The sequence below is a fragment of the Plutella xylostella genome, chromosome 11, assembly GCF_932276165.1.
Source record: "Plutella xylostella chromosome 11, ilPluXylo3.1, whole genome shotgun sequence".
NCBI lineage: Eukaryota > Metazoa > Arthropoda > Insecta > Lepidoptera > Plutellidae > Plutella > Plutella xylostella.
In genome coordinates, this window is record NC_063991.1 from 851,576 (window position 1) to 1,087,587 (window position 236,012).

Below are 236,012 nucleotides of genomic sequence, written 5' to 3' on the forward strand. Positions count from 1 at the left end.
CATGATCTTAAAACTTTATTCACATGCGTAAATTATTATTTACTTGCAAAATATCTTGATGATGGTTTGAAATAAAACCAGACTCATACTTTTAGTAGTTTGTGGCCCAAAAATAGCAGTAAGTATACTGTGTATCACTATGTTGAAAGCATGTAACTTTTGTATTAGACACATATTACAACTAATCTATTAAATGTTAAATATCCGTGATTGATTGAAAACTAAGTAACCAATATGAGTAAGTACCTACGTAGTACGTACACAGCAGTTTTTTACACAACAGGAAACCAAATCCGCAAGAATGTATTCCATTTTAACATGCAGAATGTTCATATCCCAGCATCTCCACCATGTCGTGAACCGCCATAATTATGGCGATCACGAATTGTCATGATACTATTCAATCATAGGTAATATTTAAGAGATGTAATATGAGGTTGTGATTCTTGTAGAATAGGCACAGGAAATCGTACCCTGCCGGACCGTCTCATATGGTAACGTTGTGCTCATACTATAAGAAATGAAATTAAAATAAATACGAATATGCCAACTCTCACCGGGTGAATCAAATCGGTGCACTGTGGTAACACAGCCTATATTAAAACATTACACGCCAATCACATACATCCACTCTCATTGCCATTGCATTACACTAAAGCTTCAGACTGCATAATATATGTCAATAGCATTCTCACTTGCCCCGCCTCTTGGCTGAAGGCCGTAATACACGTACCTGCACTACGATGCACACGCGTATACGTTTACTATCATCAACTCATGCCCCGCGTCTTCGCTAAGGGACGTAATACGAGTACCTGCACCTCAATGCACACCCGCACACGTTTACTATCATCAACTCATGCCCCGCGTCTTCGCTAAGGGACGTAATACGAGTACCTGCACCTCAATGCACACCCGCACACGTTTACTATCATCAACTCATGCCCCGCGTCTTCGCTAAGGGCCGTAATACGAGTACCTGCACCTCAATGCACACCCGCATACGATTACTGTCATTAGCTCATGCCTCGCGTCTTCGCTAAAGGCCGTAGTACGCGTACCTGCATCGCAATGCACACGTGCATACGTTTATCATTCTTTCATCATCTATCACTCTCTCATATCATGTTTCGTCACTATTAATGATTTATAAACATTAAATGTCGGTTCTGTAGATACCGACGAAGGGCCTCCAACCACCCCTTATAGCCCTCCCTGACCACACAGTATATTCTCTTCTCCCTCTAGTTAAACATTTACCCAAGTCACAGTAGTCCACCCTTATTTGGGTTACGACTTCAAATTACCGTATGCTTAACGACATACCAACATTAGCATAATCAATGTCAATAGCAATCACAATTCAAACACCAAGAAAATAAAGTATAAAATGGTTTCCACTTACATTAGGTTACGATGAATCCAGCGCGACGTCCGTCCGCTCCGGCTGCTCACAGAAAAAGTGGCGCTCCACCACACTCGTCGAGTCGCCCCGTATTCACTTCTACCCACTAGTTACCGATATAAATTTTAGGCTCGTCTACACTATTGAAAATTCTACTCGATTTAAGTGAAGTCGAAATATGATTCGCGATCTTTCGCGACAGGTATTATGCTAGTTAAAACAATTTTATGTTAAAGCTCGAAGCTGGTAAGGTGATTGAATGTAATTATGCTCTTTAATTTAATAAATAAGTTACGAATTAATAAATTAACCACTTAATACTTATTATCATTTTTATTCTGAGCTGTAATGTACTTACTAGGTGAATAATAATCTACATAGCTGCCTGGATAATCCTTAAACCATAGTGAGAAAAACCTATTTACTTACAGTGTTTGTTGCCCATACGCTAAGCAGAACATGAATAATACTACGACTACCCTCATTGGTAGGTACATTTCGGATTTTGGCACCTGAAAAGAATGCCTAAAATCGTTTGTGAAATGCATTAAAATTTGATAAACGATCTTACGCATTCTGAATGGGTAGTCTACCGAGAAGCGTTCTTTGTGAGAAGCATAATGTTCCGCAGAAACGATCGTTTACTGATGATGATGATGATGATGATCGAACTCAGCCAACCAGCAGGGTCTTCCGATGCTCTATGGCTGCGGTAGTGAATGTCCAGTCATTGTTCTGAGAGTATATTTTGTTAGCTTTTTGTCCTATGGCAACTATTTTAAAATCTCAGAATAAATATCTAAAAGTCATATCTTTACTGAATAGTTATTCTGAGAAACAAACAGACCGTTCAAATACCAAGTTTAATTTTTTTAAAAAATTTCACAAAGATTTTGGTTGTTCACGTAAATTTTAACTTTATAAGGTATGCAACAAACTAAATTAAGCAAATTACTCTATTTTCATTTACATTTCATGCAAAACTACATTTTTAATACTTTTTTGTGGTTGTTGCTGTACTTTAGCTAAGTTTCCGAGCGTACCGTGACACTGAAATGACATTTATGAGTAGCGCCCTCTACAGGAAAATGTCGGATGTGTAAAATTAGAAGTCAGCCTTCCGCAAGTTCCGTGTGCGATGCGAAAAAATCCCTTTTTGGGCGTCCGACCACATGTGTGAATGATGAACAAAATATGGTTCTAAAGTGATTTTCTGCCAAAAGAAACCGATTTTGAAGTGAATAATCATCAGTATCGATCAGTACAGTGTTGCTAAAGCGTCCAGTGTGCCAGAAAAGTTGGAACCCTTTGACGGAAGTGCATTTTTTGGATGTAAATACAGGCGATCCAGGGTCAGTTCGGTGTGCCCTGATAAATCAGCTCAAATATTTCGGTAGTGCCCTATACCGTCGAGGAGATTCGTTCTCCGGGTCCACTCCTGTAACTCCGACCTTCGTCTAAACGCACGGTGCGGTCGCGTCGGTTCGGAAAGTTCGTTTACAATTTGCGGGTTAGGACGGCAGCATGCCGAGTTGCTGAGGCATGGAGGCGCGCTCGTGATCGTCAGCTGGCGCGGAGAGCGCGCCCGGACTTACATAACGAGGAGCGCGGCGCGGCGGCATGGCCGCTCGCGTGTCCGCGGAGGCCGCGGGGCCGTCGTATGCGTCAGTGCTGAACTTTAGAGGTGGTGACAGTAATAAGGAGAACATTGAGGTGTTGGAGCAGGCGCCGGAGGAGCTGGCGGCTTCTCCCCCGCGCGCGGAGGAGGAGGAGGAGGGGTTCGTGCCGGTGATCGCGCACGGGAGGAGGCCCCACAAGCGGAGTCGGGACAAGGAGCGCCGGGCGCCCCCTAAGCCCCACAAGACGCCGCAGCAGCAGGCGGAGGCGGCGGCCGCGGGCGAGGCAGCCCAGGCCTCCGGGGACGACCAGCCAAAGAAGTTTGTGGAAGCCCCCATACCCAAGGTCAACCCGTGGCAGGTGAGGTTCATTTTTCTCTAGAATCTAGAAGGATGTAAACAAACAACTGTCAGTGTGTGTGCGGGCTATGAGAATGTGTGGGATTGCTGAAGATTGGAACGAATGCTTATTTGATGCTTTTAAAAGTCTTTTCTATGTGCCGTTACTGTGTTTTAGTATATTTTTCTACATATTACACTCTTAGGATTTGTTGTTACATCATTTGGTTCTAATTATGTTCTCATTGATACTAATTAGACCTAGTAAAGTTTACCTATTTGGTTTCCGACCAACTGGTACTTACATTCAGGATGTCTTTCTTAAAACTTCACACAATTGGTATTGATAGAAAGAGGAGACTATTAATTTATGATAGACAGTGAACATGCTATATTATTGTGTCCACTGCTACACACATGCATAGGTATGGTGTACCAATGCTCCACAAACAAGCATCCTCAAACATGTGCTACTCACCCCCTGTCGGTGAAGTTTACACTTTAGATTTATCTTCTTTCACTCATCATATTCTGATATGGAGCTTATAGCTACAGATGTTCTGGTCTGACTTCACTAAGCTGTGCCTGTATGGAGTATAAGACTTACCTTTTCTTTAAGGATGATTGTACTCAGGCTCAAAAGGTTTGGAAACATTAAATTAACCAGATGATAATTGGCACATTATGAAACCTGCTTCATATTGCTGTTTCATAATCATCATCACGACTCATCACATCCCCACTGCTGGGGCACGGGTCTCCTTTCAATGAAGGAAGGGTTTTAGGCCTAGTCCACCACGCTGGGCTAGTGGCATATTGCTGTATGGCTCATATCTAATCTATATTATCCTAAATCAGACACATTTCTTGGATTATGATTGAACCTTGACACTTTTCCTTATTTATATTCTCAACTCTAATTAAATCCTCAAATGAAATTTCTACTTTGCTAGCGATTGTTTATTTCTGTTGCCCATAAACCTAATTACTATGAAAATAAATACTTGCTATTAGATTGCACCTCTGCCTACCCAGACAGGGGTTATAAATCTTGTATTATAATGTGAGTTTTGCTGTAATATAGTCTGAGTGAGTGAGTGAGTGATATGATTTGTTGACATAATGATGTCAACAAATCATATCACTACCCAACCCCAGTAAAACAGTTTTAAACTAATAGTCATCACCTAATACAGAACACTTAGGGTGGGTTGCACCATTTAACGTTAACTATTACAGACGTCAAATCTCTTGAAGATTGATCTGTCTCTCCAAGAGATTTGACGTTTGTAATAGTTAAAGTTAAATGGTGCAACCCACCCTTAATCAATAGACACACAAAAGCTCTATTGACTAATATTTTTCAGCTCATCTATATTTCACCTGCAATACCTACATACTTAAGATCACACAGTTGTACTAGGGGTAATCTGTATGTATGATTTGTTGACTGTAGTAGGTCCTACTCATAATTCTTAGAATTTATAATTATTTACTATGTTGGTTGCAGTGTTTACAATAATTATTTACCAATCTTCATGATCTTGAAACAAATAGGAAGTGTAGGAATTCTCTGTTTTATCATAGACCTCACTAGTATCTGACCTTTGCCCCCTAGGTTACCCCAGTTTGAACCTACATTCAATTTGCAAATAATATTATTTACCATTGAAACATGCATTGAACCAAAAAAACTTCTTCAAAATAACTTTTTAAGGAACATAGTCTTTATTAGTTTTATATTGAATTTATCTTATCAGAGGTTGGGTTTCTTACCACACTGTGATATCATGTGATGATAACATACCCACATTATAACCTCAAATTAATTCAGTTAATGTATTTTGTTATGTCATCTTACATGTTATGTATGTGTGTGTGTGTGTGTACTGTACATGCAGGACATGCTAAATTCTACTAAACATACTAGAATCAAAATACTATAAAAATAATTGTATTCATAAAAGTTTTCTGTAGTGTGACCTATTTCTTGGGTACAAATAAAGAATAGGTACTTTTATGTATCTACAATTCTACATAAATCCAGCCACCAACACTATAGACCCACCAGCGTTATGGACTGGTCCTTAAAGCTTTCCTAAGGAGACCTGTGCCCCGAGCGGTGGTAGCTCAGTCGGGTAAGCGCCCGCGTCTCACGCAAGAGATGCGGGTTCGAATCCCGGCGCTGACATGTACCAATGAGTTCTTTTAACTTAAGTACAATGTATACCATCGCTCTTACGGTGAAGGAAAACATCGTGAGGAAACCTGCATATCTAGATTTAGCACATCTAGATATGTGAACCCACCAACCCGCAGTGGACCAGCGTGGTGGGAAATGGTCCAAGCTTAGGAAGGCAGTTTAGACCTTGGGGATATGCACAAAGGTTCCACTCGAGAGAGCCAGGTGCAGGTACTTACACCCCCACAGAGAATAGAATAGAATAGAATAGAATAGACCTGTGCCCCAGCAGTGGGATCATGATGGGTTGTGATGATAACATGAAATGTACATACTCACAACACAAGTATACAAATGCTATATTCTATCAATAAATATTTTTACAGTTGGTCTGATTAAAATGTTTGGGTCGTTCAACAATTTTGCAACCTAAATTTACATAAACTAAAAGTTAAATAAAAAATAGTTTATAGATAAAGCAACATTGGGAACTTCCAATTCTAAAATATTTTTATTTTATTAATGACTAGCTGTTCCCGCGCGCTTCGCTTCGCCTTAAAAAGTTTTCCCGTGGGAATTCCGGGATAAAAAGTAGCCTATGTTCGTTCCCAGGGTCTAGACCGTATGTATACCAAATTTCTTTCAAATCCGTTCAGTAGTTTTGGCGTGAAAGAGTAACAGACAGACACAGTTACTTTCGTATTTATAATATTAGTTAGGATAGTTAGATTGATTGACCCATTAATGCACCATATTTTTTAATGTAATCTCCATTTCCCAGGATGTAAAAGGTTAATCATATTGATCAGAATATAATGGATCAATTCACTATATAGGATTCAAGCATACTGTACATCCTATTGTATGTAAGTGTTTTGACAAATAAAGGTTAGTTTTTGTTCTATACCATCTAGAAATGACCTTTGCTCGTCTATTACTGAATGATTCAACTACAGAGTTTGTTTCTATAATTACATCAGTTGTCAAACACATCGGTTAGAAGATGGTGTAAATAAATAGTAATAAAAAGAGCTTTGGAAAAGATCCAATATTATATGTACCTACGATGTTGTTTTTATGTACGACAAAGAGTGTCAACGGCATAGATTTTGACGGGCAAGGATTCAAGGACATCATCGTCCACTGTTGGACACAGGCCTCTCCCTAGGAGCGTCACAACACTCTGTCCTCGATTTTTCTTATGCAGACACATATAACTTTGCACTCCTGAACAGAATATTGCATTATACTCTTTTGGTACACTTGATACACTCATGGGCAATGAAAAAGTTCCACTCAGAAAATGGCGTCAGCAAAAGACCCCAATTTTTTCAAAGATTCAATTTAAAATTTGATCAAAATATAACCGGTTTTACTTGGTAATATCCTGATGCTCTTTTCAATGTACTTCAATATAATATTAACATCAATCAGCCTTTTCCGTTTAGGAGTATTTTTGTGATTTTGTCAGTGGAACCTTTTCATTGCCCGTGAGTGTATACCACGAAGTTTCGGATTAAATTCCATGCCATTCGTATGTCTAATGCGACGGGATAGAGTCGTAGCTAGTACAGCAGTGCTCCGATGTAGCGTTTCTCGGATGCTATTTCTCATTCTTCTTAGCATGGCGGTGTGACAAACACTAGCTCGACTAGGGGTTTATCGTTCGTTCATAAATGCAACATGCGCAGATGGCTAGTTAATTCATGATATAAACACACTATAAAATAATGATTATACATGCGAAAGTTTCTGTTGTGTCAGGGTTTCTGTTTGTCGCTCTTTCAAGCGAAAACTACTCGGTTTCATACAAAACTTTTGCAGCAATACTCCTCACACATCAGAGCACCACACAGACAGTGCATTTCATCCCGGAATTCCCACGGGAAAACTTTTTAAACTTCGCTCGCGGGAAAGCTACTGTTTTGCACCTCTTACTTACTTGCTCAGCGACCCGAAGTGGATCTTGGCCTCAGACACAAGAAGTCGCCACTGGTCTCTATCCTCTACGACCGCTCGGTTTTACACCTCTAAAGTAAGATATTAATATCTGAATGAATTGTCTCTGATGATCTAATTGCGTACGAGAGACCACCCTCAAGGTGTAATATGTTGTTGCGCGCGACCTTGGGTCTTGCCTACGAGCGAATTCCCTGGCACGGCCCGGTTGGGGTCACTCTATGTCACGAAAAACCAAGTTTCGAAGCGCCGCTGCGCGAACCGCGACTCTATCTTGTGGTGTTAAACGTGCCGGTTGCAAGACAGCTCTCGTTAGTTTTTCGTCAGTATAGAGTGACCTGCGGGTGGCGTCTGACGTGAAAATGGCTAATATTGCATCGTCATCTTTGTTGCATGAGCGGATGAGCAGTCACTATACTCTGACCATTTCATTATTGGTTTTTTGACATTCGAAATCCGATACATATTCGATGACTGCAAAGGAAAACCAACTTTACTTACCAGCCAAAGCCATAAGGGAACGTCAAAAATGCAATAATATAGTGGAAGCTGTATAGACGAATGCACTAGCGTTTTGCACAATTTCGGGATCGACAAAGATAACTGGGAGTCCCTGGCACTGGACATACCTGTATGGAGACAACTGCTGCATCAGTGCAAATCTAAACACGATGGGAAATGGTTGGAAAAGTTACAATTGTTCAGTCACAAGAGAGAATGTGGCTCTCAAAACCCATAGCCGCTGTAACAATCATCTGACAAGATGCAGTGGCCAATGATGAAGTCGATAGCGTACTCCCATAGCATTTTTGCTTGATTGTGTGACATCAGCGGCAGCGCCTCTGTCGGTAACGGTAGGAACTAATACAAAATCCAGTGACCCGCCTATCGAATTACTATTGACTATCTACTAGTCGACAATTTTCGTGATACGCACAGCGTCCCACACTGTTGTTTTCCCTAGTATACTATGTCAATATGTACAATATGGTTCCTACATATAAAAAAATATTGAAAACGCGTCTCTTTAATAATATTTTGACCCCTTTCAGCTGTGATCTACAAAACAGTGATTTTTATCCGATTTTTTAAACCAAATATGTTCTGTTTGTAAACCAACAGTCAATCAATACTTGTAGTTAGTTTAAGTTCAATGTCAATAATTGTTCCGTGGCCGTTTGAACTGCAGAACTATCGACTTTACGTTCATTTAAAATTTAGCAAAATAACCGATCGATGCACGTTACATACACTGATGTAACCCATACGTCATTGCCAAGGCTGCTCAAATTTTCGTGTTTATTTTTATCTCGTCTGTGCGTTATTAGTATTGGGTAAATCTGTGGAAAACTAACTGCGGCCGCTGCACGAGTTCGTTATTGACGTCGATAAACGTCACTATATCGTGAATCTCCATAAATGCAGCGCTGTGATTGGCAGAATGCGCATTAAAGAGTTTATCGTCATCGATAACGAACTCGTGTAGCGATACCTTAAACTGTCTCACCCTGCGACTTCAAAGAGAAGTAAATATGAGAGAAAATGTAGTATCTTGATGAAAATCCGTTATATTAAATTGAATATTTCTGCCCGTTAACCCGATACTGCGCGTTTGACCTTTTCAGGGTATTATATTCAACGATGAATGAGCTTCGTACCGTGTTTCCCCTTAACAAGACCTATTTCTCAAACTTATTTAGTAGTTAGGCGTAGTTTTTATTATTTTGTTATAGAGAAAGTTATTATTTGTGTATCTTTTTCACGCCCTATTAAAATAGAAGGGAGTTATAGGGTGTCATGTTGATATATCTGTATGTGAATGCCTTTACTCTAAAAAGGGTTGCCCTAGTCGAATGTGTCTGTTTTATTCATAAAAAAACAAATAAATGGTAAGAGCATAACCAGGTATTATTGGTTGACTTTTGATACATCTGTCAAGAATCTAGTATGGAGATGACGTATAATTGATCAACCAATACCTGGTTACGATTTAACCGACTATTGTGAAATTGTTGCTAAAAGTTTTATAAATCAGTTAGGTCTAATTTAAGCTTTTTTGTATGAATTTACATATACCTAAAATGTACTAAAACACTGATTGAGCTGTGAAAAATCGACAAATAAACACACCTTCGCATTCAGAATATTATGCATTATATTACATACAGAATATTATGCATTATCCTAATCCTAACTTCCTAACTTATATTATAAATGCGAAAGTAACTGTGTCTGTCTGTCTGTCTGTTACTCTTTCACGCCAATACTACTGAACGGATTTAAATGAAATTTGGTATTCATATGGTCTAGACCCTGAGAAAGAACATAGGCTACTTTTTATCCCGGAATTCCCACGGGAAAACTTTTTAAGGCGAAGCGAAGCTCGCGGGAACAGCTACTACATCATATTAAATAATGTTTTCATATACGTTTACGTAGAGTATATAACAAAGGTGAAAGTGGCCTTGACATTTACATACAGTTGGGGCGAGATGCGTCATGCCAATTCGTCTTCCGTGCCATCAAATTATATGAAATTAATGTATAGAGACTAGAGTGCGCGACACAGCTAACTTTGCAACGGATAAAATATGGTAGAATTAAAGTCTGTTTTTTAATCTCAGATACTAAATTGACAGATTTTGAACGGTAAATAGACAGTCGATTGACCCGCGATTAAGTTGATGAACCGTTCAGAATCTGTCAATTTAGTATCTGAGATAAAAAAATAGACTTTACTTATATTTATGAAGTTTTTCTGGTGATGGCGCTCGTTTTTGTTGCAAAGTTAGGGCTGTCAGACTCTAAAGAACTCCTCCATCATATTTCAATAGATTTTCTGGGAAGCAGAGCTCCGCTTTTTCCCAAATATGCGACATCTTCAATCACATCAAAACAGGGATAATGAAATTCGTTTGCTTATTTTTTATAAAAACTTTGGGGGTATGTTGTCCAGGCTAGACCACCGAGAGCCATATGCTATAATGTTGTCGGAGGAGTGCTGACTTGCCGTCAATGCGGTCGCACTTTCGTCAATAAGTTAGGCTATAACAGCCACCAGAGAGCACACGAGAGAAGCTCGCAGTCACACTGACCGAACACGGTCTGGAGAATATATATATGTTGTCCTGTTATGCCATCCTGTCTGAGCTCGTCATTTTCGTGGTAACGGTTAGGATTTTTAACCCGCGACGAAAACGAGGGTGTTATAAGTGTCACCGATTTTCAATTTGTTTTAACGCTATCCTTACTGTCTCAGCTATAGTGTTTGTTACCGACACTATGAATACCTATGCACTAAAGAGACAACAGTGTGACCAGTTAAAATACATTTAATAATACTAATTACAAATTAAGTTGTAAACGTAACAAGATCTAGATTTGCAGCTAAACGTTTGGCCTAGGTCCAAAATTGCTGCGACTGTGTAGCGAAGCGGTCCACATATATATATATCTCTACAATGACAAACACACTAGGAAAATAAACAATTAAGACTAAACTACATACCTAGATACTCTAAGTTTTAACAGACTTGGCGCCAGAAGAATTTTCACTAAACCATTACTATTCTATTCTATTCTCTGTGTGGGTCTCAGTACCTACTGGCTCTCTCGAGTGGAACCTTTGTGCATATCCCCTAGGTCTAAACTGCCTTCCTAAGCTTGGACCCTTTCCCACCACGCTGGTCCACTGCGGGTTGGTGGGTTCACATATCTAGATGTGCTAAATCTGGACATGCAGGTTTCTTCACGATGTTTTCCTTCACCGTAAGAGCGATGGTATACATTCTACTTAAATTCAAAGAACTCATTGGTACATGTCAGCGCCGGGATTCGAACCCGCATCTCTGGCGTAAGAAGCGGTCGCTTACCCGACTGAGCTACCACCGCTCTATACCAAACCACTACTGGTACTAGTTACTATTCTGTGACCAAACTGCAGTAGCTAATGTAACAGCATAAATGTCTGATGTGGCGCTCCTTGGGAGCCTATGACCAGCAATAATGATAGGTCTATCTATGTCCAACCTATTCAATACTAACAAACAATCAAGTGCAAGAACAATCAAGTCTCCAAAAACAGCACTTCAATTTCCATAAACTTATTGTTTTCCCAACGACGATTGACAAATAAGCTTTTGATTTTATTCTTTTCTGAATAATATGTAGATGATTTCCATCACATGTTTAGTAATTATAACCGTATAGCCATTTAGTACTATTGACAACGGCCTGGTATTCTTAGACTAAACTGTTCAGTAGTATAAGCCGGATATAAGGGAAGGATGTGAAGGAGTAAGACAGAGCTACGATAACACTGTGATAGAGTGAGATGGTACGAGTTTGTCTGAGACTTCTTTATTTGTACGGGTTATAGCTATACAAGCTTTGTCGCCCGGGGTCACTCTCAAATCGACGAACGAACGAACGAAAATTGTCACGCAATCGGCATCCTTAATACGACGAGATAGAGCCGTGGTTTGCGCAGCGCTCGAAGAACAGAACTGCGGCGCTAACCACGGCTTTATCTCGTTGTAGTAACAGTGCCTATTGCGTGACAATTCTCGTTCTTTCGTTTGTCGATGTGACCCCTGGCTCGAGTCCAAGCGTCGCTTCTATCACCTAGCATGAATGCAAGAAGATTTCTGCTATTTATGGAAACGATTTTGTTAAAGTTTTTTTCTGCTATCGTTATTTCGTGTCCCCACATATTATGTCTATATTTTTAACCTCCGACCGTAGCTAAGTGGTGTTATGGCATCTGTATCTGAGTGTCTGTATGAAATTCAAAAGTTATGGACCGACCGGTTTGAATCTGTTTATTGTTGTTACAAATATTGAAGTCCTTGATTGATGACAGCCTATTTTACAAAATTCGGTACAGCTATTCAAGTACACACTGATCCCATGGGGTAAGTTACTTTGTCAAGAGTGTATATTGTACATAGCCTATAAATATATTAATTTTATGCTGCCTCGTTTGTTTTTCTGCTAAATAAGTGAATAATAATAATATGTAGGTAACATAAGTGTGAAAATTCACTATAAAATTACACGTTTCCGCTATTTACTCTGGTGTTGAATATTATATATAAGCATTCTTAATCATTGCTCGTGTATAAAATAAGTACATAAGTATATAATACAATGAATACATGTAGCAGGTGCAAGGCCGTTTTCTCTTTCGTGTAAACACCACCTAATCTGATAAAAATGTATACGAACTATATGGCACAAAATCTCATTGCTACAGCTTAGTTTCAGCCCCTATATCGCGATTCGCTATAAATATTGAATATTTAACATAATCGACGTAAGCATAACCGTGCCTCGATGCCAGGTCACCAATGTAATTATGTATATGATACGTAGGTATATCTATAGTATCTATTGTCTATGTATCTGTGTAGATATATCTCAGCTGTCCGACGCCCATATTACAGGCTCTGCCTAGTTTGGGGTCGGATAGCCATGTGTGAGATGTCCCCACGTATTATTATAATTTTATTCTCTAAAGTTGGTACGTAATTAGTAATTACCAAATCCACCCACCGCATTGCTAGTAATGATAAGAACAAGACCTTGCCGATTATTTAGTGTGATACTGATAACGTAGAAGTGAGACGGATATCGATATTTCATTTTTATTTATGTATTTTATTGAGACTCCGATGGCGGAGAGGTGAAGGTATTGACTGTTGTGCCGGAGGTCCCATGTTCGAAACCTGGTCGGGGCTTTTTTTCCTTTTTTTACACTATATACCTGAGCCCCTATCACAGGCTAACGTGGCAATACGTTATAAGTTGGATGAGGAAAGCCGAGGACAGAGTGTCGTGGCGCTCCTTGGGTGAGGCCTATGTCCAGCAGTGGTCGATTACGGACTTATGATTATGACTCCAGATATAGATTTTCCACTTGATTAAGATTCTGATTTGTAATACAATTATCTCTCTTCATTGCTTTGGTTTGGATCTTCCGAATATCACGACATTACAAGATGGCGTGACGTAATACTGTTTGCTGTCTGTATTTTTGATGCTACAAAAAACTGTACTTGTATATTATGTATGTAATATTTATAGATTTTATTTCACCTGTTTCACATTGTCTGCATTAGCTTGGATAAAATTACGATGACACTATTTGAAATTCTATGATCACGCCTGTCTCCCAGAGCGGTAGGCAGGACCTCCACGTGCCACCATCCAGACATACTTTCGCTTCCTCCACATTCATAAGTCCCCTCATGCACGCTCGTCGGTTTCGGAAACTCCTAATGTTACTTGGCTACTTTTAAGAATACTTACATATTATATGTATATTATTACAAATAGGTACACAAACATACATAATATTACTATCAATACATATTTTGTAATACGCCAGGCTTCCAAGCCGTATATTATTGCCAACACAGGGGCTTCAGGAAGGCATAATATTTGCAACCAGTTTTTTTTCGCAAATTGATACATTGGGTAGCACTCGCGAGATATGCCGTTTGGTCTGAGCCATCAGCTGGTAGCGGTCGGCGGTGATGGTACAATGGTTATTGACTGCTGTGACCAGTGTCCCGGGTTCGATTCCCGGTTGGGGCAGATACACTCGTGACCAATGAAAAAGTTCCACGTAAAATATACGTTTTTCGTAAACTATAATTTAATTAACGTAAAATATAATTTCTCCATAGTCGGTCATCTAACCGACAGGGATTGATTTATAAATTAAACGTCATCTCCATATAAAATTCATGACAGATGTGTCAAAAGTCAACCGTTACTCCCTGGTTATGCTCTAAGCGACTATGGAGAAATTGGCACTAAATGTACTTCAACAATGCATACGGCGTCATTGAGCTAGTTTTTTTTCCGTTTAGAAGTAATTTGGTGATATTGTCACTGGAACTTTTTCATTGCTCGCGAGTGTATATATTAATAATATGTGGGGACATCTCGCACACGGCCATCCGACCCCAAGCTAGGCAGAGCCTGTGTTATGGGTGTCGGACAGCTGATATATCTGCACAAATACATAGATAGATACATATTCAATATAAATATCAACACCCAAGACCCGAGTACAAATATCTGTAATTAAACAAATATCTGCCCCAGCCGGGAATCGAACCCGGGACCTTCGGCATAGCAGTCAGGGCCACTAACCACTACGCCATTCAACCGTCAAATGTTTCAAGCTCGATATTTTCTTTGAACTTACTATATGTCTCTTTTGTGTTAAGTTAGCGTGTTACCATTATCTTCATCGGATAGGGGATACAATATTTATTATGCTATGTTTTTTACCTATGCTAGTGTCTTGCACCGCACCGAAACAGGTTCATAATGCGAAATGTTTAAAACTGGTTCTCAATTTGAGAGTGGAATTGGGAGCGACGGCGGAATTTCAGAAATAATTGTACTGAAGAAAGAACTGCGGCAATCCATTTCGAATTTAATAGGGCACTGCTAAGTACACTTACGATCAATGATTAAGTTCCACCTTTTTTTAAAACATAATTAAAAAAACTTTACGTTTTTAGTTAATATTCTGTTACGCTGTTAAAACTTCAATATTGCAGACGGCTTCATCAAAATAGCCTTTTCCGTTTATACTTCTAAAGTTTCTAAACAACTCCGATTTAACTGGAACTTTTTCATTGCCCGCGAGTGTATCATTCATTAAAGTTTTAAAAACTCACTTAAGTTAAAAAAATAATGTGTGATGTTTTATGTAAATAGGGCGACCGCATGGTTAGCCGATTCCGTACTTTGTTGTTATATCTATCGCGATCCCTTTGAATCTGATGGGATGTGTAAAATTTGTTTCAGATACGGATCTTAATAAGTATCATAATCATCATCACAACCCATCACGTCCCCACTGCTAGGACAGTAGCCTGGCAGTTTAGACCTTGGGGATATGCACAAAGGTTTCACTCGAGAGCGCCAGGTGCAGATACTTTGACCCCCTTAGAGAATATAATAGAATAAAAGTATCACAACACAATCATCATCATCACATCCCCACTGCTAGACCTAAAGTATATAGCCTAAGATACTTTTAGTGTTTTATCATAGCCTATAAAAGACCCACTAACCCCTGTATTTCCCCCGCCAGGCGCGAGGCAGCAGCGTGGGGGCTCCAGTGCCGCCGCCGCAGACCGAGGCGCCGGCCCCGGAGCGCCGCGCGCCGCTGCAGCCGCAGCAGCAGCAGCAGGGCAGGCCGCAGCCGCAGCCCGTGCCAGGTATGTCTCCGCTACTATACCTTACCTTAGGAAGTATACAGAGAGACGGCTGGAAACTTGTAAGCGCTTTCCATACTCTGCCGAACCAGGGCTCATAAGTTTCTAGTCTTTCTGTATACGGCCCTAGTTTCTAGTTGACTATTTGTCTAAAGCTGCGTTGCGCTAGGCCGCGGCCGGGCATTTAGGCGGCTTGCTGATCATGGAAGGGTAGCAGAAAGAAGTCCTGACGAGTGGCTTATTAACTGAATGTATTAATGGGTGAGAGGCTTCCATCATAAACCCCATGCATCTATGATGGGTTTGCAGCCTTCAAGTAGGATTTGCCCATCTTTCTCAGCCTGTATATAAAGAAACAATATGAAAATGGTAGTATACCGCTCTATCGTTATTGTAACTCTGGCTATACTACTTGTAGTGGTTTCCATTTTTGTATTGATTCTTTACCGTTATGCATAAGTATGAAAATCTAATTTAAAAATGCATTCTGGTCTGAACCTCTTATTTATTTATTTTTAACTCTTTACTGTACAAATATTACAAATAAAAGTACAAAGGGTGGACTTAATGCTAAAAGCATCTTATCTGAGATCCCGATTGGAACTGGGATATTACTTTGACATAGTCCCACTAAATGGAACCATTTCATAGTGCAATTACTAGATTCGATTAGGGCATGTTTTGCATTAACAAGCGGCGGTAGATCCGTACGATAATTAAAATTAATTACATCTGATTATTCTGATTAATAATTGCGAAATTACAATGGCACTGGTCACACTGGTGGCGTATTCGGGGTGGCTCGCCGTTTCTTTTTCGATCTTGAGATACCTTCTATTCTATTCTCTGGGGGGGTGTAAGTACCTGCACCTAGCTCTCTCGAGTGGAACCTTTGTGCATATCCCCAAGGTCTAAACTGCCTTCCTTAGCTTGGACCATTTCCCACCACGCTGGTCCACTGCGGGTTGGTGGGTTCACATAATTATCTAGATGTGCTAAATCTAGGTATGCAGGTTTCCTCACGATGTTTTCCTTCACCGTAAAAGCGATGGTATACATTGTACTTAAGTTAAAAGAACTCATTGGTACATGTCAGCGCTGGGATTCGAACCCGCATCTCTTGCGTGAGAAGCGGGCGCTTACCCGACTGAGCTACCACCGCTCTACCCGACTGAGCTACCACCGCTCTCTTGAGATAACTTTAAATTACAAGGTATTTCGATTGTTAATCTTCTATCTGTTTAAATTTATGGAGATTTTTTTGATGTTAGACTTTAACAGAAATACTTTTTCTGAGCCACAGTAACAGCATAATCTTCACAGTTTTAATAAATAGCCGTAACTCTACGAACAACAGAGTTAAAAAGAGATAGATAGAGACATGACCTTGAACTTGACCTACTAGCGTCGCGACGATGGCAAGTAAGTATTTGGGAGGCGTGAGGGGTGCGTGTTTCAAGGTCAAATCTCATGTTAACTTTTGCGGACTACACATTTCAACAAAAAAATATGTTTCCAAATGGCAGACACTCTTCCAGGCCTCTTAAGAATTCACGATCGCTTTAGAAATACTGACTTGTCAGGAATAGCTCACTGCTGTAAGGTATAAATAATTATTATTGGTCACACCTTGCTATTAAATGAAACTATTGTGAGCATTTCATTTTGAGTTATATCAAATAAACTGTTTTATTATTTAACTTGAATATCGTACATTAGTTTGTCAACCTTTATAGCTATAGCTATTTAACTGCATAGCAAGATTAGTTTCGTATTAAGGTTTTCTCGTTAAAGTCACTAATAAAATGAGTTTCCGAATTAGAATTAGCAAGCAATCCTTAAGCAGTGTCGCTCGCCGGTCAAATCCATACAAGTTACGTCAGATTTGTTAATTGCTAATGTTCGGTGGTTGTAACGCCACTGTTCTCCGATTTACATGAATAGGTATGATAATATTATATCGAAATGTAGTCAGTTTTATTTAAAATCTTTATTTATCATCATCATCATCACGACCCATCACGTCCCCACTGCTGGGGCACGGGTCTCCTTCCAATGAAGGAAGGGTTTAGGCCTGCTCTTTATTTATCGCCATGAGTAAATTTTCAGGTAAAAAATTGTTTCTATAAACCCACCAGACATGCCAAGTTAATATGTTTCTTCCTGAAAACTAACATTTATTTCCTATTTTCAGTGGCAGAACCTACACCAGTGCCTGCGCCGGCGCCGAAACCGACGATAGTGAAGGCGCCCAAGACTGCCAAAGTCAACCAGAAGGTATGGATTCTCTTATTCTATGTATAACATGGTGGTCCAAAAGGTGAGTGTTTTTTCTCGATGAAATTACTCGTAGAATCCACCCTTAAAGTTTGTCGGGTCCTTAAAACAACACACTGTATAGGCATTGGTCAATTCACGTGATTCCCAGTGTGCACTAGCTGATGTAATACTGCGTAGTTAATAATCTATAACAACGGATGGATGTATTTTGGTGACTCCGACCGCCGCCGTCGCCCGATACAGAATGTTGTGGGATACTGAACGCTATTTTTGTCTATTCGAGGTGACGGAAGGTAGATGTTCCTGTGCATGCTGAGATATGTGGATGGTGGCGTCGGCAATGCCGATTACTTGGACGCTCTTGTGTGACATACATACATACATACATACACGCTCACGCCCGTATCCCAGAGGGGTAGGCAGAGATTACGGATTTCCACTGGGCACGATTCTGACACACCTCTTTCGCTTCTTCCACATTCATACATGCTCGTCGGTTACGGGTACTCTTAAATTGGCCCTTTTTCAGTATGTCGCCAATCTGGTCGACATACGTCCGTCTAGGGCGACCCCTCCCGACTCTTCCACTCACTTCTGCTCTATATATTTCCTTTGTCACTCTATCATCATTCATTCTTTCCACATGTCCAAACCACCGAAGCATTCCTTTCTCTACTCTTGTCACTACATCTTCTTTCAGAACACACTTTTCTCTTATAAAACTATTGTGTGAATTTCTATGAAAATAATACGTACGATGTCGAAAGGTGTGCCTGTTGTCCACAGCACGTTTTCTTAACCGTAAGGTGAGTTCGCCATAGCCGCCGGTTTAAGGGCTGATTTTTCAATGGTCAGGTAAGTGTTATCTGAAGAATAAAATCGTTACTGTCACTGTCTAATACAAACCTTCAGATGCGACAGCAACAATTTTATTCCACAGATAACACTTATCTGGCTATTGAAAAATCAGCCCTTAGGCAACAATTTCTGATAGCGAATCGAAGAATAAACCGTAGTTTATAACGGCGAAAAAACAGGTGTTAAAAAACCGGCCAAGTGCGAGTCGGGCTCGCGCACAAAGGGTTCCGTAGCAGCAAAATTACAGTTAAATCAACCTATCTCAAAAACTATAAGAGATACTTTGATCAAACCAAAAATCGTTGAAAGAGTTAATTAGCATGCATCACCTCTATTTTTTTTAGAATTTTATACCCCGTAGTTATAAAAATAGAGGGGGGGGGACATACTTTTTACGACTTTGAGAGCTGATATCTCAAAAACCGTTCACTTTAAGAAAAATGTTTTTTAGAAAACTTTATATCATTTTAAAAGACCTTTCCATTGATACCCCACACGGGTATGCACATCGAAAAAAAAAATTTCATCCCTCAGTTACATGTATGGGGGGCCCCACCCCCAATTCTTTTTTTTACTATTTAGTGTCATATTTTTGTAGCGGTTCATACAACACATATTCCCATCAAATTTCATCACTGTAGTACTTATAGTTTCCGAGTAAATCGGCTGTGACAGACGGACAGACGGACAGACGGACATGACGAAACTATAAGGGTTCCGTTTTTGCCATTTTGGCTACGGAACCCTAAAAAAAGAGGCCTATTCTTCAACGTAAAATCTATTACACGCACTGTAGGCAAAACTAAATTTGAGAGAAAAAAAGCTAGTAAATAAACAAGTATCTATAGCTTTCAGTATAGAACGATCCCATTGTGATGAGACTTTGGCGACGTATAGTGACCATGATTTGAAATAGTTTCGTCAAATATAAATAAAACACAATCGGTTTTAGCACTGTGGCAACCGTACGTCACAGATTTAGCGACAGAATGTTCTGCCGAGGGTCCTGGGTTCGATCCCCAACCGGGGAACATATTTTTTTTAGACATTAAATTAAAATATATGTTTTTTTGGTATTTAAAATGTTTGTGCCGTGTGTTATTGTGTGTATTTGGATATATCCAACCCGTCTGTCAAATAATTCCATTAATCATTATTTTTTATAGTCTTTGTGTTTTATGTAACAGCTTGGAAACGGCCGGTAATCAAAGCTGGGCCCTCGCTGCATTAGTCGTCCATTACTGGTTCATTTTGAATATATTTGTTTGTCATGTTAATTTCGACGTGATATAATTCGATCAAAATGTCGTCTCATGGTCACTCTGGTCAGACTTTGCTGCGCAAAACACGATTTAATTCGCTGTGACGACAGCGGCCATAGTTTAGACGCTAGTGATGTGCGTACTAGTAAGATCCGGACTTCTCATAAAAATGTATAACAAAAAACAAACAAACACTCACAGCTTGTACTGATGTACTCCCTGGCGGGGTAGGCAGAGGTGCATTGCCCACTTTTCGCCAGTGTTATGTTAGTCCCAATGTAATAAATAGGGGGCGGGCCTATTGCCATTTTAAGGGCACATCCAAGACCCGAGAACAAATATCTGTGTTTTAAACAAATATCTGCCCCAGCCGGGAATCGAACCCGGGACCTTCGGCAGAGCAGTCAGGGTCACTAACCACTACACCATTCAGCCGTGATGCAATTTTTCGCATTTGTTTGCAAGTTGTCATTGTAATCAATTTATTATGTTTACTAACTATTTTAGAATCGATAAGGTGTAGGTATAGTTCCTACGGCTCAGTACACAACGGGTAAAGTCAAAGTCAAATATATTTTTTTCATCGTATAAATATAAAATTTTCTGATGAACTTCAATTTTTACAAACTGTTCTCCGTTCGGATAAGGGGGCTCTTTCGGTATTTTATTACATCATGCCATAATCTTATCAAATACTCTCGATACGACATCTTATATTTGTAGCCATCCAGTGATAACCGTTTAGTTTAGTCAACAATATAATTAACTCCAACACCGCAGCTCTTGTATCGATTAGGCAATATCGTTTTTCTATTCGCAACGCTGGCAGCTGCCGCATTAAACTCTATATGCAAGCGAGGCGAAATCAACATGTTATTTACCTGGCTGTTAGGTATTTTGTTCTTTGCTTCCGTCGCTAGGCGCGGTACAACACTGGCTCAGTTACTGGCCGTGTGACTGGCCGCCCGGTCGTGTACAGCGTTTCCGAACTGTGAAATTCCGAATTCGAATTTCCCGCGGGAGCAACAGGACTTTTGTTTTGACGTTTGTTTTCTTTTTTCGAAAGTGCGTTTTCCGTGCAAGGAGGATTTGTTTTTAGTGCGTTCGAAAATCAATAAAATCAACAATCAGTGTTGTGTTTTTGTGTGCCGGTTCGGGTTTTATAGAAATGTTTGCCGCTTTTTATGTGTGTGGATTTGTTCTGGTGTTGATTCGGAATGCATTGCCTGTTTCTTGATGAAAATATGTTTTCATTCGCGTCGTTTGTGAGTTGGTTCACTTGGAGACAGTCTGTCACTATTTATATGTGATTATAGGAATAGTATGATTAGCTTTAGCCGTGTTATTATAAATTAATTTGTTTTCGCCTAATCGGAAGATTAAAGCGTATGTTTTTATCATAATTTAGTAGCGTAATAACCCGTCACACAGTTTAGCAGATTAATCAGTATTATATTTATTGCGAATACGTACTTAGTAGGTATATACGTACGCAGCTATATACATAATATACCTAGAAATTGTTTTATTCAAGCGATAAACATATTCAAGGTCGTCTGCACCGTTGTCATTTTTGTAAATGTTAAATGTAAATTGTTCACTTAAATATCGCTTCCAGATCGAACTGGTTTAAAAAGTCAAATGAAATTAAAAAAAAAAAACCTTTTAAAATACATGCTTTACTAGTATCCCGGTTGCTGCTTCGGCAGCAGTCGTTAAGCCTAGTCAGACAGAGGCCTTCGGGCGGCTTGAAAACATCTGACAGTCGGGTTGCTCACTTACCCGACAACTCTCTCAGAACTAGCTTGCTTGTGTTGGGGTCCACCAGCCCGCACTAGGCCAGCGTGTTGGACTAGGCCTATACCCTTCCTTCATCGGAAGGAGACCCGTGCCCCAGCAGTGGGGACGTGACGGGTCGTGATCGTGATGATAGTATCAGGGTGTCTTAAGGCTGGTTAGGAGCAACAAGGGGGTGCTTGGCAAAATAAACATATATTATGTAAGTTACAATCACAGGAAAGTTTATTCACTGAATTGGAATGGTTCAGGTGTACTATTAATTGAAATATCGTTTATTTGACGTAGAATTTTTAGTCATAATATTACTCTACCACCATTTCACAAATTACTTACTTACTGTGTGCAATAATTATTACTCTATCTATCTCTACTTTCATACGACTTAGGCCCTGTTTCACAAAGTCCGGTTAATGGCTACCTGTGAGATAAAATACATGCTGTCACTCTCTGTTATTATTTTGTTGACAGTGACAGCATGTAGTTTATCCATTAAGTAGGCACTAACCAGACATTGTGAAACAAGCCCTTAGTATGTCTTAATTGACAGATGTACAGTTAACAAAATTGGCAGTTAAATAATGTTAATCCTCAAAGTATTATGTTATCACAATCTGAATCGTTTCAGAAATAAATCCTATAATCCTAACTTCCTAACTAATATTATAAATGCGAAAGTAACTGTGTCTGTCTGTTACTCTTTCACGCCAAAACTACTGAACGGATTTGAATGAAAATTGGTACACACATGGTCTAGACCCTGAGAAAGAACAGAGGCTACTTTTTATCCCTGAGAAAGAAGCGAAGCTAACATAACATATTCATCATAACAACTGCAACTCGGTAGGTACATAGACATACCTACTGAACTATGCACATAAAAGTTAGTTGTGGTGGTAGTAAATAATGCATTGTACATACATGTACCTAATACATAATAATGTATTTGTTATGCACCTGTCGTGGCTCGTGACTGAAAATCACTCCATGAAAAGCGAAATTTCCTAAGCAGATTGACGTGGGTTTTCTATTTCAGTTTTAGCAAAACATACGGTTTTACAAGTAAACAGTCTATCTATACATTGTTTCACGATAAAAGACCTCTGATACAAACAAAATCCTTATTCGATTGTAATAAGGGTTCTGTCAGATGTCTTTCCCCGTGAAACAAGGTATAGATAGTATTATTATGTAGGATATTATATTACAAACAGGAAAAAAACACAAGGTTCACGAAAGGAGCCACAATAATTTTACAATAATAAAGTAATTAAAGTAATACACTCACGGGCAATGAAAAGGTTCCACTGAGAAAAGCATCAAATTACTTCTAAACGGAAAAGGCTAGGTTAATACCGTCTTCTGCAACATTGAAGTACCTTTAACAGACCATCAGGATATTACCAACTAAAATCAGTAATATTTTGTTCCAATTTTAAATTAAATCTTTGGAAAAATTTGGATCGTTTGTTGTCTGCATTTTGTGAGTGGAACTTTTTCATTGCTCGGCAGTGTAGTTTACAATAATTTTCTCAAGAACAAAAGTTGCTTAGAATGACGATTTGTATCACCTCCTAATGGGATTAAGTTAACTTATGGGATATCCTGTATATTATTATGTCTCGGATGAAACGATGACTGTTGACAAGTAGCCGGCAGTGGCTGGATGAGGAAGACCGATGACAGAGTGTTGTGGCGCTCCTTGGGAGAGGTCTATGTCTAGCAGTGGACGATTAAAGGTCATCTAATGATAATTAATAATAATAATATAATAATATGTGTGGGGACATCTCACACACGGCCATCAGACCCCAAGCTAGGCAGAGCCTGTGTTATGGGTATCAGATAGCTGATATATCTACACAAATACATGATAGATAGATATTAAATATAAATATCAACACCCAAGACCCGAGTACAAATATCTGTCTTTAAACAAATATCTGCCCCAGCTGGGAATCGAACCAGCAAAATCGGCTCAGTAGTCAGGGTCACTAACCACTACACCAGTCGGCCTTATAATAATTATGTTTTATCTGTGAATTAACTTTATTTATTGTACTTATTAAAAGAGTTTCCAATAGTACCTTTGTTCTTTACAAGTCAAAGGTTGGATGGAAGAAATGACTTTTTGGCAATACGCCTTTGTAGAATTACTTTACTAGGTACTAACTGTAACTGCCTTTAGCATACAAGTGTTAATAAATAAATAAATTAAATGATGATTGAGGATTGTACTTATCCGATGGCGATATATAGCGTGCTCTTACGGTGATGGAAAACATCGTGAGGAAACCTGCACATCTAGATGCTAGATGTGTATCCTAAGTGCATTGTACTTATTCTAAAACGGCGATATGGTTCGCAACCTATCACGTGAGTACAAATGTGCTGCGAAAAGTGGGTGGCTCACTTGTGAGCCACCTCTGACTACCCCTTCGCGGATTACAGTCGTGAGTGCATAATAATATGTATATGTATGTATGATTGAGGTTATCTAAAAGCACGTGGTTGGTAGTAAGTAGGTATAAAACTCATCGCAACAGTATAATGTTGTTTTAAATCAGCTGACCTTTACCGAGCATCTTTTGACAGAACGAAACTAAAACACGCTTTATTTGCATAGCTTGAATCGACGCCAACACTGTATACAGGGTGTTGTAAAAAGGGTATACTAAGCCGAAACCAGCATGTGCAGCATGTTATATCTAAGCCCGAAACTGAAATCAGAATTTTAAAATTCGCGAAAAAAAAACATTCTCCACACCACAGTAAACAGTCACGTGACCAACTAAGTTTCGGGCTAAGATGTACCATGCATGCTGCACATGTAGGTTTCGGCTTAGTATACCCTTTTTGCAACACTCTGTATAAAGGGCGGTATTTTATCAGTAACAGGTGAATGTACTGGTCTTATTAAACAACTTTCATTATGGGACCAACTTTTCGCCTTTTCATGGTTGTTGTGAAAGGTACTCAGTACCTACAAATATCTCATTTCAATATCTGCCCGGCTGGGATCGATCGAACACGGGTCCTTCGGCATAGCAGTCAGGGTCGCTATGTCGCTAACCACTACACCATTTGGTCGTCAATGTTATACGTCCAACGGACCCCGATGATACGTTAATAGTGTTTAAGCCTAGGTACACCTAACCAAATATATATAGCCTACTAGCTGTTCCCGCGAGCTTCGCTTCGCCTTAAAAAGATTTTCCATGGGAATTCCAGTATAAAAAGTAGCCTATGTTCTTTCTCAGGATCTAGACCATTTCATTCAAATCCGTTCAGTAGTTTTGGCGTGAAAGAGTAACAGACAGACACAGTGACTTTCGCATTTATAATATTAAGTTAGGATTAAAACATCTGAACGGAAGCGGAGTCTAACGAAAGTGCGTACGTGATACGAAACTCAATTATGCTAGCGAAACACAAACGTTGTTTACACACAATCAGTGGAATACCAAGATTGTGCACATCCGTGTTGGTCGAACGTAGAGCATAGAAAAGAAAAACAGAAACAAACACTCACACCTTGTACTAATGTACTCCCTTGCGGGGTAGGCAGAGGTGCATTGCTGCACCCACTTTTCGCCAGTGTTATGTTAGTCCCAATGTAGTAGGGGGCGGGCCTATTGCGATTTTACGGGCACATCCAAGACCCGAGAACAAATATCTGAGCTAAGAAACGCTAGTTTAACCTATAACACCCCTCTTCGTACAGTAGGGTGAGGACGATTTACAGTGGTAGAAAGCTCCAGAATGAAACCTCACCGTAAAACCCTTTTAAAAGATGTACAATACAATACAATACTCTTTATTTGCACCAAAATAGAACAACATACAAATAAAACTTCAAATTAAAAACAGTACAAAAAGGCGGCCTTATTGCTTATAGCAATCTAATTTTTTTTGTTTGCTTGTGTAAGCCTGGAGCTCAGTTCCGAAGTTTTACGCGGCGTTTGACGTTGTATCAGCATCGTATGTTAGTTTGACAAGGTACGAATGTGTGAAGCCACTTGTCCTGTACCAAGTTTTGTTTTGTCGTGGTTCACAATCACAATTCACAATACAGCGTGCCGGTTCGGAATTCCTAACCATTTTCGCGAAAGAAACCAGAGAATTTGTTTCTACGAAGTGTCGCTTTTGGGAGGATTCCCTTTTTCATTATAAAATTAACTCTTTTTCCAAAGCATATTTTTGGCTTCTTGAACCTATTGTTTCAATTTGCTGTTGTTCGAAAATAGCTAAATAAATATAAATTATCTATTCTTGGACCAACAGAGCGCCTATCTCAGCTATTGCAACACCCTGGCTTGCTACCCCAGTTTACTCGGGAGCTAGGCTGGCTGAGCTGAAATCCAGGTGATGTGTACAAAGGTTCCACTCGAGAGAGCCACGTACAGGGACTTCGCCCTCTCTCAGAATAGAATAGACATGTCTGCTATTGCTATACAGCAGAATAGCGTTTGGTTGGAAAGATATCTCACAAAAAGTTCACGGACGCAAACCAGTTATTCTCCAGTTATTTAATTTCACATTTCTAGACGATTTTGGATTTTATCTCGACGACAATATGGACTATTAAGTCATTAATGCGTTGCGTGAAAGTGAAAAAGAAGGGTTTTTAATCAAGGATATATTATGTGTTTTTTCTTGTTAACGAAAGGTGTAAATTAATGTGCAATCTCGTCTTGTGACATAACAAGATTTCAAGATACCTATATTTATTCATTGACATCTCACGCTAGGACTAATTTGCACATTCGGGTGATTTGAGGTAGTGTGATGTAAAATCGAACTAAAACCAATCAAATCAAATGTTGCTTATTCGAAGTAAAATTTGATTATCTGTCCGATAGTCATACTATTATGAGTCTTCCACCATTTCCTTAAGGAGAAGAAATGGCGAATGAAACTCCTTGAGCATAATTTGATAGCTATGCGATTAAAAATTCTGTAATATTTACAAGTAGCTATTACAACATTAAACTAATCTCTTTTTTATGACTTCATAGTGTTCTGATCGAGTTTAAATCTTATAACGTTACACAAACTTTGCAAAGCCGTGGTTGGTGCGTTTCGCAAATCATCGGACCAATAACAGCGTTTTGCCAAAGTAAACCAGTAATATTTTTTGCGCCCGCGCCGGGTATCGAACCCGGGAGAGCGGCACGCGCAACGCCAACACTAATCAAGAAGCTTTTGAGGTGGTTTAACAAAAAGGGTTTACCCGGCGAAAAAATAAATGGATCTATGGTAGCTATAGCGATTGAGAGAGGGACATTTCTGAGTGGTTAATATTGTTATTTTAAGGTTAAAAGATATGTTGATATAACTACTTCTTCAGCCTATAGAAGTCCGCTGATGAACGTATATAGGCCTCCAAAAGCACGCAACTGGATGCAATAAGTACCACCTTTCGCAAGTTGTCACCCCATCTAGCCGGAGGGCGTCCCACAATACGTTTGCCTAGTCGCGGTCCACGTTTAAACATGGGTTATCGGTTCTTCGACAGATATTATAACTTAAAACAGATCAAATCGATGAACCGATCAATATTATTTCAATTGTAATTTTTTTCACAAATTAAAAACGTTTCACATTTTGCCAGCAAGATAACTAAAGTCTTATCACATGTTCGGGCGGGCTATTAATAACTTCATAAACGTAATGTACGTCAAACCGACGGCTGAGAGCCAGGGGGGTCTCTCTATAAAAAACAAAAAAAAAAACACGCACTCACGCCTTGTACTACTGTACTACTGTACTCTTGCGAGGTAGGCAGAGGTGCATTGCTGCACCCACTTTTCGCCAGAGTGTTATGTTAGTCCGAATGTAATAGGGGGCGGGCCTATTGCCATTTTACGAGCACATCCAAGACCTGAGAACAAATATCTGTGTTTAAACAATTAAGGTCTCTCTATAATACGAAAGAAAGTTTCGGAGCGAGCCACGACTCTATCTCGATGTATTACAGTCGTCGAAATATAATAGGCCCGTTTGGACAGCTACACAAATTTGCTATTTACTCTTGATTTACTTGATGAAACAGACATAAAAAGACACATAATCTGGCTTGTTTTTTGACGGCTAACAGAAAAAAGAACTTTTGAAGCACCAAAAGTTACTTATTGTTTAGATTTTTTATGATTTAGATTTGACAGCAGCTGTCATCCCATACATTTTCGAGCTGTCCAAACGGGCCTATTATATTCGACGACTGTAAACGTTCGGATTTCGTCAGCATAGAGTGACCCTCGAGAATATTAAACGCTGGGCACACAGTTTCAAGGTCGATAATACGTTGGCAGTATAATTGGCGCTGTACGAAACTGAACTCTATGTCGTAATACGTAGGGCTGATTGATATCGGCCGATACTGAACGGTTGTTAAGATTATCAGCGTTTCTTGAATAGCTCAGGTGTAACAAAAGCGCCCTATCGTTGGTATTAATTGGAATTGTGATAAAAGTTACATGTAGAGTGAGAGAGAAACCTTCCCCCGTCCTTCTCACTTGAAACATAACAACCAATAATGTCACACACGCGTTATAAATGATGATGATAATATTTTAAACTTACTTACTAAGCAACAATAAATCAATGTATACAAAATATTCTCGAGAATTTCACCCATTGTTGTTAACATTCTTTCAATGTTGCCCAGAAGTTGTTGTTTATCTATACCGTTTCCCTCTTAGGCTTAGGGCCTGTTTCACTAATTTTTGGATAAAATATATGGTTCAAATTCGTGACTGTCTATCCTTCTGACCGAGCGAAGCGAGAATTCAATTTCTTTGATCGCTCGCTCGATCACGTGGGCTCGGCAGGTGCGAGCGAGACGCGCGTACAGGTGCGAGCGAGACGGCTATACCGGCGCAGGCGCCACGTGGTGGCTGCGATCGCCACGCGTTAGCGCATGGAAAAATGACGGCGACTTTTGAGGTTATGTCTCGTATGTTTCGTCAGTCATGTGAGTCTCGGATCGAGCGAGTTTGTCGCAGTATTTTCTGCAATTTCTAAACGATAAAAAACGTGTTAATTTCGAATTTAGAGTGTGGTTTTATGCGTGGTTTTTTAACTGTCGATTTCCGGTGTGTGACGTGCGTTACTAGAACTGTTATCAATTAAATAGTTGTGTAAATAGTTAGGTTATCTGCGTAGTGACTGTTGTATCTGCCCGCGGGCGTAATTAGAAATAGTGCCAGGTAAATGATAATGACAGTGCAGGTCTTAGGCGCGGCCTAAGTGCCTAGGGCTTACGGTTGACCTAAAGACCTAACACTGGTAGTCGGGTACGGTCCGGTCAATTAATAAGGGATTGGTGTCAATATTTAAGAGTTTGATTACATGTAAATAAAGTAAATGTTTGTTACTTTTTATTTACATAAGAGTACATTGTTCAAACGTGCCTAAGAATCAACAACACAAATATATTTTCGTATAACACATAAATTTAGAACTTAAAACGTGAATTTAAAATTAATGTTGACTTTTTTTATTAACACTTTCACGGACACATAACGAAAGTGACAGTTGCTCGATTAACCTTAAAATTGAGTTATCCAAAGGACAGTTTCCGATTGGACTGTTTATTATATTATGTATTTACGTTGCGTTGCGTTGGTTTAGCGTCACAACGCTGTCTGCGCGTTGACGGGAGGCCACCGGCGGCGGCGGCGGTCCGTGGGTGTTGAAATGATAGTTAGTCATCGTTATTACTGATATAAGGTGTTATTGTTAGGCTAACAATACATAAAAAAACACGGTGGCTATTAACATAATAACAATTATTAAATGCTATTTTGCATATTAACAAATCGTACACAGGCTAACTTAATGCTAATAGCGTTCTCTTTCAACCTTTGGTGTTGTAAAGAGAGTAAAGTAGAGAAGTATATTTTTATAAATACCTTTAAGTCTAAAATATACTTACACATTATTTGGTATCTAAATTCTTAACTTAGTGCAGTGAAAAGCATAAAGAATCAACACTATTCTTATGGCAGATTTCATCAAAATCGGTTCAGTCATCCGTTCCAAGGCTATGCTCCCAGTTATATCTACTATATCGGCTTTTAAATGTGTCAATCGAAATGATTTTTTTTACGATTATTCATAATACCTATTACACTACCACCATCTCACAAAGGCTCCGTCATTAAACGTGTTAAGCACAAGTAAAAATAAATATTATTTAGATAATTATTAAGTGACGTTTTTAGTTCTTTCATCTTTCTTATTTATTTGCACATCTTTGTACCAGTTTTCCTGTACCTCCTATAGGTTGGCTGGTAGAAAATGCTCTTAGCATTAAGCCCACCTTTTGTGCATTTATTATATATTTGTGAAATAAATAATTAAATAAATAAAAAAATATTGCCACAGGCATAGTCGTTACTGGAGTGGAGTGTACAAAAAATTGCCCAACTCAATGTATCTCAATATTGCGGTAACCTAGAAATGCTATTGGAGACCGGTTCTCGGCTGACATTTTATTTGTAAAAGGCTGTTTGTGACAACATTTTTATTATTTTTATGTTAATGTTTATACCGAGCGTTTGCGGAAAATTTATAATAATATAATATAATATGTGGGGACATCTCACACACGGCCATCCGATCCCAAGCTAGGCAGAGCCTGTGTTATGGGTATCGGACAGCTGATATATCTACACAAATACATAGATAGATAGATATTAAATATAAATATCAACACCCAAGACCCGAGTACAAATATTTGTCTTTAAACAAATATCTGCCCCAGCCGGGAATCGAACCCGGGACCTTCGGCATAGCAGTCAGGGCCACTAACCACTACGCCATTCGACCGAATTCAAGGGGTCCGTAGCTTAGATTAACAATACACGAACAAAGCAAAAAACTGAGCACACTTTGTTTACTGTCAAACCGTTTTAAGTACAACCTAAACCTAATGACAACCATTGTACCCATTGAGTATGAATGGTCACCCGAGTCCGTGTTGTTCTATGATTGTACCAATGAATAAAGTCACAAATCTTGTAACCGAACTACTTCAAAATAAGCTTAATAGCCCCTGTTTCACAATGTCTGGTTAGTCGCTATCTGTCGGATAAAATACATGCTGTCACTGTCTAAAAAATAATAACAGAGAGTGACAGCATGTATTTTATCCGTCAGGTAGCCACTAACCAGACATTGTGAAACAGACCCTTAGTGGCAGAAGTGGCGTGTTATTTGTCGAGACGTTTCTTTTGCGCTGACACTCCATCTAGTTTTTAATTATTGCTATTATCGTTATCGTTGCTAAAACTACTGTCTGTTATAGATAGACTCTAGGTTTAACTTAAAACTTAAAACGATTTGACAATAAACCAAATGCGGAACGTTTTTTTTTTGCTTTTAGGCACAGTTTTTCACATGAGTCAGTCTATGTTAGCACGAAATTAAGTCCGGTAAGGCAATTTACCCATCCATACAGCATTGCATACTCAAGTGCTGCTCAACTTAAGGTTCTCAGGTGTGAAAATGACAGCTAATATAAGTACCCAGTTAGCTGACGGTACCACCTGTTATTGGTCACCTAATTAGCAAAATAGTAAAAAAAAACTTATGAACAATGAACGGTAAGCGCTAAGAGCGATGTTTTACAGGCAACCATGCAGCAGCATATTAGCTTGATCACTAATATTGTAACATACATAATTATATGTTATCTGTATATTATGTAAGTATGTATTTATTGTTATTTTTTGCAATGAACTGCATCCAAAACGAAAAATACCTAGCCGGATAAGACAAAAGGTGTAAGGAAGTTGCAACTTTAAATATTTTTATACAAAAAAAACGTTATCCTTATTAATTACGACTGTGATCTTATTATGTGACATTTACAGAATTAAATGAAGGAAGTGGGAACCCGTTTCACCTTTGCAAAATATTTTACAATGTTGAAGCCGCGAATGTGTTAATAAAATGGACTGACTTTTGAAAGATAATGATAATTTGATAGTCATGTCGATTGTGAAGGAGCAAAATTTTTTTTTATGAAACCACAATAAGCCAGCCCCGATATTTAAAGAAAAAAAAAAACACTCACACCTTGTACTAATTTACTCCCTTGCGGGGTAGGCAGAGGTGCATTACTTGCACCCACTTTTCGCCAGTGTTATGTTAGTCCCAATTTAATAGGGGGCGGGCCTGTTGCCATTTTACGGGCACATCCAAAACCTGAGAACAAATATCTGTGTTTAAACGCCCCATCCGGGAATCGAACCCGGGACATTCGGCTCTGTAATCAGGGTCACTAACCAATACGCCATTCGGTCGTCTTAAAAACTAAATTTATAATTTGAATACAATATTTACCTTTTTAGCTATCAATACCAAAACGAGAAATGAATAAGAAAGGCAAGGGATTGTGTTGCTGGTGCTTTGCCAGCCAGTGCAGAATTTTATCAGTGATAGTAGATCAGTAGAAAGTAGGTCAATGTAAACGGCATTCTAAACAATATTTTTTCTTCCGTAGACGATAAAATATTATAATTTATAACAGAAACAAATCCACGTATAAAATGCATTTCAACATTTCGGATCTAACCTCGAGACCTAGACGCATGTTCAACAGATGTTTAAATTTATTATAGTCGTCAAATACATAGAAAACACCCGTTGAACATGCTTTTTGTGGTAACACAGATGAATTCGAACCAGATCAAAATGTCTATCGTCCAATAACTCACCAAACAATCATTAATAATTACATCCGCTATTTTGAATAAAGTATCAAAATTAAAAAACAAAATGGCGCGAAGGTGATTAAAGTGTTGCCATATAAAAGACCATAGAGCAGTGTATGCCGTGTGTTAGTATGACAGCTGGGGTTGCCACACGCAGGAAGAGCCGGTCGCGGAAAAATTGGAATAAATTGGACCAGTGTGGCCAGGTATAATTATTAATTAGTTTTTAAGGTGTATTAAATTTTTGGTTTTGTGTATTAGCTTTAAGGTGTAAAGCCCCATCCACACGCTTGTTGTTTGTCACAAACACGGCAAACAGCAAACAAAGTCCCAAACACCAACCACAATCACCGAACACAAACAGCCATCCACATGCTCGGCGAACGCTCATAACATTCCGAACCGGCAAACACGGCGGACGACGAGCTATTACTTTCGGGTTGACATATTTTTATTATATAAATTAAAGCAAGAGAAAGAAAAAGGAAAATAAGAAGAAAGCAAAGACGATGGTGGAATAATAATAATAATAATAATAAAAAAAAACTGACTTCTTCTTTTTAATTATTATTTTATTTTATAGTTTTTGGTTTATTTGCAATAATTTTTAATCAAAAGTAAGATGCAAATGATATCAAAAAGTCCTACTAATCAATACGAATCATTCAAGCCTAAACACGAGGTAGTTGCTATATACCGTTGAGGAGTTCCCTTGACTGCCTTCCGTTTCCATCATCAGATCAGCTCAAGGTCACCATCATATTTTTTTGTTACAAGAACTATATTTATGTTTTTAATTTCATTAGAATCGGTTAATATGTGTCCAAAATGGAAATTCATACCCTGTTTTTACCCCTTTACCCACCCTTAGGGGTGAGATAAAATTCTGAAAAAAAAAATGGGACCACCTGGGAGCTCAACCCAGTACAAAAAAAAAAAGAATTTTCAAAATCGGTTCATAAACGGCGGAGTAATCGGTGAACATACATTAAAAAAAATGCGCGCCAACGAAAAAGTGTAGCAAGTTGATACGTCCGCCTCCCGCAATGCTAGCGCGCATACTGATCGCTGCCAGACGTGTGGATACGTAGCGAACTGTTTGCCGAACATCCTTTGATCTGGCAAGAAAAACCGACACCGATGCCGAACACTGGCGAACACAAACACAAACAGGCAAACAACGACAAACACCCATCCACACGTCAGTGTTTGCTGTTTGCCATTGTTCGCCGAGCGTGTGGATGGGGTATAACTGGTTGCGATTCTGAAGGCACTGACTTAAATTTTAGCCCAGCCCAAACATAAATTTCAAATTTGTAAAATAAGGTTTGGGGAACCAATCATAAAGTTTAATTTCAAACATAGAATTTTATGTTTTGACTGTGCTCAATTTTACGTTTGTATCTTCAGAATAGCTGCATTCAAATTTAAACAGTGCTACATTCGTCGAAATATAAGAGGCCCGTCTGGACAGCTCCAAAATGTATGGAATGACAGCTGGTGTCAAACCTTAACTTTTGGTGCTGTAAAAGTTATTTTTCTTTCGTCCGTTATAATATAATAAGCCAGATTGTTTATCTTTTTATGTATTTCATCAAGTAAATCAAGAGTAAATAGCAAATTTATGTAGCTGTCCAAACGGGCCTATTATATTTGGACGAATGTAAATTGAAATTTTGTGTCCTTAGGTTTTTTTTTTGTTATTTAAACTTACCCCGTATTTTAGGCCTCTTTTCTCTACAAAATAGAGACATTGGGTTACGCAATACGGGCATATTAACTCACTCTTGCATGGACCGAGTTGTACTTTACGACTCGGGTAACCTTTGAGAGTGTACAGAAACATAGAGTACGGCAACTCTAACTGTGCAACAAGTAATAGATAAAAAAATATATGTTTAACTTATTTTGATCTTGGCACTGGCTTTTGTTGCAAAGTTAGCATTGTCGCACTGTAAAGACAGCAACACTGACCCACTTTTAGAAATAGGTTATCAAATTATCAGAACCTCAAACAAGGTTAGCCATAGCCGCAGTGAATACTCGTATAAAAGTACAGTACCACAAACTTATCTGTTCCGGTGACAGCTCACGTAAATGTGTAATATTTCTTAATTCTATAAGATTTTAAGATTGCTCGTATTGTTAATTCGCTCTTGCGGTGTCAATATACCCATCTTATCTTTAAAATGATACAATTCATTAGTAAGTGATGAGATATGGATCAATTTAGTTCGCTCTCACCGGAACAGATAAGTTTGTGGCACTGTATAAAAGACACGCTGTCAGTTTAAGCTTCCATTTTGTTTTTGGTATTTGATCATCTACAAAATGAGGTATTATACACGGTGTTGCAAAGTGTTATAGTATGCCGAAAGATTTAGGACATTCAGAACAACTTTCGTTCTACAAATTTTGAAAATTTGTTGTTAAAAAAAATTTAAACTGTTGGTAACGTACGTGGCATTTTACTGGTTTTTTTTTCGCGAATTTCCAATAGTCGTACAGCAAAAGTGACTCTTTGACTCTCTTTCCGCTTACTTTATCGCTTTAGTAACACCCTACGGCTGCTACATGGGTTCGTTATCGGCCAATCACAGCGCCGTATTTATGGCGAATCGCGATGTAGTGTTTATCTTCGTCAACAACGAACCGGTGTAGCGGCAGCTGTATTATTTTTCACTGTGAATCACAAGATAACCTACGTTTAAGGTTCTATAATAGCTCTCATATAAACATCTTCCCAAACTTCTATCACAAGCATCACCCAGTGTAAGTGACAACATTCTAACCCCATTGGTCGTCCCGCAGGCATCGGACTTCTCCGACATCGGTGATTGGCCGACGCTCGGCGCGGCGGTGGCGGGCGCGCGCTCCCATTCGTCGCCCCCGCCCCAGGACTCAGACTCGCATCATCATAATGGAAACGCGGTATGTAAATTGGTAAACCTATCGGACGACTTTCTGTACCCGTTGCATGGCATCTTTATCGACTTAGATAAACGTCACTAGTAGTCACTACGTATATACCTAACACGATTTCCGATTAACACGGCCATGAGATTGGTGAAACCTGGATTAAACGCGTTTATCTACGCTCGGTCTAGGTACGGTACGGTCTGGGTATCCCCATTTATACACTCACGGGCAATTACTCCTAAATGAAAAAGGCTAGCTTAATGACGCCTTCTGCAACATTGAAGTACTTTTAACAGAGCATCAGGATATTATCAACTAAAACCATAATATTTTGTTCAAATTTTTAATTAAATGTTTGAAAAAATTGGGTTTGTTTGGGTGGGAACTTTTTCATTGCTCGTGAGTGTATGTACTTAAATAGACTTTTTTAAATACAGTATTATGTTAAGTTTTCACCAACCCAAAGGTTTATATTCCGATTTCCCTATTTAAAGTGATTTTGGTCCAACCTTTGGGTAATAGCAATATTTCTGTTGTGTATCATTCGAACTAATGTTTAATGTACTTCGAATATCGAACACCGAAGACAATTTATTTACTTTACAACTCCAGTCTCCGCTGCACGGGTCCGTTATCGACGTAGATAAACGTCGAGATATGGATTAGCTATAAATACGGCGATGTCATTGGTGGAACGCGCGCAGTCGCAGAGTTTATCGATGTCGATAACGGACCCATGCCGCAAGGCCAGGCCATTTCATTTAAATCATTCCTAACCATTCAAAAATTCTCAGCTTATACACATACAGGCTGTTACAAAAGTGGTAAGTATACTAAGCCGAAAGGGAGTGACCCAGGAGGTCAATGAAAACAACTTTTGTTCTATGACTATTTAAAATTCTTCCTCCTCTTTTGGCTTGGTATACCTACATACTTATCACCTTTGCGACACCTGTAAGTATACCTTCTTTATATTTTCAATTTTTACGCCAAATATATATTTTTGTTCAACTTTGTTTTTTGTATTCCATCTTTTTTATTATTATTACCTACTTTGCGCCTAATTTTTGTACGAACTACTCATTTCTTTATATAATCTTATTTGTTTTTCACTCCAAAGGACCAGGACCGCAAACCTCTGGAGGAGCACCGGACGGACAAGGCGGAGCCGCAGCAGAACCACCACGACAGAGAGAGACAGCATGAGAAGCAGACCGACAAGAGCAAGGCCGCCGGTGAGTGCGACAGAGATAGATAGCGGCCGCAAGTCGGTCCTTCGACCCTGGTCAAAATACATAAATATCTAAGCGTCCCCGACAAGCGTTGCGTGGAACAGATAGTGCTTTTATTGACAGCCTGTACTGTAAATTCCTTGACAGGACAATTTTGCTGTGGTAGTTTTGAGTAGGATTGATGGACGGAGTTATGTAGAGCAGACAGAATGAGAAGCAGAGTGACAAGAGCAAGGTGGCTGGTGAGTGCGACAGAGATAGATAGAGTTTTGTCATGGACGCTTTTGAGTAGGATCGAAGGACGGAATTGTGTAGAGCGGAAAATATGATATAAGTAGTTTGATTGGACATCGAATATGAAAGATTCTTATACAGGCTACATAAGCAATAGTATGTAGGTCTACCAACCCGCACTTGGCCAGCGTGGTGGACTAGGCCTAAACCCTTCCTTCATTGGAAGGAGACCAGTGCCCCAGCAGTGCGGACGTAATGGGTCGTGATGATGATGTAGGTCTTATCGCTAAGAGCAATCCTTTAATGGCAACCTTTCGGTAAAAGTATTATACTTGATACGATATTGATATGCGATTATTAAAATTTAAACATACAAGCAAAACTGTATGAGTATGATTTTACTGTTGGCGCAAAAATGGCAGAACTAATTTTAATAAAATCTGATTATATGTAGGTATTATATAGCCTAAATGTTTTTTTTTTATTAAATTGGATAATTTTACGGAAACAGCCGTCGGAAATGCACAATCAAATTGTTTAGTTTTTTTTTTCGTAAATAATTTGCTGAGGAAAATTGCAGTCTGAAACCGCTGAAGCGTGAACGGTAAATCTCTAATTTCCGTAAAATACTAAGCTGTGTAAGCCTGAAAGAATGTTCCCAATTAATTTTAATTTAATTTATTTATTACACACACCTAAGATTAATTTTTATACAGTGTGTTGTTACATAAAGCCTAGAGAGAGAGGGGGACCATTCTGTGGTGCCACTCTTGAAAGGCAATGTATTGCGTTTGTCTTGCGTTCCCAACATAAAAAAATCATAACTTCTCTTCAGAGGCGTTTTAACTAAAAGTAAAAATACTAACATAATCATCTAGATAATGCCTATTTGGAGAACCTAGAAACAATAATAATATATAATGCCTACAATTTAGAAGTTAACTTGCAAAAAGGTCAAAAAAGGCTTTTCCGGCCTAAATCTAATATAAATTGTACATTCTGGGTACTTGGTTCTTAGCGCTAGGTTCTAAAAAAAAAGCCTTATTTTGATGAACATTTACGTATTTTTACTTTTTGTTAAATCGATTTTGAAGAGAAGTTATGATTTTTTTAATGTTGATAACGCAAGACAGGCGCAATACATGGCCTTTCAAAAGTAGGGGGGCTGAACAACTTTTGTTCTACGACTTTAGTCCTGTATCATTTATGTTGTGTCGTTTCTAATCCCGCGTTTTTTTACAATCCCGATTTCCCTTTACAAAGTGACTTCGGGTACGGAACGCGGGTATATCAACATTCTGTTGTGTATCATTCGAACTAATGTTTAATGTACTTCGAATATCGAACACCGAAGACAATTTTTTAATCGAAGTCTCAAAATTATAAGCCAACTAGCTGTACCCGCGAGCTTCGCTTCGCCTTAAAAAGTTTTCCCGTGGGAATTCGGGGATAAAAAGTAGCCTATGTTCTTTCTCAGGGTCTACCTAGACCATATGTATATATATAGTTGTGGTGTGAAGGAGTAACAGACAGACACAGATACTTTCGCATTTATAATATTAGTTAGGATAGAGGTAATCAAACAAATTAGAAAAAAAACTAGCAGTTTTGACTTTGCCCTTGTACAAAGTTAACGACTTGTTATTTTGAGTTGATGGTTTTTGTGGTTTAGCTTACCTAGTTATTAAATTTTGATGAATTCTAAATTAGGACCGCTATTTGTACCATAAATTGATTGTGAATATTAATTCTGTTAACTTATGGACTTTTAGTCTGAAATAAATCATTTGAATTTGAATAATAAATCTGTTATTTCAAAATTGAAAAAAAAAGTGCAATTTTTCCAACCCAAATATGTAACACATTCACAGGCGGAGGCAAGGGCGGGAACAAGTCGGGCAAACACAAGTGGGTGCCGCTGGACATCGACGTGAAGGCGCCACGGACCGCCAAACACGGCGTCCCGCACACTGCCAGGCCTGAGTCCGGTACGTCTTCATTATCATCATCATCAGCCAATAATCATCCACTGCTGCACAAAGGCTTTTCCCAAGGAGCGCCTTCCTAATCCAGCCAAAACCGGCTACCCGCCTAAGGACGTCAGTCCAGCGGGCAGTGCGTTGGCCTGTTCATGGTCTCTATTCGAGAACTCTACCCCAACGGTTATCGGTTCTACGGCAGATATGACAAGCCCACTGCCACTTCAGCTTGCCGATACATCTTAAAATAGAATAAAAGACTATTCATTGAACATAGCATACACAAGTGGGTGCCACGGACCGCGAAGCACAGCGTAATTGAATATAAAAATTCTTTCTTAAACAGTGTTTAAAGTTTTTGTGGTAATACAGAATGTATTTATGCTAACCTTCTCTCTTCTTCCACCGGCAGCTGACAACGCAGCATGGTCAGCCCGAGGCCGAGCTCGCGGCGGCGCCCGCGGGCGCGGCGGGCGGCGCGGCACCGGCCGGCCCCCCACGGCGGAGCCCCGAGACGTGCCCGTGTACCACCCGCATGAGTTCCCGCAGGTGCAGCATCCGGAGTTGGCGCAGGTATGTGACCAATGAGGAGAGCGGAGGTTTTGTTGTGGGCCAATGAGGAGAGTCAGAGTTTGAAGCGAAGAATCGCGTGCAAGGATTGTCTGGTGCTTGAGCGTGATTGGTCGGAATGGAATGTTTGTCCCACTTCTTAAGTGATTAGGCACCGGCCGGTCCCCCACAGCGGAGCCCCGAGACGTGCCCGTGTACCACCCGCATGAGTTCCCGCAGGTGCAGCATCCGGAGCTGGCGCAGGTATGTGGACTGACCAATGAGAAGAGGAAGGGTTTTGAAGCGACGAATCGGGAGCGAGGGTTTTGTGCGTGATTGGTCGGGATCTCGGGATTAGTTTGTCCCACTTCTGCTTTGAAGTAAAGAGCGATTTACACTTCAATAAATTACAGTAGCGGGTTTAGTTGTTTGACAGTTTATATGAGAACTAATCCAGTACTTGACACTTAACTGTCAAACTGCTAAATTGACTAATTTGACAGGCGTATTTAGTCAACACTTACCTATTTATTAGCCATAAGCTTATTTGCCACGTATTTCAAGCTCTTGCTAATCTAATAAAAGTAATTTTTTTATAACCATTTAGAATAATATTATAACTGTTTATTAGTTTACTTATTTAATAAATTGTTATGTCTGTGTATTTCCTAACGGGGCAAGCACAGTTTTGGCCATTTGTGCCTTGCCCTAAATATATATACTTTCCTCTGTCTAAAAATGCGGAGAGTATGTATATTTGAAAGCTCCTGTCTCCCTGAACCCTTACATCATTTGGTTCATCATTTGGTTTCATACATTTTGGGTGCCAAGTTACATATTTTATAAATTCATTGATCATGACTTTCTTTTGTTTTATTTTTGCTTGGGATTCATCATAAGTTGACAAACATGTGGAGGTCCAGGGTTTGTCACCGTAGTGAAAGGGTTAGCCAGATTACAGTCAGAAGTTGACACCTCAGGGTGCGCCTGACACTGTACATGGTGTTGCAAAAAGGGTATACTAAGCCGAAACCTACACGTGCAGCATGGTATAATTTTAAAATTCTGATTCCAGTGTCGGGCTTAGATATACCATGCTGCACATGTAGGTTTCGGCCCTTACCCTTTTTGCAACACCCTGTATAAAGTACAGTTGATACGTCACTCGGAAAACTTCATTCGTCCAATCATGTTTGCTTTGGTTGGAGATATGTATGCATTTATAATATGAATATAGTAGGTATTATAATGAAAATATTTGCTAATTCTATAACCTCTGAAGGTGATTAGCTATTGACTTTGAGCTAGATCGTGTATTTATTGGCATCATAATGATTATGTAAATTCTGTATGTCAATAGTTAAAAGTGTGTTTTATTTATTGACTCGTAAAGTTAAAAACACAATTCAATTATTTATCCAATTTAAAAGACTGATGTTTGTTTGAGTATACTCGTTTTAGATAGGTATTAAGTATAATGATGTTGAAATTATTATTGTATACCCATAATTATAATGTATTTAGATAACATACATAGTATATTTTTTTTATTTGGTGCCCAAAATGGCTGCAAAATTCTAAAGTTTACTATTTTATTTGGGTTACTATTTTAGACGGGATTTAATATTTATTTAACAACGTAAAATATACAATGCTTGCCATTACACATCCATGCCTTCGCTTCTTATCTAGTTCTCACTGCCACATTTCGTCTTATTTATGATTCGTTCATTCACACATTTGGCGTATCACTCATTAAATCACAATCAATACACAAACATCTACCTTCTATCGCTTCTGTCCGTCCTATCATCGCCATTTTTCATCACATTTCTTTCGTTCATCCATTCATTTGTCGTATCGTTCATTCAGTTACACGCAACACACTAATATCTCCCTTCCATCGCTTCCTTCCGCCTCATAACTGCCATATTTCATCATATATTTGCGTTTTTTCGGTTTTGTTCACTCACTCATTCAATGTATCATTCACTCATCCCCCCTCCCCCTGCCAGCTGCGCGCTCAAGCCGCCCTCCCGCAGGGGCTGGTGCTCCACTACGGGCTGTCGGCGCTGGGGGCGCAGGCGTACTACTACGCACCGCCATCTTGTGTCATATTTTTGTTTCATTTTAGACACCGCCATCTTGTGTCTATAGATACTTACTTGGTTGTTTCTCTTTAGACACCGCCATCTTGTGTCTTATTTATGGATCGTTCTTTCCTTTAGACACCGCCATCTTGTGTCTTATTGGAGTTTCGTTCATTCAGTCATTTGGCGTATCGTTCATTCAGTTACACAAAACACTACTAATAATCCCCGCTTTCGCTTCTTTTCGCCGCCATATTTCGTTCAGTCATCGTCATATTTGTTTCGTTCATTCATCCACTCATCCCCCCTCCCCCCTGCCAGCTGCGCGCTCAAGCCGCCCTCCCGCAGGGGCTGGTGCTCCACTACGGGCTGTCGGCGCTGGGGGCGCAGGCGTACTACTACGGCGCTACTGTCGGCACTGTTATGTCCATATGATGCCATGTTTCTTTCATTTAGTTACTTAATCTTTTGACACCGCCATCTCGTGTCTTATTTTTGTTTCATTTGTTTCTTTAGCCACCGCCATCTTGTGTCTTATTTCTGTTTCGTTCATTCCTATAGACACCGCCATCTTGTGACTTATAGGGTTCGTTCATTCCTTCAGACACCGCCATCTTGTGTCTTATTTTTGTTTCATTTGTTCCTTTAGACACCGCCATCTTGTGTCTTATTTCTGTTTCGTTCATTCCTATAGACACCGCCATCTTGTGTCTTACTTATGCATCTTTCACTTATTTAGTGTTTCGTTCATTCAGTTACACAAAACACTACTAAAACACCACGCTTTCGCTTCTTTTCCCCTTATTACCACCATTTTTCATCACATTTGGTTCGTTCTTTCCACCAAATCGCCGCCATTTTTCACCATATTTGTTTCGTTCATTCATTCACTCATCCCCCCTCCCCCCTGCCAGCTGCGCGCTCAAGCCGCCCTCCCGCAGGGGCTGGTGCTCCACTACGGGCTGTCGGCGCTGGGGGCGCAGGCGTACTACTACGGCGATACTGTCGTCTCTGTTATGTCCATTGGATGCCATGTTTCTTTCATTTAGTTACTTATCCTTTAGACACCGTCATCTTGTGTCTTATAGGGTTTGTTCATTCCTTTAGATACCGCAATTTTGTGTCTTATTTTTGTTTAATTTGTTCCTTTAGACACCGCCATGTTGTGTTTTATTTCTGTTTCGTTCATTCCTATAGACACCGCCATCTTGTGTCTTATTTATGGTTAGTTCATTCATTCAACTGGCGTATCGTTCATTCAGTTACACGCAACACACTAACATCTCCCTTCCATCGCTTCTTTCCGCCTCATAACTGCCATATTTCTTCATATTTACGTCTGTTTGGTTTCGTTCATTCGCCATATTTGTTTCGTTCATTCATTCACTCATCCCCCCTCCCCCCTGCCAGCTGCGCGCTCAAGCCGCCCTCCCGCAGGGGCTGGTGCTCCACTACGGGCTGTCGGCGCTGGGGGCGCAGGCGTATTACTACGGCGCGCCGACGCAATACGGCGTCGGGCTGGACCCGGCCACGCTGAAGGATATGATCAAGAATCAGATGTGAGTGTTGAAGGATTTTTTTCTTTTATTATTATCAGACATACATACTTATGCTCACGACTACAATTCCCGAAGGGGTAGTCAGAGGAGACTCGCAAGCGAATATTAACATTATCTTATACCTTTCCTAATTGGTAAAAAAGTACTTGATACAGGCTGTTGCTAAAATGGGGGGTGATGCAGGATGACACTCTGAACATTTTTTTCCTACGAGTTTTGGAAATTACATTCATACCAATAAACCTGTACCAAGGATCGCCACAGCACTCTGTCCTTGGATAACCTCTTCTAGTTGCTATAAAACTTTAATGCGCTATAGTGATACGAAGTTATATCTCGAACGTTGAATGCACTCAGATGATACAATAACTTGAACACGTTTTCCTGACCCTCCCAGAGTGAAAATTTTACATAAGAGGGGTCAGAAGCAGAAGGGCTAGCACGGGTCGCATTTAAGACGTGTCAAAAGTTCTCCGTCGCTTTCACTCTTGAGACTACGCGATGTGAGTGAGCGCGATGTAAAACTTCTTAACTGCGCCCTGTGCTAGCCCTTCAGGTTTCTTTGCCCCAGACTGTACAAACCACTGACCCCAACTACCTCCAACAGCGAATACTACTTCAGCCCGGACAACTTAGCCCGGGACTTCTTCCTGCGCCGCAAGATGGCCGCCGACGGCACGATCCCGGTGACGCTGATCGCGTCGTTCCACCGCGTGCGCGCGCTCACCCCGGACGTGGCGCTGGTGCTGGACGCCATCAGGGCCTCGCCCAAGCTGCAGCTGCTCAATGGCTTCAAGGTGAGTGCAGGGAGATGTTTAGCAAGAGCCAATGGAACGAACTTAGTTTTAGACACAAGTTAAACAGTGTTTAAGTTACATGCACCTTTTCTCATATGCAAGCATATGAATTTAGACACTTGTTAAACAGTGTTTAAGTTACATACACCTCTTTCTCATATGCTTCGCATATGAATTTAGACACTTGTTAAACAGTGTTTTAAGACAGTCGAGCTTGTCTAGTATGTAGAGCTATGTGGCGGTGCAAGATGGCCGCCTAGGAAGCATCCCGGTGACGCTGATCGCGTCGTTCCACCGCGTGCGCGCGCTCACCCCGGACGTGGCGCTGGTGCTGGACGCCATCAGGGCCTCGCCCAAGCTGCAGCTGCTTAACAGGTTCAAGGTAAGAGGAATCTACAGGGTTTGAGCTACGTTTCTGTGTGAATTTGGCGTAAATCGGACTAAAAATGACTGAGATATATCAATTTGAAAATGGCGGTCAGAAATGGCAATAGTTGTTTAACGGACGGACCGCCACCGGACGTGGCGCTGGTGCTGGACGCCATCAGGGCCTCGCCCAAGCCAAGCTGCTCAACGGCTTCAAGGTGAGATCCTGGGCTTTCTATTGGTGTAAATATGATTAAAATCGGACGGGGAGTTTAGGAGTTATGGCCATTTGAAAATGGCGGTCAAAAATGGCATTCTTGTATAAAAGCGGGCCGCCTCGGCACGATTCCGGTGACGCTAATCGCGTCACCGGGAAAGTTATATATAAAATTACATAGCCTATCATCATCATCATCATCACGACCCATTACACATAGCCTAAGTTACTGTAAATTAACAATCAATTTTCTTCAACAGGTGCGAACAGCCTTCGAGCCGACAAAATGGCCGATACTCGACGCGAGCGTCAACCAAGGGACCAACTCTGACGACGGGGCGAAACACTACGACAACTACGACGCCCAACACGACGAAAAACCCGTCACTGACGGCGAAAAACCCGCGCCCAACGACGAAAAACCCGCCTCTGACGGCGAAAAACCCGCCTCTGACGGCGAAAAACCCGCCCCTGACAACGAAAAGACCATTCCCAATGATGACAAAACAGCCAGTGCTGGAAAAAATTCAGAGAAGAAGGTAGAAGAAGAGAAACCGGTGTCTTGGGAAATGAATGAGGTTAAAAGCGAAGTGAGGGAGAATTTTCACAGTGCTCCAGCGGTGGTGAATAGTGTGGACAGTAGTAGTGGAGTGAGGAGTGACAGTGAACAGGGAAACGGCAAGGATAGTCAGGTTGGTAGTTGAGAATGGTTTGTCTATTGTTTGCCTTAATTGGAAGAGAATCAAAATCTCATTCAATTAGTATTATACAAAATAAATATGCTTTATTAATTGAATTCCTTTGTCACTTATTAGGTAGAACTTTAGGTTCTAGATGTGAAAATATTACAATTGATTCAATTTAAGAATACCTAATTCATTTTCTAACCTTCGGTTGAGAGGGTATGTCAAATATACGACGATGGACCATGTTTCTAATCCAACATTCCGTCACCGCTCACAGAAACAGTCAATAATAATCTAATGCTACCACCCTACTTGTCTATTCGTATTTGGCAAAACTGCCATGTGTGCTCAGTGTATACACCAGAATTATTGCCGGATTTGCTTACATTTTTGGTATTAAGCAAATACATCAAACATCCAATAACAATTAAATACGAATAGCGAAGTGTGGTATAACCCCTTAACATTGGCAAGACCATAGAATAACAAGCATAGCAAGTTTGTAAGTCTCTATGTGTATGCAATAAAGTGTTTAAATAAATAAATGGCAAGACCAACCACTAACCCGAGACCCCTGCCCAACAGCCGTCGCCACCAACGGCGGAGACCAGCGACCCGCCAGCAGAGAAGACAGATGCGAATGACGACCCGCCATTGCAGAGCGAGCCGGGCGATGAGAAGGTTGGGGAGAAGAGGTATGTGGAAGTATTATGTACAATTAAAATATAAAAGTATTTTATAGATATTTTAGTGGTATTGTAAAGGGTCGCCCCCTTTACAACTGTGCTCGTCATTCCGTACAACTTTTGTTTTAGGACTTTAGTAAATTAGTAATAAAGACCCATACTTAATACAAAGTCACGTGTTGACCCACAAAGTTTTTATGGTGAACCATTTTTTTTAAGAAATGTATATAATTATTATCAACTATTACTCGATTTACTTCTTCACATTGGTCAAGATACCTACATACGTTATACTCACGCCTATCTCCCAGAGGGGTAGGCAGAGACCATGGACCTCCACGTGCCAAGATCCTGACATAATATTTACTGGTAAATAATGTGTTACAGACGCAAGAAACAGATGGTGGGCATATTCCCTCTCGCCACGAGTGCCGGTCCTCTAGTGGCGCCAGTGTCGAGCTTACTGCGAGCCGTGCCGCCGCCGCCGCTGCCAAGGTAAAGATAATAGGGTAGTTTTCATATTATGAAAATCTATAAATTCTTTTGTGTAACTCTTTTAAATGTAGGTGCAGGAGATGGTAATTGAATATACTGAATAGATGCTCCACCCATCCTCATCTTAAATTTAAAACAAAAGATCGCCGCCGCCATTCACATCATAAATATAGCATAACACGCCAGAGACCTATGGCGCTACACGAATGGTTATTTATCCCTCTACTGCATGAATTATGAAGGGATTGAGATAAAAAATATTTTTTACTTGAATATCGTTTAATAAGGGATAATAACAAAATTTTTAAGTAAAAAAAAAATTTAGCTACTTTATTCTAGAAAAAAAAATTAGGAGCCAGAAATGGCTTCGTATGCACTGGTACTTGGTATATCTATGCCATTTATGGCTTCCCATGCACTACATAGACAGATATCAGTTTTTGTGAAAATATTTCATATAATTAATTTTCTGATTAGACATACCAAAACTATAAACTTTTCATAATTGGATTGAAAAATGGTTAATTCTGTTTGTTTCTATCAAATTCAAACACAGCTAAAGCAGCTCCTCATCTCTACAGGTACAGTTTAACGTTTTTTTTTGGGATGGTCCAGGAGATTCGTGTCTACCTGTAAGATTGTCTGTTCTGCTAGCATTTGATAACATTGAGGAGTCTCTCTTGCCATCTATTCTGGCATATGGTAGCTGGACTACTGCAGGAGGCAAATAAATACTATCACAATTCCTGAATTGCTTTATTACAGCTCTTTTTTCGGATCAGCAATTTATCAGTGACAAATTATTATTAAATCAGAACATATACGTATATTTAAATAATACAAGTAAATTTAGTTAATTAGTAAATTTTAAAATTTGTAAAATATGTCATTAGTGAAATTACGTAAGGAGTCAACATCAGGTATTGTATTTTTTCAGGTATAAACAAGCGAAGTATTTGTTCTGAAAAATTAGGTTAAAAATCTAGTTAGTATGTACGAGTGCATAGGAAGCCATTTCTGGCATAAATATTATAGCCTCAACGCATAGGAAGCCAGAAATGGCTTTCTCAGATAATTGAGAAAATAAGATATATAAAACTAATAATAATTAATTAATTGACAAGTTCCAGAAAATATAAGGTATGCACAAAAGGAAAACATTTTTTTTACTACCAACAACGTACTTTTTATATTTTTTGCAGAATTTCAAAGTTTCAGAAAAATCACATTCACAGAAAGCAATCATTGCACCTGGGATAAGTTGCGATTATATTCGCAGATGACACATACCATGGACAAAAAAAATATGTTTATACAAACAAAGAAGTGACTAAAAGTATAGCGATATCATTTTTTAAATATTTTTTTTTGTTGGGGTAGAATAAAATATTAAATTCCAAGAGCCATTTATGGCTTCGTATGAAGTAAAGGGTTATATTTGAAAAAATATTTAAATTATAATACTTACATATCTTATAAAAACATTCGGCATCTATTTCCAATTTTCATAGATATTTCTACTTACATGTCTATAATCTGTTCCAGGATGTTCCGTGCGCGCGCGTCGCCCGGCCCGCCGCACGACCATCTCAACCCGGACGTGCCCGAGTTCGTGCCGCTGTCGTACCGCTCCGGTCAGTATATAATCAGCATCATCATCAACAGCCTGACTTTACAGTCAGCGAGTGACAATCAATCGTTTCACGGCGATAAACCCTAGTAGTCTTGATCTTGTGCTTGTTTTGCATCGACAGAATTAGATCATCAGTCTATAATCACAGACTGTTAAACTAGCACCCAAGCGCCCCAACTCTACAATATCCTCGATATATCCAGTAGGTAATCATACATCATTGATTAATTAGACGACGTAGGTTTCCAAAAGGTAAAACGCCAGCACAAAAAGATTGGCCAAGGATTGCAAAAGGTGTTTGTACCTTTTTGGGACGAAATGAAATCTGAAATGCTAATTCTTTCCATAGAGTGGCAAACAATAGTTCTAGTGTTTGTCAACTAAACAGAGAAGTACATCCCCTATAAGCCTTACCCACTATGTCCCGTACAGAGTCGGGTTACGAATATTTGGGGTACAGAAACCTTCCCTTAGGAAACATCGGACGTTACCCCGACGGCCGGTGTGTCGACTCGTGGAATACAAACTACACGACTTTTTTATTTTTCTTTATATCGATTATATCTTTCTTTTAATTAACCGACTACGAAATAAGGAGGAGGTTCTTAATTAGCTCTATATTTTTTATGTTTCTTTCTAACGTCGACTTCTGGAGATAGTTATGAAAAATAAGGATCACACCATTTGGTTTACTACATACCTACAAGTTAACAAACACTCTTGCTTAAATTTCTTCTTAGCATGTCGGTGATAAACACTAGAGCTGCACTAGGTTTTGTCACCGTGTAGAAAGGATTAGCCAGCTATTTTAGCTGAATGCTCAATATACGTCTGATATTTTTGACAATATGGTGCAGTTGATACGTCAGTCGAGGAGGCCCCTTCCATGAACATCATCATCAGCTTATAGCAGTCCACTGCTGGACGTAGGCCTCTTCCAAAGCACGCCACTGGATGCTATCTCTCCTTCCATGCACCCCAATCTTTTGCTCAAACTAACCAATCTGTTCAATCTCATCCACAGATGTAGAGGAGCCCGCGGACAGCGCCGCGCCGGCGGAGCAGGCCGACCCCGCCGCTGACGTCAGTGACGTTTGGACGGAGGTATGTCACCTGTATCCTACTTCATCATCAGCCCATAATCCACTGCTGGAGGACATGATATGTAGTTGTCTGAATATAGGAATAGCCTCGCAGATGTAACCATGCAAAATACCAAATTGTGACTGAGACATCCTACATACCAAATTTAATCAAAATTTATGTGGAAGAGTAAGAAACATTGGCTTTTATAATATAAGCAGAATTTATTAACACTTCAATATTATGAACTCTAAAGTTTGTATGTTTCACGTAAAAATACTGAACGGATTTTTTACTATGTGGGAAGCTGCAAATCGTTTTTATTTGTCACATTTATATTGGCTTAAAACCCACTTGACATCGTTTAGCATGTGCATGTCTCTAAGTTATGATAGTAAAGCCATTTTTGTAAAAAAACAAAAAAGCTTTTATAACATTTCCCAACACATCCATGAAATCAAAAACCTAGCCTTGTTCATGGATGCGTTCTCTTGTTCTCACCACAACCCTTTACCCCCCCACAGGTAAAACGCCGCACAAAAGCCGGGTCCCGCGAGCGCAGCGCGCCCCCCGCGCCCCCCGCGCCGCCCGCGCCCGCCCGCGAGGAGCTGCACTTCCAGCTGGACGAGGAGCTGGAGCTGCCCCCGCCGCGCGTCAACACCTTCACTGACGCCTGGTGAGTAGAGGGGAGTCCCACGGGTAGTGAAAGAAGAATATATAGAAGGGAAATGACTATGGTGGTAAAACAACACCTTGACTGACGCCTGGTGAGCGAGGAGCTTCACTTCCAGCTGGACGAGGAGCTGGAGCTGCCCCCGCCGCGGGTCAACACCTTCACTGACGCCTGGTGAGTACAAGGGCGTCCCACCGGCAGAGCAGTACTGAGAGGGCCACTCCATGTTAGACAGTATAGAAGCAGAGAAATGACTCTGGTGGCAAAACAACACCTTGACTGACGCCTGGTGAGCGAGGAGCTCCACTTCCACTGGTCGAGGAGCTGGAGCTGCCCCCGCCGCGGGTCAACACCTTCACTGACGCCTGGTGAGTGTGAGGGCGTCCCACGGGCAGAGACGCGAGGTCCAGTGTCTGAGAGCGCTAGACAGTGTCTGAGATTGCCACTCCATGTTACATACTATATGTAGAAGCAGGGAAATTTACTATGACAACACCTTCACTGATGCCTGGTGAGTGTGCGGTCAACAATATACGGACAAGATGACTCCATCAGACCCGTATGGACACTCGTCCAGATAGATCAAAGCTAAATATAAGCGATGAGCAAAAAAATTGCCACTGTCTGAGACACAGACTTCGTATTAGAAGGTATAGGTGCGCCAGTGGTGACAAAAAATGGATATGAGAAGACTGTGTAGGAATCAAACGAAATTCAATTTGCAATATTTTCATATAATACTGTCTTTTTAGAACCACTTTTGTGTCAATTTCTAGCCCTTCCATATTATTATGTCCTAACATGTTCCCTTATCACCCAACAGGTCGGACGACGAGTCGGACCTGGAACTATCGGACGGCGACGTCGGACGGCTGCTCATAGTGACGCAGAGCGGGCGCGCGCCGCGGCACGAGCACGACCGCTCGCGCGCCGCCACCCGGATCACCACCGACTTGGAGCAGGTATTACTGGAGACCGCATCGAAATTGGTTTAGCCGAACGAACATAATTAGAATATGTACATTCAGGTACCGTTTGAAGTTAGTTAAAGATCCACAAGCGGTCCAGAGGTGCCACGCGCATCACACGCAATCCCGAGTAGGTGAGGTTACTGAAAACCTCATCAAAATTGGTCCAGCCAAAAGCGAGATAATCGCGCACAAACATGCTTTCCAATTTGCATGCACACAGGTCAGGCAGGACCTCATTTTTCCAAGTCGAAGTAGTCGGTTAAAGAGCCACGAGTGGTCCAGAGGTAGAATGATGTAGGTAGGTACTTAATAATAAAGGAAGCGTCATGACGATAATGTTATTGAGAATTTTGCAATGAATTCTTATATTCGGATTTAAAATTTAGCCAACAATTACTAAGTAATAACTGTAAGTAACAATATACTAACACCTTAATACTAACAATTCCTCGTTGTTCAGCGGGCAAGCAGTTATGAACTGTGTTCGCTAGAAACGGGGAGAGAGCAACACAACACAACCGACCCGCCGGCGTAAATACGCTACGCGGTTCATAAGTGTCGTTACAGACTTACCCCCTTATTCATGGAAATGTTATATGATGTTTTAGCTTTTGAACCGTTTAGTCCCTCTCTGTGAAAGAACAATAGAATAGAATATAATATCTTTATTGAACACCACAAATTAAAACATACAAAGAGAACTTATAAACTAGGAACAATGAACAATAGGCGGCCTTATCTCTTACAGGCAACCTTAGACATAAAAGAAAAGAAAATTTGTTCGGAGTTAGAGAGGGACAAAACAGTTCAATAGCTAAAACGTCTTATAAGTATTCTATGAATAAGGGGGTTACTAATGAAGCTTTTAACAAAATTTCGGTGGTGGGAAGCTTGTAGATAAAGAATCTATGTGAAAATGGTAGACGGATTCGTGATATCTAGCCCTATTTAGCTGTCAAAAATCATTCCACTTATGTTACAGTTGCCATTTTCATATAGTTTCTTTATCTGCTAGGGCTATAACTGGTAGTACAATACAGGGCTCTATTTATGTCGAGTACTACAGGTAATTTTCATAAACATTAGAATTTTTCCATTACCCTCAAAAGTTTTATAATAACAATAATAACAGACTTTCCGCTTTTCGCATATATTATGATCTTATGCCTGTATATTATGTCAAAAAATTCCTGTCCTTATATCATCAGCCTGAACAATAAATACATAATCACAATAAGTAACTATTGTAATTATTTCACAGATTATCACAGACGGACTGAGACGTTACGAGGAGGACTTATGGAACGATTCGGACTACACACATGGAAGCGTGAGTATTCTTGTGTATTTTTTAATTTAAGTAGGTGTAAGTTACCCAGGTTATTTAAAATATTGTCGATAATGTAGAATTCAGGCAAGCTGGAAGACTTTGGAGAGGAAGACGGAAATGACTGTATGAGAAAGGATTGGGCGAAAATTTGCTGAACATCATGAGTAAAATTATAGCATGTTTTTTATAATCAGCCCGTCCACTGCTGGACAATGGACATAGGCCTCTCCCAAGGAGCGCCACAGCAACGTCATCAGTCTTCCTCATCTAGCCACTATCGCCTACCCTACCTGTCGAAAGTTGTCAGTCCAATGATAGCTAGATTCCAATTTTATCAACTCTTCGACCGATATCATTGGATAGATAGTTATGGATATAGTGGATGAAGCAACCTTCCTACTATTAATCCAAGCCATGAGTATGATTATATTATGTTTAATTTTGCCTCATTTCCCGCAGTCATACGGCAGCACCGGCTACAAGACGGTGTCAGTGATCAGCCGCGAGCAGTTCGAGGCGGCGCAGCCCACGGAGCGGCACAGCAACCCCGCCGAGCCGCCGCCGCCGCCGCCCAGGCCTAAGGTATGGGTAGATAAAGATATATGTAGGGGTCACCACAGCGCACACAGGATGAGCCTAACACTTGTATTACCGACCAAGCGTCTAGAAGCCCTGAAATAAGCCTAGCAAAAGCCACGGCTATGACTACTACTATGAAGACACAGAGCTACCCACCGCCGCCGCCGCCTAGACCTAAGGTATGGATAGCTAAAGATATATGTAAGCCACCCCAACGCACACAGGTTGAGCCTAAGAATTTATGCGTGCGTGCGACTGAGAACCCTGGCCACTAACACCTCGCAACTACAAGAAATAGTTGTAGCAATTTATACAATCCAGGCCCAAGGTATAGCTAGAGATATATGAAGGGCACCACAGGGCAGACACTAGGACTTGTATTGTAATCGTGGGTAGCACGAGCTACAATACGGTGTCAGTGATCAGCCGCGAGCAGTTCGAGGCGGCGCAGCCCACGGAGCGGCACAGCAACCCCGCCGAGCCGCCGCCGCCGCCGCCCAGGCCTAAGGTATGGATAGCTAAACAGATATATTATGTAATAAATAAATAAATAAATAAATGTAGGCCAGTACAAAAAATAGTTTGATCCTAACACTTGTATGCAATCGAGCGGCCCAGACGAAAGTACAAAAATAAGCGAAGACATTGAAATGTCCAGCTTGACGCTGACTTAAAATAAGAAGGAGGCCAAAAGCCACGGCTAATGACTACTAAAACGTGAAAGCAACATAGGCCATGTAGACACAACAGAGCGCAACCCCGCCGAGCCGCTGCCGAGGCCTAAGATATAGTTAGATAAAGAGATATGTACCCCAGGGGAAACAGCTTGATCCTATGAACTATGTAGCCACCCCAACGCACACAGGTTGACTCTGAGAATGTATGCGTGTGTGCAACAGAGAAGCCCGGTTGCTAATACAACTCAATCACAAGAAATAGTTATAGCAATTTATACAAGGTATAGATAGCTAGAGAGATATGTAGGCCACCAGCACAGGGCAGACACTAGGACTTGTATTGTAAGCGTGGGCAGCACGGGCTACAAGACGGTGTCAGTGATCAGCCGCGAGCAGTTCGAGGCGGCGCAGCCCACGGAGCGGCACAGCAACCCCGCCGAGCCGCCGCCGCCGCCGCCCAGGCCTAAGGTATGGATAGTTAATAAAGATATATGTAGGAGTCACCACAGGGCGAACAGCTTGATCCTATGAATTCGCCGCCGCCCCGGCCCAAGGTATAGTTAGCGAGAGAGATATGTAGGCCACCCCAGGGCAAAACAACTTGATCCGTTGAATTATGTAGCCACCACAACGTACACAGGTTGAGCCTAAGAATTTGTGCGTCAGGCAGAGAAGCCCGGTTGCTATAGCAAAAGAAATATGTATGCCAACACAGGACAAACACTAAGACCGCTTACACCACGAATTCTCAACGACGGAATCTTAACGATGATAATCATCATGGCTAAAAATCCTACAGGGACTGGACCTAGCAGGACGCAACGTTGCATTTTGCCAAAAATGCCTCTTAATTAAAATGTTGCAGAGGGTTGTTAACGCCAATAAAACATAACTATATCTAGTGCTGCCAAATACCGTGTTAAACTGCGTTAATATGATTCAACTGTTTTTGTGGTAACACACAGAAAGCATTCTATCAAACCCTTTATAATAAGCCAGTCGCTGCATTGCAGGCTATGGGTTTCATGACACTAAACCCCCTATACTCTTCCCATAGTAGCAAAAGTTCTATTATATCCTCTAACGTATGTCTGTCTACTAACGTTATATGTTATTGTATTCGCTAACGTCTGTCTATCTGTCTGTCAGGTGGAGAGCTCCGGCAAGGTGAAGCGGCGCCTGCGCACGGCGCGTTTCTACGCCGCCGACAAGGATCCTCATGCTACTGATGTCATGTGAGTGACTTACATTATTATTACATTTATGTACAATGATGTCGATTCTGAAGGCAGAAATTCTAATTTTAACGCTGTCAAACAAAAAAAAAATGCTAGTATAAAATGAGATTTCAGGAAACAGCCATAGAGTCGAATTTTAAACAATTTAAGGTTTTGACAGCATTAAAATAGAATTTCCGCCTTCAGAATCGACATCAATGTACATGTTATACTCAAAAGAACTCTGTATAAGGTATGAATTTTTGTTTTTGGACTTTTTAAACATTGATAATAGTTTTTTTTTTGTATATTGGCTTTACCATATTGGGATCAGGAGTCCTGGACATTTGGAAGACGTGTATGAGGACGAAGCCAATATGTAGAGGCCCATATGGCGACATAAATCTATATATGTATAATGTTACACCAACCGACGATTTTTCCTGTGTAAAATGTGTCTGCAAGTGTTCGTTAGATTATTATCTAACTGACAAATCTATGTAACCTCTTTTTACAACTTAATACATTTAATATAACCTAACTTCATAACAATGTTTTCCCGCCAACAGAAGCGGGCGTAAACGCAAGACCCGCCACAGCCTCAACCCACCAGTGGAACACCACATCGGCTGGATCATGGACATCCGCGAGCACCGCCCGAGAACGCTAAGCACCGGGTTAGTACCCTTACTGTTACAAGTGGGAAACTCGGGGTACACTACATAAATCCGAATTACTTTTTTACGAATATGAAAATAACGATTTTTAAAATTACGAATTTCATAATTCCGAATAAATCACAATCCCGAATTTTAAGTTTCCGAATAACGAAAATCACGAATAGTCAATAAACGAAATTTCAAACAACATATTTATTAAAATGACGAAAGTAAATTTTCCGAATATTATTATTTCGATGTTTTAAAAGTACGACTTTTTATTATATCGAATTGTTAAAATTACGAATCCCGAAGTTTTAATATTCCGAAAATACAAATTCCCGAATGTATCTTAGTTGACAAGAAATAGTTATTAAGAATAATGTGTTTATTAACAGCATAATCCGTATACAATTTAACAATACATTTTAAGCTATATTATTTGAGACGCTCCGCTCCGCTCCGCTCCGCTCCGCTTTGTTTTTCGATATCAATGTGCACCTAACACGCTCCTCCTCGCTTTGCTCGTCGTCGCACCTATCTTTAGATTTAGGTCCTAAGGTTTTTAAGGTTAAACACCATAAAATTCCGAGCAATTGTTTTGCTCTATATTTGAAACGCTCCGCTCCGCTTCGCTGCGCTCCGCTTTGTTTTTCGATATCTATGTGCACCTAACACGCTCCTCCTCGATTTGCTCGTCGTCGCACCTATCTTTAGGTTTTGGGTCTAAGGTTTTTAAGACGTTTATGGTTTTTTTGTCAAAATCACGAATTATCACATTTTCGATCGGGATTTGAATTTTTCGTGATTATAATAAATCGGTATTTTATTTTTCGTATGCTTAAGTAATCGTATTTTTTAACGTTCGTGTATTTGAAAATCGTAATAACAAATCTTCGTGAATATAATATTCGAAATTATAATTTACGTGATTTTTAGAATTCGGCATTTTTAAAAATCGGTATTGCAATATTTCGTAAATTACATATTCGGTGTTTTCAAATTCGGAAAAAAGTTTTTCGGAATATTTGGGTGTTCCCGGGAAACTCGACAATTTGCTGAATCGCCCACTGGATTCTTCGCATAGAATGGAATGGAATAGGAAGTCGAATCGACCACACTGGAGGATACTCATAATAATATGCTGCTGCTTGCTTGTAAAACTGGCCAGACGGGTGAAACGAAATATTATACCCCTCACTTCTTTTACCATGCTGGCTATTTGTAATTTGGCTGGCGTGATATTTGATATGGCAATCCAACCAGAGTCACCTCTATCTAAATTCATACATTTTAATTTTATTCAACATTTTATTCGCGTCCCAACAGTATTGCATTAGCGACACATGACAATGTAATTTGCTAATATTTTTATGCCATTAAAACTAGTATAGCAATACAGCCGCTGTAGAATTACCGAGGTCTGATGGTACGTTATACACGTAATCACTTACAAATTTCTATGTAATAATTTTTCTGATAACTAACACCCCTCTCACCCCCACAGTTCATCGCTAGGCACGTCCCCCAGCGGTTCAGTCCCGCAGTCGCTGCCCACGTTCCACCACCCGAGCCACGGCCTGCTCCGGGAGAACCACTTCACGCAGCAAGCCTACACCAAGTACCACAAGCGCTGTCTCACAGGTACAAGAATATTATAGATAATATTATTATCTATCAGCCTAAAAAATCTAAACGTAAATCGGTCCAACTGTTTGGGAGTTACGCTAGCATATAGTCAGAGGTTGGCCAGAGTATGGCCACCGAGCGAGCTAACAGAAAACTTAGGTCACGTCTTGTCGTGTGAGTCTTGCGTCCCGTGCTAGGTATGTATGTAGAAGAGGATTTTATCTTGATATATACTTAATAAGAACGTTCGGGATAACATTATCCATTAGACAAAAAAAACAAAATTAAAATCAGTTCAAGCGTTTGGCACCTAAGCTAACACAGAGAGACACACAGACGTACAGAGATTTGAACTTACTGCTGCTCGAAAGAGAGCCAAGACCATATCTGTTTCCAAATTTTTGCCTCTATTTGTAATTTTATTTTAAGTAAATAACTCCAAATGTTCGTTCCACAGAGCGCAAGAAGCTGGGCATCGGCCAGTCGCAAGAGATGAACACGCTCTTCCGGTTCTGGTCGTTCTTCCTGCGCGACCACTTCAACAGGACCATGTACCAGGAGTTCAGGTCAGTACCATCAGCTGTCATATTCTGAGTTGAAGAAAGGAATCTTTGCTGCCTTGCTTTGACAGTATACAGCCATAGAGTTAATGTCGACATTAGCTTAAAGTTCCTTTGTGCAACTCAGCATTAGTCTGTGTTCCCAGTAGACAAACTGCTCGATCGTTACTAGTAGCGAAGACCGAAGAGTGAAAAGAAATTGCGTAACTAGCAAACTGTGAACACTCATTCTAAACCAATAAGCTGTAACCTACTGTAGACGTAAACTCTACAGAACAGTTGCAAAATTTAGTTAATAGTCACAACTTTGATACCACAAAGGTTAGTCAATGGTGATACAAGCGAGGCACTCACTTATTACAGTACATCATTACTTTGTACACTAATTTAAATTGTTATTTTATGGCAGCTTGCTTCGTAGTTTGCCAACGTGGTGAAAGGATATGATAGTCAGATAAGCGACAATCGCTGACTACCCAGGGTTGCGCCGGACGTATAATATATCAGGTGCAAATGATAGTATGTACTTCAGTCGCGACTCGCAAAGCCTCCTTTCTGGCTCCCTAAAATCAGTAACTTTAAGGTAACAATTGACATAACCAGACGAGTTGAGAGTCATAAAATTAACGAATACCCATTAAATTCCAGAACGCTAGCAAACGAGGACGCCGCCACCGGTTTCCGCTACGGGCTTGAGTGTCTGTTCCGCTTCTACTCGTACGGGCTGGAGCGCAAGTTCCGCCCCGAGCTGTACAAGGACTTCCAGGCGGAGACGCTGCAGGACTACGAGAAAGGTGACGCTGGTGATGATAAATAGGGATGTCCTGTTAGAATGAGGAATCGTTGCACGGGTCCTTTACCGACATAGATAAAAGTTTATCGCTTTATCGCTATAAGGAATGAGAGAGGTGGCTGTTTTAGCGGGTGTGTGGGGTGCTGTTTTATCGACGCGTTTGCGAAAGAGTAACTGATTTACCGACAGAGTGCGCTGTTTTATCGATGATTTAGAGCGTTGCTGTCTATACCTATCTATTATATCTACGCGTTTCAATATAGGAATCATTCTAAGTTGCTCTATCGACTTGCTAGAAAAGGGAGAGAGAGTTAGCTTTATAGGTTTATGTGTAAAATATATACGTCGTATCATAAAATAATGCAAAATGGGGGCGGTTTAATGTTGGATTAATAAACGAATGTGATAAGAACGGATTCTTCGTACGAGAGTACAAATTCGAGTAAACAGTCAAATTACCCCAATTTTACTGTCTTTTTTTTGCTTACTGTCATGAAATTTATTTTTTACCTTCCAATAACCTTACCATTTCCTTCGCAGGTCAACTCTACGGCTTGGAGAAGTTCTGGGCGTTCCTCAAGTACTACAAGCACGCGAGCGAGCTGCAAGTGGAGCCGCGGCTGAAGACATGCCTCGACCAGTTCCAGAGCATCGAGGACTTTCGCGTGCTCGAGGTCAGTACAGTGAGGTTCACGGGGGATGACCGGTATAGTAAGGATCACGAGAGTTGACCGGTGCTACAGTAGGGACCACTAGAGTTGACAGGGTCACAAGTAGAATGAACTGCAAGTGGAGCCGCGGCTGAAGACATGCCTCGACCAGTTCCAGAGCATCGAGGACTTCCGCGTGCTCGAGGTCAGTATAGTGCGGGTAACTGATGTTGACCGGTGCTACAGTAGGGATCACTGGAGTTGACCGGTGCTACAGTAGGGACCACGCGAGTTGACAGGTGCTACAGTAGGGACTACTAGAGTTGACCGCTGCTACAGTAGGGACCATTAGAGTTGACCGCTGCTACAATAGAGACCACTAGAGTTGACCTTTGCTACAGTGCGGAACACTAGAGTTGATCGCTACTACAGTGCGGTCTACTAGAGTTGACCGGTGCTACAGTAGAGACGACTAGAGTTGACCGCTACTACAGTGAGGTCCACTACATAGAGTTGACCGCTTTACAAGTAGAGCGAGCTGATCGAGATGACCGCGGTTTATGAAAGTTCACTGAAGTGCGTGCATGAAGAGAGATGGTTAAAATTACTTCGGACTTGTAGTGTATGACACTCGGAATAATAACATCCTGCACAGTTCCTACTTGTTTCGGGTACATATGTCAGTTGTCTGTGCCCGAAACACCGTCTTACAAATAATGACAGGGTACATGTAATCAATACCTGATTATATATACTGTAATAAGACATAATAAGGCCCCTTAAATATGCTACGGAAACACTTCTACAAGTTCGAGTGTGTGACTCGATTCTTGTCTTGTCAATGTTCTAGTCTGTGAATTATTTAATTTTAATTTCCCATCACTAAACTTAGTCTTCACCATCCACAGCCTCAACTCAACGAGCTACTAGCATCTAAAGGCCCACTAGCGCCGGGCCGCGGCCCGCACGCGCGCCCCTACGACCGACACCGCTCCGTCAGCGAGAGCGACCGACAGAGGCAGGCTAACAAGTGAGTACATAGTATATTATACATACCTATATACATAATGTATGTCGCAATGACGAAGCCACGGGTCATGACAGAGGTTATATGCAAGCGAATGACCCGGTTTTTGTGGCACAACGCACTTAAGTTAAGATACACATAATATAGACACCCGAGCCGTTATAAATTGCAAAACGCATTTAGGAATTAAGATTCATATGCAGAAACCTAAATTGTAGGGTATTTAAATGACAATAGCGTCGAAAATAGCGGTAATTATGGCAAAATTCATTGTCAGTTGAAAATACCATTCAAGCGACTAGATTAGGCATACAAAACAGCAAAAAGACACTATAGGACGGTCTATTTTCGACCAAATTGTCATAAAGACATGCTAGCGTCCAAGGGGCTTCTGGCAGGAATAAGTATGTTATTGTTATTATATTAGATTAGTTAGACTTGTCAAAGGCGGGCTGGCGCCGGGCCGCGGCCCGCACGCGCGCCCCTACGACCGACACCGCTCCGTCAGCGAGAGCGACCGGCAGAGGCAGGCCAACAAGTGAGTACATAGTATATTATACATACCTATATACATAATGTATGTCGTACTGACGAAGCCACGGGTCACGACAGAGGCGACGCTTTACGCCGCACAACGCACTTAAGCTACAAATATAGAGACACTCAGTCGCAGATTTCATCCGGTATTAAGATTCATATGCAGAAACCACAGTCGTAGAGCATTTAAACGTCGAATTGCGGATGGCAAAATTCATTGAGAGTTGATTAAACCCATTAGCGCGTTAGATTAGGCGTACAACACAGCAAAAAGACACTATAGCACGGGCTATTTTCGAAGTTATTGTCATTAACACAGCTGCTAGCGTCCAAGGAGCTCCTGGCAGGAATAAGTATGTTATTGTTATTATACTAAATATAGTATAAAATATACTAAGGGCCTGTTTCACAATGTCTGGATAATGGCTACCTATCGGTTAAAAGACATGCTGTCACTGTCTAAAAAATAATGACAGAGGGTGACAGCTTGTATTTTAACCGACAGGTAGCCATTATCCAGACATTGTGAAACAGGCCCTAAATGTAGTTAGACTAGTCAAAGGCGGGCTGGCGCCGGGCCGCGGCCCGCACGCGCGCCCCTACGACCGGCACCGCTCCGTCAGCGAGAGCGACCGACAGAGGCAGGCCAACAAGTAAGAAATCATTAAAAAAACTATGTATAAACATAGCTTGCTACATGCCAAATTTCATAGAAATTGGCCAGCCGTTATCTCAACTTCGCGTTCGTGACTGAGGTCAACATAAAAGGGCCAGCTGAAAACCAGCGCTGTGGCCTTACTGTCCACAGCATATGCTGAGCTGGTGCCATTTTGACACTCTGGACAGCAACCTTTCTTTGTTTAGTTTGTTCTATCTTAACTAATATTATAAATGCGAAAGTAACTGTGTCTGTCTGTCTGTCTGTTACTCTTTCACGCCAAAACTTCTGAACGGATTTGAATGAAATTTGGTATACATAGTGTCTAGAGTAGTCTAGACCCTGGGAAAGAACATAGGCTACTTTTTATCCCGGAATTCCTACGGGAAAACTTTTTAAGGCGAAGCGAAGCGCGCGGGCAGAGCTAGTATAAAATATGTATTATTCTCTTTATTTTGTTGTTTCTTTTTCTGTATTTATTGTTCTGTTTCAGTGTGTCAAATAAATGTTTATTTCTTTCTTTCTGTATTTAATCATAACTCTAACACGTACTATGTTTATTTCCAGGCCGGGCCCAGTAGCCAGCAGCCAGGTGGACAACCGCGGCCGAGCCGGCTCGTGCGGCGCGCGCAGCGTCGTCGCCACCACGCGCCCTAGAGGTGAGATAAATACTTATAAATAAATAAATAAAATTCTTTATTTCAGGCAATAAACCCATAGTTACATAGTTATTTACAGTGAACCAAAATAATACTGCATACGCTAATAGTATAACATCCGGCTCGAAGGACCAAATGCCAAATTATCACAGACCTGTATGACACTAGATTCCCCAAATGTACGTACTGCGCGTGTCAAACTAGTCAAAAGGTTGAGCATTTCTCAACTTTTGTTCATACATTAGTTCCGTCCAGCTATCATTATCAGTTCAAAATCGGCACGCGTAGTGTGCATTTGTGGCATCTAATCACATAGGTTTGTTGGAATCAACGGCATATACGCAGCATAACATATACCAAGTGTATGTGATAAACCATACAGTCATCATCAGCCTGTAATCATCCTCTGCTAGACATGAGCTTCTTTGTCCCAGGCAGCGCCAATATTCTGTCCTCGGCCATCCTCATTCAGCCACTAACGGATACGGACTGGAGGGCGTCCCACGCTCCTCTGCCTGTTCGTGCCATTAAAAATCCAAACTATTGAGTAACTGTTGGGTTTCAAAAGCACTTGTGTAGCTTTTATGTATTCTTCTTCTTCTATCGTGTAAATGCACTAAGCTAACTTCCTCCAGTGTTTTGCTACTCTTATGGCGAGATCATTGATCATTTATGTATTTGTTCAAGTAAATCAAGAGTATGTTGCAATATTTTGTAGCCGTCAGAACAGGTCTATTATACAATACAGATTTGTGATGATGATGATGAGTCAAATGATAATTTGTTTAACATGCTGTTTTTGTTTCCAGCGCCGCCAAAATCGAAACCAGACTCCGTACCAGCCGTCGCCACAAAAACACAGTGATAATAACAACAACAACAAAACAAAAAACAACAACTTGTAAATAACAAACAAAAAAAACAACAAGCTGTGAGAAAAACTTGTCTGTGTGTCTACTATAAGTTACTTAAACAAAACATAAAAATGCATTTTTTTAAATAAAATATAAATAATAACATAAAAACTGAAGTGTGTTAAAGGTTAGTTAAATGTAATATGGCTAATACATAGCTCGGTTAGGTGTTATATATGATATAAAAAAGTTCAGTTTTTATAATTATATATGATATGAAAAGTGGTATGATGTGGATTGAAGGCCGGATCGGATGCGGTGCCGGTCCGGTTCGCCGTACGGACTCTGGATTTGCAGGCGTTTATTATGTGGAGCCTAGGTGAGCCATTGTTCATATATATACTTAACTACAGGGTGTTGCAAAAATGGTATACTAAGCTGAAAGGGCGTGACTCAGAGGGTCAATCTAAACAACTTTTTTTAAATACGCGACTCCTTTTGCTGCCTGTTTACATAAAATATATATCTTTATCTAAAATACCCCATTCCCGCATACTGTAACTTGAAGTTAGTTCCATTATAGCACCGCTGGCTTCGGGTTCGATCCCTGGCCGGGGGCTATTTAGTTTTCATTCAGAAGACAGAATCAAAATCGAAGTACAGTGTATACATAATTGTATATCTATACGTCATCATCTTGTCAAGGTTTGCTAGAGGGGACAATCCTAACTAATATTATAAATGCGAAAGTAACTGTGTCTGTCTGTCTGTCTGTTATTCTTTCACGCCAAAACTACTGAAAGGATTTGAATGAAATTTGGTATACAGACGGTCTAGACCCTGGGAAAGAACATAGGCTACTTTTTATCCCGGAATTCCCTCGGGAAAACTTTTTAAGGCGAAGCGAAGCGCGCGGGAACAGCTTGTTATTAATATAAACAAGAGCCTATATTCTAACAGATTTTCTCTCTTGTTTCAGCTTGTATGCATCGACAATAAGCGACGCCGCGCGAAGTCACCATAAATATAATTATTATAATAACATATTGACTATAAACTCGTACACAGAATACGCTCTAAGCTTAAGCACCATTATACGTGTATAACTATAAAATATATATATTTTTGACAAAACATGTAACATATTATATTATATCTATTATAAAAAAAAATGTGGTAACGAACACAAAAAATAAACCAGTCACACGCGAGGTAAAAAAACTAGTGATTTTCTTTTGTTTAATTAATTATAATATATAAATTTGCAACAAGTGAAATTTTAGCGTGTAAGTTTTTTTTCCTAATTATAATTATGCTTGTGTAGTTAAGATTTTTCGGAGGTGGAAACACAGTTTTTTTTAATGATTATTATTTCGTGGTGCTGCGAATTTAGCTGGCATGTTTTTATTTCAATGTTTTCTTCACAAAAGATAATAGAAACATGTCACTTAGCTTTTCGTCAATCAGCCAATTTGCAAAAACGCGAGGGAGTTATTATTCTGAGCCCTGAGGTAGTGTGAGGGCGGGATTTGTATATTCTGTGTATAATAATTGTTGTTGATAATACCGAACTACTAAAGTGAAAGTTGATATTAGTGTCTTGCTGTATAACTAACGAGTAATTCTAAGGCCCAGTTTTTTGATCCGTGGTCATCTTTAACCATTAGTCAAGTCACGTGTCAAGCATGACATCTGCATACGAATTTCCTTGGTTTTCAACTAATGGTAGGCATTTTTGACCAATGGTTGAGATAACTAGGGATCAAAAAACTGGCCCTAAAGCAAACATTGTTTTACTGTCTCCAAAAAGACTGCAATGCGTATGATTGTTGAATTTATTGAATCATAAAAGATTACTATCGGGTGTCATTAAGTTAGGTATACTTAATAATAATGTTTTGACTAAACTCGTATAGTTTTCCTGTTCACGAACCATGCGGGCATACAAAGGATAATTAATTCATCCATTCCTATTTTTAACAATTTTTGAGGTTAAAACTCAGAAGTTCTGTACCTACACTTTCATTACTTTATGTTGATAAATCGTCTAGGCCGATCACATTAGCTTAGTAAAACATGTAGTTAAAATCCAAATTCAGTAAATATTGCACAAAAAAGGTCTCCTTTGCATGCCCGCGTGCTACATAACTGCCACTATGTACATAGTATATGACACAATTGAGCACATACTAAGTTTAAATGTTGATAAACGAATCTTCTGGTTTTAGCGTGATTGTGAACCGAAATTTTGTATAAACTATCAGTAACAAGTATTATTTTTAAGTCACTTATGTATAACAATATTTCAATTTGTTTAACAATTTGAGCGTACATGCATTTTTATTAATTATGTTTAAAATTAATCGCCGTAACCGTTTACTCTCCCGCTAAAAGTTCACAGATTAGAAGTTCAATGTTCACAGATAATTTTTACTAATTTGCTCAATGTTTTTTTTTAACTTTTCGTTTTCTCTAAGAGTGTGTACGGTTTAAGAAGTATATCTTTTCATTTGTTTGTCTGTTGCCCTTATGCCTTAAATTAATTTAGGTTTGAGCATTTAGTCGCAGAGTTTTCCAGTAACAAACAGACAGATGAAGGGATAACGTGGTGTGTTGTTAATAAAAGTCGGATTACTATAAACTCGGGGTAAAATAATAAATTTAATTTAAGCTAAAATCATTTTTCATTTAAAGTTTTGTTGTTGCAAAAAAATATATCAACATTTGGGAGCAAATAAGTTTAGCCTCTGCTTTTCAGAATTACAATCTGTATGTTCGCGGTGTGACATTAATGTGATTAGGAAATAATTAATAATATTATGAATATTTACGTGGTAAATACTTTGATATGCACTTATTACTAAGGAAAGCAAGAATACAGGTTGTTGTGAGGCGAAAAGCAGTGTCTTTACGACTTTTGTAACACCCTGTATTAAATAGTGTCTTTGTTTATTTGCTCGGAAGTGTTACTGTAACATTTAAACTTCAAATAATAAAAACTTAGACAAGCGCATATTCGTCATCTAGGATATGGTTTTAGCATTTTGTTCTTAGCAAATTTCTTTGAGTCCTAAACATACTTTTTTTAATAAATGTTTTAGGAATAACCATTTAGACTCACAGAGTCTATTCGGTACTTACCCTTAGACTAAATTGATCTTTTCTAAGGCAATAAAATATCGCCATTTTGCGCAATTAATTAAAAGTGATTCGCGTTTAAAAAAGTGGGGAATCATTCGTTTTGAGGTTATGTCAACTATTTTTCTTTCTTTATTTTTTTAATTTTAAGTCGATAGTGTGCTTGACCAGAGCATTTGTGGTGTACTCTAAGAATATGCATAAATATAATATACACAATACAGTCTAACCCCCTTATTCATAGAAAAGTTACAATACGTTTTAACTAATAAACTGTTTTGTCCCTCTCTGTCAAAGAACAAATTGTTCTTTGTCGGAGAGGGACAAAACAGTGTATTAGTTAAAACGTTTTGTAACTTCTCTATGAATAAGGGGGTTAAGCGATAAATAACGTATAAGTCACGCAGTTTATATACGCGATAAAATTCATAACACGACAGAGGCAAAATATATAGGTCCAAAATTCATGCATAACTATTGGTTATTGTATATGCATACCCTTAGTCAAAACTATTCGTAACCCATTAATATTCGTCTTTGTATGCCTTTCTAAATTTAAAACTGCCACTAGTTATTTGGCGAATTTCAATATTTTAAGCAATATTAATAAATGTCATGTAGTATCATGTGCATCGGTGGTCAATTTAACTGTATGTTCATCGTGAGTTTTAATAGTTTACGCAAACAGTAAACTTTGCGTACTCAGGCATACAATATGGCGGAAAGTATCATAAAACTTATGACATAAGCATTCGCACTAAAGAGGTGTAAACGCAAATTTTAGAGTTTTCGTAAATTATGAAAAACTTACGCTTAAGGTACATTCTCCGTAATGTTAAAGAAATGTCGTAATGTTTATCTTTAGGTAGTAAAATTTACTAATGAAATTAATGAAGAAATGAATTTAAATTCCACTGTATAACTCACTCAAACAAAATGTATAACTTATTGTAGACGTTTATTAGTAGGTTTAGAGTATCACTCGCAAATGTTCTGTTAAATTAAATTTAGAGACTAACTTGTTTAATAAATAAATACAAAAAAAACTAAAATAAAAATGTTGAAGACATTAGCTAGGTCGCTTCGGGTTTTTTTCTAAGTTCCTATTTCACAAAAGCCATAACATTTTAATCCTATATTATAATTTTAGTCGCACAAGTTACAGAAATTGCAAATGCAAATATTACTCAAAAATATATACTCAAGTATCAGAAATCGAAAGTGTAACTTGCAATTTCTGCAACTGTAAAAAAACCGTTGATTTTTTTATACCGTCCCCAAAATAATATTTAGATCCTAGATTGCATAGCCATTTCAAAATAGTACGGTTATATGATTAGAAATAAATAAAATATTGCCTATAAGTGATATGAAGCGATCTAATGCTTTAAGTTATGACATGACATTGTATTTTTATCTGTTTTTATAAATAAAAAAACATCGAAAACTGTAATACGTACAATGATGAGGGCTTGCTTATAGAACCGAATGCAAAAAATAAGAAACAAGTATATTTTTCATAATGTTTCTAAAATACGTTGAGTTGAGAATTCACTTTTTTATTCATAAAAACAAATGAAAATCTCAGTGTCAAAATAAAAAATCTTGGCTTTTGATGCACTATTATAATTGTTAAGTTTTATTATTATTATTTCAACTGTTGCTATTTTTTTCTTTTCTAAGTACGCCAAAGGGGAGGATGTGCTAAAAAGCGTAGGTATACTGTATAAATGAAAAAATATACAAAAAAAGTCTTGCTATTGTTTCTAATTCTAAGTGTAGATGTTAAGTTAGTGTATACGGCTCGTGCATATTATTTTTTCAGTGGAAAAATAACGAAAAATATATGGCAATTTGGTTGTTGTAATATAGAATGTGTAGTACTGCATCGGTTAGTCATTACTTAGTTAGGTTTCAGTTTGAAAGTTATAAATTAAGGTAATTTTGTAAGGACGCTTGCTGGCGGACGTACGGGCGGTGGCAAAAAATTGTGTATAAAATAACTGTAAATTCCTAATTTGATGATTATAGGCAAAGGTGTACGTTTTCTTACTAATTTTACTATGCATGAAATGTAAAAAAATCTCCAATTGTTTTTTTTTTGTACAAAATTAAGAATGTCTTTTCGGTTGTACTACTGTCGCCACTGTCCCGCGTCCGCCCTTACTGGCTGTAAGTTATACATTATATACATATTATTATATTGATAAAATAAATTAATAATAAAAGCAAGTTGTGCCGTTTTATTCTGTATCCTTAGGTTAAATTATATTAAGAGACTTCCTGAAAAATATTATCCAAAAGTTAGATATTACCATGGAAGTAATAATACAACAGGAATGCGCACTGCACCAAAAAAACGAGCCGACAGAGATAGTCAGCACGGAGCCCTCCATCTCTTTCTATTTTTGGTGACCATAATTTTAGGTAATTCATGAGACATCACTTCTAATCTATCATGTCGCGAATAGGTGTCGATGGTCTCAAGGTCTCTTCCGCCGGTTTTAAGCTTGATAAAAAATTATCTTATAATACTCATATCTATCACCAAAAAAATCAACAGCTCATAACCCTTTACCAGCCTTATAAGGTAACAGCCACAATAATACCTAATGATACTTAGGTATAAAATAAATCAAAAAGTTGACTGAAACAGGTCCTAATTAATGATTCATTCAGAAAGTGATTCAAAAGTACGAATGAATGGTCACCCTAACCATAACGTCTCTCACAACAGTATAAAAGTCATCCGTCATCTTGACAACTTCGGTCTTGTCGTAAAGTATTTAGAAAAACTACCAATATTTTTTATGAAATTATTATTTATACAAATACCAAATATTTCATTAAAATTACATGTTTATAATGATTTATTATAAATTTGTTTTTGAAAATGATATGAATACAGTAGTCTATGAGTTAATTTAATATTTTTTTTGCATAGACCTCTTGGTACAAAATCTACTAAAGTTTACACAACTAAATCCTGGCAATTGTTAGAAAGAGAGGAAGGGCTCTGTGGTAACCCTCTCTATCGGCTCGCGGCCTCTTTCACTTCAAATAAATCTTAAGGTGAATTCGTTAGGTCTATTTTTGTTTGCATCATTTTGGTGAGTGCGCATTCCTGTTGTATTATTACTTCCATGGATATTACACATTGCGTGCAGACTCTCTGAGCAAAAACCCTAGGATCTCTGGTTTCTCTCCTAAGTACCTAGATTGTCTACTACCTTTCTGGTATGAACTTGGGTGGCTAAACCCATTGGCATTGCACATATTATAATGGCCCACCTCGGGAATCAAAAGCTAAAAATCATATTATAGATTCTACAGCAATTTTCCAAAAGCCAAGTTAATTCTGTTTTAAACTAATTAGTGAAATGAAATGAAATATTCTTCATTGGACGTAAAATTTTACAATTATTTGTCCATTGTCACAATCACAATATAATATCACTCTACCACCATTTCACAAAGGCCCCAATGGCGAAAGAAACTCCTCGAGCATCTTTTCAACTTTTTGCCCCGCGCCCCGGGCGGTGCTTTGCTGACAATGTCTATAAGTAGTTTTTCAAAATACCCTCACTTTGAAATTGTGTACCTTCTGCTTCGCTACTTACATAAATAAGATCACATTTAAATAAAACTCAGCGGTGTATACTAAAATATATAAACTTTATTTCCAACAACATTTTAATGAATTTCCAAAATGAATAAATAAGTTTGTAAACGAAAACAGCGCAAGAACAACAGAATTTTGCAAACTACTGGACCCCCAAATAAACATATTTAAAATAAGTATTAAATTAAGACTGTATGTATATAAAACTAAAATTTATTTTAAACTGCACTTGCAATAAATAACTTCATCGCTTTATATTAGTTAGGTTACATTAATGCCTACTTTAGCATTTTTGATTAATTTAAAAAATATAACTTATTTTTACAACCATAAACTTAAGATTTTATGTTATTAATTATTTATATTATATATAAGCATCCAATATGTACTTCTTTAATTAGACCCCATCGCCACTGGTTGACGCATCTTCTGAAAATAGAAAAACACTAAATTACTACCTATGTATCTCTCTTTTTACTCGACTGGCGAAGGAGGAGGGTAATGTTTTTCTTCTTAGCCTTCTCACTCCACGTGTAAAGACTACCCTTATTCCAATGTAATAAGGGTTCTGACCCTCTAGTACGGGTTTTGCTGTTTATGAAAACGAAAAAAGTTTACGTTTTCTCCTTTCATCTGCATACATTATCTGACAAAAGTTTCATGATAGTTTCCATTATAGGTGCCACTTAGTATGCGAGAAAACGTAAACTTTTATAGTTTTCGACAAACTATCGAACCTGTCTGTACTAGACCTGCAGTTAGATGTATTTCCCCGTGGAATGGGATATACGAGGGCGGGTCAATAAGTCCGTGACTTTTTGAACAAAATACTGGTTTTTGGATATTTTTTTTATTTATTTTTCAACGTAGTCTCCTTTGAGCTCTATACACTTTGTGCAAAGTTTCTGCAATTTTTTTATCCCTTCCAAAAAATGAGGTGTCTCGAGGTCATCAAAATACCCACCTTGGCCTTCTTTGGCGCCGATTCACCCCGAGAAACCCACCGTTTAGACTGATTTTTGGTCTCTGGTGTGTTGTGGTGGATCCACGTTTCATCCACGGTTACAAAACGGCGCAAAAACTCGTCCGAATTTCGGTTTAACAACGCCAAACACTCCTCTGCGAAGTTGTCATTCGATTGCGTTTGTGAGCAAACGCGGCAGCCATCTTGCGGAAAGCTTTTTCATACCCAAGTGATCATTCAAAATTGAAACCAGTGAGCCACGTGATATCCCTGTGGCTTCCACTATCCCTTTCACTTTCAATCTCCGATCGGCCAACACCATGTCGTGAATTTTTTCAATCATTTCAGGTGTAGAGACCTCAACTGGGTGCCATGGACGTCCGGCATCTTCCGTACTTGTACGGCCACAACGGAATTCAGTAAACCACTTTTAACCATAGATATTGATGGTGCAGAGTCCCCATAATCTTTATCAAGCTTAGCCTTGGTTTCAGTGATGGTTTTTTTCCGTAAAAAAATCATGCTTAGTGAGCACACGAAATTCAGTTTTTTCCATTATGTTTTTAAATCACGCGGTTGTTGCTAAGAACGGGTGTAAAACACAAACCAAGTGACGTAACTTGTGCAAATTTTGACAGATGTCTACTGACAGATGCTTGTTGACAGGAGCAGTGTTGTTCTTTCAGTTAAGTGGCGGGAAATTATAAAAGTCACGGACTTATTGACCCGCCCTCGTAGTATAGTAAAGGGATTATACAGTCAGATTAGCGTCAGTGGCTGACTGGCCAGGGACAGCTAGGACCATAAAACATGTCAATTTAAGGTGGAAACAAATACATACGATTATAAACTTACCAGTAGTAGCAAACGCTCTCTCCTCCTGAAACACAAGCACAAACATTAGAACGAGGCGCATAAACCTCAATATTAAAATGGGTGTAGGTTATTTATTACTTTAAATTAAAATACTGTGCCTATAATCATTATCTGCAAGACATATAGCTCTCGCAAGCACACTCTGTCCTTGGAATTCATCCAGTCACTACTGGCTATCTGTCTAACTAAAAAATTAAAACAAAAATTACAACAATTTAATTTTAAAACAAAAAAGCAACCGCCCTAATTTTGGGGGCGGGCGCGCTAAAGCAAGAAGTCAAATCGTAGTGCGTTATGGTTATGCAGAGAGACTACTCATTCGTGTATTACAGTCGTGGTCACATTTAGGTTAGGTATATGTATGATAACATCGGGGGCCTATAATCTATAAGCCGTAGTGCGTAGATAATCCATCTGTCCATATACACTTCCTTAGTCTACATTGCCCTAGGGCGGGACGCCTACCTCCGTGGGCGGGCGGGCGCGCTGCAGCTGCATGGAGGGCGGCGGCGCGGAGCCGTCGGGCCGCACGCCCAGAGACGAGTACATCTCACGCAGCATGAGGAGCATCGTGTCTTCAGACTCCCTGCGGAAGAAAATGGAAATTTAAGTCCCAAAAATGGTAATTGGCTCGAGGGTTGAGGGCTACTCTTGTTTGATAAAATACGATGTTGGGATCGCCATTTTGTTCCGTTAGGACATCCAAATTGTTTTTAAACGCCAACACAAAAAAGGGATGTTATAAGTTAAAAGTGTCTGAGCATGAGTGTATCTAGTCGTATACGCAACGATATTTTCGTCTAGATTAGAATTAATCGTCAGATATTATCTCCATTGGATTGTGTATTCAGTCTCTGCCTGTTTGTGCTTCTTCAGTGAGCGTAGAACTGGAATCGCATATATTAGGTTAGGTTAGGAGAACATAGCAAAGGCGCGCTTCTTTCTCGCCTCCGCCGCGACTCTGCCTCGACTCTCGACTCACCAGTAGCCCACGTGGCTGCTCATGGCGAACAGGTACTCGTTGATCATCTCGAAGGGCGCCTCCTGCAGCACGTGGTCCACGCGCGCGCCGCCGTTCAGCGCACCCAGGAGCTGGGACACATCCTGTATAATTATAGAATACAGGGTGTTCAGAAATAACGGATATGAAAACTTCTATAGGATAATAAGGGCCCAGGAGTTGGGACACATCCTGTATAATTATAAAATAAACTTTATTTAAAGGATTATAGGCAAACTATTCGGCTAAGCAGAAGCAACTTCGACAAGGAGGCTGCAATGCGCATCGAACTGGGTTGGGCTGCATTCGGGAACTTCTCTCAGCGTGCTATGGAGAGAGCTATGCTTAGGTTTACTCTGATGGATCGTATCAGAAATGAGGTTACCGATATAGCTGTCAAAATATGCTAGCTGAAATGGCAGTGGGCTGGTCATATAAGGACCAATACGTTACTTATTGATGAACTGTTCACAATCTGTCAACTTAGGTCTATGCCAAAATTATGGTAGATATTATAGAATAGAATAGAATAGGTATTGCTTTTTACAGTTGCAACTCTGACATCGGCGCGGACGGTCGCTTTCTAGCGGCGCCGTCTGTAGCCAATACGTGTGACTCACTACTGAGTACGACCGCAACATGGCCACAGCCACTAAACGCTCGGACACCCTCATGGTGAGCGAGGTGCTCGCCTTCGTTCAGAACAAGCTGGACACAATGGACGTGATCAGCCTCGAGCAGATCTGTCTGACCAGCTTCAAGGAGGCTGAGCTTGCCGCCGCCAAGAAGCTGCTCGCCGACACCGCCACCACCACCGTGCGCCTCGTGCCGCGCCGCGGTGATGGCTCCATGAAGAAAGACCTGCAGGACATCATCCGGGTGTTCCAGGAAACCGATCCGGATGATATCCCGACGTACGTAGCTCGGGACCTCTATAAGCTGCCGCCGGTTACATTTGACCACGTCGATGTGACCCGGCTGCTCAAGGACATCGTCCTGTTGAGGGCCGAGATAGATGAAATACGGGGTAAATTAGAAGCCTCGGAACGTGCCAGCGCATCGATGCAACGTGAGTTGTCGACGATGCGAAATGCTGACGCTGCGGTCGCCGCGTCACCGCCGCCTGCGCGTGAAGTGCAAGCGCAGCGAGTTCCGGTGACTGCAAGCATTGCAACTGACACCGTTTCGCGGCGGGTAAATGACCCGCCGCCTGCGACCTACGCCGAGCGGACACGTGACGCCGCGTGCCCGCTGCGAGCCGCCGCCCCCGCACCGCCGCGCCCCGCTGCTGCACCCTCCACCACCAGGAGCCAGCAGGAGGCCGCGCCCCCCCGCCCCCGCCCTCGCCCCCGCCCCCGCCGCCGCCGTCGAGCCGCGCCGCAAGCTGCACCCCATGTGACGCTAGCGGCCGCAGGAGCTCCGGCGGCGCCCCCCCGTGCCCCGCGCAACGCGGCTGTCGACAAGGATGGCTTCATCTTGGTGGAGAAGAGGAGCCCCCGTCGCCGCAACCGCAACAAGCGCGGCACCGCCCCGGCCGCCTGCTCGCTGAAGGCCGCCACGCCCACGGTCGACATCTACGTCTCCCGCATCCATGCGAATATGGCACATGATAACATCATGCGCTATGTTAAGGAGAGGAGTGTCGGCCGCACCGAACAGCCAGTCCAGGTACTGGCAATCGAGAGGCTGCAGTCCGCCAAGCAGACGGACTTCAAGTCCTTCCGTCTTCGGGTTCCCGCCGACCAGCAAAAAGTTCTACTGGACAAAGACTTCTGGCCTGCGGGAATCGTTTTCCGTCGCTACAGGGAGGCGAAACAGACTATTAAATCCCCTGTTACTAGTGCTAGAGTTTAAGTTACTTTTATTTTTGATATAATTAAGTATATAATGTTATCTATTATTTGTATTTTTAAAATGTATTGTGTTTAGTTTATAATATGGGCCACTGATGCCTGAAATAAAGGTTTATTATTATTATTATTTATTGAACACCACATAAATCAGACATACAAAAAATATACTTGTAGACTAGAACTTATATACAATAGACGGCCTTATCGCTGCGAGCGATCTCTTACAGGCAACCTTATATATTGCGGAAACAAAGTAATAAATTAGAGGGCGATATTATGTATACTCACGACGGGCGCGGGCGAGGCGGGCGGCGTGTCGATCGCCTCCTCCTCCTTGTTCACCTCCTTCTCCAGCTCTTCTTCCACCACCTGCAAAACCATCCAGAAGTTAGTGGGCTGATTGAACCAATTAAAATGAGAGCAAGATGCAGGTACTAACACACCCTAGAGAATAAAATAGATTAGAATAAAACTAATGAAATGGTTAAGGATTCCGTATTATTTTATACTTTAACCGATTCAGTTAAGGGCAAATAAGTTCCTTTTTTATATATTTATGCCATAGGGTTTACGCCCTTACAGCCACTTAGCTGGCGACCGGTGCTGATATGTCAAGTCTCATAGATTCCTTACGCCCACAAATATTAGTTTGTTTCTATATCCGTAGTCAACTACAAGGTTACTGGTAAACACACATAATTACAACACACACAAAAAGACCACAAATAAAAAAATTGACGAATCCCAACAAAAAAATCCTTAAAAGCTGTATTCAACAACCGACCCTACCACAACACAACCCGGTACTTTCTCCAGGAGCGGTGGTAGCTCAGTCTTGTAAGCGCCGGCTTCTCACGCCAGAAATGCGGGTTCGAATCCCGACGCAGACATGTACCAATGAGTTCTACCAACGAGCACTAGGCCCGCATGGTGGACCTAAACCCTTCCTTCGTTGGAAGGAGACCCGAGCCCCAGCAGTGGGGATGTGATGGGTCGTGATGAATAAGTACCTTCTCTAGCAGCAGCGTGTTGGGCGGCGGCGTCCTCCACACGCTGGCCCAGGTCGACTTGATGGACTCAACTAGTTTCTGCTTTAAGTCCGCCCCCACGCGCGCCACCGTCTCTTTTAGCTCTGTGGAGGAGAGGAGAATATGTATGAGCTGGTTCAGGGGATCTTAGAGTGTTGCAAAAAGGGTATACTAAGCCGAAACCTATGATTTTATTTTCGGGCTTAGATATAACATACTGCACATTTAAGTTTCGACTTAGTATACCCTTTTTGCAACAATGTTATAATTAAAAACTATTATTAAACTTATAATTAAAACAATCCACAAAGGACTTCTTGCTTAAAGCTCTAACAGACAATCCAATCAGTGTGACTTTATTTATCGGTACAATGGTTGTCATTAGGTTGAACTTAAAACGGTTTGGCAGTAAACAAAATGCGTACAGTTTTTAGCTTTGTTTTTGTAACACCACCATCTTGTTCGTATATTGTTAATCAAAGCTTTTACTCCTAAATACGCTCATTACCGAGATGCATCCGCTTCCGTCCCTTGTGGTGCGGGATGAGGGAGGGGGGCACCTCCTTCAGCTGCGGGTTTATCAGCGGCTCGATCCTGAAAGCAACAACAATGCAATGTCAAATCAGAAACTCTTTTAACCTTTAATAAGGCAAAGGGAAAATAGTTCGCACCTTTTTGGCCTTACTGATTGATTTGATTTGATTTTCAAAATTCTTTATTTCATAAATTATTACAATAGCCTTAAGACTAACTTATAAGTAGGCAACTAAAGGCTTATACACTAAATTATGGAGCATTTTATACAGGCTGCATACACCTTTTTAAAATATTACAGTAGGAAAAATTATATCTATTTAAATCTTTGAAATTATATCTTAATATACTTGGGTTTATTAGATGTACATCTGTAAAGGCAATATACATTTTTGGCAGAATTAAACTTTTAACTAGGAACTACGAGTAAAATACCTACGGGTACAATATAAGTACTTTACTAATACTTACAACTTACAATATAGGTACTTAACAAATACTTACAAAAAACTGTAATAATAGGTAAGTACATATAATTTGTGTAACTCATATAGGCTTGTATTGTTAAAAATTACTACAAGTATTAGTTAACTAGTGAGAGAGGGTAATTTGACAAGAATGTTAGTTCTGTCCGGGCGGTTACGCGCCTTGGCTGTCGGAATATGACCCGTATGGCACGGACCGGTATGACTTACTACGTCACACGCCCAGCACTAAGTGATGGGGTAAGCGATAACGTCGATATTTGTCTATGTACGACAAGTTTTCTAGGCGGGACTGTCCAATAGTTGAAACTAGTGTGTTTGGGTTATTCGGATTTTTTTCGAGATAGAATTTACGCGTTGCTTTTAGTATAAAGTCATATAAGCGGGGAAAATTTATTTTATCATGAAGGTTCGTTAAGTTAGTTCGGAATGGGGTATTAAATACGATTTTAAGTGACTTGTTTTGAATAACTTGCAGTTTACTATAATTTGTTTTACAAGTACTACTCCAGACAGGCGCGGCATATGTAATGCAAGGTCTGATGAGGCCAGTATAGAATCTTAATTTGGTCTGGGGGCTGAGGTTACATCGGCGATTAAAAATGGGGTTTAGGGCATTAAGGGCTTTGATGCCCTTAGAGCGAATTTGTGTAACGTGATAAGTCCAGTTGAGCTTTTTGTCAAGGTGGACTCCTAGGTATTTTACGGATGGTTTCCAAGGAATAGAAATACCATTTATTTGCAGTCGCTTGTTGGGGATTTTGCGTTTTCGTGTAAAAAGGACGGCTTCAGTTTTGCTTTCGTTTAATTTGAGTTTCCAGGAGGTGAAATATTTTAGCAGTAAATTGATAGAAAGTTGGAGGCGATCTATTACTAGATCGGGGTCTCTAGATGACGTGAAACAAGCTGTGTCATCAGCAAAGCAGGCTAGTTTGGTCCTAGTTTGTATAGGGATATCATTTAAGAAGAGTAGGAAAAGGTAGGGTCCTAGTATGGAGCCTTGGGGGACGCCGGCTGGTGGTATACGTATAGAAGAGGTATAATCATCAACCTGGACAAAAAACTGCCGATTGTCGAGATAGGATTGGACAAGTTTCACAAGGCCAAGGGGGACCTGATTGATCACAAGTTTGTGCAACAGACCGTCGTGCCAGACTGTGTCGAACGCTTTTTCTATGTCTAGCAGGAACATGCCTGTCGACTGCCCAAGGTTAAGATGGTGAGCCACGTGCTCAGCCACTCTCGCAAGTTGCTGGGTAGTAGAGTGCGATTTTCGGAAACCGAATTGCTCATTTCTTAACAAGTGATGAGTGGTGGCTATTAGCCTCTTATAGATTACCGATTCAAAGAGCTTGCTCAGAGATGACAAGAGGCTGATTGGTCGATAACTGGTTCCAAGGCAGGCGTCTTTCCCTGACTTTAAGATAGCAATTACTTTAGCTAGTTTCCAGGCTTGGGGAAAGTAGGAAATTCGAAGACAGGCATTTAGGATTTTTGTCAATAGTATAACAGCTTTTTGTGGCAAGTTTTTTAGTAAGGCGTTGTGGATACCATCATAACCTGGTGCTTTTCTAAGTTTTAGCTTTCTTATAATTGACCAAATTTCTCTCGGGCGGGTAGGTTTGTATATCCTGTATGGCTGAAAGCAGTTGATTGTTTCTAGGGATGCTGCAACCGTGTTTTCATTATCGCTTTGCCAATTTAGCGTGAGACTCATATTTTCATGGAACGCGTCAGCCAATATCTCGCACTGTTCCTTTGTGCTTTTTGTTTTGGTACCATCAGGTTTAGCAAGGGGGGGAATTATAATGGGTTTGCTGCGAATAGATTTAGCTAAGCGCCATAAATCTGACGATGGGTTGTCAACTTTAGAAAGTTTTTTGTTCCAGATTTTATCTTGCAATTCCCTGATCCCTCTCCTTATATTGTGATTAAGGCTGTTAAATGTTGTCCGTAAAGAAGACCGAACGTCTTGATTATCTTCTTTTAGCATTAGTCTACGTACGCGATTTTTTATTTTGATAGTTTGTTTTATTTCGCGGGGAAGTGTTTTGTTGTGGTTATTGAGCTTACCAGTGGGGACAAATTTACTCCTGGCCTCTAGTAGGAGCTCCATAAACGAATTTAGGGCATTATCGATCTCACTTATCGATGAGAAGAAATTAGAACTGAGGGTAATGTTGTCGTTGACGTGAGAGCGGAACCCAGTCCAGTCTGCATCGCAGTAACGGAAGTATTCGAGGCTTTTCCGAGTGAAGTTTCCTACGACAGAGAAGGCTACAGGCAAGTGATTCGATGATAAGGCAGGCAAAGTACGAATGTCGCAGATGTCATGTACGTTTTGGGAGAGAACAAGATCTGGGGTAGTGGGTTGATAATTAGAATTGTAGTGGACTAGTGTGGGGTTTGGTGTATAATGAATGATGTAGTCATTTTCAAGCATGTGGTCAAGTAATATGTTACCTCTTGAGTTGGTATCAGGACACTTCCAGTGGGCATGTTTTGCGTTGAAGTCACCCATGATCAACACATTTCGGCCAATATTGAGAAGAGCTGATAGATCACTAGGGTCAAGGGGAAGATTAGGTGACTGGTAAATCGACAAGATAGTGAGCTTTTTACCCGATAGCGTCATTTCTATGCCTATTGCCTCCATATGGCGAGTATGGGGTACTGCAACACGGCTATGTTCAATATCAGTTTTTATAAGGATAGCAACGCCTTGGCCGTGTCCATTGAGGTGTTTGTCGGCTCTGTGACAGATGTACCCGGGAGTTTCTAGGGTTATATTAGAGGTTAACCTGGTTTCGCATAAGGCAATGATATCAGTGCATAGTTCAGATGTAGCTAGGTCTAAGAGTTCATGTAATTTAGTGCGTACGCCGTCAGCGTTCCATGATAGGATTTTGATTTCTTTGGATTCAGACACTGTGACCGAGATGACTCAGAATCAGTATGACTTTATCAAGCATGGATTTGCACTCTAAGAATTCTGATTTGATTGACCTTAGGACATTCAAGATTTGAAGCATCTCCATCACAGTTGGATCTGGTACTTGATTTATGAATTTTGGGTGGTGCTGCTGTGGGGGCTGGAAATCATTGATTGAGGATTTTGACCCAGCCAGCCCAATTGAGTTAGACGCTACTTGCGCCCATGTGAATTGGTTGGTGCTTGGGATACGAGGGCCCAGGGGTTTTTTTGTGTTTTGTGACTGAACCTTGTTACCTCGTAGGTTTTGGGTCCGGTTTAGGTACGCCTGGCGAGCAGGGCACAAGCGGTAGTTAGCTGCATGTTGATCTTTGCAGTTGCAACATTCTGGGAGTTCGTCGCGGTCTTTCTTGGAGCAGTCCTTTGACAGGTGGTTTCCGGTACACTTAATGCATCGTGGGGCCAGGTTGCAGTTCCTTGACGTATGACCAAAGTTTTGACATCTGTAGCATTGTGTTCCATGTTGATGTTTTGGTTTGAACTTCTCGATTTCAACTACGCAGCTGCAGATGAAGCGTGTTTTTTTGAATTTCGAGATATCAGTTTCGGTGGGGAATTGAACGAGAAACAGCGCGTTGGATGACTGGACAGATGATGCTGGGGTTCTTAATTTGGTGACTTTGCATCCAGGGAAGCCAAGGGATGCGAGTTCTTCTGGGAGGTCTTCTTCAACATTTGATGGAAGGCCACGAATAACGGCTTTAAAGGTTTTTTCATCCTTACGCGTAAATGTGTGAAAATCAGCTTTGTTCAACAGACCCTCTTTAATAGCCTGGTGACTAGTTGCAGAATAAGGATAAATAGCGACCTTGTTATTGGCTCGATACTTCAAATGAAGATTCTTTGCATAGCTTGAGACCAATTCTTGGATGGATCTATGGGTCCAGTCAGGTTTTATGCTTAACACAATCGGGGGAATGCGGGAATTTTTCGGTTTTGTACTCACAGTTGTTCGAGAGTTCCCATCCAGTATTTGGTCAGGCTGTAGGGTGTCGAAGCGGTTTGAGGTTGGAGCCGATGTCTTAATCTTTGGTGCCGCAGTAGCCAAGGCGGTGCGCTTCGGACTTTGCCATTTTTCGGGATCGCCATCGGCTGGTCTCTTACTAGAGAGAGAGCCAGTTGACGAGGTCCTGATCAGGTAGTTTTCCATGATGCTAGTCGCGGTGGCGATTATTATCGATAGTTGGTCGGTGATGAACGTTTCCCATCACTAGTTCTTCTTTTATGAGAGCGAAATATATTATGCGATAAGAAATGCGAGTGTTTGCTTCAAGCGTAAGCGAACGAATGAAGAGAATGAATTTTTGGCCTTACTAAGGCCAAAAGAAATGGTATATTTCAAGGAAAAGCTGAGGTTTAGCCTGGCAAGAAAGAGTAGAAATTAAAAGGGCCGCCACTTTCTGTATTACATGATCACAGATCATGGCCACCCAAGTAGTTTTCCATAGGCTTGAATAGGGCTGCCAGCCCAAAAAAAAAATCTGTTTCATTTCTACACTAACTTGCCAGGCTATAAGATGTCCTCAAATAAAAATGTATAATATTTTATGGCAACCTTAAAATTAAAAAAGTGTGTGTGTGTGTGTGTACCTGTACGCGACGGGGTCGTAGGGGTGGAAGATGTTGAAGAGGCGCGGGCAGGTGTGTATGTGTGTGTGTGTGTGTGTGTGTGTGTGTGTGTGTGTGTGTGTGTGTGTGTGTGTGTGTGTGTGTGTGTGTGTGTACCTGTAGGCGACGGGGTCGTAGGGGTGGAAGATGTTGAAGAGGCGCGGGCAGTTGTGTGTGTGTGTGTGTGTACCTGTACGCGACGGGGTCGTAGGGGTGGAAGATGTTGAAGAGGCGCGGGCAGGTCGGCAGCCGGAACTCCGGCCCGAGGTGCTCGACGCCGCGGATGCACTCGAACATGGCTGCCGATGTAAAAAAATGAAAATAAATTGCTGCCGATGCCGGTACCGGTATATAGGGTTTAATAGGAACATGTTAATATAAATATGGTGGAAATTTTGCAGTGACGTTTCCGGTTGTGGGTGAATATACTAACCAACTATCGTTGCCGACTTACTTTTGCCCCCTTACTCATAAAAAAGTAAGTAATAGGACGCTTTAGCTTTTGAACTGTTTTGTCCCTCTGTCACAGAAGACATTCAAAACTAAAAGTCGCATAACTTTCGAACAGCTAAGCCGATTTTGACAAAATATGGCTAGGAACACTCGCGTTAACATTACCTATGATACAATTAAATATTAGTAGAAGCAGAGTACTAACTAGTACCAATAAATAAATAACATGTACATGGTGTTGCAAAAAGGATATACATAGTTACTAACTATTTAACTGCTTTTATCACGTATTTCCAAAACTCGTAGAACAAAAGTTGTTCAGAATGAGTCATCCCCTTTCGGCTTAGTATACCCTTTTTGCAACACCCTGTATAACATGTATATTATTATTGTGGTCTGTACTATAGGGCTCCCTAGAGCGTACAGCGCGGCGGGGCGGAACTTCAGCGCCGGGTACGTGATGCTGGGCGGGCCCGCGCCCGCGCCCCCCAGGAGGGTCTTGTGTATACAGGGTGTTGCAAAAAGGATATACATACTAACTATTTAACAGCTTTTTTCGCAAATTGCCAAAACTCGTAGAACAAGAATTTTTCAGAATGCGTCACCTTCTTTCAGCTTAGTATACCCTATTTGCAACATCCTGTATAACACGTGTATATTATTATTTTGGTGTGTACGGTGGCCTGCGCCTAAAAGTATACAGGCGAAGTTTTTAAAATAGCGACCTCAAGCTCACATGCTGCTCAAGCACATCCAAATAAACACCACTGCTACACACATCACACACAACACGTTTCGGATTTATAACAGATGTAGCTGGTCCTTTCATCATCAGGGATTGCTATTTTAAAAACTCCGCCTGTATACTTTTAGGCGCAGGCCACCGTACATACCTATAGGGCTCCCCAGTGCGTACAGCGCGGCGGGGCGGAAGTGCAGCGCCGGGTACGTGATGCTGGGCGGGCCCGCCCCGGCGCCGCCCAGGAGGGTCTTGGCAGGCGAGGTGGGCGACGTCTGGAATATTATGAAAGGGGGTTGTTGGAAAACCGTAAATTTTCTGATGCCAAATGGTGAATGGTGTGAAAATTCAGTAAATCACAGGTGTAAATAGATGCAGACCATTCTTTTGGTATTATTTTTGATAATTAATAAAACCTATTAAAGCAAACCAAGGTACCTATTAAATTTTCTAAAGGAAATTTTATGGAAATCTGAAAGCCTAGCACGGGGTGCAAGACGCGCACGTCAAGACGTGACCAAAGTTTTCCGTCGCACTCGCTCTCGAAGCCGCGCGACGCGCATCTTGCGCCCGGTGCTAGGCCTTCTGGTTTGTTTTACGAATAATTCGGAATTACAAAACCCATGTATACAAAACAATCCTGCACAATTTACACAATAACTACAACAACCCACAGCACTAACCTCATCAACCTGATGGCACAGCAAGTCGTACAGAATGACGCTGCCGAGCGAATGTCCGCCTAGTGACACTCCGCCGGTGAAGCCGGGGTTTCGAGACTTGAACAACTCGTAGATGCGGTTGATCTCCTTGCACACCGTGTCTATTATTGTCTGTTGATGGATAGAGAATATAGGGTGTTAATTACGTGGATACAAATAACTTAATTGATGATCTACTGGTTAAACTTATGTAACAATTTTCTCCTTCGAATCCATAAGATTCCTGGTCATTTCTTGGGGAAATCAGAAATAGCAATAGGTTATGATTATGGTATGATCTCACTTTACAGACAACCTCAGAAAGGTAACCTATAGCCAGTCATATATTGAAGCTACTGTGTGGCTCTCTCGAGTGGAACTTTTGAACAGTTTTCTCTAATTTCAGCTCAGCCTGACTAGCTAAATTGGAGCAGTAAGCTTGGATGTTGCAAAAGCTGAGATAGGCACTCATTAAAAAGAAAAAGATACTAATATCTCGTTTCTATAGTAAAGCATGTCTCATGCACACGTACTGACCTGACAATACATAGGGCTCGTATAAAACAGCACATCCAGCACGGTATCATTAGTGAACGAGCGCAGCCGCGGGATGGAGTCGAGCGTGATGCTACTCGCTTACTATCAGCTAGTAATTTGGAAGATTGGCTAATAATATCCACAGCGACCCCTACACGGGTTCGTTATCGACGTCGCTATCGAATCCGTCCGTATAGCAGCCGCTGCGACAAACTGGTTTAACTAGCGTTCCACCAATCACAGTGCTGTATTTATATCTATCGTGATATAGTGACATCTATCTGTACGGGGACTGTATTTATATCTATCGTGATATAGTGACGTTTATCGGTGATAGCACTGACCTGACAGTACATAGGGCTCGTATAAAACAGCACATCCAGCACAGTGTCATTCGTGAACGAGCGCAGACGCGGTATGGAGTCTAAAGTGATGCGAGCGAGGCGCCGGTCCACGCCGCTGTCGCCCGAGTGGAGGGTGGAGTGCCAGGATATGGGGAGCACCTGAGGGGATATACAAATATTTATTTAGTTGTTTGTTACATATGGAACGCAAGCCGTTTACACAACACACACCGATAACTTATTAATTGACTATTGTAAATTTCGTTGCGAAAACCATAAAAAACTTGGTTAAATACGCTCCGTTAACCCTTCATTGGATCCCATATCGTTTTTCAGCCTTGTAGTTTTAGGTTCATTTCTATGTTAACAGCTAATCAAATAAAAAAACTTGCATTATAAGTTTAGCGTGTGTATTAGTGTCAGAATGTAGTATTAGTTAGAGAGGTTACTTGATAAAACAAGTATAATAAAAATACATAAGTACCTCAATACGGCCGATGGTCCCATTCTCGTAGGAAGACCTGTAGTGACCCTGGATCAGCTGCATGCTGGTGGCTCTGAAGTCATCCACTGCGGATAGATAAACAATTATTAAAACCAAAAACATAATTATGAGACAAGAGGTGTCTATTGATTTGGACAAAGGTTATTTTCAGATTGAAAACGTGACATTTCATTGCATATTCATACTATTTCTATGGTTTACAACAACAACAACACACGCACTCACGCCTTGTACTAATGTACTCCCTTGCGGGGTAGGCAGAGGTGCATTGCTGCACCCACTTTTCGCCAGAGTGTTATGTTAGTCCCAATGTAATAGGGGGCGGGCCTATTGCCATTTTACGGGCACATCCAAGACCCGAGAACAAATACCTGTGTTTAAACAAATATCTGCCCCATCCGGGAATCGAACCCGGGACCTATGGTTTACTGGTCTAAAATATCACTGGAAAATACAAATTGGTCTTAATAAATGCATAAACGTGTAAAATCACAAACTGAAACTAGTTACTGAGTACTAGTGAAAATCATCATGTCACGTTTACCTAGACGACATAGTAGTTGTACGTAGAGATACCAACCCCCTTATTCATAGAAAAGTGGCAAGTGAATAGTTTCACATACCGACTTCCTCGACGCCCCGGAACCTCATGTCACAAGCCGAGCCCACGCCGTGGCACAGCAGCAGCAGGTGGTCGATGCTGGTCGGCTCGTCGTCCTGCAGCTCCGACTACTGGAGATCACCTGTCGCGTCTACTTAGACGACATGGTGTGCTTTTAATAGAGGACATGGTTCCTTACTAACCTTTAGGCAACATTTTAGTGATGCCTCTGTTTCTGCTTATTGAGGTATTTTGACGAGTGGAAGCTAAATGTAGTTGACACAATTGATTTCTTTATAAAATGTGCGTTTTAAGGCGTTGTCGTCAGTTCTATTAGTTACTAAAGCACGATGTCGTATCTACCTAGACGATATAATATTCTTCACATACCGACTTCCTCAACGCCCCGGAACCTCATGTCACAAGCCGACCCCACGCCGTGGCACAGCAGCAGCAGGTGGTCGATGCTGGTCGGCTCGTCGTCCTCCAGCTCCGACTACTGGAGATCACTATGTCGCGTCTACTTAGACGACATGATGTGCTTATTATACTAGATGACATGGTTCTTTACTAACCTTTAGGCAACCTTTTACTGATGCTGCTGTTTCTGCTTAGTAAGGAAAATTTACAGTTGGTAGCTAAATTTAGTTGACTATGATATTGATACTAAAGCACGATGTCCCGTCTACCTAGACGACATACTATACCTATACACCAACAGTATCACCTACCGACTTCCTCAACGCCCCGGAACCTCATGTCACAAGCCGACCCCACGCCGTGGCACAGCAGCAGCAGGTGGTCGATGCTGGTCGGCTCGTCGTCCTCCAGCTCCGACTACTGGAGGTCACCATGTCGCGTCTACTTAGACGACATGGTGTGCTTCTACTAGACGACATGGTTCCTTACTAACCTTTAGGCAACCTTTTACTGATGCTGCTGATTTTTCTTCATAAATTGTGCCTCTTAAGGCGTCGTCAATAGTATCTACATACTAAGTGTTACAGTGCCAGATACCAAACGCTTAGAAAACGGGCGCATCGTGGACTGCTGCTGCCTACTGAAAGTCACGATGTCGCGTCTACCTAGACGACATAATATTCTTATACTAAACACCACATACCGACTTCCTCGACGCCCCGGAACCTCATGTCACAAGCCGACCCCACGCCGTGGCACAGCAGCAGCAGGTGGTCGATGCTGGTCGGCTCGTCGTCCTCCAGCTCCGACTCCTCGCAGCCGCGCCGCACCACGCGCGGGCGCGATGTGGACTGCTGCTGGGGGTGTAAGGGGGCTTTCATTTTTAAGGTCTTGGGAATTGTGGAAAGTAGACAGCCAACGTTTATAATATTCATCTGCAGAAGATTGATAACTAAATGGAAGATTAAACTACGCTACGTTTTTAAGGGTGACTTGCACCAAATATTTAAACGAAATTTAATCTATTGCTGTGTTGCTCATTCTCTCAAATCAAGAGAAGAGCAATAGATTTTATTTAGTTTAAATGTGTGGTGCAAGTTACCCTGAATATAAATACGTTTGATGAAGAAATAAATAAATAGTCATAGTGGTGTAGGATGACTTTTAAGAGGCCTACATCAAACAGTAAACGTGTTGGCTAATTATTACTTTTCTCATATTAATGGACTAATGCATGAAAAGAACCCATGGGTGAATATGAGCCATGGCCAAATCAACGCGTTTATTTTATTTGATAATAACGATTGTGAAAAATATTGCATAGATACATATGGATTTTATCATAATCGTCAGCTAACACGCGTCCACTGCTGGATATAGACCTTTACCAATACACAACACGACCTTCCTCATCTAGCCACTATAGCCTTTCCAAAGGTCCTTAGTTCAGCAGGTAGGTACTACAATAAAAAAAATCAGCCTGGATTATATCTATAAATTTACAACACTCTGTATAACAGCTTGATTTGACCATGGCTTTTGGCTAGGATTTGTTTGTAAAAACTATAATTAACTAACATTTTTATTCTTATTTCCTTCACCGGCCCCGTGCACAAACAATAGCAAGTGGTCAATCTTCGTCACTTCATTCCTTGCTATGCTAATTTTGGATGGATTCCGGTACACTGTCTTGCTGAACAAGAAGTTCTTTGGGGAGAAATTAAAGTGAGGTTAGGGTTTGGGAAGTGGTTGGATGAGGAAGAGCGTGGATAAGTGTATTGGCAGAAGATTTCAGAGATATTACCGTTGCTATTATCTAAAATCCCATTATACTATCCGAATACCCTTCTCTATTCACAGTGTCATCCTGATGAACTATTGTTCTAAAACTTAGAAAAATTCGAGAAAAAACGTGTCTGATACGTTCATAACACGGTCATGGTATGATACGTTGTAGTAGGGTAGCATCCTTAATGGTCGCCTGTTGGTGAGGTGACACACCACTGTAGGGATATTACCTTCTCGACTTTCCTTCTATCAAAAAAGTGACATCTGTCAAAAAACTTAAATCTGTAAAAAAGTGACATCTGTCAAAAGTGGCATATGTCAAAAAAGGTACATCTGTTAAATAGTTTTTAATTTTATCCATCCAAATTCCCTTCTCCACTTCCAGAAATTCCTATCAATCGCCTTTCAATCGCTCTTGTCTCACCGCGGGCGTGGTCCACGCGTCGGCGGCGCCGGGCTGCAGGTGCGCCATCACGGCGGGCCCGTGCAGCACCACCAGCTCCCTGTTGGGCAGAGACAGGCGCCTGTGCCAGACTCCCGTCGTGGCCGCTAGGCGGTACTCTTCCTGGAAGGAGAGAATTTGAGGTTAGGTTATGAAGGAATAGGCTCTTTGGGGGAGTTTTACCAAACAACAAGACTAAATGACAGACGTTTGACAGGCAACTAAGTGCCAATTTCTCCATAGTCGGTTAGAGCATAACCAGGTATTATTGGTTGACTTTTGTCACATCTGTCAACAATTTAGTATGGAGATGACGTATAATTGATCAACCAATACCTGGCTACGATTTAACCGACTATTGTGAAATTGGAGCTACGGAAATACGTTTAACTTTTGGTAAAAGTCCACCTTAAAAACTACATGCGGGAGTGACAGTGGACCGATGAACCGATGACCGGTAGGGTAAACGAAACGCGGGAGGCTATTCAGCCCGTTGGGCCGAAGAATATAGACAGGAGTAGTTGAATAAGGAAGGAGGAGGATAGAGTGTTTTATCGCTGCTTAGCAGAGGCATAGGTCCAGCAGGTGACGATGACGATGAAAGAAAATGGAACACGGAGAGGTGGCCGGTTCAAAACACAAGTTTTTCCACACAAGATTGTCGCTAAAACCGAGAATCGAGCCCGCAAAGGGATCTGCTGTGGCACTAAAGTTTGTGCTTGGTGCCAACCGCAATACTGAGCCTGAATTTGTATATCAGATTAGAAGATCAGCTATAGATTATGAGTGAACTTATAGTATGAGAATCAATTTTATAAACTTATAAATACTTACTTCTAATTTCTCAGCTATAGATTCCGAGTAAGGCACATATCTCGAGTCGGTAGTTCCCTTGTAGAACCAACTGCATCTGTCGACACCAAACAATATATCAGGTTAGTGCTTGCAAATCCTGTAGAAGACCTAAAGTGGATCTGTATCACCATAATGGTGGTGTTATAAGTGGCGCTCCAAAGGCGGAGAATATAATTATTTTAATTGCTACTGATTAGGCACATGAGGTGAGGAGTGTATCGACAGACCCTCCCCGAGTGATGTATCACCTGTACCTGATACATCCGGCGCATCCAGGAAACTCAACGACTAATCTCTCACCATTGACGGTGATCAACGCTAGATCACTATACCGCACATTTCCCATCAAGAAAGCAGCAATGCTTAACGGATGGTGGTGAAATGGTGGTAGATGACTATCGACAAATAATTGTAAAATTTTACGTCGATTAAACCATTTGAATTTGAATTTGAATTTGACGGTCCAACCAAACTGTCATAACTTGTATGGATCAGACAGATGTTAGATAAGGAATGCTATTGTGGCAGGTTTTATGCTCTCAGCTTTTTTTCTTCTGTCAACCAGGCGTTTGTAAACTCACGTTCTACTGGTTGACAAAAGAAAAGAGGCGATCCCTTTACGTTACGCTTATATGTGTGACCATTAGGCAGCTGCTCTGAGGTTTGTAACCAAGACGCTAAGAAGATAAGGAGTTAAATCATCACCAACGACCACTAAGGCCATCATGACTTACCTTCTAACATTGGTAGGTTTATCGGACCAGTACACGGCGACTCGCAGACGTCCCATGACGTTGACGTCGAAGCGACCGCCGTCAGTTGGCACCACTGTCGACTCATTCAGGTCCGCTTTGGAAAGGAAAAGTTGCATCATAAGCTGTGGTGTATATGGTACGGATAACTGCCTGGAGGCTGGGATCTGCTAGAGAGACTAGCTATAACAGCCAAACAGGCTAATAGAAAAAATAGTCGTACAAAACAAAGACCAACGCTTCTTGCGTTTTTTTTTAATGAAAGCGCCTCTATCGCGTAATAGACCAATAACGGCATAACGCGCAGAAATGGCGTTCAATTTTGTCACATTCCACTGATGGAGATAAGTGAAGTCTCGAGATCAGAGGCTTGCCTGTAATCTCCAAAAGTTCACACTTGGCAGACAATTGGATAATTGGATTATACCATAGAATAACAAGTACAGTAGTAGTAGTAGTAGTACTCGTTAGTCTATGATTATACTTATAAAAAATTGGAAATATTTATTTTTGGTCTGTTAATGTCTACACTTGGAAAACTGTGGAACTTGGCAAAATAATAGTGGTGTTTTTTTGTCTGCTGCTACCTGAAATCCTGGACTTACGGCTATTAAACGCCCGCTCCAAGCTCCTCGAGTCGGCCACAGAGAACCCCTTCCACGTGGACTTGCCGTCCAGGTCCACTCGGTAGAACCAGTGGTGCTTCACCGGACTGTATTCCGCTTGCGAACGCGCCTGGAATGATACCGGGGGTTTAGAATACGGATGAACGCATAACCTTAGTGTCGCCGCACACGGGCCACCGGCCACAGCCACAAACGCCGCCACCAGAAGCTTTTGTATGGGAACGATTTGAAGCGTGTGGCCGCCACCGGCGTCAAACGTGTGCGAGTCCATATAAAATGCACGAAAATTACAGGAAATATGCCAGTGGCGGCGTTTTGTGGTTGTGTGCGGGAGCCCTTAGAGTCTAAATGAGGGAAATTTGCTCGCTACAATAGACGATAGATACCCGGACGAATTGGCAGCTGCTCTGGGGCATTTTGGAAATTTCCGTAATCAAAACTGCTACCTTACCACTACCGTACATTAGCGATTAATAATCCAAGCAGCATCGCTTATCTGTCAAATCTGAAGTAACTTGTATGGATATGACAGGTGTTTTACAGATAAGTGATGCTGATTAAGGATTGTTGATTGGTAATCTGTCGGTGGTGTTACGGTAGCTGATCCCCATAGTAAAAAAGTCACGTGACCAACAAAGTCGTAAAGCAAAACTTGTTTATGACATCCTAAATCACCCCCGTTCAGGTTAGTATACCACTTTTGCAATAATGCTCCTACTGCATTGCAACATTTGCAACTATAATTCTAATAAGCATTATAACCTTAAAAGCGTTCTACAAAACCATCAAAAATATACCTACATCATTCATCATATCGAGGGTTTCGTCTCCGTTGTCTTCCATGGTGAGATCAAAGCTGTCATTAGCGGGTTTTCCCGCCACTGCATCTATATTAGCACTATTACTCATATCGCCTGGCCCCTTAGCACTGTCCACTTCGTTCACCCCCTTTTTAACCCTTCCTTCTTCACTGTTTACGTTAATTTTAGCAACGTTTTCAACCCTATTTGAAATAAATTTACAACATTGTTTACAATTTACTATTATTCTTTCGTCTTCCGTGTAATTTATTGTCGTTTCCTCTAGTTCTGTATTTGTGTTATTAACTGTTTCGCTTTTGTAATCTGCGTATTCTACTATACCATCGCCGTTCGAATGCGCGAATTTTAAATCTTCAGGAATGGTTCTATCTATAAAGCTGTTATCATATTCTATGGTGAAGTAATTTACAGTCCTAACTACCTGTTCCTGATTCGGTACGTAATTGTCTAATGATGTCAAGTTTTTCATAAAATTTATATCAGCATTGTACTCGGCGGTCGCTTGAGCTTTTTGCTGATCTTTATTTTGATTTAGTTCAAAGAACATTTTGTTGTTTGGTTTGGGTTTGATAGGTTCTTGAACTTCTGGTGTTTCTTTAAAAAAACTTTTATCACTTTGCGTGTTTTCCCAACGTCTGTTATAGCTATCTTCTTCATTTATATTGGCTTTATTTTCTGCGGTCGCTTGCACTTTCTGCTGGTCTTTATTTTTACTTAGTTCGAAAAACGTTTTGTGAACTTTTGGATCTGGTTTACTAGGTTCCTCCGTTTCTTCTTTTTCATCGAAAAAGCTTTTATCACTTTGAGTGTTTTCCCAGCGTCGGTTTTGGCTATCTTCTTTCCTAAGGTGGTCTTGACTCTGGCTTAACTCAAAAAAAGACTTCGTGTGATCTGTGTTTTTGGCTGGGGTAGCAAAATAGCTAGCTAATCTATTGCAGCCTGCATCAGACGAGGTATTTTCAGTTTTAGCTTCTACAGCTGAAGAGAAGAAATTTTTCGGATCTGGCAGGTTGGTTGGAGCTATTGGAGTCTGAGCCATTTTAGGCACGTCTAAAACTGGTTGTAAATTTGTAGAAACATTAAATGCAGGTTTGTCATGTGCCCTTTCAACCTCTTTCATTTCTGTTTGTTCTTCGGTGTCAACTAAAAACTTATTCTGAAAATCACTTGCAAACGCTGGCAGTTTCATCGGCGTTTCTTCACATAATTTAATATCTTTAATCAAATCAGCTAAATGAGCATCAGGTAATTCTGCGCCGATGGCTATTTCTTCAGCTTTCATAATGTCTTTAGAGCTGCCGAATGTTGCAGAGGTCATGAGGCTACTAGAGCCATATGTCACACTACTGGTTAATTCAGTATGACCATATGATACAGTGCAGGTAGTGGGTGTCTGAGTAGTAGTTTCAGGAATACGAGGATTCCTTATATCATCTGGGTAGAAAGGTGCTGATGGATCTGGTGTTATTAAAGAAGCTTCAAAAGGTTTTTCAGCTTTGAAAATATTATCGGTATTATTTGGCGATAAAACAGTGTGTATAGATGACGAACTCTGGTTGGGAGACCCAAGGAAAGCGTTAACCGAGGAAGGTGATGTGAGAGAGTTTCTGTAATGAGTTTCCGCTGCGTAATTTCCCGTGTCAAAGTAAGATGCGATAGTAATAGCTGGGCTAATTGATGTAGGTACCTCAAGAATTGGTTTCTTAACTAAATCAGTCTCAGACTCTCCCAAGTGTTTAAACTTTTCAACTCTATTCGTGAAACTATCAATGCCTTCGATGGGATCTTCAGAAGTTCTCTCTCTTTCTTTCACTTCGATTTTATCATCGTCTGTTTCAGAAGGTTCGATTACGAACTCTTCGAAATCGGGGAAGTCTTGCTTTGCATCTTGTTCAATAAGTTGAACATCTAATCCACCAGTTTCGTCAGATTTGCTGTCATCCAAATCTTCTGCAGGCGGAGCAGTCGGTATACTTGCTTGTCTTGTGATGTTAGTTGGCGATTCATCATGTGCATTTTTTAGTTCAGCTTTAATTTCATCACTCGCATTAGTCAGTATGTTGTCGAAAAATAATGAATTATTACTGAAAAATCCAATAGAATTAGGATCTGGTTGGAAACTGTAGTCATGGTCTATCTGCACATTTGAATCTGGTTCCTGTGATTTATTTGTGCACCATCCGTAGTTTCTAACTTCTGATTTGTCTATATTGTAGTTGAGTATTTGATCATACTTATTCGCATCCAGTGGGTTTATTAACTCCTGATTTCCCTTCGCAGTATCTTCAGCAAACTCACTGCGTTGATTATTGAAAAAGTCTCTCCTACTATCTTCGTAGGTGTTATTTTCAGTAAAAGGCACTTCGACAGGATTAGACAATTGGATCGGAGATGTAATATTTTCTATTAATTGAGACGTGAAATCTGCGTCCCCCTTTTCAGGCTGGTTTACTTCTCTACAAGTTTCACAGATATTAATACCATCATCATGTTGATTTTGGCACTCATCAGTTTTGTCATCATTCACTATGTCTTTAACAGATCTGTCGATGTCGTCAAAGAAAGTAGCACTGTTCTTTTTACCGAAACTATTGTCAGTATCAGGTCCATAGAAGCCAGCCGCCGCATTGTCAGTTTTCAACTGTAACTCATTCATTTCCTGACGATTGAAACCCACTACTGACGAAATGCCGAAAGTAGGAGGAGGTATAATATCCGTTGCTGATTGCTGCTCTACAGGTGTAACTTCTAAATCTTTTGAGTTGTCTTCTTTATCATCTACATTGAAATCAGCCGTATTAATTGTATTCAATTGCTCAATATTACGATTCAAATTCTCAGCAATAATTGCGTCACTACGATCACCATAAAATGTTCCTTCAATACTTGAAGCTGGGGTTGTGGTAGTTTGATTTTGTAAGTTGATGTTAGATATCGCAGGCTCAGAGAAATAACTTGAAGTTTGCTGATTGGAAGTGTTAAACCCTGTCATGAATCCACGATTTTCGTTAGTCACTTGTTGGTTGACGAAATAATGTTGAGTCGGAATGCTTTGTAAAGGATTTTGACCAGCTTCTTGAGTATATGGGAAAATATTGATAAGATCGTTAGATGTTTGTTGTTGACTGCCTTGGACATTATCTTGTATTTGATTTGTTTCTCCTTGAGGGTAGTTTGTGATGGGATAGGTCACATTTTCATACGTATGCTCTTGCGTATTAGGGTAATACTGATTAGTACCGTAAGTCTGACTATGGGCAATGACGTTTTGAGGTTGGGGTGGTCCAGAGTATGTGGGAGTAGCCGAATATGGTACATAGATCTCCAGATTACTGAAGCAACTTTGGTCTTGTGCCATCCCAGGATTTTGTTGGCCCTGGTTCTGTTGATAGCTTTCAGTTGTAGAGTTTTCAGAGTTGTAAGCAGGGTCGAAGAATGTAGTCACTGTGTTTTGCAATTTATTGATATCTATAGAGCTAAGCTTAGACTTTAACGATCCAATCAATCTGAATCCTTTAGCTTCCTCTCTGGGTGGTTCGTATGTATCAGTTGTTTGACGGCTCAAATCAAAAGACGTGTTGTATTGCTGTTGAGGAGCATTATACTGGTTCTGTGATAAATCGTACGGAACGGATGCCACGATATTGGTATTGCTTGGTTTACTGATGTCAAATGGTACAGAGGCTTGTTCAAAAGGCACTGATGGTGGTAGGTAAGGCTGACTTTGACTGGGTGTAGGGTTATCAGGATGAGCAGCTTGTGGGGTAAATAAGGCACCTTGGTATGTGTTTGCAGTCTCAACTGGAGCTAATACTGGCTTTACATTATTGCTTATAGCACCAACCCCTTCAATTGGACCAGCGTAGTATTGAGGGCGTTTCTTTGCCATTCTAAAGTTAACATTTCCTGAAGCCATTTTGGGTGGCTCTGAAACCACTTTTGGCGGTTCGGGTGGCTGTTGCGCGAGGAATGCAATAGGATCAAAGGCTGGTTTTGCTGGCTCCATGTTCATAGGGGTTGAATAAGTTGCAGAATTTGGTGGCTCAATAGATGTAGCAACTGATCCTGGATTGAAAAACATGGGTGGCGGTATAGCGCCTGATGGGTTCTGGTTTAGATTACTGTTGTTTTCTGCCTGCGGTCCGGAATCTGAAGCACTTGATGAAAAACCTTTGGGGGGTTCTATAGGAGTGGATTGCGATGGAGTGAAGAACGTTGGAGGGTAAGATATATTTTGTGGTGGTCCAGATATATTAACCGCGTTTGGTTTAGGTGGCTCCGGTGGTGAAACTGCAGAGGTTGAATTATAGAATGCAGGCGGAGGCACGGATTGCGAATACGACTGAGGAGTGGCAGCGGGCGTCTGTTCAGCTCCAACTGCTGATGGTACAAAAATGTTAACTCCGCACGGTGGCACTGCCGAAGTTGGTTTCATCAGCGGTTGATTTGCAGATATCCTTCTAGCAACTGACGGTGGCAGAACAGACTTGACATCCGTCGTGCTTTCTCTCCTTGGAATATTGGAGAACATTGTCGGCGGTGGAATAATGGCTTGACCTGGCGGTTGAGGTCGGCTTATAGCCCCTAAATCAGCCGGTGGAGGACTAATTAAATTATGTTGCGACGTTGCTATCTGGACGACGTCCGGGTGTGATCCCGTTTGGGCCGGTAATACTGAACTTTCCATGCCACTTTGTGACATAACAGGTGGTGTGAACATCGTGACACTTGCAGATTTTGACATAAACTCTTGAGGCGGAGAGTACAGGGTCGTATCATTCTCCTGTTTGTTTATTGCAGTTAGCGAGCCCGCTTGCGTGGTCATTGACGGTGTGAACATTGGTATGCTATGTGACGAAGATGAAGCATAAACCGTAGACGCTGGACTTTTGTTTGTCACATTAGAAGATATATTTAACTGGGTGGGGTGGTTTGGAGCCATAGGTGGCATTGTATGGCTTTGTACATTGAATGACGCTGCATTATCCTGCGGCGCAGGAGTGAAAAACGCCGGCTGGTTGGAATACTGGGGTGCAGATGGCGGTAGCGAGAAGCCCTGTGGAGGCACAGGGTTCTGTATGTGCCCTTCTGTACTTAAGCCGGGAATTTGAGCGTAGGCCTTCTTCTTCGTGGTTATTCTGAATTGAGTGGCACCTGAAACAACCATTTTATATTTTTATAATTTATTATTAACGATAGTTTTGTTTACAAATTATAAACATTTGAAATATAAGTAATAATGATTTAAACAAACAAGGTAACAATCTTCACCCCCAGATTCAGACAGCAAATGATTTAGCGGCTATAGAGTAGCGAGATCATAGAAATGACACAACATAACTTTATGTCATGGCCTGTAATGTTATGTATGATGTGAAAATAAATAAATGTCCCCGTAAATTTTATTAGCATAATTGCGTCCAAACTAGCGATCATGATATGTACTAAGTGCCAATTTCTCCATAGTCGGTTAGAGGATAACCAGGTATTAGTGGTTTACTTTTGACACATCTGTCAATATTTTATATGGAGAAGACGTATAATTGATTAACCATCCCTGGTCGGTTAGATAACCGACTATGGAGAAATTGGAGCTAATGCTTCGCAACGAAAATAGCTTTGTCTGCAAGGCATTAGGATCCAGGCGTTAGTATTCAGAACTATGTACTAATTATTTTAAGTTTGAACTTTGTTACATTTCTGTTCAAAACAAGTGAAGAATGGTTACTATGGGTTAGAACGTACTGTCTTTTCTGAAAACATAAATTATTCTACATTTACAATATACTGTTGCTTCCACTCTAAGGGCGGATTCGACCAACGTCGAGTAACTTTTTACTCACGAGTAAAGTACTAGTTACTCGCGAGTAAGCAGATTTTGCATTCTACCAAACCTGAAACCCAGATAAGTAGCTTATCCCAAGAATAAAATGTTATACCGCCAAAATTGACCGTGTAACGAGCTTATCCGAGAGTAATTTTGTAATGGCGGCGGCACATCAGCTGATTAGAAACCGTCATAATGACATATAAACACATCTGTCAAAACATAAACAAAAGTACGTTTAAAGGCAAAGTCTCCGAATAACAACAGCGAATAAAATATTAAAACATAAACAATTTCATACTTTTATAATCCATTCAAACTAAGTTGGCATGTCATTTCTATTGCATGCTTTGAAACGCAGCTATTTTTATTTTAGTTGCATTACAGTTTCGTTCCTCGTTCATTCAATTTAACCATGGTATAACTTGGTAGAATGCAAATGTACTTATCCTGGATATTTACTCGCGTATAAATTTTATTCCGGTATAGTTATTCTCGTGTAACGTGATGTTTGGACGAATTCACCCTAAAAGTATTAACTACTTATATCAAACCAGCGTTAAATTGGCTTCAAATTATAGTAAATAAGATTAATAAGAGTCGGAAACTAGTACAAATTTGTATATTGAAGGCAAACTCTAGCCAGAGCTACCGCCATTATTATAATACGAACTTAATCATATTTCTGAACACAATGTTGTCCAATTATCTAAATTGGAATTTAATCAAATGCTATTATAATTTAAATTAAGTTTTAATGAATCTTATGTACCTATAGCGCGGTATTCCGTTTCATGTTTAAAATTTAATTAGCTTATTATTTGATTTCATCAGTTTGCAGTAGTTCTCCACCAACCAAGGGTTGGCTGGAAGAAATTGCTTTTTGGCAATAAGCCCGCCTTTGTGTACTATTTTTTTCTTAATTTGTATTTTTGTCTGTGTATGTTTTTGGTATGCAATAAAGTGTCTATAAAATATATAAATAAATAAATAGATTTGTCCAAATAATGTGACAATTTCTAAAGAGTCCTATCTTGGGGATTACAGTCGTGAGTACATATATTTATGTATGTATGTATGTGTTCTAACTCACCACCAACACTCTCCCTCGGCGGCAGCCCAGCGTCTTTCACCACAACCTCTTCGCTCCTCTCAAACCCCACATCCTGGTAGCCAGTCACCACCCTCGCCACATCTGGAGTCTGCTCTCGACTCTTCATGCTTAACATACTGGAAAACGAACTAAACACAGCACTGGCCACTTGAGGCAACACTGTTGGCAACTGAGAGAAGTTCTGAGCTATATCTGCCGTTATACTCTGTTGTGTCTCATCTGTAGCTGCCTCATTAAGATTAATCTCTTCTAGGTTCTCTTCTGTCGCGTCTATGGTCGCTACTTGATCTGTGGCGGTGTTGATCGGCGCGCTGACATATCTAGTGCCTTGGAGTCTGGCGAAGTATTCGTTCACATCAAAATCGTCTTTCGGCTTTTGTTTTGGGGGTGTGTTGTCCGTGTGTGTGGCTTGTGGAATGTGTTGTGTGGCGTGTGTCGCGTCGCCCGATGGTTTGTTGACGTTCTCCGGTTGGTCCGATTGAGCATCTGTAACAAGGAAAAATGCGTACTTTAGAATATAAGAAGATATTACATTGAGTTTACAGCTAACAGTGGTTGGAAGGCGTGATGAGTGTATGTCACCTACTTCTTCTGAAATTGGAGATGGAAGAGATTACTTTTAGTAATAAGGCCACCGATTGTACTATTTCTTTTCTATGTTTGTGAAACTGTTTCTGTTTGTGTGCAATAAAGAGTATTTTATCTTTATCTTTTTATCTTATGGCTAGTCACCTCTGACTACCTATTTGAGATTACAGCATTATGATTTAACCTTTTTTATGGTTGATAAGTTTAACGTAGCTTTCTGTGTGTATCTGTCAGTGGTAGCGTAGCTTCGAAACGGCTGAACCGATTTTTTAAACACACGCACTCTCGCCTTTTAGTAATGTACTCCCCTGCGGGGTAGGCAGAGGTGCATTGCTGCACCCACTTTTCGCCAGAATGTATGTTAGTCCCAATGTAATAGGGGGCGGGCCTATTGCCATTTTACGGGCACATCCAAGACCCGAGAACAAATATCTGAGTTTAAACAAATATCTGCCCCAGCCGGGAAATGAACCCGGGACCATAGGCTCAGTAGTCAGGGTCACTAACCACTACGCCATTCGGTCGTCTACCGGTACCGTCGGTACCGATTTTTTATTTGATTGGTAATGTCACCATATTTTATTAAAATCGTTAACTATGCAAAGTTATTCTGTTTCCCTCATTTTTGGTCAATCCACATCACATATGTACGTTTAGGTATGTATTCACATACCATAGATGATATAAGATATCTTTAGTTATCTTGAGTAACTAGACAAACAGGTACTAATCTAGGCAAGCCTCTTTAGGGGCACTAGGCGACCTATTCTGGGCTACTCAAGCGTTTCTTATGCCATTTTTAGGGTTCCGTACCTCAAAGTCACACATCTCACACAGAGCCTGGGTATAGGACAGCTGAATGTATCTATACAGATACATGGATACATACCTACGTACACTCACGGGCAATGAAATAGTTCCACTCACAAAATACTATCACGAAACGACCTCAATTTTTTCTAACATTTAATTTAAAATTTAAACAAAATATTACATTGTTTTGTTCGTTATATCCTGATTCTCTGTTAAATGTACTCCATTATTGCAGAAGGCGTCATTAAGCAAGCCTTTGCGTTTAGAAGTAATTTGGTGATTTTCTCAGCCAAGACCCGAGTACAAATATCTGACTTTCCAATATCTGCCCCAGCGGGGGATTGAACCCGAGGCTTTTTTCGTCAAAATAACCGAGTGATCCTGAATAGGCTATCAGTACGGTTAGTGGAGGAGTGTCCAACGTTGACTAATAGGTTGGAATGTCTTCATTTTGTTGACTGTACAAACTTGGACATTGCTATCTTTCTGATATTGCGAGGTATTTTTATTTAGGCATGCAAGAGGTATTCTATTCTATTCTATTCTCTGTGGGGGTGTAAGTACCTGCACCTGGCTCTCTCGAATGGAACCGTTGTGCACATCCCCAAGGTCTAAACTGCCTTCCTAAGCTTGGACCATTTCCCACCACGCTGGTCCACTGCGGGTTGGTGGGTTCACATATCTAAAGTGCTAAATCTAGATATGCAGGTTTCCTCACGATGTTTTCCTTCACCGTAAGAGCGATGGTATACATTGTACTTAAATTCAGAAAAGAACTCATTGGTACATGTCAGCGCCGGGATCGAACCTGCATCTCTGGCGTGAGAAGCGGGCGCTTACCCGACTGAGCTACCACAGCTCCAATGCAAGAGGTATTTAACGACAGTTTTTAACAAAAATAGAACTACACCATGTGTTTTTTAACCATTAAATGGAAAGGAAGGAAAACTAACCTTCTGGGCTTGTCACTAGCCGGACAATCGCCCCTAATAGGTACTGTTCCCCCCTTCCCTGCCCCTTTTGCATCCATTTTATGGTCCTTCGAGACGGATAACTATAACCTAGCTATAATACACCGCGTAATGACAATCATACTTTTATCGTTTACCGCCTATTTGCACCCTTAGCCACTCAATCTACACTGCAAATGAAGTCGTTACCAGATAGAAAGCTGTTAGTCAATCAAAACGCTCGATAAATAACTCGCTACAGTTTTCACTTATTCATTAATATTAATATTTCATCCACCGAGGGCGAAGTCGTATAGTATTTACTAGCTGTTCCCGCGAGCTTCGCTTCGCCTTAAAAAGTTTTCCCGTGGGAATTCCGGGATAAAAAGTAGCCTATGTTCTTTCTCAGGGTCTAGACCATATTTATACCAAATTTCATTCAAATTCGTTCAGTACTTGGCGTGAAAGAGTAACAGATAGACAGACAGACACAGTTACTTTCGCATTTATAATATTATATATATATTAGTTAGGATGTGCGGGGGGACCCTAGAACAGGTAGAATAGACCATCTTATCATTCCTAAGTTATCCTATAAAGATGATGTTGAATATTAGATATTCCATGTAAAGGTAGTCTGGTACAGATTGCTTTAAGCAATAAGGCCGCCTTTTCGTACTGTTTTGTTTTTAGTTTATAAGGTGTTTTTTGTGTTATTTCCTTTTGGTGCAATTAAAGTATTGTATTTTATAAAGCTGTCCTCTAAAGATGACGTTGAATTTTGGGACACCCTGTATAGAGCACTCGTTAAGGTTCTTATTACTATTTTGTGCACATCCTGTATAATTGCGTCTTGTGTACTTAACGGAGTAACGAGGGTTTTCCTTACTATCAACCCCACCCATATTGGTTCCGTTGTATCGGTATCTATGTGGGCTAGCGCACCCTGTAGTTGCATCATGGAGGTAACGCCTAGACACTTAGACTAACAACACGCGAACCAGATGGAGTGTCAGTGCTAAAGAAACGTCTCTACAAATAATATTCCGCTTGCACAACTGAGCTGTTACTTTGAATTACTTCGGTCAGACTTTATTCATTGGTGCAATGGTTGTCATTAGGTTGAACTTAAAACGGTTTGACAGTAAACAAAATGCTGACAGTCTTTTGGTCTCTTTCGTATCTGACACACCATCTGGTTCATCATCATCATCACGACCCATCACGTCCCCACTGCTGGGGCACGGGTCCCCTTCCAATGAAAGAAGGGTTTAGACCACCTAGTCCACCACGCTGGCATAGTGCGGGTTGGTGGACCCCAACACAAGCAAGTTAGTTCTGAGAGAGTTGCCGGATAAGTCAACCCGACTGTCAGATGTTTTCAAGCTGCCCGAAGACCTCTGGCTTAACGACTGCTGCCGAAGCAGCAACCGTATATTGTTAATCTAAGCCTAGAAAACGAATGCACGGAAAAACACCGATGAAGTGGAATACACACAGGATGTTGTGAAAGAGTGATTGTAAGGAAAGGCGGTGCTTCATGTAGATAGCGATTTTGACCCACTGTTACCACGAAAGAAGTGACGACTCGCCGAAAAAAAGTGTAAGGACAACTGAAACACACGCACTCACGCCTTGTACTAATGTACTCCCTTGCGGGGTAGGCAGAGGTGCATTGCTGCACCCACTTTTCGCCAGAGTGTTATGTTAGTCCCAATGTAATATAGGGGGCGGGCCTATTGCCATTTTACGGGCACATCCAAGACCCGAGAACAAATATCTGTGTTTAAACAAATATCTGCCCCAGCCGGGAATCGAACCCGGGACCATCGGCTCAGTAGTCAGGGTCACTAACCACTACGCCATTCGGTCGTCCAAACAACAGAAAATGACATCACTATATGAATTGGAGGCGAATGTTGTAGAAGCTAAAGCTCATCTATAAAGTCCTGAAAATGGAAATGCATCCTAACTAAATGTTTAAGCCGGTATTGAATAGATCTATTTAGGCGCAAAAACTGTTACAATTAGAGTATTTATTTTTAAAATGTTTTTAACTAGTGGCTAGGGTTTGTAGTAATAGTGTTGTTTTCTTTTTGCACACCTTATAATAAAATTTTGTTGCACCTCCTGTGGGTTGACTGGTAGAAAATGCTTGTAGCATTAAGTCCACCCTTTGTACACTTATTTTTATATTTGTGCAATAAAGGATTAAATAAATAAATAAACACTCACGAGCAATGAAAAAGTTCCACTCACAAAATGTTTTTATGGCTATAAATGCCATTTAGAGTTTATGGTAATCAATGATTTCATAAGGAAGGATACGCCCGTCAGAACGTTTTGTCACAAGAAAATGACACCCGCGCGCTGGCCCTAATTCATACAAATTATGACAGATTTATGAGATTTTAGGGCCAACGCGAGGGTGTCGTTTCCTATAGCGGTTGGGCCTGTCCTTACGCTAGTAATATATAAGTCAATGATGGTAATATTCTAATGCGCTGTTAAATGTACTTCAATATTGCAGCCCCTCCGGTTGGGAGTAATTTGGTGTTATTTTTAACCGACTACGAAAAAAGGAGGAGGTTCTCAATTCGTCTGTATGTATTTTTTTTTGTATGTTCACCGATTACTCCGCCATTTATGGACCAATTTTGAAAATTCTTTTTTTGTTGTTTCGGGTTGAGCTCAGGGGTGGTCCCATTTTATCAGAATTTTATTCCACCCCCACCTACCTATTAACAGATTCTAATGAAATTTAAAACGTAAATATAGGTTCTTATAACAAAAAAATATGATGGTGCTGATCTGATGATGGAAACGGAAGGCAGTCAAGGGAACTCCTCAACGGTATATAGCAATCTACCTCGTGTTTAGGCTTGAATGATTCGTATTGACTAGTAGGACTTATTGGTATCATTTGCATTTCAAATTTCAAATTCAAATTCAAATGGTTTAATCGACGTAAAATTTTACAATTATTTGTCGATAGTCATCTACCACCATTTCACAAAGGCCCCGTCATTGAGAAGGAAAGAAATGGCGAAAGAAACTCCTCGAGCATCTTTTCAACTTTTTCCTTATAATCTATTACAATTTTTACTTATATCTAGTACCTACAATTTTACTTAAGTACCTATATCCATTTCATTTTTTCAATAGCCTTAGCTGAGGTGGACAAGACCACGCGTTTTTGTCGTTTAAATAATCATTTATACTATAGTAAGCTTTACTACATAATGTAGCTTTAACATAATTCTTAAATTTTTGCTCAGTAAGGTTTATTGCTTCATTTGATAATTTATTATAAAAAAAATCTTAATTTTGATTGACAAATAATGCAAATAAACTAAAAACCATTAAATAAAATAATAATTTTAAAAAATCGACGTCAAAAAACTACTAAAAAGTAAGAAATAATTTAAGGTTTACACAAGGAACTGTTCGTTTTTGAAGTTGGTGCCATATTTCTTCAGATTACTTTGTCCACGCACCAACTTCAAAAAAGAACAGTTCCTGGTGTAAACCTTAAATTATTTCTTACTTTTTAGTGGTTTATTGAAGTCGGTTTTTTTTTTCACTGGAACTTTTTCATTGCTTGAGACTGTATCAAGATATCAAGTTTAATTACAGATGCCTTGAGCTGATTGTGTTCGCACAATGCGAGTCGTTGTAATTACGAGTTTGAATGTTAATTTGTACTTTCTCTTGAATGTTTATTGACCGCTCAAGGCCCTTCGGATAGAGCGGTGGTAGCTCAGTCAAGCGCCCGCTTCTCACGCCAGAGATGCGGGTTCGAATCCCGGCGCTGAGATGTAGATACAGTAAGGAGCAGAGAAACCTGACCCCACTCAGAAGCATTGTTATTATGAGAAGGGGGTTAGGTTTCTCTGGCCCAGACCGTACTAATGACTTCTTTTAATTTAAGTACAATGTACCTACACTATTGCTCTTACGGTGAAGGACAACAACTTGAGAAAACCTGCACATCTAGATTCTAGATGTGTACCCTAAGTGCACTGTACCTACTCATTCGAAAACGGCGATACGGCTCGCGACCTATCACGTGAGTGCTAATGTACAGCGAAAAGCGGGTGACACGCTTGCGAGACACTTCTGACTACCGCTTCGGGGATCACAGTCGTGAGCATAATATAATGTATTGTATCAGACATGACATCATCCCTCTGTAGTAGTTTTTTGTTTTTCTCTCCCACATGCAAAGTTTGGACCAGTGCAGCGATCACATGATTCGATACTATTTTCGAATCTACACAAACATATGAAAAAATAGTTGTACAAGTAGATTCGAAAAAAGTATCGAATCCTGTGATCGCTGCACAGAAAAATGCACAGAAAAAACAAAAGTGGAAAGCTATAACCTCCGCCCAGAGCGTATGTTGATGCGTCGCGCACGCAATAACCTATGCGTGTAAACAAAAGTATTACGTCACTTGCGTAGAGAGCAGGACGGCGCGAGCGAGAGGGAACCAGCCGCTAAAGTCTGTTTTTAAATCTCAGATACTAAGGGACACTTGCACAAACATGTTAAATCTAGATTTAGTGTCAAATCTCGATTTAAGAAACGACAATCCATATAAATGTATGGCTTAAATCGAGATTTAACACTACATCTAGATTAAATATGTTTGTGCAAGTGACCCTAAATTGACAGATCCTGAACAGTCGACCGATTGTCCCACCAATAGAACGATACGATAAAGCAAGATCAATATGACACCTGTCAATTGTCGTTGGTTTTCAAGGGAAAATTAACTTCATTCACCAGGCATAAATATAATTACCTATGCGTGTAAACAAAAGCGTTACGTCACGCGCGTAGAGAGCGGGATCCATCACACCGGCGCACGCGCATGGATGGAGCCAGCGAGAGGGAACCAGCCACTAGTAAACAAGAATACTTTGTAAAGTCTGTTTTTTAATCTCAGATACCAAATGGACAGATTTTGTCTTTGTATTTTATTTTTGTCTCACCAATAGAACGATACGTCACTTAATCGCGGGACCCTATGGGCCTTACCACAAAAACTTAGACAGTGTTTAGCAGGTATTTAGAGCTGTCAAACGCCTACAAAATCTGCCAAATTACGTTTTAAACACTCGATTAACAGTGTTTCAAGTTTTTTGTGGTAGCACAGTATAAGTTTAATCAATCTTGTTTAATGCGCGTTACACCAATCACAGCGCCGAATTTATTTCGAGTCGCGATATAGTTTATCTATCTATCTGGCAGTAGTAGTATGAACATTGTGTAGGATTCAACTCTGGGCGAGGCGTCACTTGCTCAACTTTACAACTGTACATGTCACGTTCCGTTTCGACACGGCATTTACCTCATATCTTTATCTTCATTTCGGTCGATACCACTTGCTTTCCACATGTTTATAACTGATTGCGAGATCGATAATTATAGCGATCGCAACAGAAGTCAAATCATAAGGGAATAAGCCTGCAGTCTAGGGTTTGTCACCGTGGTCAAAGGATTGGCCAGTAAGATTAGCGCCAATCGCTAAAGCTAATCTGACTGGCTTATTCTTTCAAAACGGCTACCAACCCTAGACCAGCAATAGTGTCTTTATTAACTAAAAAACAAAGTAAGTAGTAAGAAGAAGAAGTAGCAAGAATGCTCTCGTGGTCCTAGAATATTCAGACGCTTGATGACAAAAATTTGGGTGCCAAATACTTTTCTACACTCACGGGCAATGAAAAGGTTCCAGTGATAAAAGCATCAAAAGACTTCCAAAGGGAAAAGGCTAGCTTAATAACGCCTTCTACAACATTGAAGTCAGATCAGAGCATCAGGATATTACCAACTAGAAACGGTAATATTTTGTTTAATTTTTAAATAAATGTTTAAAATAATAGGGGTTGTTTGGTGTCAGCATTTTGTGAGTGGAATTATTTCATTGCCCGTGAGTGTATTTGCCAAACACCTAAACGTAACGATAACATAAACTTTTTACGAGTTCGTGATAATAACTTGCTGAAACGGATATGACTGGTTAAGTGGGTAAATGTAATGGTAAAGGAAAACACCGTAACTTGAGGAAAATTGCATATTTTCTTTAGGTTGACGAATATAGTTTACTCATCAAAGGATGCCGAAGTTTACTAACTATTATAAGGGCATGTCTATGCTGACAATTATAAACATAGTCATGTATTTTATACCTGGTAGGTTTATATTATAGCAGAGTACATAACCATTTATCATATTTGATCAAAAATCTGTCCATCATAATATTAAAAACAATTATTCAATTTTTTTTTACTTCATACTTTTTACATTTCAGAAAAAGCATAATAACTTTTTCTATGCAATAAATACTTAAACAAAATCACACAATCTAACCAACTCATAAGACGACCTACAAAGTCAAAACCGAACCCTACCTTCGCATTCCCCGCAACCTCTTCAACACTGGCCCTAAACATTGTGCTGATAAAAAACAAAAGCAGAACGGAAACCATAGATAAAAACTTTTTTTTAATGCACACACCCTGCATGAAACCGGCCAGTAGTACGCGAGATTGTAAGCCAAGCGCACCTGAGGCTAACAGCCAGTCAGCCAGTGCCGCGGTAGACAGCCTGTCGGGTGAACGTTCCAAATTGAAATTTAAAAGTGTTCGACGCTCGGAGCGAGTTCAAAAACGCGGGAGTTTGCGTGGAAAACTCTATGGTGTTGTTGTCGTTTTAAATTGTTTCTTTAAAAGTGCAGTGGAAAATTGATAGTGGTGTCACAGTGATGGTTTTAAACTAAAAAGTGTGCAGACAAAATAGTAAATATTATCTTGAGAGACTTAAGTTTAAGTTAAATAAATGGGCACTTTAAATCATCTCTACATACAGGGACAGAAAACAGAATAAACTTAACATAATAATAACAATATTGAAAAATACAACCCTTCTCAATAACTATTATAGTGTTTTATTAGTTTAGCAAACTCTATATACACGATCCATTAAAATCCGTTCAGTCAATTTTCAGCTGTCTATCACGAAAACATTATTCGCACATTTCCCATAACTATTGGGATTTTTTACCGACTTTAATAACAAGAGGAGGTTAATAATGATAAGTGCTTGGATGAGGAAGACCTAGGGCAAAGTTGTAAAGCTCTTTGGAAGAGGCTTATATCTCTACGCCTAAGGTGAATGAGAGGGTGGCTTAGTTGAAAATGGGCAGATTTTTACAATAACTTCTATTACAAATATATTAACAACTAGCTGTTCCCGCGAGCTTCGCTTCGCCTTAAAAAGTTTTCCCGTGGGAATTCCGGGATAAAAAGTAGCCTATGTTCTTTCTCAGAGTCTAGACCATATGTATACCAAATTTCATTCAAATCCGTTCAGTAGTTTTGGCGTGAAAGAGTAACAGACAGACAGACAGACAGACAGACAGACACAGTTACTTTCGCATTTATAATATTAGTTAGGATAACCCGCAACACGCGTGTGTTTGCAACAACGATAATTTAATACGAACTAGATGGAGTGTCAGTGCAAAATTGCAAATGAATATTTGTGACTTTATTCATTGGTACAATGCTTGTCATGTCATTAGGTTGAACTTAAAACGGTTTGACAGCAAATAAAATGCGTACAGTGTTTGCTTTGTTTTGTATGTGCCACAGCATCTGGTTCGTATATCGTGAATCTAAGGTTCTAAGCTCTGAGGCCACCGCTCGACCCCCCGATAGTACATTTAAATACTACAGCAAACTCGCTCGTGAGTTGACCGTGACAACCAACCGTTTTATCGGTACATAAATCAGAGCGAACCGACAACCTGTTCTAAACTTGTCACGTAGTTTTTACACCATTTTATTTATATCTAAGCGCGATTTTTTGCCGCTTGAAAAAGGATTCGAGTAAGAATTACGCTTGGGCTAGCCTTTTCCCAGGCAAAGTTGCCTCGCCCGTGGACCAGCGTGATGGGAAATGGTCCAAGCTTAGGAAGGCAGTTTAGACCTTGAAGATATGCACAAAGGTTCCACTCGAGAGAGCCAGGTGCAGGTACACCCCCATAGGGAATAGAATAGAATAGAATAACGCGGATGAACCTCTGATTAGTCCGTCCGGAACGTCCGTAGTCGAGCCACTTTCAGTGATCGTAACTGATCATTGAAGTTGAAGCAACACATGGCACTGGCATTTCAAGCGGTTGTTTTCTGGGCGCTTCCGTGCTTCGGATGGCACGTTAAGCCGTGGGTCCCGGTTGCTGTTTTGGCAGCAGTCGTGAAGCCTAGTCAGAGGCCTTCGGGCAGCTTGAAAACATCTGACAGTCCGACAATTCTATTAGCACAAGCTTGCTAGACTAAGGGCTGATTTTTCAACAGTCAGATAAGAGTTATATGAGGAATAAAATTAGACATTGACAGCAACAATTTTATTCTTCAGATAACACTTATCTGACCATTGAAAAATCTGCCCTAAGAAGGGAAAGGTAGAGTCGGGTAGGTTAGGAGGCGATATGAAGTTTGCCGGGCCAGTTAGTAAAACATAAATCTATTCCAACTACTTCATAATCACATATCACTCCACTCATAATATATTACGACGAGCACAAAACCTCGAGAAAGACAAAAGCCACTTCGTTCTCTATAAATGGCGGACAATCGTGCAGTTAATACAATATTTATGCACTGTTTCACGGAATCGAGTCGTCATTAGTATCTAATCCGCTTTGTGGTAACAGGCGGACTTAATGCTACAAGCATTTTTCAGTTATCAGTCCCCGACAAAACAGAGGGTTGTTAGAAGTTTTACGTGTTTACGAAGTTTACGTGTTACGTTTGTACGAAGTTTACGTGTTACGTTTGTACGAAGTTTTCAGTGTAACGTACGTATCTGTCTGTGGTAGCGTAGTTCAGAAACCACTGAACCGATTAGTATTTTTTATGGGTCAATTGTTACTCCCAGTGTTTTAGCCTATTTTATCAAAATCGGTTTAGCCGTTCAAAAGTTTAGCGACTTTTAGTGTTGAATATCGGGAGTTTTTAACGATATTTAGGTTGGGTTATTGCATATAAAAATAATAAATCCCTTCACAGAAAATAGAATAATAAGTCCCTTCTTATGCAAATTAAAATATTATAACAAAATTCAAGACCCCTAAATGGCGAATCTACACAACCAAAAAAACGTAACAACCTATTTGCAGTGTTACTACTTTTTGCGCACATTCCATAGACAAAAGAAGCTGTCGCGTTTAGTTCAACAAATATACGTGTCTATGGTCAGTAAAATTTAACTGGCGTTGTTTTTGTTTTCTTTTTTGAAAAAGGAATGCCGGGAATTCGGTCCCACCACGTCCCAGGGCACGTGCCTCAATTAAGATCTGAGATTTTGAGATTGAAAAAAAAGTTGAGCCTAATTTTGTTTGAAGGGTTCCTCCGTATTTTTACAATCTTATATTTTTTATCGTAAAGGATAAAATAATTAAGATAAAGATAAAATACTCTTTATTGCACACAAAAAGAAACAGTATTAAAACATAAACAGAAAATAAATAGCACAATCGGCGGCCTTATTACTAAAAGTAATCTCTTCCAGACAACCAAATTGAAAGGACATAGAAATAATGAAAAAGGGTAGCGTGTGAAAATAAGAGATATTTATAAAAATAAACGTATAAAGTATAAGTGTAAAATGCAATCATATTAAAAAAATATGCTCTTCCTCACTTAAATGTCTACAAAACTGATCCTTCCGGTTCAAAGCTTAACCCTTAGATTAACAACACACAAAAAAGATGGTGTGTCACATACAAAATTATATTTTAATTATATTTTGTGAAACGCTGTTGGTTTTTTTTTTCTAAACAATAAATAAATAAAAACTGTCCGCATTTTGTTTACTGTCAAACCGTTCTTAGTGACAATATTGTACCAAAGTAAAAACTCTTCTAATCGAACTAATTAAAAATATGAACTCAGTCATAGAAGTGAGTTGTTATTTTGTCGACACGTTTCTTTTACAGCATATGCTGAGCTGGTGCCGTTTTGACACTCTGGACAGCATCCTTTATTTGTTTGTATTGTTTGTTCTGTATTAAGTATTCTCGTTATTTTGTTATTGTTTCTTTTTCTTTTCTTTTTCTGTCTTATTATTCTGTCTCAGTGTGTCAAATAAATGTATCCTTCTTTCTATCTTTCTTTTGTACTGACACTCCAAAGGTTCGTATTAAAATATCGTAAAATGTTGTAACGTATCGTTTTTCCCAAAAAGCCCGCGGTACCCTAAACCAGTGGAGGAATCCAGAAAAAAAAACCAGCCAGCCTCCGCGCATAATGAGCAGGTGACTCACGCTGATTGGCCGCCCGACTACGATTCCAAATTCGAAATTGGGAAAAGAAAATTATAAACATTACGCCACCCTCGGAAGAAGGACTGATGTCGTGATGATTGCTGAACCTCTTTGGATGTTGCTTATTTCTCGTCTTGCATTCGAAAGCCAAAAATTATGGTAGAATGTTATAAATTTGGCGGGATTGTCCCAAAAGTGTGGTTCTCTTCCTCAAGTCCAGTTGTTAGATTAAGGCCTTGTTCCTCAATGTCTGGTTAGTGGCTACCTGTGAGATAAAATACATGCTGTCACTGTCAAAAAAATAATAACAGAAAGTGACAGCATGTATTTTATCTCACAGGTAGCCACTAACCAGACATTGTGGAACAGGGGCTAAATATTAAAAAAATATATTAAATATTACGAATTAATATTCGCGAAGTTATCTGCACGTATAGGTATCTAATTGATGTACCTATGTATAATAATTATTATTACAATGATCTTTCAAACGACATAAAATTTATGAATCTCTAAAAGTTTTGTGAAAAAGTGTAATTTAAAAAAATCTCTAAAATATATTTTTTAGAAAAAAGTGGAATACCTCATCGACAAAACTATCAAGTTATTGTGATAGAGAAAACACATGCACAATGGACAACATTTCAAAAAACTAAAGCTGCTATAAATCGAAAACCATTTCGAGATTTAGCTCTAAAGGCCACAAAAAAAATGTTTTTGTATTTTTTGGATGTATCATTTTTGAGAAAATCATAAAATAGTAAAAAGTGCTGATGACGTCATGCATCAGGTGCGATGCATTTTGAAGATCAAAGCCTATAGATTTAAAAACAAAGTAACTGTCACTTTCATTTTTGATTGACGTTGACGTTTTATCGAGACGTTGTTGTTTATTTGGGTCATTTTCATTAATTCTGTTCTGACACCTTCTGACTATTTTTTTTATTTATTATTAAGAGATGACCTCTATATAATATGTCCCAGAGCATGCCACCGCCTACACAGCTGAAAAAATGCTTCTGATTATTTTTTTACATGATAAGTACCTACTTTCCATCATTAGAAATATCAAGGTCATTTGAAAATGACCCATTTGTTGGTTGGCATGTAAACAAAGTTTAAATGTCACTTGTCAGTGTCATTTATGTTTTTTTCGAGACTCAGGCAATAGACAAAAATAAAAATTGAGGCTAATATGTGACGTCACTTCCGGTTTTAAAATAATTAACTTTAAAGTTAAAAATAACATGCAAAAACTTATGTATATACAAAATAAAAAAATACGGGTCCACTAATTTTCTATAAACTTTCCGAATAACTAATAAAAATATAGGGTAAAGAAAATGAAATGTTGTCCATTGTTAGTTAAAAATAACTATGTTTATGTTCGAAAAAACCCCGTAGACAGAATACATTTAATGATCCCGGAAAACTCACCCTATTCTCATCACGCGCTCACCTCACATACATATATACATACATAATTTGTTGTCCTTGACTGTGAAGTATGGTCTTTTGTTCTTATTTCTGTGGTAACTGTCTGTCTCACACATTATGGATATGGATTAGTTCGTATGAGCATCGTAGGTGTCTGATAAAATCTGATGTCGTATGTATTTGTTGTTTGTGTCATTCAATAGTGAATTTTGTTGTAGAGATGATTTGACAGTGTTCTTAACTTTGTAACTAAATTAATTCAGCTGTGTCTCTTGATTATTGATTATTAGTAAAATATTCATTTCCGGACAGTGCAAATTAATTCCAACAAACATGAGATAGCCCAGTGTTAGATAGTGAAATAAACAAAAACAAAAAAACAATCCAAAATGGCGACCAGCTACAGAACCAAAGTGACACTTCTAGTTATACTAAACATTATAGTGAAAACACAGTGCGATAATGATATAGTGCGACCAACCAAATATGCTATGCCTATAGCCGAAGAACCTTTACTACGAAGCAGTGATGACAGATCGGAGAGAACCATCGTAGATGATATACCACCACCTACAATACCTGATGAAGAAGAAGTAGAAACTACACTACACATAACAACTGGAGCTCCAGTGTTTACTGAAAACAATTACGATCAAACAGACGCCGTCTTCACGACTGCATCGAATACTGAAACCATCCAAGACATACCGGAAGCCTTAGGTCTTACCAATGATGAGACGAATTTGACAGAAGATTTGCCCGAAAACGATAGAGGGAATGAAAGTATAGACGTTACTACGGCGGTCAACTATGAAACAGCGATGGCTACTGAAGTAGCCGTGGAGAAAGACGATGTTGACAAACAAATAGACACAGTCGATGCCAACATTGAGGAGGAAACAGACGATAGTACTAAGGTGAGTCTATTGTTTAAATATTACTACATTTATAGATTACTGTGCAGTTATGTAAATTTCCGTGTTATGACAGTATTTATTGAGGTCGTTACGTTTTAGCTTATTAAAGAGCTAGACCAGCTACCGTACCACGACCGCACATACAGACAGATGTGTGACAGGTGGGCGACGCTGCTTACAGCATAAGCAGCGTCGCCCACCTGTCACACATCTGTCAGATCCATACAAGTTACGTCAGATTTGACAAGTGAGCGACGGTGATTAAGGATTGTTAATTGCAAATTTTCGGTGGTGATAACCCCACAGTATGTCGTTATTTGCTGACTGACCAGGGTGCGCCAGACGTAGATATGAACTGGTGATACGTCTCTCGAGGAGTAAATTGTCATGCACCCCAATATAATATTAAAAATAAAAACTATTAGGCATAAGTCATAACCACTGGAGAATGCGAACTAGAGCAAACGTAGCGTGGGACGCCATCGGTGACAACCAACGCACGTCCACAGCTGAACCTAGCATAGTCACAACGCTATGTTGACTTAGCCCTTCATCAGCCACTACCAGCCGAAGGGCGTCCCACACTAACACACCTCGTGGAATTCTTTCAACGACAGATGTGACCTAGACTATCCGCGCCGGTCGCATTAAACGACCAAAACAACACACAAGCATTTTACGTTTACTCAAAACCTGTTCTGTGCATTTAGATCAATAGTTTAAATAATTTAAAGTTGAAGGTGATCTGCATTAAACTCGGCCTCAGCTGGGTTTTAACTAGCTTTTGCACTTAGCTTCGCTTGTGTTTGTAGATAGTCGCGTACATAAACACTCATGTTTTGTGCTCACTTGGGCGGGATAAGCAGAGCTATGAAAGAAACGTGAAATAGCCCTGATGATTGCCTTGCTAAAATGCATAGTACAATGCGCATTGAGGATTTCGTATCTCAAAACAGAGTGACCAAGGGTGATTCTCAAATGACGCGATTTAGGTATGTCCAAGCCATAAAATACATGAAATTGATAGTTTTATACCAGGATGTATTTTTTTTTAAATAATGTATCTTGTGACCGTTTTTATACATTAGTAATGTAATGCATAAATTTATAAAGAAAGCGACAATGATTTTTTAAAACTCAATATCATAAGTTCTTTGGCGCGTCCTTCACTTGATTTTATTTTTAGGTCAAGAAAAACTCACTTTTTAAAGTAAAATAAGCTTATGATTTATATGTTATCATTATAACAGATACTTATGGTAATTGTAAATTAGGTTTCTATTCACTCTTAGGTTTACTTTTCAAAAATATAACGCATTCAATTTTGTCCGAGAAAAAAAACTAACTTCTTTGGCGTAACGATACCGTCTTCCTACTCTGCGTTTAAACGATCACCGGACATCATCACCATGCGTCCCTCACCCTTCAGTCCCCCACTATCTTCGACCAGGAGCAAAGGAGCGTAAGTTTACGGAGTATGACGAAAAAATTTTTTTTTTGCGCCATAACGGGTTTTGGTCAGGTAAGTGCCTAATTTCTTCGATTGTTACTTTCATGCTATTATTTGTTTTTGTTGCATACATATTTTTGTCCACGTATGTCTATTCAAACAGTATGCACGTGTCAATAAAAGGTTCCAATTGTACATCAGCTTTCTGTAAAAATAAATTTTAAGTGATGATTTCTAATTTCGTTGGCAATAATTTCTTTGGATTTCTTTGGCATTCTGCGCCAACGAAATTAGTTTTGATACAAAGAAATTAGTATTGAGTATGAAACACCATTAATAACGCTAACTTTATGCATTCAATGTCTATTATGGTTAATTCTCTCATCATCATCATCAGCCAATAATCATCCACTGGACATAGGCCTCTCCCAATAAGCGCCACAACACTCGGTTCTCGGCCTTCCTCATCCAACTACTACCGGCTACCCGCCTAAGGTCGTCAGTCCAGCGGGCAGGAGGGCGTCCCACGCTGTGGTTGCCTGTTCGTGGTCTCCACTCGAGAACTCGTCTACCCCAACGGTTATCGGTTCTTCGGCAGATTTGACCAGCCCACTGCCACTTCTGGTTGCATATTTTGACAGCTATGTTGGTAACCTTAGTCCTCTGACGGATAACCTCATTTCTGATACGATCCATCAGAGAAACCCCAAGCATAACTAGAGAGTTATGCTTGGGGTTTCTATGGAGAGCCATAGCACGCTGAGCGACTTTAAATCGGTGGACCAGTCCTACCGTCAGTGTCCACGTCTCAGCACCATACGTCATCACTAGCAGGACGCATTGGTTGAAGACTTTTGTCTTCGGGCTCTGAGGAATGGACGAGGAGAATATGTGACGAAGTTTCCCGAATGCAGCCCAACCCAGTTGGATGCGCCTTGCAGCTTCCTTGTCCAAGTTGCTTCTGCCTAGCCGAATAGTCTGCCCGAGGTAGACATATTCTTGCACAACTTCGATTGTTGCCTCACCAACGACGACCGGCTCCGGTTTCATGTGAGCATTGTACGGTGGCCTGCGCCTAAAAGTATACAGGCGGAGTTTTTAAAATAGCGATCTCAAGCTCACATGCTACTCAAGCACATCCACATAAACACCACTGCTACACACATCACACACAACACGTCCCCGGATTTATAACAGATGTAGCTGGTCCCTTCATCATCAGGGATCGCTATTTTAAAAACTCCGCCTGTATACTTTTAGGCGCAGGCCACCGTACATGACTTTCGTCTTGTCCTAGTTCATACCGAGGCCTACACGTCGGGAAGCAGCATTTAGGCCACTTAGCATCATGCTAAGTTCCTGCAGAGATTCTGCCCTAATAACGATGTCGTCCGCGAAGCGGAGGTGTGACATGTACTCGCCATTTATAAATATGCCATGTCCTTTCCAGTCCAACGTCTTAAAGACATCCAGTGAATTGGTGAACAGTTTCGGAGATATCACATCCCCCTGTCTCACTCCACGTTTCAGTTGGATAGGTCTTGTCTTGTGGTCCTGTACTTGGACAGTCATAGTAGCAGCATTGTACAGACACCTCAACACCTCGATATAGCGCCAGTCGATTTGGCATCTCTGCAAGGATTCCAAAACTGCTTAGGTCTCGATGTAGTCGAAGGCTTTTTCACAGTCCACAAAAGCTAGATACAGAGGCTGATTATACTCCTCGGTCTTCTGTATAATCTACCTTACTGTGTGGATGTGGTCTATTGTACTAAAGCCTTTTTGAAACCCAGCCTACTCCGGGTGCTGAAACTCTTCTAACTTTTGGGCAAGACCATTCGTGATAACCCTTGAGAATAGCTTGTATACATGGCTTAAAAGCGAGATCGGTCTATAGTTCTTCAGAAGGGTTTGGTCACCCTTCTGAAGAACTGTAGTCCTCTCTAGAAGCTGGTGTTGACAGCTCCAATTTGGTGCAGTGTGGGACGAAGGGTCGACTTCACCAGACATCTCCTCTCCAGCTTGAAGTTGATATTCAGAGTGCCTCGGAGAAGTCGGTGATCACTCCCAGTTTTAAACCTATTGATCACTGGGACATATCTGAAAATGTGCAGCTTGTCAGTCATAATGAAGTCTTTTTCGTTTTTCGTCCTACCATCGGGACTTGCCCATGTCCACTTCCTCTGGGGCCGATTCTTAAAGAAACACTTCATCAGAAAGAAAGCCCCTCCCTTTCGAGGAAATCTACAAGCATTTGCCCTCTCTGGTTTCTACTACCAAAGCCATGATGTCCTACCCTCGATTCGTCGCATTCTTGTACTCCCACTTTGGCGTTGAAGTCCTCCTAATCACAACGGTGTATTGGGTCCTAGCAGTACACGTGATGCCCTAGAGATATCCTCGTATACTGCTTCGACTTCTGTGTCAGAGTGTGCCGAGGTTGGTGCATATAACTGTACGACCTTCAAGGAATACCTCTCGGTTAGTTTAAGTACTAGGTACGCTACCCGATTTGACACACTGCTGATCTCCACTACGTTGTTGACAAGGGTCTTGTTGACGAGGAATCCTACGCCACCTTGGGACAGTTGGTCGCCCTCCTGATGGTAGAACATGTGGCCGGACTCCAGGGACATCGTGTCCTCGTCCTCTTTACACTTTTTTATTACCGGTGACGCTGCTGCCCATCGCCGGCCTATAGGATTTAGAGTAGCTGTTTTTGGATGGTTATACTGCCATCATCCGGTCGCCAGAGCCTCGTCTGTTATTTAGCAGAGTGCATCACGGGCAGGTGAAGTTGGCAATTGGTTCATTCGGATGTTTAGAACCCTTGCACCCTTACGTGATCAGGTAATTATGTTAAAAACAAATGAAGATATGCGTGATTTTTAGTTTTGTTCTGTATTATTTGCAATCTACGTATAAAACTAATTTCTTTAAAACAATTTCTAATTTCTTTGTTCTTAAAACTAACTTCTTTGGGACCTTTTATAATTTCTTTGGTGTGTTTTCTAATTTCATTGGTGCCAATCTAATTTCATTGGCCCAAAATTGTTTAAAATCGCTGTAACTTTGAATCGGCTCGATAGATTTCAGGGCCAATAAGAGATAACTAAAGAGGTCTAAAGCCTCTACAATATGTGGGGTATAATATTCAAACAACATGAAAAAAAAAATGCGCCAAAGAAATTATGCTTTTGGAGCCATTTTTTGAGAATCACCCCCAAATGGTGTAGTGGTTAGAGACCCTCACTATTATGCCAAAGACGGGACTCGGAACGGGTTCGTTTACCGGCCGGGGCAGATATATTTTGTTTAAAGATAGATATTTGTACTCGGGCCTGTCTATCTATGTATTTGTGTAGATATATCAGCAGTCCGATACCCATATTAGTCAGGCTCTGCCTAGTTTGGGGTTGGATGGCCATGTTATTATTAGAAAGAGAACGCTTTTATAGACATGACGGTCTGAGTCCAGAGAACAAATAACACTATCTTTATTAAGAGTTTGATAAAGACCCAATTTCTCCTACTCCCCTTTCACTTGACAGACTCATTGATTGATTGATTTATTTATTCAACTTAAAACTAAACACCTCCAAACTACTCCAATCCACTTCACTTCAATCCACTTCTAGTCTAACTTCAACTCTTTCCCTTCACAGACAGAACCAACACCCACCATCAGCTCACCCCCACCGTCACCAGCGACCACCACGCCGGCTGAAGACAGCCCGACCCTCGGCCCGAGGGTGACCCGGTTCGAGGAGGATAGGGACGCGGGGCAGAGGAGCCCTAAGACTGAGCATTGTTAGTACCAAAGTACTTCATGTTTTTTAAGTAAACAATATTAGTAAGAATGATATCTGGATGACTGGATAAGGATAGCATGCTTGCTACATGCAGTAATCCTTAAGGTTCAAACCCCCATTTTCAATGCTTCGACCATTGCAAGGTTACCCCTTAGGTTATAGAGTAATATCTTTCCAAGGCACTAGCACTAATGTCTTTCAAACCCTTTATCTTTCTACAACCTACAACCGATTAACGACAAAACCTATCCATGACGAGCTGGTGCGTATTATTATATATTTTTTGTCGATGTCTTTGTGCAAAACAAATGTTTCTTTATCTCTATCTCTACCCCTAACAGCGGACCCAATCATAGAGACCCGAAGCTTCGACCTGACAAAACCCAGATCATCACCTCAAGCGTCTCAATCCGCCACCCTTCGGTCCTGGCTAGAAGACCCGTGGCTGCGCGCGCCCCCCGGGCTGCTGGTGCCGCTGCGGCCGGGGGCGCTGCGCCGCGCGCTGGCCGTGTGGGGGGACGCGGCCGGGGGGACAGGACTCAATGTCTCAGATATTGTCGTCATTGGATACGACGCTAATGGTAAGTTTTGGGATTCTTAACGCGTCTGTGAATCTGTGGTATCGTAGCTCCTAAACGGCTGAACCGGTTTTCGATTTTGTTTTTTTGGATTATAGCTAATGTTACCCCGAGTGCTCTGAGCCATATTTCATCAAAATCGGCTCCGCCTTTCTTAAGTTACGCGCTGTTTAGTTTTGAATGTCGGGGTTTTAAAAACCTGGATTAGGTATCCTGATAGGGTTGAGGTATTGAATACATTGAGGGTAAGGCTATATGCTCCGGTCCTGGCTAGAAGACCCGTGGCTGCGCGCGCCCCCCGGGCTGCTGGTGCCGCTGCGGCCGGGGGCGCTGCGCCGCGCGCTGGCCGTGTGGGGGGACGCCGCAGGCACCGGGCTCAATGTGTCTGATATTGTGGTCATTGGGTATGATGCTAACGGTAAGTTTCGGGATTCTTAACGCGTCTGTGAATCTGTGGTATCGTAGCTCCTAAATGGCTAAAACGATTTTGGATTTTGTTTTTTTGGAATATAGCTTATATTACCCCGAGTGATCCAAGCCATCCTAACTAATATTATAAATGCGAAAGTAACTGTGTCTGTCTGTGTGTCTGTCTGTTACTCTTTCACGCCAAAACTACTGAACGGATTTGAATGAAATTTGGTATACATACGGTCTAGACCCTGGGAAAGAACATAGGCTACTTTTTATCCCGGAATTCCCACGGGAAAACTTTTTAAGGCGAAGCGAAGCGCGCGGGAACAGCTAGTATTTCATAAAAATCTGCTTAGCCGTTCAAAAGTTATGCGACTTTGAGTGTCGACGGGGGTTTTTAACGTTGTAACGGTTATACAAAATCTGGATTTGGAATACTGAATGAAAAAATACTTATCAAAACAAAAAAGTATGATGGAAGAATGGCCAGGCAGTGCATAATGTAGGTAAGTATACTGGATTAAGATGATGATAGAAATTGACTTAGCACGAGTTAACGTAATTAAAATTACGGTATAATTAATAAATACAATGAACAATAAACTAATTGTCTCTTGCGACGGGTGAAGTTAGAAATCGCACAATTTATAGGTCTATCTTGTTCGTATATTGGTAATCTATGACTTTTTAGAAGTTTTTCTGGTCGTACAAAGTTGTATTCAATATACCGATTGCATGACAGACTGTGTTAGTTAGTTTTTAGTTTAATTTATACGAGCAGTAAAATAAATATCTTACGGATACGAAAAACTTTATCCGTAACATGGTAAGTACCTAAATCAGTGCGAACTACAGGAAAAAACTTACAATAGACAGTCTTTGGTTAGCATTCTTATCAGAATTTACAATGATTATTGCAAGAAATGCGTACTTAACTATAAAGGCCCGTTTCACAATATGGCGATACGGCTCGTGAGTGAGAAGCGGGTGGATCGCTATCGAGTCACCTCTGACTACCCCTTCGGGGATTACAATCGTGAGCACATTACACTCACGGGCAATGAAAAAGTTCCACCCACAAAATGCCGAAACTAAACAACCCCAATTTTTTCAAACATTTCATTTGAAATTTGAACAAAATATCACCGTAAAAATGTTGGTAGTATCCTGATATGCTCTATTAAATGTTGGAGAAGGCATCACTAAGCTAGCCTTTTTCGTTTAGGAGTAATTTGGTGTTTTTCTCAGTGGAACCTTTTCATTGCCCGTGAGTGTATTATGTATGTACGTACGTAATAGAAGGAAAATTGATATTAAACATACGATATACATTTGAATAACATTTATAATTAATGTTTCTATACTTTGCATAGTTACGTATCTAGGTAATAAATAAGAAAATTACTTATTAAACACAAGTGGATAACCATAATAGGGTCCAATTTTATCAGTGTATCAGTTGGGAGGTGAATCTATCCATCATTACTAGACCAACTGCCATTTAGTCGGCTAAGTTTGCATAATAAGACCGCAGCCTTAAAGTAAGCGTCCACCTTCCGTATGGGACGAACGGATTTTCATAAATTTATAGAGAAACGGCGACGGCGATGCCGATGAAGCGGACGCACTTGTGTGACTTTCTATACAAAGAATACTGAATGCGATGCGTCCGTTGCGTGCGATGCCGAAAGGTAGACGTTTACCTTTACAGAGCTTTAGGTTAAAATAACATCCAACCGGTCATTCTACCGTAATCCTAACTAATATTATAAATGTGAAAGTAACTGTGTCTGTCTGTCTGTCTGTTACTCTTTCACGCCAAAACTACTGAACGGATTTGAATGAAATTTGGTATGTATATGTCGCAGGCAACTGGTTTAATCTCCTGTTTGATTGAACCGCTAGCCCGTTCATTGGATGACGCTGTTTAGTTGTATGACTAGGCCGAACGTTGAATGCACATGCGTCATTAAACGTTCAACTACTTGGCGGATTGAAACATAGCCGTTTGAAAAGCGCGGGCTAAAAATCAGTCAGGTGATTTAAAGTTTTACATTTTTCCCACTGTGGCGGCGGCGCTAGTAGTCACCAAAACAAATATGGCGTCAAACAGCTCGCACAGAAAGCACTGTAATTGACTTTTTTTCAAATAAATGAGGTTTAAAGTGCTAAAGTGGTTAAAATTTGTTGTAAAATAGTGTCACAGCATGGATTTACCTTTAATTACCCCGTCACCGGCTACTTTCAAAGAGAAATTCGAGACGCAACTCTCGAATTACGAACAACAACATCAAGGTACGTTTATTGTTATTGTTTAGTTAATTTGTGAGATTAGAGCTTTGTAACATACAGAGATGGGGCTCTTTCTGTTTTTACCCGACTGCCGAAGGAGGAGGGTAATGTTTTTGCCAAGACAGAATGAGCCCCATATCCGAACGGAGAGTAATTTGTCAAAATTGAGGTTCATCAGAAAATTTTATATTTATACGATAAATAAATACATTTGACTTTGACTTTAACATAGTGCTTTTATTGTCGTGAATACAATAACAATTTATTCTGGCGTTACTGTTTCAGGATCCCAAAGAAAGCCATGGACTAACGAAAGAATTTTAGAGGTTATAAACAATGTTCAAAAGGCTAGGGTGTCCATGATTTCGAAGCAAGACAGGACATCTATGGACTATTACTGGATATCAAAGTACGATACTATGGTTATAGCGAGCGAAGATTATTTAATATTTAAAAGGAAATCTCCTGATGACCCGACGGTGCGTATTATACCTAGAAGCGAATATTTTAGCACATTGGAAGGCATCCATAAAGCATGCGGTCATGGTGGACGGGACAAAATGTCACATGCTATCAAGTCAAGATATTATATACCAAGAAAAGCAATAGACATATTCCTTGCTCTTTGTCCTACATGTGAAACGAAAAAAGCTTTACCCAAAAAAGGTATAGTAACAAAGCCAATTGTATCGCAGGATTTCAATATTCGAGGGCAGGTAGATTTGATGGATTTTCAGTCTTGTCCCGATGGCGAGTACAAGTGGTTATTGAATTACCAAGACAACGCTACAAAATTCGTTAGCCTTCGGCCGCTTAAAACTAAAAGAGCACAGGAGGTAGCAATGGAATTAATGAAAATATTTATGATTTTTGGAGCACCTTACATCTTGCAATCTGATAACGGACGCGAATTTACGGCAAAGGTTATCGAAGAATTAACTTCCATGTGGCCTGAGTGTAAAATAGTTCATGGGAGCCCTAGGCATCCTCAGACACAGGGCAGTATAGAAAGAAGTAACCAGGACGTCGAAAATATGCTGAGGGCGTGGATGACTGACAAAAACTCGACAAATTGGTCTATAGGATGCTACCATGTTCAATATAAAAAAAATGCTTCATTTCATCGCATTATTGGAAGATCTCCATACAAAGCTTTATTTGGTTGTGACCCCAAAGCTGGATTAAATGATTCAGCTATACCTCTTTCAATTCTAAGTAATGTTGAAACAGAAGAACAATTACAAAACCTCTCGCAGCAAGAAATCATTAGTGAAAACAATCTTGTCGATTCAGCTATAAAGCCTGTAAATTCAGAAATTGTAATTGAAGAACAGCTAACTATAAATGTTGAAGTTCCTGATCTAATTGAATCTGATTCAAATTTCAATTTACAAGTTCAAGAACAACCAAGTGACAACAGAGCCCATACTGAAACTGAGGAGTTAGAGAACATAGAGCCAAACTTTACTTGTGTTGTATGCCATAATGCTTGTACTGGGGCACATACGTGCAGGTCATGTGAAAATAATGTGCATGCTATTTGTGGATTACCGGATGAGGAACATGAAGGCTATGGTTCAAAGGTTATTTGTTTCTTATGTAAAAGTGAACAAGATATACAATCTCAACGAAATGAAGCTTATGAAGGAACAAAAAGAGCTGCTGAGAAAATGATAAATAATACGGCAAAAAAACTACCACCACTGGGCATTGGTGAAACGGTGATTATTAGCGTTCCAAAAGTAGACCGTGGTCCTTTGGACACACAGAATATAAGAGGAAAAATTGTTGACTTCCGAAATGGCGTATACAGAGTAGGAACTAAAGCGGGAATCATGAAAAATTGGTTTGCACGTCATGAAATGCAATTTTCATCCGAAGATTATATTGATGATATTCCAGATATACCAATATCTTTAAGAGAAGCTGTGTCACGGGAATCTTTATTTGGAGGCCAGGGTTTTCAAAAATGTATTTGTAAACCAGCGCAAAAACAGTGCCGCACAAAACGGTGTGCCTGTTTTAAGAAAAATATGCTCTGCAATTCTAAATGCCACAACAGTTTGACCTGCGTTAATAAATAAGTACAAAATTGAAAAGTGACTCCAATTAAGATGACTTAAGAATTAAGATGACTGATTTTTTTAAAATTTTATTGTTATAATTACAATTACTTTGTCTAATAATTATGAACAGATTTTGATTGTTTGGTTGGTAATAATACTGAAATAGGGAAGAGATGGTCTTATATGTATAACCTAAACTAATAATTAAAACATAAATATCTGCCAAAGTTTCTTAGAATTTTATAATAATATCTAACATTCCGAAGAATTTAAGGCTGCCTACGCACTGGCGACCATGGTCGCCGCGACCTGGCCGCGGCGGCCAGTGAATTCTGGACTTTATATGGCAATTGCTATAGCCCCTACGCACTTAGCGGCCAGCGGACATGTACTGGCGACCATAGACGCGGCGGCCTGGCCGCGTCTATGGTCGCCAGTGCGTAGGCAGCCTTAAAGTTGATTTTAATAAAGTTTAAAGTATTATATTTTTGTACTAATTACACAAATGCCTGGAAATTGTCGTACAATTTTATGTTCTTAAATAGAAATAAGTGTATTGTTGCTATTTAGATAATATAAGAGATGTGTAAGAGATTGCTATTATTGTTACTACGTGCACGTAGTTAATAAACTGTTGTTGGTTTATAGATTTTATTATATGTTAGCAAGAAGTTTTTGTTGCTTGTATTGTTTTTTTCACTAATGCCTTAATAAATGAAACTTTTCCTGTGATTTTAAATATTTTGTTTATTTTATCCAATCCCTCATTTTACTAGGTGACAAATACTAACAGTAAAGAATTTTTTAGGCTCCCAGAAACTCGCATATTTTAATTAATCACTTTAAAATTAATAAACTTATGATTTTTTTTCTCTATTTACATTAAGAAAAATACGAGATTAATTAAAGCTTTGGATTATAAAATCATAATAAAATCCGTCATGCCAGGTCTTCATTTTTGTTTATCTTAAGTAAGGTTACCTATTTATAATCCGAATTTATAGTCACCCTACTCACCCTTATCAAATATTACTATCCTATCCTATTATGTACCGAGACATTTTATCATTCATTAATTTTAAGTAAGCTTAACTTTTAAGTTGCGAACTCATGGTCACCCTAACCAAACATTCCAAGGTCGACTATATCCCATTCAACGACTTCGCTATTATAACGTTCAGTCAAGACGTTGGACGTTACCGTCAACCACTTGACGAGTTGTTCTTTAGGCATACAACTGAATGGCGTCATCCAATGAACGGGCTAGCGGTTCAATCAAACAGGAGATTAAACCAGTTGCCTGCGACATATACATATGGTCTAAACCTCCCGGAATTCGCACGGGATAACTTTTTAAAGCGAAGCGAAGCTCGCGGGAACAGCTAGTCTTACATCTTTGATTGATGACTTTAAAATTTTACTGTTTCATAAAAAACAACACACGTGTTTCGAAAATCCGCTATTTTCGACCATAAATCATTAATTAACAATCTTGTTTTTTAATCAGCCGTGCCGAATAGTCGACTTCGATCGAGCATCACGATTGAATGACTCGATTTAATCGAGATAAGTTTTTTTTTTATTTCGTTTGTCTTCCAATTGATTTGGTAATGTCGATTTTTTCGGGTTTAAATGTTGTCCAAGGTTGTGTTTATCTAGTAAGTACTAGCACGTTATTATTTTAAAGTCAGAGTTTTTTTAAATCATTACAATACATAAATTAAGACGAGGCTCAGTAACTGCCGAAATCTTAAAAGTAACATTCAAAAGGGCTGCACGATAGTAGTTCGAAAATCGGTTCAGTCGCTTGGGAGACGCTACCACAGACAGATACACAGACGCACACATACACAGGCACGTGAAACATACAACACCCCTTATTTTCCGTCAGTGGTTAAAAACATATGTATGAGTGCACATAACATCTCAGAAGAACATAAGTTTGTTTAGCGACATTGAACACAAACAGTAGTTGCAAAGGTTAGTGTCATATTATGCAATTAAATAACACTTATGCATGCATGGACAGTGAGGTAAATAATGTAAATATTAATAATAAATAGTATACGTGAAAAACCAGTTGTAAGATAAATAGGTTGAAATCTATCAGTGAAGAAGCACAAGTCACCCAAAGGCAAATAACAGGAGAAAAAACTCAAAATTGGTTTAGCAGATTCTGAGATTACGGCATTCTGTCTCGCAAGCTTTACATTTGACGGCACCGTAGCTAAGGCGATAGTCAAGCTGCTTCCGAAGCTGGGGGCCGCGGGTTCGAATCCCGCCCAGGGCAAACATTTGTGTGATGAGCATTTGAGTTTGCCTTGTGTCTGGTTGTCGTTTATATATTTAAAAAAACACACACACTCACGCCTTGTACTAATGTACTCCCTTGCGGCCCTTGCGGGGTAGGCAGAGGTGCATTGCTGCACCCACTTTTCGCCAGAGTGTTATGTTAGTCCCAATTAGGGCATGCAATACCGGAACAATTTTCAATACCGGTATTGAGTTCCGGTATTACATCTCAATACCGGGATCCCGGTATTAATACCGGTATTAGACTTCCTTGTAATAAATGGCATATACTGTGTTTAAAGGTCGTATACGTCAAAATAAAACAAGAAAATGCAATCATATTCTGTATTTTGTTGTAGATTTTTACGAGAATTAAGTTTTAGAGTTTAAATTTTAGAATATATATTTTTTAACATCCGATGTCCGTTTACGCATGGTCAACAGTAGATTTCTAGCAGCCGAAAACTGCATTAAACGGTTGGGAACAACTGCGCTTTCACAGTATATAGAAACACAAGACTAACTAAATCTTAATCGCTTTATTTATAGCCTAAAAAAATCCGATTCCGGTATTACTTCAATACCGGTATTAACTTTCAATACCGGTATTGAAAAAAGCGGCAATTTTGTCCGGGATCCCGGTATTACGGATACCGGTATTGCGGTATTGCATGCCCTAGTCCCAATGTAATAGAGGGCGGGCCTATTGCCATTTTACGGGCACATCCAAGACCCGAGAACAAATATCTGTGTTTAAACAAATATCTGCCCCAGCCGGGAATCGAACCCGAGACCTTCGGCTCAGTAGTCAGGTCACTAACCACTACGCCATTCGGTCGTCTCGTTTATATGTTCAATATCTATCTATGTATTTGTGTAGATATATCAGCTGTTCGACACCCATAACACAGGTTCTGCCTAGCTTGGGGTAGGATGGCAGTGTGTGAGATGTCCCCACATATGTATCTATCTTATAGTATAAAGCGAGCCGATTGCGTCAAAATGTTATTCGTTTTTTCGTCTATTTAGAGAGTTACCCCCTGGTACATACAGATGAAAGTTTCTATCCAGTATGAACTAGCCTTAAGTTCGCCCATGTGTGATTATCCTAACTAATCCTAATCCTAACTAATATTATAAATGCGAAAGTAACTGCGTCTGTCTGTCTGTCTGTCTGTTACTCTTTCACGCCAAAACTACTGAACGGATTTGAATGAAATTTGGTATACATACGGTCTAGACCCTGGGAAAGAACATAGGCTACTTTTTATCCCGGAATTCCCACGGGAAAACTTTTTAAGGCGAAGCGAAGCTCGTGGGAACAGCTAGTCTGATATAAAGGGTGTTTTTTTTTCAAAGTAAGTCGAAAAGGTTGTCTCAGAAGGCCATTGGAAGAAATGAACAGGTAGCTTCTAGGTACTCGCACACAGCTAGGTACCTTAACAGATGAAAGTTCAAATATATCAACACACACTGCACCGACCTTGGCGGGTAGGTGAACGTTAAAGTTATGTAAATTTGCCTACCTCCAGCGATACGCTCTAATTAACAGATACAAAAGTACAAATAACAAATCAATAATAATAACATTAATAACCAATGCAATTACTATGAATGTGGCCGCCATTTGTCGAGATAATTGAATGAATGAATGAAATATGACGTGTTCACAATACGTTCATTCGAAATGCTTAAAATCTGCCAGCTGAAGTGGCAGTGGGCTAGCCATACATATCTGGGGTAAAAGAACTAATTCACATCCCAAATACAGATACTGACAACATGTCTTGTATTGTAAGTATGTTAAATACCGTAGCACATACGAGTTAAACAAAAGTGAATCCTAAAGTCAAAAGCGAACTATTCAAAAGGGAAAAAATGTACCTAAGTATAATATTGTGGCAAAAAGTTCCAAAACACCATCGAGTCGTTTGATGTGCTTTGAAGTCTAACTGTGCTACCACAAAAAACTTTAAACACTGTTTAACTAGTGTTTACAACGAAATTTGACAGATTTTGTAGGCGTTTGACAGCGGTAAATATCTGTTAAACACTGTCTAAGTTTTTGTGGTAAGGCCCTAAAAGTTTTGAAGAGCTTCTGCGCTAAACACGACTCTATCTCGTTGCATTTAACGTACCGCAGGTCTAGTACCTACAGGTTTGACAGTTTGTCGAAAACTATATAAGTTTACGTTTTCTCGCATACTAAGTGGCGCCTCTAATTGAAACTATCATGAAACTTTTGACAGATAATGTATGCAGATGACAGGAGAAAACGGAACCTTTTTTCGTTTTCATAAATAGCAAAACCCGTACTAGAGGGTCTGAACAGAAAACAGTTGACTCAGTGACATCACGGTACTGCACGGCTGAAGAACATTGCAGAAGGATGCGTTTACACTATTATAATAATTATTATTTTATCCACAAACCCTCACTAGGCCAGCGAGGTGGACTAGGCCTAAACCCTTCCTTCATTGGAAGGAGACCTGTGCCCCAGCAGTGGGGACTTGATGGGTCGTGATGAGAGATGTGATGATTATTTTTTCACATACCTGAAACTAAGCTTATAGACTAGACTAGACTTTGATTGATTTGATTGGTCACGCTATTTTTCACCGTGGAAAAGCAATATTTTTCATGCATTTCCAAAAGTTGTTCAGATTGACCGCCTGGGTAACCATACCAATGACTCTCTATCAGTCAAACTTTAGGATCGAAACATTAACAGTTGTTTTGTTTGTGTTTAAGTTTCTCAAGCGGTACCGAAGATGCCAAAATTCCTATGGAAATTACGAAAAATGTAGGACTAACAGAGTCCGTTATTTACGCTTTGTGAATGATCGAACAGTTAAATATTTACATTTTATTGAACGAAAAGGAGGATTTTTTATCAAAATCGGTTCAGCAGTAAGTACTAAGGCCGGGGTCTCCTATTTACGCCGAAGGGCGCGTCCAGCGTCACGCCGTAGGCCGCGTCACAATGCTCACTATAGAAATGTACTGATGCGGTCTCCCTCACACGCCGACGTTGGCGCGTAGATGTAGTGACAATCGTGACGCGGCCTACGGCGGTGACACTTGACGCGACCTACGGAGTAAATAGGAGACCCCGGCCTAAAGTTAGGCATGGATGCGGAAAGCTATAGATCGCATGCAGTGTCGCGCTTTGGGAGAGGCTTACGTCCAGCAGTGGACTGCTATAGGCTGATGATGATGATGAAAGTTAGGCTTGCTAATGCTTAAATTGCTGTTATGCCTAAACTAGGCATTGTTGAAAACAGCAATTTGGGCATGTACCATGTACCTAGTTGCTGCTTAATAGTCTGTTTTTTAATCTCATATAATTACTATATTGACAGATTCTGAACGGTTCAGATCTATCAATTTCGTATCTGAGATTAAAAAACAGACTTTATTATGATCGCGCCCTAACCCGTCGTACTAATTGAGACACGTATTAATATAATGACATTGAAGTTTTTCGCACTTGTGTATATTCAAATACAAGCATAATAAAAACACTGTGTGCATAAAATATTAATGTACACGGTGTGCTAAAAGGAAAATAAAGTTTATAATAATATATGACGGGTAATGTACCATTTTTTTTTTTCATAATTATCTATAGTACCTCTGCTACTACTATTCGAAATTGGTAGGTATTCCTAGGCTAATGTAATTGGCAAAGTCGACTGTCAAACATCTGTCACATCCATACAAGTTACGTCAGATTTGACAAGCGAATGACGCTGCTTAAGGGTATTTAATTGCTAATGTTCGGTGGTGGTAACCTCACTGGTTATTAATCGACGTATATACGTACTTATATGTACATTTATAATATTTCTTCTGTATATGCAAGACATAATAATAATTGTGTACAAATATTGACGCAATATCTGCTATAAGAGCCTTAAAAGAACCAAAGTTACTTAACACTGGTGCAATAAACTCACAAACATTCTTGCTTGTAAAGGCATTAACCCTCTTTTTATCGGCCGATTCCACGATCAATCTTTGAGCAATGATTAAATAACCTAACCAACGTTAAAAACCCCCGGCATTCAACACTAAAAGTGGCATAACTTTTGCACGGCCAAGCCGATTTAGATAAACTATGGCATAGAACACTCGGGGTAACATACCCTTTGACCCAAAAAAAACAAATAGAAAATCGGTCCAGCCGTTTGGGAGCTACACTGCTACATAGACTATAATCTTATAACACCTTTGTCGAGCGTTAAAAACAAAAGTTTGGACAGTGGACACACCTTCCATTATAAATGTGTGGATTTGACAGCTGTCATAGGGCAAACGCCCCAAGCCAGAAGTATTTTCAAATTATTGTTAACTAGCTGTTCTCGCGAGCTTCGCTTCGCCTTAAAAAGTTTTCCCATGGATGAATTCCGGGATAAAAAGTAGCCTATGTTCTTTCTCAGGGTCTAGACCATATTTATACCAAATTTCATTAGTAGTTTTGGCGTGAAAGAGTAACAGACACGCAGACAGACAGACACAGTGACTTTCGCATTTATAATATTAGTTAGGATAATTAAATGGTAGGCAGGATTTCAATTGACCTTTTAACAGATTACAATCTCACATATTAAACAGACATGGTGTAATTTTAACAAGATGTTTACTGCAGCCTCCATCATAAATATGTTGGATGTTTGTTGATCTTTAACCTCGGGTGAGGTCGCAGGTTTGAATCTCGTCACTAAGTTTAAGGGCTTTAGAAGTTACAAGTATTTTGAAGTGGAGCTCATAATATAATACCTAATATAATGTATTTATTTATTTATTTAAGAAAACTTACAGCTAACACATTTATTATATATAGTAAAAAGTAAAAAAAAAAGCCAATTAAAAGTTTTCACTAATAGCTTACAAATTAAAAAAGCCAGGGAAGCCGCTGTTTGTACAACCAATTGCGAATAAAATTTTAATAAAACTAAAACCTGTAATTATTAACAATGTTATAATAGCGTATTTTTGAATAAATACGCACGAAGTATAGGCCTGAATTAAGTAGATTTTTTTCTTAAGCATTTTCTATTTCATTTAAGACCTATTCAGGCGTAAAATGTCAAATTCTCAAAATTCCGGGTGCTGATAATTTGGCGCAGTGGTTCTAACATTTGGGTCAGACCCCAAGTCCAACATGTAAAAGGTCCTACTCGTAAAAAAATACCAATCACCAAAATTTTCCCAACAAAATTGATTCCTAAAAAAGCTCTTTGTCTCTTTGATTCCAGGAGTGAACTGGAGGTCCAAACACAACCTACGCCACAGCTCCAGCGACAAGGCCGTCACGGAGGTGCTGTCGAAGCTGCTGAGGAAGTACCAGGTACGTGTCTTCATCATCATCAGCCAATAATCATAGGCATATAGACATACTGTCCGTTTCACAGTTGAGAACGTCAAGATAAGTAGAGTTTGAGTATGGAATGCAGCGCTGTGATTGGCTGAATTATCTTTGAGTCGGTCCTAAGTTCATGCTTAGGTAGATTTACTCAAATGTGAAACTGAGCCATAGGCCTCTTCCAAGGAGCGCCACACACAACACTCGGCCCTCGGCCGCACTGCCTACTACTGCTCGGTACTTAGGCGCCTCGGCGACCCGCCTAAGTACATCAGTCCATCATCATCATCACCAGCCCGCAATCATCTACTGCTGAAGGCCTAGCATGGGGGCGCGAGACGCACACGTCGAGACGTGACAAAAGATTTTCGTCGCGCTCACTCACATCGCACGGCTTCGAGAGCAAGAGGGACGGTTTATTTTGTCAAGTCTTGACGTGCGGGCTCGCCTGTTAAACATCTGTCAGATCCATTACAAGTTACGTCAGATTTGGTAAGCACGCGACGCTGCTTAAGAATGTTCGGTGGTGGTAACCCCACTGAAACGCATAAATGATAAAAACGTGGACCTAGCTTTACGTAAGTACGGCGCCTCCTAGGCAGTCAAAAACTGACAACTTATCTGACTGGATATTTCAAATTAATCGAAGGTTTTTGGTATGCTATACTGTCTTGTAAAATTATTCACCATCGCCAGCCTTGCTTCAAACAGAAATACATTAAGAAAAGATTGCCGATACCGCACAAACATTTATGCAATTATTCCTTCACAAAATATGTATTTTATGATAATCACCGATCCGGTGTATTACATATTTAACAATATGTCTTAGTATTGGCAATGAAATATGAATGTGATTTGCATTAAGGTGACGATATTGTGCGAATCCTCATTTTACGAAGTAATTTCGTACAAAGTATTCTGACCTGAGATATTTTAGCATAGCTTTTCATATAAATAATAACTTTTCATTATTTTTTCGTAAAATCCGCACTGGTCAAGGATATTGTCAAGAAACTCTACCAATTTTAATCAAGTCTAGAGAAGATTATTTATATATAATTTTATATATAAGAGAGAATATATTATAGCAAAACTCTTAATATTACAAAAAAGCGAGAGATCTAGAGTAAGATTATTAAAGACAGAATATATCATAGCATAACTCTTATTAAAGACATTTAAGTACACCATCATCCATGTATACTAGTAAAAAGGAAGACACTCGGAATAATTAAGAAACTGCATACATTTACATCAGCTGCCACCAGACCCGGATAGCCCGGTGTCACTGTCCGTGATATTTCCGGACTGTCCCGGCTACGACAGTTTGTACTAGAGTCACAGTTCCAAGGCTCTCTTTAATTTACAAAAACATTTGGTGTGTGATTAGTTATAGTGATCTTCTTAGCGTGTCGGTGACAAAAACTATTAGAGGAAGACTAAGATTTATGTATACGAGTAAAGCCGGATTCAAACCCGGCGATCTACATTATGCGATCGCGCGGCAAAGAACGTTAATATTATAAAGAACAGTGGATACTTATTAGACACTACACTTAGGGAGGCTCCTTTCGTGAACCTTTTTATAGGCATGCTCAAAATGTACCTACTAGAATAGACAGTATCTACCTCGACAAACGAGAACGCAAGGCCTGAGCTGGACGGAGGCCAGAGTAGTTGCTGAGGACAGAACGGCGTGGCGCACGCTTGTAAAGGCCCTCTGTACCAGTGGGGTACCATAGGACAGCAACAACCTCGAGAAACGGCAATTCTTTATTCAGTTAGGGGTGGCGTTATGTACGACCTAGTTATCATTATTTCTCAAGCCAACACTAACACCTTCCTCCCAACCCCCCAGGACGTCCGAACCAACGACATACCATCCGACGGCACCATGCAAGCGCTGACCCTCAGCAGCAAGCTGGTGCCCTTCGACAGCGCCCTCTTCATCATCACGGACCGAGGCCCCGCGGACCCGCAGCGCGGGCCGCTAGCTGTGAGGGCGCTGGTTGAGAAGCGACTTAAGGTATGGTGTTGCTTCAGCATCATCAGCCTTCAAGTATACTGACAAAGCTGCAGATTGAAAGGAGAAGCGACTCAAGGTATGGTATTGCTTCCGCATCACAATTTTCAAGTATACTGACAGACCTACAGGTGGAAAGGAGAAGCCACTCAAGGTATGGTATTGCTTCAGCATCATCAGCCTTCAACGTATAGAGACACATAGCTTGGTCGGAAGCCAAGAGACAGTGTGGATCATAATTCATCATGAAATTCTCCAAAAGCCGTTCGGACGCTATTCGTCTATTGCAACATGGACGCTCTCCGAATCCATAATAACCAGCCATAGAAATATCAGCGCCATCTTTCATATCCATATAGCCAGACTGCGTTCAGAGATGGAACCTCATTTCCTCCTTGCAAATACTAGCCACCTGTAGGTCTACTGACAGTCCAGGTCTGTATTATGAAAGCGCTGACGTTCAGCAGTAAGCTGGTGCCCTTCGACAGCGCCCTCTTCATCATCACGGACCGAGGCCCCGCGGACCCGCAGCGCGGCCCGCTCGCTGTCAGGGCGCTGGTTGAGAAGCGACTTAAGGTATGGTATTGCTTCAGCATCAGCCTCCAACGTATACGCATATAGCTTGCTTCAGCTTGATCAACCATCAACTTATAGAGACATAGCTTGGTCAGAAGCCAAGAGACAGTGTGGATCATCATTCATCAAAGAAGTCTCCAAAAGCTGTTCGAACGCTATTCGTCTATTGGAGCAAGGATGCTCTCCGAATCCATTATACCATCCACTGAGGTATCAGGCTCCTTCATATACATATATAGCCGGAGTGCGTTCAGAGAAAGAACCTCCTTTCCTCATTGCAAACACTAGCCACCTGTAGGTCTACTGACAATCCAGGTCTGTATTATGAAAGCGCTCAGCAGTAAGCTGGTGCCCTTCGACAGCGCCCTCTTCATCATCACGGACCGAGGCCCCGCGGACCCGCAGCGCGGGCCGCTCGCTGTGAGGGCGCTGGTCGAGAAGCGACTCAAGGTATGGTATTGCTTCCGCATCATCAACCTTCAAGTGTACTGACAATGCTACAGATGGAGAGGAGAAGCTACTTAAGGTATGGTACTGCTTCAGCATTATCAGCCATCAACGTATAGAGACATAGCTTGGTCAGAAGCCAAGTGTCAGCGTTGATCATCATTCAGCATACAAGCCTCCCGGACGCTATTCGTATATTGCAGCAAGGACGCGCTCCGAATCCATCCTAACCATCCACAGAAATATCAGCTCCGGCTTTCATATCTATATATCCAGACTGCGTTCAGAGAAAGAACCTCATTTCCTCTTTGCAAATACTAACCACCTGTAGGTCTATCTACTGACAGTCCAGGCTTGCATTATGAAAGGGCTGACCCTCAGCAGCAAGCTGGTGCCCTTCGACAGCGCCCTCTTCATCATCACGGACCGAGGCCCCGCGGACCCGCAGCGCGGGCCGCTAGCTGTGAGGGCGCTGGTTGAGAAGCGACTTAAGGTATGGTACTGCTTCAGCATCATCAGCCTTGTAAAGCTGGATTGGAAGTGTAGGAACCGGGAAGTCATGATAAAAGTGTCTGGTAGGTGAGAACTGTGAGGAGGCCGAAGATATGGTAGGTACTGCTTCAGCATTATCATCAGTCTTCAAGCGGAAAGCTGGATCGAGAGATAAAGGACAGCAAGGGTATCGATAAACATCTTATGTTTATTGATGTCATAGACACGAATCTAACTGCCTCAATAAGGGATCCAGTATACCAGCCAGAGAAATTCAGAAAACATGGGCTTGACCCAAAAAAAAACTTATTCAGCAAAGCTTACTATAATTTTGGTATCTCATTTTCCTTCTTATAATTATTTAATCCAGCCAATAGATTAAAGCAAGTAAACCTCTTTCACAGGTGTACACAATCTGGACAGACCCGGAATACCCTTCGGAGGAGTCCGAGAGGTCCCTGCAAGAGCTGAGGAACATATCAGCTCACACTGAGGGTGATGTGCTGCCGTATTCTTTGGAAGTAATGGTGAGGAACTTTTACTACCCATTATGATGATAACGATAACGACAGGCAGTTGAGACGTTGCGAATATGAACAGAGGTTCCATTCGAGAGAGCCAGGTGCAGGTACTTACTCCCCCACAGAGAATAGAATAGCGACAGGCAAAGTTACACGAAATGAGCAGCTTTGATTATATATTAGAAAGAATTTTTAGCAGAAAGAAAAGACTGGCTAATCGTTTGATGACAGTGCAACCAAGGGGTTAATCTCTAATATTTGTCAACAACACGATAATAAGGTTTCGATATCATGTTATTTGTTTACATGCAAAATTATGGCCAGAATGGAATACCGTAATTTTTTTTACTTAAGAAAATCCCTTATTTTTTTGTAAAAGGCATAAAGGCCATACCAGAAATGTGATAAGCAATATCAGCTCTTATTCCACAGGACCTAGACGGCATGGGCGAAGGCAAGCAGTTGGACGTGTTGGAGCCCCAAGCGCGAATGGCGAAGCTCAACTCTTTGACAGATGAAAAGATGGAGGTAAGGGCTCCCCGATACGACATCGCGTCGTGAAAACCTTTCCTTGAAACTCACAGAAGGGCTAGTAGGGGGCGCATTTAAGACGTGACAAAAGTTTTGCATCGCACTCACTCACATCGCGCAGCTTGAGAGCGAGCGCGACGGAGAACTTTTGTCACGTCTTAAAAGAGAGCAGCCGACACGACGTCACATCGTGTTTAAGGTGCCTTTGCCCTAATATTCAGATTTCCGATGCTTTTATATAGGGGAGTGTTTGTTTTGAGTGAGAGAGATGCCCTTTAATTTTAATGAGGCGGCGTTGTGAGGAATCAGATTTCGCATTCAAATATGTGCGATGGTTTAAATATACGCGGGCATATTGTTCTACATAACCTTATTATTATCCACTTAACCGATGCTATCTTTTACGAAGGATTCGGGTTCGAATCCCGGCAAGAGTATCTTGTAATGATTTTTTGTATGTTGTATATTTTATTTAGGTCTTGACATAACTGACCAAACCGCGGTTCCCCGACAGACGCTGCTAGTGAAGCGGGGCGGCGGCGGCGCCATATCTCTGGGGGTGCCGGTGGAGGCCGGAGTGTCAGCTCTGAGGATCTACATCGAGGGTGCCGTGGAACACGCTGTGTTGTACCCGCCTAATGACGGTGAGTGGTCAAGTGTCTCTTAGAGAGATGAGAAAAGGAAGTCAACTTCTTCTACAAGTGGATGAGAAGTAAAACACCCTAGACTACAGAGCATCTGCTGTCCTATCAACTCCTATCCCTTGTGCCGTTCCACCTGCACTAGGGAATATTGACGTATGGTCAACCTGTTTAGACAGCAATCAGAGCAAAGTCACGCAAGAAGATGGCGAGGAAGAGTAAAAGAATAGGCTGTCAGCGTAGGTCTTATCCTTAGGTATCAGATATTGAGGCCTGCGTAGTTGCTCGATCTCATAGAGATTTGTAGCCGTGGTCAAAGGGACATATCTCTGGGGGTGCCGGTGGAGGCCGGAGTATCAGCTCTGAGGATCTACATCGAGGGTGCCGTGGAACATGCTGTGTTGTACCCGCCTAATGATGGTGAGTTGTCAGGTGTCTCTTAGAGAGAGTAAAAGAAGAAGTCAACTTTTTCAGTACATGAGTGGACGCTATAGACAACGGAGAATTTGCTGTCCTGTATCTTGTGCCCTTCCACATACATTGAGAGTCTACATCAGACAGCGGCAGCGTAACGAATAAAAACTGAGGCTATATAGACACATAGGCATTTCTTATAGAGGCCTCACAACTCTACCCCGTTTATTCTTTAGTAGATAAAACCTTTTCGATAGCTCTTCCGCAATCAAATTAAGGTTTTAAAATTAAGAGCTTTCTGTAACGGTAACCTATTGGCCATGTGTCCTATGCTGACAAATTATCTATTTATTTATTTATTTCAATAACTTAACTTAGTCTACCCTTACAGCTAAGCCAATTCGATAGACAAGTTTACAATAAAAATATAACTCTAAAAACAGAAATTAGGTACTTAATACAAATAGGTATTTAATCTATAAATAACCAATAATTTAATCTATAAATATTTAATCTAATTTATAAATAACCAATTGCTTCATGAATTTCTTTAAGTGAAAAAAACCTAACATACTATGAGCTACACTCAATAAACCCGTTACTACCTTCATTGAAACAACAATATAACACTCAACACAATAGTATTATGCCGTCCCATTGATGACCAATTTTGGTATAAGCCTAAGCTGACACTGGCGATCATAAAAGACAGAGTCATGCTTAGAGGTTAACCGCTAGTGGCCTACAGAATCAAACAATACTAATAAACGAACCGAGGATAAATAATACCGATGATAAATTATTATACATATTTATACAAGTAAAAACCTTACAAGCAGTCTAATATGCACAAAGGTCCCATTCGAGTATCAGTAGGCTAAGTACAGACACCTATAATATATCTACGCAGAGAATAACACATAACACCTTTCTTAAAGCGCATTAAAACACTCTGCCTTCCTCATACAGCCACCACCATTCTGCCGCTGCACGGGTTCGTTATCGACGTAGATATCTTTATCACTATATCACGATTCACCATAAATACCTCGCTATAATTGGTGGACCGCGCATTAAACGAGTATGTATATAGACGCAACGTCGATAACGAACCCATGTAGCGGACACTGCTACTGCGTGACACAAGACCCTACTAATACCCCATTATCTCCCCTCACAGCGCCCCAAATAGACCTCTACAACCAGACATCGGTGGCGCTCTACTCGCGCGGCTCCCGCACCGACGGCCTGTCTCCGCGCGACGTGTACCTCGCCTTCACTGGGGAAGACTCGTAAGTATACCATCAGCATAGAGAGCAACATGGAAGTTAGGGACTGACTACTGGATAATCCAAGGTTCAACTGACTACTGGATAATGCAAGGTCCAATATAGCAAATCCAGACACTTTATCCCTTGTTTACCGCTAATTATTGGTATTTAATTTACTTCTATCCTTCCAACGGTTATTAACTATATCTTTAAAAAGATGGCCACAATCAATAAGACCATCCCACTATGCGCAATATGACAATAAAGACGGAAGATTACTATTCCATTCCATATTCTATACATTTATGTTAAATAGATTGAGAAGGCTTTGAAAAGAAAGGTCAAAGTTACAGAATTTTCAACAAGATCCTGCTCAAATATGCTTAGCTTTAAACCCTCAAATTCAGCGGGCATATTAACCTCTGTCTTCCAAACAAACTATAATCCTCCTCCCCTCCCCCTCCAGATTGTCCGTCCTGCCCGTGTCGACACGGTCCCCGGCCACGGCCGGCGTGTGGCACTTCAGCATGCGCTGCGACACGTGTGACTACCGACTCACCATCGGCGCTACGGCTAGCATCCACTTCACTACTAGCCTGCTGGATGGGGGTAAGTTTTTTGATGAGATACTATTATGATCACCATCAACCCATCACGTCCCCCATTCCTGGGGCACGGGTCTCCTTCCAATGGAGGAAGGGTTTAGGGCTAATCCACCACGCAGGCCCCCAACACAAGCTTGTGCTGAGAGAGTTGTCGGTAGTTGAGTGATGTAGCTTGTGTGAATTTCTCAGACACAAATGAATCAATTAGACCGTGACTGATCCAAAAAGGGACCGAAGGATAAAAAAACAATAAAGGATAGCGATAACTCATATACCGAGATTACCGAGGTGTTAAAATCGGAAGCCAAGATATTACATTTAGTGAAGCAAACTAAACGGTGAACCTAACACATTCGACTCGGTAGTGAAGCGAAAAATCGCAATTGGCCATGCCGTAAACGTCGCGACTTAAACCCAACGGCTTATTAATACGAACTAGATGGAGCAAAAGAAACGTCTCAACAAGTAACACCCCACTTCCATCACTAAGCTCTTATTTTGAACTAGCTGTTCCCGCGAGCTTCGCTTGGCCTACTTTTCCCGTGGGAATTCCGGGATAAACAGTAGCCTATGTTCTTTTCCAGGGTCAATACCATATGTATACCAAATTTCATTCAAATCCGTTCAGTAGTTTTGGCGTGAAAGAGTAACAGACAGACAGACACAGTTACTTTCGCATTTATAATATTAGTTAGGATTAGGATTAGATATGTTTGAAGATTTGAGACTTTATTCCTTAGGTTGAACTCAAAACGGTTTGACAGTAAACAAAATACGGTCAGTTTTTGCTTTGTTTTTGTAAGTGACACGCCATTTTGTTCGTATGTTTTTTATCTAAGCATAAACCAATGGTTGATTGACATCGGCCAGCTGCGTATGAGTATATTATGGTGTACAATGCCACTCTCTGTTCCAAGGGTGCTTTAACACCACAGATGTGCCATGCAACTATAATAAATAAATATAAATATGTGGGGACATCTCACACACGGCCATCCGACCCCAAGCTAGGCAGAACCTGTGTTATGGGTGTCGGACAGCTGATATATCTACACAAATACATAGATAGATACAATATACTTTAATTTAATTATAGGTACTACATAATTAAAAGTCCTACGTCATTGATGTGTGATTCAGTCATAATATAATATGCTTCCTATGTGTAGTAAGCAACTGATAAATAGGTCAAATATTTATCGATCAGCTTGGTCTACTGTTCACGCTATAGTTAATACATAGCCGTAACAGATTTCATATAATTATTATTATTGACACCAATTTACGGAAGAGTTGGAGATTATTATAACAATATTGAACATCCAAAACCGTAAAACTTCTGTAACTATGGTACAGATGCCTTACTTCATTGTGGACGAAAAAAATATTTCTCCCAGAAAAAAAACTAATAAAGAAGACAAAAAATCTTAACAGATTCTGTCTACCGGTTTACTTTATTTCTGATATACACAACCTAACTAATTATATTATTTAAATATTGAGGGTATTTTGGGGCTGTAGGTAATGTTACCCTGAGTGTTCTTAGTTATGTTTCATGAAAATCGGTTCAGCAGTTCAAAAGTTATGCGACTATTAGTGTTGAATGTCGGGGGCTTAGGTTATTAAAAAAAACACACACTCCGTGGCGATTGGCAAAGTATCTAATTGCGTGACCGCAAATACAGAACGCGTAAAAAAAAACAACTATGAAAATTTGCACGGTCGATGAACTTGCTTTTTTGCCATGACCACAGACCAGTCAATGTAATTTTAATGAATTCTAAACATCAAACTTTTACACTCCGTCATTTATTAATCTTTAAAAATTCAGTGAATAATGGATTGGCACACAAAAAAAAATGTCGGATCAAAGTTTATCATTCCATCAATACCACCCATAGCGCTATCACAAAAAAATACAAACAAAAACTTATGAATCACCGTCAATAAATATCAGCACTGAATAAAGAGTTCTTTATCAGTGTCAGTAAAAATCATAAGATCAAAAACGCATGCATAACTAAAAAAATACTGGCACTAAACATGCAAGTGCCGAAAAGAAAGAAAAATAACCTCGAGACGTCACGATGACAGGTCGGCCATCTTCCCAAAATGGCGGCAAACTCCCTGCAGGTCAAGGGCGTCTGTTTCACATACCAATAGCCATTCACGTTCACACACCTACTTCACCCAATAATTTTAAAATGCCGAGTGCTTTCTCGCGCTAAACGTGACATCATAACTGGTTTTTTGCCAACGGAAAAATATTACGTACCACCATTGTGAAATTACAATAACGTTCCTAGGTACTCTATAAACGCTTAAAGCGGTGTATCGCGTGAGAGAACTAGAGGAAACGATGTACGTACATTGTTGATTAAAAACGACGGAAGCGATTTAGAATATTGCCGCAACTACAAAATACTTAATAGTGCAATTTCTAGGCAGTTAGCAAAACAAAAAGCGTAAATACTCCGCGCGTAATCTATGGTGCAGAAAAAAAACACTGGCCACTGACAAGGTGATTGCGCGCCAAGGACGAATTAAAAATAAAACTTTTAAAAAAAGAACGACGGACACAATTCTTTCAGTCGCAACACGGAAGCCGACGCGAAAGGAACTGACACCCGCAACGCAATGATTACTACTAACAAACATTAGGTTAAAACAACATTACTGCGTTGTAGACACGACACTACACGCTTCCATTGAAAATAAATATCAAACATTTGATCCAACGTATTCCAAATGGCAATTTGAAATAATAACAAGAGTTGAAGCACATAATGACGATAATGCTATTCTATGTGGTCTTTTAGTAGTACTTAATAGAAACCTTTGCTCTTAAAAACACAAGAGTTATCAAAGCACACAATATTCGTTTCGTCACTACAATAGATAAACAAGAAACTTAAACGTCCAATCGGAGGTCACTTGCATGTAGGTCTCGGATAAGAAAAGCAGTAGATATAACGACGATAAACCAGTATTTATTTATGTTTTACATTTTAATGGATAACAAATAATGGACAACAACAGAGATGGGCAAACTGGGGCTATTTCAAACAAAAATAAAACCATAGCCGTCTTGATTCCAACATTTAATAAAATAATGGTCTTCACGGCAATTTAGATTTAATCACCCTTGAAATCAGCCAACTGGAGTGTATACTGTATAGTAAAATTATAGAGTCAACGTCAATAATATTTATGTTTATAGATCAAATTCAGCTGAGCTAGAAACATTAGGTTATCGTTTGAAGATATAAAAAATTGTATTCCTTCAAAAACGGCGATACGGTTCGCGTCCTATCACGTGAGCACATATGGTCAGAGAAAAGCAAATGGATTTACAAGTCCTTCAGGCATTACAGTCGTGACTCGGTAAAACTATAAAGGATTAAATAACAGCATTGTGCAAAAATTTAAAGGGACGAAGTCATTATATGGTCGTTTATTTAAACGTCGAGACGACTGAATGGCGTAGTGGTTAGTGACCCTGACTACTGAGCCGAAGGTCCGGGGTCGATTCCCGGCTGGGGCAGATATTTGTTTAAAGACAGATATTTGTACTCGGGTCTTGGGTGTTGATATTTATATTTAATAACTATTTATCTATCTATGTATTTGTGTAGATATATCAGCTGTCCGATACCCATAACACAGGCTATGCCTAGCTTGGGGTCGGATGGCCGTGTGTGAGATGTCCCCACATATTTATTTATCTATCTACGAGAATGTATTTGTGTAGTAGATATATCAGCTGTCCGATACCCATAACACAGGCTCTGCCTAGCTTGGGGTCGGATGGCCGTGTGTGAGATGTACCCACATATTTATTATTATTTATTTGCAGATGGCATTCGACTACGCGTCGTGGGACCAGTGAGCACCGTCAGAGACTCGGCTCTGGTCGACGAATACGGCGCTGAGCTGAGCAAGCTCACGTTTAGGTAAGAGACAACAATATTTTTATTATTGTTCGTAATCTAAGGTTTTGAAATCAGAAGCTTTCGTATTTTCGGAAAACCGTAGGAAATTTATTAAGGTATTTAAGTTTCATGTATTTGTCTGTCAGCCTTATGGCGTCATGGATTCGAATGATTGATGGACTGATTTATTGATTGGGAGACATAAGCTATGATACTTATTTGTACTTTGAAAGTTAGTGGCATAGAAATGTTAAATAATTTTCTTGTGAATTAAGTTGCCTTCAGGAATTTCATTGATAAAATTTTCCACCTATTCCGTCAACTAATAGCATATAGCCTCCTGCTACCGTACCTGCTATCACCATATAAACCTACATAATTATAAACATATAAATATCTCTAGTACTTTTATTTAAATGCAATACGTGTTGCCTGGAAGAGGTCGCTTTTTGCGATAAGGCCGCCTATTGTCCTTACTCTTTCCTTGTAACATAATTTATGTTGTGTGTTTTTCAATAAAGTTATATTGTATAGTAAACCTTCATCACAACATTCCTGTTCCAGCTACCAACCCGCAGCGGGGGAGGGCGAGCACCCGCGCCCCGGGCAGCAGGACCAGGAGCTGGTGGCCGAGGTGCCGCTCCCCGCAGTGAAGGCTTCCAGGGTCTACGCCAAGATCGTGGGCCGAGATGTGCATGGTAGGCTTTTGACAAGATGCGTTTCTAGTACGAAGCTACAGTGCTTTTCCACCAGCTGACTCTTCACGGGCTCGTTATCGGCGTAGATAAAAGTCACTATATCGCGATTCCCCATAAATAGGGCGCTGTGATTGGTGGAACGTGCATTAAACGAGTTTATTGACGTCGATAACAGACTCGTGCCGCGCCCGCAGATAGTTTCCATGAAGTTATGCTGCGTTCGCACCAGCGCTATGCTATGTGAACCAATGAATATGATTGATGAATATCAACAACAATAAGCAGCGGGGGAGGGCGAGCACCCGCGCCCCGGGCAGCAGGACCAGGAGCTGGTGGCCGAGGTGCCGCTGCCCGCGGTGAAGGCTTCCAGGGTCTACGCCAAGATCGTGGGCAGAGATGTGCATGGTAGGTTAATGACCATGGATGATTTTCATTTTTTTTTGGGACTTTCATATGCATTTTTAAGGAGTACTCAGAGTTAATAACACGCAAGCGAGTGCCACGCAATGTACTTTTCAAAGTACATTTTGTACTCACGTGTAGGTCGCGAGCCGTATAGACATTTTGTAAAGAGTACAATGCACTTAGAGTAGAGTATACAGTATACATCTACAATCTAGATGCCCAGATTTCCTCACGATGCTTTTCCTCTACGTAAGAGCACTTTTATAGTAAACATTTTATTCTTTATGACTAAGAATTCATTGGTAAATACCAGTATTCGAACCCACTGCTCCTCGACTATAAGATGTTATCCGTTACACCACAACGACTGATATTTTTTAAACCACCCTGAAAAACCTTCTTACAAATTTCCAGGAGAGTCCTTCGTCCGCCTCTCGGGCCCCCTGCACCAGGCGTCGGAGATCCGCACCGGCCGGTCAGCCACCGTGGTCTTCCCTGACGCATTCAGCGAGCTCGAGATGGCCGAGGAGTACAGTCAGAGGGGGCAGAGGCAGATGCAGTACAACGAGACTGGTGGGCGGACTACTTCTCAGGTGAGGTTATGTGCTGATAAGGTGGTTTGTTCATAGCAAAGCCTATTTATTTATTTATTTATTATTTATTTAGCTTTTATGCACTAGCAATGAAAGAATACTATCGTTAGAAACAAACTTACTAATGGCCCTACGGTTGAAAACCGTATCAAAGCCACCCCCAGGTTTTTGTAAACTATACGTGGAGGCTGGTGGTTTGCCCAGCAGTGGTTCACTATTTGTTTATGTATTAAAAAAGCACACCATTACAGATATAGGATAAGTATAAAGTGTAGAGTTTACGGAAACTAACCCTATCTACGTCTAGAAACCTTCTAGGTATCCCCTATATTTTAGGCGAAACAATTTTTTGGATATGATATTATTTGGGTATCTATTTCAAATAATTGATTATATCTGACATATTCCAACCAATTCATTTCATTCGACAGGTGGTGAACCAACTAGGAACACTGATGACGACAGTTCAAATTGGATTAAGTTCCAGGCTTTATGGGGCACCGGGAGAAATATTTGCGGTAAGATATTTTGCCATTTTGTTGTTGACAGGTTGACAGCACTTTCGAAAAGCTCGCACTCGATTCTGTACGTTAGCTCTGTTTTTTCCGGATAGGCCTACTGTTGCTAATTAAGCACTCTTAGACATCCCCGTTGATTTAGTAACTAAATTCTGTAGATATACAGTAGTATATCATAAACTATACTATTTTTATATTATTATAATAATATCCCCATTCCCATAATTCCAGATCCACTACGAAGTGACAAACTACAGGGACCAGGGCGTGCAATTCTCGTTCGGGGCCGGAGACGAGCTGTCCTACCTGCTCGACGTGAAACCTCGCTAGTAAGTAGCCCCTTTCACAATCATCATCATCACAAAGACAAAGGACGGGAGGGTCTAAAAGTGTGACTTTACTAGTCGCGCTTTAAGTGGCTTTGCTAGTGGGCTTCGACGTTGCATCTTAGGGTGCTTACATAGAGAATCGGGACACGGAGCATTTCCTGGATTTTTAAATGTCATGAGCGCTTTCGCATAATCAGGTTACCGGTACAGGTCGGTACAGGGAACCCGATTCTCTATGTAAGCACCCGAAGGTGCGACGTCGAAGCCCATTCGGACCACAGAGATCGGTGTGTACGCGGTCATCCGTCACACCATCACGTCCCACTGCTGGGGCACGGGTCTCCTTCCAATGAAGGAAAGGTGTTAGACCTAGTCCACCACGCTGGCCTAGAGCGGGTTGGTGGACCCCAATACTAGCACGCTTGTGCTGATAAAGTTGTCGGGTAATTAAGTGATCAACCTGTCAGTCCACTAATCACATAATGTGGTTGTCTGGAAGAGATTAGTTTTAGTAATAATGCCGCCGATTGTGCCAGTTATTTTCTGTTCTATGTTTGTGAAACTGTTTCTGTTAGTGTGCAATATAGAGTATTTTATCTTCATAACGTGTCTTCATTCCAGCCAGTACGTGGCATCAGGGCAATCGGTGATCGTCATCGTGAGGATGATCATAAGCAACGCCGCGACGCCTGGCGCCCGCGACTTGGTCGTATTCACTGCTGAAGGTAACACGTTGGTCCCATATATATTTTTCCTTAATTTCCAAGAGTCATAAAACAAAAGTGGTTCAGAATGACGCCCTGAGTGATCTTGAATCTAGATGTGCAGGTTTCCTCACGATGATTTCCATCACCGTAAGAGCACGTGGTATTGTTGTACTTAAACTCCTTAATGGAAAACACAATTGAAGGAATTCATTGGTACAGGATTTGAACCCACGGCCTCTCGATTAAGAGGACGAGGCCTTATCCATTACGTCACCACCGCTCTTCTAGCAAAATACTGGTGGGAATGGATTTTTACACATCACATCTCATCCTAAAACTCTCTTCCTCCCTCAAGGCCGAGACAAAGCATCCATCGCTGCCTACGTCTACGTGACCAGCCCTGACGGTCCACCGACGGACCTCTGGGCTCCCGAAGTCACGCACAGTTTCCAGGGTTCCTGCTTCGGGAAGATGGGAGACGACTGCGCCCAGAATGTGTGGTCTGTTAATGTTGTGGCCAGGGATAACGTTGCAGGTGAGAAAACTAATATTGGCCTACATAGTGTAAATTAAAATATGTGCATGAGGGGTGTTTGCGTGCCCAGTTTGAGTTTGTGTTTAGTGCGATTGTGCTGAAACGATTCATCAGACAATTTGATTTTGATCGAATGTATTAAAAGACCTCCATCTCCAGCCACACTGGCGTGAAGATCATAGCATTTAGCGATAACGGTCTATATTTTATGTGGCATTCCCATAACAATGCAATGCAAAAATGAACGATGTATATGGGTCATTAGGCATATTCCCTAGGATTTGGCATACCAAATATGATATCTCGCGCGTAAGTTTCCCTGATGAAAAATATCACAATGAACACAGTCATGTATTTTAATCCTTTGCTTTCGAGGACTGTCATCTTTGCCAAAACAAGATAGCAACCTAGCAGGAGCCGTTGCTTCTGTAGGTAACTTCCATAGTTCCTTCCACCTTACACAACAACCTCTCCCCCAGGCCTACTCCGAGTGTCCTCCTCCCCGCCCGGCCTGCTCTACGCCGGGAACTTCGTGGCGGGAACCCGGGACAGCGTCGTCAGCACGTACCGCGCCAGCTGTTGCGCGCCACGCCTGCTGGTCACGGCTGTTGACGCCGTGGGCAACGCTCAGAGTTACAATCTGGATATATCTAGTGAGTATAGGGACGTTTTTTAAGGACTGGCTATTAACACTCTATATAGACGATATGTTGTTTGAAATTCTAAGTCCTGACTGCCTATTACGTTCCACCACAACGTTATAATTTTATGCATGATTGAGTATCAAGTATGTATAGACTAGGGTTTTTAACCCCCGACGAAAAAGAGGAGAGATACAAGTCTAGCGCGTCTTTGTATCTGTCTGTGGAAGCGTTGTTCCCAACCGATTTTAAATTAGAGTTTTTTGGGTCATTGTTAATGATACCCCGAGTGTTCTTAGCCGTAATTTCAAAATCGGCTCAGCCGTTCAAAAATGCTCAACCTTTTGACTAGTTTTGACATGCGCAGTGCATAAACTTGGGGAATCTAGTATAATAGACTTCTATGAAATCTACATAACTATTTTCTCCTTCCAGACTACTTCACGCCAGCATCCATAGCGGCTATAGTGCTGGGAGTGTTCCTGCTAATAGCCCTGATCCTCATTGTGGCGTTCCTCATCTACTGGTGTGTGAGGAGGCGGAGGGAGTCCAAGGAGCTACCGTACACGGCTAGACGGGAGATCGGATAGAGTTTAAGGCGGCTAGCCTAGCACGGGGTGCAAGATGCGCACGACAAGACGTGACAAAAGTTCTCCGTCGCTCTCGAAGCCGAGTGAGCGTAAAGCAAAATTTTTGTCACGTCTTGAAGCACGCGTTTACAAAAGTTAGCCGTCGTGCTCGCTCTCGAGACCGTACGATGTGAGTGAGATGCTAAACTTTGTCATGTCTTGGCGTGCGCACTTGTGCCCCGTGCTAGGTCTTCAGGGTATCTTAGAATGAGGAGTCGGAAGCTCTGATTCTTTATTCTAAGCTTTAGGCACAGAAATCAACTTCCCCTAGCACCCAATTTTAACTCGCTTAAATAAAGTGTATTTTTCTACAGGGTGTTGCTAAAGTGGTATATTAATATGAAAGAGGTTGACTAAGCTCATCATACTAAACAACTTTTTTACAGTCGTAGAATAAATGTTGTTAACAATGACGCCTTGAGACACCCCCTTCCGTCCTACTATACCACTTTTTCAATAGGATAGAATTCCAATATATACATTATATAAACGAAATAAATAAATATGTGAGGACATCTCACACACGGCCATCCGACCCCAAGCTAGGCAGAACCTGTGTTATGGGTGTCAGACAGCTGATATATCTACAAAAATATGTATTTTATCATATTTATTAACCGACTTCAAAAAAAGGAGGAGGTTCTCAATTCGTCGGGATCTTTTTATTTAGTATGTATCTACCTACATAGGTAAGAGGCTACTAAATATAAATATCAACCCCCAAGACCTGAGTACAAATATCTGTCTTTACACAAATATCTGCCCCAGCCGGGAATCGAACCCGGGACCTTTGGCATAGCAGTCAGGGGCACTAACCACTACGCCATTCAGCCGTCAAAAAACTAGATGAGTACCTAATTTATGTAATGTATTGGATTGCTGTGAGCCTAAGGGCGGATTCGGCCAACGTCGAGTAAATTTTACTCTCGAGTAAAGTACCAGTTACTCGCGAGTAAGCAGGATTTTGCATTCTACCAAACCTGAAACCAAGATAACTAGCTTATCCCAAGAATAAAATGTTATACCGCCAAAATTGACCGTGTAACGAGCTTATCCGAGAGTAATTTTGTAATGGCGGCAGCACATCAGCTGATTAGAAAACCGTCATAATGACATATAAACACATCTGTCAAAACATAAACAAAAGTACGTTAAAAGGCAAAGTCTCAGAATAACAACAGCGAATAAAATATTAAAACATAAACAATTTCATACTTTTATAATCCATTCAAACTAAGTTGGAATGTCATTTCTATTGCATGCTTTGAAACGCAGCTATTTTTATTTTAGTTGCATTACAGTTTCGTTCCTCGTTCATTCAATTTAATCATGGTATAACTTGGTAGAATGCAAATGTACTTATCCTAGATATTTACTCGCGTATAATTTTAATTCCGGTATAGTTATTCTCGTGTAACGTGATGTTTGGACGAATCCACCCTAATTGGGATAATTTAGATATGAATATCATTGAGATATTATGATTTCCTTTCCAAGATTACCGATAATTTATGTGTTTTAATAATGATGTATTTATAAATATTAGGTATGCTTTTTCAGTGATCAGAGGTATACATTTAAGTAAGGAATAGAAATATTATAATTTATTTTTTGATATCTTAGTTATAAAAAGTTATTCATACATATATTTTTTGTCAAGCTGTGCATTCCTTAGTATATTGAAATGTTAGTGTTAGATATTAAACTGAAGTACAATAAAAAATATTATGAGCAATACAATAAAATATATTGCATTACCTATAATAATGTTTCTATTGCTTTTGGTCATAATTTTGTTACAAACATAAAATGGACCAATTATAAGTTTGTAATTTGTAAAAATAATGCATTTTATTTTATAAAATTATATTTTTAGTCTAGTATTTAGGTACTGACATAGTTTAATAAATATACTTTTAAGAGTTTACTAAAACGGGTAGTAATTGATTTTATAACAAGTTCTCTTGTTAAAGTGGTCTAAGACATAAGAAAAGTTCATATAAATTCCTCTTCCAATGTAGACTTTACATGGGGCTTATATCTAATGCTTATTAGCTTATAGTTATATGTATACATACCCAGTTATGTACTCCTACTTTCATAAACCATGAAGAATTATGACCATTTTGACTAGGAAACTTATGTTTTATGTAATAAGTAACAGGCCATATTTTGTAAAATAATTTTTGAAAATAAACATTTTATTAATTAAAAAACATTCTTATTTCAAAGCTGTGCAAATTAAATACCTATTATATGCAGAAAGGTTTCGCGAGAGCCAGATGCCATTCTAAATAATGTATTCTTGTTAAATCTCTGTTGATTCCTGTCTCTTGACTACCCGTTACAAATTTTTTGTACAGAAGGACCAAAGATTAGTGCCAACAGAAAAGCTTATTTAACCGCTTCAATCCCTTGAAATGAAACACGATAGAAATCTATTGCCGTCAGACGTGATATTAAAACTTCGGAATGCAAAAGATTAAATAATTCAGAATAATACATTCATACATACATATACTCACGCCTGTCTCCCAGAGGGGTAGGCAGAGACTATGGATTTCCAGGTGCCACGATCCTGACATACTCCTTTCGTTTCCTCCACATTCATTAGTCTCTTCATACATGCACGTCGGTTTCGGAAACTCCTAATTTGGCTAATAATAATTGTATGTGTTTACTTACATTTATTAGGATGCTCACGATTCTCTCTAACTTATTATACTCTGAACTGAAGGAGATATTAAATTCTGGTAGGAATCCACTTTCAAACGGAGCATTCTTACAAGTTTTGTACAGAAAAGACGGCATTGTTTACATTCAACTATAATCACTAATTTCGATGACTTTATTTATGCCACAACATGAGAAAGCACTTCCGATACACGGGATATACGTTAATGTATCGGCAGAATTAGAGGAAACACTAATAAACAACAAAATTACAAGAGAAACTGACAGTTGGTGTTCAGACATTATCGACTAATATTTGGTATTTTAGAGGCAAGGTCGCCACTGCGCGGTATCCCGCGTCATGTAATGATTAAAAATAAATAAAAAGACTTACCTTGGCTCGAAATCAACCCAGGGTTTTGCGCGACAGGCAGCAAAACAGCATTGTGTGTCAACTCTTCATAGGACAACCCAACAACAGCGGTTGAAAGAAGTGGATTTTTCACTATGTTTTTGTCGGTATGGTCACCGAAACTTTTGTCAGTCATTTTTTATGGGTTTTTTAATGTTTTGTATTGTTTATTTTTGATAATTTTCTCATTTGGAGGTCACAAAATTGAAACGATTTGTGTAAAGTTACGTGTCACTTGAGTATTTTGACATTTTTGACGTTTTGGAAACAGCTGCCACCTGCCAGCCAGTGACAAATTGTAAAAAATATAAACTCAAGTTTAGTTTCAGAATGTCAACTGTAAATAGTTTTTCTTGACTCAGAAAAATCTAAATGAAACTTGAAATTAATAACTACCTTCCTTAGAAACCAATTTTTTTTAAGGCAACCAGCCGCCCTGATATCCTGATCAAACATACAACTTACCGGGTTGAGTACGAGACAATATCCTCGAATTGATCCTCGGCCGAGCCGAGAGGGAGGATCGGTCGAAGATACTGTCTCGCCACTCTACTCTGTAGGTGTAACAAGGGTTTAATTTTACTGGGAAAGGTGTCAAAGAGCCGTCTCCTCCACCATCGTACGGCTAGCAAAATAGCAAATGACGGGGAGCTCGGCCGAGGACATTGTGATATTGCATACTGGCGGCGTTGCCTCGCTGCTCGCTGTACGGCCATAAACGGCCAGCCCAGCCCCGGCGCGCCAGCCCCTTTAGGAAAATAATATTCGACAAGAAGAAATAATTATGATAAGAGTAAAAATTGCCATGGACCATAAAAGTATTGTAAAAAATCTTAGAATAAATATATGTAAATAAAAATATATAAATAAGTGGCATTGTAAATAGTTTCCTTACCGCCTATGTTAAAAAAAGACACGCTACATTATGGATTTTATCTATTTGCTCTATGGTTTTTGTATTGAGTTGTCATTGTCATGATATATTTTTATGTGTGGCAACATTAGATTAGTACTCGATTCAAAAAAATCGAATAATTTACAGTGTATGCAGTGTATGTTAATAAATATAAATTAAATAAATATACGGAGACATCTCACATGTCTTTTAAACATATATTATCTGCCCCAGCTGGAAATCGAACCTGGAGCCTTCGGTATTAATTAGTTCAGGTATTTAAGTACCCGTTCAGAGTACACACATAGCCTAGTTAGGCAGGCAGGATGAGGTATGATATGAGGTATGCGCTGGATAATACTTGGACAATAAGGTATAATATCGTCTATGTGAGATTTAGTAAAATTAAGTTACAATGTCTCTAACGATGCCTGATTGGAACTAGTCACCCCAGGTAACTAGTATCCCCAGTTTCCCTACTTGTTAGCGATTCTGAAAGCTGTATAGAATTTGTATGTTTGAAATTCTAATTAACGATTGGCAGCGCAAATTTGTCAACACCACATGTACCTAGTAGGTACCTACTGCCTAGAAAAACATTTCCTCCTCCTCCTTTACTTATATATAAGTACTAGACATGATTTTCGGTACAAATTAATATTATATACCTTCGATTTGCCGACGACATCGTCATTATAGCCGAATCTCTGCAGGAACTTCAACAAATGCTTAACAGCCTAAACAGAGCTCACGCCAGGTTATCCTCGGGATGAACCTGGATAAAACTGAGGTTATGTATAATAGCCACGTTCTCCCGTGTCCAATAACCGTTGATGGCATGACCCAAGAAGTTGTTCAACAATATGTCTACCTTGGACAGACTCTGCAGCTGGGTAGAAACAACTTCCAATCAGAGGTCAATAGAAGAATACTATTACAGTTGGGCTGGGCAGCATTTGGCAAACTTCGTCAAGTCTTCTCGTCGCCCATATACACTTAAATATATTCTGAAATTAGAATTTCAAAATTGTATTTTTTTTTCATTTTCCATAGAAACTTAAATGGTTACGTGACTTTTTACTATGGAGAATGAATATTTTTTTTTGCGAATTTTTAAATTCTGATTTCAGTTTCGGGCTTAGATATAACATGCTGCACATGCTGGTTTCGGCTTAGTTTACCCTTTTTGCAACATACTGTATAAATAATTACATTTTAGTTTAGTGGATTTATTCATTTTCATGCTCCACTTAAACATATTCCCATTCGATTCAAAATAACCGATTCCGATGGCATGGTATGCATCGATTCATTTAGTAATGTTGCCAGATGAAATGCGCGTCAGCGTCAGAAAATAAAAAAAATTACGTCACCAACCATTTCATGGCAGCGCATTTTCCTTTTCGTGACAGAGCACGTCATTTTGGACATTTGATTGATAATTTTTTGAAGATCTTTCAAAGTAGTGTGATACAAACCAACATTGGGTGCTAAACAATAATATTTCATTATTTGCTGGTTAGAAAAACGATGTGAATTAATGGATTCGGTGTTCGAAAGTTAGTGGTTAGGTGCACAAAATGAGCGACCTAAAGTGTGTGGTTGAGGGCTGTGATTTAGAGTATGATGTGGTTTGCAGCTTCTCATTCTACAAGTAAGCCTTTGATTTGTTATTATTCTAACATAGCTCGCTGAATTAAAGTTTAAAACCTCCGATCCCCTCGATTGCATCCCAAGCGTGACCTCGAAATCGCTTTAGCATTATGAAACAGAGTTTGGCGTAACTTGACCATTTAGGCGGGCTTATTCTTATCTTTACGTAAACACTCAAATTATTTTCTTTTAGTTGTAATTATCACGTTAGTTTGTTGGTTAGTTCTCTTTCGAATATCAGAAATCGATTTTTGGGAGTCTAAAATTTAGGTTATGGTAATTTTGTTAATAGGCCATACCATAAATGCCCTTATCAGTATTGTAAACATCATGGATACGTTTGTAGGCCATAAAGCAACTTTAAAACGAAAGTGTAATATCTGTAATGGTGCTAAGTTCAGCCATTCATAACTGCTAGTTAGAATCCACAGGTCTTTCCATCACTGTAGAAGAAAATTTCACCACGCTAACATCATCTTACAAAATTCTAATATAAAGGGGAGAAAAAGACATAAGTTACTGTTAAAGAATAAATGATTGAGTATTGAAAGAAGCTACTGATGATGTATTGTTAAGGATAAATTATTCAAATAGTAAAATTTTGAAAGCCATACAAGTATAATTCATTCTTTCTATCTATTCTGTCTGGTCTAGGGTTTGGCGAAAGGATAAGCCAGTTAGAATCGCATCCATCTGTGTCTGCTCACTTTATATATGCCACTTTATGGATGCATTTATATGCCACTTGGGGAGGCTCCATTTGTACACCTCAGTTGGTCAAACCATCCATTTCTTATAAAAAATATGTATACATTAGTGATGTAACGAATGTGTGTTTTTGGACATTCGCGAATGCGAATGCGAATATCTGATATTGACATTCGCGAATGCGAATGCGAATATCCAGTTTGTGTTCTAATTTGGCGTCATTTGTATGGTTTGATGGCAGTCTCGTACTGAACTAGAGGGACGTTCCGTTCTAGGCGCATTCCCAATCAGACTAGCCAATACTAGCCGCAGTTTTTTTTAAAGTAGTTACACTTTATTTAGCTCCGTAACTGTTACGACAAATTGCGACTGTATACGGTTTCTGAGGGTGACTTAAATTTAAACGTAAGGTACGTACGTGCGCCTCTTAAGGCCTATTTTTTTGCAATAATTAAATAAAAATTACTGAACAATTTAAGAACATAATTACTATTTTCTCCATTTATTTTTGAATTGCGTCTTTACGGAAACAATCATTTTCAAAATCCTCTGATGTTGGCCTTCTTAGGAACATAGGCACTTATCATGGCCCGATATTAATGAAAACAAAAACCATGTTTTTACGTAAGTAAAACTTAAACAAAAATATAAGAAAAAAGAAAGAAATTAATAAATACATACGTAAGTTAAACATTTATCAAAGCGCTGGTACTGACGGCATCCACCCTCTCTTTGTTAACCGTTGTGCAAAATATATTTCCTTCCCTCTCTGTATTATATTCAATCGCTCTTTACGAGATGGACAGTTTCCTAATCAATGGAAAAGAGCAAGAATTATACCTATTCATAAGAAAGGCAATTTATCCATTGTATCAAACTATAGACCAATTTCTATTCTTCCTTGTTTCTCTAAACTATTTGAATCAATAATCTGTCCCATTATTACAAAAAAAATAGATCACATATTAAGTACATCTCAACACGGTTTCAGAAAAGGGCGATCCGTCGAATCAAATTTAGTTAGCTATATTAATGAACTCTCCCACTTAGTCGATGCTGGCCAACAGATTGATGCAATATATATAGACTTTGCCAGTGCATTCGATAAAGTTAACCACTCATTGCTGATTAAGAAGCTCGAATTAGTAGGTATCAGTGATTGGCTGATTCAATGGTTTAATTCTTACCTAGATAAAAGAGAACAATTTGTTTCAATTAATGGCCACGAATCCAGAATTTTTTATGCAAAATCAGGGGTTCCCCAAGGTTCGCACTTAGGACCAATTCTTTTCTTAGTTTTCATTAATGATCTTACTCTCAATATTAAATATAGTAACCACTCTCTCTTTGCTGACGATCTCAAAATCTATAGAACAATCAAATCTCGTGACGACAGTTACCTTCTTCAAAATGATCTCAATAATATTTTAAATTGGTGTCAATCAAATGACATGACAATTAATGCGCAAAAATGTTATCACATAAAATTCACTCGTAAGCGAAATCCTCTGAACCACAATTACCTTCTTGGGACCGATTTACTTACTGAAGTTTCTGAAATTAGAGATCTCGGTGTAACAATTGACTCCAAACTAAAATTTTCATCTCACATTGATAATATAACCAAAAAAGCAGCACAAATGCTAGGATTTGTTAAACGTAATAGTAAAGAATTTAAGCCCGAGACCAAAATTTTACTTTTTAATTCTCTTGTGCGGAGTCATCTAGAATTCTCTTCTGCTGCTTGGAGTCCATCTTATTCAGTACACTCACAGAGAATCGAAAGCATACAAAGATCTTTTACTCGTCATCTAGCCTTCATTTCCCGCAATATTTCCCACAGATCTCCTTATGAGCACCGCCTTAAATTCTTTAAAATGTCCTCATTGCGTAATAGACGTGAAACACATGATATCATATTTCTGTACAAAGCTTTAAACAATTTATTAGACTGTCCTGACATCCTTGAATCTATCTCTTTCCCTATCCCATACCATCTCCCGAGACATCCCATTAAAAAACTATTTTGTGGCCCTCACTCTCGCACAAACCTAGGAACCCATTCTCCAATCAATAGGATATGTGACCTATATAACATTTACAACCATAAACTAAACCTTGACATCTTTCATGACTCCTTCAGTTCGTTTAAGAAAAAAATATGTCAGAATTAGAATATTTTCCTTGTTATTTCTGATAATATTTGCCTTGTTAGTTTTGACCCACTAAATTTTAACATTGTTATTTTCTGTTCAAGTTTTAATATTGTTATAATATGATATTATGCTTAGATAATTTAGTTTTAAGTCACTGTTGTCGTTAAGATAGTATTATTTGATAATGCCGTGATCGCCTATAATGGTTTTCACAACGAAATTTCTATTATGTTAAATTTTCTGTTAAGTATGTCTGTTGTGTTAACTGCTGGAGATCCTTATGTTAATAAATAAATAAATAAATAAATAAAATAAATAAGCTTCTTTGTTCTTTGTTAATAATTCGTTAATCGTAAGTCAATTACTATCGTTTTTTTTTTAATAATAAAAACAATGCTTCAATATTTTGGTGGGTTTTATTGGGTTTATAAAGAAATATTTTTGAATTTTTATTAATTTTATAAGTATGTTCTTAAATTGGAAAGTAGGTACTTAAGCGACCGTAACTAGCTTAAAGTTTAGTGTCAGTATTTGAATACAACATAAAATACTACCTATAGTTTTCTGAATAAATATTATTCTATTCTATTCTATTCTAATAATAAATAATACAGCCGAAATCACTCATTGTCTCCTTCATGTTCCAAAGAAACAATGATATAGTATAGTGTATAGTCCTGTAAGGCCCAGGCCATGTTGGCAACGCGTGTGGTGAGCCTTCATAGGAACTTTTCACGGCGACAAGAACTAATTAAATAAAATGAAAATCAACAAAGAATACATGCAGAACCAACTCAATTCTTCATCTCAAAAAAAAAACGAAAATAGTTTGTTATTTTAAAGAAATACTAAAAAGTTTGTAAACGTGAGGTTGTAAATCGTAGGCCATTTTTATATGGCACTAACCAAACATTAGAGCGAAATTTTAACTTATCCGGGCGTTTAGAAGATTGAAATTTTAAAGTGGGCCATCTTAGGAATAGGGCCATCTTTCCCATCACCTAAATAAAACTAAATATGATAAATTAAGACTGGTAATGTGATTAAAAGGGAAACTTGTATTAAAAAAGCTGTAGACAATGGATTTAGACTTTGTTAACCTACCATTATTTTCAAATAGTTTTTTCTAAAAAGTACCTACTGATATTCGCAAAACATTCGCACCAAATTTTGCGAATGCGAATGCGAATATTAAAAAATATGCGAATATTCGCGAATGCGAATGTGAATGCGAATATTCGTTACATCACTAGTATACATGCCTCAGAAGCTCTATTGTTTACATATTATTGTCTATCTTTCTTACCTAAAATCAGACTAAATAGAATTTCAATATCCATACCATGAAAACTATATTGTAACTGTAGAAGGTAACAATAACTAAGAAGAGATATTCTACATCTGATACATAAGTAATTTGAAATTGTTATCAGCTACTTATAAGAAAATAACTATAGATCTGATGCATATGGCCTAACGCTAACAATGGTAACCCTGTTTTGTAAGTGCAGATATATATATGCCGAACACAAAGGATATTTTCAAGCCTACTACAGGCAGGCCTGTAAAGGCTGTGAAAAACACAAATTTCACTTTGTTTATCATTCTAACACTATGAAAATCAAAGTTTATTGGCAAAAAAATAATTATTCTAAGTAGTACTATTTTATTGATAAATCCTGCATTGCCTCATAAGCCCCATTGTCCTCATGTAAGCCAAAAATAAAGACATAATTCAGATCCAAGAATATGCTTATTCACTTTCAGTTCAAGTTCATAGTCATCAGTTTTCGTCTTGGGCCTTACTAGGTTAAGGCAGAAGGCGTAAAGGCAGATCTTCAATAACTTGGAGGAGATCCATTCTCAGCTACTTCAATTCCGTTGAATTTCATGGGACAAAGCCAAGGAATGATATGTCTGGAGAATAACTGTGGAGGCCCTATGCTCTCTGCAGAGTTAGATGAATAATCATCATTTTATTGATTACCAGGGTGTCCACTTTCTGGAAAGTCAGGGATAGTCAGGGAAAAGTCAGGGAAGCTCAAGGTGGTCATGGAAAGTCAGGGAAATTGATGAGCCACCTGGAAAGTCAGGGAAAAATGTCTAGTAAAGCATATGTTTTTGCAAAATTGTAGTTCTTTCCTTTACTGATTATTATTTTTCTTCTTCTATTTTAAACGTAAAATACTTAAGTCATAAAATAAAATCTCGTAAGCCAGATTCCAGACTCAGTTAATACTTTGTTCAATAGTAAAATGATGTTCCCTTAATTAAATTTCTTTCATAAGAGTGTGACTCAGCTTGCCATTCTGAAAAACTTTTGTTTTAAGAGTTTTTCAGAGTTCAGAAGCGTTTCCTCCACGCGGCATCTAATGATTTTTTTTAAAGCGTCGCGCCCATACGAAAATATATGATTTTGGTTTTGTTTTATTTAAATTAAAAACACACACTCACGCCTTGTACTAATGTACCCTCTTGCGGGGTAGGCAGAGGTGCATTGCTGCACCCACTTTTCGCCAGAGTGTTATGCTAGTCCCAATGTAATAGGGGGCGGGCCTATTGCCATTTTATGGGCACATCCAAGACCCGAGAACAAATATCTGTGGTTAAACAAATATCTGCCCCAGCCGGGAATCGAACCCGGGACCTTCGGCTCAGTAGTCAGGTAACTAACCACTACGCCATTCGGTCGTCTAAAATAATTTAAATTAATTACGGTATTTACAAAGCTTAACACGCTTTACTCGAGTTATTTCGGTTTTGAAGGGCCTAACATTACTTTACAAGGTGCTCGTACAAGTTTATTTTATCTATCTGCTTCCAACTCTCATTTGAAAAAAATATATATGAGGAGGCGTATTTCTTCAAAGCACCCTGTACTAATCCTACCATCAATAAGTGTGCTTAAATAAAATTAACTAGGTCTAACTAACGTCTTTTGCAATAATAACCAGTGTATCCAGCTTGAGTTTCCAAACTTTAAATGACGTTTTTCAAAGTAAAATGACATTTTGAAAATATAAAAAATATATATACCTATTTCTCTATTTTGCAAATACAAAAAAGAATTACACGTTATGGCAAAATAAAAGTATTCAAACTTTGTTGTAAAAAAAAATTAAGTAGGTACTTATTTATCATTGCTTTCTATACATAATGTTGCAATAGTGGTAGATGTACATAGCCGAAATAGGGTGACTCAGGGGATCACTCCAAACAACTTTTGTTCTACGTGTTTTTGAAATTCGTGTTTTTTTCTCATATAACTTCACCTGCCTAGCAAAGTTTCTGTGGTTTTTTTTTTTTAGAATTTTATGTTGTTCTAAATGTTCTGCATGAGTCACTCTCGTCTCTTTCGGCTTAATATTTTACTTCACTAAAAACTTTCAAATCAAGCTTTTGTTTATTTTGATCTCTGGTCAGGGAAAATTTCTGAAATGGTCAGGGAAAGTCAGGGAAAAGTCAGGGAATTTTTTGGACGATTCTGAGTGGACACCCTGATTACTTATTGATTTATTTATGGTAATCCATGGCTCAAGAGTATAACTTATATTAAAAGCCAACATAATTTAACTTAACATAGGCAATTTAATAATATAATATAATAATATAATAATCATTTATTGCAGACTATAAGTCCATAAAAAGTTAGTTACACAAATTTCTTAAAATATAATATTAGTAAGACAGGTACAAAAACAAAAACAATATTAAAAGACTAAAACAAAGTAAAAACAACATAGAAACTTAAATTAAATTAAACATGCAAGGCCACCCAGTGCTGCCATATCGGGGAATCATACAGACTGCAGAGATTTAAGCAGACAAAATATTACTAATAAGATTTTCAAGCTTTACGACAACTTCTCCATATCTTGCACTTACCCATTTTTATTCAGCAATATATAATATAATAATTTGTGTGTTTCCACTCCAGTGTCAACTCATCGGAGTCGAAGGAGGGTCCGCGGCAGGCATGGATCAATGGAGCCATGCAGGAGGACAGCGAGTGTCTGTGGAGACACGTCAGCTTGCAGCTTTGCGGGTAAGACTGATGTATTGAGACTTAAATACATTATAATAATGGCATACCATAATGACATAAGGTGTTTACATAGAAGGCCAGTTAATAACATTTTTCTCACAACGAATTGAGACCAGCCCCCATAGTAACAAATGATAGTCATGAAAAAGGCTTTCTAATGACATAGGTCTCATGGTTATTGGTTGATGGTTACATTCCACCCCTCATGCTTTCAGTGGACTAAGGGCCAGGCTATACTATACTGTGGTGCCGCAGTGGCGCTTTAAGAATATTGTGACAACGCATTGCTCCTGTGGCCGCCGGTGCGGTGCGGAGTTATGTGGCTGCACCGTGTGACCTTGCCCTAACAGTTCATTGGTTAATCTGATGTTGATGCAAACAGTGGATCTTAACTTATACCTCGGCAAGCAGCAGTGCCTACCTTATACCTTACCTAACCGTCTCTCCACATCGCCAGGTACCACTTCGAGCTGGACTCTCAAGGTCTGTGGATCGACTCGCCCATGCTGCCGGAGCTGCTGACCCCGCAGCCCGCGGCGGCAGAGGCCATCGAGCCAACCGAGGAGCAGAAGAAAGGTGGGTGATGTGCACTTGTTCAGCCTAATGAGTTAGGGACAGGAGGGTTAGGGTGCCTGCATAGAGAATCGGGTTCACTGTATCTATCTGTACCGGTAACCTGATTATGCGAAAGCGCTCATGAGAGTTTCGCATAATCAGGTTACCGGTACAGGTAGATACAGGGAACCCGATTCTCTATGTAAGCACCCTTACAATATACCACAGACATATATGATACTAGATGACCTGAGTGTGCCTACTACGCGTGTCAAAAGGTAGAACAAATTAATGTTCATCTTTTGCCTGGTAACATACATTTCCGTCATAGCCGTAATTATCAGTGTCATACAAATTTCGGCTCGCGCGGTTTTCATGAGTGCATTTGTGGCGTATCTACAGTCTTTCATGTTTTAGTTAAAGAAATTACATCCTGTAAGCAGACATTAAAGAAATCGAAGTTCTAGTTTGCGCAATAATTTTAAGGAAAAAAAATCCTAAAATCTTCGTCTATTGTTTTACTGTGTAACTTTTACAAATACTCGAATATTTTAAACTTTCTTCACTAACAATAGAATTTAAATTACATAACCCCAAAAAACCATGTTAAGTACCTACATGAATTAAATATTCATTTACTTATGCGCCGCACATATTTAAGTAAATGAACAAAACTTATTGAGAAAAGTGTATGCCACTGTTATAGAGGTAAGATGTAAGTACCTAGTTCTTCAGATCAGATGAAACTTGGAATACTAACAAAACAATTCAGACTTAACTCATTCTAGGACACCCATTATTAAGCCTCTGTTAGATTTACATCATGTAGGTATTCTAGGAATTATATCCTGGTCGAGTTTCGACCACCGCGGCCAATCTGCGTTTACTAACACACAATAGCATTCTGTGTTCCATCACTCTCATAGCCCAATGTGACAGATGATCGACACGACTGGAGAGAGCTAGGCGTAGTACCGACTGATTTAGGTACATGCCCATCCGACAGTATCAATGAATTATTTAAATCTTCAGGTATCAGTTTATCAGCTTTTTGTCTTAATCTAAATTTCACGAACTCAGTACCTCTAGTTGTTTTAGTGAAGCTTTTACCACTAGACCACTGAGGCAGCTTTAATTTTAATACCTACTCAAAAGATGTTTGGTCTTACCGTATAAAGTAGAGTATACAAGAGCATACACAAGAGCTAGATTGTATTACTTAATTGGAATCATACCTCAGTTTCACCCTCTATTTTATGCTTTTTGAAGTAAACTATACAGGGTGTCGCAAAATTGATTTAGTAAACAGAAAAGGTGTGACTCTAGGGGTCATTCTGAACAACTTTTGTTTTACGGCTAAGGTTTTCAAGTGATTCCCTGAACCACCCCTTTCACAATCATGTACTATACATTTTTGCAACACCCTGTAGATGAATGATAAACACCCTGTATGTTGAGTAGCTAACTCGCCTGCTTGCTTGCAGGCTCGGGCGGTGCTGGCAACTCTGGTTTTCAAGGGCTCTTCCAACAGTTCATAACTGGAAAAAAAGACCAAGGTATACCTTACTTATCAGTAAATGTGGTACAATCAGTTTCTGAATTTGATGTTGTGTGAGTTTTTCAAGATACGAAATCGAAGCTGACTGAATCACAGTATGTAAAAGCCATGTATTTGAGGTTCAAAGTCAAACTGTCTCCAAAGTATGAATTTCATGAATATAAACAGTTTTATTTTATTAGTTCGTGGGAGGGAGTTGTACTAGTATGTAGGTACTTAGATATTCTATTTACTTAAGTTTTATAAATGCAGTTGAATGGGCTACAGTCAACGTTCTCTCCAGTCGTGTCATAACGGTATAGATGTACTAATAGATAATAAGTATTGCTAGTTTTAAATTGTTGCCGTCCCACACTACGCTTACCTAAGCCCTGTAGCATAGGGCGCTATTAAGACGCGATAAGAGTTCTTCGTCTCGCTCGCTCTTGAGGCTGCGTGATGTGAGTGAGCGCGATGCAAAACTCTTATCACGTCTTAAATGCACCCCGTATTAGCCCTTCTGTTCTTACTCGAGAATTCGTTTTCCCCACCACCGGCCATCGTATTATCGACTGTGAAAAAGTTCCATCTAACATTGCCATTCCTTATGCTACTGGAACTTTTTCATTTCTCTCGAGTATTGTTATAGTAAACTCAGGATAAAATTAATACTGGTCACACTGAATAACACAAAGAGCATTAAATCAAAGATATTTTTCACTGTGACCAGTTCATCTTACTGTTGATGTGCCATATTAAATAAATAAATCTTACCCCTTACAGACAGACAGACTTACCCCCAAATTCATAGAGCTTTTTGACACTTTACAATAGGTTTAAAATTGACGTTGTGACGTTTTGACATACGTAAAAAGTCGAAACTGGTATGTTTCAAAGTCAATTAACCTTACCGTAAATTTACAATACAGTCTATGAATTCGAAGGTTATTTTATTTATTTATGGGAAAATCACAGCAGTAAACCTTAAATACACAATTCTTAATTACTAAATACAATATTTGATTTACTCCCTTCATGCTTTCCTGGGTTGCTTTTTTGGGTTTATTAACGTATTATACTAATGTTGTATTGTTGTCCTCAGCGGCAGACATGGTGAAAATGGAGCATAACTACAGTACGGCGGCGGCGGCGCCCGCGCCCGAGCCCGTGTCGCGGCTCAACGTGCGCCAACTAGTAGACACACTGGGCTACCTGTGAGTGATGATGATGATGATGATGATAATAATATGTGGGAACATCTCACACACGGCCATCCGACCCCGGCTAGGCAGAACCTGTGTTATGGGTGTCGGACAGCTGATATATCTACACAAATACATAGATAGATAGATACTAAATATAAATATCAACACCCAAGACCCGAGTACAAATATCTGTCTTTAAACAAATATCTGTCTTTAAACAAATATTTGCCACAGCCGGGAATCGAACCCGGGACTTTCGGCTCAGTAGTCAGGGTCACTAACCACTACGCCATTCGGTCGTCAAATGATGATGATGAAACCCTGTTATCCCTCATCATTGACATAGGTCAGTGTTTTTCAACCTGTGGGTCGCGACCCCCTGGGGGGTCGCCAAAGGTCGAAAAAACTAGGTACTTAAGTACAAAAAGAAAGACAATTAATATTTATTTACTTTAAAAATACTCTTACTTAAAATTTTCTTACTTTGACAAAAGGATACACATAAATATTTTAATATGTTATAAACAAAAATAAAATTATGTTTTTTTTTATTTATCCCGTCGTGGATCTGTTTTAGTATACTTAATGGACCACATCAACACAGTAAGAAAGATTATACAGAAGACCGAAGAATATAATCAGCCTCTGTGTCTAGCATTTGTGGACTATGAAAAAGCCTTCGACTCCATCGAGACCTGGGCAGTTTTAATCGTTGCAGAGATGCCAAATCGACTGGCGCTATATCGAGGTGTTCATGTGTCTGTACGATGCCGGTACTATGGCTGTCCAAGTACAGGACCACAAGACAAGACCTATCCAACTGCAACGTGGAGTGAGACAGGAGGATGTGATATCTCCGAAACTGTTCAACAATGCATTGGAAGATGTCTTCATGAAGTTCGACTGGTACGGATATGGCATATGTATACATGCTTAAATGGCGAGTAAATGTTACCTCCGCTTCGCGGACGACATCGTAATTATGGCAGACTTAACTATGGTGCTTCCCAACGTGTAGGCCTCGGGGTATAAACATGGACAAGACGAAAGTCATGATGTGAGCATTGTACTCACATCAAACCTACAAGGAGGCTGCAAGGCGCATCCAACTGGGTTGGGCTGCATTCGGGAAAGTGATTCAGTGATGACTTATGGTGCAGAGACAGAGTGGACACTGGCGGTAGGACTGGTCCACCGATTTAAAGTCGCTCAGCGTGCTACGAAGAGAGTTATGCTTGGGGTTTCTCTGATGAATCGTATGAGAATTGAGGTTATCCATCAGAGAGGATTATTATTAAAATATGCAAGGTAAAGTTGCAGTGAGTTGGTAATATCTGCCGAAGAACCGATAATCGTTTGGGTAGACGAGTTCTCGAGTGGAGACCACGAACAGGCAAACGCAGTATGGCCTTCGTGCCTGATATTAGGTGGTGCCAGTAATTTTTTTGTAAAGCCACGTATTTTGTCGTTTTCATTTCACCCTTGAAGACTTTTATTCAAGATATTTAAATGCTTAAATAAGTTCGAAAGAAAAGCAAATTTTACAGAAAATTCCGGGTCGCAATGACATTAAAGTCGTACGTACGTACTGTATGGCGACGTATCCGATGTATGTAATTCTAAAATCGTGTTTATTAAATCCAATAAGTATGTACTTCGAATCCTAATCATGGAGACCATAAATACGTCGTATGGAATGATACACATAAAAGATACACATGAAAGAATGGTAAGTACATGATAAAATATCAAAAGGGTCAAGGGGGTCGCGAAATATTTTTTTAAACCAGGGGGGTCGCATCATGAAAAAGGTTGAAAAACACTGACATAGGTCTTTTAAATTCACATACACTAAATGGACTAGGCCTAAACCCTTGCTTCACTGGAAGGAGACCCGTGCCCCAGCAGTGGGGACATGATGGGTCGTGTTGATGATGATGAGGGACATAGGGCTCGAAGAATGGATTTCCACTTCCCCCGATCCTTCGCGGCAGCTTCCAGGCGAGACCAGATGATGCAGCCCCTTTTTCAACAGTGTGTTACCTGTGAGTACAGGGTGTTATACAGGGTGCTGCCCCGAGCCCGTGTCGCGGCTCAACGTGCGCCAGCTCGTCGACACGCTGGGCTACCTGTGAGTGTTATACAGGATGTTAAACCTAGACATGATGACCGTGACTGGTTGGCCGATGGTCCCGGGTGTGATCCCTGGCCGGGGCAGATATTTGTACTCGGGTCTTGGGTGTTAATATGTATCTATCTATGTATCTGTGTAGATATCTGTGTAGGTTGGCTGGTAGAAAATGCTTTTAGCATTAAGTCTACCTTTTGTACACTTATGTTATATTTGTGCAATAAAGTATTAAATATATCAACTGTCCAATGTCCCTGATGTCAGACTGCCGTCTGACATCGGCCTGTAGTCTATGACCGAGTCGTCGAGAGCTATAGGTCACTATAATTTTATCATATAGCTTAGAGAACGGGTTACGTGTCCAATAACCATAGACCCATATCCAGGCTCTGTCTAGCTTGGGGTCGGACGTCGATACCGTCTGTGAAATGTCCCCACATTTTACATATGAAAAATATTAGGGAAAACTCGTGTATCGCACTGCAATAAGCTACTAATGACTAATAACTAATTATGTATTTCTTCCCCCACAGGTCCCTAAAAAACCTGCAGCGCAAGCAGCTGTGGGTGGTGGCGGTGGAGAGCGACAAGGCGGAGGCGTCCATCACGCAGGCCGAGCAGGTCATCACCAAGATGCACGAGCCCAAGCAGGTCATCGAGGTAGGTGGGTCCGGCTCGAAGGCCCAGAGTTATAGGCTGAATAAAAGGTGTCTTAAGGTGTTTATGAGAAAATTGGTAGCGATTTGCTAAGTCACTGTTGGTTCATCGAGGTAGGCATTCAGATCCGGCTTGTAGGACCACTTCGGGATTTTAATTTAGTCAAAGTAACATCCTGAATTTTCTATTGTTTTCATGCATTCATTCCACTTATGGAAATGAAGCTCTCCCAATCCCAATAGAAAAACCTTTTAAGAATATATTTTTCTGTTACTTACCTTCCAATTCTACCTTACAGATACTCCCTCAAACGCAGAGCACCGAACCCGAGACCTCCCACACGGAAGAGCTCCCCATGATGGACGACACAACCGTCTCAGACAACTTCATCTACGAAATAGCAGAAGAACAAGAGATATCAATGGACGAAGTCAGCGAAATACCCGCAAACCAAGAGTGGACCGTCAACATACTCCCTGACGACTCAAAGCCTAAATACGCCTTCATCCGTCACTGTAATACGGGTAAAAAGAAGAGGCATTTCACTGCAGACATGACGGAAGTGGTGCAAGGGGACTTCGAGAACTATTACATTTTGCCGGATGCTGACCCGTCGGTCGGCGTGGAAGTCACGACTAGTTATGAGCCAGAGAACTATATTGTGGATGAGTATCAGCATTTGGTGCTAGAGGATCGACCGAAGAAGAGGGGGAGGGAACCTAAGGAGGAAGGTTAGTTGTTTTTTTTTCCATCTTGACATTAAATGATGGCAAATATACATACAAGCGAGCCCGTATATTTGTACTCACGTGATAGGTTGCTAACCATATCGCCGTTTTGGGATAAGTACAATACACATCTAGAATCTACATGTGCAGGTTTCCTCACGATGTTTTCCAATGATGGTAAAATATAATGATATTCAATGTTATGATGTTGTAACTACTTGTAACAGAGCAAAGAAAATCATTATTTTAGTGCTTTCCTTAAACACACCTTCATCTGTGTATAACTTTATTACATTACATTAAAAAACATAAATAAAGTTCTGAACTACTGACATCAAGATTCATCATCATCATCAGCCTATAGCAGTCCACTGCTGGACGTAGGCCTCTCCCAAAGCACGCCACTGGATGCGATCTTTAGCTTTCCGCATGCAATCATATCCAGCCAGTTACTTTCGCATTTATAATATTAGTTAGGATAGTTAGGATTTCCTTTTGCGAAAATTAAATGCCAATTTCATAACACACTTCTTAACAAATCAGCAGGCAAGAAGCGAAAGAAGAAGAACTCAGTCCGCGAACAAGTCAAGCAGATCCAGCGACAAGCGGAGATAGGTCAGGACTGGGTCATAGAGAACAACGTGGCGTTCGACCAAGACGATTCTGACGACTACGACCCGAAGACCAAGGCGAGGGTGAGGAGGAAAAATAAGAAATATGTCGGCTATGACTTTGTTACGTAGTAGGGTTGGTCTTAGCGTGGATGCAGAGACAAGGCGTTTTTGTTCAGACTTGTTATAGAGGGTAACTAAAGTTGCTGTGTGTCTTTTTGGTTGGATTTATGTGTGAACTATGTTTTAAGCCATAAAAAACATTGGTTTTCGCCTGTAACTACTAGTACCCGTAATGTACTAGAGTTCAAAATAAGGAGGGAACTATTTTCCCTTTGACTTATTAAGGGTTAAAGTAAAACATAAGAACCGATGTAATTCTAACAAGTAAATATGGTTATGTAAACAATGGAACCATATTTTACCTGTGATTTGTTAGTTGGTAATATTCGGTAAAAAATCACAGTAACAATGTTTACCTATTATGACAAGTCTGAAAAAATGCAGTATATAGGTTTTGCTGCGTTTAGATGGGCAATCGATCGGAGGTTTGGTTGATTTGGAGTAGATGGCGCTAGTAGCGCGGTAGATGTAGGATGGTGGTTCATAGATGGCGTTTAAGAGGCGGTTCACACAACAGCAAAGTCATTGCCTTTCAATTTTAACCTGTATTTAAATGCAAAATGGATTCGCGGTCAAAGTGACTGCGATAAAATAGGTTTTTTTGCATTGGTTTGCCTCGGTCGTGTCTAAGAATGGACCCTAAAGCTATATATTTTAACCTCCTAAACTTCGTATCTCGGTGTTACTAAACAGTCCCAAGCAACCACTATGGAAAGATGCTGAATCGATTCCTAAATAACGCTACATTTATATCGGCGAAAATCAGCTCAAACAGTTCCGTCAGTTTCCCATAGATGGCGTACTAAGCGGCTACCTCAGATCGATTGCTATTCTGTGCGCAGTAATGTTGTATCTACGTGGATATGTATAGCTTTTGGTCTCGATTTTAATGTCGGTATTTGTTTTATTTTCTGTAGTTTTCTGAGTTTGACCGCTTTTACACTAGTGACAAGTAGAATAACATCGCCGGGTATGTAAATATTATAATAACAGCAAAAGTGCTGCAAATATTATAAAACAAACCCTTAAATTAATTCCTAAGTGACATGAAATATGGATTGACTACAGCCAAGTATGAATAAATTCTAAATTAATTGTGAAGTTAGAACCATCAAACCGATTGTAAAATAAAACTTATATAATACATTGTAAGATGGCTTATAATTTTGTTAGTCACTAAAAATATACAAGTTTGTGTGTATTTGTTTATAAACCATCCGTAGCTCTAGTACAGGATTTATAGCTGCATATAATTTTCCATCAAAAGTTTCATGATAGTTTCCGATAGAGGCGCCACTTTGTGTGCGACGCAACGTAAACGGACAAAGTTTATGCAAAAGCTAAAAACCCGTACAAGGCGTACTGAAAATATTTAAAGAAGTAAATGTAGGTCTACAGTCGTCGAAATATAATAGACCCGTTTGGACAGCTCCAAAATGTATGGGATGACAGCCGGTGTCAAATCGAAATCATTAAAAATCTAAACAATAAGTAACTTTTGGAGCTTCAAAAAATATTTTTCTTTCGGCCGTTAAATAATTAGCCAGATTATGTGTCTTTATGTATTTCATCAAGTTAATCAAGAGTAAATAGCTAATATGTGTAGCTGTCCAAACTGGCCTATTATATTTCGACGACTGGAGGTAATTTTTTATCTCAGTATATCTACACAAAACACTTAATTGCAGTGCAACCTAAATTAATAATGACTGACTGTGTGAAATCTTAAAATAACGACAATTTAATCTTACGTACAGTTCGGTGCATATAAACCTGACCTAGCATTGTCACTCTAAACTATCTGTGTTTAATTTTTTATTTAGTAGCCGGAATGTTAAGATTTTTTCAAAAAATAAATGCAATAATGCTAAGTCAACATAACAGTAGCCTGATGCATAGTTATTAATAAACACTTTATGCCTGAGGAAGACTGAGGACATAATATTGTGGCCTATGTCCGTCTGTGGACATAACAATTTTTGTTGTCAGATATTTATGTAAAGACAGACTATACATAGATATAAATTTAAAATGAGTGAGGGATTTGTCTGAGCCTTATTTTACACCTTTTGAGCAGTAAAAAAATTACGTAATTTATATAGTGCGAGAGAGTCGCCACCTAGCGGTACTTCACTACCCAGCTGCCATAAATACGGCGCTGTGATGGTGGAACGCGCATTAAAAGTGAGTTTATCGACGTCGATAACGCACCCGTGAAGCGACAGCAGTCCCATACGAATTCGCGCTTTCTTTTCACTATTCAAACGTTAAGAAAAACTCGTTCTCGGCCCTCAGAAACGGTCCTTGCCTTCAACATAAATATTCCCTACAGTCGTCGAAATATAATAGGCCCATTTGGACAGCTTCACAAATTTGCTGATTACTCTTGATTTACTTGATGAAATACATAAAAAGTCACATAATCTGGCTTATTATTTAACGGCCGAAAGAAAAAAGAAATTTTAAAGCAACAAAAGTTACTTATTGTTTTATGATTAGGTTTGACACCAACTGTCATCCCATAAATTTTTGAGCTGTCCAAACATTTCGACGACTATAATTATTTGTCATAATTATTATCGGGGTTTTTAACTTCCGTTATATTATGTTTAATTATCAAGTTAAATAATTGATAAGCAAATTAAGATTATAAATAATACGGTTTTGATATAAAAAATGTTGTTAAAAGTCCACGCTAGTCAACAAAGAAAATACCTAAGTGTATTTTACCATAGCTGGGTAAAAAAAACTAAAATAACAATGTTTTTTTCTTTCTGTAGTACAGTCTGCAGAGAAACCTGACCAGTAGTCATCAGTAGCAATGACAAGCTAAGAGGGGTCAGGTTTCTCTGTAGGTTAATGTACATGAATATAACAGAGTTCTTATGAGCCTTAATTTTGACTGATATTTTGGATATCATTATGTTTTATATAGCAAATTGACAGTAAGTATGCCAATTTCATATTGACAGTCCATTGGTGAACAGAGAAACACTAAAATCTAAATTAAGCTAGAATTTTTGTATCTCATAGTTAGAAAGTCTAGCTTGTAAGAATTAGGTCATACGCACACATTGTTAGTTTTTTTAAATATTAATTATACCGTTTCAAATGTCACCCTGTCAAACACATATTTACAATACTAGATTCAAGCTTTGTAACTAATTCATCTTAAATTATACAGGTTGTTGCAAAAATGGCATGACTATAGGCACAGGGTATACTAAGCCGGAAACAGCATGTGCAGCATACATGCTGTTTCCGGCTTAGTATACCCTTTTCGCAACAACCTGTATACATTTTGGAATGAAGTGTGCGTAAGACACAATACAGGGTGGGATTTTATAAATGAGAGTGTCACTAAATTCCACCCTAGTATAATGTACATAAACTACAAATATCGACATTATATCACCATCCTAAATTTGTTTTTTTTTTATCATAGAAATATTGTATTTAAAAATATTATTGTAATATAGCATTATCAGCAACCTTATAAGGAAATACCTATATAGTTTTTTTGTCGTTTATAAGTAAACCTGCTTAGGTTTTTAATACTGACTTGCAAATTCGTGTCTCCTGGGTATATGACATTGTTTTATTTAAGACCATGGAGGTAGAAAAAAAACGGAAGGAATCTCGCTAACTAAAAAGTGAAGCACCCAAAGTAAGTCGATTTCATTGTTGCGACGAGCCCGACACACGCATTCACGCTCAAAGTAAGTCAGTCCGCCGCCGCGCGCCAATCACGTCGCACCTACGCACCCACACACTCATGTCGCCGCCATTGCTGTGCTTCATTTTTTAGTTTGCGAGAATCCTTCCGTCTTTTTTAATACTTATGTTTTCGGGAGGTCAGTTGTTTTTAATAAATTAAACATGCTACAAGATTGAGTTAAAATTTCGGTTTTTTACATTAAGTATGTACCTGTATTGTGCTAAATCCAGAATAAATAGCTCATTCTCTTAAATAACTATAGTCAATTTTTAATAGCAACGCAGTAATAAAAATATTTCGGTTTTCGTTGTTTCAAAAATAGACTATAGTTGATGTTTCATCAATTTTTATCACAGAAATGAATTTTAAAGTATATATTTTAGTTGAGTACCCGTTTTATATAGTTTTGCGCAGATGTGAATTTAGTCTAATAAATATGTTAATTACTATACAGTGTGTTTGCAACGGCGATGACGCGAAGTGTATCCATTTGGCAGCAGGTGACATGAGGTTGTAACAGACATCGTGTCGCAACGTTAATACTGTGTTTGTAAACGATTGAAAACGATAAAGCTCTGGTTTTCTTCTGTCATCTGCATACATTTTCTGTCAAAAGTGTTATGATGGTTTCCGCCAGAGGCGCCACTTTGTACGCGAAACGTAAAACGTAAGCTTTTATAGCTTTCGACAAACTATCAAACATGTACTACACGTTCTGGTTTTTACAGATGTGAAATGTGTACATACAAACCAGTAGTGGCGTTCACCACCAATTATTACCTTTAGTGCTAATTTCTCCATAGTCGGTTAGAGCATGACCAGGTATTAGTGGTTGACTTTCGACACATCTGTCAAGAACTTAATATGGAAATGACGTGTAATTGATAGACCAATCCCGGTCGGTTAGATTAGATAACCGACTATGGAGAAATTGGGGCTTAAAATTCAACTGTTCACTCAGTTTTTACTATTGATATCGCTTGTACTATGCCTTTGAAATACGCTGTATATTGTGGTAAGGTATAAAGATTATTATTATAGTTTATGCATTTCACGAAAGATTATTAATAGTTTTTGAATTAAATGACTACTAAAAAGACTAGTTAAGACCATCCGTTGGTATTTTAGCATAAATTGAAGGAGGAGAAATCATATAAGTATGTATTATGTCATCGTGACTTGCAAAAACTATGGCTAGTTATAAATGTAAATGATCGCCTTTATTATTATTGTAATAAGGTTCAGAATGTGGTAATGTTGTTTAAATAATGGTTTGCCATGATTCATGTGTTTTATTTATAATTTTATCATCCTCAAAATGATCAGGTGAGTTGAAAGAATCTTCTTACATAAAATATTAATAATATAAAAAAAATACTGAGAAACGATTCAAAGTCATACAATTTAGATCGAGAATCGATTCACGGAGTTACGAATACGATCCAAAAGATCGATTCAAGCCAGAAAATCGGGCATCCCTAATCTGTGGCTTGACTATAAATTACACGACGTTCGAATGGCGTAGTGGTTAGTGGCTCTGACTGCTATGCAGAAGGTCCCGGGTTCGATTCCCGGCTGGAGCAGATATTTGTTTAAAGACAGATATTTGTACTCAGGTCTTGGATGTTCATATTTTTATTTAATATGTATCTATGTATTATGTAGATATATCACAGGCTCTGCCTAGTTTGGGGTCGGTTGGCCGTGTGTGAGATGTCCCCACATATTATATTACACCGCCAGGCGCTATTAAGCACCTATATCATGTTAAGTGTCGTCTTGATAAATATTAGGTGGAATGGCACCATGCAATTGCTTTACTTCATTGAGAACCTTGTTGAGTTTGATGGCGGTAGATGCGGACATCACCTGTGAAAATGGAAAATAAATATGTAGATAGTTACATGACATGACAAATAAGTTACAGTTGAATAAGAGTAGTAATAAAACATGGGGTGTGGTTTTAAGCATAGACTGTCCATGTGGTCAGTGTTAACTACTAAATGAATCATTAGCCCATAATCATCCACTGCTGGACAATAGGCTTCTGTTAAATCAGATGTAATGATTATTCCTATAACTCCACAAGGAGTATAGGGCCTCCACAGTTATTCTCCAGACGTTTCTGCCCTTGGCCTTTTTGGGGAAGGAAGTGTAGAAAGTAAATACTTACCTATAAGTAAAGAGATGATTAAGGAGTTAAGTTCTTACTAAAATTATAAATGCAAAACATGTTTGTGACTCTTTCTTTCACAAGATAACAGAGGGCCTATCACGGGCCAACATGGCAAAAATCTTGTAATCACTGCACAGCAGAAGGTTTTCTATGAAAATTGTTAAGTAGGTACCCCATTAACAGTAGGCTAATTTTTATCCCAGAATTCCCATGGGGAAACCTTTTAAGGTGTAGCGGGAAAAGCGAGCAAATTGTAAGTACCATCACAATCCACACCATCAGCACAGGTCTGTTCCTCCACATGAGCTCTCCGAACAGCTGCACGGTCTGCGGCAGCACCACCGACGGCATCCTCTCAGACTCCATGTACAGCATGGAGACTTGGATACGGGAGTCCTCTCGCTGGTTTGAGTCTATCTGTGGTGAAGAGAATTAAAGATATAATCTGTTAATGATTTTCTAGCTATGTGTGGAATTCAACATATTTACTTTACAAAGATTTTCATCTCTGTGCCAAAAACAAGAGCTGGACTAGGGTTTGTAACCATTTGGCTAGTCAGATTAGTGTCCGTCGCTGACTTTCTAGGGTGTGCCGAATGTATATCACTCTAGAAAGCACCTTTTGTGCACTCTAACCAATAATAACTTACACTTTCCAAATAGTATCTGCCGTTTTCACTAAAAAGGGTCCCAATGGTTCTACACTTCTTTGCCACAATCATGTCATCATCACATAAGTTTCGCAGCTCTGAGGCGTCAAAGAATGAGTAGAATTCATCCTGAAACATTAATAATTAAGGTAAAGGCTAGAAGAAATGGTTAACAAAGAAGTTAAATTAAAACTTACCTTTGGAGTTTCGTCAGTAAAGGGAATATTGCGGTATGTGTTATTGACTGTATGATTCATGGTCATTTATACTTACAGTATTGTGCAAATTAATGTGAACACAAGTAAAAACTTGAAAAAAATACATTTATTAGTTCTAGAATAAAAAAAACCAGAGATATATTAATACAATTTAAGTTGTTTTAATACAAAATGTGTCCTCCCTGGCTTTTATAACTTCTTTAACACGTTTTGGCATAGAATCGACAAGGTTTTAACAATTTTCTGATATTTACTGGTCTAAAAAACTTGTATGAATTACAGCCTCAATCATTTTAGTTTTTGTTGTGCAATGCGTTTTACAAAGTCTAACTTTCACGATGGCCCACTTATTTTCAATGGGATTAAGTGCCGGTGAGTTCTTTGGCCATCCAAAGGCATAATATGTTGTTGTCCTTGAAATATTTAAGGATAATCTTGGACACGTGGAATGGAGCCGAATTTTGTTGAAAAACTTATTGACCGTTATCATCAAATTTTCTTAGTTCAACTTCTAATCTCCGTTCTAGCAAGTCACTGTATTTTATGCAGCCCATCATCCCTTCGATGGGCACAAGTCATCCGGTACCCATATAAGAAAAACAGCCCCAAACTGAGAAAAGTTGATGCTAACGGTCAATAAGTTTTTCAACAAAATTCGGCTCCATTCCACGTGTCCAAGATTATGCTGAAATATTTCAAGGACAACAAGATATCATGCCTTTAGATGGCCAGAGAACTCATCGGCACTTAATCCCATTGAAAATAAGTGGGCCATCGTGAAAGTTTGACTTCGTAAAACGGATTGCACAAGAAAAACTAAAATGATTGAGGCTGTAATCCATACAAGTTTTTTAGACCAGTAAATATCAGAAAACTGTTAAAATCATGTCGATTCTATGCCAAAACGTTTTGAAGAAGTTATAAAAGCCAAGGAAGACACATTTTGTATTAAAACAACTTAAATTGTATTAATATATCTCTGGTTTTTTTATTCTAGAACTAATAAATGTATTTTTTTCAAATTTTCACTCATGTTCACATTAATTTGCACAATACTGTAGCTATTTAATAAATATTTTAAACCATGAACTATTCCTGAATTTATATTTTCAAGATTCAACTGTCTTCAAAATATTTCAAAACTTTTTTGTTGTTGTTTGTTGACTTTTGTTGTGACTTTTTAAATGTAATCTATAGTCTGTGGAAAATAAAACACAGGTTCTGTGCGTATCGTTAAAGGGTTTATTCTGAGCATTAGATATAGTGACGTTGAAGCAAAAAGTATTCATTTTCTTCATTAGATAGATTGTCGAAAACTATAAAAGTTTACGTTATCTTGAGTAAATAGCCTTTGGTACGGGCTGTAAAATTCACGAAAACGAAAAATGTTTTCTTTTGCTCTGCATACATTATCTGTAAAAAATTGATAGTTCCGCTTGAGGAGAAAGAACAGAAAGAGCCCCCCTTATCCGAACGGAGAGTAGTTTGTAAAAATTGGCGTTCATCAGAAATTTTTATAGTTTTACGATGAATAAAAATATTTTGACTTTGACTTTGAGGCGCCATTTAGTATGCGAGAAAACGAGAACGTTTACAGTTTATGCAAACTATGAACTTCTTGTACTAGGCCCATGGAATTATTAAGTAGGTACTTACGTACGAAGTAGGTACATAATAATTATTACTTCCGTGACTAGGCCTAATGCCTACCTTGCAACCTTGCAAGGGATTTCATACGAAAGAGCGAATATTATCAGAGCCCTTAGCATGAATTTTCATCGTGAACGTGAAGTAAAATTGATGAATTTTGGAGGAAAATTTTAGTTCGGCTACCGACCGCCAGGGGCGCTGTTCATGTTTTCATACAAAATTACTCCATGAATTCTACTTCAAGTTCACGATGAAAATTCGTGCTAAGGGGTCAGAATCGGACGGATTCAATCCATCGTAAGTAGCATCTTAGCAATAAAATTATGAGGAAATTAAACATGTTTTTTATATGTACAAAATTTATTCTGACAGTAAATTACAAAATAATTACGTATGCATGTATTTGTGTACTTCTAGATGTAATTTCAAGTACTTACAAAAACATAACCACGTCTGCATTTCAGTTGAGTAAAACTCAACTGAAACTCAAGGTTTTGTTACTATAGACGTTAATATTTTTTCATGTAGAAAGTAATGTACTTATACTGTGACAATTACGTTAAACTCCTGTTTTTTATATTCCAATGGTTGAGAATATAAAATAATTATTGAAAATAAAGTGAATCTTAAATCTAAGTACAATTTCATATAAAAAAATAAGGAGATCAAACTTCAAAACATAAAGACAAGTATATAGTCACATTTTAAAATTTTGGAAGAAAACATATTTACAATCAAGTAAAAAATAAATGTATCAAGCCAACATGTATATTTTTTGTAAAAGGATATATTTGTGCTAGCAATTTCCTAAAGTAGGTATGTGATGTGATGTATGTAGGTATTATTGTAAAATAGACAAGCTAAAATTACCACTTACTATCAAAATCGGTTACACTAACCTTAAACCTATATGAATCTAAAGGAGTCTACACACCAAACCCGCCGACACAGCCCGGCGGCTTGGTGTCGGCGACCCAAACCCGCCAACCCGCCAACATGTGTCATGGGGCTGTGTCGGTGAGTGTCGGCGGCAAGAAATCAGTACAACTTTTTTAGTACTTGCACGCGCGGGTACGAGTCGCCGACATGATTCTTGAAACAAAGTCGCCGACACCAAGCCGCCGGGCTGTGTCGGCGGGTTTGGTGTGTAGAGTCCTTATGAATGCATTGAATATTGGCCATTCATAAACAAAAATAGTAAGGAAAAAAGATTTTATACAAAAATATGAATTTGATTTCCAAACAGTATCGTTCAAAATATACATTTCATTTGACAAAATGATGAATTTAATTCAGAAATATTCACTTTCTTTTTCAAAAAAATACATAAGGCACTTTGTAGAATATTCTAAAAACATTTATTATGAAACCACAGTTAGATTAAGAATAAAAGAACATTCGAATAATAACAACAACAGTTTAGCCCTTAACTATATTACCAAAAAAGGTTTACACCAGGTTTAAATCGTGTTTAACACGGTATTTGACAGATTTTTGATTTGACGAACAATATAGAATCGAATGCGAGTGCGACTAGTGTCAACTTGACAGCACTTTCGAACACTTTTTACCTATCGAATTGACAGTTGTCGCACTCGCATTCCATTCTATACGTTAGCTCTGTTTTTCGTGATCGCCCTGCTGAACAGAATTCGACAATGCTAGATATGCCTTTTACATGCCTCTATTAATCTAGTTTTTAGTGCTAAGACCATCAATATTTCTTTCTAACCCTTCTGCCTTCTTCACACTTTTCAATACTAAGATGCACGAAAGCAGCCACCTCGAGTGACGTATCACCTGTTTATCACGCTATTCTGACTGACTATTTCACCACAGTGACAAAGCCTAGTCTAGCTATGATGTTTGTCACCGACACCCTATGGAGAACAATTTTAATCCCTCAATTAGTGTTTAATACAGATAATAATTAATCAATCCGTAATATTTCAACACTGCACGGTATGGACTGTTCCGGTTACCTTTCATCTATCATTTTTCCAAACGAAAAACAACGAGAAAGACATTCTTTTTACAGTCAATTCATACCATAAAGTATGAAAAATATACTTGATAAGAGCGCCATCTAGCGCTTCTAAAACTCTTAAACATTTTACTCTGTGCCAAACACAATATCGTACAACTTAACAACGCCATCTATCTATCTAGGCATAAAATATAACATCTCGGAAAAGTTAAAAAGGCGCCATCTAGGCGTCGACAACGGCCTTTCTTCAGCAGATGATAACTTCTGTTGCTTAACAACGCCATCTAGGCGTAAAAAAAAATCTCGGAAAAGTTAAAAAGGCGCTTTCTAGGCGTCAACAACGGCACTGCTTGGTGTTTTTAAATGACATTTCTTCAAGAAGAAAATTACTTCTGATGCTTAACAACGCCATCTAGGCGTAAAATATAAAATCTCGGAAAATATAAAAAGGCGCCATCTAGGCGTCGGCGGCGGAACTAGTTGGTGTTTCTAACGGCATTTCTTCAAGAAGTTGAGCACTTCCTGCGGGTAGTTCTGTCTGGTTGTCGACTTGGTGGCGCTGCGAGCGTATTCTAGCGGCGTCACAGAACTGAAACAAAGAAGAACCAGTTGAAAATCGCCGTTTTCCTAAGGATATTAAAATTTCGGCTATTCTACTTTCTCGATCTTTGACGATTTAATGTAGTTCAGTGTGCGAATCACAAGTGCTTTCAACTCAAGTCGTTACCTTAATTCGATAGCAATACATTCATATGTCATTTCGATCAGCGCCCCTGTCGGTAACGAAAAAACTAATAAAACGCATACAAATTCCAGTGATTTTTCTATCGAATTCGTATTGACTTAAGTCGACACAACACAGGTGATCGCAGCTTTGCTGCTGCTACACGGGTAAGTTATCGACGTAAACAAACGTTAACGATTTAAACTTAACCAATATACAAAGGCAGACTTATCGCTCAAACGCTCTCTTCCAGTCAACCCTGAATAGTCTCATTACCTGCGGTTCTGTCTATGAGCGAGGCGCTTCCACTCGCTCCTGTCGGCGTGTTTGAACAGCGCCATGACGAGGGACAGCGCGCAGTGCACCGAGTTCACCGCCAGATGGCGCCCCGGCCGGGGGGCGAACCCGGGATAGATACAACGCCCAGTATGTTTGTTACTTCTTCACGTCAAAACGGCTAAACCGAGTATGTTTGTTACTTCTTCAGGTCAAAACGGCTGAACCGATTTTAATGAAATTTGGTATGGAGTGAGCTGACACCCTAGATTGACACCTAAAGTCGGTTTTTTAATCTCAGATACTAAATTGACAGATTCTGAACGGTTCATCAACAGTCGATAGTCCCGCGATTAAGTGACGTATCGTTCTATTCGCGGGACTGTCGATGAACCGTTTAGAATCTGTCAATTTAGTATCTGAGATTAAAAAACAGACTTTAGTATGGTTTTGCCACTATTTTCTCTAATTTCACATATAATATTTAGTTACCTGCGATTTTCATGAATTTTGGAATACTGTACCCTGACACCTTCTATTAATATCTAGGCTCCTTCCTACCATGGAATTCCCACGGGTATCTTACCTGCGATTCTGTTTGTGAGCGAGTCGCTTCCACTCGCTCCTGTCGGCGTGTTTGAACAGCGCCATGACGAGGGACAGCGCGCAGTGCACCGAGTTCACCGCTAGATGGCAGGCCGTGTCGCCGCCTTTTATGTCCTGGAAATGTGGGAAGGAAGATAAGAAATAAAAATATTCTTAGCGTGTCGGTGACAAACTCTTAGAACAAGGGTTTGTAACTGTCGTGGTGAGATTGGCTAGGATAGATTATCTAGTCAGACCAGTGGTCATATAAGGGCGTTACAAATCTATGAAATAAAGTATACAAATCCTACTAAAATTATACCTAAACGTAAAAATTTGTAGGTAAGTTTCACGGGAAAACGGCTAGACTAATTTTCATGAAATTTGGCATGTAGGAAGCTTACTTCCTGCATAACAAATAGGCTAATTTTTATCCCAAAATTCCCACGGGAAATCTCACGGTAACAGCTAGTGTGTACACAACACACTAGCTGTTACCGTGAGATTTCCCCCGAGATACCCCCTTCCACAGATCCACGGTGTGGAGACAACTGAGCGAAGAGCTGTGCGCCTTGCACGCCACGTGGAGAGCCGTGTAGCCCCCTAAAGGCCTAGCACGGGGCGCAAGACGCGACCAAAAAAAATACAAAAAAAATAGCGTCGCATCAAGCGGCCTCGAGAGCGAGCGCGACGGAATTAATCTGTCACCCCTTGATGTGCGCGTTTTGTGCCCGTGCTAGGCCTTCTGGGCTAGTAGCACGGGGCACATTTAAGACGTGACATAAGTGTTGCGCAGTCTCAAGAGCGAGCGCGACGGAGAACTTTTGTCACGTCTTAAATGCGCCCTATGCTAGCCCTGGAGATACGTATAAATGACATGACAGTACATACCCCCTTCCACAGATCAGCGCCCCCGTGCGCAATGAGCACATGAACGGTGTGGAGACAACTTAGCGATGCGCTGTGGGTCTTGCACGCCACATGGAGAGCTGTGTAGCCTGGAAATATAAGAAGTAATTACATATTTGTCTAGTCCTAGTAGTGCCTCTATGCACTCCACAGCATTTGAAAAGAACAATAGGGAATGCCTAGTCAGAGGCATTCGGTTTGAAAACATCTGACAGTCGGGTTGCCCACTACCCGACAACTCTCTCAGCACAAGCTTGCTTGTGTTGGGGTCCACCAACCCGCACTAGGCCAGCGTGGTGGAAGGAGACCCGTGCCCCAGCAGTAAGTACGTGATGAGTCGTGTGATAAGTGATGTGATTATATGGAGTAAAATTGCCACATAAAACCAGGTAACTTTTATCATCAGGGGCTTGGTTTTAGGTGGATTCTTTACTATCATGACAATCTTGTTTTAAGCGTGTCGGTGAAAAATGCTAGAGCTGGTTTAGGTTGTATCGATAGCGTCCCTGACTTTGTGCAAAACAACAGAATAGACTCTATTAGATAGCGCTGCTCACGTTGGGATAGAAATTTGAGCCCCTTTTTCATACAATAGCTAGCTCATCACTCATTATCCATCACACTAAAAGTTATTAGCTACTTACAGGAGTGTTTCTCTCTAAAAGTACTTATAGCGACCAATGATATGGAGATAGGACCTACCTTCAGCATTACAATGGTCCACGTCGAACAGCCTAACCCCTGGCTCCCTCACCAGCTCGCTCAGTACGTCGGAACAGGCGTCGCCACGCCGCGCGCACGCGCAGAGGAGGTTGTCGCCGCGGAGGTCCGTCTGGGGGAGGTGGGGGGAGATTAGAGGGGTGTATAAGAGCACATGGGGTATATAACGGGGTATATGTTGATTCATGATATTTAAAGTCCGTCTGATAGAGGTAGGGGGGAGATTGGGTTAAGACAAAGAAAAAAAAATCTTACAATATTTTAGATAGTACTCTTTGTTTGGAAAAGGGCAGTGAGGGTAGGGTAGTGTTTGTTACTCTTTCGGGTTAACGGCTGAAGTTTTTTTACATACCTAAATATTTATTTAGTAAGCTGACACGATAAATTACAAATATGCTACTTTTTATCCCGGAATTTTCACAAGAAAAGGAAGTGAAACTTTCAGAAATAAGTTCCATCTAATAGACATGAGACTGCTTGTAGTGAAACAACTTGGAAGCAAACAGTGTCGCAACACAACTTCTTGTCATTACTTACACAAATTTGCATCTGAAAGCTAGCATAGGTATCTTACCTGCTGGAACACACAAGATTTGCCATCCATATTTTTAACCGCTGCCGCCGCCCTCACGCACTGCACCAAAGAGCGCGCCAGAACGGGGCGCCGCGGGCAGCGAAGCACGGCAGCCGAGAGAAGATTGTGACCTGGGGAGCAGAATACAACATGGCTATAATAATGTGTGGGTAATAACCTCTCACATACGGCCATCAGACCCCAGGCTAGCAGAGGCTGTAATATGGGCATTGGACTGCTGTTATATCTACACAAATACGTACAATATCTAAAGCTGCGATCTGCCCTGTATTATGTATGATAGATATCCATCGTTGGGCTTTCGTTGTTCGTTGGGCCGGTCTGTACGCAGCTTAAGACCCAGTACAAATATCTGCTCCAGAAAGGAATAGAACCCGGTACCTTCGGCATAGTAGTCTGACTACCGTAGACACGTAGTCGGTAGTGGCTGGATAAAGAAGGCCGTGGACAGAGTGTTGTGGAGCTCATTGGGAGAGGCCTATGTCCAGCAGTGGACGACTGCGGGCTAATAATGATGATGATATTATCAGAAATACATGTAGGTACACGAAACAAGGATCCTACCAGTAATGGAATTTTACTTTATACTAGCTGTTCCCGCGCGCTTCGCTTCGCCTTAAAGAGTTTTCCCGTGGGAATTCCGGGATAAAAAGTAGCCTATGTTCTTTCCCAGGGTCTAGACCGTATGTATACCAAATTTCAATTTCAAATCCGTTCAGTAGTTTTGGCGTGAAAGAGTAACAGACAGACAGACAGACAGACAGACAGACAGACAGACAGACACAGTTACTTTCGCATTTATAATATTAGTTAGGATGTAGCTTGTCCCTTCATCATCAGGGATCGCTATTTTAAAAACTCCGCCTATATACTTTTAGGCGCAGGCCACCGTACATGAAAATAACATCTACCAGTTATAGAGTAAATATAGTTTACATTCGTCCGGCGCACCCTCAGCAATCAGAGTGTCAACTAACCTGACTGGCTAAACCTTTCACTACGATGACAAACCCTAGTCTAGATCTAGTCTAATGTTTATCACAAACAAGATAAGAAGATATTTAATTAATTACCAGAGAGAAAGGTGACAGAAGAGTGATAGAAAAAGATCAATGCATGCATACCACAAAAAAATAAACCCGTTTCAAATGAATGCATCATAAAATATGGTATATCTGTGGCTAGTTTTTTGTGATAAGACTGTTTAATATGTAAATCTGATTATGAAAATCAGCAGAGGTAATTAATTATCTTTAATTACTAGCTGTTCCTGCGAGCTTCGCTTCGCCTTAAAAAGTTTTCCCGTGGGAATTCCGGGATAAAAAGACCTAGACCATATGTATACCAAATTTCATTCAAATCCGTTTAGTAGTTTTGGCGTGAAAGAGTAACAGACAGACAGACAGACACAGTTACTTTCGCATTTATAATATTAGTCAGGATATATAATATATATATATACATATCCTATATATATATATATATATCGTGTCGTGGCTATGTACATTATAAAAGTGTATTTGTATGTGTGCGTAGTACAGAATTACTATCTTTAAATAGGTATAACATACAAATACTTCCTACTACAGTGTTTAATTAAGGAAAATTGCCATTGAAACCCCATGTAGTACGCGTGTTAAACAATTATTTTCGTAATGTAACAACGTAATACACGCATCATTAAGTTAATTAAAACTCATGTTAAACTACAGACTGTGCTGATAAGTGGATTTTTAAACTAAAAGCTGACGTTTTACAAACATGAATAGTAACGAACCAAAGACTTAAATTAACAATATACTTAGGTACTACGAACAAGATGTCACATACAAAAACAAAGCTAAAACTGTCAGCATATTTTGTTCACTGACAAACCGTTTTAAAAAACGACAGCAATATACGTATTCTCGGTGGATTCGCAGAAACCACTGCAGGTTGGTGTGGTGGGTTCAAATATCTAATATAGTATTATGCAAAATCTAATAGATTATTATGAATGTGAAAATTCCAAGCGGTATTGAAATTAACTTCTAGATTCTAGGTATTAGCCGGTTGTTTCTAAAAGGTGACCCTTTCTAAAAAAACGGTGCTGACGGCGATATTTATCCCAAGTAACAGACTTAAATCTACACACTGTGAAACACGTAGGACAACAAACCAGCCATCCGGAAGGAAAAACTATCAAGGATAATGAAAGATAAACTTATGTCATTCCAACCACGTCACAGAATAACTCTGATCAAATGGCCTCTGAGCTATGACAGGTGACCGGTAATGGTCTAATGGCTGGATGAGGAAAGCTGAGGACATTAATCTGTTATTTTGTCGTAATCTAATGTCGCCCGACCAGCCCGTTTATTTATAAGGATATAATAAGAACCTCTTTTTCATATTAGAATATTATTGATTTTCTTAGATAAGAAAGTCAATGCCATGTCATCATCATCATCACGACCCATCACGTCCCCACGGCTGGGGCACGGGTCTCCTTCCAATGAAGGAAGGTTTTGTAATAGTGCGGGTTGGTGGACCGAACTAATTAAAAACAAAAGCTCACTAGGAAAGTTAGGTCTTATTTGTCGAGACCTTACTTTTGCACTCAAACTCTATCTTGTTCGTTCATTGCTTATCAAAGGTTATCTTAGGTAGTCAACGCTGATTTTATCGAGTATTCAATTCGAAAGTGATTTTATTTGATTGTAAATGTCTAGTTGGCTTTTTTTCATTGTTACTGTGTGCCTGAAATTCTTTCTTATTTTATCTGACTGAATCAAAATCAAAATATGTATTGCAACCAAGTGTACGATTTAGGGATCTAATCTATTCATCATCATCATCAGCCAATAATCATCCACTGCTGGACATAGGCCTCTCCCAAGGAGCGCCACAACACTCGGTCCTCGGCCTTCCTCATCCAACCACTACCCGCCACCCGCCTAAGATCGTCAGTCCAGCGGGCAGGAGGGCGTCCCACGCTGCGTTTGCCTGTTCGTGGTCTCCACTCGAGAACTCGAGAATCTATTCAGTCTTTCAATAACTAGGCTATACCTACACACAAACTTATAACACCCATTTTCATTGACTTGGCGTTAAAAATGCCATTAAATATTTATTTTGGCCGCGTCACTCGATCTTAAAAAAGATTTTAGGACGGTTTTTGTATGCTTTTTCCTTGAATTATAAATATAGCACATTTGGAGGTGAAAAATTCAATAATTCATTGAATATTTTGCAATGGTCTTTGTTGCCAATAAATCCGAAATACTTTAGAATATTAAGTGCCTTCAGGTAATGCGGATTTGTTGACCCAGGTTCGATTCCCGGATAATACAGGGTGTTTCAAAAAGGTAGCAAGCCGAAAGTAGGTGATTCAAGTTGTCATTCTAAACAACTTTTATTCTACGACTCTTGACAATTTTCCATAGAACATTTGAAAGAAAGAAACATTTATTTGACACACTGAACAATAGAAACAGAAAAAGAATACTACAAAAAATATATTAAAAAACAGAAAATAATACAATACAAACAAACAAGGTTGCTGTTCAGAGCGTCAAAAAGGCACCAGTGGCCAGAGAGGCCACAGCGCTGGTTTTCAGCTGGCCCTTAGTGATATTGATATGAGCCCATTTGATAGTAGAGTGTACTTTCAAAAGTTAAAAATAAGCCAAAACCAAAATTAGCCAATTTGCAAAGCCATTCTCTGGCCACTAAACAACAATAATAGATTTTCAACAATGGTTTCTATCTGTATTCCAATTTAATTATGTTCTTTTGTGTGTTTTATTTAAACAGTAAATTAATTTTATTTCTTTTCAATAGCAGACTCAATCTCACGGACTAAAAGTCTAAAACTAGCATAATAACGGGTGATCCAGTTTTTTTATCCAAAACTTTTTACAGCAGCATCGGCCGCCCTACTCTTGAAAGGCAATGTATTGCGTCTGTCTTGTGTTGTCAACATAAAAAAATCGTAACTTCCCTTCAAAATCGATTTTACGATAAGTAAAAATATAAATGTTCATCAAGATAAAGCGCAAGAACAGCGCAATTTTTCGCGTTTTTGTAAAATAACTTCTAAATTGTATGCATTATATTCTTGTTTCTAGGTTCTTAAAATAGGAATTACCTAGCTGATTATATCAGTATTTTTAGTCTTTGTAAAACCGCGTTTGAAGAGAAGTTATGATTTTTTTAATGTTGACAACGCAAGACAGGCGCAATACATTGCCTTTCAAGAGTAGGGGGGCTGATTTTAGCGTGAACCGACACGGTTGCGAATTTTCAAGTCTATTTTTGACTCGAAGCGTCTCGCTTCTGAACGACGAAAGGTCAAGTCAAGAGCTCATTGGATTGCGAAGTGGAAAAAAATATAGATTCCTTAAAGATATTCAACTGTTTTATAATCTCACATCTCTCTCAGCACAAGCTTGCTTGTGTTGGGGTCCACCAACCCGCACTAGGCCAACGTGGTGGACTAAGCTTAAACCCTTCCTTCATTGGAAGGAGCCCCGTGCCACAGCAGTGGGGACGTGATGGGTCGTGATGATAATCTCACATACTAAATTGACAGATTTTGAACGGTTCAACAACAGTCGATTGTCCCGCGATTTTTTCGTTGACAGAGAGGGACAAAACAGTTCAATAGCTAAAGCGTCCTATAATTACTTGTATGTTCTATTTTGGTGCAAATAAAGAGTATTGTATTGTATTGTATTGTATTACTTTTATATGATATAAAGGGGGGAATTATTGTTCATGTCACGTATCACCCATCTTTGGATTGAAACATATCACTAAAATGTTAGTAGTTTATATCTTGAAATGAGTTAAATATAAACATTATAAAAACCATATATAACCATTAATAACTTATAGGATCTAGCTGTCAAAAATGACTTTGGTGAAAGGTTTGGCCGCGGGATTTCCGGGATGAAAGGTCACTTCCCACTCTAACAACAATCTCCATCCAAAAAAAAAACCTAATAGGTACCTACCGTCGTCGTCGCTCCGGTGCAACACAGACTGACACACTTTCGCTTTAAACTTTTTTTGTAGTCTATTACATTGACTGTATAGTATACATGATATAATGTATATTAGTGCACTACAAGAGCGGTGGTGGCGTAATGGATAAGGCCTCGTCCTCTCAATCGAGAGGCCATGGGTTCAAATCCAGGCCTGTACCAATGAATTCTTTCAATTGTGTTTTCAATTAAGGAGTTTAATTAAAATAATACCACGTGCTCTTATACGGTGATGGAAAACATCGTGAGGAGACCTGCACATCTAGATTTTAGATGTGTATCCTAAGTGCATTGTACTTATCTCAAAACGGCGATATGGTTCGCAACCTATCACGTGAGTACAAATGTGCTGCGAAAAGTGGCAACAAAACATTTTGTTGCGGAATTCCCATGAGAAAACTATTTAAGCTCGCGGCGAACAATCTATCTATAAAAAATAATTGATGTTCGTTCGTTAGTCTACTTAAAACTCGAGAACCGATTTGGCTAACTTTGGTTTGGTTGTCGTAGTCCAAGGAAGGTTTATTTTAAACTAAATAAGAAATTTTGTTGTAGTAGTAGAGTAGTGTAATAGTCACAGAATGGTAGCCTAGAGACGGACGAAGAGCTGTTGGTAGACCACCTGCTAGATGGCCCGATGACATCAGCAAGGTTGCGGGGAAGCAGTGAACCAGAGCGGCACAGGACTGGAAGAATATCAGTTTATACAAGTGTGCAAACTTACCGAAATCCTCCAACAACAGGCCAGGGTCTTCAACCAGCACTCTCTCACATATCAGTCCAAACAGGGCGTATTGGACGTCCACCTGGTCATCACTGGTGGACAGGCTCAGCAGGATCTTGTGGGCGAGGCTGGAAACAATAGCATTATGCTGAGTCAGAACCCTTTTGGTAACATGATAAATCACACATGTTGCTTATCTATCTCTGTCTGTCTGTTGTATTAATTTCGTGTATTTACGTAATCTTTCCGTGTAACTTGTGTATGTATTGTGTTCAATAAACAATTTATCTATATATATTTCTGTGTAATATAATGGATCATCTGTAAATAAGTCAATTTTAAATAAAACACGGTTTTCTCTACTTGGTTGTAGAAGGGTTTGAAGTGAGTTCCCGTGGGAATTCCGGGATGAAATGGTGGTGAAATCTAGGTCAGCACTCAGCATCCTGTGTACAAAATTTATCAACATCGGTTCAGTAGTTTTTGCGTGAAAGAGAAACGAACATTCTCACTCTTTCCCCTTTATAATATTAGTAGGATTAACCCTGAACGCTATAGGCTACTTTTTATCCCGAAATTCCCATGGGAAACCCTTTAAAGACCACGTGAAGTTCGCTCATAAAAGCTATGCATAAAAATTATGGATTCAACACACACGATCAAAGTAAATCAATCAATCGATTGAAACTTTTAGAGTAAAATGCTCAGGTAATTCCCAACCTGTTAAAGGTTAGAGTGAGATGTAAATAAAAAAACGCAAGCGTAAGAGGGAGATAAAAACACAACATGTGTGTAAAGGTGCGAACATATTAGACCATCGAATAACATAACAAGATAATTATGTCGATTCTGAAGGCAGAAATTCTAATTTCAGAGCTGTCATTTTTAATTTTTAAGTTGACTCTATGAGTGTTCCCGTAAATGTTATTTTATACTAGTAAAAAACAGCGTTAACATTAGAATTTATGCTTTCAGAATCGACATGAATATATGATTTAGTGGTAAAATAAGTAAAACTTTCCTCAGTGGAAAATTAAGTTTTGATAAGACTAATTGGAGTCTGAATTCCTAATTTAGCTTTTGGAGCTACGACGCATGTAAGATCTATGCACATAATATATACACAATTATATCCTAATCCTACCCGCCTGCCAAATGTGGAGATTATGGCAATAAAGTATGGCAAGTGTGGAGGTTTTGGAGGAGATCTATGCCCTACAATGGAATGTTTACAGACTGTGCATGTGTGTGTTTATAAAATATACAATTGAAAACATTAAGCCCTCTCACATTTCACGTGCCAAAAAAACGAGCCCAATGTGGCCGCGACTTTTGTATTCTGGTATTAAAAGCTGCCATTTTGAAATACCCGTCGTACATAATAATTTGTATAACCTGTTCTGTTTGTACATATATCAGCAGATATGGCTGTATGTTAATTAGTTTACTTCGGTAGGTAATTAGATCAGAATTCAATATTAGCTTGCAATCATCCACTACTGGACATAGGCCTCTCTGAACGCCACAACATTCTGTCCTCTGCCTTCCTCATCCAGCCACTAATTGTCTAGGGTCAGTCCAGCTGGCTGGAGGGTGTCCCACGCTATGTTGTCGATTCAAACTTTACGAGAGTGAAGAGTTATGCGAGTGTATCAGTATCTCTAAACAAATTATGAAGAAATTATAAAAGCATTTAGCATTACGTACGGATTTGCATAACCAAACTTATAACACTTCTCAAGTCCCGTAGTAAGTTAAGAAATGTTGGCGCTATGTTTACTTTAAATACAAAAAGTCTAGACAGCATACTTATTTAGTAGCTATGCGTTTATTACCTTCACCACTTTAGTATTCACACAGTGAACCTAAGTAGTTATTTACTACTTAGGTTCACTGTGTGAATACTAAAGTGGTGAAGGTAATAAACGCACAGCCTTCTTTGCCAAATCATTGTGCTAAGTGTATTTATACTGCTAGGCCCATTTTAAGGGGGATTACCCTATGTATGTATGACTGTACAGTCAGCAAAAAAGATTAGTATACCTCCTAAGCGAATGATTAATGAGTTGATGAATATTTTATCGATACAAACTATGAAAGTCAGAAGCTCTATTGATTATTCCTCAACTCATATTTTATGTATTTATTTATAAACACTTTATTGTATAATAATAGAAACAGTTACAAAAATGGACTTAAAAGTAGTGAGTATATACAGAGGCGGGCTTATTGCCAAGAAGCAATTTCTTCCAACCAACCTTTGTTTGGTACAAACTTTTTGCAATTTTCTTTGGTTGAGTTTACTTAATTAAACGATAACAGTAAGCAACATGAAAACAATTAAACCATCTATAAATACCATACAGGAAATACGTTGAACATAATTATCCTTACTAATATTATAAATGCTAAAGTAACTGTGTCTGTCTGTCTGTCTGTCTGTCTGTTACTCTTTCACGCCAAAACTACTGAACGGATTTGAATGAAATTTGGTATACATATGGTCTAGACCCTGAGAAAGAACATAGGCTACTTTTTATCCCGGAATTCCCACGGGAAAACTTTTTAAGGCGAAGCGAAGCGCGCGGGGACAGCTAGTTATAAATAAAAAACAAAAAGTTCTAAAACCGTGCGCTACAGAACTGTTATAAAATAATAGCGGGTTTTTACAATACAAGTGTGGAATTCCAAACGGCCAGACATGGGTTTTGTCGTGTGCCACTATGATATAATATATTATGGCAACACAGGTTATATTTATAGATATTATGTGTGATTTATCTATCTGTGTGTATACAGGGTGTTGGAAAATTGGTATACTAAGCCGAAACCTGCGTGTGCAGCATGTTATATCTAAGCCCGAAACTGAAATCGTTTCGCGAATTTTGAAATTCTGATTTTAGTTTTGGGCTTAGATATACCATGCTCCACATGTAGGTTTCGGCTTAGTATACCCTTTTTGCAACACTCTGTATATTATGGCAACATGTTATGGTTATATTTATAGATGTCTTTGTGTATATCAACACTAACACACTATACTGAGATTAAAGATGATAATATTACGTGTTTTGACCTCAAGGTCATTTTGCGTTGTAAAGAATGGCATGTGTTTTACTATGGCGAGGTATAGAGTATAAACAGAATACAACTTCATAACCATAGCTCGGACAAAACAAGATGCAATATTATGTACTAGTTAACATGAAACGTTACATAATAGTTATGTATACCTACAAGATGAAATTTTATCAATCGCTTCAAGATAGATTTGCTAGCTGACGATCTGGTCTGCGCTTGTGGTTGTCGTTGTCTTTACATTTGGAATTTGCGAACTATACAAACTAATTGAAATGGGCATCTTATATCCGTATTCGTATACCTACCGTTACCGTTCCTATTCACTATAACTTAGGGGTTAAAGTATGCACCTTTCTTTTCGAATTATATCCTACATCAACATTAAATTTGCCGCTCACTTCAATCAACTAGTTAAGTAACCGTGTGACTCTTAGATTACCAATATACGAACTAGATGACACTCCAGTGCAAAAGAAACGTCCCGACAAATAACACCCCACTTCTACCACTGAGCTCTTGTTTTCAATTAGTTCGGTAAGATGTTTTGTGACTTTATTCATTGGTACTGACAGTACTCGGAAACAAAAAGCAGTCAGTTTTTGCCTTTGTTTTTGTATTCCATCTTGTTTGTATATTGTACCCTATCTTGTACGTATATTGTTAATCTCAGAGCAACCGTGTAACTGGAATCGACTATACGGCGGATCTGACTCACTATGAATACTTTCTTTACTTCTTTTGCTTACTTATGAAACGAGTTCTCAAGTGGCCGATACTTGTTTCTAGACATATAGGGGGCGGTTCTGAAGCAACCGTTTTTTTCATTCAGTGCCGGTTGAATTGCAAAAAAAAAACTTATAATCGGTCTTATTTAGTTCATTACTAGAGTTCAAACAATAAACTGTAAATATAATGCTTCAGAATCGTGTGTTATGATTGTAAGATTTTGTTTTGGTGAGTATTTTGTGTGATATTCACATTCCCCGATTGGAAGAAAGTTAGTGTTACATCTCGGGAAATCAGAAACCATTAATGTCTGGCGTAAGATTGGGACAATGGCGCCTTATCGAATTAAAAAAATAAGGAACATCAACTCACCCATACAAAGTCTTCATATCCAGCTTGGCAACATTCAGACACATATTCTTTCTAGATTCCGCATCTAACTTTATAAAATGCCGCTTCAAAACATCCTTCCCCGACTCTCTATTCGTCTTACAACAATCCCGTTTCGAGAACTCCGAGGACAACTCATTCTGCATATCCTTGTACCACTTCATTGTAAACGACGAGTTAGATTTCGCCCGTTCCCTCTTCGGCTTCTCAACCCCTTCTTCATCAGTCATAACACAGCTGGGTATATGCTCTTCGAAGTTGAAGGTATTCTCCTCATCATAGGAGTCGCTTTTGCCAGGCGACGGGAAGTGGTTTGACGACGGTGGCGAGTTGGTATAAGGCGAGATGTTTCTGTAAGGCGATGAGTAAAAGGATTGGTTCGGGGAATTCGGGATTGGAGAGAAGACATGCTCATTCGACATCGGAGGCGTAAGCAAAGAGGACGCATTAAACTCGTCTATTAAAGTCGGAACTTCAGCAAAATCCGTGATAAACGTATCATCGATCGGGTACGAATTATAGACAGCTTCTTCTGTCTGATTAGGTACCTCTGCGAAGTTGCTCAAAACCTCTTCTGTTATTTCAGGCATCACCGTTTCGGGCGCAACATCCTGTCTGATATTGTTCAGGAGATTGACCAGATCGTTACTGTCGAAAGATTTCTCCACGAAGAGTTTTTCCACGGTTGTTTGCAGGTCGTCAGTCGGGAGGGTGTGGGCTTGGATTGCCCCCTCGATGTCTTGTAGTAAGTCGTCCTGTGAGGATGGCTCATCGTAGCTTGGGTTCACGTTTAGGGTGCCCCCAGAGAGGATGTGTCGATTTACCTGCGGGACAAAAAATCTTGGTGTTAGATGTGGCTTTCTAAGACTTGTGCTGTTCTATGGCTGGATCTTTGAAGTTTTACGATAGTCTTACACTCACGAGCAATGAAAAAGTTCCAGTGAGAAAATCATCAAATTACTTCTTAACGGAAAAAGCTAGCTTAATAACGCCATCTGCAATATTAAAATGCATTTAACAGAGCATCAGACATTACCAAACAAAAACGTAAATATTGAGTTAAATTTTTAATTAAGTAAATGTTTCTATAAAATTGAGGATATTTATTATTAATTACCATAAAATGAAAATATTTTTAAGTGCCGTGACAGTAATCCATAATTTTCCTCTGCTCCTTACGTCAGTTCCAGTGGTTTTACGTTATTCATGCGTTTTGGATGCGTAATGTAACCACAAGAAGTTTGCCTAACTCATGCACCCTTCCACCTTATCTAACTGTAACTGTGCCACCGGCATTTACAACTAGTCATGTGTTAACCGGCGAGGGAAAACAGGAGTGTTATAAGTTTAACGTGTCTGTGCTAGCCTAGCTCCTAAACGGCTGATCCGATTTTCAATATGTATAATTTTCCGACAGTTTTTGGTAAATTGAAGTACCTACCCGATGGGTTAATAATGACGTCAATTTCTGGAATACATACGAGAACATCATAGTTTATGTGCTGAATTGCTGATACACCGCGTGTTAAATGTTTAAACAGATTTAGTCTCGTCGTTAAATTGTTTACGCACATCGAGATTACGGGAAATACATGTGTTATTGCGCTGAATTATTCGGTATCGAATGTTGTGGTGGTGAGTGACCCTGACTCCTGTGCCGAAGGTCCAGGGTTCGATGCCCAGCCGGGGCAGATATTTGTACTCCGGCCTTGGGTGTCTATCTATGTGTCTGTGTAGGTTTATCGGCTGTCCGATACCCATATTACAGGCTCGGCCTAGCTTGGGATCGGATGGCCGTGTGTGAGATGTCCCACATAATAATATTATTATTATTATCTGTGGAGACCACGAACTGACAAGCGTAGCGTGAGACGCCATCGACCTGGTTGCCTGTTACTCTAGAACTTGTCGTTAAACTTAAAAGCATACGATCCAACATTCAACACTAAAAACATAACTATTGAACGGCTAACCTGATTTTGAAAAATCCTGGTTTAGCCGTACATGGGAGCTACGCTATCATAGACAGGTACACACACACAGATACACAGGTGACGTTAAACTCATAAAAACCCTTTATTTCGTAGAGGGTAAAAAAATAATTGCATCGATGGTTCACCTTGGACGGCCGACCGAATGGCGTAGTGGTTAGTGACCCTGACTACTGAGCCGATGGTCCCGGGTTCGATTCCCGGCTGGGGCAGATATTTGTTTAAACACAGATATTTGTTCTCAGGTCTTGGATGTGCCCGTAAAATGGCAATAGGCCCGCCCCCTATTACATTGGGACTAACATTCTGGCGAAAAGTGGGTGCAGCAATGCACCTCTGCCTACCCCGCAAGGGAGTGCATTAGTACAAGGCGTGAGTGCGTGTGTGTGGTTCACCTTGGAAGCTTTTAGTTATCGCATGACTAGTATCCTTACTAATATTATAAATGCGAAAGTAACTGTGTCTGTCTGTCTGTTACTCTTTCACGCCAAAACTACTGAACGGATTTGAATGAAATTTGGTATACATATGGTATAGACCCTGGGAAAGAACATAGGCTACTTTTTATCCCGGAATTCCCACGGGAAAACTTTTTAAGGCGAAGCGAAGCTCGCGGGAACAGCTAGTTTAAAATAAATACTAAGTAGCAATCCAATAAGTGCAGAATATTTGGCCTTCAGAATAAAATGAAAGGTGTACATAAGAATACATACTGTACATGTTTACATACAGGGTGTCTATACATCTATGTATCATCATCAGCCAATAATCATCCACTGCTGGACATAGGCCTCTCCCAAGGAGCGCCACAACACTCGGTCCTCGGCCTTCCTCATCCAACCACTACCCGCCACCCGCCTAAGGTCGTCAGTCCAGCGGGCAGGAGGGCGTCCCACGCTGCGTTTGCCTGTTCGTGGTCTCCACTCGAGAACTCGTCTACCCCAACGGTTATCGGTTCTTCGGCAGATATGACCAGTCCACTGTCACTTCAGCTTGCATATTTTGACAGCTATGTCGGTAACCTTAGTCCTCTGACGGATAACCTCATTTCTGATACGATTCATCAGAGAAACCCCAAGCATAGCTCTCTCCATAGCACGCTGAGCGACTTTAAATCGGTGGACCAGTCCTACCGTCAGTGTACATCTATGTATGTATAATAGATATTATATTACGTGTACATGATATCATCGTTAAATGACACAGACAATCTTATCATTATCAATTATAAACTTCGCGAGAAAGTAGAATACAATCAGTCAATATCAGAATCTTATTGATAACGCACAGCACAGGATATGACATGAGGCCAAATTATTCGTCATTATCATATTTATAACGATTTCATCAGTATCATTTAAATCAAGTGCAAGGAGCGGTGGTAGCTCAGTCGGGTAAGCGCCCGCTTCTCACGCCAGAGATGCGGGTTCGAATCCCGGCGCTGACATGTACCAATGAGTTCTTTTCTGAATTTAAGTACAATGTATACCATCGCTCTTACGGTGAAGGAAAACATCGTGAGGAAACCTGCATATCTAGATTTAGCACATCTAGATATGTCAACCCACCAACCCGCAGTGGACCAGCGTGGTGGAGAAATGGTCCAAGCTTAGGAAGGCAGTTTAGACCTTGGGGATATGCACAACGGTTCCATTCGAGAGAGCCAGGTGCAGGTACTTACACCCCTACAAAGAATAGAATAGAATTGGTTTACTGTCAAACCGTTTTAAGTTCAACCTATAAATAACAACTATTATTGTGCCAATGAATAAAGTTGCAAATCTTCTAACCAAAATAATTCAAAACAAGATCTCAGTTATAGAAGTGGTGTGTTTATTGTTCGAGGCGTTTCTTTTGCACTATTGTTCGTTTATTTTTAATCTAAGCACCCGAGCATGTATTATGTTACTAGCTGTCCCCGCGCGCTTCGCTTCGCCTTAAAAAGTTTTCCCGTGGGAATTCCGGGATAAAAAGTAGCCTATGTTCTTTCCCAGGGTTTAGACCATATGTATACCAAGTTTCATTCAAATCCGTCCAGTGGTTTTGGCGTGAAAGAGTAACAGACAGACAGACAGACAGACAGGCACAGTTACTTTCGCATTTATAATATTAGTATAGTATATAGTATTATGTTATTAAATTAATTTCAATTCAAATTGACAAAAGAGTTAAATTTAATTGGATTTATTAATTGGTCTTTTCTAGGGCATACGTGACTCTAAATGGTGATAATTTTAATGGGTTGTGGCGTGGCGGCGTTAATAGTAACAATGTAATTTGTTTTACGTTAAAAGTATAACTAATATCATTTGTTATTTCGATTGAAATTGGTATTGACAAAAGAGCCGCGAGCACAGGATTCGAAACCTCCGTTTACGTTGCGTATCGTCAAATGTCACTGTCAAAATGTAAGGCAAATTTGTTAGTTCCATAAGTGGCATTTGTTTTTTCCATGTTAGGTGGAATTTCACCAAACGCTAAACGTATTTAGTAGCCTGTCATACCTCTGTCAGTTAGTACAAAATGTATTTAAAATTTGATTTAAATACGTTTAGCGTTTGGTTAAAGCGCCCCTTCGTGTAGATTCGAAAATAGTATCGAATCCTATGCTCGCGCCTCTGTTGCCCGAGCACAGGATTCGAAACCTCCGTTTACGTTGCGTATCGTCAACTGTCACTGTCAAAATGTAAGGCAAATTTGTTAGTTCCATAAGTGGCATTTGTTTTTTCCATGTTAGGTGGAATTTCACCAAACGCTAAACGTATTTAGTAGCCTGTCATACGTCTGTCAGTTAGTACAAAATGTATTTAAAATTTGATTTAAATACGTATAGCGTTTGGTAAAAGTGACCCTTCGAGTAGATTCGAAAATAGTATCGAAACTTGTGCTCACGACTCTGTTTTTTTTCCATATGTATGTGTAGATTCGAAAATAGTATCGAATCCTGTGCTCGCGGCTCTGAGTTCCTATCACGTCACGAACCATTTCTATACAATCGAACTGGTATCGATAAATAATCTCAAATACTTACTATGAAAAAAAATACATCAGCTCTTCTAGAAGAGATTAAAAAACTACTTAATATTTTTGACCTTTAATTGATTCGTGTCGAATGTGGGCCAGCTTGATGGACTTGGCCTAAACCCTTCCTTCATTGGAAGGAGACCCGTGCCCCAGCAGTGGGGACGTGATGGGTCGTGATGTGATGATAAAAGAATTTATTTTTGTTCGTTCGCCTTTGTACTTTAGTACCTATTGTGTATGGATGTAATTTCTAACATTGATGTGTTACATTATCTCTTACTATTCTTCAGGCTACCATTTCATAAAAAACTCTTATATTTTATCCGTTACAAAGTTGTCGGTCTGTACCGCTTTCACTTTAAATCTGACAGGACTTGACAGGAGCTGTCATTTATATTGAGATTGGTTAGTCCAGTGCTATGAAAGTCAAAGTGACAGTGATAGATAGTTCAATTTATACTATCTGAACCAAGGAACATGTATTGTTTTTATATAACATGCAGAGAGGTCATATCTGAACCTTTGCACCTCTTACTGATACGATAAGATCCATAAGGGTAATCCCAAACATCCTAACTAATATTATAAATGCGAAAGTAACTGTGTCTGTCTGTTACTCTTTCACACCAAAACTACTGAACGGATTTCGATGACATTTGGTATACACATGGTCTAGACCATGAGAAAGAACATAGGCTACTTTTAATCCCGGAATTCCCGCGGGAAAACTTTTTAAGTCGAAGCGCGTTAATCTCGCGGGAACAGCTAGTAGATAATAATAATACACCCACGAGCAATGAAATAGTTCCAGTGACTTTTCCGTTTAGCACCAAATTACTGCTAAACGGAAAAGACTAGCTTAGTGACGCCGTCTGCAGAATATTGAAGTATATTTTAACAGCGCATCAGAATATTACCAACTGTGTTATTTTTTAAAATAAATGTTGTAAAAATTTCAGCCATTTATTTTTTCATTGCTCGTAAGTGTAAATATGCAAACGTCTATTAATAAATTATAGAGCGGTGGTGGCGTTATGGATAAGGTCTCGTCCTCTCAATCGAGAGGCCGTGGGTTCAAATCCTGGCCTGTACCAATGAATTCTTTCAATTGTGTTTTCAATTAAGGAGTTTAAGTACAATAATACCACGTGCTCTTACGGTGATGGAAAACATCGTGCGGAAACCTGCACATCTAGATTTTAGATGTGTATCCTACTTAAGTGCATTGTAGGTACTTATTCCAAAACGGGGATATGGTTTCGCAACCTATCACGTGAGTAGAAATATGCTACAAAAAGTGGGTAGCTACCCCGGCGATTATAGTAGTGAGTGCATATCCATGTTGTCGTCCTAAGGCATATCCATATATACTATTAATAAATTGCCACTTACATGCTGGTACGGATGCATCGCCGTTCTGTCAAACTGGTTCCTCAGTGGGCCGCGCGTCAGAAATACTCTCTGCGCTTTCTTATCTCTCTTCCTCCCATCACCAATCTCCAACACTTGGAGATCATCGGCCACATCATCTACCGCCTTATCTTCATCGTCTTTTTCCGAATATCCACTGTCAGTTGAAGACACCGAATCATTACGGTTATCCGTTTTGAAAGACTTCGAATCGTCATCTTTTGTTTTCGTAGAGTCTTCGCAGTCGTCGAGTATTAAGTCATTTGTTTTTACGCAAATTGATTCTATGCAGACTTCTGCGATTTCTGAGTCGATGTTGTCGTTTGGTTTCGGCTTTTTGGGTTTCTGGTTAGATTTTTCATTTGCAGGTTTGATTTCTACTTCTGTGAAAACGTCTTGTGCATTGTCGATGTCAGTTTTGATCGTGTTTTTGTTCTCATCTAGTTTAAGATCTCCTGTTTTAATACATATTTCTGCTAAGTCATCGTTTACATATTTGTCTTCAACGATTTTATTGTTTTTAGCCTTTTCCATAAGCGCTGTAACTGAGGTTACATTAATTGGCGCCTTTTTAAGGATTTTAACATTGTCACTGTCACTACATTCCTCTTCCACATTATCTTTTTCAGTTTTATTCTTGTGAAAGAGAGAGTGGATGCCTTTTTTCAGCTTTTTCAGGTATGATTTTTGTTTTTCGTCGGCCATTGTTGTGTGTTTCGATAGTGCCGCCATATTGTTAAAGGAAGACGCAGTCATCGAACATATTTATCTGAAACAATGGAGAATCATGTTAAAATTATGTTATAAGGCGTTTTGTATTAGAATCTACTTAAGATTAGAGGCAGTCACAATAGAATCTTCTGGTCCTCTTATACATAGAGAATATCGATGAAAAACAAGAGTGTTTAAGGCTTTTTGAGAGCGCCCATGTTCAGCTATGCAATTTAGCTCCAGACGAAAGCGAATGATGCCGTTGGATGGAGTGTAACGTTGACAGTTATTGATATTTAGTGCCCCTTGCACCAACAAATTAAATCTAGATTTAGTGTCAAATGTCGATTTAAGAAACGTCAGTCCATATAAAATTTGACACTAAATCGAGATTTAACACTAAATCTAGATTTAATATGTTGGTGCAAGTGGCCCTTAGTGATCATCTGTCGTTGTGCTAGTGTTGCAAACAATCGTTCGCTTTTGCTTTCATCTAGAGAGAATTTATAATGAATAACCCTATAGTGAGGACTTAGAGTTTTTACTGTTGTATAGTTTGTTTGTGCTGTTATCCATGTTGGTTGAAAATAAATATTTTTTTAAGTCGCTGATGATGATGATAAGAGAAGCTTTATAGATATTGGTCTGCAAGAGACGAAGGTAAATAGGCTTTTTTTCGGGTAGGTGTGAAAATAAGCTCACATTAAAATTTAATAAACTTTTATATTAAAATTACTCAAAAGTATAAATAAAATAATTAGTTGCAATATTATGAAAGAATAACCTTAAATACCTGCCAGAAATCATTATCTCCCTAATTGAAGCAACATTTCCTGCACTTCCTCACATAAACAATAAGTTAACCTCAAAACTAAGAAATGGAGAACATCAAGGAGTCTATTGCTGAAATGATGGGCCAGCTGAACGTGCGAATGGCCAGCTTCGAAGCACAAATGAACAAGGCTCCTGCATCTCCCTCAGCTACTGGACTGGCAACTGAGTTTGCGGCCTTCAGGAGCTTCACGGTGTCTGCATTCAACATGCTCCAGAAGCAGGTCGAAATGCTGGCAAGGGGCATGGATCACTTGGACATGCGCAGCCGCCGGAAGATCTTGCTTGTCCATGGGATTCCGGAGGCCAAGAAGGAGGATGTAGCGAGCACAGCTGTCCGGGTGATTGCACAGCACGTCGCGGGTCCTGAGCTCTTCTGCACAGACGACATTGCTCGCAGCCACAGGATGGGACGCATAGGTGACAAGCCAAGGCCCATTCTTGTAAAATTCAAGGATCTGGCACTGCGAAACAACGTGTGGTTCGCGAAGGCGAAGTTGAAGGGCAGTGGAGTCACGCTATCAGAGTTCCTGACCAAGCCGCGCCACGAAGCTTTCATGCAGGCTCGGCAGCGGGTCGGCGTGAAGCAGTGCTGGACGCGGGACGGCTGCGTGGTGGTGCTGGGCGCTGACGGGAAGCAGCATCGCATCGTGTCGCTCGCCGAGCTGGACCAGGTGTGTCCGCCGGCGAGCCTGAACTCCGGTGTGGTGGCACCAAAGGCCAGCGGCAGCAAAGCGCCGGATGCCTCATCGAGCTCTGGCAGAGCGAAGCGTACGGTCTCGAAAAAGTAGCGTATGTTAGGTCCATTTTTCTTTGTCGCCTTGCTGCTCTTCGAAACGATTTGCGTACCCTACATTTCCGTTTTTATTTTATTTAATTAAGTAATTTAGATTCAGTTTCGCTTCAAATTTGTTTTTCTTAAACGTCACGTCCACAGAGTACGTAATGTCACGTCAGTCAGTAGCATTAAAATTTTTGACAGTTGACGTTACCCGTGACATATTTGTCTGTGCATCTGTGATCTGTGTGTATAAACTTTTTTTTTTTCTTATTGTGTCTTGTTTGTCATTTCATTTAGTTGCGTTTGGAAATTGCTTCTATTTATATTTATTTTTTCCTGACAACTGGCAGGTGGAATGATAATTATAAAACAACTTGATTTTGTCTATCTATTTAAACATTATAATTTTAATATATATACATATATATTTATATTATTTATTTTATAAAGCATATTAAATGAGTTCTGATGGTTCTGATCACAATAAAACTTGTAGCAGTGGTAGTGAGATCCTGTTCGATTGTGTGTCCTCTTCTGATGATGAGTTAAACAGTATTGACAGCTTCCATAGTATCCCCTCTTTATCTGACAACCTTAACACTATTTTTTCCGATGTCCCAAAAAATTTCAACGTAGTTCACATAAACGCACAAAGTATTCCGGCACATTACTCTGAATTATTAGCTTCTTTCGATACAAAAAATATTCATGCCATTCTAGTTTCAGAGACATGGTTAAAACCGTGTCTGCCAACAACGTCCTATTCATTGCCAGGTTTCATCCTAGTGCGCAATGATCGTATTGGTAGTCGCGGTGGAGGAGTTGCAATCTACCTTCGCTCTCATATACCATATTCCGTGGTTAGTATGTCAGCTCAGCCTCCACCAGACAATGCCGGAGAGCATCTTATTTTAGAGATCACACTATCTCAAAATAAGACATTGCTTGGGGTGTACTATAATCACTCAATGTATAATCATTTCGTGAATTCCTTTGAAAAACTGCTTGAAAATTATTTTCCTGTCTATAAGCATATGATTATTATGGGTGATTTTAACACCTGCCTGCTGAAAAACGACGTGCGATCCTCTTCCTTCATGTCAGTAACACAGGCTAGCAATATGACTTTACTTCCCCTAGGTGCTACCCACCATTTCCCTAATTGTGTCCCTACTCTCCTAGATTTAATACTAGTTTCGTCTCCAAGTCATGTTGCCAAACACGGACAATGTGGGGCTGATGGCTTTTCCTATCATGACCTCATTTATTTATCATACAAAATTCGCCCCCCTAAGGCTAAACCTAGAACTCTCCTTCAACGCAATTTTGGTGGCATGGTTCTGGAAAACCTTCGCAGTGATGCGCGGGCTGCAGCTTGGGACGAGGTTTTTAATGCTGATACGGTGGATGAGAAGGTATCAGTGTTTAATTCTCTTATCATGCAGCTGTATGACGTCCATGCGCCCGTCAGATCCGTCAGGATGAAGCATTTCCCGGCACCATGGTTGACTGACGAAATCAAGATCATTATTAATCGGAAGGTTGCAGCAAAGTCCAAATTTAAATCTCGACCTACTGACCTTAATAGGGACAAATATACTGCGCTACGTAATCACTGCAATAAGGTGTGTAGGGACGCACAACGACGCCATATTCATGAATCAATTCAAAACGGTGATCCAGCCAAAGTCTGGAATTTCCTCAGGTCACTCGGAGTTGGTAAATCCCGCTCTCAAACTATTCCTAAAGATCTAGACTTAAACCTTCTTAACCAACATTTTACATCGTCAGTAGCCATGGATAGTGCAACTAAACTTAGAACATTGAACAATCTTTCTACTATACCAACTCCTGACTTTTCCGAATTCAACTTTAGCCATTTTACTGATTGTGACATTGAGAGAAGTATACTTGCCATCACTTCTAACGCTGTCGGTAGTGACAGCATAAGTCGGAACATGGTACTCCCTATCCTGGACATAATCCTTCCCGTCATATCCCACATATTAAATTTTTCCATCTCCTCTAATACGTTCCCATCCTCTTGGAAAGACGCTCAAGTAACTCCTTTGCCCAAAAAAGCCAACCCATCCTTTTCAGACTATCGCCCTATTTCCATCCTTCCTTTCCTTTCCAAAGTCCTCGAACGTCTCGTCCATCACCAGCTGAACAGGTTCTTAGTGCAGAATAATCTCATGAATCCTTACCAATCTGGATTCCGCCCAGGACACAGCACGGTAACGGCATTAGTAAAAATCACGGACGACGTTCGCCAGGGTATGGAGAACGGAGAGCTGACTGTGCTGTCGCTACTTGACTTCAGCAATGCTTTCAACACAGTGGATTTCGATATCCTCTTGGGGGTATTACGTTCTCTCAATGTATCTCCAACGGTAATTGACTGGTTTCATAGTTACTTGCACGGGCGCCGGCAGCGAATCCGTATTGAAGAGTCCTACTCTGTTTGGTGTAGTACTACGGCTGGTGTCCCGCAAGGTGGCGTGTTGTCTCCTCTTCTCTTCGCAATATTCATAAATAGTATATCCAACAACATTTCTTCTTCCTACCACCTTTATGCAGATGATCTACAAATTTATAACCATGCTCCAATTTCCGACCTCCCAGTTGCCATACATAAAACCAACACTGACTTGGAGTATATACTGGCGTGGAGTCAAAATTACGGTTTGAAAGTCAACCCAAACAAAACGCAGGTCATTATATTAGGCAGCCCCAGATTCAGCTCATTTGTTGACTACAATGCCCTCCCTCCAATAGTTTTTGATGGTGTCCACATACCTTGGAGTAAACAGGTGAAAAACTTGGGGGTCTACATGGACAATGCTATGACCTGGAAGACTCAGCTTGACGAGGTCAGTCGGAAGGTGTTCGCTTCTGCAGGATCACTCCGCAGACTGCGAAATTTCTTGCCCACAGCCACCAAAATTGTGCTTTCTCAATCCCTACTTCTTCCTATTCTAGATTATGCCGACTCATGTTATCCCGATCTTACCGAAGAGCAACTTAACAAACTTGAGCGCCTCCAGAATGTCTGTATACGGTTTATATTTGGTTTACGCAAGTATGACCATGTTTCAGAGTATCGCGCTAAGCTCAAGTGGCTCCCCATTCGCCTTCGCCGGAATACTCACATTCTTTCACTTCTTTACTCAATACTGTTTAACCCAGCGTACCCCGATTATCTCAAAGAGCGATTTCACTTTCGACATGAATCCCACAGCCGGGGTTTGCGTTCCTCACAAAACCTACGGCTGAATATTCCACCCCATACTACAAAATTCTTCAGTGACTCCTTCACCATACAAGCAATCACTTTATGGAACGATCTCCCACTTAGTATACGGAAAGCACCGTCATTGGCCTCATTCAAAAGGATGTTAAAAGACCATTTCCTCGGCTCTTGAATGAAGATCACTATATCCTCTTTAATATGCTTATTATTATATATAAGTAACGTGGTATGTATTTTATTATATATTAATATATATTTTAATATATTATATATTATGATGCTAGGTATATAAATTATATATGTAAATATATTGTAGGTAGTATATGTATTGGTATATTAAATATTTATGATATATTCTTTATTCCTAGTACACTTTACCCTTCTTTACATCTAAATATCCTTCCACCCAAAGGTTGTCTGGAAGAAATCGCTTTAAGCGATAAGACCGCCATTTGTACATATGTGTTAGATTAAGTTTTGTATTGTTGTCCATATTTTTGTGTGCAAATAAAGAATATCGTATCGTATCGTATCGTATCGTATCGTAAATAGTAAAACCAACAATCTATACATACATATGTATATTGTTTCGTTAATAATTCATTCAGTACATTCATTCAGTGGATTCATTCAATCGTTCATTCATGTCATGTATTCATTCATTCAATTTACTCATATTATTGTGGCTAGCTCGATACTGTGACCTTACAATAAACCTCTGTTTAAAGTCTAATTTCTTTAATATCAGTAACATATCCTAACGAAAATACAGTCCAGAATTCACACTGACCTGTATACATGCATCATTTTCATTCTTTTCTTCTACTGGTAGACTCAGTAAGTCTACTTAAAACAACGTCTAAGATAGATAGCCCATTCTCAGAATCAGGCAATCAATTAATTTGTCTTTGCTTCTCCACCACTTGAGATAACAATTCGGCCAAGAAACGGGGTCACAACCGCAAAGCAAGAGTTGGCAGACGTAATAGTTTTATTTATAGAAAAACAAAGATATTCCTTCCTGCACCCTGCAGTGATGACGTTTTAATTATTACGGAGAAACATAGTACAGTTTCACTGGATATTTAGCATTTACAGTCGTCGAAATATAATAGGCCCGTTTGGACAGCTACACAAATTTGTTATTTACTCTGGATTTCTTGATGAAATACATAAAAAGGCTTATTATTTAACTGCCGAAAGAAAAAAGAACTTTGAAAGCACCAAAAGTTACTTAGGCCCCCTTGCACCAACATATTAAATCTGTGGGACGTGATTGGGCCATAATGATGGATTTGGGGGTTCTCTCATTCAGGAATACGATACCACACATAGTACTAAGGCATGCAATACCGTAATACCGGTATTGCGTAATACCGGGATCCCGGACAAAATCCACGCTTTTTTCAATACCGGTATTGAAAGTTAATACCGGTATTGAAGTAATACCGGAATCGGTATTTTTTTAGGCTATAAATCAAGCGATTAAGATATAGTTAGCCTTGTGCTCCTATATAATATGAAAGTGCACTTGTTTTCAACCGTTACATGCGGTTTTTGGCCTTTGGTTTGGAAACCTACTAGTTGTCCATGCGTTCTAAAATTTTAACTCTAATACTCAATTCTCGTAAAAAATATTACATAATACAGAATGTGACTTTTTTCTTGTTGTATTTTGCCCTATACGACCTTTAGACAAAATATAGGCCATTTATAACAAGGAAGTCTAATACCGGTATTAATACCGGGATCCCGGTATTGAGTTCTAATACCGAAACTCAATACCGGTATTGAAAATATTACCGGTATTGCATGCCCTACATAGTACTGAAGCACATTGAGCTATTAACAGCTTTAATGAATTTACTAAAATGTAAATTGTGTAGAGTGGTAGTGGTAGCTGTCTTTATAGCCCAACTAGCTGTTCCCGTGGGAATTCCGGGATAAAAAGTAGCCTATGTTCTTTCCCAGGGTCTAGACCATATGTATACCAAATTTCATTCGAATCCCTTCAGTAGTTTTGGCGTGAAAGAGTAACAGACAGACAGACAGACAGACAGACAGACAGACAGACACAGTTACTTTCGCATTTATAATATTAGTAAGGATAGTAAGGATACAGCTACCTTACCAACACCCATAAACACACAAGCAATATAAAATCGCATTGCTAACCTGTCAAATCTGACGTAACTTGTATTGTACAGTGTCACAAACTTATCTGTTCCGGTGAGAGCGAACTAAATTGATCCATATCTCATTATTTACTAATGAATTATATATTGATGTAGATTAGATGGGTTTATTGAAACCACAAGAGCGAATTACAACTACTGGCAAACTTAAAACCTTATAGAATGAAGAAATATTACACATTTACGTGAGCTGTCACCGGAACAGATAAGTTTGTGGCACTATATCTGAATCTGAGAAATGTTTGACAGATGAGCGTTAATGGACAACATTTCATTTTCTTTACCCTATATTTTTATTAGTTATTCGGAAAGTTTATAGAAAATTAGTGGACCCGTATTTTTTTATTTTGTATATAAATCAATTTTTGCATGTTATTTTTAACTTTAAAGTTAATCATTTTAAAACCGGAAGTGACGTCACATATTAGGCTCAATTTTTATTTTTGTCTATTGCCTGAGTTTCGAAAAAAAACATAAATGACACTGACAAGTGACATTTAAACTTTGTTTACATGCCAACCAACAAATGGGTCATTTTCAAATGACTTTGATATTTCTAATGATGGAAAGTAGGTAAACTTATCATGTAAAAAATAAGCAGAAGCATTTTTTCAGCTGTGTAGGCGGTGGCATGCTCTGGGACATATTATATAGAGGTCATCTCTTAATAATAAATAAAATAATAGTCAGAAAATGTCAGAACAGAATGAATGAAAATGACCCAAATAAACAACAACGTCACGATAAAACGTCAACGTCAATCAAAAATGAAAGTGACAGTTACTTTGTTTTTAAATCTATAGGCTTTGATCATTAAAATGCATCGCACCTGATGCATGACGTCATCAGCACTTTTTTACTATTTTATGATTTTCTCGAAAATGATACATCCAAAAAATACAAAAACATTTTTTTTGTGGTCTTTAGAGCTAAATCTCGAAATGGTTTTCGATTTGTAGCAGCTTTAGTTTTTTGAAATGTTGTCCATTAGCGATGATGTTTAAGTGCCAATTTCTCCATAGTCGGTTAGAGCATAACCAGGGAGTATGGTTGACTTTTGACACATCTGTCATGAATTTTATATGGAGGTGACGTTTAATTTATAAATTAATCCCTGTCGGTTAGATAACCGACTATGGAGAAATTGGCACTTAAGATTATTGATTGCTAATGTGTCGGTGGCTGAACGGTAGCTGTGTTGGGCTATAAATCTACCCCCTTATTCATAAAAAAGTTACTGAACGGATTAACTAATGAACTGTTCTGTCCCTCTCTGACAGAGAACAATTTGTTCTTTGACAGAGAGTGACAAAACAGTTCAATAGCTAATCCGTCCAGTAACTTTTTTATGAATAAGGGGGCTATAATACACATATGGCATGAAAACTTCGCAAGCAGGTTCTATGTACTTGAATTGCATTTTATGGAGACGAATTCGCCAAACCTGATTGACCAATTCAGGGCCTCAAGTCTGCTAATGGATGGCGGCTCAATGCTGTGTCGTCTGAATGGTTTTCCGACTTTAGGTATCTGTTTTCTCTTGGTTAGTGAATCCCAGTAGTGCAATATGAAACACTTAACACTAATTACTGTTTATTAACGTTAGTTCTTTAAAAAAGATGAAATAAATATTTCCTAAAACGCAGATAATGAATACCTACAGTGCGAAACCCATGCCGCCGACACACAACTGTGCCGCCATTCCTTAGCCGTCTTGGGGCCCAGGTCAAAGGCAGCCACTTGACACGCAGATTCATTGAGCTATCAATACACTACGAATTCGTTTTAAGGAATGGCCGTGGTGGCCTCCGTCAAGAATTCTAACTAACCAAACAATTAAAAAGTTCCAGCGACTTAGCACAATGCACGGCAAAGGCTTTAATGACGCGGGCTGTAAAATTTGAAACTAAAAAAAAAAAAAAAAACGCACTCACGCCTTGTACTAATGTACTCCCTTGCGGGGTAGGCAGAGGTGCATTGCTGCACCCACTTTTCGCCAGAGTGTTATGTTAGTCCCAATGTAATAGGGGGCGGGCCTATTGCCATTTTACGGGCATATCCAAGACCCGAGAACAAATATATGTGTTTAAACAAATATCTGCCCCAGCCGGGAATCGAACCCGGGACCATCGGCTCAGTAGTCAGGTCACTAACCACTACGCCATTCGGTCGTCTGAAAAATTTTAACTAATTATGATAAAAAAAAATGGGATATGGTTCGCAACCAATCACGTGACTACAAATGTGCTGCGAAAAGTGACTGACTACCCCTTCGGGGATTACAGTCGTGAGTGGATATTATGTACTAGGTTAGGTAGTCTGTCTGTCTGTCTGTTACTCTTTCACGCCAAAACTACTCAACGGATTTGAATGAAATTTGGTATACATACGGTCTAGACCCTGGGAAAGAACATAGGCTACTTTTTATCCCGGAATTCCCACGGGAAAACTTTTTAAGGCGAAGCGAAGCTCGCGGGAACAGCTAGTTTATAATATTAGTTAGGATGTAAATTGGGATTATTGGGGGTCGCCTTTTGTGAGTGGAACTTTTTCATTGCTTGCGCGTGTATCGTGAATAATATCCCTTCGGGAAGGATTTGGTCCAGCGACAAATGACCTTTTCTTGCCCTAAAATATTTTACTACAAGTCGTTTTGATAAAAGCTTTATATTCTACTAAGCTACAGTACGACTAAATGCTATTGAGGAACAGAAAATATATGTAGACGTGAACTGTCAGCTCATCCATACAAATAAATAAGCTTCTTGGAATTCTGTGAATATAATATACTAGCTGTTCCCGCGCGCTTCGCTTCGCCTTAAAAAGTTTTCCCGTGGGAATTCCGGGATAAAAAGTAGCCTATGTTCTTTCCCAGGGTCTAGACCGTATGTATACCAAATTTCATTCAAATCCGTTCAGTAGTTTTGACGTGAAAGAGTAACAGACAGACAGACAGACAGACACAGTTACTTTCGCATTTATAATATTAGTTAGGATCTTACAGACACACTGTAAGAAATGCAAAAAATCTAATGTGATTTGCCTGAAGCAAATTGTTGGGAGGGATAAATACTCAATCACGGTTGATTATTTAATTTATTTATTTATTATTCGTTTTAATGTGTGATAGTTAAGTACCTACTTCGTTTTAACGAAATATATTATGGCTCATCACTCATCATGGACCAATCATTTCACAAAAAGACATTCTGGCCTTTCACAATAGGTCAGGTAATCCAACTGCAAATCCACTGAACTTAGGGCTCTACAAGGGGCAACATCACTATCATATATCTGTCTAGTCTAATATAAAAAAACTGTTATTTTCAAAAAAGGCGACTTAGCTCAGAAAAATGCACATTAAGTATAATATTTAAATATGAGTCATATTACAACCCACATTAGGAAACTTGCAACCCAAAGTTTATCTTAACGAGGCGAGAAATTCACCGATCTTGGCATCGCGTCAAGAGTCAAGACGCTACAATGTTTAGATCTCAGATTCACAGGTTGTGATGCGCACGAGCAGAACAGCCCCCCTACTCTTGAAAGGCAATGTATTGCGTCTGTCTTGCGTTCTCAACATTAAATAAATCATAACTTCTTTCAAAATAAATTTTACAAAAAGTGAAAATACATAAATGTTCATTAAGATAAGGCATTTTTTTTAGAACCTATCAGTAAGAACAAAGTACCCAGAATGTACAATTTATTTTAGATTTCGGCCGAATAAGCTTTTTTTGGCCGTTTTGTAAGTTAACTTCTAAATTGTAGGCATTATATTTTTGTTTCTAGGTTCTCCAAATAGGCATTACCTAGCTGATCATATTTTAGTATTTTTACTTTTTGAAAAAACGCCTCTGATGAGGATTTATGTTTTTTTTTATGTCGGGAACGCAAGACAGACGCAATACATTGCCTTTCAAGAGTGGCACCACAATGTCGACCTTGAAGTGATTTAGCGAGCACACTTTATGACGCGACGCGGTATAGAAGTGACAGATTGTAGATAATTTCAAGAAAAATAAACAGGATAAGTGCGTGTCGGGCTTGCGCACTAAAGCTAAGCATCCACCTTTCGCAATCGTACGCATCGCATCAGTATTCTTTGTATAGAAACTCACACAAGTGCGTCTACCTCATCGGCATAGCCGACGACGCCGTTTCACCATACATTTATGGAAACCCGTTTGGTCCGATACACACGATGCCGCCGCCGCGCCGCCGCCGCGCATTCACACTGTAGATACGAGTCGCGCGAAGCTCGCCACCGCGCGCGTTCCCCTATCTCCCTGTCGTTGCATTCATTCCATTACATCCATCCATGAAGGGAGGGCAACGCGCGCGGTGGCGGCGCGGCGGCGGCGCGGTGGCGGGCTTAGAAGACTCGTATCTACAGTGTAAATGCGCGGCGGTGGCGCGGCGACGGCGCGGCGGCGGCATCGTGTGCAGGAGCCCTCGGTTCTCACACTGCCCGCATCACGCTGCATGACATAATACGTGAATGCTTGTCCTAACGTTGGTTGTAAGTTACCTATATATTAGTTAGTATAGAAAACACGCACAGTCCAACACACAGAAAACGCATGTACTTGCGTTCAATACGACCAGAAGGGCTAGCACAGGGCGCAAATAGGACGTGACAAAAGTTCTCCGTCACGCTCGCTCTTGAGGCTGCGCGATGTGAGTGAGCGCGATGCAAAACTCTTGTCACGTCTTAATTGCGCCCCGTGCTAGCCCTTCAAGTGTGAGAATCGCCTGTTAATTACCTACTATTTAATTTAAAGTATGTATTTTCTATAACGTCGGCAAAACCGTCTCATATTAATGTCTGTTACTTAGGTATTTATCATTTATCACCCAGTGGCTGTAGTTAATTAAATTTTAAATAAATAAATAACAGCTATTGATAGTATTGTTTCGGTCCCGTGGTAATTTTTTTACATTAATTACAACATTTTATCTAAATTACTAATAAAAAATTTGCTTGACACAATATTATTGGCCGATTGATATGACTGTGCAAAATAATGTAAGTACATGACATGCAAACAAGAAATTCCTTATCATTCATTACCAAGGAATCTATTAATCTAGTATGAATACACCTCTAGATTTTATAGTTGTACCAATGTATATACAATATTATGATAATTGATAAGATATGAATGCAAGCCAAGGCACTCCAAGGTTGAAATGGTATCCATAATGACAAGGAAAATGGCTATGGAATCAGCTATACATATTATGTAGAGATCTAAACCTGGGTGTCTTAAGCATTGTGCAAATATTCTATGCATCTTCCTATGGCCATTTACCAACAATATAACCTGTACCTATCAATTAGAGTCAACAATATTTGTGATTGTTATATAGTATACAAGATCACACTGATGACCCAACAGGAGGATAACCAACAAAACTGGATATTGCTATACACACGACCAACTACATGCCTATCCAACACATAATATAACAGTAGAGAGACATGCCAGCTCTCTGTCAAGAAGAAAAAGGGCCAGGCGGGGATATCTTGGGTGGATGTCTCTGAGCTGGCTGAGATTGTAAAGAGTGGTGGCATCACTTCGGCCCTTTTCCCCAGCAGAGACAAAGAAGTGAGATAACACCAAGAACTGTGCATTTACATCTCAACAGTCACAGAGACGCCCATAATAACGATAAATATGAGAGTGTGGAGTGAGTGAGGATATGACAGAGGATTGGGTAAAATGGTGTGACATGACGAACAAAGCCGACCCTAAATAAGGATAAGGCAAGGAAGAAGAAGAGTCACCGAGACGCCCAACACCTGATATCAATTCTAGATAAGCTACAAAGGTTATTGAAAGTCAACATTGTTTGTCAATATCATTACTGTGCTGGTATAACTGATAATAATAATAATATTAAACCAAACATCAACACGCATTGTACATAATACATAGCTTTACATATAACAGAAATGGGTCCAATGCGTACATATTTTTGACCTAATTCAAGGCAATAATATTTTTAGGTAAGTCTGTCGTTATTATAACTAGTCTTATCCCAGGAAATAAGGAATATAAAATCTATGGTCTTTAGTACAAATTGGCCAGCAGAACGTATAAGGTTAAGCTTTAAAATTGCATTTTGCTTGCACTCTTTTTGGTGATGTATGGTATGCAACAGGTTTCTGAAGGCTTGAATAGCATACCTGGTGTACAGTACCAATAGTAGTATTATGACATGAACATGCATGCATCTAGGCGGCTAAATTATAGTATTATCTGGATTACAGGACAATCATGTCTGATTATGTTTGTTCACAATACAAAGTCAAAATTTTCGTACAAATATAAAATTTTCTGATGAACGTCAATTTTTTACAATTACTCTCCGTTCGGATAAGGGGGGGCTCTTTCTGTCTAAGGAGAAGAACGGAGGCAAGAAACTCCTGAGCCATCTTTTCAAAAAAAGACTTAAAACTAGTTGGTATACAATACATATAAGCTTAATAATAATTATTATAATAATATGAGCAGAGCTAACAACACCCCGTCAGACCGATATAGGCCCTAAATTGCCACCAATACGTAGATTGGAGCCTAGGTATACTTTGTTATTGATAAGGTGTAAATATGCGATGGCGTCATCGCCTTAAAAAAATAAAAATAATGTAAGTTTAATAACAAGTGCTTACAAACCTGGTGTAAATGTGTGTATTGAGGTCGACTAAGAGCGAGAGGGGGATCTTGCAAAATCCTTGCTAAAAACTGACACGCTATCACTGCATGCCCAATTAAAAAACAACTTATTTTTCACTTCTGTTTTAGTCACAAAAGTAGCACTTAGCACTTTAGTTTTCACAAATATGCCACAATATGGGTCATGTGGTTTTAACAATTGATTCACGAGACACTTTAATTTTATAAATACAAATTGCGAAGCGAATTTAAATACGGTCAAACAATTTATCACCACCACGCTCGCTTTTGTAAAGTAAACTAAAAAAAACTTGCGCTGTACAGTAGTGATGTGCACAATCCCACTGACTTAAGAAGTAATCGATTATGATGTCAAAACATTTTGATTATGCATTACTAAATCGATTTTTCTAATAAATTTTATGTTATCGTCACATTTGTATAGGATTTAAAATAAAAATTATCGCATTGATTGGGTATACGAGGTGACGGTTAAAATCGACAAAGAAAAAGTTCATTCACGAGAATCTAAATAATATTTAACACAAAACTTATAACTAGATAACATTAAATATGCACTACTAACTAACTAAATTATTAAACTAAGTAGGTGAACATAAACAAAAAACGCTGAGAATTAAAATAATACAAAAGAAAATTACAATATCCCACGGTTACAAAAAATATAATCACCGTAGAAACAGTTTTAAAACGACAGTTAACGAATGTGTATCCCTTTGAATTTGAATGGAGTGAGCATCAAAAATTCGTCATGAAAAAAAAGGATGTTGGATATATTTTAATCTCACGATACTCGCTCAGCGATAATATTATTTGGATTTCCGCTGCCCGCTGACTTGTTTCTAATTCTCGCTATATCCGCTACATAGGTACCTACTCATTCAATTTCGGCGCGGCGGCGGTGGAACAACTGTTTAAGGCTTAGTAATATAAAATATAGAAAGATGTTGGCTCATCAATGTTAAATGTAATATTTTTTTCCTGAACCTCTAGTGTCCCACTGCTGGGCAAAGGTCTCTCCCTGAACTTTCCACTTATCCCTTTCTTGGGCCTGCTCACACCATTCCGTGCTAAAATTGTCCAGGTCGTCCCGCCATACGCAACACTGACCTGCGCTCCAAAACTCAAATAGCTGACGTGGGTGCCAAGACTGCTAAACTGAAGTGGGACTGGGGACAGCCGGAGAGGTGGGCAAAAAAGGCCACCCAATGGATACCTAACAACGGCCGCCGGCGCAGAGGCAGACCAAAAAGGAAATGTAATATTAATTCATTATAATAACTATATGCTTAATTAATAATTACCTACTATACATAGAATGTACCTACTTATAATTTTGTTGTATTACGTTTGAATTTGCCTGTGTACAAATTCGAGTTTAACCGTAACCCAACTAAGATCAAAAATTTTAATTCAGTGAAAAATAATATAAATCTTATTATTAACAGCCTTATACGTCATTGAACTCTGCAAATTGGTCAAACGCTATCCAAATAAATTTCGCCTTAGGACTCTGGGTGCCAGTAACCGTCTAAATGAGAAATTTAAGTATGATCTGGAGGTTCCTGCTAGTAGGACAGTCACATACTCACGCACAACGAAGATGGCAGCTATCAAAGTATTCAACAGTCTTCCAGATGAAATTAAGACTGACGGGTACTAAGTTCTTTACTAAATTAAAAGAGTTCCTCAATGTTATGTGTCCATATAGCCTCAATGAATTTTATGATTTCAAGCCTGCTGCTTAACATGAATTGAAATTAAATTTTGAAATGTTAAAAACTAATTCATTAAGTTCTTATTCTATTAATAAAATATAATAACTAACATAATTTTAATAATTTAATATTTTGCATGACATTTTACTAACTATATACATTTTGCTACACCCATTGGGTAAAATTGCATTGAAACTTTTTTATAAAATTATATATAATGTAAATCTATATTTTGAACATGTGATTTAAGGCAATAAAAAAAAATGAAATGAAAATTCGATACAAATAATATAATCGATAATTATTCAGGCTGGCCCATCACTAAAAGCTTCATTTCACAGAGCAAAATGTCAATGTCATCTGTCGATTTCATTTTAATCTGTGCGTTGATCAAGCACATGCACTACGGCTGTCATTATTCTGAGGTTTTTTGGTATAGGTAGCGGTCATCCTAACTAATATTATAAATGCGAAAGTCACTGTCTGACTCTCCTACTATAGAATTGATTTAATTTATCATATTAGGTTTTGTATTTATTTCAGACAACTAAAAAACTTTAATATCGCGATGTAGAATTTCATATTAATTGGCCTTGGTTCTATACAAGCTCTCTGTATTGCGCTTTTAGTGCCATCTGTTGGTTATATCCGGAACTGTCTGTCTGTCTGTCTGTCTGTTACTCTTTCACTCCAAAACTACTGAACGGATTTGAATGAAATTTGGTATACATATATATAACTATGGTCTAGTAGACCTTGAGAAAGAACATAGGCTACTTTTTATTGCGAAACGGAGGTTGTAAGGGGTTAAAAGGGGGGGGTTAAAAGTTGTATGCGAATACTTTTTGTCATTTTTGAGATAAAAACATTATATCTGTATTAAGACACTACATAATCACAAAAAATAATAATTAGCATTTAAAAAAAAATCTCAGTGTGGGGGTGTAATATAGGGGTTGAAAGTTTTATGGGTGTTGAGTTTTAGAAGTTTAATTTATATAGTAGCTATGTCCGCTCCTAGATGGCGTTGTCGGGTATTCGTATAGATCGCGATATGGTTTGATTTTAGCTGATGTACTTATAGTTTGTATGTATTTGCAGTAAGTTTTTAAGGTCCTCGAAAACAACCCAATATACGACTGTACTTTTCAAAACGAGGTTTCATTCATTGTCATTTGGTTCTTATGCGTCATTTTTGAAGATAAAACCATGAAACTTATTACGTACTAGGTGTTTTAGGAAAAATGTGCAGAGATTTTCTATACGGAATTCCCATGACTGACACGCACACGATATCAACGCACAGGCTAAACGTAGCGTAGGCACTTGAAATTTGGAAGGGACGTAGCTTAGGTACCGTATTTTCCCCCAAAAAACCAGAGTTAGCGGTTGAAATTCGGCATTAACTTAGGCTGTTTTTAACAGCATGCGGATTTGATCACGCACGCGGGATTTCCCCGCACGCGTTCATACAAGTATTCATTGTAACGCGTGGAATATGCACACGAGATGCGGGAAAATGGCGTGCTATCCCACGTGCGTGATGAAATCTGCATGCTGTTAAAACAGCCGTAAAACTTAGTTACAATAGGATATTGCAAGATACCTAGATGTTTTCAATCTAACATGTCTGCACACCTTAGTAAAGTTATGGTTTTGTTTTGAAAAATGGGAGTTAAAGTGAAAAAAAATAAGTAGTATGAAAAAACCAAAACTGCATAAGTTAGATGCTTGAAATTAAACATTTATAAATTACTATTCTGCCATTGCTATACAAGTCTTTGCTCAATGAAGTCATGAAAATCATTTTTAGTCAAGTATCTTCGTACTTATTTGTCAACTTTCATCTAATTTAATACCACCATGGCATGTTATTGGGTAGGTAGTTCGGGAGTCGTCCACGGCAAAATCATTTTAAGGCGAAGCGAAGCTCGCGGGCAACAGCTAGTGGAAGTAATAAAAGTTAAGTAGGTAGGTACCTACCTATTAATTCCATGGTAGCGGTCGATGGTAGGTAGGTACTCGATAGCTAGTCGATAAACTATTAGGTAGGTATTTCAATAAGTGGTAATTTTCAATAATCGTAACTATGTAATAATAGTTTTTAAAAATGGCACCCTTTCGGCTTTCTATGTCGCCAACTCGCCACCATTGTTGTGCCTCAGTGTTTGTTTAGTTAGCGAGATTCCTTCCGCCTTTTTTTCTACTTCGCTGCTTGTAGGTATTACATACCTTAGGGCGGCTTGCGTGACTTCCTATTTAAAGATATTTTAATTTTAGTTAGCTAAACGCATTTATCTCAATAAACGTATTTATACTAAACACAATTTGTATTGTCTTGCACGGCTCATTGGAAGTCGAAATTTAGCTAAACTTATTTAGCATGTGTTACGTTTCATTCTATGCATATTTTCATCTAAACATTTAAAAACACCTCGAAAAATTGCGTGAATAGAAACAAATGCCGCCAGAAATTAACTAGTGTATAAAGAGTGGCATAGCATGGAATCTTAGATTAACGACAACGACCTTCGAAGTGAGTTGATTTAGTTAGTACTTTTGCAATGAAACGAATAAATCTACGTATATATATATATATATATATATATATATATATATATATATATTACTAGCTGTGCCCGCGCGCTTCGCTTCGCCTTAAAAAGTTTTCCCGTGGGAATTCCGGGATAAAAAGTAGCCTATGTTCTTTCCCAGGGTCTATACCGTATGTATACCAAATTTCATTCAAATCCGTTCAGTAGTTTTGGCGTGAAAGAGTAACAGACAGACAGACAGACACAGTTACTTTCGCATTTATAATATAAAGTTAGGATTAGGATGTGTATCTTAAGTTAAGATTAACTTTTTTAATTAATGAAGTATGTATAATAGGTACTACAGGGCGTGATTGTTATGTATTAACACATGCTCCAGTCGTTTTAATTAAATTTTATTGACATCGCAATATTTGATTAAAATATTTCTAGATTAGCAATAGTTTTGTTTATGTTCTTGCAACTACATATTGATCAGGCGTCGTCGTAAGACGAAAATGAGACTGTGTATCATTGGCCTTATTCTTGTGTGTAAGTACCCAATATATGCCTATAAGATAAAATAAAATACTTAAAGTACCTATTAACAACTGTCAAAAAAGAGATGTAAAAGTGTGCATTTTATTTAACATAGCTGTTTCCGCGCGCTTCGCTTCGCCTAAAAAGTTTTCCCGTGGGAATTCCGGGATAAAAAGTAGCTTATGTTCTTTCCCAGGGTCTAGACCGTATGTATACCAAATTTCATTCAAATCCGTCCAGTAGTTTTGGCGTGAAAGAGTAACAGACAGACAGACAGACAGACAGACAGACAGACACAGTTACTTTCGCATTTATAATATTAGTTAGGATTAGGATTAGATAAAATGTAACATGGTTCTGTAATAAGTTAAAAGGCAAGTTAAGCAACTGTAGATGCCTAAGCTATTTATTTGTCCTCAGTATCTACTCTCAAGTTAACCTCAAGCTCACCTCCGCAAGATGTGCTAATAAAAGTAGAACAATTAAAACAGCAAATAAAAGAGAAACTGGCAAAATTACACGACTACCGACACCCGCCACCAACCCGGAACGAAGACAAAATTACCCCCATACTCAAGCAACCACCGAAAAAGCTCAAAATCAAAGCTATAAAACGATATAGAAAAAAAGCTATGGAAAAGTATCAAGATCACATGCGCAAAATCAAGCAACAACAAGCAGCTTTTGACAGCAAAGAGCCGAACACTACACCTGGCGTGAACAATCTTGACACTTTAAAATATAGAGAATTTAATATAACATCGACCATAGACAATGTTAATGACAAAATATTTCCTATTATTGCAAACACAACCAATGAATTGAATGTTCGTAAAATAGGAGGGCGTAGGTCTATAATGCACAACTATTATAGGCATTTAAATGAATTTAAGTGCAAGGAGAATAAATGGGTGTTGTGTCATGGACAAATTACGCCGTTTCTGATTGGACAAAAGAATGACACTGCTGAACATACGTATAAAACGGACCAGGATAATTATGTTTTTAAAAGGTAAGTTTGTACCTACTAGGGCTAGGGCATGCAATACCGCAATACCAGCATTGCGTAATACCGGGAACCCGGACAAAATCCATGCTTTTTTCAATACCGGTATTGAAGTAATACCGAAATCGGACATTTTTTAGGCTATAGGTAAATCAAGGGATTAACACGTTCACGGACAATCCGTCGAGAGCCGTAATTGAATGTGCTTGCAATATGACTACGCGCCTGTGGCCATCCAAGTTATATTGGTTGAAACGGACGATCCGTTAACAGCCGTTTCATTTCCATAGTAGGTGTGGGTCGTTATGTGATTTTCACGAAACGTAACGTAACCGGTGACGTCTAAGCCGTCACTAGTTTAGTAACTAGCTATTTTTGTAACTACCTATTTCTTCAACCGGTGATTTTAGATACAAGTTATTTTACCGAAGTATTACTATAATGACACGAAAATATTGCATTTACTACGTTACTTATTCCTGGTGTTCGTCAAAGTAGTTTTGTAACTATGCAGTTAGGTACATACAAAATAATGGGGTGGATAAATCGAAATTTAAATCTGTAAATATCTCGGCAATCGTAAGGTGTTTTGGGGAGTTATTTAGGGGGAGTTTTTTTAGGTATGTTTTTGTATGAGGGCAGAGGTATAATTTTGGGGAAATTTCAATCTGTAAATATCTCGGCAATCGTAAGGTGTTTTGGGGAGTTGTTTTAAGTATGTCTTTGTATGAGGGCAGAGGTATATTTTTGTGAAAAATAAAATTCTGTCAGTTAAATTTGTGTAATAAACACAAAATAACGCTTCCAACTTAACTATTTCCTGTCACTTTTTTATTCAGTCTACAAATGTTTTGTCGTTTTTACAATAATCACTAGATTACAAAAGTCACTAGGTTGTCGTATTGTAAATAATGACATGAAATAAAGCTAGTTTACAAAAAACACTAGGTTACAAAAATCACTAGGTTACAAAAATAACTAGTTTGTCGTATATCTAGAAATTGGTTATTCGGTTACATGTCCCGTAGCCAGTTATTGTAAATAGTGACGTGAAATAACGCCCATACCTATTCCATAGTCTTAACATGGTTAGATGTCGTATTGTGCTAATTCATTTGTTTCTAGGTGTCATAACAAAGAAGTTGTGGGGGGTTCTTTTGCACACACATAAGTGAACTTTATAGTGACATACCGCCTGTAGCCGTAACCGTTACAAATACAAATAACCTTCCAGAATTTTAGTGTCACGGCGCGCGCGTCGCGGAAATATTGTGTGGAACGAGTGGTGAGCTAGTAATTTTGTGGCAAACTACGAGGTAAATAAATGATGAATCCACAAACATTATACTGATTTGCATATAGGATACCTAACTATTCGATTTAAATAGTATAATTACTTAAATATAACATAGAAAAGTGAGTATATAACTGATATATCAGAAACGAGAATAATGAGAGTTTTGTCGATGTATCCCTTTGTATACTCTTAGTACATCAGCTTTATTTTTTGTAAATGGCATGCAGAATTTTGAAGAGGATTCGGACCTAGAGAACAACTGGCGGTAACGCCTGTAGCCGTAGATGTCACTATACACCTTGTTTTTTTTGCATGATGTGGCGAACCGCTTGTTGACGATACCGTCTATGGCCGTAACTGTCATATTACGTACATATAATATATTGCAATATGGCAATACGTTTCAAGGCGGAACGATAAAATATATGGGATTTTTAGGTGTCATATCAAAATATTTTCCAGTCATCAATTGTCCGTGAACGTGTTAAGATATAGTTACCCTTGTGCTCCTTTAAACTATGAAAGTGCACTTGTTTTCAACCGTTACATGGGGTTTTTGGCCTTTTCTAAAATTTTAACTGTAATACTCAATTCTCGTAAAAAATATTACATAATACAGAATTTGGTTGCTTTTTCTTATTGTATTTTGCCCTATGCGAACTTTAAACAAAATATATGCCACTAGCTGTTCCCGCGAGCTTCGCTTCGCCTTAAAAAGTTTTCCCGTGGGCATTCCGGGATAAAAAGTAGCCTATGTTCTTTCCCAGGGTCTATACCTAGTTTTGGCGTGAAAGAGTAACAGCCAGACAGACAGACAGACAGACAGACAGACAGACAGACAGACAGACACAGTTACTTTCGCATTATAAATAATATATATAAATAAATATAAATAATAAATAAAATATATAAATATATATATGCTTGTAACTTTTTAGCAGTTTTGCATATTTTTATTCGATAGAGATGACTTTTTGCGGATAAAACATTTTATTTCATATCCGTAAGCCGTTTGAATCTCGAGATATGAATTTTTAAGAAAACTAAGGATCTAAAACTTTAAAATGGCCGCCATTTCTAGAATATTGAGATTTGACCCCACATATGGGGGTGTTTTCTCGATGAAATCACTCGTTGAATACACCCTTAAAGTTTGTCGGGTTCGAAAAAAAACACCTAATACCGGTATTAATACCGGGAACACCACAAATTAACTCAATACCGGGATCCCGGTATTGAGTTCTAATACCGGTATTGAAAATATTACCTGTATTGCATGCCCTAGTACCTACCTACTTAAATTAAATGTGTAATGACCCAACCAACAACGTTGAGACCCCCAGATATTAAACACTGAAAGTCGCATAACTTTTGCACGGCTAAGCCGATTTTCATAAAATATGGCTAAGAACACTCGGAGTAACATAATTATTATTCTTATTTGTATATTGTATTTAATCCTGAATTTATGTATTGATTTGATTTATGATAAATTGTATGTTAATTTTTGTGCGTACTGGTGTATTGCTTTTAATGTTAATTTTATTACATGTACTGAATATGGATCAAGTTATCTGAAATAAATGAATTTAATTTTAATTTTAATTATCTATGATCCGAAAAAAATAAACGAAAATCGGTTCAGCCGTTCGGGAGCTACGCTAGTAAGAATGATACACACATACACACACACACACACACACACACAGATACAGAAACCCTAAACTTATAATAGGCGATTGTCCCGCCAATAGAACGATACGTCACTTAATCGCGAGACATTCGACTGTTGATGAACCGTTCAGAATCTGAGATACAAAAACAAATTTTACCTACACAGTGATGTCGATTCTAAAGGCAGAAATTCTAATTTTAACGCTGTCAAACAAAAAAATAGTATAAATGATTTCAATGAACAGTCATAGAGTCGAATTTTAAACAAAGAATTTAAAGTTTTGACAGCATTGAAATTAGAATTTTCGCTCTCAGAATAGACATCAGTATAGTACGAGTATATAATATATGCACTCACGACTGTAATCCCCGAAAGGGGTAGTCACGACTAGTCAGAGGTGGCTCACAAGCGAGCCACCCACTTTTCGCAGCACATTTGTACTCACGTGATAGGTTGCGAACCATATCGCCGTTTTGGAATAAGTACAATGCACTTAGAATACACAACTAGAATCTAGATCAAGAATCTAGACGTGCAGGTTTCCTCACGATGTATTCCATCACCGTAAGAGCATGTGGTATTATTGTACTGAAACTCCTTAATTGAAAACACAATTGAAAGAATTCATGACACAGGCCAGGATTTGAACCCACGGCCTCTGGTTTGTTTAAAATTACAGGATTATGTTACTACTGACGCTGTCCGTAGAAGCTGAGACAAAAGACGAGCGAGCCGCCGTTCTGATCCAGATCAGCAAGGTCAATCTGAAGCTGTTCCTGTGGGACTTCAAGTCTATATCGTTATTGCTGTCGAAGCTGATTACAAGTAAGTAATCCTAACTATCCTAATCCTAACTAATATTATAAATGCGAAAGTAACTGTGTCTGTCTGTCTGTCTGTCTGTTACTCTTTCACGCCAAAACTACTGAACGGATTTGGATGATATTTGGTATACATATGGTCTAGACCCTGAGAAAGAACATAGGCTACTTTTTATCCCGGAATTCCCACGGGAAAACTTTTTAAGGCGAAGCGAAGCTCGCGGGAACAGCTAGTAGAATATATCTTTATTGAACACCACAAATTAAAACATTTTGTATGTTTGTGTTTGATATAAACTAGAAACAATGAACAGTAGGCGGCCTTATCGCTAAGAGCGATCTCTTACAGGCAACCTTAAGTAGTAGGTAAGTAGAAAAGTGTTGAAGTTTACACCAATTACTAGTTTCTCACTTGAATTCAGCCAATCATAACACTACCGGTAGGTAGGTATAGTATAAGTAAACATATGTAAGTAATTAGTAGTACTTACTTATTATATTTATTTACATACATACATCGCAACTGAACTACATACATCGCATCGTAACTGATCGCTGAGGTTAAGCAACAACTGACACGGTCAGCCATTGGATGGGTGACCAATTTCAAGTGGTGCTTTTCTGGACGCTTCCGTGCTTCGGACGGCACGTTAAGCCGTGGGTCCCGGTTGCTGCTTCGGCAGCAGTCGTTAAGCCTAGTCAGAGGCCTTCGGGCGGTTTGAAAACATCTGACAGTCGGGTTGCCCACATACCCGACAACTCTCTCAGCACAAGCTTGCTTGTGTTGGGGTCCACCAACCCGCACTAGGCCAGCGTGGTGGACTAGGCCTAAACCCTTCCTTCATTGAAAGGAGACCCGTGCCCCAGCAGTGGGGACGCAATGGGTCGTGATGACATACATACATATACATATACATATGCACTCACGACTGTAATCCCCGAAGGGGTAGTCAGAGGTGGCTCAAAATCAAGCCACCCACTTTTCGCAGCACATTTGTACTCACGTGATAGGTTGCGAACCATATCGCCGTTTTAGAATAAGTACAATGCACTTAGGATTACACATCTAGAATCTAGATGTGCAGGTTTCCTCACGATGTTTTCCATCACCGTATATTTATTTACTTACCCCCTTATTCATAAAAAAGTTAAAGGATAGGATAGGAGAGGCTTTAGCTATTGAACTTACTATTGACTATTGTCTATACTCTATAGTATGGTATGCCTATAGTAGGTGTGTAAGTAGGGTACACTACATAATTCCGAATTACTTTTTTACGAATATGAAAATAACGATTTTTAAAATTTCGAATTTCATAGTTCCGAATAATTCACAATCCCGAATTTTAAGTTTCCGAATAACGAAAATCACGAATAGTTTATAAACGAAATTTCAAACAACACATTTATTAAAATGACGAAAGTCAATTTTCCGAATATTATTATTACGATGTTTGAAAAGTACGATTTTTTATTATATCGAATTGTTAAAATTACGAATCCCGAAGTTTTAATATTCCGAAAATACAAATTCCCGAATGTTTCTTAGTTAACAAGAAATGGTTATATGAATAATGCAGCATAATGCGTATAAAAACAATATTTTTTAAGCTATGTTATGTGAAACGCTCCGCTCCGCTTCGCTGCGCTCCGCTTTGTTTTTCGATATCTATGTGCACCTAACACGCTCCTCCTCGCTTTGCTCGTCGTCGCACCTATCTTTAGGTTTAGGTCCTAAGGTTTTTAAGTTTAAACACCTTAAAAATCCTAGCAATTGTTTTGCTCTAAATTTGAAACGCTCCGCTCCGCTTCGCTGCGCTCCGCTTTGTTTTTCGATATCTATGTGCACCTAACACGCTCCTCCTCGCTTTGCTCGTCGTCGCACCTATCTTTAGGTTTAGGTCCTAAGGTTTTTAAGTTTAAACACCATAAAAATCCTAGCAATTGTTTTGCTCTAAATTTGAAACGCTCCGCTTTGTTTTTCGATATCTATGTGCACCTAACACGCTCCTCCTCGCTTTGCTCGTCGTCGCATCTATCTTTAGGTTTAGGTCCTAAGGTTTTTAAGTTTAAACACCATAAAAATCCTAGCAATTGTTTTGCTCTATATTTGAAACGCTCCGCTCCGCTTCGCTGCGCTCCGCTTTGTTTTTCGATATCTATGTGCACCTAACACGCTCCTCCTCGCTTTGCTCGTCGTCGCACCTATCTTTTGGTTTTGGTTCTAATGTTTAAAGAAGTTTATGTTTTTTTGTCAAAATCACGAATTATCATATTTCCGATCGGGATTTGACTTTTTCGTGATTATAATAAATCGGTATTTTATTTTTCGTATATTAAAGTAATCGTATTTTTTAACATTCGTATATTTAACAATCGTAATAACAATATTCGTGATTATAATATTCGAAATTATAATTTTCGTGAATATTATAATTCGGTATTTAAAAAAATCGGTATTGCAATTTTTCGTAAATTACATATTCGGGGTTATCAAATTCGGAAAAAAGTTTTTCGGAATATTTGGGTGTTCCCGTGTAAGTAGTATACCTTGCCCCTCCCCTAAACTCCCATTAAATTACATAGGTATGTAAAAATTGTCTCTTCCATCCAAAGGTTTTCTGGTAGAGATTGCTTTAAGCAGGAAGGCCGCCTTTTTGTACAATTTTATTTTTAAGTATAAGTACGTACTGGCAAGCTCAGCGTTGGGCGGGCCCCCCGCGAGATGGACGGACGATATCGCACCTTTAGTACAATAGTGACCTAACTCAACATTTTGGGATTTTGACTTTTTGAGCTGGGCCGACCTAAAACTCACAGCTCAACAAAATGGCTGTCTATCTACCAAATTCCATAAACATGAAATATAAAAGTTAGACACCAGATGCAAAAAAGTGAAAAATCACACATCCATTTTAGTTTCCCCATAAAGTCGGTTTTTTGAGTTAGGTCATTATTGTACTAAAGGTGCGATATAGTCAAGTCCGCGAGGAAGCACTGGATGCGGGCCGCCTCCGATCGGACAAGGTGGAAATCATTGGGGGAGGCCTATGTTCAGCAGTGGACGTCCTATGGCTGAGATGATGATGATGATGATAAGTTGTATTTTTGTAATGGTGCAAAATACCTAAAGAGTATTCTAATTGTATAATAATTACTCACGTATTGTTTTGTTCTAGCTATAGCTAATATCGGTATGTACCTCACCTACATACACAACGGTCCAGCAGCTCACAATATATAGCCATGGAGAGTCACTAGCTTTACGAAAACCTAGGCCACCAGTAAGTAGCATCGAAGTAGAAAAAAGGCGGAAGGAATCTCGCTTACTTAAAACACTGAGGCACCATAATGGCGGCGACATGAGAATGTGTGCGTGCGTAGGTGCGAAGTGATTGACTGACTTACTCTGAGTGAGATTTGAAATTGGGCCGATTTTTCTTTCTATCCATGTACCCACTAGGGCATGCAATACCGGAACAATTTTCAATACCGGTATTGAGTTCCGGTATTAAAACTCAATACCGGGATCCCGGTATTAATACCGGTATTAGACTTCCTTGTAATAAATGGCATATACTGTGTTTAAAGGTCGTATACATCAAAATAAAACAAGAAAATGCAATCATATTCTGTATTTTGTTGTAGATTTTTACGAGAATTAAGTTTTAGAGTTTAAATTTTAGAATAAATTATTTTTTTACATCCGGTGCCGGTTTACGCATGGTCAACAGTAGATTTCTAGCAGCCAAAAACTACATTAAACGGTTGGGAACAAGTGCGCTTTCACAGTATATAGGAACACAAGGCTAACTAAATCTTAATCGCTTTATTTATAGCCTAAAAAAGTCAGAGTCCGGTATTACTTCAATACCGGTATTAACTTTCAATACCGGTATTGAAAAAAGCGGGAATTTTGTCCGGGATCCCGGTATTACGGATACCGGTATTGCGGTATTGCATGCCCTAGTACCCACTTACATACATACATAAATATACTCACGCCTGTCTCCCTGAGGGGTAGGCAGAGACTATGGATCTCCACGTACCACGATCCTGACATACTTCTTTCGCTTCCATTAGTCTCTTCATACACGCACGTCGGTTTCAGAAACTCCTTATTTGGCTCTTCTTGAGTATGTCGCCTATCTGGTCGACATACTTTCGCCTAGGACGTCCTCTACCGACACAACCATTCCTCTCCGCACAATAAATCTCTTTCGTCAGTCTTCTTTCATCCATCCTTTTAATGTGACCAAGCCATCTAAAGGGAATGCACTTTTCAATTACTTTTGGTCACTACATCTTACCTACTTACTTACTATTTCTTTTCTTACCAACTTTATGACGGTCGTGTAACGTGTAAATGCAGTCCGTCTAGTCTAGTCTATACAGGTTTTGCAATTATTGAAAACTATAAAAGTTTACGTTTTCTTCTGTCTTCTGCATACATTATCTGTCAAAACTTGCATGATAGTTTCCGCTAGAGGCGCCACTTGTATGGGAGAAAACGTAAACTTTTATAGTTTCCGACAATCTAACAAACCTGTAACTACTAGACCTGCAGAACTAAACTAAATGATTATTTATTTTTTCTCTGAGGTGCAATTTCACCAAACGCTAAACGTATTTAGTAGCCTGTCAAACGTCTGTCAGTACAAAATGTATTTAAAATTTGATTTAAATACAATTTTAAACACCATTGACCCAACAATATTTCAGAGAACGGCAAGCACACATGGAAAAACCTGAAGACAGCTGTAAAGTATTTATTCAAGAAGTGGGATATGAACCTCAACGACACTTCGACTCTGATGAAAAATACCAAAATATACAGACCTCCCTGTGTGATAGAAGGATTTCAAGGTATTTATTTATTTACTAGCTGTTCCCGCGAGCTTCGCTTCGCCTTAAGAGGAGAGTATACCTTCGCGATTCTAGCGAAACAGGTATTTAGGAAAAGATTTGTTATCACTTGCGCTCTCATGCCCCGGGAACGGGTGCGATAGAGATGCACTGCAGTACGCGACTGACAATAGGTACTTTTCATAATGAAATTCTAGTTTCGGGAGAAAACGTTTTAAACTAACTAAATATCAACCAATCTTTTAGATTTTGGTGTCAATCGCTTCAGCATAATATATTCTAGGTTTATAGGTTTCGCTTTTTAAAAAAAAATACATTGTTATTGTTCAACCAACGGCTTGATTCAACACACAAAAATTACGTTATTTGAGGTGCCTATAACTTTGAACCTATAAAAAATTTCGAAAAAAGAAAAAGCTATAAACCTAGTTATTCCTTGTGTCAATAACATACAAAAAAATCATGAAGATTGGATAATATTTAGAGGTAGTAAAACGTTTTCTCTTTTTGTATGGACGAGCAAGTGCTATACTCTCCTCTTAAAAAGTTTTCCCGTGGGAATTCCGGGATAAAATGTAGCCTATGTTCTTTCGCAGGGTCTAGACCATATGTATACCAAATTTCATTCAAATCCGGACTGGACAGTAGTTTTGGCGTGAAAGAGTAACAGACAGACAGACAGACACAGTTACTTTCGCATTTATAATATTAAGTTAGGTTAGGATTTATACTTTTATTGCACAATTTACAAAAGTAGATGTAGGTACCATCGGGTGGACTTAATGCTAAGAGCATTCTCTACCAGTCAACCTGCAGGAGGTTCAGGAGCAGAAAGTAGAGAAGTAATAAGGTACCTACTGAATCATCATATTCATCATCAGCGTATAGCAGCACGTCAATGGATGCGATCTACAGGGTGTTGCAAAAAAGGTATACTATGGCGAAACGTACATGTGCCGCGAATTTTGAAATTCTGAAACAAAAAAAAAAAACACAAAACACGCACTCATGCCTTGTACTAATGTACTCCCTTGCGGGGTAGGCAGATGTGCATTGCTGCACCCACTTTTCGCCAGAGTGTATGTTAGTCCCAATGTAATAGGGGGCGGGCCTATTGCCATTTTACGGGCACATCCAAGACCCGAGAACAAATATCTGTGTTTAAACAAATATCTGCCCCAGCCGGGAATCGAACCCGGGACCATCGGCTCAGTAGTCAGGGTCACTAACCACTACGCCATTCGGTCGTCATAAATAACATGCTGAACATGTAGGTTTCGGCTTAGTATACCCTTTTTGCAACACCCTGTATAGATTACCGCATCCAATCACAACCAGACTCTTTCGCAAGAACTCCCATCTGGCCGGTGGGCGTAATACACTTACGTTTGCCTAGTTCAGACTAAGGCCTGGGTCTCCTATTTACGCCGCAGGTCGAGTCCAGCGTCACGCCGTAGGCCGCGTCACGATGCTCACTATAGAAATGTACTGATGCGGTCTCCCTCACACGCCGACGTTTGGCGCGTAGACGTAGTGAGCATCGTGACGCAGCCCACGGCGTGCCGCTGGACGCGACCTGCGGCATAAATAGGAGACCCGGGCCTAAGGGGCATGAATTTTCATCGTGAACGTGAAGTAGATCGAGTAATTATGTATGAAAATATGAACAGCGCCCCTGGCGGTCGGTAGCAGAACTAAAATTTCCCTACAAAATTCATCGTGTAATTTCACGTCACGTTCACGATGAAAACTCATGCTAAGGGATCTGAACACCGGTTATCGGTTCTTCTAAATAGTTATGTCTATTAATATTGCACGGTGCACATTATTGTCAAAAGCAAAGCGGAGCGGAGCGTTTCCCACATAGCGGCAAGGCCCCAGTTTTCGCTATGTAGGGAGACGCTCCATCAAAGTTAAAGCCAAACGAATATTATTACTTTGTATAACATATGCCATAGCATTATTAGGCTATTCAAGATTTGGCTATAACATTATTAGGCTAAACAAGATTATGCGAAATAACTTTTTACTAAAAGAGGTTTATGCCATACGATTTTCGGCGAAACGAGATTTTGACCAAACGATACTATGCAATATGAGATTAGGCAAATAAATCTTAAGCCAAAAAGGTAGAACCATTTGGTATACATATGGTCTAGACCCCGAGAAAGAACATAGGCAACTTTTTATTCCGGAATTCCCACGGGAAAACTTTTTAAAGCGAAGCGAAGCTCGCGGGAACAGCTAGTATTTTGTAAATTTTGAGCTGTACCAAACACACTGTCACATTCCAGGTTCAACCAGGGTCCCTACTACTATAAACGACCTTAGCTACGAAACGACCACCGAGGATGCTAGAACCGAAGAAGACACAGCCTGTCTGAAAGACGTAGAGAGTTTCGAAAAAGGTAACAATATGGCGTTTAAAGTCAGCGTCTATAGTACCCATAGTATTATCAACAACAGGAGTCATACCAAAACAGTTACACCAATCATTAAAATCTTTAGATTTTCCTGCACATACCTACACCATCTTACAAAAAGCAGCCATATTGAATACATGCAGAATAGTTCGCAAGTTCCCGCAAACCGACCAGCCATCTCAAAGACAAACATCGACAACGGCAACGGCAACGGCAACGGCAACGGCAACGGCAACGGCAACGTTAGAGAATGATGCTCACTTGGCCAGGGCGTGTGCATCATCAATCACCGGTTCTTATACAGGGTGTTGCAAAATTGATATACTAAGCCGAAACCTACACGTGCAGCATGTTATATCTAAGCCAAAAACTATTTTTTTTCGCGAATTTTCAAATTCTGATTTCAGTTTCGGGCTTAGATATAACATGCTGCACATGTAGGTTTCGGCTTAGTATACCCTTTTTGCAACACCCTGTAGAAGAAACCGAGCTGAAATAATTCAGAAAATAATAATATGTGGGGCCATCGCACACACAGCCATCCGACCCCAAGCTAGGCAGAGCCTGTGTTATGGGTATCGGACAGCTGATATATCTACACAAATACATAGATAGATACATATTAAATATAAATATCAACACCCAAGACCTGGGTACAAATATCTGTCTTTAAACAAATATCTGTCCCAGCCGGGAATCGAACCCGGGACCTTCGGCATAGCAGTCAGGGTCACTAACCACTACGCCATTCGACCGTCCGCAGGTAAAAAGAGGTACCCTAAAGAGGAACACTGTGATAAGAACAAGAGGAAAGAAGAATTGCTACGAGCTCAGGAGTACCTGGATGAAGATGACAGTGAGGAGGGAATATCTCTGGATATAGAGTAACCTCTAAAGTCTGTTTTTTTATGGCAGATAGGGTAGATAATAAGATAAGATAAGATACATTTATTAAATTTTCCCAAAAATCATACAAATTATAACTATTCTAAGGGCGTCTTGCAAATTAAATCTATAACCTCTTGCTCTGACATTATACTGTCAGAGCAAGAGACAAACTATTTAATTTTATTTAACTTTGTTGTGCAAGACGCCCTAAATATGTTAAACTTAAATTAAAAACTTGGCCGGTAAACGGTGGCCAGTTACATTAATTGGTAAACATTAATGTAACTGGCCACCCACAATAACTGGCCACACGGATTTTTATGCGCCTAAAATAAGATACACGATGACCACACGCCATCTGTTATTGCTTGACACTAACCATTAGTATGTAGTCGTTCATTTTAGTTCTCACTTATTCCGCTTGAAGGATTGGTCTTCAAAATACCTACTAAATTTACAGATCCTGAACGGTACACCGACAGTCGATTGTCCCGAGATAATCTCGGGACAAGGCAATTAATTGCGGGTTGTTAAATGATGATGAACCGTTCAGAATCTGTCAATTTAGTATCTAAGATTAAAAAACAGACTTTCGAGGGTTACTCTATACTGACGAAAAACGAACGAATAAATATGTGGGGACATCTCACACACGGCCATCCGGCGGCCGGCCGCAAGCTAGGCAGAACCTGTGTTATGGGTGTCGGACAGCTGATATATCTACACAAATACATAGATAAATAGATACTAAATACAGGGTGACTTTTTAGTCACTAACGAAATTTTTTCCATGAGTTAGGTATGTACAATAGAGTCGATTTCAATGAAAAAATTAGTAGGTAAATTTTTCATGATTTATTTTTTTTGTATCCCGAAATATTGGTAAAATATGGTCACTGAGTCACTGAGCAATAAATGTTAAAAGCGATAGGTTTCTCACGAAACAAACAAAGCCGAAATTAGACCTTATTGCCGCCATAAACCAATAAACTCTCGTTTAGCGTGAGAAAGGGGCGGAGCTTCATTTTGCAAAGGATGCCGCCGCTAATGGGTAATGCGTCATCGATCTGACGTCAGTCGCCTGCGCACCGCCGCGTCACACGTGTCTGTTTACTCAAAAACCCTTTTTCTTTCGATGCGCGCGCACCCCGGCCCCGGGCCGACTTGTGTTGTGTTTGTGTGTGTGTGCTTAATGTATTCTAACCAAGAGTAGGAGTAGGTATGTCGAAGAGTCCCAAAATCTCGCAGACCTCAGAAATAAGATAATTGTCGCTTTCGAGGAAGTGAAAAATTACATTGTGGTGTTAAATAAATTAAAATACAATGAGTTGAAAGTGTTGTGACGTGCCAGACTTTGTGTAGATGTGTAGAAGGGACTCCACTTCGAACAATTTGATACTTCATCAATTGTTCATCACTTACAGTGATTGAGGAAGTGTGTGCTAATTACGGTGTTGCGGTAAGGTCCCCTTGGATTTGGATTTTTTATTGCAATTTGACGGTTCTAACTCTAACCCCTTGAAAGTATGGGGAAAATCATTGAGCAACTTATGAATTTATTTGAAACTAGCTGTTCCCGCGAGCTTGGCTTCGCCTTAAATAGTTTTCGTGTGGGAATTCCGCGATAAAAAGTAGCCTATGTTCTTTTTCAAGGACGAGACCATCTGTATACCAAATTTCATTCAAATCCGTTCAGTAGTTTTGGGCGTGAAAGAGTAACAGACAGACAGACACAATTACTTTCGCTTAGTTAGGATTCGCGGGCAAGTGGGCGTGGCCAGACGCGCTACTCGCGCTACTCGCGCACGGTGACCATGAGTCTTGGTTTTCTGGAGAAAACTTTGTGTGCCAATATCTTATAATTTTAGTACTGAAAGGTACTGAAAGAAAATACACGTAAGTTATATTTTTAACCAAGGAATGTTGTATTACAATTTCGTTACTGACTAAAAAGTCACCCTGTATAAATATCAACACCCAAGACCCGAGTACAAATATCTGTCTTTAAACAAATATCTGCCCCAGCCGGGAATCGAACCCGGGACCTTCGGCATATAACGAGAATAACGAGATAGCGTACCAAAACTTTGTTTTTCGTTATATAAGAGTGACCCCCTGCCCGGCTGCACGGATCGGTTATCGACGTCGATAAACGTCCCTCCCTATATCGCGATAAATCAGCGATATGATTGGCGCAGCGTGCATTAACCGAGTTTATCTACGTCGGTAAAGATTATATGTACTTATTAATATTCTACTAGTTATTTAGTAAATCATAACAGTTGCATAAAATAAACAGTATACATAAGTAAAAAAATCTACCTACAGACAATCTTCGTAGTACTTACCTATTATAATTTTATTTCTTTTCAACCCTTGTGAAAAAGAGGGGTGTTATAAGTTTACCGTGACTGTATGTGTGTGAGTATCTGTATGTCAAAATAAGGTGCCAATATTTCAGTCACTAGATTATTTATTTATTTAACTCTTTATTGTACAAATAAATAAAAGTAGAAAGGGTGGACTTAATGCTAAAAGCATTTTCTGCCAGTCAACCCGCAGGAGGTAGGTTAGGTATTATCGTCACAAATATACGTAATCATAGTTTCTAACTAAAGCGAAGCCAGGTTCACTAATAATACACTCAGCTTCAATGACGCTAATTATACAGGGTGTTGCAAAAAGGGTATACTAAGCCGAATCCTACATGTACAGCATGGTATATCTAAGCCCAAAACTGAACGAACTTTTTTTTCGCGAATTTTGAAGTTCTGATTTCAGTTTCGGGCTTAGATATACCATGCTGCACATGTAGGTTTAGGCTTAGTATACCCTTTTTGCAACACCCTGTAGTTTACTTGATAAGTCACTAAATATACCTTTCAGAGGATAGAGCTATTACGTTTCAGAGAACTAACTGCAGGAGCCTTAGATAAACAACTGAACTAGATGGAGTGTCAGCGCAAATAAGAAACGACAAATAACACCCCACTTCTACCACTGAGGCCTTATTTAGAATTAGTTTGGTTAGAAGATTATTTAAGAATGGTGGTAGCTCAGCCGGGTAAGCGCCCGCTTCTCACGCCAGAGATGCGGGTTCGAATCCCGGCGCTGACATGTACGTACCAATGAGTTTCTTTTAACTTAAGTTCAATGTATACCATTATTATTAAATTCTTTATTGCACAAAGTAAATTGGTACAAAGGCGAACTTAATGCTAGCAAATAAAAATAAAATACCTAATAATATAAAATACTTTTAGGGCCTGAAAATATTCTACCCTTAATAAACAGGAGTTTATCAAAGGTAGAATATTTCTTTTAGTTCGCTGCCGTCGCCCGGGATGGTTCCGAGGAGGCTGGCAGCGTTCCCTCTCTGTATAGCCAGGCTGATGCGCTGGCTGAGATAGCTGCCAGCCCTCTGGTCCCTTGATACCTCGACCAGGCGCGACGAAAGTTCTTTTACTAATCGTCGCGCTTCGGGTCCCCACGGCCCCAGGGTCTCAACCCCAAACGGCACAAATATGTCAGACAGACCGTTGTATTTGCGCCGTTTGAGGTTTTCTGCAGCAGCCGCCGCCGTGCCCGCCGCCGCGGCACTGCATGCTAGCAGCATTTTCTACCAGTTAACCTTTGGTGATGTTGAAAAAGTGATTGGTAGTGCTTAAGGCTTTGAAGAAAGAAGATGGTTTATATTGAGTACTTAATAGTGGGCTGAAAAGTTTCCGACCTAACATAGCTACAAGATTTTTTTTCTTAAAATTTATTTTTATTCGTCTACATAGTCTCTCATATAGTAATTAGGCGGCGCCAAAACTCGGATTTATTGCGCCTAAACTGCGCCAACAGAGCATTGGAAATGTCCATTCGAACACGTCGTTGGTCTGACGTTAGCAAACGCGGCAGCCAACGCGCGGACAGCCTTCTCATGCCTAAATCTTGATTTAATATGTGACAAACACGTTCTCTGGACATTTTCATTGCCTCTGCTATCTCTCTCACTTTAATTCGGCGGTCGTCTAACTCCATTTGGTGAACTTTAGCGATGTTATCGTCAGTAGTTGCAGTTTTTAGACGTCCCGAACGTTCATCATCTCCGAAGCTCTTACGGCCACGTTTAAATTCGGCTGCCCAAAATTTTACTGTGGTAAATGACGGTGAAGAGTCCCCGTACACAGAATCTAACTCATCTTTGATTTGAGTAGGGGCATTCCCTTTCAAAAACAAATATTTTAAGACAGCTCGATACTCGATTTTTTCCATTTTCACCATGGAAGTAATAATACAACAGGAATGCGCACTGCATCAAAAAAACGAGCCGACAGAGATAGCCAGCACGGAGCTCTCCATCTCTTTCTATTTTTGGTGACCATAATTTTAGGTAATTCATGAGACATCACTTCTAATCTATCATGTCGCGAATAGGTGTCAAATGTCGATGGTCTCAAAGTCACCTATTATTCAAATAATTCGATTGCAATGTAGGTACGAATGTATTTTGGTGATATGATTTGCTATGTTTCTTCATTGGAAGGAAGGCTGAAATTTGGGAAACTATAATTTTAAGTAAATAAAAAATTAAGTTGGGTGTAGTGTTGACAAGAAAGTGTCAAAACAGGTTAACATTAAACGCAACTATGTACCTAAAACGTGTTTACTCTGTGGGTGTTCCGTTTACATAGTCTAGTTGATGAAAATCATAAGATTTCAAAAAAAAAATTGCAACCTAAGTGCTTCCGCCGGTTTTCAGCTTGATAAATTATCTTATAATACTCATATCTATCACCAAAAAAATCAACAGCTCATAACTCATTACCAGCCTTATAAGATAACAGCCACAATAATACCTAATGATACTTAGGTATAAAATAAAACAAAAAGTTGAATGAAACAGGTCCTAATTAATGAAAAGTGATTCAAAAGTACGAATGAATGGTCACCCTAACCATAACGTCTCTCACAACAGTATTAAACGTCATCCGTCATCTTGACAACTTCGGTCTTGTCGTAAAGTATTTAGAAAAACTACCAATATTTTTTATGAAATTATTATTCATACAAATACCAAATATTTAATTAAAATTACATGTTTATAATGATTTATTATAAATTTGTTTTTGAAAATGATATGATATACAGTAGTCTATAAGTTAATTTAATATTTTTTTTTGCATAGCTCTCTTCGTACAAAATCTACTAAAGTTTACACAACTAAATCCTGGCAATTGTTAGAAAGAGAGGAAGGGCTCTGTGGTAACCCTCTCTATCGGCTCGCGGCCTCTTTCACTTCAAATATAAATCTTAAGTTGAATTCGTTAGGTCTATTTTTGTTTGCATCATTTTGGTGAGTGGTTCCTGTTGTATTATTACTTCCATGATTTTCACAGAAATGCTCACATCGACTCACTCAAACGACTGTAAAATAAAAACCGCGCGTCAAAAATGGCTGAAACTTTGAAGTGTTGCTGTCAAAAGATGCACAATTACATTCCCTGACTTTAATTGATGTGTGCTACCATCTTCACGTTGAGGTCGGAAACTTTTCAGACCACAAATTCAAGTTCAAATTCAACCTGATCTAGTAAATCTAGATAATGTGTACCCAGTGGTACTACCCACCAACCCACAGTAGACCAGCGTGGTGGGAAATGGTCCAAGCTTAGGAAGGCAGTATAGACCTTGGGGACATGCACAAATGTTCCACTCGAGAGAGCCAGGTGCAGGTACTTATTACTCCCCCACAGAGAGAATAGAAGATTAGTGACCTTATTCATTGACAGAGGCCGTGCAGAGCCGAAGACCGTTGGTTTACAGCAGTTCTTGATGGTAAAAACGATTAGAAAAATGTAGCGTGGGTCACCCTCCAATCCTCTGGACTTCCTCATCCAACCATAAGATAGCCAGTTGTAATTGGATGAGGAAGGCTGAAGACAGAGTGTTGTGGCTTCACCTCTGGCAAAGGTTGATGATTATTAAGTTTCGTAATAGA

The 236,012-nt window shown here is 39.5% G+C and overlaps 9 protein-coding genes across 15 annotated transcripts; 6 read left to right on the forward strand and 3 right to left on the reverse strand.

Annotated features, from left to right (window-relative positions):
- The first annotated feature begins 2,502 nt into the window (after nucleotides 1-2,502).
- Nucleotides 2,503-62,686, forward strand: LOC105390045 (la-related protein 1). Its single transcript, XM_048624229.1, has 27 exons — nucleotides 2,503-3,382; nucleotides 15,618-15,744; nucleotides 17,936-18,018; nucleotides 35,474-35,593; nucleotides 36,702-36,816; nucleotides 38,919-39,035; nucleotides 39,439-39,599; nucleotides 43,103-43,224; nucleotides 43,832-44,021; nucleotides 44,865-45,296; nucleotides 45,876-45,985; nucleotides 46,364-46,471; nucleotides 48,017-48,105; nucleotides 49,129-49,208; nucleotides 49,712-49,863; nucleotides 50,684-50,822; nucleotides 52,093-52,161; nucleotides 52,621-52,743; nucleotides 54,567-54,652; nucleotides 55,204-55,311; nucleotides 56,801-56,937; nucleotides 57,380-57,488; nucleotides 58,131-58,276; nucleotides 58,816-58,949; nucleotides 59,834-59,955; nucleotides 61,715-61,806; nucleotides 62,616-62,686. Exons 1-27 carry the CDS (start codon nucleotides 3,026-3,028, stop codon nucleotides 62,669-62,671), a joined length of 3,684 nt encoding a protein of 1,227 aa, XP_048480186.1. The 5' UTR covers nucleotides 2,503-3,025; the 3' UTR covers nucleotides 62,672-62,686.
- A 6,768-nt stretch (nucleotides 62,687-69,454) lies between these two features.
- LOC105385025 lies at nucleotides 69,455-150,459 on the reverse strand. Its single transcript, XM_048624115.1, has 21 exons — nucleotides 150,175-150,459; nucleotides 140,194-140,247; nucleotides 97,265-97,771; nucleotides 90,325-95,498; nucleotides 89,503-89,632; nucleotides 88,880-88,994; nucleotides 88,125-88,200; nucleotides 87,273-87,413; nucleotides 85,764-85,914; nucleotides 84,019-84,104; nucleotides 83,535-83,693; nucleotides 82,636-82,785; nucleotides 82,107-82,227; nucleotides 80,951-81,059; nucleotides 75,650-75,735; nucleotides 75,124-75,245; nucleotides 74,402-74,482; nucleotides 72,243-72,364; nucleotides 71,726-71,846; nucleotides 71,240-71,264; nucleotides 69,455-69,849 (listed from the first exon to the last, which is right to left on the reverse strand). The coding sequence occupies exons 1-21, from the start codon at nucleotides 150,326-150,328 to the stop codon at nucleotides 69,818-69,820; spliced, it is 7,716 nt and encodes a 2,571-aa protein (XP_048480072.1). The 5' UTR covers nucleotides 150,329-150,459; the 3' UTR covers nucleotides 69,455-69,817.
- On the forward strand, nucleotides 120,588-123,192 carry LOC119692622 (KRAB-A domain-containing protein 2-like). Its single transcript, XM_048624111.1, has 2 exons — nucleotides 120,588-120,873; nucleotides 121,156-123,192. Exons 1-2 carry the CDS (start codon nucleotides 120,786-120,788, stop codon nucleotides 122,952-122,954), a joined length of 1,887 nt encoding a protein of 628 aa, XP_048480068.1. The 5' UTR covers nucleotides 120,588-120,785; the 3' UTR covers nucleotides 122,955-123,192.
- LOC105390047 lies at nucleotides 135,096-147,148 on the forward strand. Of its 3 annotated transcripts, none has more exons than XM_048624114.1 (14): nucleotides 135,096-135,186; nucleotides 135,704-135,760; nucleotides 136,178-136,250; nucleotides 137,425-137,536; nucleotides 137,982-138,124; nucleotides 141,977-142,073; nucleotides 142,617-142,750; nucleotides 143,570-143,748; nucleotides 144,180-144,266; nucleotides 144,498-144,595; nucleotides 145,217-145,320; nucleotides 145,658-145,837; nucleotides 146,317-146,490; nucleotides 146,914-147,148. In XM_048624114.1, exons 1-14 carry the CDS (start codon nucleotides 135,103-135,105, stop codon nucleotides 147,066-147,068), a joined length of 1,677 nt encoding a protein of 558 aa, XP_048480071.1. In that variant the 5' UTR covers nucleotides 135,096-135,102; the 3' UTR covers nucleotides 147,069-147,148. The 3 variants fall into 3 exon arrangements, with proteins under 3 accessions (XP_048480071.1, XP_048480070.1, XP_048480069.1); XM_048624113.1 differs by having other exon boundaries at nucleotides 135,704-135,736; nucleotides 136,154-136,250; XM_048624112.1 differs by lacking the exon at nucleotides 136,178-136,250 and having other exon boundaries at nucleotides 135,704-135,833.
- Nucleotides 150,460-152,462: 2,003 nt separating the features above from the next.
- On the forward strand, nucleotides 152,463-167,490 carry LOC105385027. Of its 5 annotated transcripts, XM_048624106.1 has the most exons (9): nucleotides 152,463-152,741; nucleotides 159,542-159,649; nucleotides 160,107-160,225; nucleotides 161,689-161,760; nucleotides 162,844-162,899; nucleotides 165,022-165,077; nucleotides 165,611-165,737; nucleotides 166,033-166,465; nucleotides 167,006-167,490. In XM_048624106.1, exons 1-9 carry the CDS (start codon nucleotides 152,668-152,670, stop codon nucleotides 167,203-167,205), a joined length of 1,245 nt encoding a protein of 414 aa, XP_048480063.1. In that variant the 5' UTR covers nucleotides 152,463-152,667; the 3' UTR covers nucleotides 167,206-167,490. The 5 variants fall into 5 exon arrangements, with proteins under 5 accessions (XP_048480063.1, XP_048480064.1, XP_048480066.1 ...); XM_048624107.1 differs by lacking the exon at nucleotides 165,022-165,077 and having other exon boundaries at nucleotides 162,844-162,955; nucleotides 167,009-167,490; XM_048624105.1 differs by lacking the exon at nucleotides 165,022-165,077 and having other exon boundaries at nucleotides 152,464-152,741; nucleotides 162,844-162,955.
- A 5,289-nt stretch (nucleotides 167,491-172,779) lies between these two features.
- On the reverse strand, nucleotides 172,780-175,079 carry LOC125489206. The gene is made up of 5 exons (XM_048624278.1): nucleotides 175,019-175,079; nucleotides 173,938-174,012; nucleotides 173,741-173,869; nucleotides 173,311-173,507; nucleotides 172,780-172,783 (listed from the first exon to the last, which is right to left on the reverse strand). Exons 2-5 carry the CDS (start codon nucleotides 174,001-174,003, stop codon nucleotides 172,780-172,782), a joined length of 396 nt encoding a protein of 131 aa, XP_048480235.1. The 5' UTR covers nucleotides 174,004-174,012; nucleotides 175,019-175,079.
- A 2,338-nt stretch (nucleotides 175,080-177,417) lies between these two features.
- Nucleotides 177,418-212,548, reverse strand: LOC105385029. The gene is made up of 9 exons (XM_048623855.1): nucleotides 212,235-212,548; nucleotides 197,760-198,546; nucleotides 191,335-192,176; nucleotides 187,156-187,283; nucleotides 181,384-181,514; nucleotides 180,792-180,921; nucleotides 180,072-180,178; nucleotides 179,182-179,315; nucleotides 177,418-178,184 (listed from the first exon to the last, which is right to left on the reverse strand). Exons 2-9 carry the CDS (start codon nucleotides 198,531-198,533, stop codon nucleotides 178,085-178,087), a joined length of 2,346 nt encoding a protein of 781 aa, XP_048479812.1. The 5' UTR covers nucleotides 198,534-198,546; nucleotides 212,235-212,548; the 3' UTR covers nucleotides 177,418-178,084.
- LOC125489125 lies at nucleotides 199,166-200,329 on the forward strand. Its single transcript, XM_048623856.1, has one exon. The coding sequence runs from the start codon at nucleotides 199,367-199,369 to the stop codon at nucleotides 200,108-200,110; it is 744 nt and encodes a 247-aa protein (XP_048479813.1). The 5' UTR covers nucleotides 199,166-199,366; the 3' UTR covers nucleotides 200,111-200,329.
- Nucleotides 212,549-216,867: 4,319 nt separating the features above from the next.
- On the forward strand, nucleotides 216,868-230,115 carry LOC105385053. Its single transcript, XM_038116112.2, has 6 exons — nucleotides 216,868-217,059; nucleotides 217,468-218,059; nucleotides 221,705-221,850; nucleotides 226,569-226,712; nucleotides 229,007-229,120; nucleotides 229,899-230,115. The coding sequence occupies exons 1-6, from the start codon at nucleotides 217,026-217,028 to the stop codon at nucleotides 230,021-230,023; spliced, it is 1,155 nt and encodes a 384-aa protein (XP_037972040.2). The 5' UTR covers nucleotides 216,868-217,025; the 3' UTR covers nucleotides 230,024-230,115.
- The last annotated feature ends 5,897 nt before the right edge of the window (nucleotides 230,116-236,012 follow it).

What these genes read in the sequence shown, in the direction of transcription:
- LOC125489125 (XM_048623856.1), top strand. Translation starts at nt 199,367, where the DNA reads ATGGAGAACATCAAGGAGTCTATTGCTGAAATGATGGGCCAGCTGAAC.
- LOC105385029 (XM_048623855.1), bottom strand. Translation starts at nt 198,533, where the DNA reads ATGACTGCGTCTTCCTTTAACAATATGGCGGCACTATCGAAACACACA. An exon ending in CCTGTTGTTGGAGGATTTCG is followed by an intron (nt 181,515 to 187,155) that starts GTAAGTTTGCAC and finishes TCTGCTCCCCAG; the next exon opens with GTCACAATCTTCTCTCGGCT. An exon ending in GGACCATTGTAATGCTGAAG is followed by an intron (nt 180,179 to 180,791) that starts GTAGGTCCTATC and finishes TTATATTTCCAG; the next exon opens with GCTACACAGCTCTCCATGTG.
- LOC105390045 (XM_048624229.1), top strand. Translation starts at nt 3,026, where the DNA reads ATGGCCGCTCGCGTGTCCGCGGAGGCCGCGGGGCCGTCGTATGCGTCA. An exon ending in CGCCGCCGCCCAGGCCTAAG is followed by an intron (nt 52,744 to 54,566) that starts GTATGGGTAGAT and finishes TCTGTCTGTCAG; the next exon opens with GTGGAGAGCTCCGGCAAGGT. An exon ending in AGGACTTTCGCGTGCTCGAG is followed by an intron (nt 58,950 to 59,833) that starts GTCAGTACAGTG and finishes CACCATCCACAG; the next exon opens with CCTCAACTCAACGAGCTACT.
- LOC105385053 (XM_038116112.2), top strand. Translation starts at nt 217,026, where the DNA reads ATGAGACTGTGTATCATTGGCCTTATTCTTGTGT. An exon ending in TGTGATAGAAGGATTTCAAG is followed by an intron (nt 226,713 to 229,006) that starts GTATTTATTTAT and finishes GTCACATTCCAG; the next exon opens with GTTCAACCAGGGTCCCTACT. An exon ending in CGTAGAGAGTTTCGAAAAAG is followed by an intron (nt 229,121 to 229,898) that starts GTAACAATATGG and finishes GACCGTCCGCAG; the next exon opens with GTAAAAAGAGGTACCCTAAA.
- LOC105385025 (XM_048624115.1), bottom strand. Translation starts at nt 150,328, where the DNA reads ATGACTGACAAAAGTTTCGGTGACCATACCGACAAAAACATAGTGAAA. An exon ending in TGGGTTGATTTCGAGCCAAG is followed by an intron (nt 140,248 to 150,174) that starts GTAAGTCTTTTT and finishes CTTGACCTGCAG; the next exon opens with GGAGTTTGCCGCCATTTTGG. An exon ending in GGAGCGGGCGTTTAATAGCC is followed by an intron (nt 88,995 to 89,502) that starts GTAAGTCCAGGA and finishes TCCTTTCCAAAG; the next exon opens with CGGACCTGAATGAGTCGACA.
- LOC119692622 (XM_048624111.1), top strand. Translation starts at nt 120,786, where the DNA reads ATGGATTTACCTTTAATTACCCCGTCACCGGCTACTTTCAAAGAGAAA. An exon ending in TTACGAACAACAACATCAAG is followed by an intron (nt 120,874 to 121,155) that starts GTACGTTTATTG and finishes TTACTGTTTCAG; the next exon opens with GATCCCAAAGAAAGCCATGG.
- LOC105385027 (XM_048624106.1), top strand. Translation starts at nt 152,668, where the DNA reads ATGAGCGACCTAAAGTGTGTGGTTGAGGGCTGTGATTTAGAGTATGAT. An exon ending in TGCAGCTTCTCATTCTACAA is followed by an intron (nt 152,742 to 159,541) that starts GTAAGCCTTTGA and finishes TTTCCACTCCAG; the next exon opens with TGTCAACTCATCGGAGTCGA. An exon ending in GAGGGAACCTAAGGAGGAAG is followed by an intron (nt 166,466 to 167,005) that starts GTTAGTTGTTTT and finishes TTAACAAATCAG; the next exon opens with CAGGCAAGAAGCGAAAGAAG.
- LOC125489206 (XM_048624278.1), bottom strand. Translation starts at nt 174,003, where the DNA reads ATGACCATGAATCATACAGTCAATAACACATACCGCAATATTCCCTTT. An exon ending in TTACTGACGAAACTCCAAAG is followed by an intron (nt 173,870 to 173,937) that starts GTAAGTTTTAAT and finishes TTAATGTTTCAG; the next exon opens with GATGAATTCTACTCATTCTT. An exon ending in GCAGATACTATTTGGAAAGT is followed by an intron (nt 173,508 to 173,740) that starts GTAAGTTATTAT and finishes TCTTCACCACAG; the next exon opens with ATAGACTCAAACCAGCGAGA.
- LOC105390047 (XM_048624112.1), top strand. Translation starts at nt 135,103, where the DNA reads ATGGGCGAAGGCAAGCAGTTGGACGTGTTGGAGCCCCAAGCGCGAATG. An exon ending in GCCTTCACTGGGGAAGACTC is followed by an intron (nt 137,537 to 137,981) that starts GTAAGTATACCA and finishes CTCCCCCTCCAG; the next exon opens with ATTGTCCGTCCTGCCCGTGT. An exon ending in GGTCGTATTCACTGCTGAAG is followed by an intron (nt 145,321 to 145,657) that starts GTAACACGTTGG and finishes TCCTCCCTCAAG; the next exon opens with GCCGAGACAAAGCATCCATC.